The sequence below is a fragment of the Lycorma delicatula genome, chromosome 1 (genome assembly GCF_047948215.1).
Source record: "Lycorma delicatula isolate Av1 chromosome 1, ASM4794821v1, whole genome shotgun sequence".
In the NCBI taxonomy this organism is placed as follows: domain Eukaryota; kingdom Metazoa; phylum Arthropoda; class Insecta; order Hemiptera; family Fulgoridae; genus Lycorma; species Lycorma delicatula.
Window position 1 is genome coordinate 358,746,269 of NC_134455.1, and position 288,358 is coordinate 359,034,626.

Below are 288,358 nucleotides of genomic sequence, written 5' to 3' on the forward strand. Positions count from 1 at the left end.
TCATCAAAGACCGTATTCTGTAATAGTCAAATTTTAATAAAATTAACCATTTTTACAGAATTGCAGAATTTTTTTGAGATTTTCCGACATTGTTTTTGTGACAAGTGCATGGTCTGTGAATGAATGTTCATCCTGCCCGTATTATAAGACAATCTTTTATCTTTTTCTGAAATCCACTGTTCTTTAATGTAATCGCCTTTGCATCATTACTACATAGTGTAATAGATCTTGTTCAATCTATATTATAGATTTTAGTAGTATTACAGAGAACATCAAAAAGATATTGTCCTATTCCATGAACAGGTATTTATTTGCAAAACAACATATTTTCTTTGGATTTATCTATACCTATCGCATTCATATCTCAGTAAACATAAGAACGGAGAAATGTTTGCCACATCTGTTGATTCATGAAACTGAATACGAAAAAATTCATTTGAACTCATTTGCTGAATTATCTGATCGCGAACATCGGCAGCCATGTCATCGATCCGCCTTGATACTGTGTCGTTAAAAAGCGGAATTTTTTTCAATTGTTTTACTTCTTTCACGCCTATTAAAATACTGAGCATATCCATTCCAGCAGGCAAAATGAGGTTTATGTGTTTGCATGGGTTAGAAAATCACATTCTTAATGCTACGTGATAAGGTACTTCAAGTTTACTTTTATCAGTACGCCTTGATTTACAAATACAGAAGCTTGTTGATTTCTCAAAGTATGTAATTTTCTTTCAAAAAATTCCAAGACTTTGCTTTTTTGATTCGGATGTTTAGTTTCCAAGTGTTGAATTAATTTCGGCTTCAAAAATATTTCGACATGCGTTCATCGACTTCATGCCTTCATTTGTTCATCTCAGACGACTTGAAAGCAAACAACACACTGTGACTTTTCATCCTCTGAAGTAACACCATAATTCAAGTAAAAGTCATTGTAAAATCTTGTATTTTTACCAATAGATTCACGGGATGTAGATAGCTTAATTTGTTTTTTCAGCAACTTATCCATTTTGCATAAGAGTATAATTGAAAAATGAAACAGTTACACCGTTGGATCGCACAATGAAAAAACGAAACTTTGAATTTTATTATTCTTAATGAAACCACGCTTTAAAAAAAATAAATAAAGGCACCAGATGCACGATTTACATTTTAAATTAAACAACGTTCTACGATACATTACACCACTTTTACACTACTGAGAGCACAATCTGTTCAAACGAATCACATGAATATTACAGCAAATATTGTGCAAGCAGATGCAGCAAGAGCTGATGAAATTGAAAACTTAACAATAAATTGTACATGATTGTACTCTTAATATTAACGTCAGCATAAACGCAGATAAATAGATTTAATTAGGTTTCATTTGTTCATGGTTGGGGGATCAGGAAAAATTCATTATAGTTAATTTTTTTAACTTTCTGGGGTTCACGGAGCTAAAAAGGTTGTGTGTGAATCACTGCTCTAAATTGTCAAAATTAGACTTTTATTTATTATTGTAAAACATCAAATTGGTGTACAATTCAGTAAAATGAATGTCATTTTAACGAATATATTTGAATTTATTTCGATTAAATATTTTAATTTAATCAGTTTTTTTTTTTTTTTAAATTCAGTTAATCAGTTTTGTTTGAATAATTAAACATATTAAACGCTATCTACGTTAAGAGCCCTTTTTATTTATTTATTTTATCGATTTAGTTTTTATTACAGGTAATCATTAATATGAAGACTAAGATTAATATTAAGGCAAGTTTTAAATATCATGTTTTAATTTTTTGCCAATTATTTATACACTAAACTAAATTATATTATTTATAAACTGAGATAAACAAAAATAAGAAAATTTGTTTTATTAACTTTTTACCACTAGATTTTACGTCTTTTTACTAAGTAAAGGAAGTATTGTGATCGCCAAAAATTTTGGTTTCCACATTTCAACGGAAATATCCATTTTGACCATCCCTTAAATCATTTTGACTAGTTTCGGCGTGACGTCTGAATATATGTATGTATCTTGCATAACTGAAAAACGATTAGCCGTAGGAGATTGAAATTTTGGATTTAGGACTGTTGTAAGGTCTAGTTGTGTATCTCTCTTTTTGACTGCAATAGAATGAACCAAAATTATTCTAAAAAGTCAAAAATCCCCAAACATTTGAATTTAGGAGTTTATTTTAATTGCAGTTATAAGCCCTCATTGAGAGCTTTTCAGCGATTTATCACAAGTAGTACTTATTTTCCTTGGTTCCAGAGTTATAGCAAAATGAAATTTTAATTAATGAAATATTTGGATCTTAGAAGGGGAAGGCGCATCTGTTCGAATCAGACTTCATCTCCTTTTTTTAATTTTTTTTTTTTTTAAATTTAAATATATTGACTTCTGACTGAAAAAAAAAAAACTATTAGAATAAATAATAATAAAAACAAAATATGAAAAAAAATCAGAAGTTATTAATGAAATAAAATTTTATGTACTTTTCATTTAAAAAAATGTCTAAATGTAATTTAATAGGCTTACAAGGATACCATGTGATGCCCACATCAGACTTTTTAAGTTTTTATTAAATAATTCGTAATTCATTCAAATTTCAAACATTTTCAAAGAAACTAAAAAACTTTTACGTAATACTAATTTGTGTAATCATTACACTAAGTTATTCACTAAAACAATATTTCAGAATAAAACCTTTTTTTAAACACTAGGAATGTATTTTTTTTGTCTAGTGTTCGTGACATATTAAAAATTTACTTAAAAAAAAAAAATTGTTAAACGGTTCGCTCCTTTGTTGATAACGGTTAAGAAAATAATATTTTTTGCAGATTTATAGAATTGAAAGAAAGAACTCATATTTCGCATATACGGTCAATTGCTCAACTTCTCATTTTGGGTTATAATTTAATATAATTTCCAGATGTTATAATGATGACGTAAATACTGTTGAAGTGCACTGAGAACAAACAATTTGTTTATTTTTTTTAAATTTAAAAGAAAGTATCATCACACTTTCATCAAAACGATGGCGGTGCATAATATAATGAGACTACAGCTATAGTTTGAAAAAAGTTTTATTCTGGATCTCCATTTATATATTTCTTTTCAAAAAGTCTCACTAACTGCAACAAACTGTTTCCAGCACTTGATCCACTTTTCAAACACAAAGTGCCGGCCATCTTTCGAAAGCACTCATCTACATGATTTTTGTGATCTTTATATTAGTCTCAAATTTACGCTTTTCAGGCCCTTCTTCATTTCTGGGAACAGCCAAAGGTTGCCCGGAGCTAGATTTAGGGTATATGGTTCTTTTTAATTTTCTTTTTAACTTTTTCCATTAAAAAATTCCCTAAGTACCTGAATGACATGGGGCACGCATTATCGGGATGCCACTCAAATTTTACATTTCTTTTCTAGCGGTTTTTTTTCTGAAATCAGCAATATCTTCATAACATTGATGTACTCTAGAGCATGTAATACATAGTACATTAATGAACACTGATCTACTACTACGTACTAAAGACTCAAACTAAATGTGTTATGTTTTAAAGAGTTCATTTCCTAGTAGTACACCATGGGAATATCACATTTGTTATTTCCATCTGTGGCATCCTGACTGAGGCAAGAACAAGGCTGAGAGTTACTTTTGCCGAGGTTCTGAAGATGAGCTCCGATAAAGCCCATAAAGGTTACGTCCGGAGGGGATGACTTAGCGACCGAAACTACGACATAGACGTGTCTTCCCCCTAAGAGGTCACTACTATAGAGCACTTAAGGTTTTTGTAGGTATATGATACTAGTAAATGAAACTTTCATGATAAAAAAAAATCAACGTGAGCTTTACTTACGCTTCGTTCAGCTTACACTTTTTTCGAAGGTGGTGATGAAGAGATCTTCCATCGGGAGCTTTGTTGTTTTATCTCAGGATAATAATGGAATATCCAAGACTTGTCAACGGATATTACATTATAAGCAAAAGGTGTGTCCCTTTTTTATTGTAACCCAACAATTCTTCAATGACAAATACGTGGTACTCCATTTTATTAAGCGTTTAAAGCACAAAACCAACGAAATACAACGTGTTTCTTACGCAACCGCTAGCTCAGAATATTATTTTAACTGCTTCTGGAGATGTATAGCAATTTTCCGGCACACACCAATATGACTAGCTTCTTGAATGATGATGCTTGCTGTGTTTACCATAACATCATTAATCGACGTGCTGCCCACGGCTCTAAGTCAAAGAGCTCTCGTCCTATCTTCTATGCTCTCTCGTCTGGTAAAAAAAGCGGCATACCAACAAAAGTATGTTGCACGTAACCGTATCTCGTCATTGAATGCTTTATTCAACATTTCATAAATTTATAAATTTGATTTTTTTTTTAAACTCCAAACTGATTCGCGTAACATTGATGGTTTCCTTTTTCCGCGGTAGGCAATAACGCAACATATTTACACGAAAGATCATTGACACTCAATAACTATAAAAATTAACTTTAAATTAACACAGAAAATAGACAACACACTTGGTACTTGTATGCAAGGAGTGCTGACACTTTTTGTGGTTTAATTTTCCCTGCGAAAATTAGTGTCTTTACTTTCTGGACTGACCTCATAAATACATGTTTTTGCCCTTTATTTATCATCAACTCACTCATATTTTCTCTCAAAAGAGTTTCATTTCCCAATTACGTGAAAGTTACCTAAAATTTTAAAATTGAAATGATTTTGAAAGAATGATAAAAAAAAGAAATGCTTCAAATATTCTTAATAAAAATAAATTAATAAACTATATATGATAGAATGAGGTTTACATATATAATATTCCAATGTGGTTAGCAGATATTTTCACCTATTTTATTCATATATATATTAGTTAAAAATTAGTTTAAGTTTTTACTCTAAGCTGTTAAAATTTTTGAATTATTTATGGTAGTTGTAACAAGTAAACCTTCACTAGACAAATTTCTGTTCATGTCACATATTTAAACCAGAATTTCTACAAATAATTACTTTACCAAGTTGTATTTTCTTTTTATGTAAACTTAAGTAATAAGAATTCTATAAAAATATGTTTTTAGCTTTATAATAGAAATTGTAATAATCTCATTGCAAGTTTAATTTATTTACAGCCTATTAACTTTCAGCGATAAATTTACTTTGTGTGGAAATAATATAAAGTAACTTTTTAATTTTTTTGAATCTGTCATATTATCTCTTATTTTTAATGAAAAATTTTTACTGAAATTCTAACAAAAGAAATGTTGGAAAAATTTCAAATTGAAGTAGGGAATGGGTGATGTTATTCCAGTGGGATGGTCCAGACTCTTGGCAATTTTCTCCCCCAACGAACTTATTTCTCTTTAAGTAAAAGAAAATCCTATAGCCTAGTTGAAATCCGTACAGTCGTTCAAAACTTATCGTCAATAATACACAAACACACTCGTATACACTGAAACTCTCAACAAGAGAAATACCTAGACACAAGAAGTTAATATTTCTAAAAGAAATGTCGATTCAGTTATGTTGGTCAGTTGTTACTTTAAACCTATAAATTAAAATAATTTTATTGCACGATTTTTGGCTATCGGTAAAAAAAAATATAATATGATTCCTTACCTTAATTTCTAAAGAATAAAATTAATTCTGTCACATTATTGTTTATTCATTTTTTTTCCTGAAAAGTGTTTAAGTTTTAAAAAAAAAATCTTTGACAAATTTGTAATGTATTTTGTTTATATCAAAATACATTACATTATTTATATTTGTAGATATTACATTACATATTACATATTACATATTACATATTATATTATGTATATTACATTATTTATATTATTACATACATTATTTATATTTGGCTATATTTAATTTAAAATGAATTTCTCTTCATTTATGTACATAAAGAAACAATTTTGATTTTTTTGCATTATAAACTACAATAAAAGTGATAATAACTAATGACTTTATTTTTTTCACATCGCATACAGGTAAAATATAATGAGTGTGGTAGATTTGTTTTATAAATCCTCACAGATTTAATATAATTGTATTATTGGAAAGGAACAAAACTACAGCTTTATCAGTATTCTAAAATACTGAACATCTTATTTGGCATTTTCTTTCCCAAATAAAATTATTAAATCTGAAAATAAGATCATAATTTTAAGCCGTAAACAAAAATTTGATATAACACTATGATGAAAAGCACATATACTATTGCTAATAAAGTACAGTTACCCTTAAGTACCTACTCAACAGTTTAACTTACAAAAAAATAATTTAACAAATCTTCCTACATTGAAAATTTCTAAATCTCTATGTGAGATCACCAAATCCTTAATTCCCCAGAGAGCTTCATAGATGGGAACTAAAATATACTCAGTTTTATGGAATATGGTTTGACAAATCATTTTAAAAATATTGAAAAACAAACATTTTAGAAAACTGCAGGGCTACAACAGCCCAAAAATGGCCAAAGTGGCACCCATTTAATGTGTTTTTTAGCTAGTTTCAAAAGTTACTTACCATATCTCTTATAATAGTAGTTTATTTACTCCGTCATCGTCATCATCATCATCAGCTATATTACGACTTGCGGCAGATCACTTACATCGCCACTTACTGTCCCATTACTGTCCCAAACCGTCTCTTTCGTCCAGTTGTAATTTCCAATCTTCAGCTCATCTATAAACTTCTTCCTCGCTTCCTTTCCCCTTCTACCGTCACTTCCATTGCGGGTTTCAACATTCTACTTACTCCAAATATTTTCTCTTCATTTTTATATTTACCGCATATTTGGTCGTCTTCATTATACCTGAAACCTGGTTTGAATGACCATCAACCAAACTAATGATCATTCATACTTTCACTCTCCTCGACCTCCGCTTATAATATCCTGAGCAGGATTCTCTCAAACAGCATGACTACACTACTCAAAAGTCACACTGGCCTGTACGTCTATAGATCGTCTGGCGGCTTTCCCGCTTTCCTCAGTAACACAATCGTTGCCTTCTACCACACACGAGGGATAACTCCCCAAAGGAAGATGGTGTTGAAGGCTTCTAAAACCGCCCCAGGCATCACTTCTCCTATCCCTCAAACAAGTTCCGGGGGTATCGTATTCGGTCCAGGACTCTTGACAGCCACACATCTCTTAGTCGCAACTATTAATTCTTAGGCCATAAACAGAAGGACCTCCAAAGCCGCAATCTTTTCCCCGTCACCCTGCGGCCCTTCCTGGAAGAGCATCCTGAAATCCCTCCGTAAAAAGGTAGAGCTCACCAGCAGCAGTTACTTCCCGAACTTCCTGGACACTATCTTTAAGGCATTCCCCACACGCTCTCCTCTAGCTCACTGCACAGTTCTCTTCTTTTGCGGCGCTTAAACTCTAATGGCTTGCCTTAACGCTGCTTTTGTTCCCAGGTATGGCTCACGCAGGACGTCCATCCTCAAATCAATTCTAATGCACCTCGTGAATGCTCGTCTGGGCTTCCAGCACACCCTCCTCAACGAGGCGATCTCGGGCGTCAACCTCTATACCACTCTCCTGGGCACGCACTCAGCGCCGAACTCCGCCATAAAGTCCTCATGGATGATCACCGACAGGAGTTCTGGGGTCATATGCTGTTCCTCCGCAAGCCAGGTCACTATTATCTGTTCGAACTGTCTAACTCTGGCCGCCGTCAGCTACTGCCATCCAATGCCTACGCTGAACTGGATGTGGGCCCACCTAAAAAGCTATAACTTGATGGTCACTGAATGATACCTCTTTTATGACGTACCACCCAGTGAAACGGTTCCTTCACTGTCCATCACAAAGGTGACATCAATGTATGAATGGCTATCACCCCTGTGGAAGGTGCGCCACCATTGCTCAAGACCACAAAGCCTAAACCGGTCATCACTTCCATGAGAGCATGTCCCCGTCGGTCAGTGGTTCCTCCTCCAAACGCAACGTGCTTAACAATAAAATCCCCTGCTATCGTAATGGTAGAAATTTCTGGCGAACTCCTACCCACTCCCCATGACCACCTACAAATCGTCCAGAAACACAACATAGATTGCGTTTAGGGGGAAGCAGCAGCTGACAAGTGGTGCCTGAATGATCTCCACCTAGGTAAAAAACCTGCCTTAGCCCATACGTTTAGCTGGAAACGTATTACTGGTAGTCCCCATCGCCGCAGGTTGACCCCCCCCCCCATAGGCCAGCTTTTCTCTACACATCGCCAGATCGAGGATTACGCTAGTATAATGAACTCCACGTTCCGTTCCTTGACGAGAACCACGATTTCGTCATGTACGGATCTCCTTGCGGCCATTATCTGAACGACATGCATGAGTAGGAGGACGCTCTGCAGCTCTTCCCTTCCAAAGCACGACCCTCCTAATCACATGCGGCACACTTTGTGCCGCAGACGCAGTCTTTCTTCTGATGGCCATGATCACCACAATTGAAAGATTGCCCCTGTATTAAATGCTGGTATCGCCACCGACGCTAATTTTATTGCTCCAAAATCCGGCCTCATAGACACTAATGAATGAATCCATCTCCCTGACAACCTGCCGGAGAGCTTCCACTAACTCTTGTTCGGTGGTCAAATCATCTATATCGTTGACCACAACGCGGACCCGCCGACCCGCTCTGCCTTCACTGACACCGTCACTCTTTGCAGTTTTCTGCAGTTTCCCTCTTGATTCTCTCCACTGCTCCTCTCTCAGCACTAACTCTAAGCTGAAGATCTTCAGCGCCGTCTTTTCTGGACGTGAGTATTCCGGCAACGTCAGATGACACCTCTGTTACCTTGAGAAGTTCGGCATAGGTACTCCCCTCCGCCTCTAAAACCACGGCAGCTGTGGAAGCTCCTGCAGGTATTTCACTTTCGCGCTTTCCTTTACTGCCTCCCTTCCAAAGCCGGCTTCTCCAGGTGGACCAGCAATTTCTCCTTACATCTCAATCCATGTACTCTATTATCCGTCAGGAACTGTCCGACCTTGCTGGCGTGCCCACTGAAACAGGTCCTTCGATCACTTTCCATTATCTTGGAGATGGCCTGTACTAGATCCCTCACGATACCTTCCTAACCCTCCGACGAGTTAATTGGTATAATGTAGATCGCTGAGCTTCCACAGGACAAGTTATCTCCCGCTAGGGTACTGACATTCAACCTTTCCACTACAACCTGGCCGGCCTGTAGTTTCTTCTCAAAGGCTAATTTTTTTTTTATCTAGGGCATTTTTATCACCACTTTCCTCTGTAATCCATCCCAACAACTTGCTCAACATCAGCCGCGAGGTCAAAGACTCACGCCACCGACGTATGCCCCAGCCGGTGTCCTCCGCCAGTTCACTGTACCTGAACGATTCTTTCGGCCATTTCTTCCCGACCAACATCCGACTCCTACACGTCCTCCTCTAAAGCCTTCTGGATTTCCTGGCCACCATACGTAACGGGCGTCTGTAGTCTGTATGGCTACCTCCGTCACCTGGATTTCTCGTGTTTGGGTAGACGGCCAGAAGAATTTGCGGTGGCCGTAAAACTGCTTCATAGAATCAATCAGATTCTTTGTGCATTGTTTGATTTCCCTTTCTGTAGTAATGTTTGCTACGACTATGTGCCTCAGTAATGTAATTTGTCGCCCAACTCCTGCATTACTAAGGTAAACTCGCTACTACGATCCAGAAGATGTTCCACGCCCTCCATATTTGTGCTAGAATACCCTTCAGAAGACGTCCTCCGAGACGGAATATGTCCCATCTTCCGTCTTCTCCACGGAGACGAAGGAGTCTTCACTACGAGCCTTAGATTTTCCGCTTCCTTTTAACTGCGGGAGATAAACGTAGCCGCTCCTTGGCCGTCGTCCTAACCTATGGTAAATCATTTTTCGTATTTGTAGCAGTCTCGTGAGGTACCAACGGCGCCAAAAAAATTTCTGTAGTTGAAGATTGAGACCGACCCGCTGAGGTAGATATGACTTGGATACTTAAACAGTGTCATCACTACCCGAGTTGTCGATAGCCACCGGCGAGGAGACATTTTATAATAATTTTCGTAAAATTTTGTGGCCCTTATTTCTTGGCTTCCGTCTCGCCGTGAGTTCATATGCTTCGTTCAAGTGTTAGGACTCAGAGTTAAATTCCGCCGAATCACCCGAACCTCAATGCACTCGCCTAGGCACCCAAGTGCCCGACTCTGATGGCCCAACTTCCCTGTCACCGGACAATCCCCCATGGGCCTTGCTACACTGCGTAGGCTTTCGTTTACTCATAGATGTAGCAAACTTCCCACGTACAGGTAAGGGTACGCCATGATTTATCATCACTGAAAAACACGAGTAACGAAACGTAAACAAAGAATCATCTGTAGCGGTATAAACAAATCGCCACAGGTCAATTAACGTGTCCAAAAAATCACAATAATCAACCAATGGCGAGAGAAATAGTTCACCATCCAATCAGCAACTGTACAAGTCCACAGAAATAGTAAATCCAAACTATCGGAAATTTAATAATAAAAACACTTAACCTATCATTGCTAACCGGTACAATAACCCTTAGCAACGGAAACTTCGACGATAAAATAAATGAAAAAAACGTATCAAAATTCACAAAATTATAACTCGAAACGAAAAAACAAACAATGAACGATAACAGTAACAAAAAAAAAAAAACAACAGTAACGAAAAAAAAACGTATGCAGGTCTCACGTACGGAGTACTACGAAAGAATTCCACGATCAATCCGTAGCTCGAAACCATATCATCTGTGATACCAAACCAAACCAGAGTCGAGTTTGCGTTTTATCGAAGGATTTTGTATCATATTTTATTTCATAAAATATTGTATTATATAATACGTCATGTCATTATATTATATTTTAAACTGTCATATGAATTCTATGATATTTTTTCTATTCTCAGTATTTTATTTACAATCGGTTTCAATTTACCGAAACTATAAGTAAATTTGAATACAAAAAATGGGATATGTAGAGTAAAATCTCTATTGAAACCCCTCAAAGAACTGTACATATAAACATATCACATTTAGTACACATAATACGAGTATGCAATAAACATAAATAAGTACACACAACGATGAGTAAAAAGAACATTGATCAAATCCAGAACATAAAAAGTAAAGAAAACACCAAAAGTAATCTTATCAATCCCAGAAATAACTAATCAAACAAAGAAACAGTGAAATAAATTAAATAGAACCAAGAAAAGTAGGTGAGGAAAATAAAGAAAGTAGGTTGTCTATGCTTAACCTCCTAGGGTAGCAGATTCACCTCAAATCTCGGAGAACTTGTAGATCTATGATTTAAAAAAAAAATCCTGTTTTGAACTCTGTATTGTCGCAATTATAAATATATAATATCATAAATTCAAATTCGAATAGTAGATTAAACTACTAATATATTTGTTTTAAAATAAAAAAATCTTGTATTAAAATAAACATTTTGTAATGATAAATATTGCGGTATCATCATATTTGCATTGCAATTTATATTGTTTTAGAATTGGAAATAAACGACAAAATATTATATTTAAATAAAATGATAAATATTTTTAATTAATTTGTGCGTGTATGTGTGTGTAAGCTATGCATTAGAAACAACCCACAATTGTAGGAATTTCCCGGAACGAGGCTTTAGCTTCGTGACGGCTTTAGCTGCGTGATGCAACAATTGTCTGTTGCATGTGACAATATAAAGAGAAATCGTTTAATTTTATAATATTGAGAAAAAATTAAATTATGATATAAATAATCTTTATACTGAGAAACATTATCTTACCAAATAACAGAGTAACAGCTCAGTGACATGATGGCAACATTACTCTCCAGAGATGGCAAAGCATCTGTGCGCAGTCTGGCGTTTAAGTGTAAAGTCTAGTCTTGAACAGACTTAGACTGACCACTCCTGGGAGATGTGATTAATTAAAACCCAACCACCAAAAAATGCTGGTATCCACGTCTAGCATTCAAATCCATATAATAGCAACTGCCCTTAGAAGGACTGGAGCCTCAGAACTCATGCTTTCGAAAATCAGCCAATTTTGCGATAACGTATTTAAACACTAATCTAACCCGGCGGGTTATATAAAAGAGAAATTTATATTATTATCGTTATGTACAAAAAAAATTATTTTGATATTAAAATTAAATGTGATCTGATTAGCTTGAGCAGCTAATCAGATCTGTTGTCTGATCAGCTGATTTGATTAGCCGCGATAGTATACAAACAAAAGACACATTGTTTTGGAAGCGTTTAATATTTTTATATATCATAAACAATCTATAAAATTTTTATCTAGAAATAATTTTAGCACAAGTTTATTTCTGTATGAGAATTTATTTTTAATTATGAAGCGTGATAGATATTTATAGTAAAAAATATAAAATAATAATGTTTCAAATGAAAACGATGAATTTTAATATGAACGAGGTAGATTTTTCTTCCAGTTAGAAGTAGACATACTCATGAATTATTCACTTCACGTGATACATTTCATTTCACTAGATTCATATTCTTTCTAAATCTAAAAATATCTCTGCTTCTTTATGGTATATTCCTAAACATAAAATAGGCTTTCATTCGCTACTACTGTTTTTTAGTCTTCCCGTTAAAAGAAAAACACGTATAGAGAATTCGGTAATAATTTTCAAAAAGTAAGTCAATGTGTTTACAAAGAAAAATTAATACCTGTAAGAAAATCGTTTTAGACAATTTATGTTTTGGTAATATGATTATTAGTATTTTATCAAAGTTAACATTTTTTAACAATTTACGTAGTAAATGATTTGTTTAAGCTTTGTGATTATGGTACTCACGTTAGATCGGCGTACGTTAACCTTGGAGATGTAGATATCTATATACAAATTACTAACAAAATTGTAATTTAATATTAAATTTTGAAAAATTATACGTTTATTTAATGGTAGTTAAAACATTTATTTATTTTTACAAAATGTTTATAAATATAGAGAAAAGAGTAAATAAGATAATTGTATATTGTATAGATATGGACAAAATTTTGACAAGCAGAAAAAGTTACTGGATAGATTTAGAAAGAAAATCGTAAATAAAAATATAAAAGATTAATTAAAGAATTGTTAAATTGGATGAATCCAAAATTGGCTTTGAAAATCAAAGTTGCACAGACGGTGTGACATATTAGGAATAGAGGTAAGGAAGGATACTACTTGTCCCCAGTTTTATTATACATGTTTTGTATTTGTACTGAAGATATGATACTAAATGATTCAAAAGATTATGAAGAAATAAATACAGTGGAAAAAGGATAGATTTAATAAAATTCACTTACGATCTGTTTTTTTTTTTTTGAGATGAAGTAAGGATTCAACATATGAGTTCAAAATTAGAATACACTACAACAAAGTGTGAAATTGAAATAAATAAAATGAGGATAAGAGACATCTGTCAAGAATAAGGAATAATTGAAAACGTAAAATAGTATGGATATTTAAGTACAATGTAAAACAGAAAATTACAAAAGTGAAAACGAAATTAAAAATTGAAGAACCTTCTTGTGCTGTTATATTTAGAAAGTAATTTTTATGAATGTGAAATACGAATACTAAGAAGTTGAAAAAAAGAAAAATTGGAGGAGTTTCAAATGTGGGAATGGAAGAGAGAAAGTTTTCTCCCCTTTTAATGGGAAAGATCTCATTTAACTGGAACAATATTTATAATAGAAAAAAATTCCTTTCGGCACGCCGGAAGGCAGAGGTAGATTTCATTGGTGCTAAGTAGGGAATAAAAAAGATTTCCACCTTAAAGTTAAGAAAAACTTCAAATGTACTCAATACGACAATGGTTGGATGTGAAAAAAAGTTTCTCAAGTTTAGCATACTACAAGCCCCATCTTTTTAAAATTCCAGAAATATTTTGGCCATCTCTTGCCCTAAGTGTTGGTCATATCAAAAATTATTTCAGAGAAAATTTTTAGGTAATGTTTATAGGACTAACGACCACTTTAAACCGATTCGATACTGAGACTATTAAGGGAGATATGATATTTTTGTCTTCGAAACCCCATTTTTTCCACCCCTTGGGCCAATGGTTGGTGATATCAAAAAAATTACTCCTATAAATTTTAGGCCCTAATCCGAAGGCTAGTATTAACTTTAAATGAATTCCATGTATTACTCGGTAAGAAAGTTATAGCGATATTTTTTTTTCGAAAAAGCCCTTCCATTTTCCCATCCCCGTGGTCTGATTTTGGCTGTTAAAGAACTCAACTGAGATTTTGGAACGCGTTATTTTTAAGGAAAAATTTGAAAGGGATTGGTGCAAAATTACGGCACTTATCGTATCCACAAGAAAGTGAAATATATATTTATTTATAAAAGTATATTTAATCTTTTGAGCTGACGGTGGTTTTGGGGTCTGGGGGATGTGAAACGCAAAGATATATCGAAATTTTCCGGATGCCGAATCATGGTACTAATTATAATAGGTAGCTTTCTTATGAAAGCTACCTATTACAATATCCAAAAACCTGATTGTTTTTTGGATATTACATTAGAGAAGAAACAATTAAACAATTAACATAGTGTCAAGAGAATGTTTAAAAGTCCAAAAAATAAATATTGGAGAAAAGTAAAAATTATTGACGATTTGAAAAGAAACGGGAGGTACCATAATGTTAGAAATTCAGCTGGTAATTGATGAAAGTGGAAAAAAAACATGGTGTAAGGTATCTGCTTTAAAACAGAAAACAATGTAGTTAATAAAAATGTGATTTATTCCTTTAAGTTATATTTTCAGTTCTAATTAATGTGGTAATCTGTGTTATTAGCTCATTTTGTGTATGAAATTACCAAATTCAATCAATATTTACAAAAATTAAGATGTGAATCAATAAATGCATGGATCACTACCGTTAGAATTTATATATATAAATAAATATATGTCATTTTCTATATGAATATACTCTTTCCTTACTATTTTTTTATGAACAAAAAAAAACTAACTTGATTTGATTTACTCGATTCTGACATTTCTAAAATTTTAAATAATTTTGTTAAAACAAAAGTAATAAATTAAAAATATTTTTTACTATGATCAATAAAAACAGTATTATCATTAAAAAAAAAGTTGTATTATCAAAGAATTAATACATTTTTTGGCCAAAATTTATGACATAAGTTACTATGATTTCAAGGCTTTCTGCCATCTACTCTTCATAAGTTTTATGGCAATTTCAATTATATGTTGAAGTGAAGTTTCCATATTATATGTCATTTCAAATTTTTTTTGTTGTAGTTTTAACAATTAAATAAGTCATATTGTTCTAACATTAATCAATTGTGTGTGGTCCAGTACATTCCGGTTTAGTTTAATATTTTTTTTTTTTTTTTTAATACTTTAACAAAATAAAAATCTCACAAACGTTGCCAAAAAAGGACAAATGCCCGTTATGAAATATTATTTTTACTATTACTAATATATACACATATATACGTAAAGTAGTAAATTAATGTAGGAAATATGAAAAGTAAAATATAAAAAAAAATCCTTTCGCTATATTCTGCAAAAGAGAACGATATTTCGTTTCGTCCTTACCATTTCGTAGTCAGAAACGCACTGATTTTCTGAATATAATAAAATACATACGTTGGATTAACAAGTGAACCCTACACGCAAGGATCATGTTTCAACACCTTTACAACTGTGACTCGCTGTATAAGCGCGTGTGAAAAATACAACAGTATAAAGTGAACATAACCTCAAATTGAGGTTGCGTTGTCTGTTGCCAACATTAAATAGAGCGTAACTCGTAATTTTTTTCAAAAAGCCGGTAAAAAAGATTTAATATTAACAACACCATACGTGTAGAGGAAAGAAAAGCGCTCGCTTACGTAGGTAAGCGAGGTTGACTTGAAATAATAAAGCAGTTTTATATAATTATGAATATATATATATGATTACAAGCAAATTGAGCGAAGAGGTTTGAATTACCCCAAGAAACGTGATATAATAATTTGTTTTTATTTTGTTTAACCTCCGGGAGCACGTTAGGTATTGATTGTGTTGTTCGTAATGGGCTATAGTCAAAAATTTTAAGAAGAATAATTTGTAGCAAAATTTAAATTTCAAATTCAATATGTTATTAGTTAATATATAAAAAAAACTTTTTTTTATTTATATTATTCCTCCATCTGTATATAATGAATTCACTTATAAATAATAAAGTATATAAAGTCATTCTTAACTGATCTTCCCATGTTTAGAAGGATAATATATATATATATATATATATATATATATATATTACCTCTTTTATTATGGTGGAATTAATGCTTAATAATTTTATTGCGTATTAAAAAGAGAAAGATATTGGTATTAAGTTAACACAACTTATAAAATATATTGTGTTTATAAATACTATAAATTACTATAAAACTTCTAAAAGTAGACAGTAGTAGATAATAATATTATTATCAACATTGATTCTGGAGATAAAGTATTGGTCTGTTTCGAAGAGATATTGAAGTACGGTATTTGAATTCTTGTCGTTACTACAGTATATTTTTTTTTCAAAAATAATACACTATAGTAGAAATAATATGGTTTATGTATTTTAAGAAATACGTACATGATACAGGCATTCTTCATAATTGAGCCTCTCACTTAATATCAATTGAAACACGAATGTAAAATAATGTTTCATTGACATCTACACGGAGCATTGTTTCTAAAACATGGACAGTGATAAAAAACCTTCAATTTCCGCCATTCATAAGGCGGAAATTGAAGGCTTTTAAAAATCTTTTTTTTAAATCAATTTTTAAAATAAATAACGAGGGAGAAGTTATGAATAAGCTTCATTTTTTTTTTTTTTTTTTTTTTTTTTGTTATTTCAACCTCGAACGTGCTTTTTGCATGCATATTTATTAGAAAGGTAAAGTGAATTATAAAATAAAAAATCCTTTGTTGATATAGAATTTTTGATCAGCTAATCTACAAGGCAGTATATTTAGAAATAATTAGAGAATGCGCAGTAGCAACATGTAACTACTTTTAATAATAAAAATAATAATTGTAATAAGAAGAAGAGGAAAAAATACAGTTTACTGATCAGTAAACTCTAAACCTTTTCATTAGACTAATTTAACGATCTAAGAAACAAAAAAACAAACAATAAAAATTCTAAAAAGAATAGAATTCATTAGCTAAATAATTGATATCTGAAATTAGAACATATAAAAAGATTGACTTAGAAGTATGTACGATGCTTGAGTCAAACAAAACAAGTTTTTTAATAAAGTAAATATAAATTTTAAGTAATGTTATTTTATTGATCAAAAACAGTAACATATTTGTTAAAAATTTTCCTCTGTGTGAAAAGTGTTATTTAACATGTCATCTTGAACAACTACGTGAGAGTAAACACGAAAAACATTTCAACAATATATTTCTTTGAATAATTTACTGGAACTCTCACTTATGAAGTTTTTCTCCTGAATTACAAAATTAAAGTTCAATATATATTTACCTTAATCTTTATTTATTTTATTAGGGTGGTAAATAACAAGGGAACTAATCTATTAATCTTTTTTCCCCTTATTTTGAAGTCGCAATGACAACTATGGTAATTCACCATTAATTTGTTTTATCCGATCTAAGTAGAGACTTTAATTATTATAACTTTTATTCTATAGATCTACTTTTTCCATCCGGTAATACTCCTTAATAATTTTTTATGCTTTTTATTTTAACCACTAGATATGAAAGAGAGTAATCAGATAAGTTTCCTGGTTTAGATAAATCTTAAAACGACACAGATATCAATGTCGTAACAGCTTCGTGGAATTTTACGATTTGTTCGATTTCTCATACATCCTCTACACCTGTGAATCCAGCTGACTTCTAATTCTTATTTATAGAAACCCCCAAAAAAATCGAAAGATACAAATATGGAAAAAAGAAATAGAAGCCAGAATATTCTATTATAAAATGATCAGGAAATATTCAACCAAATTCCAACCGATTCAAGGATCCATCTTCATGAATTAGGATCCTTATATTTCTTTAGAAAGTAGGACATATTTTAAAATCGAAATTCAATTACAAGCCTGATTTAAAAATGATCCATTTTTAAATCTAAGAAGACACTCAGGCCTTTTGAAGCGCAGACTTCCGTAACTCCAAAGTTATTGCCACACATATATGTAATTAAACTTGCGTAGTCATTCAACCTGACTGCTACGAGAATAGCATTATGATGAATACAGTAAGGTTTTCCCAGAAAAAGTTATAGTAACGTAGAAAACTGGATTAACATTAATTTATTTGTAATGAAGTTACGATCGAACAGGTGTTAAACAAATAAATAAATTGGTTAAAAGGGTAAGACCCCTTTCTCATTTCCAAATAAAGAAGTAAGCTAAAATAAACAAAACATTTAATTCAATAAGAATAGAACAGTGGGCCATGTTATTAATTGTTTTAGTTTAGGTGTAAATGTATATACTTCCGTTGTATTTAACAGTCAAGGTGAAATCCATCCTAATAAATTTACATTAAGGTTTTATTTAAAGAGAAGTTGACCAGTGTTTACATGACTTAGTAAATTTATTAACTCGATAAATTTATTAACAGTTGTAGTTTAATTAACTTAACATTGTTTAACTTCTGCTGACTATGAGAGGCGAGGTGTATTAACAGTTTTGCTGCTATAATATTCATCCTGAAATAATATACTGGTATTTAACATGGAAATTTCACAAATTAGTGATTAAACTATGTTGACATTTTATCATTGTGTGCAAAATATGTATTTCTTTTTTTTTTTTATTAATTTGTGTTATTCATGGGTGTTTTTGTAAAGAAAAACTTTTTTAACATTGTAAACTTTCGATTTCTTTTTAACGATAAATTGACGTTTATTTAACGCTCTGATTAAAAAGGAAAATCTAGCTTTCAAAATATTCTGAAGTTTTTCTATTTTAATTCTGCTTTATACTATGCGAAATTGTTTAAATTAGAACACAGGAATAGCGTTTTATTGGATAGGATGATCTGGCGAAAACAAATTCAAAATTTTTAAGCCTGCAAGCTTTATTTAAACTTTGAATTTTTGTTTGTTTTATTTTATTTTAATTTTTTTTTTCGAAAGCCCTATGTACACTTTCTTCTAAGATTCAATCTTTATAAATTATTTATAGAAATTATATCGAATCTATAAATTATATAATTTTTTTATTTTATTAATTTATTATTTTTCAGATTTCATAAGTTTTTTTTTTTTTCAAAGTAACTCTTGTTCTTCAGACTATGCAATTGTTTCCATTCGAAATGAATTTTTATTTTGGTTTACTTATCCAAAGGTTAGATGCCATATTCCTTTACAACACTTATTTATTTAAAGTTTAGTTCGTACGTTACACTGTTCCAAGGTATTTGAATGGGTCTCTGTTATATTTTTAAAATAAGCTTCTCAAAATTTGTTAATTATATGATTTCGTCAAAGCCCATTGAATATTCTGTATAGTTATAACAGTTTGGTAGTCTGTTTCTTATATTTCTCAAGTAATAAAAATTCTCTGTTTGTTCATTTTTAAAAAGAAGTGGAAAATTCACTGGAAATTACTTACGGCGAGATAGCGAAGACCCACAGATATCAACGGTGAGCGAAATCAATATATTTTGAAATATTACATGGGGCATTATCTTTAGACACAGAATTTATATCAAACAGTTTCATAAATAATTAACAACCATGTTTGATCCAAACATGGTTTAAAATACTTATATCAAACAGTTTTTACGTCTTGTTTTGTTTTTGACTTCTAGTTTTTCTGTTTAATTGCGCTTTTGGTGTAACGGGTCCTTGTTGAAAAATTGTTATTTATTTAATTTTTTTACTTTTTTGCTGCATATTTTCTGTAATACAATACCCATATGAAGACCATAAATAAACACTATATGTTATTTGACAAAATTTATAAATATCACAATAGAACTTAATAAGTTCTGTGTCTTTCACAGAATTTTTTTCCCGGAATGAAGACACTTGAAATGTATGATAAAAGGTGTGAATGGCTTTGGAAAATTTAATAAAAGGTTACAGGTATATGAAAATATAATATTGGTTATTTTTGAAGAGCCAATGAATATAATAAGGTATTTAAAATTTTTTAAAAATATTTTTAGACGACTCAGCAACAACTCTTTATTTGGAAAACTAAACAAAATTTTATTAAAGATGAAATATTTGTTTAAAATTAAGGTATTATGAGCCTACCTTTCAAAGGTAACACAAATAAACAAAAACTATATTTATAATATTTTCATGTAATATTTACAACTACATGAAATTAACAAGTGTATTGGTAATTTAAAATTATAAAATTGATTTTATTTTTCTTGGGGTATTATTTTGTATATTAGTTTCTTGGTGTATCTTTTAAAAACAATTGTTCAGAGTAGCATTCGTTGATAAATAACTGTTGTGACCACCATCATTTAAGTCGTTATCAATCACTGCAAGGGTGAAGACATTTACAGCACGTTTCCAATTAACACACTCTTGTGCGATCTTCTACCAGTTCAGTCCAATATACTTAACATTATCACCAAAACAAGCCTTTGGTTTTTATAGCCTTTGATCTTAACAAGCCTTTGGTTTAACATCTAGTGGTTTCCATTCAAGTGCTTATTTAATCCTTAATTCTTAAGCCTTAAGTTCTTACTACATGGCCTACCAACCGAATTCTTAAAATTTCATTACGAATTGTACTTTCGTCTGTTCTGTGATCCATTTACAGGTTTACCTATCCCGTTTGATAATTAAATGTATACATCATTCCATATGTCTTTGCGCTATTCGCAGCTTCTATAATGATTGAACCGTTAATATCAAAGTTTCTCTCCCGTAGGTAATGACTGGCGGATGCATTGAAGGAAAATTTTCGTTTTAAGAAAAAACTTGAAAAGATTTTTTTGTACTTGAAAACGATGTTACGTCTCCACAATGCTTGCCACACAATTTTAACTCATCATTCAGCTTGATTACTTGTATCACCCTTAGTTTATATCCGTTGGCCAAGATATTCGAGGGATATTTCTATAGTAAAGACGGCTAGAAAATTTCTCTCCATAAGGCTAGCAACCCTATGTCATTTATGACCACGCTAGTAATGTACACAATGCATTTTAAGTTGTCGCGTCGTAGTATCTTTGATTACGTATGAGTTACTACGTTAAATGTTGAGTAGCAAAATGGATGTTGCCGCCGAGGGTAAAGAAGGTGGATTCATACGTTTGTTGAAACATCATAACATTAAGCCGGCTGAAATTCATAGGCAGTTGGTAATTGTGTATGGTGATAATGTAATGAATGAAAGAAACTTCCAAAAACGGTGTGAAAGGTTTGAAAATAACAGAATTAATGTGAACGATGAAGAACGTTTGAGGATGCCCTCGATAATTACCGAAGACTTGTTTACACGCGTCGATGATAAAATCAGAAAAAATCATCGCTCAACGATTTTCCATTTGGCCTTTCTTCTTCCTGATGTTTCAAAAACTGTTGTCAGTCGCATTTTTAATGACCATTTCTGTTTCAGAAATGTTTGTGCACGTCGTAACGGAACGTCACAAATAAATCCGCAAGAGATCTGCTTTGAAATCTTTGATGCGCTACACAGAAAAAGGTGATGAGTTCATCCTCAGTAATCAACCACACTAACAAAGGTCAAGCCACAGCCATTAGGACGCAAACTGATGGCTACAGTCTTTTGGGATCGAATTGGCATACTGTTAACTAATTTCACGCCACGTGGAAGGACTATAAAATCAGAAGCCTACTGCGAAACTTATCGAAAGTTACGGCGCGCCATTCAAAATCGGTCACATGAGCGCTTTTCCGACGGCGATGTCCTGCTGCATGATAATGCACGTCCACATGTTGCGGATCCGACATGTGATTTACTGAGAACATTTGTATGGGAAATTTACGATTATCCACCATACAGTCCTGACTTAGCTCCTTCTTATTACCATTTGTTTGGGAAATCGAAAGAATTTTTTAACGGTAAGCAATTTGCGGGGAATGATGACCTTAAAATTGCTATTAATCAGTGGCTTAATTGGCTGGTGGCAGAAGAATACGACGAGGGTATATTGAAGCTGGTGTATCGCTACGATAAATGTCTTAATTCATGTGACGATTATATAGAGAAGAAGTATAAGGTATGTAGTTTAATAGAAATAAAAAATATTTATAAATTTTCAGAATAACCTTTTTTACAATAAACGGTCTTTACTTTAGAGATACCTCTTGCATATATAATGATCTACCTGTTCGTGATCTTCTCCAGAGAAAAAAATCGTACTCTCTTCGGCAAATTTTTTATACATGACCTGCTTCTTTTTAAAGTTCATCCTTAGACCGTAGGTTTCGCCAGCCCCTGCAGTTCCTGTATGAGTTTTGTAGTTCTTTTGTTTCTTGTTAGAAGATAACTATGTCATCTGCAAATCTCAGGGGGTTTAGATAAGCGCCATATATTCGTATGTCCTCTTCTATACATTCCAGATTTTTAAGTACCTCCAAGAGAAGAGCATGCTGAAAAGGGTTAGAAGAGCATCGGTGATATAATGTCACCTTTTCGTACACGTTATAGTACATTTATCTCTATTTTATTTTGTTGGCACAGATGGTAGCATTTTATTTTTCGTATATCGATCGTAGCATGTTTATTAAACCTTTTTTACACCCTGGTTGTATAATTCAGTTATTATGGCTTGTGTTGATACGAACCAAATGCCTTTTCGTAGTTAATAAAAACCACACATAGAGGAATGGTGGATTCGTTATATTTTTCTATGACTTGCTGAAAAATTTGGATGTGATCCATTTGCTAAAAACGCTTCTGAAGCCTGCCTGCTACTTTGGTTGTGATTCATTCACTGTTATTATTTTTTTTCTATTATCTTAGTGAAAACCTTGAAGATAACTGAGAGGAGGCTTATTGGGAGAAAATTCTGCAGATTTCCCTCAGTTTCTTTCTTATGTAGAAGAATCACTTCTGCAATTTTCCTTGGATTCTGGATCTTTTAGTTTTTGAATAGTTTAACGTTAAATTGACGCATTTCTTCTTGAATGTCTTTCCTTATAGTCTTACAGAGTGCAAATATTCCAATATATTAATAAAATCTCCTATATTCTTCATTTTCCGTAGTTTTTTCATTAGATTAACAGTTTCAATTGAGATTATTGAATCTCGACGATATGTATATGATAATGTTATAGAATTAACCAAAAAGAATGTATTGTTGACAATCCTTCAACCTGTTTTTATGTTTTTATATCTTCCAAAACTTGCAAGAGCGAACAGATTAGATAGATTCAGCTCAAAACTGCTCTTATTTTCTAATATTTTTTCAGTGTTTATTTTTAATTTTCTTGAATCTTTTATTAATTTTTAACGTACTGTGTAAATATATATATATATAATATTTTGTAAATAGTATTTTTTTCAAATATATATACTAGTTGAAAACCAACATTGTTGATATTTTAAAGTCTTCTAAAGGCTTCTTGATATTTTAAAGTCATATTTTGATCCAATGGTTATTTTGCAAGATGACGTTGTATCAAATACATCTGACGGACAAAATAATAGTTGAACAGGTAAATTCATAAACTTTTCCGAAATATAAACTTTATTAAAAGAAAATCATTGAGTATATAATTATTTATTTTTAGTTATAACAATTACTATTGCAAAAAATATATACGTATGTTGTATTTAATAATATATAATTCATCGTATTTGAGATATTTCTGCTGAATTTCAGCCAAATACTTCTCTTAGCTCTAGTTCTATCATGAAAAGGGAAAGACAATTGACTTAAACGAATGGTTTGGTTGTATCGGTTTCTCAATTATTTGTAATTGAGTTTTGCCGTTTTAACAAAAAACCTCTATCAACTAGAGTGTTTCTTAACTATAGTTACTGCAAAAATAAAAACCCGTTTAATCAGTTGATGAGAAACCAATGTGAACGTGATAAAATAAATAACAACTTAACCTTACCTCATATTTTCATTTAATATAAAGCTTTAACATGACATAAAAATACTTTTTCAGACTTTTCCTTTTATCTTTACTTTATTTAATAGAAAAATACTTTTTTTATTGTTTTTATAGATTAATATGAGTTAATATAATGAAAATAAACTAAAACAAGAAAACGCTGAGAAACTGTTAACAGAAGTATTTATTAAAATCTTAACCACACAATAATTTTGATTGTTACACAGTGGACCAGTTACTGAATAAATTAAGTAAAAATATAACAGATATAAAAAGAAGCCCTCGTTTTCATTTACGTCCATTGTTCTATTTTTTTTTAATAATATTTTGGCAGTTCTAAGATAATTTTTATGAACAATTTTGTTTTTTTTTTAATTTTCAGAGTTTCTCAGTTTATTTCAATAAGTGTCATACTTAATTTTGATAGAATTAACATTTATCTTACGCTTAAGAAATAAATCTTCTATAATAAAATATTAATATATTATTAATATGAAGAATTAAACAAAATAAATATAGTATATTGTATAATAAAAAACTAGATTTAAAATTAATTTATTATAGTTTATCATATTAGGAATGGAATATCAATTAACTTTTAATTTTTAGATACTTGAAATTAATATTAAATAAAAAATAAACTAGATAAATCAATCTTCAAAAATATATTTTTAATTCAGTGGAGAAAATTAAAAAAAAAAAAATACTTAAACTTTTGAATGAAAAAAATTAATGTAACAAATAAAAAAATCCCTTTCGGCACGTCGGAAGGCGGAGGTATATTTCACCGGTGCTAAGTAGGGGATAAAAAAGATTTCCACCTTAAGGTTAAGAAAAACTTCAAATTTACTCAATACGACAATGGTTACAAGTGAAAAAAGTTTCACATATTTAGCATACGACAAGCCCTATCTTCTTACATTTCCAGCAATATTTTAGTCATCCCTTGCCGTAAGGGTTGGTCATATCAAAAATTGGTTCAAACAAAAGTTTTAGGTAATGTTTGGAGAACTAACGACCACTTTAAACCGATTCGATACTGTGCCTATAAAGGAAGGTATGAATTTTTTTGTCTTCGAACACCATTTTTTCACTCCCTGGGTCAAGGGTTGGTGATATCAAAAAACTTTATTTAGGTCAATTTTAGGCCCTTATCCAATAAATAGTAGGGACTATAAACGATTTCTATATTTTACTTAATAAGAAAGTTTTAGCGATATTTTGTTTTTTTTCGAAAAATCCCCCCGTTGCCTGATTTTGCCAATTAACGAACTCGACTGAGATATTGGGTCGTTATATTTCATGTTTCAATTTGAAAGTGATTGGCGAAAAATTATGGAGTTATCGTGTCCACAATAAAGTGAAATATATATATATATGTATATATATACAATATATATATTTGTAGATATATATATATATAGTTACATATATAAACTTTTGAACTGACGGTGTTTTTGGGGTCTGGGGGCTGTGAAACGTGAAGATATGTCGAAATTTTCCGGAAGACGAATTATGGTACCCATTACAATAGGCAGCTTTCTTATGAAATCTACCTAAACAGGAATTAAATTATTTAAAAAGCAATTTCGGTGTCATATTTTTCTTAAAAATAATATTACTATATTATTTAAAAACAACTGGTACAAGATTATAAGGTAGAACATCAACCTCATCTTCTCAATTCACCTCCTAATTGGATGCAGCCTACTTGTTCTCTTCATTAATTATGGGATAAAATCAATAGTTATATAACCACCTTCCTCTACCGCGTTCCTTTTCGTTCTAAATCCTATAACGTAAAGGAAATAAATTTAGAGTTTGTTAGAGCCAGACTATACAGTTGTGACATAGTATAGAACTAACATTATTTGTGTACGAATGAGTTTAATTGTAAGAGATTAAAAACAAATGTATATGTAAGGTAAATTAAGATTTTAGAAAATATTTTTATTATTTTCCGTAGAGGACATTTTCCATTTTAGTGACATGTATAATAACTATTTTGACTACATTTTTAATTGTTTATATCATGGAACTGGAGAGTTATAATTTAATTCATAAATATGTACATGTTACTTTTTATATAAATATCTATGAAATTAATCCATTTTTTAATTTTTATATTATTCTTTTCACTGAATATTCTTTTTATAAACGGAATATGTATAAAAATTTTCAATGTTGCTAAGAATTTATTTTTAACAGTGTTTATCTTTAAAATTTAAATAACTATAACCGAGTTGGATTTAGTTGAAGAGAAATCTAAATAGCAAATAAACAGTTTCAAGTGATACAGTAGTAGACCGCTAGTACGTCGTTGCCTTCTCCTTTTTCATTTAAAGAGTAATATTCTCGGTAGCACTCCTCTCATCTACTACTAACATTCTCTCAAACTCCCTTTGAATTACGACTTCTTTCACTAATCTCTTTTGTCCATTCGTTACTTTTTCCCCTTTCATCAACTTAATCATTAACTTATGTGGCAATTTGATGGAGATATAGAAAAAAGTAAAAGTAAAATCTTAAGTTAAAGTAAATCATGTGTATTTTTTTAATGAAAGCAATTAATTACTTGAGTGAACATAAAACTAATTAAATATAATAAAAAAAAAAATTATAACCAAAATTTTTAGTATGAAATTCGCCATATTAAATTTATTGACATTGGAGGAAATTTATGTTTATAATTTCGTATTATTTTTTTTATTGGTTTGTAAGTATTACTTATGATAAAAATATGATTTTAAAATTATTTTAGAATATTTTCACATTGATTTTACTCAAATAAATCAGTACTTATTTATTTATATATAAACTACAGATATTTTCTTATGTTATAAGCTAAGAAAAATCTTGTACTGAGGATGAAACAAATTGACCAAAAATTCAAGCGTATGTATTGGTTAGCGAGTAGGGCTTCTAAGTTAAATCTCTCTAACAAAGTCCTTCTATAGATCTTCTAATGACCTTATTGAAACGAATATAAACGTATAGGATTCTCTCTGCGGGACAACTAGTGACAGCAATATTAAAGTGATCCAACGGTAACAGATCAAGATATTAAGAAAAGTGACTCAACCTCTCTTGGATCGTTAGGAATTCTGAAATCCATGAATACCTAGGGGATTCCGTATGTTCGTGATAACATTGATCATTTCAGTTTTAAATATTCGTACATGTGTAGACTAAATAAATGTGTAAATTCCCTTACTTTGAAACTACTAGACAACTGTAATGATATTAGACGATTGACAGCAGTGATGGTCGTTGAAGATGCTGTGGTTTTTTTTAAATCGTTGTACGACGCTTAAATAGGCTATTCTTTTAAATTTAAATAAAAAAAACCCTTGCACTTTTCTACGCAAGAAGACGGTCTGTTCTTTTTCAATGCCCTAACTATTTCGCTGTCAGAACGCACTGATTATTTTTACTTCCTTGTACGAAGTAAAAGTATTGTAATCGCGAAAAATTTCGGTTTTCAGATTTCAACGGAAATATCCATTTTGACCATTCCTGAATCCATTTTGACTAGTTTTGATGTGACGTCTGTACGTACCTACGTAAGCATATATTCCACATAACTCAAAAACGATTAGCCATAGGATGTTGAAATTTTAGATTTAGAAATGTTTTAACAACTAATTGTGCACCTACATCTTTGATTGCAATCGACTGAACCAAAAGTGCCCAAAAAAGCCAGAAATCCAAAAACAATTGATTTTTTTACTTTTTCTTAACTGCAGTAATAAGCTCTCATTGAGAGATTTTCAATAATTTATATTAAGTGGTATTTATTTTCATTGGTTCCAGATTTATAGCAAAATGAAATTTTAATTAATGAAATATTTGAAATATTCTTAGAAAGGGAAGGTACATCGGTTTGAATCAGACTTCATCTTATGTTTTTTTTTAACTTTTTTTTAATTTAATTATATTGATTAATTCTATTAATTATATATTAATTAACCTTTGATTGTAGGAAAAGTTTTACGAATAATTAATAATAATTCAATAATAATAATAAAAATATGAAAAAATATCAGAAGTTATTAATGAAATAACATTTTATATACTTTTCATTTTAAAATAATGTATATATGTAATTTAATAGGCTTAGTCATCTGATGCCCACATAATAAATTTCTTCTAGCAATATTTCTTGTTACTAACTTTTTATTACTGTTTTACTATCGTTTAAACGCTATTACTGTTTAACGATATTTTTATTCGATCGTTATGTAAATCTGTTTATTTTCTATTTGTTAAAAAACACCACGTACGAACTGAAGGTGTTGGATAAATGTGGTCCATAGATTGAACAAGGTAGAGAACCTAGTGATGCTTTTGACTAGTAGTGCTTTGAACTACTTAGATGCGTTTGAACTAGTAGTGCTTTTGACATAATAAGTGTTTACTGGACCTTTGTTGTTACTATAATTATGTTTATTAAAATGGACGTTAACTGTTATAATTTTGTGCGTTATAAATATTCAATTTTAATTATTTTTGTTACTTTAATTATTTTTTAAAATACGTAACCTTTAATTAAAATGTACGTAAAAAATCAGTACAAAAGAATAGGTAGATAAATTATTAATAAATTTAGCTGATTTTTCAAAGTGTTTTGGAATAATAAACAGTTTTTTAAATAAACACAAGAAAAATTCTCAACTAAAAATGTGTATTTTCATCTTCAACCAAGTACTATTGTTTGAAAATAAAGCTTGAAGTGGCGATAAAGACTGTAGGATTGAAATTTTTAAGAGCCATCAAAGGAAATCCAAGAATAAAACAAAATTATGTACAATAGAAATAAAAGCCCATTTTAAAATTATTATTACTATCCAGGATAGAATTAACATATTTAGTAAAAGATTGAAAGAACGTCAATCACAGTAGAAGTACCTTTGAACACATAAACCATACCAATGAATAACGTTTTAATGATGGAAAAAAAAACTATTGATACCAGAACAGGTCTTGTATTTTAAGAAATGAAAAAGAAAAAAATGATTTTTAAAATCAGTTTATTAATCATTTAATGACAGTAGATGTTAATAATTTAGTTAAATTAAAAGACAGGAAAATAATTATTATTAAAATAGTCTGTCTATAAGAACAATGACTGTTATGTTAGAACAATGAATATTGATTATAATGTTGAGTTTGAAAATTTCTAAGACGATTTGGAAAAAATCATATGCCTGTGTCAAATTTTCATTGGAAGAAAATCTAGTTTTGTATGTCATAGATTCCAGAGTTTGTAAATAAATCAGAAAGCAATTAAACAAATATTGTAAACGACAATTGTAGAAGGTTAGGATATACCAAATTGTTTAACATATTTAAAAATATTTAGATTTAAAAATTAGTTTAGAGTAGTACAAAATGAAGATTAAATCTAACCAAGTAACCTGAAAAACAATATTTTGATAACTAATGAGAATTTTTCATTTTTATTATCTGATTAATATTTATAACTAATATAGTTAAATAAACAAATTAAATAAATAATATTGCTTGAAAATATAACAAATAGTAATAGTAGAAGTTTAATGGTTGCTGAACCAAGATATTGTAAATTTTCAAAGAGTGGATGTCTTTTTGTAAGGTTATGAAGATTGAACGGCTAATAGCTTTATCGTGTCGTAATTGAATGGAGGCTGTGAGTTGCTCTTTCATTTTTGATAAAATAAATTGCTGGAAAATCGCTCTTATTACATACTAAAAGAGACATTAATCGATATTTTATTTGATTCTTTACAAATATGTATGTGTCTCGTTGTATACCTCAAATATTATTAAATTAACGAATACAATGTCATCATTATTTTGTACGCAACTGATATTCAATTTTTTTTTGTATCAGTAATTATTAAAGTATACTTTCTTTCTTCAATAGACTTAGAATAACTATGAACTTAACCAACCTTTCTTTCTTTACGTTGCATTTAATTATTACTATTTTATCTTCTCAGAAGTATGCTATATAAGTAATGCATAGAGAAAATTTTGTAATCAACAAAAAATTGGTTTTCAAACTGATGACATTCTGTCTACTTGTCTGTGTATATGTTCACGGATATACTGATTGAACGTTTTGACCTATACGTTTTGTCCATAAATGAGAATGAACATGAATAAAGATGATAAATTAATATGAATATTTAAATCAAAATATAATTTAATTATAATTAAGTATTTGTAACGATTGAGAATTGAAATGATGTATTTAGTTTCACTACAAAGATATATAAACATTACTTACTTATTAATACGTCATATATCTACATAATTATACGTATTTTTATGATTTATATGAATTAAAAATACATATCACTATGTACAATTGGGATACTTCTCAGTAACATCTGAGTTACAAAAAACCAATAATAGTTGTTCTAGAGAGAGAGAGAGAGAGAGCGAGAGAGAGAGAGAAAGGATAATTTTTCTATTCTAAATATTAAATAATATTACATTTAATTTTTTCCTGTCTAATTCCTTATGTAATATTTTTGTGCGCTTAATTTTTTTAAAGAAAAGAAAACCGGATAAGTAAGCAACTAATCGTATTATTATTTTCGGGTTACGATTCCTTTATATTTATCGAAACATTTTTCGTGATATCTTGATGTTTTGCGATGATAAGAAAGTAGTTTAAGTATAACCCTTAGTTATTTCTTATATTATTTCACAAAAGCAGGAGAAACGTTTCATTATAAAAAGGCGACGAAAAGTTGCATAATTTTCCCGGAAAAGCAAGAGGTTCTGGATACCTGGCATTCACCCTGGTAGGAATCCTACTCAGAGGAAAATTAAAAGGAACATAAACATTTTTATGTATGCACTTAAAAAATTTAATAAAAAGTTATTCTACTCATAAACTTTTGAGGTAAAACCGTGAAGATCGTATCTTGCCACTCGCTTAAGCAGTTTTAACCTAAATTAAATTAAAACAATAACCCGTATTCAGAAATCTTCGTACATTGTTTTTTTTTTTGTTTTTTTTTTATAAATATCTGATCACCATTAACCCGTTATCGTTTCTATATTCCAAACCTTTTCCCAATGACATTCTCCTTCACCTTATCAGCTATAACCTATTTATTCTTCTACTATCCGGCTTACCATTGAATATCTGTAATAGGCCGATGTTGATCATCGTCACTATCTATTTGTATATGTATGTTACTGAAATTAGAGAATGTTAATATTCTTTGTTGAATGATATCAGGCAAAATTATAAATGACGATAAAATAAAGTCGGCTTATTTCTCCGCTACTCTTGTATGAGATTGCACAAATATATAGCCAAACTGACATGATATGTAACCATTTTGTTAGTCTTCATCTACCCCCTTAGACAGATTTGAATGAGAGATGAGACATCTTCAAAAACTCTCTTAGTTTTCAAGGAAGGATTTAAATATGTGAAGTGATGTACACTCTAAGTAAAATTTTGGGATTTAGAGATCTCAAATAATTTTTGGTTTTCCTCTTGACGGAGTAAAACGAAAATTAAATCACATTAGTAACTTATAAACAGAAATAATCATGTCAAATTTCATCGAAATCGTTCCATCTAGTCTGTAGATATTTAGTAACTAACATACAGGCCAACTTACATTCATATATAAGTAATGCTGTTTTCTGGTTGAAGGGGGTGAGGCAATGAAATGCCAAGATCTAAAAATCTAACAACTAAACGAACAGCTCACTTTTCATTATATAATTTAATGTATATACAAGATAATTATGTAGCTGGAATTATAAATACAAAAAACCGATAACGATGTTCGAAATTTCAATGATCAATCATTACCGGAAAATTTAAATGCGACAATTTAAGAGTCGTAGTTCATGATTTTCTTCTGTTTAGTATTTACAGGGTAGATTTTGACAATAAAATTGCAACCAGTTCTGAAAAAAAAACATTTCTTTACAATAAGGTATATTTTTTTATTACGTATAAATATTAAAGAGTAAAATATTAATGTTTAAACTGGAATTTTTTGATGTTTTTATTTAGTAGTCTTTTTAATGTTAAAAATATTATTATTTTATTATTGTCCAATCTCTGTGGTTGAGAGGTAGCGTCTCGATCTTTCATCCGGAGGTTCCGAGTTCGAATCCAGGTCAGGAACGGTATTTTTCATATGCAAAATAATTCATTTATTAACTATTAATTGTAAGAGGACGTATCTTGTTATTACTATGAAAATAAATATATTATTATTATTCCTTATTTCAGTCGAAATTTTGTAATACACTACAATGAAAAAACGCTAAAAATCAGCCAAAAAAGTGCGGTTATAAAACTTGAACATAATTTTAAAGTAAACATAAGAAATATTGTATTGCTAAAAGATTTATTTTTTTAATTATAACGGTATTATTATGATATTTTTTGATGTAACTAAAAATGTTATTATTTTACCTTCTAACTGTATAATAAATTTTATGGTAGAAATTAAATTAAATATCATAATTCATACCGATAAAGGATTTAAATTAAAAAAAGATAACAAATTTTGTGCCTGATTTTCAGCAATGCTAGGGTACTGAAGATTATTTTTGTTTCTTTATGTATAAGGAAAAATATTCCTTTATTCTAGCTTCAATATTTTGAGTTTTGTTTGCTCTGCGTTTCATAAATTTTAACGCATATCTTTTCTAATACTCTTACAGAATACTCGTTCTTTTGACGGGTTTCGTTTTATCTTTAGCGGTTCCTGCAAAGACAAATACAAATTCGTTTATAGAAACTTAACGGTTGTTCAGAAAGAAATTTCCGAGAAGTAGTAATAGTAACGTTAAAAGTGAGGTTTGAAAATATATTTTTTATAAATTAATTTACTTAAAATGATTTTTTCAAAAATATGTGTAAAAAAGCAGTTAAAGAATACATAGTTGGAAAACTTACATTACTCAATACTGATGCTAAAACTTCGTGGATGAATAACGATTATGCCATACAACCTTTGGGAATTTTAAATTTAGTAAATCTCTTTGTGAAAGGTCTCTATAATAAGAACATTAAATGATTAATCCTTAAATTTTGTTTTTTTGTATTTTTTTTTATCTGTTTAATTGGTATAAGGTTCAAGCTATCGTATATGTTCGTTATCTTTATGAAGATAAATTTTATTTATTCACCCTATAGAAAAGTTGAGGATTAAGTCATGGTGTAATCTAATATGGATATTTAACTTTTTTAGGAAGCGAAATTTATTATGGATTATCTAAAACGGCACCAGCCCTTTTATAATGTTTCACAAGAAGTATTTATCTACTAGGTGGTCAGTGCTCGCTTTGCTCACCGACTAGGCAGACTCTCTAGACTTTCTCACACTCTTGACGTGTTTTATCCTCATGTTTGTGAGTATATTACAGATATTTATTAAAGAAAAATAAAATATTAGTAATTTTACTTACAATTCTGTTGCCACGATGAGAGAATTATAATGAAGTAAGAGGATTATTATATTTACATATTATGTATATACATCGTGCGTACAAAGAAGCATGGTGCTTCTATACTTATTTATTTTTACAAAACATTTCAATAATTCTGTAAAAAAAAGTTTTTTTTTTAACAAAGTGTAAAAAAATAATAAGAATGATAAATGGTAAGGTAAATTACGTACTAGTTATAGTATACAATTCAATTTATTGTACAGTTGTTAGTTCAATTATTTCCGCTAGATGGTAACGCTGAATAAGATGGTAACGCTGAATAAGATGGTAACGCTAGATGGTAATGCTGTGCTACGCGCAGTGCACACGTGGTCCGTTCTGCGCCAGTCTTCTTTCTTTTTGTGTTTAGCCTCCGGAACCACCGTAAGTTATTACTTCAGAGGATGATATGTTTGAAAGTAAATGAAGTGTAGGTGGTGTAGAGTCTCAGGTCAACCGGTTCATTGAAACCCAACCACCAAAGAACACCGGTATCTACGATCTAGTAATCAAATCCGTATAAAAGCCTTTGTTAAGATTTGCACCTTAGAAATCTCGATTTCAAAATCAGCTGATTTGCAGCGAAGAGTTCACCAGTAGATAAAACCGGTGGGTTCCACTCTGCGCCAGCCGTCAAGACAGAAAACATAAATAGTCACGCCACTTACCAATAGCCACCGTCAGACGTACGAACAGGGTGTCTCCAGTCTCATTGCAGCCAGGCAACCCCCACACGAACGAGGGGCCCCCTAGGCACTAAGCCGAGGACCTGTCCGCCTCCGCGCTATCCGGCGCCATTCTCCTCTGCGAGACTCTTTATATAATCGGAGCTTCCTCATAACCGCCCTCACGAATCTTTCCACAGGTCTCCACTGTGCCTAACTTTGTAATAGGACTCGTAGGGTATCTTTAGGGAGAAACATGTGCTCAAGTCTCAGGTTGCCGAGCATCTCTCTACGCTCTATCGTGAATCGCGGACACAAAAAGTAAACATGTTGGAGGGTCTCTTCCACCTCGCATTCCGGGCAATTTTCAGATTGATCGAGCCCGAATCTATGCAAATAGACTTGAATCCCCCATCACCCGCCAGTAATTGCATTAACTCAAAACTCAGCGTGCCATGGGTTCTCCGGCACCACGCCCTGATTTCCCCAATAAGACGATGGGTCCACCTACCCTTCGTGGCCGATCTCACCGCTCCCGCCATGTTTGTTCGATGTCTTCTTCTTGTTTTTCAGCAGAACGCTTCCTTTCCTCTAATGGGAGTGTTCTCAGTTCCCTAGTTCTGCTACGCCGTATTACCATCAGGTCTACATCCGGTAATCCAGCAATCACCTCATCCGCCTCCCTGAACACCGTCCTATAAGCGGCCGCTACTCTGATGCAACACCTCCTATGGATAGATTCCAATTTACCCCTGTACTTGGCAAATCTAACAACCCCCGCCAACAACTCGGTGCCATATAGGAGGGCCAAATAGACAACACAAGTAAGTAATTGCCTTGTATGTTGGGAGGGCCCTCTTGTATTCGGAAGTAGGCTAGAAATAAGCCTCCTCGTCTTATCCGCCTTCTTACAAGCCCGGAGTATTAAATCTTAGTCTGGAGTCAACCCAGATTCCTAGGTATTTTATAGCCACCTGAGACACAATTTCTCTGCTATCAAGGATCAGACGTAAAGTTGGACTCCTCCTGGCGACAGAAATCACCTCCATTTCCGTCTTTTCAGGACCCAACTCCAGTCCTACCCCAGTCATCCACACACTAATCCTTGTATACGACTCAGTTATTTTGTCTACAGCCTCATACCTTGTTTCCGCCTCCACTAGCAACGCTATATCATCTGCGTAGCCAAATAATGTAACCGTTTATGGGAGAACAACCCGAAACACTCTATTATAAGCCATGTTCCAGAGAGTCAGTCCTTGGACCGACCCCTGTTGCACCCCTCTATCGAGGTTCTTCTCAACAAACCCATCATATTTTCTGCAGGTCCTTTGACGCCCAGTGAAATAATTTCGCACCATCCGTTGCAGGTAAGAAGGGACACGAAGGTCCTCCATTGCTCACATTATTGCTGAGTGGCGAATGCAATTAATCGCGTTTCGAACGTCCAGTGTAACTAGGACGCAGATCCTACTATCACCTCTCCTCAAGGGTCTTCCCGCCAAGTGGTAGACAGCAGCCACAGCGTCGAGGGCGGACATACCCCGGTGAAATCCATACTGATTCGCAGAGAGCCCGCGCTGCTCTTCCAGTACACCAACTATCCTTTACTGAAGCATACGTTCCAGTACCTTTGCCAGCGCATCAATCACCGCCAGCGGCCGGTACGAAGAGGGAAGTGCCAAATCCCTCCCCGGTTTAGGAACCAGCACCAGCCGCTGACGATTCCATCTGCCAGAAAATCTCTCTCGTTAAGACGGCGTTGAATGTTTCTAAAAACTCATCTGGCTCAGCCCGAGCCGCCTCCTTGATAACCATATTAGGCAGGAGATCCGGGCCAGGGGACCTGGCCGACGATATTTGTGTGATCGCGCCCTCCAGTTCTGCACTGGTAAAACGGTGCAGTCCCAGCCGCGCCTCTTACCTCTAGGTGTAATTCGTCCATCGAGGGGAAGAGCCCATCAACTATGTTCAGCAATTCTTGGGAACATCTCATAACTGTAGCTAAGTCTTACTGCTTTCTTCACTAGAACCGCACAGGGCCTCTCCCACGGGTCTGTCTCCACCTTCTTAATTAATTGAGCCCAACATTTTCTCTTTGACTGTACGATGTGCTTAGCAAGCTCTCTCCTTTTTTTCTTATACAGCTCAGCGTACACGACTTTTACCGAATTCAAGTACGCCCTAGCCGTACGCCTTCTAGCCCGGTGGCATTCTTTTCTCCTCCTTGCTACACTGGCAGTAAACCAATATACAGGCGGACAACCCCTACAGACGTACTTACGTGAGAGAACTTTGCAGGCTTCTTCAAGACAATCGGCAAGACATGTGGCCTTCTCCACCACCGTGAAGACTCGACGTACTGCACGTAGGTCAAGACGTTTGGTAAAAACATCAGGGTCGAAGTCCCTAGTGCTCCAGTCCGTGAATATAGGTGGTCCATCACCACCAGCTCTTGTGCCAGCGATCGTCATCAAGATCGCTTGATGATCGCTAGCCGTAAAGCCTTCCCACACTCTCCAGTCTGCAATGCGGGCAGCATGCTCTGGGAAGGCAAAAGTCACATCGATTATACAGCCCAAGGGCCCTCTCTGAAATGTATATGCATCACCAACATTTAGCACTACTAAATCCAGTGCCGCAGTCATGTCCATAAGCACCGAGCCTCTTCAGAGAGGCACACGGTTCGGAGATGAGCGCGACGTCTGCGCCCATCTCCGCCGCATAACTGACCAGAAGGTCCTGTACCAGCACTGCATGGTTCAGGTTCACCTGCAGCAACCTCATCGACAGGTTGGAGCGTGACCAGTCCGTCCACTCCTTTCCTGGCTTCTACTACGTCTCTCCGTATTACCCTCTTCATGGCATGCTGCCGCTTCGGTACGGTGTCCCTCTAAGCCACATCTAACGAATTTTGCAGTATTCCTGCTCTCCGCAGCGCGGTGGCCTTCACCACCACAGTTGGAGCACGCAGCCGACCTTTCAGCACCTTTGCTGTTTCTGGATGTATGGCCAAACTCAAAGCATCGATAAAAATTCATAGGTAGGTCTAAACCATTTACTCTGCGTGACATGAGGCCTATCTTGACCCTTCTTCTCTGCACCAGTGATGAGACGATCGGCGCAGGAAGTCGACACTTCACCACTAATTTCTCCGTATACAGGTCCGAGGGTCATTTTGAGATCTTCCGGCATTTCCTGACCACAGGCCTCAGACAGCCCTTGTTGGACTTCAGCAGGCTGTATGCCGCTCTCAATGTCTTACAACAGGAGAACAGCCATCCTGGTCTTAGTGTGTACCTTTCCCTCCTTAATAGTATTTGTTAATAACTGCTCTAATTCTCCTGGGTTTTCCTTTTTCTCTTTTACCCTTATTTCCATGTTCTCTCCAGTCTTACGTATGGAGAGAATCTCCGACTTCGGCGGTACAACAATCTGTGTCTTAAGATATTTGAGTAAATCGGCATAAGTCCCCGTAGTTTAAATCATCATAGTCTCCGTCTTGTAGGAGGCATCAGGAGGGGAATCGGTACTCCAAGTAGATGGAAATCTGGCATCCGGCGCGAGTATGTGTAGACAGCGCCCAGACGCTCTGCCCTCACATTCTGGTATCTTTCGTACGTAGGTTGCGACCTACAACGGAGATCTACGGGCGGAATACTGCGGTATTCAGCCCGTAGATCTCCGTTTGTATTTGCCCCAGGCAACCGCCACTGTTTATCCTGATTCTATTAAAGACGTCCACAAGAGCCCCAGCAAGTTCCTTTCCATCATCAGAATCAACGTAGACAACATGAAACATGTTTGAAACTGGGGTCACATCTCCTCCAATTTGTCCAATAAGGCGTGCCTCTAACGTAGCCGAAACAACACTTCCAGCCCTGATTTGCCCAGAAGTCAGGCCACCTGCGGGTGCCTGGCTGCAAGTGTGCGGCCTTTCTTCACAGCGTGCATATCCAATATGGCAACAGTGCCCAGTGCGCCCATTCTTCTATCCAGAGCACCAATTTTAGTGTTACGAAATGCACTACGAGGCCAATTTTTCTTAATAAAATCAGTCATTTGTGCCGTGGGTACCCCGTTATCCAGAGCATCCATGATTTGGCAGTCGGTAGCGAGCGACCCACGTGTGAGTGGTTGCCTCCACAATCTGTCTCTTGAACACACGATCAGGAGCGCTGTTAACCACACTTCGCAGCTCCTTAACCGCAGCATTAATGTCCAACTCCAGTTCTTATATCTTTTTTTTTGGCATTTTTATCTATATTTTTGCGGAGTGCCTTGGCCAGGTGCTGTAGTTTACTGACCAAGTCTTCAATCTCTGTAGGCGCCTCCTCCTCCTCCTCCTCCTCTGTGGAGAATTGTCTCGCCTTCAATCTTTTGTCTCCACTCCTGATGTCCATAGTTGGTCTAGGGGGAAGCCCCTCATGCAGTACTTCTGCCAAATGCGCTCTAGCAGTATTCTGCACATAGAGTACCTCCATGTCTGCCGCACGCGAAGTCATCGGTTCCGAAGTGGTCTCAATCATGCGTTTCGATGACTCTTCCATACCAGTAATCCGGGAAAAAGAAACAAAAAATAATATATATATATATATATATAGTAGGGAAAAGATACCTCAGGTACCGGTGTTATCTATTATCGTTAATAATATTTATATTAATTATATTACCGTTCACCGATATGATATCTGTTATCAGCTGGAGATATCAGATATAATCACGTACAGCGAAGAGACGCTCCACTATAATCCTTATTGCTTGTGACAATAAAATCAAAACGACAACAAATCACAATAAAAAATTCGTCCGTTAACCAAAAATCGTAAAAATTTCAAAACATATACAGTAAACACTCGCCGAACAATACCTATTGACCGTCTCCAAGAAAAAAGCCGAAAAACCAGTCGATAATATTATAATCACGGAGTAGCACAACAACACGTCCACGTCCACGTATGGTACGAGTACACTTATTCAACTACTGGAGATATTAACTTAATTTTTATATTATTAGTTTATTTATCTACATCTTTACTTATACTTTTACCTAATTTCCTACATATGATGATTATTTAATACTCAAAAGAAACATAGGTTTCGATGTAAAGTAAACGTTTTGTAAACGGATTTTGATCGTAATCTTGATTTAAAATTTATTTCAATAACTGTTTAATAAAATTCACTATATTTATTTTAAAGTAAGTTTAAATAGAATGGGCCAAATTCTCTTCCAAACGTTATCTAAATAAAACCACGATATAACCAAAAAACAAATTTGATTAATGTTAAATTAAATTTATGCATAATTAGCATAAAATTAAGCATAAAAATTTTTAAAAAATATTTATTTCAAATGTTGACTGCCAATTCTTTCTACATGCTCTTTTTAGTAAGTTTCCATTTCGTTCTGTAATTTTTCTGCTAGTAGTATTGCTATTTTGGCTAAAATGTTGTATTTTAATCATAGTTGCTGTTTATTAACGTAAGCTTTTTTTATATACTCGTAGACCTAAAAAAAAGTTAAGGAATTTTTCAGAAAATTCGACTACGGCACTGTTAGTGCAAGCTGTGGCTTAAACGTGATTGATCAAAATCTCCCAAATTTACCTGTAAGTTTCAGGATGAAAAAACTTCAATTACTTGCTGATATCGATTACCCTTTAAACCTAATGTAGCAACCATTTTCTTAAAAAAACGAAAAAAGAAGAAGATGATTTTTTTTGAAGAAACAGCATTATTTGGTATCACTTTTTCGATGAAAATATTTTTTATGTGTAATCTGCAAATCGTTACCTCTGAAACGCAAATTGTGTGTGTGTTGATTAAACAAATGAGGTGAAAATAGGCACCATTCCGAGAAACCATAAATTGTACAAAAAGCAAGCATCACATTCATTTCTGTGCAGTAACGCTCGGCTATATTGTAGGTAGAATTGGTAGTTGCTTAGGTTCAAACCAATCGAATCTTGTAAGAATACATTTTTAAAATTTTGGTCAAAATTTTACATGAAGACTAACAGATGTTAGACTGAGTAGAGAGCTACTTAGTTGATGTTTTTTAATCCTTAGCTACACCCTCTATTAGGGATTCACCCCTTTTTTACTATTTGTTGATCTTGTTCTATCCAAATCTGTATCACTGAATCACTATCTTCCAATTTTTTCACTATTGTGCGAATGATAGCACCAGAGGGCGAATTTCTAGAACTGTAAATTCAATTAAACTTCATTTCTGTTTGGAAACTGCACTTTTTCGAATAAGAATCACTATTCGAATTCTTCCCTGTGGCAGATATTCATTTAAAATTAAGGCTATTTTCTGTGTACTATGAAAAACATACTTTTTAAAAAAATAAATTAAAAATTACAAAATTATAGGATAAATTAAATTTTTCCTATTTTCTTTGGTAAAGAGTGATTTTTGGACTTTGGTACTCTAAAGAGAGTTTATTCCATTATTTTCTGTGTTAGGTCAAATTTACCTATTTTCATACATAATAAGTTAACATTCAATAAAATAAATCCTTAAAATTTTTTTACAGTTTGATTAGGTAACTTTCACGTAACTTTAGACTTAAAATTTTTGTACCTTGATGTTTTATAAGTTTAGATCTTTTATCACGTCACAGCTCAAAATATGATCTAATATTGGGTTTATTGACCTATAATTCAAAACTCGATAATTATTGTCTTCTTCTGTAATGTTCTACTGTTTAATAATATTAATTTAATTCTTATGTAATTTTGAGACAAATGTCATACTGCAATGATAATGTGACATACTTCAATATTTGTTTAGATTTCTTAAAAATTTTATATATAAGTTTAAAACCAGTAGTATCAATTATGTTAGCAAGTATTTTCGTTTACACCAAACCGTAGGGATAATAAATGGCAGGTTTTTCGTGACACCGCTTTTTTAACGAGGAGCTCCACGTTAGGATACAGGGTGCAGAGAAAGCGGAACAATTTACATCTATCCTGAGGGACAAGGCTGCCGACCTTCACGTTGATATAAAAAGCAGAGCTGGAAGGAGAACTGTTGTGCACATCCGAGATGTCGAGCATGACACAACAGAGCAAGAGGTTATGGCTGCCATTATAAAACGCGTGGGTTCTAGCGAGGAAGTCAAGATAACATCCATGAGGAAAGGTTTTGGCGAGACACAAAATATTACGGTCATGACCTCTTATAGAGCGGCATGCAAACTGGTCGAGGAAAGAATAAGAATCGGATGGATTAGTTGCCGGGCGTACATCCGGGAAGATGAAGACAGGTGCTACCGTTGTTGGGGCACGGGCCATAGAAGGCACGAATGTAAGGGCCCAGATAGGCTCGATTTGTGCTTCAACTGCGGTAGCAGAGGTCACAAGATAGCGGATTGTCTTGAACCTAAGCAATGCCTCGATTGTAAGAGCGGTGAACACAGGACTGGAGCATGGCAATGTAAGAAAAAATTGCATGATTAGGACTATGTTAGCGAATGCCAATAGGAGTATTCTCGCTCACGACTTAATTAGTCGTGTTGTTGCAGACAAGAACGTAGACCTCCTTGTGGTCACCGAACCCAATAAATATGAAGCTGCCAAACTTGGATGGACTGTTGATATGTCAGGAGATGTTGCCATTATGGATGTAAGTCATAGTATACAATGGAATTTCAAGTTTAGAGGTAGTGGCGTGGTGTCTGTTGAAACCGAAACAACTCTATTCGTGGGTGTGTACATTTCGCCCAACATTGCGATCGCGGACTTTACTAACTTCATCGACACTTTACAAGGTGTGATTACCAATTCAACCAAGAGGATCGTAATGTTGGGTGATTTTAACAGCAAAATGGTGGCGGCTGGCAGTCGACACACCAACAGGAGGGGACAGATCCTTGCCGATCTCCTGGAAACTGCCGGCTGCATCTGCATTAATGACGATACGCCCACGTACGTAGCGAGAGGTCATCGGTCGGTGCTTGACCTCACCATCCTGGACTGTAGGTGGAGGAGGAATCAGTACCAGTGGATGGTTCTCTCAGAAGATATAGCGAGCGATCACCGCGCCACTATCTTGGATCTGAAAGACGTAGATTTCAGGCGTGAAGTGCACTCCCCCCCACCGAGATTCTCATCAGTACAAATAGAGAAAATCGTCAACAGGACTGCAAGTAGACTGTCTGATAGACATCAACAATCACCAGAGGCTTTATCTAATATAATAAAGCAGGAAATGGACAGAATGGCAGCTAACAATACAAGGAGGCGCTCCGTATATTGGTGGACTGCTGAAATTGAAGCAATGAGACAAGAGCTCCAGTCCCTTAGGAGAAGGAAACAACGTATTCTTAGAAATAACAGAGAAGGGTACCAGGAAATAGCCAATAGATACCTCGAGGCAAGAAGAACGCTCAATAAGGCTATTAAGAGACGTAAAAAGGATTGCTGGATCAGGCTCTGCGAAGAGCTTGACAGCAATCCCTGGAGCCAGGCATATCGTATTGTGACCAAAAAGTTCGGGAGACGTATGCCTATCCTCAATAAGACCAGTGTTGCAAGGGAGGTAGCCAGGTTGTTCCCGCATACAGTGCCTGATATCGTGAGATCCACACCTTGCGACAATAGAAGATTCACCATGGAAGAGCTGCAACTTGCGGCGAGGAGTTTGGCAACCAAAAAGAGCCCTGGCCCGGACAAGATTCCCGCGGCAGTGATCAAGGGGCTGGTTCAGAAGACTCCCTGGGAGATGCTCGAGATTGCCAGCCATGGCATGGAGAACGGAGACTTCCCCGACTGCTGGAAGGAGGCCAGAGTGGTATTCCTACCTAAAGGCACCTCTTCGGAGGAAGATATAACCTATAGACCCCTGAGCCTCCTTAACATGATGGGGAAGCTAGTAGAAAAGATGCTGGCTCACCGCATCATCAAAGAACTAGAAGAGGGAGCCGGAATCAGTCCTAACCAGTACGGGTTTATGCGGGGGCGATCCACCGTGCAGGCTATCTGCCGAATTTCGGGATGGGCTGACGAGGTGAAGAGAGGCACTTGGCGAACCAGGAGAATTCCACTGATGCTATCACTAGACATAAAAAACGCGTTCGGGGCTATTGGTTGGGGTCATATTAATGACGCAATTGCGGCTAGGGGCCTCAGCCCGTACCTGCGTAGGCAAATTGAATGTTACTTGTCCAACAGAGGATGTCTGGTGGAAGCACGGGAAGAAACAGTACATTTTCAAATGCACGGTGGAGTTCCGCAGGGCTCTGTTTTGGGGCCGTTGTTGTGGCTGGTGATTATAGATGAACTCCTTCAGAAGGAGTTTCCTGTCGGCGTTCAGGTGCTGGCTTATGCAGATGACCTTGCAGTCCTCGTAGAGGGAAGGACGGTCTTGGAGGTGCGGGAGAGGGTGTATGCAGCCATCGACACTATACAGGAGTGGTTGAGGTCCAGGGGTCTGCAACTGACTACGGAAAAATGCCGGTGTATTGCCTTTACGGGTAGAAGAGTGCTAGAACCGTTCAATATTTCCATCAACGGTCATGCTATAGAAGAAGCGAATAACATCAAGTACTTAGGAGTTATCCTCCAGAAAAACGGTAGATACACCGAGCACATAGTCAATGTATGCAACAAGGCAGAAAGGATGATAAAAAGTCTAAACATCATTATGTCATCGCAGAATGCCCCTCGGGCCTCAAAGCGCCGTTTACTGGCGACCACCGTCGTGTCTTCGCTTATGTATGCCGTTCCGGCCTGGTGGCGCTCTATCGCCATCAGGCGCAACAAAGAGAGACTGGCGAGGACGCACAGGTGTGTGCTCCTAGGTGTTGTGTCCGCATACAGGACAGTGTCCTATGCCGCCCTGTGCGTGTTATCGGGTACACCTCCTATTGACCTAATCGCAAAAAAGAGGGTGGAGAGGGCACAAGGCAAGCCAGAACAAGAGGTCAGGGATGCCGTTTATAATATCTGGCAGGAAAGATGGTCGCAGGAAGCTGTGGGTCGATGGACGAGAACCCTCATCCCCAACATCAAGCCATGGTTGTCGAGAAGATTTGGTGAGGTTGATCATCACCTATCGCAGTTTTTTACAGGACATGGTTCCTTCAATAACTACCTGCACAAAATAGGCAAGAGAGAAGAACCAATTTGCAACTACTGCAACGAGATAGATGATGCTGAGCACACCTTTTTTGAGTGCAATAGGTGGGACACACTTAGACATAGTAAGGCACTCACAGGTATAACTCCAGAGACAACAATAGACTACATGCTAAGAAGCGAGTCAAACTGGAATAATTTTGCTAGTTTTGTTAGACAAGTTGTTCTACAGAAATACTCCGATGAGAGAAGACAAGGTGTTGGCTAGAATAGGACTGGGTGGACAGCCTTGCTGGTGAGGTCCAGCATGCTGCGGTGTGTTGGCACTGATGAGCCACCAAGGACTCCACGGGTAACAGTCAGGCAAGCGCACTGAATACTGAAGGGACCCGGTACCGCGTCGCGGCGAACTGGGTCTGGCGTGGTGTATTAGTATTGCCCTTTTGGGTCCCCAAGGGGCCAATATTGATAAAGAACTCTCAAAAAGAGCTAACCGGTAGGCCGACCTGCCTTGCCGGTATATAGCCGGTAGGTGGGGAGGCCTATTTGAGTTTAAGGACACTCCCCTGGGCGGCGTAATACCAACAAGTCGGTCCGGCCCAGGGGAGCTGAGAAAAAAAAAAAAAAAAAAAAAGAAAAAAAAAAAAAGGTTTTTCGTGACACTGACCCATGGGGCCAGGCATATCGCATAGTGACGAAGAGATTCGGAAGACGACTACCGGTGTTAGACAGGGCAACCGCAGAGATACAGGTAGCGAATCTGTTCCCCAGAACGATGGCAGAAGATAGCGGACCCACCCCCTGCGAGAGTAGGAGATTCACCATTGAGGAATTACAATTGGCAGCCGAGAGTCTGGCATTAAAGAACAGTCCCGAACCTGACAGGATCCCCGCAGCGGTAATAAAGGGTTTGATTAGGAAGACTCCCTGGGAGTTACTAGAGATTGCTAGCTATGGATTAGAGAGGAACTTTTTCCCTGCATGTTGGAAGGAGGCCAGAGTGGTCTTCCTTCCAAAGGGTACACCTTTGGATGAGGAGGTTACCTATAGGCCGTTGAGTCTGCTAAATACCATGGCTAAACTCGTAGAGAAGATGCTAGCGAGCAGAATTATACAGGAATTAGAACACGGTGCGGGGATCAGTGCAAATCAGAATTGGGCAACTAAAATAAGGACCTCTCAAAAAGAGCTGAACCGGTGGGCCGAAAGGCCATGCCGGACGTACAGCCGGTAGGCAGGGAGGCCCATTAGAGTCTAAAGACACTCCCCTGAGCGGCGTTATACCAGCAAGTCGGTCCGGCCCAGCGGCGATGAGAGGGGAAAAAAAAAGTTTTTCGTGCTTTTTACAATCATCTTACCAGGTACATCATATAATATGTGCATATTTTATAAGTCAATGAATTATCAACATCATTCTTTTTACGATAAAAATACAGGTGAGTCTTCATAATGAAAATTTGAGTGATTTTCCTTCGTAATTTTTCGTAAAGCTGGTGTCACACCTAATAAAATCTCTCATTACTTTTAAACATACTAGACACTGAGACATCATTTTTTACTTATACCTTTATTACACCTATGACTTTTGTTTACAGTATTTTCTTGTAATATTTGACATTTGATTTAACCTTGTTAAACGGTTCCGTTGGATTCTTCCATACTCCAATAAATTTTTTAGATGGGTGACAGTTTTTCTTAATGAAGCCTAAACTCAATGCCTTTTTTGCATGATAAGTTTGTTTAATATATTTTATCGTTTATTTTTAGTTTAAATTAACGTTTCATCTCAGGTTGCTCTTCATTTTTTGCAGAAAATCAGTTAGTAATAGAATATAGTTAAGCTGTCCAAAAAGTTGGTCATTATAAATGTTTTATTTTCAACCAGAACTCTTCAGGGATTTCAGATAGAATGGATGACCATTTCTCAGGAAATTGAGGTTCTTATTTGGTGAAAAATGTTTTCCCGTTTCACAGTCCCTTTGTGGTTAGATCGTCTTTTTTTCAAAACTTATCCCTTTTCTTTATATTATACCCTGTTTTCCTTAGTGATTTTCTGTGTCTTTTTTTATTTCTTTTTTTTATCGTATAAATGGTTAATTTACATAACTAAAAAAAAACATTTCCTAAATAAATTCAATATATCCTGTATAAAATTCATTATTAAAAGAAGATATACTTATGTATATAAAAAAATGTTATTAAACTTTTTTCTGATACCGCAACTTTATATTAAAAAGTTTTTAATTTGGCAAAAAATATAATCTGACATAGAAATTATGTACGAGTATACTGCGATGGCCTCATCATTAGTTACTTCGCGAAAAGGAAGATTACTGTGATAAAAATGGCGTAGCATCAAATTTTAGAATACCTAACCAGATAATCCCTTTTTTAGTGTGGAAGAAAAAGCTGCTACAGGAGGAGAAATGAAGTATCTTATAACAATGGGCTTTCCTAGCTTTTCTATTCAGTGTATTTTGCATTTGTAAAGAATAAGTCTTGAACATACATTACATCGAATAAAAACTACAGAATTTAGAATCTACTCTTTTTGTAATTCTATAAAAAATTATTATATATTTTTTTCTTTTGTTCTATACATTTAAGTTGAAAGGTGATAATTTGGTTTATCTATTCTGAGTAGTTTTTCTGATCTATATATCTTCAGTACAATCAACCCTCACTTTAATAAAGCTAGTAATTTTTCATTAATAATTTTATTAAATTTTATTTTAAGCAGCTAAAGAAAACCACCGCTATAGGATGTGTACACATCGTTGCTACAAGATACGTTTCGCATCTTGTAGCAGATTGTCCTTTCGCTCTAAAAAAGAGATTATCAGGTCAGGCATATACAATTTGATTCTGCATAATACTGATCACAGTAACCTTTGTTATAGCTGAATAACTAATTATATATATATATATATATATATAACGCCCGGCCAAAATCTACTGAAGATTTATTCATGAAAATTTCTTTTACGGCGTAAGTACACATGAACAAATAATATTTTTTTTTGAAATTCCGAGTTTAAAAGGTTAAAATGATCTTTTGAGTTTTGTTTAAACCCGGTTATTTTTTTAATTTCTTGGTGACAAATGAAGATATCAGCCTTATTTTTGTGAATTTAGTTGTCGTATGAATATCTAAAAAAGTATATATTTCTAGACTTTTTTAAACTAACAGTGAAAGGACTGAAGAAAGGTAAGAAACATTTTAACAGTGATTGCTCATTTTCCTCATTTCCGACTATATTGAAGAAGATGTTAAAAAAAACTGGGTTTATAAATACTATTCAGATAAATGTTTAAAAACAATTTTATGTTGATTTTTTTAAATTTCGACTTTTTAAGGAGGTACAACGGTGTACATCGCCGCAGCTGAACCAACACAGCAATTGCCACTGTTACTCTACATTCGATGTGACTGGCGGCATCTGCCTCCAGTTTCTTGACTAAAAACATAAAATGAAAACGATAGACCGCGGTGTGAATGCTCTTGTGTGTGTATATGTACGCACGTGATTGTACGTGTGTTATAATGAGAAGTCAAATTTAAATATGTAATTTAAAAAATGAATTTAGTTTATTTTTTTAAGTTATATTTGGATCAATTTATCAACCTGAGGGTAATTTCAGAGTTTCTTTCAAAAACGTATTGATGTACAAAAGTTTAAAGTTGATTCTTCTTTGCGAAGGAAAGGGTAGTTTTATTATGCCTTGAGGGAGTTGAAAAGATTGACTAAAAAACTTACCACTTTGAGATTTTTCTCATCTGGAGATAGCCGTACATAAATGTTTCCGAAAATTTCAACCGTCTAGCTGATAGAAAAGTACTATGAAAACCTCTTAAAAGTATAATCATGCATAACTCATAAATTTTATGAACTTACATATGTTTAATATACATATCATTCTCTACATAGATAAGTTAAAATATTTATTGTTTTTTGTTACGTCCTCGAAAAAAATTGAATAAGTGGTTTTTATTTCCAAAACCTATTCTTTGTACTTATTAAACCTAGTTTTGAATTTACTTCAAAACTTATAAAATTTACGTTTTATTCTTATAATATTCAGAGAGATTGCATATTTTAGCTTTTTTTGATATTTTTTTTAAATTTTATTTATTATTTATTAGTCATTAAAGTTATTTAATTGTACCACTTTAATAAAACATATATTATTTATCCTTAAGATTCGTACGTTTCTAAAAAGACATTACGAAAATTTATGTAATAATAAGCTAACTGAACATTAAGGATTCCCTTCTATACATTTGTTATACTAGCAAGGAAATGAATTTTCATTTTCTTGAAGAGAACTCGTTAGGCAGTGACTATTGATTTTTTGAAACGGCACTTTTCTCTACAACAAAACAATAATGGAAACTACAGTCCAATAAAATATTTATGCTGAAATAAAAATAAACGGAGATGCAACTTTGAAGATTTAAGAATTAAAGTATAAAACGTTGATAAATATTTGTCAGAATATATTATATTTTAATGAATAATAAATTTTCTACATCATTAAGCTTTCTTCTATCACGTTCTTTTGGTTTTTGTGATAATATTTTCTTTTTCTTTTAAACTTTGCTTATTTCATTATAATTATTTAAAATTATCTGAATAATAAAACCATTAAAATAACTTATATATTTAAAACTGTTAGCAAAATTATGACAGGTCCATGAGTGACGGTTTAGTAAAACTTTTAATTAATTCTGGCAGGGAGTTTACAGAACATCAAATTTCTGAAACTAATTAATTACAACCACTGTTAAAATATATTAAATGATCAATTTTCTGCGGTATTTATTATTAAAATTAAATATTTTTTTTTTTTAATTTTCTGACGCTAAATAAATAGTTCTAAACCAGTAATATTTGATAGTTATTTAACAACAAAAAGATCAATTTTCCTGTTTTTATTTTAATACAATAATCGTCCTAATATCCTTATCGCTATATATAATTTCTTGAGTAGATGAAACCTTGATAGTTTCGTCGATTTCTTTTTTTAATTTTAATTCCTCCCTAAGGCTGTAAATTCAACTGAATTTTCTATATCATCTTTTACAAATTCTGATAAGTTTAAGTCAATTTACAAATTTATATGTAATTACAAATATCATTACATGACATTTACTTTAATATGATAGCTGCAGAACGGTTCTTTCTCATTTATTGACTGAAACCCAAGGCGAAAAATTATATATAATAACAGCAATTCCATTAGATCGCATCCAAGTGTTATATCACAATAACTGGACAAAAGTTCAATTATTTATTATTATCTAAAGAGAATTTATTTCATAAAACAATATTTTGTAAAAATATACATCTCTTACCGTTTTGAATGACGTTAATTTTGAAATTATTACTCCATTTAAGGACATCTACATTTACGTAAATAATTTCATGCCTTTACTTCTTCACTCATAGAATGAGTGAAGAAGTAAAGGCGTCATCGTTAAATCTCTTATATCCAGATGGACAGAAAACTAAAATTTGGCTTAGTTATTCTTAGGGAAATCTAGAAAATTACAAAGTAATTTCTTTCGTATATTGCAGCTTCCGTGAAGTAAATATACTGGTTGAAAAGGAACATTAACTTAAAATTCAAGTCTTTGGATTCTTGAAACATTACAGGCATTTTTATATTAAGAATTAAGATATGTACTAATTGATTTTTCTTTCATTCAGGTTTATGGGGAGAAAAGGAATAGAAGTCATCTACGAATAGACATTACATTACTTGTTAACCGCATCTTGACTTATCTCCCTCTTTCTGGATAACAAAATTTGATGTAATAATTCCCATTATATCAAAGAAAGGGAAAAAACGATATTTTGATGAAACCAGTATTAGGAATTGTAGAAAATAGGAATTGAAAAGAGGTACAAATATCAAAAGAGCTAGCAACATAAAGCTTATATTAGGTGGCAAGTGGTTTCAAAGTGATGTTTTTTTCTGATCCCGGGTTAGGTGAAAAAGAGTATGAACTTTTATGGTAAAAATTTCATTGGCTCACTGGTAACAAGTTCTCTTACATATTGGCTTCTTAAAAAGCCAAAATCTATTACAATTATTTTCCAAACATATATGTATTGAAACTGTATGTTAGATCCTATAGCATTATACATTTAGATGTAACAAAGAAAATATACGCAGTTATTATTCCTTAAAGCATTAAATAAAATAAAGTTGAAAAAGACTGCTAACTATCATAGAAAATGTGTTAACTGATTATTAAACGACTCTGTTACAGGATAACGAAAAAGTTGGCACACTTATTCCCAAGAGATTATTGAGGAAACTATGAAAAGTTTTTTTGATGATGCTGATGAAGATATCAGCTTGATTTTTTGTGTATTTAATTGTCGTGTGAATATTTAAAAAATATATATCTCTAGATTTTTTTAAACTAACCGTGAAAGGAGTGAAGAAAAGTAAGAAACGTTTTAACAGTGATTGCTCATTTTCGACTATATTGAACAAGATGTTCAGAAAAACTGGGCTTATAAATACAATTCAGATAAATATTTAAAAACAATTTTATATTGCGTTTTTAAATTTCGACTTTTTAAGGAGGTACAACGGTGTACAGCGCGGCAGAACTTTTATTACAGCACGGCGGTACTTTAATTCCTTAAATTACCTTTAAGGAATTAAATAAAATAGTGTTTATAAGCGGTTGCGAAATCGTAAACGCTGGGTAACTTGAAATCTGGTATATAGATATGTTTATCTTACGCTAATTTCTAATTGTGAAATAATAAACTGTGGAAATCCGTTTATCATCACTCAATTGCTTACAAATAAAATTATCTTTTTCCTGAATATAATGAAAAATGATATTTATCAATGATATATGTATAATATTCTGTAAAATACGTTATACATGCATAATAATATATTATACATGAACTGTATAATACACTCGTATATCTGTATATAAGGTCTGATATATATATATATATATATATATATATATATATATATATATATATCAGATGTAATAGTAGATATATATCTACTATTACATAAAGAGAAAAACGTTTTTGTTTGTTCTAGAAAAACAAAAAAAAACTACATGATCAATCGCAACCAAAATTTTACCCATGTTTCTTGGCATAACTGAGAAGATTTTTAGATATCTTTCATCTGGAAAAATTTTTAAAAATCTATATGTAGTAGTGGAGATTTACTGCCGGTTGAAACACAAAGTATAATGAATTGAATTTTTGATTTTGAACTGTATTGTCTATCACTGTGTGAGCTGGGTTTGAACTGAATTATTACGAACATATAAAAACCAACTTATAAATTTTTGGAAATCCCGAGTTTCAAGGGTTAAAATGGATTTTTGAAACCCTGTTATTTCTTTTAATCTCTCGGTAACAAATGAAAAAATCAATTTGATTTTTTGTTACTCTAATCTTCATGTCAGTAAACTAATTTCTAGATTTTTGAAATTCGACCTTTATAAGGGATAAAAAAAGGTAAAAAAAACTATTAAACAATGATTGCAAATTTTCCAATCCCGACAATAGTAAATGAGATATTCAATAGATTTGGGCTTTCAAATATTCTTTAGATAAATATTTTAAAAAAATTTCGGGGTTTTTTTATTCAATTTTTTTTAAGGGTGCGAAGGTATGCGGCCCTGTGACACAACCAGCACAGCCATCGCCATCGTCACTATACGTGTCACTCGCTGCACCTGCCTCCGGTTACTTGACTAAAAAACATAATATAAAAAGATTGACCGCTAAAAGAAACGCACTTAACTATATAGCGCGGGCAAAGCTGCGATTGGGAGCTAGTATATTATATATAAATATCTGTTTGTATATTATATCCTTTAAAAAATTATAGGATATATTTATTCTGTACGAGTTCTAGTGTAAATTAAGAAATACATACTTTTGTTACCTACAACTTAGGGTTAAATAAATAATGTGTTACCCTTAGCTTAAAACTTTGTTTCTGTGACTGGATAAACTAAAAGCTTGAAATTTGTAATTGATGACCCCCTTAGATAATATAATATACTACTACTAAAAGGGAATTATTTTATTACATATTCCTGGGGATGTAAATGAAATTAGAAAATGATAGAATCTTGATATTCATTTATTCTTCTTTTTAAACCACTCCTAAAAATATTTTTTATTAATCCATGTTGAAGATTAATGAATCTTTGTAATTTTATTTATGAGTTTATTAATTTTTTGCACAGGACTTCTCAATTTTTTAAGGGTTTTGAATTTTTAATACAACAGAGGTTCAGTAGTTTTACAAAGTTGCCATATTGACGATAAATATAAACGTACATGCTTTCTTTACAAAAAAAAAAGTTTACATGCTTAAAAAGCATGTAAACATGCTTTACATGCTTAGAAAGCATGAAAGTTTACATGCTTTCTTTCAGATCTATAGAACGTTGTTTCTTACACTTTTTTTAGTATAGCAAAAATACTTCAAGTTTTCCTCACAATTTAAAATTTAATTCTTAGGTAAACGAAAGTCTAAAAATATTAAACAATCTAAGACAATTTCAACGTTGGAATTTTAAAGCAAATTATTCAGCATACAACGAAACAAAACAACTACAAAACTAAAATAATCGCATGCAGTAAGCGTAGGGAATAATAGAAAAACGATAGATAAAAAAAAAAGTGGTTAACTTATGTTAAATTACATTTGATGGAATTTTAACTAAACACTCACAAAGAAAAATTGGTTAATAGATGGATACGATATAGGAAAGATCGGAAATGAAATGGGAACCGGCAAAAGAAATACAGAATTATTACCAATTACAACCAAATTATTACCAATGCTAAATTACTCACTTAAAAAAATCTTATTTTTCTCCCTTTTCTGGAGAAAAATAAGCTCGCTTTAAATAATTTTGAGTACATTTTTTAAATATTCAAAAGAAAATAAGAGCAATCTACGAAATTATTTTTAACTTATCGGATTTCCCTTTGAGCCATACTTAAAAGAATTGAACTGGAAAAATGGTTTTGTGTTTCTATTTTATATTACCAAAGAGCCGAAAATAATAATTAAAAACATCATGTGAAGGAAAGAACTATTAGAATCAGACTAATTGATAGATTACATTTAAAGTGTTGAATTTCAGATAATGTTTTAATTAACTTTTAAAGATAGAAATATAGAGATGATGAAGTATAAAAATGCTACCATTTGCTCGTTTTAAGAAAAATTACTTCAGTTGTATACACTGATATTTCGTTAATCGGGATTTCTGTATACAAATATATATATATATATATATATATATATATGTATATTGTAACGATTTCGCGGCTCAACAAGGATATTAAGATACTAACAACGTAAACATGTTTTAAAATACAATTTATTGCTCTAAAAACATATAAAATAAATAATAATAATAATAATAAATATATACAACAGAAGAAATACAAATTTCTTTAAAAAGACACAATTGATTTACTGATAATTATATTCTAAATAACAAAATACAGTCCAGTTTGCTAAAAATTATATTACTGATAGAAATTAATATTTCGTTAACGAGGTAACATTAGAAAAATCTAAAGTTTACACAATTCACTTATTGCAAGTATTTATGACTTTTACTGTTTACAGTAGAACTGCCTTATATTTTTGAATGTATAGAATACTTTCATTAATGTTTCATTACTGCCGAACACGGCCTCACAGAACTTCTCACACTTTGTTTGCTGGTACCCTGAAGTAATTATACCTCCTGCCTTGCAGAACCAATACCTGGACTATCCTTTTGATTGGCAAAAAGTAATAAAATTTATTGTCCGCACCCTTACGTTTTTCTATAAGCTTTTATTCAAATCCGGTAATCCTACTGGTTGAACAAGAGCTTCTGGTGGCGACATTGACTGTATTACAAAGAAAACAATTGTTAAACGACCCGTTATTTAAAGAAAATTATTCCTTTTAGTTTCTTCTAGATAAATCTTTTCAATATTTTCTCTGTCTTTCTTCTTAATTGGAAGTAACCCGTTAACTTGGTGGCCCGTTTCATAGGTTCTGTTTCACTATATATATATATATATATATATATATATAACGCAGAAGATAAATAATATAGAAAAACTTTTGAAAATAAACATGTGTTCAGTTTTTGGTCAAGGTCGCAGACACAACGTTGTTCGAGAAACCACAGTTTTGCCAGTTTCGCATTAACGGGCTAGAATTTGTCAACAAAATCACTGAATAGTGTTATAAACTACATAACCCAAGGTTGTTTATTATTACAATTCTGCACCAGTATGCGAATGCCGATGTCAGCTGTTGTCAGGCTATTCTCTTCGTGCCTTGGATGTGTTAGCTTTGGAGCTGTGTACATTGTGTTTTTTTGTTATTAAATCGTCGGGTCAAGCTCTTTACAAGATTTAAGTTATCTAAAGACTTTATTTAATTTTTACTTACTGCTCGTGGCTGTTTCTGTATTGTCGGATATAATATAAAATATTAAAAATAGATTATTTTTTAAGTAAAATATTGTGCTCGGTAAGACTGGTCGTGCTATGTTTTTTCGTGTTGCAAGTTAATTATTTGTTTGAATTCCGTTCTTTTTTTTATTTTGTGAATGTAATGTTTATTCCGTTATTCTCAATTAAGTCTTCTGTTCTTGTAGCATAAATGTTATTTTACGTATTGTTTTCCTTAATATAGTTGATGCATAAACTCTTCTTGCGTTTCCGGTATAATTATAAATTCAACAAACTTTAATGTTGATGTGCTGTTTTATTTTTTTTCTCTCTTTCGTAATCAAGACCATCAGATCCTCTCAGAACAACATGAAACCGCGTAAAAACACCAATATTCAGTAATATGTATTATAGATTAAATATTAGATATTTAAAGATGAAAGAAACTTCAAATAATTCACGTTCAAGCAAACAATCACTCTTAGAATAAAAATGACTGTTTCCTTGACATCTAAAGAGTTGAGGAGTTTTGAGAACAGATATTCTTGAACAAAATATTTGGTATAAATTTCTGTAGCATGTACTTTGGAAGTAACTTTTAGATCAGAATATAGTGATGACAGATAATCACTTCAATCATATAGATTTTTGTATCATAATTAAATATATAGTATGAAAAATTGGTGGTAGAAGAAATTTAAACTGTTTTAGTGAATTTTAAATTACGTTTTGTAACAAAAGAATTCCGAACACTGAGCGTCCAAACTAGGTTGAGAAAAGACTCGCGTGTATTAATAATTATATACATATATATATATATATATATATATATATATATTAATTAATTATTATTATATTGTTAATTACACAAACACACACACACACTCAGATAGATAGATAGAGAGAGAGATTGTTTTTATGGGTGGGTGATTTTTGACGTGCAAATCTGTAATAATTCTTCTTGTTGAGTGAGTAGAAGATGAGACCTTTCGTTTTTTATAAGTATGATATTTCAAGGTAAGTCGTTGACTCAGGTGAAGCTCGTGTGTTGTGAACACTGGAGTGTTTTAAGATAGCAATATTGTTTGAGAATAATGATCGTATCATCTCGCTGGCAGGGTGAACGTGACGTGTACTGATTTTGTCACATTAATCTTCATCCTCCAATCTTCAAACTGTCTTTCTATGATGTATATATGATGTTACAGGTATCTGTGCTTAATGATGTGTTGCGGTATAATATTATGTCGTCAGTGTAGATTACTGTGGTGGTATTCCGAGTAACCGAGAGGTCAGAAGTGTAAATTGAATAGTAGTATGTGGGTGAGAGTGTGTGTTGGTGTGGTATCCCGCAAAGGTGGGATACCTACTTCAATAAAGCGGTACTGTAAGGCAAACAAAAGAACCTTAATTTCAGTAGTGACTTTAAAATTAGAAAATAGAAATTTGTGTAATTTTTATTAGTAAACTGTTATCTATAAACTATTACTAATAACTAGATTTCTTAATGAAAAAATAAATAATATTGACAGAGAATTTTAATTATCTCATTATATAGTTTCCCAGTTTTTTTGTCGTTAATTAATAGCTATCACATAATAAAAATGAATTTGTTTTGTTTTGTAATTTTTTAATACTTCTTTTGATTTATTTAAAATTTTAAATTATAAATGTTTAAATATTAACTTAAGATTATTATATTACAATTAAATTACACACTCTACTCCCAAAAAAATAAATCTTACGTAAGCTTATATTGGTAGCATATTTTTCAGTAGATATTCTTTAGTTTCCTCCATTTAACACAGTAAACGTAGACAAATCAAAATAGGTATTTGGATGAAGATTTTCGACGTAACATAAAAATAACGACTTTTTGATTTATTAAATTAATTTTTTTATTTAAATATACCATGTTAATTTTACAATAAAACTTCATCATAAATTACCCCCACCCTAAAACGAAATCATAGATAGATTTTTTCCATATCATTAGTTCTACACTTTATAAGAATAAATAACCAGTGCCAGGAAGGTATTAAATTTTGTTGTCAGCAGTTTTTGTGTTAAGATTTACTTTTATTTAGCTAATGATTTTCATAGATAATACGAAATTTAAATGAACGAGTATTGTTTAGAAGTGACGGTTTTATAAGTGTTTAAAATACATTTATTTATTTTAAATTCATTATGAAAGGCATATAAAGAGAAAATTTAGAAATATAATGTTTATTCTATTTTCATTTAAATTTGGAATGAACAATAAAAAAAAAGATCTTTTAAGGTGGCGCTGATGGGGATGAATGAATGTTAGCTGGTTTAAGTGTTAATTCTTATAAACGTTGAATTTTTTCTAAAGTTTTTTAAACGTTCACGATGGCGAATCAGAATGTCTAATTTACTTACCCTTTAAAGCTGAGAATGAGAACATAATAAAATGAAAATATAAATAAAATTTCACTTATTTTATCTTAAACTGCATTTACTTTGCAGTCATTTTGTGACTGCATTGCCACTAAAATTAATTTTATTAGTTAAACTATATAAAATAGTCATATAATTTGAATTGTTTTGTATTTAAACTATTCTATTAATTTCAAATAGAGCATTCTACAATCTATTGAATGTATTTGCTTAAATTTGAAATTCTATTTTTCTTTACTTTTCATGTACTTTTCTATTTCTTTCCGTTCTCCGTAATTTCCCATCCTTTCTATTTATCTAAATCCTTTAAATTTATAATGTTTATCTTGCATCCTATACTACGCGCTTTACGTATTCTAATCGTTTTTGCTTTCAGTTCTCTACAATATTTTATATTACCATTTGAATCTACATAATTATTATATGCCAAGTTGGTCCACTAACATATTTTTTACGAAAGTATGCTACAACAATTGCTTTTTATCAATAGACCTAGAGACCTCTTCATTTAACTAATTAATAAACACGATACGTTTTTAAAAGTCATTTTTAACATTCATTCCAAATCCTCTTTTTTATATTAGACTTTTCTATTGTTTTTAAGTAGATTTAATAAGAAATCTATCTATTGTAATGAGTACCATGATTCGACTTCTAGAAAATGTTGACGTATCTTCGCGTTTCACATCTTTCAGACCCCAAAACCACGTCAGTTCAAAAGTTTATATATACATATTTCACTTTCTTGAGGACACGATAAATTCCGTAATTTTGCGCCAATAACATTCAAATTGATACATAAAATATATATATATACAAATAGATATATATATAAACATATATACATACATATAAACATATACATATATATATATATATATATTCTTAACCTTTCTTATTCGTATTCAATACATTGATTTCTTATTCAACTGAAATTTCATCGGATTTAGAGTATTAGTGAAGATCTCAGTTTAATGCTTTATTTTATTTACCATAAGAATACTACTGACATTTACACATTTCACTGAATAAACAGGTATGTAATTAACTAAATGGGGTTTCAAATATGTACCAAAATTATTAAGTAAAAAGCAATTTCTAGTGTTTATTTAGATTGGAGGTACAGAATTCAAATAGTTTCTATAGAAAATCATAAGTTTGTTCTGTTATCTTTTTTGAATCTGAGGATAAAACAATTAGTAAGTCTGTTTGAGTTGGCCAATGCAAAATCATTGATCAAAGATGAGCTGTTCCCATTTTGAGAAATAATATTCCGATTATTTGGAAAATGTTTTATGGATATATACCCATTTTGGAAAAAGGGCTTAAACTGATTTTTAATAAAGTTTAACAGATATCTGAACTTTGGATTGTGTAGTTTATATATAGACCGTTATTTATTATATTAACTTTTTTCTTTTCTTCATCATCTAAATTCCATAACGTTTAACTAGATATGTAGGAGACATGAGCAAATAAATTGATAATAAATAGGACTAAACATAAATCAGAATTATAGGTCAAAAGGACAAATTTCTCACCACGGATAGAAGGTGGCAACGAGGCATTTAAAAAACATGTTTTCTTTATTTCTTGAAGTGGTTTTACGACTGACAGATGTAATGCTATCGTAGATGGGAATTTTACTTCAGTTTCGCCAGCTTACATTTTATTTTGCACCTAGTGATTTCATTCCACTATTATTTTATGTTTTTCAACAGTATTTTTTTACTTTTTTCAAACTGTTCAATAAGTATATAAAATGATTTTCATCTTAATCACTCCAGGCGATTTTCACCTGAACTTTTATGTAAATAAAAGTTACTCACACTGGAAGAGAATATCTCGTGGTGACCTTAAATTTGATCTTGACCGTTATTTCAAGGCTAACACGATTATTTCCAACGGAATGACCTATTTTTGACCCCATCTATGAAAAGAGCAGAAACTTTTAAATTGGAATATGTAGTCACACATATGACCTCGGTCGTTTTTTGGAGGTCATACGACTAACCGTCAGTGATAGTGTTATACGGAGGATAACGTTATACGGAGTTACTGTTGTACAAGTTACACGTTATTAAAGGTTGTACAATATTACAAGAATATTTTTTATATTGAATATATAAAAATTATCATACCACATAAACGTTCCTGATAATGGATAATATCTGAAAGCGCTCGGACATAGTTGGTAAGTGGAAATTACAATACATTCAATTTTTACCAATACCAACGGGCTATGATTAATAATAAAATTATGTTTTTTTAATATTGCAGGCCATTTATCACGCAAACTATGAAAAAGGGCTTAAAAATGACTTTACACTATCGTATAACACTATCTCTGTTGGTTAGCCGTATGACTTACAAGAAAGTCCAAGATCCTATCTGTGAATAGATATTCCAATGTAATACTTTTTTCACTCTTCATTGGTTGGGTAAAAAGTGTAGGTCATTCCACTTGAAAAAATTGTATTAACCTGGAAATAAGTTCAAGGTGAAATTCAAGGTCACTACGAGATGTTCCCTTCTAATCTGAGTAACATATTTTAGGTAATTTCTTTTGTATTGTGCGTAGTTTACGAGAAAATTGACTGGGGCGTTTAAAATGAAATACTCTGTATATATGTCTTTCAAATGTTCAATAAGTATACAAATAGATAGTTTTTTTGAGTGGAATAATGATTTGAGATGCCGATGAAAAGTTTCAGCCCAATTTGTTGTTCTCGGTAACGCCTCTTCAGTAGACTCAGTGGACCATACTTGGAGAGGAAGATTGGAGATGTCATATATGTGTTTGCAATGTAATACGAGAAATCACTAATGCATTTCTCATTTGAGTGGGCTATAGTAATTAGTTCCGTAAAAGCATCCGGTATTTCTGTAGGTGTTAGAAAGGGTAATCCGAAGAACCTTTCAACCAGTCACTTAAATCGTTATTTTGGTAGTGTTAGATATCGCGCAAACTTTGATTTATAATTTTTCTGCAAACTTGTTCCAAATGAAATTTACACCCGCGAACTTGGGATGTGATGGTTTAACTGCAAAAAGGGCACTACACTCAAAATCTAAGTTAACTGTGTTACATTTTAATTGATTTTCACAATACGTATTAATAACTGACCACATATCTTCGTAACTCTCACGTGCTTTAGTCGGCAAAAGAGTAAGTATAACTTGAAAGTATCTTCCAGTTCTGTAAAAGTGTACTGTATATAATTGATTAAATTATTATTTGATGAAATAACACAAAGATAAAAGGTACCATCAGCTAAAATCACTTGTTGATTGTAACGCAGTAATATTATGTTACATGATTTTAATCATGTTCTACTTAAAGATAATATGAAATATTTACAGAATTGCCAAATGTCTGTTACTCTCTATCTTCCTTATTCATCCCGATTAGAACGTGCCCAAAAGGACAAATCATTTGTGCATTTACCCTTTTACATTCCTGAAAAGATTTATGCTTATATCTGTACTAAACTACATGACTGTTGAATTAGTATGTAGGAGATTAAATCGTTGAATTGCAGTTCTCGATTGGGACTGTTTGTAAACTACAACCAAATTAAGTACAACTTGCAGCTGAGTACGTACTAGATAAAGCCGAGCTTTCTACAGGTTCTTTATATGTAAAAATATACTATTAGTTTATTTGTAATCGATGTAAAATATTAATTTGTACGATTAGTCAGTTTGTTTTCCCCAAACCGGTTATCCATTTAAGTATACTCGGTCTGGGAGAGTGTCCTTATACTCTAAGGGGGCCTTCCCGCCCACCGGCTATAATTCCGGCACGGCAGGTCGGATCTTTTATTACTTTTATTGCTTGTCTGCCTCCAATCCTCAGGTAGGTAGCCATGTCCAGCAAAGCTGTCCCCATCCCCGCCCCAGGGACCGGGTCTCGGTCTTTTAGGATGCCTGCCTCAAACCCCGCAGCCGGGGAGCCCGCCCCGGCTATGCCGTTACGGACCCCGACCACGAGGCCGAGTCTCGGTCTTGATATTTACCCCACACACTAAATCAGAAACAAGAAGACGCTTCACTCATTTGAATTCAACCAACAATAAAAGTCATCTAATACCTCTCCAGAAGAAAAAACAGAAGGCTCCTAATAGCCTCTTCGCCTGGCTTTCTCATCTTTTTCTCTTAAGACCAGACGTGCGAAGTCCTTAAATTTCCTCCAGTTGCCAGACGAAGTCAGCAAAAAATCTCAGAAATACATCGGCATTGAGGCCCCGAATATCAGCAGCTCTTCTGCGTTCAGTCCAATATGGGCAATAAAATAAAGTGTGCTCGGCCGTATCAACCGCCGGACAATACATAAATATGGAGGATCTTCTCCGGCCAAAACAGAAGAGATATTCCTCAAAACAGCCGTGCCCAGTAAGCATTTGAGTTGTATAATATCCAACGTTCCCATATGCACGATCAAGCCACATATCTAAATTCGTAATCAGTTTTTTAGTCTATACATAGTCTATACTATAGTATAGATATCATACTATACTATAGTCTATACTTGTAGCTGTGTGCATCTTTCACGCCACTTCAGTCTTGTGGTATTAATAGCCTCTTGCTTGTCAATCCCTTGAAACCTATACAACCGTTCCAAAACTTGTAACTTGCACACAGTTTCATAGGCAACCGTACGATATCCACAAGCTACCCTCAGAAGGGCCCGCCTATGGAGGCTTTGAAGTTGTCTAACATTTCTCATTGTACCTAGTGCTCTACTCCATACCGGGGCAGCATACAATAAAGCAGATGTCACAGCTGAAATAATAACCCGGCGTTTAGATGATCTTGGGGCATCTCGGCCAGCTAATAGCCTTATGAGGGCTTGCAGTAATCCTTCGACTCTCTCGCATCTATATAATATATGAGCACTAAAGCTCAAGGCTTTATCAATTATCACTTCCAGATATTTAGCCTGATTGACACGTTCAAGCCTATGTTCCCCTATCTTAAGTTCAAGATCTCGCAGCCGTCTCCTTCCCGCCAACATAATATATTGACTTTTATCTACTAAAAGTGTTAATCCTTTGTCGGTTAGCCAGTTATTTATGATATCTAGAATATCATTTCCCCTTTGTTCGAGGACATCTTCTGATCTCGCAGAGGTAAGTATCGCTAAATCATCTGCATAGGCCACTATTTCCGTCTCTTCAGGTAGCTGTAGTCGTAATACATCATCATTGACCAGTAACCAAAGTAATGGTCCCAGTACTGACCCCTGGAGGACACCACCATGAACTTTGTATCGTATGTCACCATCAAGCGTGCTAACCGTAGTCCATCTTTCAGACAGGTTTTCGGAGATCTGTCTCCTAATGTAAGGGCTTATTCGCCTTCTGACTAAAGCCGCCATGATGGAGTCTCACTGGACGGTCCCAAAAGCATTTCTAATGTCGAGCATAACCAGTAAAGGAATCTTCCTGGTGCGCCATGTTCCAGCCTTGACTGTTATAGCCCAGCTAGTTATCTTTTCAATCGCCTGAAGCGTTGATCTGCCACGCCTGAACCCATACTGGTTGTTATGCATACCCCCGCCTGTCTTTAACTCAAGCAGTAACCTTTCTGCGATCAATCTCTCAGCCACTTTCCCCATATTGTTTATGAGGCTCAACGGGTGGTAACCAACCACTTCTGCATCAGCAGTCTTCTTGGGCAAGAACACAGTGCGCGACTCCCTCCAACAATCAGGGAAGGTCCTGTTCTGCATGCAATAACTTGCCATACTCTGGTCTCTTTTCATTCCGCATAAATCTTTCGTCTTTTACGATTAGTCAGTTGCAAATGATAATCTTTACGCTTAATTAAACATTTAATCAATGAATTATTGGACAGCATTTAATTACTGATTTTTTTTTCCCAGGAAAAATAGTTCTGAGATTAACATAAACTGATAAATATTTTGGTTACAGACTATTATGAAGTACTATATTAAAAACCTAGTAGTAAAAAAAAAAATTATATTTCCTCTATGAGAACTGATGAAAATTTTTCATATTAGTCCTTTAGAGATCAAATGAAATAATTAAAATAAATTTATAATGATAACATATCAAGTATTCCGAGCTGTGCAATGAGCACACGTTAATCATTACCAATAATAGAAGTTTACAGTATGCCACCTGAATGATAAGTCAAACCTTTTTAATCTAGTGTACAAATGCTTGCTTCTCTTAGCTACATTTATCTTACTTTTATAATAAAATTCATTGTATCAGTCACTGACTAAGATTTTGAATAATATTGATAAAAATTATAAATATGTATATGACAGACAGCAAAGGTATAAAATCAGTATTTTAGTTTCCATTTATTTAAGAAAGATTATCGTTTCTATATTACGAGAAAATTCAGTCTTTTTTCTCCTGCCCAGGGTTTTTAATAACTGGATTCCACATCTACTGTTTTATGTCATTATTGCGTATTAGCATCGTACACAATTATTACCAGTCAGTAAACTATTGATTAGTCTTTTGCATTTACAATACTATTTCAAGTAATTATTTGTAAACATACATGTAGATTTTAACGTAAGAAAATTTTAATTTCATATAAATATTTCTCAATAACAAGCTACGTTTTAATGTTTTAACTATCCCATCAAGATAGTGCTACAGCAGAGCTGTAGTTCTAGAAAGGAAAGTATATTAATCGATCCAATTTGGGTATATGCGGTTTACGTCGGATCTTGACGTTTTGACATCTAAGGAACCCAAAATACCTGATGGAAATTTTCCGGATGTGCGTATATACGTGTGTATATTCGTTGTTGCACTTGTCGCACTCTAAATCACGTTATATTTCCATAACTGCTGGGCCGATTTTGATCAAACTTGGTCAGATTACTTCTATAAATGGGAGATTGATGCCATTAAATTTTCTACTTAAAAGGTAAACGGGTAAGGCTCTAGAGCAAGGACAACCTCAGTGTCTTGAGATTTAGCCTGATTAAGGTCATATTTTTTTTAGGAAAATTTTTTAACAATTAAAATCTAACAATATTTGAAAAAAAAATATTTCGCAAAATCCCCAAAAAATTATTTAAACTAGTGGCTAAATGGGAACACTGCGTCAGTACCCGCTGTCACAGAAGAAGCACTAGTGTACCACTGACGTACAGTTGTTGTAATCGCCTGTTATGTTGTGACGTCACAGGTGAGCAGTAGGATTAAATAAATGAATAATATATAAAGTTTAAAAGTTACTTTCCTATATGACAGGAAAGTTCTTTAACTATGTTGCCAGCTTTTCTTTTTTTTTATATGATCCATCAGTGTTCGATCTACGCACACTCGTTTTAGGTAATAAGTTGTTATTTTATTTATGTATTTTTATTTTTTGCTTGTCTAATAGAGTTTAATTCATGAAAATCATTTGGATTTACCAGTAAGATAGAGGACAGAATTTATTTTATTTAAAATCAGGAGATTATTTTAAAATACAATATTTGTAGAATACCATGAATACTTTTAAAATGCTTTGAAAAAATACATTAAAGTATTTCTTTTGTTTTCTTTTATCGTAAATAAATATTAATAATTTTATACAAATTTTATGAGAGTTTTAATAAAATAATTTAAAAAAAAGTACTTATTCGTTTACGCTAAATTTTCTTTATTTACATCCTTTTGAAGCTACCAACATTTACGTAAGGGAATTTATTTCATTATGAATTTCAGGAATTTCTACTTTGAAACGGTAATTAATTCAACAGTAATGAATTAATTAAAATGTTAAAATAAATAGTCTTAATGTTCTTTTTTTTAAATAGTATATTTGTTTAATACATAATTATAGCAATTTAATATAAATTCGTTTAACTGTTAAATATTTTTCCAGTGTTATATTTTTCATTGCAGATTACATTTAACAGATTATAAATATAATTAAAAAAATAATTAATTCATTGTTTTTGTGTATTTTTTAATCGTAAATATTTTTTATAACTTAAAATTTGACGAATCCAGATATTTTTTTATTTATTCCTTTACTGCAGTTTGTTGAAACCAGTTTTCTTATTTTGGTGTTCTGATGTTTACCTTCTCTCCAAATGATCTTAGCATCACTTCGGTTACCTGTAAAATATTATATTCCAATTATTATTTTTAAAAATTATAAATTAAATTAAAACGTGTAATTAAAATTTCATCATTCTATAAACACTTTGCGGATATTTTTCCATTAATTTAAGCTAAATTCCATTATTTCCAACCTAACTAGTAAAATAGTAACGTTTTAGCCTTTATGCTGAAGGACCTGGGTTAGAAACAAGGCCACGTTCAACATTTATCATACGCTAAAATGTTCCTATTCTGTAAGGTACAAGCATATCTGAAGAATTATTCATAAATCAAAGAAGTTAAACAAAAATTAAGAATGTTTTTCTAATTTGTAGAAATCGATGTAAACATTTTCTGATAATCGAAAAATAATTCTTATATTAACCTTAAAACTGCTATAAATTATTTAAATTGATTCCAACATTTTCAATTAGTATCAATATTATTAATATACTAACAGACCCGGCAATGCTTCACTATTGCTAGATTTGAGTACATATATAGATTAAATGAACACAATTGATAGTTTGATAAAACATTAAAAATATGAACATTACTTCAGAAAATTTAACTTTTCTCTTTTTATCTTTTACCCTTTCTCACTTTTTCTCTTCTTTCCTTCCATTTCTCCCATTTTCATTCCCCCTTTACCCATTTCCTTTTCCCATGATCATTTTTTCCATTCTCCCTTTCCCACATTTCTCCCTTTATCTGCTCCTGTCCCTTTCCTTCCCCATTTCTCTTTCTCTTATTTCCCTTTCACCCTTTTTACTCTTTTTTACTCCTTTCCACTTTCTATTTCCCCTTTTTCTTTTTTCATTTTCTCCTTCTTCCTTTTTACGATTTTTCCCTTTTTCCATATTTCCCTGTGCGTAAACCGGTCCAGTATTTTTTAATCTATAGCGGACACGTATAGCGTAAACATTGAAATGAAATGGTAAAATATTTAGTACAGAGTGTGTTGCTTTTACGTCCAACAGGTAGCACTGCTTTTCAAAAAAAAAAAACATGTTCTTACCTGTCAGAGATGTGACATCTTTGGTATACAAATAGTATGTATATAAAAACACGCGCGCGTATTCGAGTGCAATGTTGTGTCAAAATTTCAAAGCAATCGGTGAAGAACTTTCGGAGATTTAAGGTTTTGAACAAACGAACGTTTACATTTTTATTTGTATTGGTAGTTGTAATTTAATTTTTAAAATATTCCATTTTGTGTACAAAATTTGTTTAAAAAAAAATGTTGAACCTTATTCCTTTCTCAGAATTAAAAACCTATTCTTGTAACGGGAAATAAAAATTATTTGAATAATAATAAACACATAGAATACGATTTTCTGAGTTAGAAAGACATCCTAAAACCATTACATGATTTTTTGTATTGTTGGCTAATCGAATTACTTGTAAATTTTGTAATGGAATCATAAAATTAAAAAGCGAGTACATCAAAAATAAATAATTAACATAAACGAAACATCAATATTTAATGGCCTATACTTATACCGTACAATATTATTGACATGAAATATGGTTATTATAAATTAGCTATTCATAACTAATGATAATGAAGGAAATACTTGAAAGCGAAGGACAAATTCATAAAGAAAACAAAATTATTAAAATACTGCAGATTCTAAACAATGTTAAATCACAGATCTGGCACTGATGAGGTTATTTTGACAAAAAAATTAAAAATTTCTTTCCAGAAATATAATACAGCATAGATATATTATTTGGATAAAAATGCGATTTCTGGAAATGTCATTGGAAGAAAAGAATATAGGGAGGAGTAAAATATTGAGATGAAAAATCCTAGTATACATAAACTGCTGAAGATTGTTATGTAGTTAGTAAAGGTTTTTTTTTTTAAATTGCGATTGCTTACAGTCGGAAAGAAAGAAAAAAGAATTTAGAATATATTACAGGAGAACTTTAAACTAAATTAAATCATAAGAAAAAAATATATATAAAAAAATTCTTAAAGAAAAACCTAGATTTTTAAGTGCATATTAGTTATAAGCTTTAGTGAAAAAACTACTGAAAATACAACTAGTTACATACAGAAGAGGAAATAATTAACAAATAATAAAATTCAGTAGAACTTAATAGAAAAAATATAACTATTTCATCCACTTCTACACGTACTTCATTTATATATATATTCAAAAGTTAGCTAACTTTACCATCTTTCGTATAATACGAACATTCAGTGAAATATTCCTAATTAGAGACAGTATGTATATTTTTTTTTGGTGAAGTAGGAAAATATTAATCTATTACTCTAAGTATTTGCGATAAATACAAATCCTCCAAAGTTTAGTAAGCACCACTATCAAACAGACTACACACAGTCTAAATGCATACAGCACAGTGCTTGTAAAGTAATATAATTTTCAGGATTATTACTGAAATAATATTTTTTTAAATGATTTTAAACATTTTTATGCATTATTTTTGTTATATTATAATGAATATTTTGTAATTTTAAATAATAATAATAACACCCCTACCGGAAAAGACCGAGTCTCAGCGGAACTGCCCCCTCCGGGGTGTCCCAGTAGAGGCATTGGCATAAAGAATGAGTCCCAGCTTCTGGGGTGAGGCCCAGAAAAGACATAGTCGGGCCTCGTTACCCTACTCTGGGAGTTAGAGGCAGGCACGGAGGAAATATCCAACAGGCGGGCCAACCTGTCATGCCGGTTAAAACCGGTAGGCAGGGAGGCCTGTTTGAATACATGGACACTCCCCTGGGCTGTGTTTTACTTAACTGAAAAGATCCGGCCCAGCAGTGAGGGGGAAAAATAATAATAATTAAACAAATAAAAATCTAGAACACGGAACTACACCAGCGACATTAATCAAATATTAAATGTAAAACACAATCACTCACAGAAAAAAAATTAAATCATATTCGTATAAACGCGTGGGTGTGCACGCGCACACAAACTCACCCCCCCACACACATATACGTGCACGAAAAAAGTATTATAACAAAAAAAACACACCCTATCCTCAACGAGATCTTTGACGTCACAAATTAAAATTTTTAAATAAACTAAATATACAACTTAAAAAAACCAAATCACATATAATGAAAAAATTCTGATGTGAACACCACAAAATCCTTGTAGATCTGTTAAATTAAATATACATATTTTTTTTTTTTTTAAATGGAAAGCACATAAAATTTTAATTCATTTATATATATATATATATATATATATATATATATATGTATATATATAAATGAATTAAAATTTTATATATATATATATTGTTTTTTTTTGGTTATTGAATCATTATTTATCTTAAAATTTTTTTTACAGTGAGAGTTAATAATTATTAATAAATCAATATATTTAAATTAAAAAAAAGCATAAGAAATCTGATTATGTAATTCTGGAACCAATGAACATAAGTACTACATATGATAATGTTTAAAAACTCTCAATGAGGACTTATTACTGCAGTTAAGAAAAAGTTCAAAATTCAATTTTTTTTTTTGATTTTGGGGTTTTTTTGGACACTTTTGGTTCAGTCGATTGCAATAAAAAGTGGTGGTGCACCATTAGGTATTATTACAGTCCTAAATCTAAAATGTCAACATTTTACAGCTAATCGTTTTTGAGTTTAAGTATGTTTTCTCTGTCAATTCGATCATCCTGCTAACTACAAAGGATGAAAGGTGTATAAAGAATTTTTGGAGAAAATGCAGAGGCAAAGAACCTAGCATGTTACGAAGATAATCAATTTCATAATAGGGAGAAACAAGCCACGTTAGATTTAGGCAACGCTAATTTTCCTACGTTAGGTTAGGAAAGAAACCACATTCTTTAATATATCAATAAAATTTTAACTTCAGCAAATCATTTTAGAAGCTGCTTGAAACAACTTTTTGTTTATTTTATTTCATTTTTATAATAAATATATCTGTATTTTAATTTGGCTATAATATTAAAATTATTTACTGTATGCGTTAATGTTATAAAATGTAAGTTTGAAAATAATTATGCAATATTTGTGTAAATCATTTGTCAGTATTAATAATAAATAAATTGTATGTTTGATACGTAGAATTACTTCATGAAAGAAATAATCATATCATTCAACAACTCGTGTGATTTTGTTTCGTGAATTATGGGATATTTATTTATTTAAAATTAAATTTATTTAATATTTTACGTACAGTATAATATGTCAGTGAAAGAAAGGAAATTTCTGTTTTAATACTTATGTTATATTTAAATTATGTTTGAAATAATTAATTTTAATAATTAAATAGTTAAGCGAATCGGCATTATATTCTTTTAATTAACTAATATATATATTTTAATTAGGTAAGACGATTTTATGAAAAAGAATCTTTAATGTAGATTTTCAAAGCAATTCTTTCTTTGAGACTAATTTCGTTATAAAACCCTTCTATTTAATAAAAACTGTTTATTTTTTAACTCAATAAAACTTTTTCTTAAAACACACTCATAAACAGCGTTATAAGCTGTATATGGTGAACGTTCCTTTAAGAAGACATCAAAACATTCATTAATATGTGATGCACTTCTTTGGTGGTTTTTTACCCTTTGGTAACTCTTTTAAGAGCATCACCCTACGTTCTACTTACCACGAATGAATAAAATGAACAGCTTTCTATCTCATCCCCCGCACGACAACACTGCAACCTCAAACCCGTACACATACACACAATTTCACGGATAGAAACACACACACACACTCATCGAGAGGCTTATAAAGAATAAAAGTAAAAAAGAAAAGATACCACGGATGTCATATAGTGGGATTTTCTGTACCAGCTACTAAGCTTCTCACTGCTTTATTGGTAATACTGAACGCGAATATAAAAGCAACTTAAGTAATTTCAGATGTCTGGATAAATATTTCCCGCTTTATCGTTTCTATTTGCTTCTAATGTGTGAAAAATATAAGTTATAATTTAGTACTGTTATTACTCATAGACTTCATAGTCATATATCATCATCACAGAGCATTAAGTATTGTGTCGTAAACACCACAGATCTATATTTTTAAGATTATTTATTATAATTTTTTTTCTAATTTTCTATTAAGTTACACTTTTTAATTAATGAACTATTCAATGATGATTTGATCTAGGATTAAAAACGCATTCGAAAAAAAATTAAATAAATATTATAAACTAAAATTATTTGTTAAAAATATTAAAAACACTGATTCCATTTTATTGAACAAAAGCAAGGAAAAATGAACAATAATTGGAGTGATCCAAATAATTAACGTTAATATACAAAAAATCGCTTACCAACATTGAATTCAAGCGTTCAAGCGCTTTCACAATTAAATTCCATCTTCATGAACTCTCATATTCGTCCTATTTGTAATAATAATTAAAACTTCAAATGTAAATGATAAAAAACCGTGGTATTTGTTTAAAACATAACACATGGTCGTCATATAAAATTATGTCAACGTAAACCTCCTGTCAATTTGGTGATCCCAACTGTTATGTTTTAAGCAAATACCACGATTTTTTATAATTTACATGTAAAGTTCTTGTTACTAATACAAATAGGATGAATATGAGAGTTCCTGGTGATAGAATTTAATTTCTAAAGCGCTTAAATTCTTTGAATTCAATTATTGGTAAGCGGTATTTTGTATATTAACTTTAATTATATACCTATACCAACGGGCCAAGCTTAACAAAATTAATCCAAAAAAAATATAGTCTCTTCATAACAGAAAAGTGTTTTGTAGCTTAAGACAGAGAATTTATAATAATATCTTGCACAGTTAACGGAGATTCACGTTGACCCGATAATTAATGAAATTGTGGACGATGCTTAGACAGAATCCTAGTTGATAAAAATACAGAGAAAATGAAGAAAATAATTATTCTTTATTTTATGTATATAATTACACTTTGTATATATGTTGGGAACAAATAAAGATAATGTAGTAAAATTAAAATGAATTTAACCTTTAAAAGAAAAGTAAACAATATTCACCTTGATTAAATTTTTAATTTTAACTGTATTATAACTGTATAAAATGTATTTAATACATAATTTCAATAGATTTATTATTCATAAATTACTTTTTTATCTATTTTCATTCATTTTAAGTGTTTTAATTATTTTTTTTTGTGGTTCGTAACTATTCTTTAAACTATATTTATTCTCAATTTCAATATATTCTTTCATTTTATTAGATAAAAATTTACCTATGTACTAACATAATTTATAACGGGTCTTATAGGCATGTCTTCTTTATGTATTTTGGGTAGTTCTTTTAGTATTGGAGCATTAATATTAATTATTTTAAAATATTTTTTGGTATATTCATCCTTGATTAAGTATTTACTTTTTTTAGATGTTATTTCTTTTTTGATTTTAGTAGTGGGGTCGTTTATTACTGGAAATTTATTGTATTAAATTTGGTTGTTTTTATATATATATATACATTATTATTAATGATAACCGGAATGTTATACTTGTCTGATTTGACTATAATTATTTTTTAATTTGTTTTTTATACTTGAAATATTTTAGTTTTTATTAGAATCCTTATTATTGATTTTTTTTTTGTGTATTTTTACGGGCATCGACGACTAAGGTCATTAGCCTTCGTCACATTCTTAAAGGAAATTGGTATCACCATGAGGATCGTCATATGTAAGGGTGTAAAGGGCTCTTACATTTTATTTAAAAACACAAACTACACAGAAACATTAAAAACACCACAAAAAAAAACAAAATAACACTTATGGGGTATAAAGGGCCCCAAAATTAAAATTTGAGATAAAATTCTCAAAGAAGATAAAAATAAAACTATAAAAACAATACCATACCATTCCATTTATTTTCTTATACGCGTCTCGTTTAGTTGTTAATTTTAGCACCCTCGGGGCGGCAAGAACCGCCGTGAAGCAGTATATTAGTCGCTCCAGGATGCCGTGGCAGTTGACTCCTTAAAAAACAGGCTACAGGCAGCCATTGCGCTTACCCATAGCCTCGCGCCATCAGTCCACCCTCGAAGGTCCCCCATGCCATCATCGGACACACCCCGACTCACTGCTCTTGAATGCAGAAGAGCCAGGGTGGCCTAGACAAGAGGGCTACCTCCCGTCACTATACCTGCCACGCTTCGAGACTCCCATATATAAATAAATGAAACTGCCTCTCAGAGACTCTTTATCACAGCTTTAAATTTTTCACTTTTACAGACTTCTAAGAAGTCCACTGGCGTGTAAAAATGCAACTATCTTTTCTTCATTTCCATTATCCATATCAGCAGTAATATCATTTCTAAGACGGAACGTCTTTCTGAGGTCCTCATATATGGTACACTCTTCTATTAGATGCTTGACTGTCAGTATTTTATTACAAACACCGCACATTGGTCTCTCTTCCCCAGTTAACAAATATGAATTTGTTAATCGCGTGTGACCGATTCTAAGTCTGGTCACAGCTACTTGTTTACGGCGAGTCAACTTAAAATCGCTTTTCCATTTATAAGGAGAAGTTTTTACTGAGTTTACTTTTGTATTTAAACTCCTCCATTCAGCGTTCCACTTGTTTCTTACTATGTTTGTTAGACGGTTTTTAACATCTGCCACTCTTACAGGAAATGCATCCAAATCATCGCAGACTGTTGCCTTTCTGGCAGCTTCGTCTGCGATTACATTACCTGTAATACCAACATATCCTGGAGTCCATACAAATACGCATCGCTGTCCTCGTTGATTTAAAACGTATAAAATAGACAGGATGTTTGAAATTAGGACATCCTTAATGTTTTTGTTCCGAATTGCAAAAAGTGCACTTAGAGAATCGGAACAAATTAGCACTCTCTCTTCGCAATAATGTTCTGTGAAGCGAAGAGCTTGCAGAATGGCAGTAAGTTCTGCCGTATAAACACTGAACATATCTGGCAGTTTCCAACAATGGGCTTCTCCATTTACATATATGGAGCATCCAACACCATGTTCGGTTTTAGAACCGTCAGTATAAATTCTAATATGTTCTTCGTAACTACTGACGGTTGCCAAAAATTCCTGTTGGATGATCACTGCTGGCTTCTTTTTTATTTCTCCCTGAGAGAGATCCAACGTTGTATTTATCGCTGGCAAAAGCCATGGCGGCATTTCTCTTGTGGAAATTGCTATTGTATCTGGAATAGCGATTTCGTATTTTCTTCTTAATTCGTGGTACCTAATTCCAGCTGGTCTGTAATAGGTAGCACGACGTTCATATACTGCAGCCATTGGATGATTCATGAAAAGTTTATTATTTATATGGGCAGGAAAAGCTCATACGTTTGCTGCATATTTTAACAAAAGGATCTCTCTTCTACAATGTAGTGGCATTATTCCAGCCTCGGACATTAGACTTGTCGCCGGACTTGTGCGGAAAGCGCCTGTCGCATATCTAATTCCGCTATTATGAATTAAGTCTAACTTTCTTAAATGCGACTTCCTAGCGGATGAATATACAATACATCCGTAGTCTAGTTTCGATTGAACCAGTGCCTTATACAGGCTCAATAATATATCTTTATCTGAGCTCCAATTGATATTCGATAAACATTTAATAATGTTTAGGGCTATTTTGCATCTAACACTCACGTCCTGTATGTGTAATCCCCATGTAAAATGAACTAATAGTTATGGAACAATCACTTTCCAAAAACATTCTGATGTTTTTATAACAGTCATTAGTAATTAAAAATACACCGAGAAATTTATAATCCTGATTTTCTAATTTTTCTGACCGAACGTAAACAGAACTTCCACATCGATCAATAAACTTGGTAAACTCAAATTAATATTACCTCTTGCAGTTATTATCTACTTATAGAAGAACTCAATTAAAATGATAGTAAGTTTACCTAAACTTTTTTCTCATTAAAAATGATAAATTTAGATATGTTTCTCGTAGTACTGCTCAATCCAACCGAATCCTATATATTGTCGCGTGTTCAATTATTTTAATAAGTTACGTTTTTACAGATAAAATTTTAACGGTTACTTGAATCGTTCACCTATACCAGTGGTATACAAATTTTAGTCCCAGAGCAAGTAGAAATGGCTTCTGTATGTACCTTTTCCCTTGAATTCAAAAATGTTAACATTATTTTTTTTATCACCCTTAGTTTTCAAGTTACACCCTGTTCAGTGTTAGGTACGTTATGGATATTATGCAATTATATTATGGTATTACGCATTTATAATACATAAATGAATAAAAGAATCCTTTTGTGATAGACTAATTTTGAAACTATATTTGAATTCAAAAGTGGTGTTATATTAACCCATTTTCACTTCTGGAAAAAAAAAAATTATATATCAGTTTAATTAAATAAACGTACGTTCATAAAGATTAAAAGAAATCTTCAGAATAAGGAATTTGGCCTTCAAAATTCTTCATATTTAATTTTCTTTTTAAATACCTATAAATATATGTTTTATGATTTTTGAGTCCGATGAAGTTTTGTAGCCTTCTTGTTCAATATTACTAATCTACGTTATTCTACAGAAAGGTCACGAAATTTCAGAATTAAAACTGACAGAATATCAATAAGGGGGTTAATTTTTAAATAAATTTATTCCATTTATTTAAAACAGATCATATATCCCATTACAGATATTCCCATAACAGATCAGATATTCCATTTAAAACAGACATAATTTGTAACCAATCTGTAAATTTCTCAAACGTTTTTGACGTAATTAGAAATTTTATTATTATTATTATTATTATTTTTTTATATTATTATTGAAATTAGAAATTTTTATTAACAATTTTGACGTATATTAGAAATAATCTATTTTAAATAATAATAATAAATTTTATCCTAAAAAAAAAAATATTTATGTAGATAATCTTTTTTTTCTTTCTTTTGTATTTTTTTTTTTTAACAAATTCTAATAGGTTAGTAGACAAATTTTAATTAAATCTGCGAGTTTTTAGATGGAAAACTAAACCCACCGGGTTAGTTAAGTGGTGAACTCTTCATCGCAAATCAGCTGATTTCAAAATCGAGAGTTCTAAAATTCAAATCGTAGTTAAGGCAGTTAGTTACTTCTATACGGATTTTAATACTAAATCCTGGGTACCACTGTTCTTTGGAGGTTGGGTTTCAATTAACCATACATCTAAGGAATGGTCGACCTGATACTGTATAAGACTACATTTCATTTACGTTCATATATATATCATCCTCATTCATCCTATAAAGTAATATTTTACGGTGGTTCCGGAGGATAAACAGAAAAAGAAAAAGATAGTTGGAATAATAAATTGGTTTAATCGGTTTTAAATTGGTTTTTAATACATTTTTCTCTCCTTTTTACGTAGTAAAACTGAATTTTCATAATTATCATTTTACATAATAGAGATAATATTCTAAATTTAATATATAAAAATAACAGAATACAATACTGATTTTGATTTTAATAATAACATAAAAGAGATTTTAATAATCTCTTTTATGTTTTAAACCTAAATTTAGAACAGAGCTGCATTTCAAACTCATAAATTCAATTTTTTTAAATGAGAATAAAGTGAAATATTCTATTTCTCTGTGAATCCTTGACTTATAAATATGTATTTCCATGTTACTAATAATGGTTCTAGTAGAAATCTTGATGTTGTCTTATATTTTAGAAAGCTCAGAAAATGTTGTAAATTAGTATAAGCTCAGGATTGTCATGTTATCCAGTTTATTTTCTCTCATAAACATAATTAGTAGTTAATAAATTACATTAATCAAATAATAATTGATTAATAATGAAATTAGGTATCATACTTGCTAAAACTATTCATCACTAAGAATAATAATTTGTTTAATGTTAAACAATTTAAAAATTTAAATGTAGTTTTACATAAAAATATTAATAGAATTATTTAACTTACAATATAATGAATAGTAACAATTACAGAATCTTAATTACTACAAAAAAAAAATATGTATATATATGTATAAATACATATAATTATAATTTTAAATCTATTTTTAAATTATTATTTTTTATGTAAACGATAAATTCGTTATTAATGTAAATCATGTTACATATCTTTTTAAATTTCCTCTCAGTTAAAAAAAAAAGACAGACACAAATATTATTCGTAATAACTTACATGAAAAGCTGGTGGTGCAGCCAGTATAAATGTTACTAATTCTGCTGCTTGACGTTCCTCAACCTGAGCAAATTGATGTGCTCCTGGACCTGATACATCGCTCGCGAATACGTTCTGAAATAAAAATATACGTACGTACACTTAACAGTTTGTTAAATAAAGGTACAGATTAAATAAACTAGATTAATATAAGGGGCCGCTCTACGAGGCGCGAGTGGTAGGTTTCGGCCTTTCGTCATGAGGTCCCTGGTTCGAATCCCGGTCAGGCATGACATTTTCATACAGGCTACAAATCACTCATCTTATCTTCTGAAGCAATACTTAACGGTGGTTCTGGAGGTTAAAAAAAATAAGAAAACAAAAAAGGGGTATTTATTTTGAATTTTATTATGTGGTTGTATACAAGTTGTAAAATTTTAGTGAAATTCCAGGTCAAAAATTTTTTTTAATATTATTTTTTTTTACTTTAATTTTATTCTACGATATAATAAAATTCAATAATTTATTTAATGACACGTAAACAAAAATTGATAATAATCTTATCTGAAGTATTTAGGATGTATGAAGGTGCTTTTCTTTATAAATTTTGTTTCATTAGCCGTTGAGCTAAAAATTCTAGAATTGTTCATTGGATATATAATAACTACGGGTGGCAGGGAAGTCACCGTACCCCCAATACATAGTATTAATTTTAATGGTCCATTGGGTCTATGTGTTCGCCCTCATGTTGCCCGCACATTTCTACGCGTTGCCACGTCCTCTGTAATATGTGATGGGGCATTTCTGGTGTTACGTTACGGAAGGCATCCCTCACAGTGTCACGCAATTCTTAATTAGTTAAGAACCGACGTGTAGATTACATGTGCCTTGATAATTTCCCATAATGAATTTTCTGGTGTGGTGAGATCAGGAATCCGTGATGGCCATGATAATGGAGCTGGTAACACTGGAATACACGGTCGGCCCAACATCCAGAAAATTTTTCATTCAGAAACACGCGGACTGTTAGAGCGAAATGTGCAGGTTCTCCATCCTGCTGCAACCGTAGTCGGTCCATGAGATTCTTCTCTTGAAACTGTAGTATTAACCGTACCTCCAACATTTCTAAATAAGTTTGCGCATTCACTAGTCCATCAAAAATATAAGTACCAAATAAATGATAAGCTGTCATTCCCAGCTCATATCATGACGTGCGGTGGATTTCTTTCCGACTGTGTCCCGTAATAAGGATTTTCTTTCTCCCACAACAACACATTTTTGGTACGCAAACTGCGATTGATTGCACACTCGTCAGTAAAAAGCACCTTTCCACGGTGCACTGCAGCTGGGAATTTTTCTAATACAGCACAGTAGGATGAAGCGCGATGTTCCATGTCTGTAACCGACAGTTCACTGATGAACATCGGACGAAATGGCTCAACTTTCAAGTTCTCTTTCATTTGGTATTGCATTTCTTCCGCGGTAAACGAAATTCAGCTGATCGTTTACGAGTTGACTTCATCGGGAATTGTTCAATGGAAACTGCAACAGCAGCACGTGTTTCTAATCGCGTAAACTTTCGTCCACTCCGCGGCCTATCTATAATACACCAGATTCAAACGCACGTTTTTTTTTTTTTTAGCCAACATTTTTGTTTTCGTGATGGCGGCCTTATTATAGCGTTTCCAAAGCGTATCACTAATTACCTTCGTTGTTTGATTCGTATGATGTTCATGAACCCATACAGTTGTCACCAACCGCTCCTCGACGCTGTAACTACTCGTATCAGCCATTTTAGCACAACTGTCTCGTCAGTGAGTGGCAAGTAAAACACAGTTACCAACCAACTCCAACGAAAGTACTGTATGTTCTAAACACATATCCTAACTCATATTTATCGTTAACTTTAGGAATACGCTGACTTTCCGGCCACACTGTACTTAAATACAAAATATAGATAAAGCCGTTGCATTGAACTTTCCCAAATAGACAAAATACTGCTGATTGATAGTATTATCATTTATTATAAAATACGAGTAGTATTTCTGTTATTCATAGTGTAAAATTTTTGAACGACTATTTAGAACATAACATTTTATTGTAATAACAACATTTATTTTGTTTGTTAGAAAATTAAACCATATTCTTTTTTTTTTCAATTATTTTAATCAATCTATAATTTTTTCATCGTTAGTAATAATTATAACTCCTAAGTATATCCTAGTTTAAAATAAAATATTACGCATTTCTTTAACTTGAAAAGTAAGAATGAATTTAGTTTATTGATTAAAAAAAAATAGTCAAATTGCGTTACGTAATACTTCAATCTTTATATATGTTTCGTTTCTATTTTTAAAAATTATTCAAACAAAATGATTTGATAAATTTATTTAAACTTAAATCAAAAGTCTCCTTTCATAGGAAGAATATTGCTATATTGATAAGTTTATAAATAATAGCAAAAAACTAATAAACCTGAAATATTTAACACTAAGTTATCAACTTTTCTAAGAAAAATGTTTTGCTAAAGAGCATTTCTAAAGATTTTAAAAACCCTGACTCCTTTTTAGCCAAAAAATTACGTTTTTCCCCTGAAAGTTAGTACAAGTACTTTTCGACCAGATTTGAAGAAAATCGATTAACGACTTCGAGAGATACAAAAGCAAATACAGGCAACACATTCATATGTACATGGACATACGTGCATAAGCACAAACATCCGTTTGATAAAAAAGATTTTCTTGACTTGACAGCACTGGAATAAATATCTTTTTTTGAAGATATTTTACGATTTATTTGAATCAATTTTTTTCTTAATTTTTGTTTAATATCTCCTTGAACACAAAACACAAAAATATCAAGTTTTTAGATTTTTTTTACTGATCTATATATTTTTCCGTTATAGCTATGGGTGTTAAAGCAGCGTATATCGCTATCACCAGGAGAATAAAAATTAAAAAAAATTTAATAAAACATTTCATTTAAAAAAAATAATCTGTGTTATTTACTTAAAACGTTTTTACGTTGATTTCTCAAAATTAAAAAATAATTTAATAATTCAGTTTCCGTAATTGGGATAAACGTATATATAATTTCTTTTAAGTGATTTTAAAATATAAAATCATTATTACTGATTATTAAATATTCATTAAAAATAAATCCAAGCCAGATCCTATACTTCAAAGAATCAAAGGAAACGGACAAATTACTAGGATACTATTTCTTAAACGTCTTTCAGTTTACGGCTGGTTTATAAAAATAGAACAGTTTTGGGTAATTATTTAAAAACGTAGTTTAAAAAGATTTTTAATTACATATAATTTATATCCCCCTCTATGAATCAAGAGACCTTGCTGATGATGAGGGTGCTTGAGTGCTCAGTTATATCAGGTAACTGGATCGAATGTGCAACCAAATCGGAGTGGTATCTATTGACAGCCTGACTAAGAAATGATTCCTGAAAGAGAGCAGCAGCTCTTTCAGTAGCAGTTAAGGGCGTAGGTCAGTAATGATTTAAACGGCCGTATAAAAATCATTTCGCAATACTCAATCTTTTGAGTATTGCGCAGTGAAATCAATGGAAAACTACAGCTATTTTTTTTTTTTTTTTCAGTAAAATGTAACTTTCTGTACTTTCATGTAATAATGTTACAGGCGCCTTTGTTGGCAAACTATTACGGAGATAAACTAGTGCCGTGTTCAGATTTTGGGATGGGACTGCTTAGCAAAGGGTCACCAGAAAATTAAAAAAACAACATGCTACGAGTCGGAGCATGGAATGTTCGATGCCTAAATAGGTTGGTAGGTTAAAAAATGTAAAAAGGGATTAAAAAGGTTAAAAGGGTTCGGTGGGAAGAAGAAAATAGCTTTGGGTCAGGTGATATTAGAATAATTAACTCAGAGTCAAATAAAGGGCAGGCAGGAGTAGGTTTCGTAACGAAAAAGATGATAGGGAAGAGAGTAAAGTATTTCAAAAAGTATAGCGATAGAATCATTGTAATCAGGATAAAATAAAAATCTAAGCCGACAAGGAGTGTTAAATTCTATATGCTTACAAGTGCCCATGATGATGATGAGGGTGTATATGATGAAATTGACAAAGCAATTAAACAAATAAAAGACGACAAAAATTTAATAATAGTTGGAGATTGGAATGTAAGCATCGGAAAAAGCAAGGAAGGAAATATTGTGGATGAATATGGGCTGGACTAAAGGAATGAAAGAGGAACCCGACTCATTGAGTTTTGTACTTAATATAATTTAGTACTTGCCAACACCCAGCTTAAAAATCATAAAAGAAGAATATACACATGGAAAAAGCTGGGCAATACTACAAGGTATCAGATTGGTTATCATGGTTAAGCAAAGATTTCGAAATCAACTCGTCGACTGCAAAGATTATTTACCGTGAAGCAGCCTTTGATAGCGACCATAATTTAGTGATAATGAGATGTAAATTGGATTTTAAAAATCTGAAGAAAAGGTGTCAGATGAATCAATGGAATTTAGAGAAGCTTGAGGAAGAGGAAATAAAGACGATTTTAGAGGAGGACATTGCAAGAGGTCTAAGTAAAAAAGATAAGGTAGAAAATATAGAAGAAGATTGGGAGTATATTAGAAAATAAATTATTGAATCAGCAGAAGCGAAATTAGGCGGAACAAAGAGAACTGGTAGAAAACGTTGGATATCAGAGGATATATTGCAGTTGATGGATGAGCGTAGAAAGTATAAGAATGCTAGTGATGAAGAAGATAAAAGAACCTATCGAGAATTAAAAAATACTATAAACAGAAGTGCAAATTGGGGAAAGAAGAGTGGATTAAACAAATGTGGAAAAGTAATGATTATTGGTAAAATAAATGGAGTATGATTTTGTGAAGTAAAGTAGAATTTTGTGGTACATAATTTAATATCTAAAATATGTTAAATAAAGATGGTACACAGATTAATAATAAGAAAAAGAAGGTTGATAGGTGGGAGGAATATATTGAAGAGTTATATGGAGGAAATGAAGTAAAAACTCGTGTTATAGAGGAAGAAGAAAAAGTCGAAGAAAGATACAATACTGAGATCTAAATTTAATAGAACATGCAAGGATTTGAATGGGAGAAATGCTCGTAGGATAAACGGAATATCTGCAGAATTACTGCGCAGTGCAGCTAAGTAAGCGATAGATAGATTATACAAACTAGTGTGTAATATTTACGAAAAAGGGGAAGTTCCATCAGACTTCAAAAGATTGTTATTGCTGGGATACCAAAATGTGCAGAAGCAAATAAACATGAAAAATGGATAAACTTAACTACTCCTGAATCAAACATTTTAATTAGGCTTCTCTACAGAAAAATTGAGAGGAGAGTGTAAGAAATCTTGGGAAAAGGCCAATTTGGTTTCAGCAAACGTGTAGGGACAAGGAAAACAATTTTTGCGCTCAGATTAACAGCAGAAGGAAGTTTAAAGAAAAAGACAGCATACATGGCATTTAAAAATAGAAAAATCAATCGATAACTTAGACTGGAATAAACTGTTAATCATTTATAAAATTCAAGGTTCAAGTATAGAGATATAAGAATAATTTCTAACATTAACAGGAACTAAACTGCACCAATAATAATCGAAGAGCAAAAGCATACAGCAGTAATAAAAAAGGGAGTAAGATAAGGATATTCGCTATCCCATTACTTGTAGGTAGATTTCATAAGAAAGCTACCTATTGTAATGGGTACCGTGATTTGACTTACAGAAAATTTCGACTTTTCTTCGCATTTCACATCCCCCAGACTCAAAAAACCACCGTCAGTTCAAAAGTTTACATGTAAACTTATATATATATATATTTCACTTTCTTGTGGAGACGATAGCTGCCGTAATTTTGCGCCAATCACTTTCAAATTGCTATAAAAAACATAACGACCCAAAATCTCAGTGGATGTCGTTAATGATCAAAATCGGCCAATGAGGGTGGAAATGGCGGAGGGCTTTTTCGCTATAACTTTCTTATTATATAAAATATTGAATTCGTTTAAAGTTGCTACTATTCTTTAAAGGCATAAAATTATCTAAGTAAAGTTTTTTAATATCACCAATCATTGGCCCAGCGAGTGAGAAAATGGAATTTTGAAGACAAAAAATATATCATACCTCCCGTAATAGACACAATATCGAATCGGTTTAAACTGGTGTTTAGTCCTCTAAAAATTACCTAAAGCTTTTACCTGTAACAATATTTGACATGACAAACCCTTATGGCAAGAAATGATGATCAAATTTTGCTGGAATTGTAAGATGGGGCTTGTCGTATCCAAAATATGTGAAACTTTTTCACATACAACCACTGTCGTATTGAGTAAATTTGAAGTTTTCGTAACTTTAAGGTGGAAACCGTTTTTATTTCCTACTTAGCACTGGTGAAATCTACCTCCTCCTTCCGGCTAGCGAAAGGGATTTTTTAATTGTTACACAAAACTAGCAGATAATGATGTTAAAGAAAATTTTTATCCGAAGTAACAGTGCAACTTGAAAATATAAAGATTCTACGATTTGCTGCTGATATAGTAATTATAGCTGAGAGTAAAATAGATTTAGAAGAAACAATGAATGGCATGGATGAAGTCCTACGCAAGAACTGCCGCATGAAAATAACGAAAGTAATAAAATATAGCAGAAATAAACTTGATGAACCAGTAAATATAAAACTAGGAAGAGAAAAGATTATTGAGGTAGGATAATTCTGTTATTTGGGAAGTATAATTACTAAAGATGGACGAAATAGGAGCTACATAAAACACCGCATAGCACAACCTAAACGAGCTTACAGTCAGAAATTTAATTTGTCTACATCAGAAATTAATCTAAACATCAGGAAATCATTTTTGAATTTATACGTTTGGGGCGTAGCTTTACATGGAAGTAAAACTTGAACGATCGAATTACCTGAGAAGAAAAGATTAAAAGTTTTTGAAATGTGGTGCTATAGAAGAATGTTAAATATTAAATTGATCGATGAAGTGACAAATGAAAAGATTTTCCGACAATTGATGAAGAAAGAAGCATTTGAATATATACAGCTACAAGAAGAGATAGATTTATGGCTGTATTTTCAGGCATCCAGGAATAGTCACGTTAATATTGGAAGGACAGGTAGATGTCAAAGACTTTGCTGGCAGGCAACGTTTATAATACGTAAAACAAATGGATATGGATGTAGGATTTTGGGGGAGTACACCGAAATAAAACGACTGGTACTACATAGAGAATCTTGGAAAACTGCATCAAACCAGTCAAATGACTAAAGGCAAAAAAAAAATTATTTTAGATTTCTGTACTCCTTTCATCAGAAATGAAATAAACATGATATTCCATCCTCTAAAATATGTAAACAAAATTGTACTTACTATTTTACGGGTTTTTGTCTATACTTATTCGATATTTGCAATTATTTTCATCACTGCCTAATTTAAACAGAAATAAAATTTTTAGGAAAATAGAGAAAACCTAACATTGTTTTTATTTTTTTAATTTAATATTCATGACAACCATTTAATTAGATCTTTCTTTGTGAACCATCACAAAATTTACAGCGTGTGATATTTACCGCACTTAATTAACTAAAATGACTACCAAACATTCTAGCCATCATACAACAAAGGAATACATTTATTTCACCACACACAAATATTTGTTAATTATCTATGCTTTAATTGTTAGCAAAACAAAATACCTGTATCATTTAGAAACAACATTTTGATGTTCTTTGTCATATTTCGTTTTATATATACACACACACACACGAGTATATACACTTTGCAGATTTCAGTTTAAAAAAAAATCAATAGAATATTTCTCAGTGTGTTTTGAATTTAATTGGTTATTGCTAGAATTTTACCGAATTTTCCCGTCTTTTTAAGATAAAATATTTTGAAATTGATCTTTTAATTAAGGTTACTCACTAATTACGTTAATATTAATGTGACATTACAATGAATTTCGTTATTACCGTTCCACCCAAGCAGATTTTTATCACAAAATATACATATTTTATCTAAAACATTACTTTGTTTTAATATAAAATAGCTTGAGGCATGTAAACACGTTAAGTTTAAGTCTCAGCTAAAATATATTTATTTTCAATAACTTTTTTAAATAACTATAGTTTAATGGAGTAATAAACAATTTTATTTTTTCTTTGATAAAATTGAAATTTTCAAACACCCAAAATTGTATTTTTGATATAATTATCAATGTATATTAATAATATTATTTTTTAGAAATCGTTTTTGGGTATCGTCAATAAAATATATCAGTAACATTCCAACTGTAGAAGTATGACTCGTTAGGAAAGAGGAGGGTAGAATTCGTACCGATTTAATTCTAAAAATGATATTAAAACAGAATAATTAATCTTCAATATAAATTATAATAAAATAATTTAAAAAAAAGTAAAAGTGGAAAAAAGTATCATGAAAATTTCCTTCACGAATCTTTTTTTACGTTTCGGCTGGAAGGAGAAATATAGAATGCCCCAGGAAGAGATAGAGATGTTCAATATTGTAAACACGGAACAGGTATCCTGCTGGATAAAAGGACTTTTTTTTAATTATTATAAATTTATAATTTACTTGCATTTACATAAGTACATCTCGACGTTTTGACCTAAAAAATATAGTTATTTAAGTTATAACATAATTTTTTTTTTTACTTGAAAGAGTTCTCCAAAATGATTTATAATTTAAAAAACCCGTTTAGTCGTGTAAATTATAAAAACCTATTTTTTTTTAATTTATTTTTTTTATTACGTGTATGTTGCAGTCTGTTCAACTGATGAACAGTAAGCAACCCCTCACGGCTTAATGTGATGAGCATGGTATGTATGACATGTAAATGAGATGTAGTTTTGGTTAAACTCAAGCCGACCATTCTTGAGGTGTGTGATTAATTGAACCCCAACCTTAAAAATGCAAACCAACCGGGTTGGTCTAGTGGTAAACGCGTCTAACCCAAATCAACTGGAAGTTGACAGTTCCAGCGTTCAAGTCCTAGTAAAGTCAGTTATTTTTACAGATTTGAATACGATCGTGGATAACAGTGTTCTTTGGTGATTGGGTTTCAATTAACCACACATCTCAGGAGTGGTCAAACTGCGAACTGTACAAGACTACACTTCATCTACACTCATACATATCATCCTCATTCATCCTCTGAAGTATTATCTCAACGGTAATTACCGGAGGCTAAACAGGAAAAAAAGAAGAACCTTAAAAATGCAGGCCTCCTTGGCCCGAGTGGTAGCGTCTTGGGCTTTCATCCGGAGGTCCCGGGTTCGAATCCCGGTCTGGCATGGCATTTTCACACACGCTACAAAACATTCATCTCAGCTTCTGAAACTATATCTAACGGTGGTCCCGGAGGTTAAACAAAATAAAACCTCCAACGTACACCGGTATCCACTGTCTAGTATTCAAAGACCGTACAAAAGTAACTATCCGTTAGTAGGATTTGAACCTCAGAACTTTTGACTTCGAAAGTCAGCTGTTAAACAAGTGATTTGCGACGACTAGTTTACCACTAGACCAAACCTATTTTTTGCATCTGAAAAAATATTTCACCATTATTGAAATAATAATTTTCTGTTTTTGTTAAATTATAGTGTCTACTTTTTACTAAATATAAATGTACTTTTTGATTCAATCCCGCTTGACGATTTTTGTTCAAATATAAAATTAAAAAATAGCTTCTTTATTTTGTGGAGTCCTATGATCCTTTAATTTCTTATTATTCTTTATCTGATTATTAATGAATATATTGTTCTTTATTTCTTTACTCTTGAACACGTCACGTTTTTATTAGGATCCTAAATTTTAATTTAACTAAAGTTTAAACGATTTATACAATTTTTACAAGTGAGGATTTACATGATTCATTGATTAAAATAATAAAAAAATATAAAATAGCATTTTATGCCTCAAGGGAAGCAATTTTAGGCCTCAGATTAATAGTAGAAGGAAGATTGAAGAAAAACAAACCAACTTGGTGTTTATAGACCTAGAAAAGGCACTCGATAACGTAGACTGGAATAAAATGTTCAGCATTTTAAAAATATTAGGGTTCAAATACAGAGATAGAAGAACAATTTCTAAAATGTACAGGGACCAAAAAGCAACAGTAATAATTGAAGAACATAAGAAAGATGCCGTAATAAGAAAGGGAGTCCGACAAGGATGTTCCCTACCTCCATTACTTTTTAATCTTTACACGGAACTAGCAGTTAATGATGTTAAAGAACAATTTAGATTCGGAGTAACAGTACAAGGTGAAAAGATAAAGATGCTACGATTTGCTGATGATATAGTAATTCTAGCCGAGAGTAAAAAGGATTTAGAAGAAACAATGAACGGCATAGATGAAGTCCTACGCAAGAACTATCGCATGAAAATAAACAAGACCAAAACAAACGTAATGAAATGTAGTAGAAATAACAAAGATGGACCACTGAATGTGAAAATAGGAAGAGAAAAGATTATGGAGGTAGAAGAATTATGTTATTTGGGAAGTAGAATTACTAATGATGGACGAAGCAGGAGCGATATAAAATGCCAAATTGCACAATCAAACGAGGCTTCAGTAAGAAATATAAATTGTTTACATCAAAAATTAATTTAAATGTCAGGAAAAGATTTTCGAAAGTGTATGTTTGGAGTGTCGCTTTATATGGAAGTGAAACTTGAACAATCGCAGTATCTGAGAAGAAAATATTAGAAGCTTTTGAAATGTGGTGCTGTAGGAGAATGTTAAAAATCAGATGGATGGATAAAGTGACAAATGAAGAGGTATTGCGGCAAACAGATGAAGAAAGAAGCATTTGGAAAAATATAGTTAAAAGAAGAGACAGACTTATAGGCCATATACTAAGGCATCCTAGAATAGTCGCTTTAATATTGGAAGGACAGGTAGAAGGGAAAAATTGTGTAGGCAGGCCACGTTTGGAATATGTAAAACAAATTGTTAGGGATGTAGGATGTAGAGGGTATACTGAAATGAAACGACTAGCACTAGATAGGGAATCTTGGAGAGGTGCATCAAACCAGTCAAATGACTGCAGACAAAAAAAAAAAAAAAAAAAAAAAAATAGCATGTTCTTAATTTAAATTAATTGCAGTCCAACCTATAGAATACTTTTTTCACATTATTATTAACCCAACCCGCAATTCTGTATGAATCATTAGTTAAGCAGTTAAAATATAAGGCAAAAATTGTACAAAGTTACTAATTCATATGTAGGAAAATGTGAGTCAGGACCCGCATATTTCAATTTTTCCATATCACAAAATTTGAATTTTTTTATAGGTATTTTTAACAGGGTGCCTCACAAATTACAATTTCGAGTCAAATATTCTAAAAGAAACTAAATAGGGTTTTGATGGAGTAAGTTACCGATAAGCATAAAATAATTTAAAAAATTCATTAATTTCGGAAAAACGTGCATCCGTTAAAAACACCTTACTTACATGCTCATGACAAACTTCCCCATTTCTTCACTAACTAGGAACCTGAAGTTTAGCTTAATTTCCAATATAATTATTAGTAAAGGTTAAAAACATTACTTTAATTAATGGCCCAAATGTCTAAAGTAAACAAGGATTAAAATTAAATGTTGAGATCTTACGTCCTAAAAATACGAAAAATAAAAATTCTATGTTTTTCTCTGGTTGTAAGATTTTCATAATTTGGTTAATATTGGCTGTTAATTTTTTTTTTTGGTTGAACTTACTTTACCAAAATTTACATGAAATACTGATATTTTGTTCAAAAATATTATAACTGGTAATTATAATTATTGCAAGTTTAGTAATTTCCGTTAATAAAACTTTGAGCGTTTTAAAGGTTATAAAAACTGTATGTCATAGTACTTTCATAATTATTGTGATTCATCACGATAACTCTTTTGTGAAATCGTAAATTTCCCAATAAAACCATCCCGAAAGAGATACTTGTTAACCCATATCCGAGTGGACCACGTGCTTATTATACATATACGTAAGTTTATTCTTTTTTAAACACGTTCAGAATATTAAGATATTGAAAATATGAAAATCACAGTTATAGAAGATTTCAAATTGCGGTAGAACGTGAAAATTTTGTAAGTTTCTTGAAGGTCTGTAGGCAGTAGGAGGATACAACTCTTCTTAAGAATCAAACAAAAGGTGTTTGAGTCCTTCTTAATGCTTTAAAAAGGTCAAAAGATGGATAAATTTAAGAACTAATGGGTGAAATTGTTATTATTTTCAAACAAATATAATAGTTTGTAGACAGGTGTAAAACTGTAAATATAATTAAAGTATATCTGTACGATTTGAGTTGAAATGATGAAAATAATACCATGCTAGAACAAGAACACGTTTTATAATATTCGTAAAGTTAACGTATATGAAAATTAATATACAAAATATTAACTTGAGTCATCACAGAATTCATTCAAAGAACATACATATACGCATCCATACACACTTAGTGCGTATGTGTGGATAAAGAGTATAGAAATTATAATAATAACGAAATAATTTGGTCGTCTGTGCATGATATGAACAAAAATGAAATATGCTAACTATAGCTTTTCCAATTCCCATTGATATTTTCAAAACGTTAACGTAAATAAATGTTCACTACAGTTGCTGACTGCGATATTCTATGAAAACGTACTTTGATATTTCCCTTTAAAGAATACTTTAAAAAATGAAACTGGCTAAATGGTTTCGTATTTCCAATTTATATTCAAAATGTAGAAATATTAAACCAAAAGCATTATGTGAAACACAAAATCTAAACAAAATAGATGCATACATTTTGTTCAGGTTTGATATCGAATATTCATTTTACTAGGTGCATAATAGCTTTTAAAATAAATTGTTTTTTTAAGCTCAAAAGAACATAAGTGAACGAAAAATTCCTTATTCGGTAGTGCAAAGATCTGGTAGCTGAAATAATAGAAGTAAACGCACTTACATTAATTTTATAAAATATCGCGATATCAGGATTAAAATGAATTAAATTTGTTAAATTAAAATAAAAATATTAATTTATACGAATTATCGTTCCTTCGGATTAGTTTAGGAAGTTGTTTTGCAAGTATTAATAATTATTAACGAAGCAATTTTTTTTTTATAAAATTAAAAATGAAGGATATAAGTAGTGAAAATAGTAATTTAATGGAAGACAAACAAAATATATCAACTTCATAGAATAAGTAAGATAAAAAAGAAGACTGGTGTCGGAAAACGTATACTTTATTTAAATTTTATAAAGTATAAATTGGTTTTATACTCTGAAAATTAATTAAAAATTGCTTTAATCACGGAATTCGTTAGAACTTCGTCGGTAAGAGTCGACGTAGTCAACGGACTATGTTTACATTTCTAAACATGAACTAACCTAACAGTGAAATGAAAATACGAAAAAATTAAATACGAAAAAACGAAAATACGAGTAAAAACATTATATTTCTGTTTAATTAGATTACTAATAAAGAATACTTTCAAAAAATACATCGAATTTTGTTACACAACATTTTTTTCCATTTCATGAACCGCGGGACTCTATTATGTCATTTTATTCCTTATTTTAGTGTACCTTTACGAATGGCACCGCTAGATAGAAGTGATAAAATATACTAGTTCTAGGTAGTATACAAAAACTTGGCACTAGAAATAATAAAATTTACAAAAATATACTATAGCTTGTTTTAAATCGTAGTAGTAAATGCTCTTATGTAAATGAAAGTACTAAAGATGAAAATTTTGTTTAATTCCTATCTATAAGTATTAATTTACAATAGATAGATAAAATTATACTATTGTTTTATTAAAAAAGGAAACATATGGTATGAAGTTAATTATATGATTATCAACAAAAACAAAATTGGCCGTAAAATTCATTTTAGTTTTTCTAAGGCAATAAATTTTAATAATAAATCCATCAGATAACAACAATCAGTAATTTATAAAAAAAAACACAATAAAAATTAAAAAAATAATCATCAGACCATAGTTTTATCCAAAAAATAATTACATTGAAATTGTAAACCGTACAGTAAGAGTTTCCCAGATATCATTTCTTCCGCTCAAAAAACAAAAGTTTCTTTAATATAAATAAAATGTTTAACAAAACTATACTGATATAAAAAAAGGTAAGAGTCTACACTTCTGTTAATAATATCTGTTATTAATTTAGAATTTTTTTTTTTTAAAAATGCATGTTAAATATGTGAAATAGACAATTGATATGCAGTAATAGATAATAAAAATGTTTAAGCGTTCCATAGAATAAACAAAAAAAAATACAAATTTGTAACAAAATTCTTACCGGCTCGATTTCATTTATATGTAATACATATCACGTTTACAGAAATAACACAATTCCTATGATTATTTGCTGTTTAATAAATGAAATCGGCCCAGTAAGAATTTTGTAACAAAATTTTCTTTTTTTCTTATTGTATAGAACGCTTAGACATTGTTTATTATCTATTATTGTGTATAGATTCTCAATTACATACATTTAACATGTATTTCTTTTTAAAGAAAATTCTAAATTAATAAGAGATTTTGATAGTAGAAATGTAGTGTTTTACCTTTTTTGATATCGGTGTCGTTTTGTTAAAAGCAGTTTTTTTTTATATGCCAGAAATTTTTGTTTTTTGAACAAAGGAATGATATTTGCGACTCTTACTGTACTGTTTATAATTTCATTGTAATTTTTTGGATAAATTATTACAATTATAATTACGTTTATAAAAGTTTTTACAGGAAAAAATGTATTTTCCTGCAAATAAATTTATTATTATTATTATCATAATTGTCATTGCATTATTATATATAGAGTTACTATTTAATCAATAGGAAATCGTAGGATTTTTATTTTACAGTTATTTATAATGAATACTAACTCTTAACTTTATCTTATTTATTCTGTTAATATGGTTTTTTTCTTGCTGCAAAGCTTTATTTAAAACCTGTTCCACATACATAAATAAATTGGATCACAAAACAATAACATGAAAGAAAAATATCCATTGGAAACCTCTCAAAATGCATACTTATAAATAATGTATGCGTTACAAGTATGAAAACAATGTACAATGAATAAATAAAACACTAGAACAATGAGTAACAAAAAAAAAAAATAGTAAAAGAATTAAAACGACAAAACAAATTAAATAATCAAAAAATCAATAATCTTCAATAATACAATGCATTGAAATACTGTAACATATGAGGGAGAGAAATCCCAACTTTGTTGTCATGCAGCATTTCCCAGAGCCAAAAAATGAAGTCACTTTAGCCGGATACTATCCTCGCTATTATTCATCAAGTACACAGTCAGGTGATTTACATAGGCAATTAGCTTCAATACGTATTTCGAACGTTGAAACTCCTCGCAAACGTATTGCATTCCCAAATACTCATGGATCTCGTTTTTCTCACAAACGACCGCACCTCCGTTACGCTCGTGAGTAATTTTTTTCTGGAATCGCTGGATAACTTCAATTTTGTTGCTGCATGTTGTACTTTAAAATTGTATACTGTAGGTTCATACTGGCTCTAAAAATCCTTTATAAAAAAAAACACAGTTTGTTTAACAATGACAATTGAGATCTCCTGACTAGCAACCAATATATCTGCTTAAATTTAGTTAAAAAAAGAAACTTAAGTTAGTTTTTCCCTCATATTTTTTTTCCATTTTAGACGACGGTCCAAATGTAGACCAAGGTACGCAGAGGGTCTCAGCATGTGGGATGTATACACCAACCATGTTTACCCGTGAGTTAATAAATAATGTTAATAGTATTAACAGTTAATAAATATCCATGTTATTTATTAAATAATAAATTGTTTATTATTTATTAAATAATAAATTGCTAAACCTGCGATTACTAAGCCACCAACTGAAGTAAGAATAAAAAATCTTGACTTATCTAGCAAAGAGAAACGGATCACTCCGTCGTCTAGTCACAAGCTTAAAGAAATTGTGACAAGAAAATCTGAATCTACGGAAATGGAGGTGCAAGTTATTACTGAGAAACCACCAGACGTAGAGAATATAAAACCTGCACCAATAGAGCCTCCAAAAGCGCAAAGATCAGCTTCGGTGAGAGCATCTATTTCAGCTGGACCCAGTACTGCAGTAGAAATAGAGTCCAGCTCATCCGCCGCGGAGAGTGCATCGCTTGTTAGTTTAGATTCCCTAGCAAAGATGCTAACAGCACCGACGAAACTTTCGTCAACTGACGTCAGCCGCAGATCGTCACTCCCATCCGAAAGAGAGGAAGACGATGCCATGTCTGAGGCCTCAGATACGCTGTCATCAGAGGTTGAGGCCGTCAGAAGAATGGAGAAACGGTGCAAGAAAGGATGTCCGAAAGGAAAGCCTAGAAATTAATATTCTGGATTCGAAGTTAGAAGAACGTACATTTTTGATTCATGAAAATGAATACTAAACCTTTTTTTTTTTTTTTGAAGTGGGATGGGGCTAATGACCAAAGTAGTCGATGCCCCTAAAAACCTCAAAAAAAAAAAAAAATAAAAAAAAAATAAATTGTATAAATATTTGATTTTAATAAAAACTAACATTTCAGCAGTCGTGTAATTGTCTTATTTATTAAATAATTGGAGTATCGTATCTCACTTTCAAATGAGATAGGTTTTTAACGAAGTGCGGCAAAAATTGTGTATATGCAATTTATTAGGTGTAAAAGGAAGTGATGTGGTGTCCACATCAACTTTTTTTATTGTTATTATTGAATTATTATTTATCGTAATTTTTTTTTACAATCAGAGGTTAATAATTATTAGTAAATGAATATAATTAAATTATAAAAAGGTTAACAAAAGGAAATAAAGTCTATTTAGTACCGATGTGCATTCCACTTGTAACATCCAAATATTTCTTTAATTAAAATTTAATTTGGCTGTAACTGTGGAACCAATGAAAATAACTAAATAACTACCACTAAAGATATATAGTTAAAAAGCAGTCAATGAAGGCTTATTACTGCAGTTAAGAAAACGCTCAAAATTCAAATGTTTAGAATTTTGGGCTTTTTTGTACACCTTTGGTCAAGTCAATTACAGTCAAAAAGGGAGGTTCACAACTAGATGTTACAGCAATTCTAAATCCAAAATTTCAACATCCTACGGCTAATAATTTTTGAGTTATGCGAGATACATTCGTACGAACGTACATATATACGTACGCCGAATCAAAATGGATTCAGGGATGATCAAAATGGATATTTCTGTTGAAATCTAAAAACCGAACTATTCGCGATCACAATACTCTTACTTCGTACAAGAAAGTAAAAATAATCAGTGCGTTCTGACAGCGAAATAGTTAGGGTATTGGAAAACAACAGACTGTCTTCTTTCGTACAAAAGTGCAAGGGTTTTTTCATTTAAATTTATTTTTTGATTTAAATTAAAAAGACAAGCCTATTTAATCTACCTGCCGAACACACTTGTAATTTTTATTTTACGGTTTACAGAAAAATTCATATTTTTTTCTTTTACTTTTTTAAAAACTAATTTGAAACTACTTCTACGTATTAAAATACTAATAAATAATTGTATAAGTAAAAAAAAATCCTGTTGAGCATTTTCATATATTAATTCTGCTTATATTTTAAATAACTTTTGTTTGTCTTTAGATTTCATTTGATCATAATAATTGTTTTTTGTATTACAATTATTTACAAACGGTATCAAGAAGTAACCATAAGTAAATACATTTATAATAAACACATACATTGGAGGGGTTTCCAATGTATCCTCTCAATAAAATATTCCATACGTACGACAACAGTTCAAACATGATATAAATAGATAAAACAGTAGTTCATTTGTGTAAATGTACTTGAAAATGAATCTTTCACTTCATAAAACGTTAAAAAATTCATAAAACCCTAATATAAACAAAAATCAAAATATATTAATGGCCAAAGGAAAAGAAAACCAAATCAGTTACATAATTAGTTTATGAAGGGAATCTGAGCTCTTCATTGAGGAATAAACAAGATTCACACCACTGAAGGATGTCGACCTAGCCCAAAAGTCACTGAGACTCCCCTAGTCCTTAAAATGAAGGCCTTTGAGTCTCCAGATATTCTCACTTCTATCTAGAAGATTCAGAGTTAATTAGTTCACATAATTGTCTAGCCGTTGTTTATAATGTGAACCGAATCGTTTCATTTCCTGGCATACAATTACAAATAGTTATGAATTTCTTCATTCCGTGAAAACCACTGTACCTCTGTAATGATTCACCAAACTTGTATATAATATTTCTATAGTAGGGGAATTGATGCTATTAAATTTTCAATTCAAAAGGTAAGGGAGTGGTAGATACAGAGTAAAAATGAAATCGTCACCAGATTTTACATAATTAAGGTGTTTTATGTATTTATATATTTTTTATATAATTTTGTGAATATTAATAAACACTTTTGTAAAAAAAAAAACTTTTGCTAAATTTCACCCCAACCCCTAACAATGATTTTAATTTTGAAGATTTATAAAGGCAGTACAAGTGATAATTTTCGTTTTTTTTTTAATATATTTTTGAAAAATTATGAAAAAGAAATCTTTTTTGCAAAAAAATATTGCTAACTTGCACCCCGACTCCAAAAAATAGTAATAATTTTGAAACGTTGTAGAAGGAAGTACAGTGAATAGAATAGAATGAAGTTGCAGTTTATTCTATTAGCATCTCGTTGGTCCACAAATTTGTTCCCCATCAAAGTGGGGTTTTAACCCAGCCACCTCCCTTACACACCTCACATCACACTTAGTGGAATTCGTGGCGTGTAGTCGTCTGCTATGTTGTGCTGTCACAGATTTGCGGTAGAATTTAATAAATGAATAATATTTAAAGTGCAAAAATTTGTTTATGGTAGTCGCTAGTATCGCCACACCTATGGGAATGAAATACGATATGCGCGCGCGCTTTAGTTAGTCATTGAATTAAATAAACAAAAATTATTGTATTTAAATAAATTGATACATATTTTAAATTAAGTTGTGGGTGTAAGTCGTGCTTCAGAAAATAGCCGGGTGGCAGTAAAGTCCTACAACTGCGTTAGCAGATTTTTATTTTTTATTGAAACTATTATATTATTATTTAAAATAATAATTGAATATACATTAGGATATAACGTGTGCTTCGAAATGAATGTCGTGGTTTTAAAGCTATCTAATATTTCTCAACTTTCACATATATTGGATACCCTATAGACGAAATGAAAGAGCAACTAAAACAATTTTAGACGGGCTAAAAGTCATCAACTGTTTCTTCTACCATCCTCTTGAAAGCGCTAGTAACAAAGATGGCGACCTCCCAACAGTAAGCGTTCTATGTTTTGCAGTTCTATAATTATTGTTCACTATGATTTCCGTTTGAAGTTCCGTTGTTATCCCCCGAGTAACAATAACAATGGCCAATCGTATGATTTTATATTTTTTCAGTCAATGAGTAACAAGATTAATTATTATTTAAAAACTTTGTGAAAGTAAACAAAATTAAATAACACGCCACAAATAATTATGATGGCTAGCTAAATTTTTAAACAAATCTCAATGATTTTTGTGCCGTATCCCGACGGCAAGTTGACCGGCCGTTCTTTTTCACGTAATCAAGTGTGTCTGGAATGAACTATGTTGATATGCTATAAATATGGCTCTTTCCTCAACAACTACAATACGAAACGGAGAACTTTATTTGACAACAAGGAGCCAAATAAAATCAATCATCAAAATAAAATAGTCATCAATACAATAAAATAAATATAAGAAAATGTATAATATAAAATAAAATTCATTATAAAAATCATTTATTTATTGGCACCTCCTCACTGGCATAACGCTGTGTATGATTGTTTGAATGAAATTCTCACCAACCGCTGGATTGGCGCCGGGGACCAGATTAAAGAGCTAATTTTCTGTGGTCTATACGGTAGCCCGTTCTGACACCGTGCAATTTTTTTGGGGGGTTTATAAAGAATCAAGTATATGGACCACCGTTACAAGCTGACCTACTCGAATTGAGAATCAGAATGGAGCAGCTGTTGCATCAATTACTCCAGACTTGCTGAATAAAGTACAGGATTAACTGTCCTATTGGCTGGATCTGTATCGTGTAACGATATTAGACATGGTAAAACTGTTTAAGTTGATGCTTTATTTCCCATATAACTTATCAATTTAAGTAAAACTTAATAAATATTACATAACTTTAAAACCCTGATTTTGTTTTTGAACAATACAGTAATGGCAAATAGTTACATTTAAAATATTAACGCCTGAAATATAACAGCGGTATACTTATAATATTTTAAGTCCATCCGTTATGTTGCTTCATGATAGATATCCATGTTACTTTGTTATATTTCAGTTAAAAATCAAGACCCGTACTTATCGATCCAGTTATTTTAATACTACGTCAGAAATAGTTATAACAACGGTTAAATAATGGCCAATCGTAGGATTTTATTTTTTTTCAGTCAATGAGTAACAAGATTATTTATTATTTAAACACTTTGTGAAAGTAAACGAAATTAATTAACACACTGTAAATAATTATTATAACACCTGGGTACTTATTTCATAACGATCCACTTGCGTTTACGTAACTTTCAGCCACTACTAATAAAAGCAAATATTTGTCCATTCACTTCCACTTTTTGTCAACTCTTAAGTAACAATTCATATTCATTTTAAAAGTGTCTTCTCTTGACGTCCACTTGACATCAACTTGTCATTCACATATACTATTAAATAAAGATTTTTTTTTTTACGGTCCGTAAATGTAAACTGTTCCCTAATAATAAAATCATGCCTTTCAACACAGTAAAATGTAATTAAATTGTTATATAAAATTCTATGTAGTGAAACGACCAACATAATGACTACCCATATAAAATATTAAAAACGAAGCTTTGTATCAACTAATATTTTTGTTTTTTGTTTGAAAGAAATATTAACTGAATACTATTCATTTACCTTTCATATAAGAAATAAAATTAATTATTTTAGGGTTACTTAAATTTTATATTTAAATTGCTAAATGTGTCCCCTCTTCAGGTTGTGTAAAGAAGTTATCAATTATTTTTTTTTTTTTTTTTTTTGTCTTCAGTCATTTGACTGGTTTGATGCAGCTCTCCAAGATTCCCTATCTAGTGCTAGTCGTTTCATTTCAGTATACCCTCTACATCCTACATCCCCAACAATTTGTTTTACATACTTCAAACGTGGCCTGCCTACACAATTTTTCCCTTCTACCTGTCCTTCCAATATTAAAGCGACTATTCCAGGATGCCTTAGTATGTGGCCTATAAGTCTGTCTCTTCTTTTAACTATATTTTTCCAAATGCTTCTTTCTTTATCTATTTGCCGTAATACCTCTTCAATCAATTATTATAACTTAAAAAGAAGAAAAATCATTAAATATTAATCACTGTTTAATCAGTCAGACTTTTAATAATTTGTTACTGTTTGCGGTTTTTTCTGGATTCATCATTCTATTTATAAACTAATAATATACATTAAGTATTATGTAAATAACAAGGGCAAAGCGGAATAAATGCAAATGGTAAAATACATAAAATATAATAAGCGTTTGATATAACACTTTGCATTACAATTTTGATGAACAGTATATCAAAGAGCGTAGTATCATCTTCCCTTGAACATAAATTAGGCTTAAAGAGTATTGTTCGTATCACCGAGTAATAAAGTTATGAATAGGTTGCAACGTTAATTACCAACGTATTCCGCACGCCAACGGAAACTGTAAACCCTATTAATTTACCTTCATTACAAAGAAAGCAGTCATTATGTAAGTGTCGTTCTTCATCCCAGTTTTTTCTTTTTAATCTCCACAAAATATTTGCCTTTTCTATGTAAAATAAGTAATACAAAAGGGTTGATTCTTTTTATATTTTTATGTGGTCAAAACTGGATTTTAAAAATTTAGTTATGAAATAATTCTGAAAAAAAAGTGAGCTTTGTGGAAGGTTTTCAGTATGAATAGAAAATATTAAATCCAAAAAAACCGGGTAATATTTTCTCTTATATGTATTCCTTAAAAATATTTTATTGCTTTTATTATCACTATTTTTATTAATATTTTGAGGTTTCTCACCGTAGTAGTAATTCAGATTGCACCACGTCACAGGTTTTTGTACTGTAGGAAATTCCTCCGCAGTTGTTTTTTGAATTATGGCTTCTGCATGTTGGCGTGAATATGTATTGGCAGATCTAATTTCTTCAGATGTGCAGAAATCACCGTCGCCCATCCGAAAAAATCGGATGGGCGACGGTGATGAAGCACGGGGACTCTAGACCTCTGGACCCTGAAAGCACCTCGTGGGCCCGCGCAATGCTTAAACTGCTGGACCGACCTCGAAGGAGGAGAAACGGTGAGATAGGAGTTTTAGTCGGTAGGGTGCAGGTACAAATCGGCTCTTAATAACATCTAACTAAACCCGTAGGAGTCCCCCACACCACCATTAATGGGGGGATGCGTAAATGGCATTTCTCAGACGCATTTATAACAAAAAAAAAAGTTTTCTTCATATATACTGCCATTGGTTTTGCTGTTATGCCTATGTAATACTCAGTATTACTGTTATTAAATTTGTTTCCAGATTTCTTTCAGATCTACTGCAAGGGGAGAATATAATTCTCTATTTTTCCTCTTTCCTTTAGTAATAAATTATTGTCGTTCATTATAATATTTATTATGTTCTTTTGTTTATCTTGATTTATTTTTATTACTAATAGCTGTAACACACAATCCTTTAATATTACTATTAATGAATATTTGTTTCATTTTATAAAATCAATTAGTAGTCTATTCCTTAGATAAAATTACCTGATTGAAATATTTGGGAAACATTTATTTATTTATTTTTATTTTTTTACTTGATATCACCACATAAGTTTAAAACTTGTGCGTGGGACATGGAAGTGGAATTTTTTAGCGTATGAAAAATGCCATGCCTGACCGGGATTCGAAGCCGGGATCTCCGGATTAAAAGCCAAGATGGTACCACTCCGCCCCGTAGATCGGCAGCTAATTATTTGTAATTAATGTTTTATTAATTATATGTATGTATATACTCGTATGTAAAAGAGCATAGTTATAAAAGGCCTGCCCTGACTGACTGATTCATCAATGCCCAGCAAAAACAAGTGCAGATAAATTGTTGAAAATTTGTCTACGTATTTTTCTTACGGTGTAAGTGCACATTGAGAAAGGAAGTTTTAAAATTCCGAGTTTAAAGGGTTAAAATAGAGTAACAATGAAATTTACAAATTTTGGAGCTCGCAGCAACAAATGAAAATATCAACTTGATTTTTTGTTTTTCTAATCTTTATGTTAATATCTAAAAAGTTACTTATAGATTTTTTTTTAATTTCGAGTTAAAAAGGTTAAATAGATTTAGAATTCTTTTTTTTTGAAACCAGGATTTTTTTTTTAATATCTCGGTAACAAAATAAAGAAAACCTGACTTTTATATTAGTAATTTTTATCTAAAAAACATTTTTTTAGATTATTAGAATTCTACCTTAAAAAAGTTGAAGAAAGGAAAAGAAATGAATAAAAATGGATAACCGTCTTTCATCGAAACATTTGAACTTCTTTTGATCTAGAGAAGATATTCCAAATTGTATTCATTTTTTATTGATTTATTCTTTAGCTATTGTTCTTGCCATTTATTCTTTTCGTATATACCTTGATACTTTTTCTTTTATATATTTTTTTAGAGCTCTAGATTTACATTTTGTAACAGCAAAAATATGCGTGTTATAATAGAAAAAAAATAGCTCTAAAAATGATGAGAAAGCGGATATTACGTTTCTGACAATAAATAATCTTTCACCAGTTCTTCTGATCATTGGTTTTGATCAATGTTACGCCTAATAGAGGAATTCTGTTGAGGATAGAGGGATTAAATTCAACAACAATCCTGTCCATAACATAACATAAATGACGTACATTAAAATTTTATATTGTTGGACCATAATATTCTCGTTTTTCTAAATACAAACTTCGTAATCAATATTAGTGTTAAAAAATTTGTACATTTGAAATAACATTCCAACATAAATCTTTTGGAGATTTACATAACTTTACATAATTATGTAATTTTCTGTGCATAACTCAAAAAGTGCTTGTATTTGGTTAAAGGAAAAATTTCTAATATTTTTTATAAGATTATTTATTTCAAAAATAAAAGATTGAAAGTAATTTATCATCTAACGAATGTAATTTTCTCCTTTACTTACATACGTATATAATGAAAAAGTACTAAACTGATTTTTTTTCGTAACTTCATTAATAATTATTTTTAATTTTAAAAATCCATAGTTGATCTTTAGGGTTTCATTCAGTGATATTATATCTTCTCAGATATTTTTAACAGTTAGATTTTTTTACCAAAAAATTACTTTTACAATTTTTTTAAAGTTTAATTTTTTAACACATTGATGAATTTTAAAGATTATTTCGACAGGCATTAAAAATTCCTCCATAATAGCCATTACCTCCATTACCACCTTAATAGAAATAATATAAAAAGTTAATAGACAGTTGTTAATATAATAAAATAATGTGACAGAAATGTCGCTTGAATATAGAATTTAAGTAAGGTTAAAATTTAATTTTATCTCTACAGATAAATCTGGAAATATTTATTAGTATTATTATTATGTCCTTACTTTTTTACTTCCTTGTATGAAGTAAAAGAAGTATGGTAATCGCGAAGAATTTCGGTTTTCAGGTGTCAATGGAAATATCCATTTTGAATATCCCTGAATCCAGTTTGACTCATCGTACGTATAACATTTATACGTACGTACGTATGTATGTATCTCGCATAACTCAAAAACGATTAGCTGTAGAATGTTGAAATTTTTGATTTAGGACTTGTCTAACAACTAGTTTTGCACTACCCCTTTTGATTGCAATCAACTTCACCAATAATGTCCAAAAAAGCCCAAAATCTTTAAAAAATAAATTTGTTTAAATGGATTTTGGACTTTCTCTTAAGTTCAGTAATTGGGCCTCATGAAAGCATTTCAAGGATATATGATAAGTGGTACTTACTTTCATTGGTTCCAGAGGTATATTTAAATAAAATTTTAAATAATGAAAAATTAGATCTTGCAAGGGGAGTTTCCTTTTTTTTAATTTAAATATATTGATTTATTAATGAATTATTAACCTCTGATTGTAAACAAAAATTGAAATAAATAATAATTCAATAATAACAAATAATCAAAAAAATCAGAAGTTATTAATCAAATAAAATTTTGTGTACCTTTCTTTTTAAAAAAATGTGTATATGTAATTTAATAGGCGTGCAAGGAAGTCATGTGGTGTCCACAAAAGTTTTTATTTATATTTACGTCTTTGTACAAGCTAGTAGTATATCTTTTATTATGTATGTTTTAAATATGGCTACCATAATAAAATCTTAATCATAACATTGAAATATTTAAGTGAATATTTGCTATTAAATATATTATAGCCCACCGGGCTATAAAATTTGTTTGTGGTATGGTGGTAAACTGGTCGTTGCAAATCACTTGTTTAACAGCTGATTTTCGAAGTCGAGTGTTCTGAGATTAAAATCCTAGTAAACGTTAGTTACTTATACACGGTTTTGAATACTAAACAGTGAACAGTGGATACCAGTGTACTTTGGTGGTTAGGGTTCAATTAACCGCACATCTCAGGGATGGCGGCCTGAGTCTGGACAAGAGAAAACCTCATTTACATGTCATACGTAATATCATCCTCATCTCATTGGATCATTGGCGGGAGATTGCTTATTGTCGACTAGTTGAACAGATTCTACTGTAAATATTAGAAACTCTATAAAAAGGGTTGAAAACTGTTTTTTACATTGATATCGATTCGTTTAAAAAAAAAAAAGAAGAAAATAATCGAGTTTGAAACGGTAGAATGAAAAAGTTTGTCTAGTGAGTAGCGTTTATTTTATTATACTTTTATTTATGAATATAAATTTTATAAAGTCAGACAAGCATATTAAATAAAAATGGATACAATTTTTCTAAAAATTTACTATTTTAACCTATTTAAAAACTTTTTCAAAATAGAGCATTATTGGAAAAGAGGGGAAAGATAAATTTCAGTACTTACCGCATTCTTAGGATGTAATACTTTATTTAAATACAAAATATCAATAAATAAATTAATTAATCTTTCCAATTTTAAACTACTGACTTAAAGCCATTTTTCCCCTAACTAACATGCGCGCGCATACCGTATTTAGTTCGCGTGAGTGTGACGTTATTAGCGGCAACGGTCGGCACTATTTAAACTAATGTAATTTCACAAGTTACACAAAATAAATTTTACTTGTAAGGTTGGCAGACTGGTATAGTCGCGAGGGTTATCACACCAGGTGCCGAATCATCCCCGGCGTTCAAGTTCCGCGTTACTTTTTTAGATTTTAATTATAAAAGAGATTTTTATTATTTAATTCTACCACTTACCTGTAACGTCACAACATAGCGGTCAACTACAACAACATTTTTTACCGTAGGGCTGTGATTTTGCAAAATTTATTAATTAAAAACGTAAATATTAAAAAAATTTACAACACATTTTTTCCAGCTTTATTCACATATGCTTGAAAATGTTAATGAGCAGTTGGCTTTAGCTACATAAACATTTTTTTTTGTTTTTCCATGAAATAATAACTTTTCACGTTTTCTTTTCATTCAGGTCAAAAATGGACCATATACAACAATCTTGTTTAGATTTTACTCTTCTCACTCTTCTTCCTGATCTTAGTTCTTCCCAGTACTTCTTTATTCTAACTCTTATTGCTCTTCTGTACTAACCAAAAAAACCTTCAAACGTTTAAATGTTTCTTGATGTACTTTTTTCTATCCAGAATCGTTTTTTCTATGTATATCTCTTCAATATCCTTAGTCATTCTTCCTATCCATTGGCTATTTATTTATTTATTTTTTCTGGGTAAGTAAATACACAGAAATTTACCTACAGCTTTAATTAACCTTCATCCATCCATTCAATATAACTTCTACTACTATTTATACAACTACTAGTTGAAGTGTATACAACTACTTCAATTAGTAGTTGCATACACAACTACTAGTTTAAAGTAGTTGTGTATAACTACTTCAACCAGTTTGAAGTAATTGCGCCTTCTTTTTCTCATTGCTTTTTCTCAGATTATTTTGTCCATCCTTCTAATTAATAGTGTTATTCTGTGATTCCCATTCACTTCTGTCCTCTTTCATTCACTTTGGATCACAGAAATGTTCTTATCCATATCCTTTGAATACATCCATTGCCGATCAATGGATGTAATATTATACGCATTCTACAGCGTATAATATTTCTGGCTTCATTATATAGAGTTTTTGTTATATTTCTTGTTTATATAATAGTTTCATTATCTCTTTCTTGTTATAGAGTAACTCTTTTTCTTAGTCATTTGGTTGCATCCATCTTCCCAAAGACTTGAATTTGTCTTTTCATTGTTTGTTTTATTTTTATATTATTGCTGTTCTTCTTCTTTTTTTGCGATGAGCTCCGTTTATTCAAACGATACATTTAGGCCAACATTTTCATAAACTTTTTTTTATCTCTATTTGGATTTTAGTAACTTCCGTGTTCTCTAAAATTAAATATCAATATCGACTCCAAATTCAAACAGTCCACTTCTATCTTCTTATTTTTTGTACCGTGTAGATGTTTTGTACCTTTCCTTTCAATTCTTTTCTCCATTCTCGTTTAATTTTCTCCAGGATGCATTTGAATGTAAGTGGTGAAAATCCAAAGCCTTGTCTAATCGTTTTCCAAATTTCAAAAAATTCTGACAATTTCCAAATGAATTTAATTTACAATTAAAAACTTTTTTTGTGTTAGAGGGTCTTTAATTATGTTTAGGGTTTCCATAAATATACCTAATTCAAATATTTTAAAGAGCGATTCTCAATCGAAATAGATATACGATTTTTTGAAGTCCACAATTTTTATTATTATACATTTGTTATTTTGTTCATTACTTTGTGCCGCAGAAAAAAATTTCAAAGAAAATTTAGAGTTCGCATAACGGATCCTTCCTTAATCTCGTTTGGTATTTTCCTAGAATATTACTTGTGTTTACTTATTAGGTAATAATTTATTTGAATTTTTTTATAATTTTTCATTTGTTTATACATATTATTATTTTATAGAGTACTAGCTCTACCCGCCACGCTTCGCTATGGCACATTGTGGTTGCATGGATGAGAAGTGAGAAACAAAACAAAGCATACGTTTCATAAAAATTTAATTTTGTGGATATATACAATATTTTTTTTGTTTTTCCACTGTCTGCGTAGATATAAAGGCTAACTGGTTTGCCGACTCGGGAACACGCAACATACAGTTGCCCATGTGAGAAGCAATCCGCATCTAAATCTAAACCACACAATTCTAAACATTGACTTGAGCTTTATTGATTGTGATTGCAAATGCCAATCGAATTGGGAATTGCAATCTTTTAAATTAAAATGGGTGTATCGGTCAGGATTATGGGTATTCGAGGAATGAGGACATCTTCACCTTTGAAAGGCCGCGTTAAAATCGCTGCTTCCACTACGTTATTCATCAATTTCTTAACTGCAAGTCGCGTGCCGTTGCATTTTGAATTTTGGCTGATTAATATTCCGCAACAGGATAATTGTCATTTTTTGATCGAACCGTTGCTAGAATAAATCTAATGAAGAATGTTTAACCAGTTCCTCGTGGCGCATCCAAGAAGAAGGTCCCCCCAACTCCGTCATTTATCATTTGCATTATGCGATCATAAATGCCTTTCTGTTCAAGCGTTAATTTGGGAATGTTTGATTGGACATATGACTGAAGATCACCAATTTTGTAACTCTGTTCACGGCGTAAATCTACATCAAAAGAAGCAATCGCAGCTCGGGTGGGTGCTGGTATTCCCAATTGACTAAGAACTTTATTTGCAATAGCTAAGCACTTGTCTTCAATATTTATCAATTCTTCGTTGTAAATGCCTTCTGTAAATTCCATGGTCATATCGGTATTTTGTAGGCGTACTCTATGCAAAATATCCTCAGCCATATGCGATCGATAACTTTCCAATAATCTGTGGGTGGAAGGGAAGCAAGCGGTCAATATAATTGCGAATAATGCGCGAATTTGGTTTGGAAGTGCAGTGTTGCACGCGTCACTAATACATATATCCCACTGTTGGTCGTTTACTAATAAATTCAGAGCTTGGTGAAAGGCGTAGCCCAATCACGACACGATTACACAAAAGTACCTCGATTAAAATGAATATTTAATTCAGATTGTATAATAATCTGAATCATATGCAAGTGGATACGTTTTTTTTTTTTTGTTAATAAACAATGTAATTGGGAACAAGTATTGTTTCACATGTGACTGCGGTTGTCGTTAGCTAGTATGGCGAGTGCTCCCCTCGCTTCCGGCAGATGGCGTGGTCACTGGTACACAGCTGACTCTTAAAAAACCTGTTTTCTCGCGGTTGCGGGTATATGACTGATGCGAAAAATAGATAAAAACAATCTTTGATGCGGGTTATATATCTTGCTAAAATTTGAGCTCAATCGGTGCAGAATATTTTGAGTGTTTGAAGTGTACACAAACTAACTTAACATTTTTGTATATAAAGATTTGTGGGCTGCGAAAAAAGTCCTTAAGTCGTGCGAAAAAACTTATCATTTTAAATAATTACAAAAGCAGAGTAATGCTTACAAATTAGAGAATAATCAAATGGCGTTGATTTCAGATGTTTAATAAACTGCTAACGTACGTAGAAGTTGTGCTGCTTCAGTATACAACGTGATTCTCGAGTATGTATCTACTAATGAATTACGGTCTCCAAAGAAAACAAAACCCCGCAGGTCAATTGAGAAAAAGGTGAGATTTTGATAAAACGCGATTCGTAAAAATATTACGCGAATTTGAATTATTTAGAAATAGTTTAGCGGTGTATTATGTCCTTTGGAAGAGAATTCGGTTATTGTCTTCGACAACGCTTCTTATCATTAAACGAAAAAAATTCCTGACGTGTTATAGAAAAACAATGATATCAAAATGTGGCTTAGTTCAAAAGGAATAATTTTTTAAGAGGTTTTAAGTTAATGTTCTATCATTGCAAAGGGTTTCGCGTATTAAAAGTAATTATAGTCCGTATAAAATTGGTTTGACACACAACGCCATATTGGTAAGTCGTGTTTTTATTCGGCTCCTAACGAATATGTTTGCCGGCCTCCGTGGCTCGAGTGGTAACGTCTCGGACTTTAATCCGGTGGTTCCGAGTTGGAAACCCGGTCATGCATGACATTTCATACGCTATAAATCATTCATTTCATCATCTGAAGCAATGCATAACGGTGGTTTCGGAGGTTAGAAAAAACAAAAAAAACGAATACTTAGTTGTGTGGTTTCAGTGTTACTATTTGTGAATTTTGTTCTTTGCTTTTACATAGCAATGAACGCTAAGTGACCAAAAAACGATTGTTTGGTCAATTATATGTAAAAAAATAACCTAACAATGGATTTTTTGGTCATTATGTAGGGATATTATTTTCTGTGTATTTGGTTATTTCGACTTTTTTTTTTCATAGTATTAAGTCTATCTAGGCTATAAGAAAGTTGGGTGTTTTAATTTATTTACTGTAAGTCATCCTTCTTGGTGGCTTTTCTTTTTGTTTTGGTGTTTTTTTTTGTTTTTTTTTTTAATAAAATACAGATGTTTTAGCTGTTAAATATAATTCAAAGAAATTTGTTACTTAATCAGTTGTGATTTTCTTTACATTGGCAACGGCCATACGGGCTCTTTGTGATTGGTCGTTGTGTTTGACAGCGGCCATCTTACATTGATCTGATTGGTTTTCCTTTGTTTACATTTCCATCTGATTTATTAGCCTCTTATTTATTAAAAAAACTGTACAAATTAAAAATAGATAGATAGATTTATTAAAAATAGATGAAAACAATCTTTGATACGGATTATATATCGTGCTAAAATTTTATCGTGTTTTTTTTTTTTTTTTTAGCTGTTAAATATAATTCAAATAAATTTGGTCGTTGTGTTTGACAGCGGCCATCTTGGATTGATCTGATTGGTTTTCCTTTGTTTACATTTCCAAATTAAAAATGTACAAATTAAAAATAGATAGATAGATTTATTAAAAATAGATGAAAACAATCTTCGATGCGGGTTATATATCGTGCTAAAATTTGAGCTCAATCGGTGCAGAACATTTTTAGGTTTTGAAGCCGTACACAAACGAACTTAACATTTTTATATATATATATATATATATATAGATTTTGGAATACTCTTTCCAGTTTTCCAGTTTTATATATACATATATCTTTTAAATTATTTATATATTGGACACACCAATACAAGATTAGATCATGACTGATCTTAGACATCACGAAGGCATCGTAAGAAAAAAAGAAGCAAACAATCTCTTACATTAAATAACGTAAGTTCCTTTTAATGTTTTTTATCACGTATTGAATATTTCCGTATGGACGTTTTCGTATTGGACGAAAATTTACTTCATAATCAATTTGGATATCCAGATATTTTATTATGTTCAACCAAATTAAATCCCCTTTATTGCCGGATTAAAATAATGATCACCAAGTCAATATATTCTGTAACTCTATTTCGGTAAGTCATAAGTAATTTTGCCTCTCAGGAATATTACTGTTTAAGATTAACTTAAATTTAAAAATACGAAATTATTACAGACGTATTTTAAAATTAGAATCATGTCATCTTGAAATCTGTTAATTCTCATTTTCAAAACGTTGGTTCAGCTAATACTGTTTCATCTTTTGACATTGAAACACGTTAAATTTCAAATTATCTATTACTTTAACATATTTACTAACTATATAAAAACGGGAGAATATTGACTCTAGGGAAAAACAAAAGTGACTAGGTTACAAAGTGTATACTTTCATCATATTGCATTCGTTTTTTTATATTTTCACCTTTTATATCTACGTTCATTTATCATGACAATATCTTTGAAAAATGTAAGAATTCTCTCCGCCACTTTTTCTAATTTTAATATTTGATTGTAAAATGACGTAATAAATTGTAATAGACGCTTTCAATAAAACAGAACTCGTAAAACTTGTTTATTCATACTTTCTTATTAATTCAATATAAGAAAATCTCCATAAACAACGTCACACATTTAACCATAATAAACCAATTTAAGGTTGGGTTAATTATTTTAAAATAATAACTATAATTCTTAAAAACAGATTATGCTACTCGTAAAATTAAAAACAAATTATTTAAGGCTACTTGAAAAAACATTTTGTGCTTTGTTTAGATCATTTAATTCTGAGAACAATTATCCTTCTTAACCCAGAACATTTTTTCCAATGAATTAGACCTTTAACAACTTATATATACTTCGAAAAAAAAAAATTTATTTATTTTTTATTTTTATTGTCATTGCAATCTGTTCAAGAAATGAACAACAAGCAACCCCCCCCCCCCCCGTGACCAAATCCGGTGAGGATGATATGTACGACATAGTAATGAGGTACATTCTTGTACAAACTCAGATCATCCATTGCTGACCAGTGTCAGAATTTCTGGCTGGACACTTTACTAGGAGGCTTATCTCTCAAATAAAGCCATGGCTGACAAGCAGATATCCCAACTCCGTTGGGGAAGACATCCACCTTGTGATACTTTCGGTAGCCATAACCCCGTTCCTAGAAAAGATGGGCTTTAACGGGAGTGACAAGAAGACAAGGAAAATTGTCTTTCGAATTAACCCAGTATCTGCCAGACCTTAGCAGTTTCAACAAGTATTTGTTTAAGAGAAAGGAAAGGAGAGCTGACTCATGTCTCTATGTGATGAGATTGATTCTGTTGAGCAAAACATTTTTCAATGTATAAAGTGGCAGAACGCGAGGAGAGAGGTTTTCAACAAGATAGGACAAGTGACACCTGATAACAATGGTTGAAGCTATGATTCTCAACATAAATAAAGCACTATATGATCGACACTATAATGAAAAGGAAAGCTGTTCAGGAGGTAAAAAACGAGTAGGATCTGCTTGAGTCGGTCGGTTGATATTGTGATAACCCAAAGATTCAGAAGATATGAAGAGAAAGTAAGTTTGGACTAGAACAGTACACCATGGGATCTGAGTTATACTGAAAGGTGGTCCGAATCTCATGGTATTATACCGTTAAAAAAATAAAAAACTCAACCGTTGCTGAGATGGTTGGTTAAATGAACCCCATCCACCAAAGTACACTGTTATCCATTCTTTCGTTTTCATATAATTCATATAAAAATAATCATCTTTTACTAGGAATTGAACGTCAGATCCTTTTAGTTCGAAAATTAGCTTTAGTAATTTTGTGACAAGTTTACCTAAAGTAAAGTAGTTTACCTAAGTTTTGTGACAAGGTTGGCTAAAAAAAAGGTGGAAAAAATTTATTTATAACCAAATTTTTTTTCCGTCGTTTAAAAGTACTCTTATTTTTAAACAAGTAAGACAAGAAAAATATGAAATTGAAAAGAAAACTTTCTGTACAGGAAAAAGCTTTTTTTAATTATAATAATCAGAACTTTTCTTTTTTTTTAATTTGACTATATTACTTATGGTAACAATTATATTGCAACTTTTTTTCTTACGTTTTTCGTTTTTAATTAACAATATAACTATGCCTTACATACTAGTAACATTTGTGGAGGTTTACGTGAAGATTACATAATTTCCAATGGTAATTTTCATGCCTGTAAATATCTTTGCGGTGTAGCGGTGTGGATACGATTGTGGTTTTCATACGTAATAGGGCAACGGCTGTGTTTTATGTGCGAATTTCCCCGGAGAAGTAAGGGTGATGGCAGTTCAGAATAGAAAAGAGAAAGAGATAGTGAATGGACCTGGAGAACGAGTGCAAAGAGGGAGAATTCATAAGCGTAAATAAATGTTTTGTTAGATGGCGCAACCTGCAGCAAGTATGAGGTTTAGAAGGGTCATTAAACGACTCGAGACTAGTGGTGTAATTTAGAAAAGGCTTCTTATTCAATATTTATATATGGCGGACTAATTAGATTGTTTTATTCGTTAAATCTGTAATTCGGCTCTAAAAAAAAAAAACATTTTTGGAAATAGTTTAATTAATTCAAAAGTGGCATAAGCAAATTATAAATTGATATTCTTACAGTAATAAAATAATCAAAATCTTTTGAGAAAGAGATTTTTATTATAAAATATTTATTAATATTATAATCCTGAACGTGTGTTTTGTTAAGTACAAAATGTTAAAAGCTGAAAGAAGCAGGATGAGTAAATCAAGAAGAATTAATATCATAACCATAAATGTATGTACCTAAATAGGTTGAACGGGCCTCCATCTGAAAAATATTAGTTTACAATTATAATTTTACAAATGAATAATATTATGTTTCTACATTTTTGGGTTTGAGATGTCCCGATAATGGTGTTTTGTGTTTTAGACAATGATTTATGTTATATTGGATAAGTCAAAAGACCCTTTCAAGAGTTTCACATATAGGTAACCTTACTGGTTGCCTAGTTTTCTGAGATAGAGTAAATTATTTTGTAATAAGTTTATTTTGGATAGTTTTTATTAATCAGGTTACTAATTGAATTCCGTTGGGATTTTGGGGGATACTTACTGCATTAATTATGAAATATTGCTTAAAAGTTAATTATTTTGTGGTAAGAAATCGGTTGCTATTGTTTGTTCTGGTATTAATATTTATTAAGGCAGTTATTTAATGATTAATTTTTTCCTAGACTTTGATTTTACTTTATGTTTAAAGGATATTTTTATGCCATATTTGAGCGCCTAACGTATTTCTCTATTTATTTAATCGATGTTTTGGAAACATTTTGTGTTTGCTAGGGTCTATTTACCCGAATTTTGTTAACATTTGGTATGATTTGTTTATGATTATTTTTTATTTAATTTTAATTGTTATAGACTGATTTACATTGGAAGGATTATTTTTTTATACTTCAGCACTAACAGTGATTTTTATTTCTTTGATTAATATTTGGTATGTCCTAAGCCCGGGATCCTAGTGAAAACTAGAAAGGGAGAAAGGTTTGTCTGCTGCCGACAAGCTGTAAAATGTAGGCATTGCACGAGAATTAATACGTTACAAAGCATACATCTCAGCGTTTTCAGGACTTATAAGCTCATGAACAATGACAATATGGGTGCTAGATATTGATGAAGTGATCACATTATTCTATTCTGGTGATGAAGTACACACCAACGGCGTTGATTTTGTGCTTGATCAGTAAACGACCAAGAGCGTATTGGCCTTTCAACTCTTTTCTAGCCGCTTAGCTGTTTTAACGCTAGCTGGAATAATCCGTAGACATATCATCTCTGTGTATGTGCACCTGAATCAGGTAAAGATGATGCCAAAGACGTCTTATACATTCAACTTCAGAATGCCATTGACACAATTCCTAAAATCATACTTATCATTGTTGCTGGTGACCTAAATCCTCATGTAGGAGCCTATAGGACTGGCAGGGAAACCACCCTTGAAAACTTTGCGCTCGGCAATACCAATGGATTACATCTACTGTTGTTCACCACAGACAACCAGTTACTAATTGGCAACAGCTTCTTTTGTCACCCAAAGAAGCACCAACTCTCATGGCGTGCCCCAATTGCAAAGTCATCGAGCCATCGAGCCACAATCAAAGATGTACAAGTAATGCGTGGGGCGGATTTCGACTTCGATCATTACCTTGTACGTGAAACGATACAATTGAGGCTACAACTGCGAAAAGATCGGCACCCTCACCAGTAAAGCGAAACTGGTCAGAGATACTTGAGTCAGCTAGTAAGAACAAATTCTAACTAGCATTATCCAACTAGTTTGCCATTTTAGCATAACTTGACGGGGATGCTGACTCAACCCGAATTGCTGAAGTCATACAAGGATGCGCCAAGAATATCTGTCCTACAATACGCTACCGGACACATGCACAATCAGATGAATGTCTCGACTTTTTCGATCAGGGTAAACTAAAAAATTAGTTGACTATGGACAGTACCAAAAATTGAACTGGGAGATAAGAAGGAAACTGAAGGCCGAGCGTGCAGCATATTGAATGATATGGCCACCAAACTGGAAGAAGCTACAAAAAAACGTGAATACCAAATCTTCTACACAATACTTAGACGGCTAAGTGGAAAATTTAAGACGTTTAATTAGAATATTTGGAAAGCCGATGGAAACTTTGTTTAATTTCCTGCGGAGGACTACACAGATGGAAAGAATTTTTCCAAGACCTATACCACCATGAGCCGCCACCTGTTCCACTGGCAAACCCTCCAACCTTGGAACTCCTGGAATATGTAGCCACTGATGCTATACATCAACAGAAGTGAAAACAGGGATAAAACGACTCAAAAACAACAAAGCGCTTGGAATTGATTTTTTTAACTTTTTATATTTTTGAATCAATGTTTCAAATTCTGTAGTAGAAATTTTCACCTAATTAAATCATATTTGCGATTTTAACCAAAGCGTTTTTCTTCGTTATTTATTTTTTACATTTGCCTATATTAGCTGTATAGGTTTAGTATCCGGCTAGTGCAGGTTTAACAAACACCATACCCTTGAATTTAAACATTTTATCAACGACGTATTAGTAACTAAATCTTAGTTTGAACATTTATAAACATTTTTATGAGTTTATACAAATTACGTTTTAAAGTACTTTATTTACTTGAGATTTTATTTTCTTTTAAACACAATTGTGGTATTACGGTTGACCGTGTGTTCATATTGTATATTATATATTATACTATAGAGCATTAAAAATCTGAACCCACCATGAATTTATTCTGTAGATTAAGTATAGCTAAAAATCTAAACCCACCATGAATTTATTCTGTAGATTAAGTATAGCATCTGTTGTATCAAATTACTTAGTTGATGTAATTAATTTGATTATAATTTCTTTCATTTTGTTTGACAAAATATTAGGTACAAGTTTGTTTTCAGCAGCAGTATGAATAATTATTAGTGGATATCCTTTTAAAACGGATTTGTGTAATACTATGTTACCATAATTAAGCCAAATATTTCAGATCATATTTAAGAAATGAACATAGGATTTATCTGTATAAACTATTAAAATTCGTTTAGATAAGTTAACCATATTATATATTTTCCATATTCTCATAGATAAAAAAAAATATATAATTAGAACGTTTTTTATGACATATTTAATTCTTTATTGTTTCTGATGCTTTTGACTTTATATTCATATACAAAGCTTTTATTATTATCTTCATTTTATTTTCAGCTAAGCATAAAAAAATTCCTGATTGAAATGTAGAGAGAAAAACACGAGAAAAATACACATTCTGACAAAACGTTTCTAGGATTTATTCTATCGGAAGGAAACTTTAGTGTCACGTACTGACGTTGTTTTTTTATGTTTTACATTGTGATTCTGTTTAATTTTTATGTTTATGTAAAAACCTGATAAAGATTGTTTAACTAAGCGGCTTTATACACATCACGTTTAAAAGTTAACCAAATCGCATATATATAATGGAATGTGAAATTTATATTTATGTTTAAAATTATTTTTAATTAAATCACGATTTTTACGTGACTTCCAAAAAAGAAATGTAATGTAATTTAGGGTGTATGTATGTTTGTTCCATCGTAGCTGCTCAATGACTGAACCGATTTTGATGTATGACCTCGTGTTGGAATCGTTCGTTACCAGGAGTATCATAGCCTATTCATATATATGTAATTATGTAGTAGTGGAGATTTGCCGGTTTCAGCAGAAACCCTAATTAATTGAATTAATGAACTTTTGAGTTAATGAACTGGTTTGAACAGAATCATTCAAATCAATCTCATGAATATTATTACAAAATAATAGAATTAAATTTTCGCTAACTAAACCAAAATAATATTAAATTCTGTTTAATAATAATGGGCTTCACGTGGGGACTGCGAATGAGGCTAGAGCGGTAAGGTGATGCGAGGCTAGACCGGTTACAAACGAGGTGTTTCTGGGTCGCTGTTTTGGGAGGTGCAATTGGGTACTCTTATATTATTTCTGCAAAAAATCGTCCGATTTCCAAAATTTCAACAAAATATTAACTAGTAAAATACAAAATCACGATGGCACTAAGCTGAAAGAACAAAAATTAACTGATATTCTCATAAATGAGCCTTATTTAAAGCTGCATAGCATACGAATGTACTGTTTACAAATGTACATCTGTTACTAGAAAATAATGTAAAACCATATTATGAAACAAAAATATATATCCATATAATTAGTGACGACAAAAAAGTCTAATTCAGCAAATTATAATAATAATTATATTAAATAATAATTATAATAATGATTGATCCTGTCCTTAACAGAAATTCTTACAAATACAAAACTCGTAATCACAAAAGATAAATCTGAATGATTATTCATAATAATTAGTTTCCTTCATTTAAATTAAAAAACGGAATAATAGTTTATTACATATAAAATTCTATACAAAATTCCACGTTTTGAATTAACATTTCCCTGCAGTTCTGATGTTAATTCAATAACATTAAAGTGACCAAAAGACGTCTGTAAGCGAAAGACAATTGTCGTTTTTACGATAATTGCTAAAGTTAATGTTTAAACAGTCCAGCAAGAATTTGACCAGAACTATTCATTTAAATAAGACCGGCAGTTATCCTTTCCAGCCTATCCAGTTTACTTAGTAATTATCCTATATCACAGAACAATGTCAGCAATTTTTTTTTGGTAGTAGTGTTTTTTTAATTTTTGATAAATTTAAAAAATGTAATTTTTTGGTTTATTTATCTCTTGTTTTTTCTTTTAATTTATGATATTTTATTAACAAAATCATTTTCTAACTCACCGGGTGTGTCTAATGGTAAACTCTACGTATTATATCAGCTAATTTCAAAGTCGAAGTTCTAAGGTTCAAATCCTAGTAAAAGTAGTTACGTACGGATTGCTAATTCGTGGTTACCAGTGTACTTTCTTGGTTGGTTTTCAATTAACCACACGTCTCAAGTATAGTCGACCTGAGTTTGTTCAAGGCTACAAATTTACCGGTGCAGTTACGTTGATAAGTCACTAATGATTTTAATTGTTGATGCGATGATAAATAGAAATATTAAAAAAAATCATTTTCTGTAGAATATATTTTCTATAATACTGAATTGTAAAAAAAAAATCTAAAATGAATATTTTTAGTTAAAAAAAAAAAAATTACATCAGCCTACATACCTTGAAGTACATACGTAAAAATCCTTCATCAGAGTATACGAAGTCTGTAAATAAAGTAATGAGACTAGTTCTTTTTTGGTAGCCAAATTGGTAACACTGTAAAGTTATTAGTAAAGATATGGTTATATAAACAGCTGATTTATATTAACTATTAATATTTTTAGACTATTGTTACCACATGGGACGTAAACAAACTTTTTATGATACGAGTTTTTGTGGGCGTTACAAAAATGAGTGATACTAATTATGAGCTTCGTTATGCAATCAAGTTTTATATTAAATTCGGTGAGACCGCTTCCGAAACTTTTCATAATTTAAAAGAACTATGGAGATGACGCTCTATTACGAGCCCAAGTTTTTAGATGGTTTAAAGCATTTTCAGATGGCCGGAAATCAGTTGCGGACGATCCACGCTCTGGAAGAACGTTAGCGTCAAAAGGTGACGACAATGTTGAGCAAATGTTGACTTGATACGGTATGACCGGCGATTAACTATCAGAATTATTGCAGAACAATTGAACTTAAACCGTACCACAATCCATCAAATTTTGACAGACGAATTGGACATAAAAGTTTGTGCAAAATCGGTCCCAAAAAACCTCACTGTTAAACAGAAAATCAACAGGGTGGATGTGTGCCGCGATCTTCTAGAAAAAATTGAAACTATCCTGATTTTCTAAAAAAATGTTATTACTTAGTGCTCTGACATTGCACCCTGTCACAGCACTCTCAATTAGTAGTTTTTGGCAAAGAAAAAAATTCCTGCTATTCCTCACTTATCTTACTCACCTGACTGACTAGAGTCCCTGCGACTTTTTCCTGTTCCCTACTTTATAAAAAAACACCTCAAAGAACACCATTTTGGATCATTAGAAAACATTAAAAAAAAAAAAAAATGTGACCGACCAACTGAAGGATATTCCGGTTTCTGAGTTACAACAACATTATTATGATGAGTGGGAAAACCGTTTGAAGCGTTGCGTTGCTTCCCAAGGGAACTATTTCGAAAGTGATAGAGTCCATTTATAATTGGATTGTAATAAAAAATTTTTCTGAATCAGTCTCATTACTTTATTTAAAAACCTCGTATAAACGTATTTCCGAATTTTTTTATATCTACTAGAACGATTTTTATGATAACTACAGTAAATAAATTTGGCATTTAGTAGCTTGTAAGCAAATTTGTCTTAATATTATTAAAAAAAAATTATGATAATAATAATAGAGTATAAAGAAAAAAAATTTATGAGAAAAGAAAAAAATTATTACAAATTAAAAATAATTTCTTAGTTATCCTTTTTCAAATTTCCTTATAATTTTATTAAAATAAATTTTTTACTCAGAAATAAATAATCATCATTAACTTGTTTGTAAAAAACATTTTAGTTGTTACAAATAAGTCACCATACCTTTCAGGACATGTTCTACTTGCAAAACCAATGAATAAAAATAACATAAACATAAGTTCAGTAACGCTTCGTTGACGAGTGTCGGCTGGCAAATAATTTGCCCTGATTTCTGCACGTTAAAATTATGCCAAACTGTATTCCTCGAATCTTGGTAATTTAATTACAACATAATATTTTATATAACAGTTTTATATAAAATTTTATCTGAAAAATGATAAACAATAGGTCTCAGAACTGTACTTTTAGTAGTCATTGAGGTATACAGTGTAAAATACAAAAGATTGAAATTGGAAAACACACTATTTTATGTTTGGCGTAAAATAATTTGGCTAAACGTATAAACATATAAGTTTTACTAAAAGTTATGGAATTTTTTTTCTTTAATTTAAATACAAAAAAAAATTTGATATGTTATGTTTTTAATATACTATGAATATCATACGTTTCTTTTGGTTTCTGTGGACTTTGTTCATATAATTTTACTCAGTATCAAATTCTGTAGTTTTGACAATTTTTTTTGCAGAAATAAATTCTATGGTCCGAAAAATTCATTAAATGCATAAATGAATTCATTCAATCGCACTGAAACGTTGCAGACAGTGAAAGGCGTGGGATTTAAGTGTTTGAATGTTAAAAGTAGCTGTAGTTATTGGTAAAAAACGGGGATTTAGTGGTATCATAAATTTGTTCCTTCTTTGATTAAACACTTACTTGAGATCGAACCAGCATTAATAGATTGTATACTAATTATAATGTTAATTATACTAATGTTGATAATGTTCATATAATTATTATATGAACATTATCAAATATTAGCAATTATTACCTTCTCTTATTTTAATTACTATCAATAATTCAAATGATATTATTTTATTGGTAGGATGATCTACTCATAAAAAAAAAATTAATTTAACCGCTTAAGTTAAATATTCATTTATTTGAAAAGCCTAGATATTTAATGTAATTTTGTTGAATCGGGGCAAGATGGCGGGACCCATGCGCAATATTGTATTTATACATCTCTCTCTTTAAATCACCAGGTAGGATGTATTATCAGTAAAAATTCAACAAAATATAGTCCGAAAAAAAAAAACAGATACCAATAAAATATATCTGATCCGGCTGGGCCATAAGCTATAAATTCCCCATATTTGAATGAAACCTTCCTCACTCTTCCTTGAAACATATAAAAAAAAAAAAACATTCTTGCTGTAGTCAAATCTATTTATAGTAAATTATCAATCAGCGACGATACTGGCTCAATTACTTCAGTTCATAATGTAAAGTAGGATTTTAAAACAAAATTCCGTAAATTCATTCACATCCGATGATATTAATATTTCAAATAAAATATTAACAATAGACAATAAAAGATCGATCTTGTTTGTTTCACGGTTATTATTATAATATCAGAAGAGTTTTGAATCGTTTCACTGAAGTAGAGCCAAATAATCGAAGCTAAAATGAATATTTCACAAATATTTAAACGAATAATATAGCTTGACATGTTTTAATAATCTTTTGAAAAAAATATTTCATGTACAGTAATTGTTTTATAATTTCTTATAAAAAAAACAAAATTATTTTTAACTATATTTAATTCTTCGTAAATTATTTTCTCTTTTTTTAAATATTAAAAAATTAACGTTTACAAATTAAAAGCTATAACATTTTTAACAGTTTTTATTCTTTGTACGTAGATAGAGATATGCATTACATCGGTTCATCAACGTTTCATTGGCTTAAACGCATAGGTTTTTGTAAACTCATCACAAGTTAGTAAATCCCCTCAATTTAGACGCGCGTATGTGTAGTTTCACATTTAATATAGCGTACGAACATTTTTCCATCAACGTTTTTATAAATCAGTATCTTGTTTCATGAAAAAAGAATATGATTTCCGTTTTAAATAAATTTTATTTGATAAAACTGTTCTGTTTTTTTTTTTTTTTAGTAGAATTTTTTTATAATAACACATTTAAATAGGTAAACATCTCTCCATCTAATTTTATTTAGAATGTAATCTTAAAATAATTTTAATTGTAGTTAAACATTTTTTGTTTCATATAATCAAATTATGATGACATTTTAACATTAATTTACTTTTAAACTACGGCTCAAAGTTATATTTTAAATTTTTTTTATGCATTTACTTACAGTCACAAAAACAATGAAAGGCATTAGCGACTTATCAGTGTAATGCCACTGTACAGGTAAATGTATATATAATCTTGAACAAGCTCAGGCTGACAATTCCTAAGACGTGTGGTTAATTGAAACACAACAACCAAAGAACACTGGTACCCACGATCTAGTACTCAAATCCAAATAAAAGCAACTACATTTATTAGTGTTTGTAAATGAGATCTTCAACCTCAAAATCAGCTGATTGTCAAAGACGAGTTTACCAGTAGACCAACCCGTTGGGATAATTTACTACAGGTTAAGTTTTATTTTCACCCGGAGTTCCCGGGTTTTTTCAGGCATGGCATTTTTCACACACGCTACAAATCATTCATCTCATCCTCTGCAGCAATACATAACAGTGGTCCCAGAGGTTAAACAAAAAAAAATAAATAAAAAATAAATTTAAATTACTTGTTTTTTTTTTTTTATTAATCTAATTTGAAGATGAAGCAAGATGAAATTGTTCAACATACAGGACTATTCATGTAAATAAAAAAGTAAATCATGTAAGAATAAATAAATAATAATAAATAAAAATCATGTAAAACATGTAAATAAAAACGTTTTTCATCGCATAAAAGTGTAAGTCAGTCATTATTGTTTTTATTATTACATGCAATGATTAAATTATTATCTCATTATATATATATATATATATATATATATATATATATATATAAATATAATGAGATAATATCTTAGATATTGCACTGGACCATTTCATCTATCTAATATATTTGGTATATATATATATATATATCTCCTATTATACAAAGAGGAACAATGTTTTTTGTTTGTTTGTGATAAAGAAAAGAACTACACGATCAATCGCAATCAAAGTTTTACCCATGTTTCTTGGCATAACTAAAACGGTTTTTAGATATATTTCATCTCGACAAAAAATATATGTATGTAGTAGTGGAGATTTATCGGTTGAAGCACAAACTTTAATGCATTGATTTAATAAACTTACAACTGTGAGTCTCTATCGCTGTATGAGCTGGGTTTGAACTGAATGATTCTAATCAATCGAATGAATAACATTACAAAAATAATAGAATTAAATTTATGTTAAATAAAATAATATTAATACATTTAACATTTTTTTGTCTAAACATAATGATCTTCCCGCTGGGACTATGTGTAAGGCTAAAGTTATGAGGTATGTGAGCAACTGGTTGGAAGTTAGACCAGTTATCAATATCGGCTGTTAGAAAACAAACGGAGCGGTGTTTGGGGATGTGCAATGGGGTGCTCTTATAATGATATTTCTTCAAACAATCGTTTGATTTAAAAAATTAAAACGAGGTATTTATTACAGGTTAAAGGCTAACTTTGCATGCATCGAGTACACTTTCGATCTAACAGTTCATGGTTATTCGGAAATGTACGTACACATAATTTTTCTTTGTTCGTTTATTATCGCATTACGCGAGAACCAACTGACCGATTACTTTTAAATATGCAGAATACATTCATATTATCCCAGGAAAGGATTAAAGCCATCGACTGAGGCTTCCTTGAAGGTTAAGATATTTAAAAAAATTAACTATTTCTTCGTCCCCGAGGAGGGTAAAGTTGTGAATTAAATGAAAAATTAGATTAATCCTTTTATTTCATTATTATATTTCTGCCATCATGGCAAAGAAATAAGTTATGAATTTTCCGTCGTCAAAGTTGTGTACTTAGATACAATAGTTGCTTTTATTCTATCTTTTGTGATTTTCTTTTTTAGGTTTCTATATAGCCCAAATACTTTAATTACTATTTATCAGTATTATTTTCATTATCATTAGGATAACGTACAATGAGGGGATCCAGGGGTTGTATCCCTTTGGATAGATGCGAATGGTGACTGAAGCTAGTAGCTCTGCATGTGTCCAGGGCGCCGGTACCCCTGGAAAATTAGGAATGGCGAGCGAAGCGAGTTCTTTTATAAAATTTAACTGTAATGTATAATCTACTGTTGTTATTATTATTTATATTATTACTATTATTATAAATCATTAATAAATAATTTATCAAATGAAATATAGAAAACTCGTTGACTAATTTTCCGAGTTAAAGTATCAAACAAAAACCTAAATAATTAAGATATTTGTAAAATATTATATACCGAACTTCAAAGTATATTGGAGGTGATATTTTACAAATTGTAATTACCAAATAATATCGTTTTTTAATTTTTGTAGATATACCAACTGGATGCAGTTTTCATTCGGATCTAAGTATAAATAATAAATATTTTGATTTTAAAAGTATAAGATATTTTTAATCATTATTAAATTCGGTATTTTTATTTTTTGGCAAATATTATTGAATCAAACTTAAATAAAACGACTCACTTTCTATAAAACAAAAAAAAAATATTATTCCATATTGTTTTGGTGTTATGATTCTGTTCTAACGACGTTATGATTGCGCTATTTTAACGACGCTTGTCCTGATATTGTTACGGAATTCTGTAGCTTCTTATGTAAATAGTATATTTAGCCTTTTTATGTTTTTCTTTTAAATATGATGTTTAGTTAAATAGTTTATTTTGTGTGTAAGTTTCATATCATATTATTTTATTGAGTTGTAGGGTTTTACGCTTTACGTGTAACATTTGCATCTTGCAGTTAATATATTTTTCCTGCTGTAGCTTCCAAGGAAGAAGAATATAGATACGTTTCCTCTTTTTATATTTAGAGTACTTACATATGTGTTCCTTGCGCTGTGATTGTATTTTTATGTAAGATCCTGCGCTTTGTATTCGCTCCGTAACAGATGCGATATCCTTAAATCTTTAGTGCAAAGTTCATTCGGTAGTCTTTTCATATAAAATTACCTTCTATCTTACTGGATTTACTCTACAAAGCCTTGAGTTTTATCTCATTCATAAAAAATATGTTTAAACAGTTCTTTGTATCGTTTATATGCCTACGGAATAACAAAACTACGTTGAAATATTATGCACTCTGGAATTCTTTCTAACACTTCAGCCGGTTTTATGATAAAGCCTACATAACATTTTTTTTTACACTCTGCTAGAAGCACTTAATTATCAAATAGTTCAGCTGTTTATTCCTCGGATTTCTCAAACAAAATCCCAGTAGTTGTTCGCCTTCAAATAAAAAAAAAGACAAATTAAAGGAAAAAATTCTTGAGTAGTTATTTCTTTCTTACAGAAAGGAAATTTACGTTTTACTTAGAATACGGATTAATAGTATATGTTATTATTTATTTTTTTAACTTACAGTCACTCTTATTCGCGATCTAGCTTCAATGAGTTCTGCTCTGAGTCCCTGGCCAAGTAATGCAGCTGCTTGTCTAGAAGCCCGAACTAAACTTTGTCCAGTAGATAGATCATTCGTGGTATTGCTGTAACATTAAAATTTAAACATTGTTATTTAATAATACTATAACATACAATATAATATATAATATTTAATAGAAGATATATTTATAATAATAACTTTAATAAAAACTAATTAAAACTAATAAAAACTAATTAAAATAAAACACTGACAATCAAGCATCTAATAGAAGAGTGTTCCATATATGAGGACCTCAGAAAGAGGTTCCGTCTTACAAATAATATTAGTGCTGATCTGGATAATGGAAATGAAGAAAAGATAGTTGCATTTTTACACGCCAGTGGACTTCTTAAAATTCTATAAAATGGAAGTTTAAAGCTGTGGTAAGAAATACTCTAAGCGGTAGTTCTATATATACATATAAGGGAGTCTCGAAGCGTGGCACGTATAGTGACGGGAGGTAGCCCTCTTGCCTAGGCTCACCTGCATTCAAGAGCAGTGAGTCGGGGTGTGTCCGATGATGGCATGGGAAACCCTCAAGGGTGGATTGAGGGCGCGAGGCTATGGGTGTACGCCGTGCATGCCTATGGCCTGATAGAAGAAGGATTCAACTGCCACGGCACTCTGGCACGACTGATATACTGCTCAACGGCGGTTCTGGTCGCCCCGAGGGTGCTTAAGCAAACTATAAATGAGACTTCGTAGAAGAAAGAAAGATATGGTATTGATTAGTTTAATTTTAATTTTAAGTTCATGGTCTTTTGAGAACCTATCTCAAATTTTAATATTGGGGCCCTTTACACCCCGTAAGTGTTTGTGATTGTCCTTGTCTTTCATGTTTTAATGTTTATTGTGAAGTTTGTGTTTTTAAATAAAATGTAAGGGCCCTTTACACCCTTACATATGACGATCCTGATGGAGATAATAATTTCTTTTAAAGAATGTGACGAGGGCTAATGACCTTAGCAGTCGATGCCCGTAAAAATTCAGTTAAAAAAAAAAAAAAAAAAAAAAAAAAAAACGAATTAACTCTTTTATCTCTGTTTAATTCTTCTGTTTTTTTTTTCCAAACGAAATTTTTTGAAAGTATAACTTTTTCAAAAGTAACAACAAAGAAATTTTTATGAAGTTCTAAAAGGTATTAAATATTTCCATACTTCTTATCCCTTAAAAAAAATGTACTTCTTAAAATTTTATGTTGGTATAAAACTAATCATTTAATTGTGTAATTAATACTCAAATTTTTCTGTTTCAGGTAAGCCGAAAGTGATTTTATCGTTCAATTTGATTGGTCAGTATAGTAATTATTTCATGATTTTTTTTCGTTTAATGTAAATGCTCTATTACATTTTTATTTTCTTTGTATTGTACACTGATGTTTTTATATTTAAAGCAAAAGTGGAATATTATTTTTTTTCATTTTTTAATAAATTGAGTTTATTGGCTAATCCTCTAATTGCATAATAATGTAATTATATATATATATATATATATATATATATATAAAGAATTTTAATATGTGACAATTCTCTGAATAAATTTTTTACTATTTAATATTTTCTTAAACAACATCGTAAAAAATAAAAATAAATCAAATTAACTTCGACTCTAATTAATTTTCGTTAATGATGTTCGTCCACATGAGAAGAGTACTCCACGTACCCTATCATGTAACGCTCTCTACCGAGTAATGTAGAAGTTCATTGAATAATAACCATAACTGTACCGTATTGACGAAAATAAAATACCCTCGCCTTTTCTTCTGTATCTACGGCCACATAGGTAGGGAAAAAATGACGATAAAAATATCTTCTAAGTTTTTCACATCTTCGTGCATCGAGTGCGTTATGATCAGGTATAAAATGTTAGCCAGAAGAAAGGCCAGCATTTTGTCAGTGTAACTGGTCCTTAATTGCAAGTAAAAAATCTCATAATGTATAATTTATCATCCAGAATTATATGAAATTTGATTTAGCATAAGAAAGATAAATTATGTATAATAATTTGCAAAAATTGATCGTTTATATATGTCCTAATTACGATATTTATTCTTGTTTATGTAAATTTGTCATTATAATTTTTATTTTTCGGAGAATATAGCTAAAATAGCTATATTAAAAGTCAAATTATGGTGATAATTTTAAAATGGAGTATTGGTTTTTTGAAAGCTTTTACCTTTTAGGGTCCGACTAGTTCAGATGTACAAAAAAAAAAAAAAATGTACCTACGTACATCGGTATTTATGTTGCACTGCCATTGACCGTATGTCTCAAGACTGACCGAAAATATTTTCTTAAAATTTTCCTAAATATTTCTATACATGGGGCATTAATATGATAATGGTTTTATCAAAGTTCGTCAAGGGAAAGATCGCGAAAAAACCGATTTCGATTTTTTCAGAAAAAAATTATTATAAGAGATTTTTTTTTATTCCCAAGTAAATAATCCAAAAAGTTTTTTTAATTTAAAAAAAAATTAACCTATTTATAAAATGTAAACATGTATCCTTTTGTTATTTTTCTTTATATCCCTTCAGTTTAAATATTATTCCTAACATTTTTGAAAGTTTATCTTTGTATATAGGGTAATAATGAAACTTTTTTTAATTATACACCCCGGATCTGAAAGGTAGAAAAGGTTTTTAAATATTTTAATTTTACTATTTTATACTGTATTTAAACGTTATGCATACTCTGCCAACTTTCTTAAATATATTTTAGTTTTAAAATAGGTACTTGTGTTTTTATTTTGTGTCGCAACAATTATGGCAAGTTTTTCTTCAGTTGATATTTAGTCTATATCTATTGATATTTAATTTGATATTTATTTAAGTAGTTGATAAACAGATATTTATACATTCATAAAACATTTATACTGAATATATACAAGACCTGTTTACTAATCTATACATACATAAACATACAAAATGAGGATCGCATTACTGATTTTTAGTTCATACAGCTTACTAAGTTCATTTTTGTCTTTAGATAAAAATATTCGGAGAATAGCTGTCCTACATGAGAGGGATTGTGAATATATTAATTATTGGCTTATTTCATATACGCTATACGTTAATTTAACTGCTTACGTACTTTTCCTTTTACGTATTTGACGCAATACGTAAAAGGAAATACGTAAAATCCACGCCCATGGTTGGCTCCGGTAGTCTTTCCATCGATTCCGCTATTTGTTGTACCTTTTTCTTGAAGTCCGCCGACGTCCAGGTCTTCCAGTTCTTGTCTGAACTGGATGTGTCTTGGTTGAGTTCTTCGTATGCGCTGTTTTCTCCACTTTTCCAGAAATTTTCAATATAGTCTCTTTTGTAGTCTTCTTCTGATACCTTTGTTAACCACCCTATACACTGTTGGTCTTTGTTGCCACAATATATACAATTGCAATTACGTTCTCCGTGTTCACAGTCACCGTGTATTAAGCAGTCTAATACGTCTTCGTTGATCATCTCTTCACTACTGATCGTCTGTGGATTTGTGTTTGGTATTTATACTGGTTGGAGGGGTGGAGTAGGAAAATAAGAGGATAAAAAGCTCGGATGTGGGATGTCATACTGTGTTTACGAGGGTACCTCCGAGGGGAATAGCATCTTATTTTCCGGATTCTTGTAATCCTTTATATTTTTGTTTATTGTCAGTAATCTATTAAAAGAAAATATATATATATTCCTATTCCTGTTTATTCCTCTTTCCTCCTTTTTTTGGTTTGATTGTAACTGTATTACAGTTGTGTCTAATAGGCACACAATCAAACCAAAAATTTGGTTTGATTTTATACTGTAAAAATTTGCAGTAGTATTTAACCCATTTTTTTTTTTTTAATTTTAGACTAAAATTCAAAAAATAAAAAAGTAATATTTTATGTCATATGCTACAATGATTCTTTTAGGTAGATTTCTTAAGAAAGTTACGTACGTATTGTAATGGGTACCATAATTCGATTTCCGGAAAATTTCGACATATTTTCGCATTTCACCCCCCCCAGACCCCAAAACCACCGTTAGTTCAAAATTTAATATATACTTTTACATATTTCATTTTCTTGTAGATAAGATAACTGTCAATCACTTTCAAATTGATACATAAAAAATAACGACCCAAAATCTCAGTCGAGTTCGTTAATGGCCAAATCGGACCACGGGAGTGGAAATGGTGGGGGGGGGGCTATTTCGAAAAAAAAACAAAATATCGCTATAACTTTGTTAAGTAAAATATGGAATTCGTTTAAAATTCCTACAATTATTTGGATAAGGGCCTAAAACTTATCTAAGTAAAGTTTGTTGATATCACCAACCATTGGGGTTGGAAAAAATGGGGTTTTGAAGAAAAAAAATCATACCTTCCTTAATAGGCACAATATCGAATCGATTTAAAGTGGTCGTTAGTCCTCTAAACATTACCTAAAACGTTTACCTGAAACAATTTTTGATATGCCAACCATTTGGGCAAGAGATGACGAAAATGTTGCTGAAATTGTAAGATGGGGCTTGTCGAATGCTAAATATGTGAAACTTTTTTCACATGCAACCATTGTCGTATTAAGTAAATTTTAAGTTTTTTTTTAACTTTAAGGTGGAAATATTTTTTATTCCCTACTTAGCATTGGTGAAATCTACCACCGCCTTCCGGCATGCCGAAAGGGATTTTCTTAAAGTCAATCTTGTTTTGTGTGTGCCCTAATAAATAAAAATCTACTGAACTGATTATGCGGAATATATCACAATTGATTAATATTTGTCCCGGGAATGTTTAAATGTTATTAGATCCATATATTTTTTAGCCTGGCATGAAATGTTTATTATGTATAGGAATGACTGTTCACTCAAATTTAGCAATAGCGAAGTATTGAGGGTTCCACTAGTGTTATATAATTTTTAGAAGCATTTGAATACAATACACATTAAGGTAGAAACCATAAATCTAATGTTTCATAATTAAAACTTTTACTAAGTTCAATTATGTCCAAAAAATATTTTTCTAAATGTTCAAAAGCATTTTAAAAATAAGAAAAGATATTGTTCCCACGTAACTGGATTTATAAGAATTTTAATAGTGAAAATTGGGATTTATGATCGGTAAATATATTTACCGCTGCGACGTATCTCATACGACAGTATCTCCTAAAATCAAATAGCCATTTTATTCCCTAAAAATCTCTTCTTATAAAAATTATCTATATTTAATTTTTACCAAAATACTATCAAACTGGAAACTAAAAAGTTGCTAATTTTATTTTGTTTTAATTAGCAATAAATTTTTATTATATTAGTTTAGTATAAGTTAGAATGACCTCTTTTGCTATCAAAACCCTGACAATAGGGTTACTACACAGTCCGTCCCACAGGAAAGGTGATTGATTTTGTTCTATAACAGCCTCCGCGGCGCGATTGTTAGCGTCTCGGCCCTTCATCCGGAGGTCCCGGGTTCGAATCCCGATCAGGCATGGCATTTTCACACACGCTACAAATCATTTCATCTTAGCCTCTGGAAGCAATGCCTAACGGTGGACCCGGATGTTAAATAAAAAAAAATAAAATGTAACTACTAATGCGATCTGTGAACGGATGCATGAATTATCTAGCGTGGTATTCCGACTGCCTTCCGTTTTAAATCTAACAGCGCTGGCATCACGGACTTTTCGTAATAACCAAAACTTTAACAGTATGTTTGACTTCGATAGTAAAAGGAGCAGTAAAGCAACGTGCAAACATTAAGATATGTTTTAAATTGGGTAAAAGTGTCACAGACACTTTTAAAATAATACAAACTGTTTATGGCAGTGAAACAATGAGTCGTAAAATCGTTTTTAAGTGATATGCAAAATTTCGTGATGATAGAGAGAGTACTGAATATGATCCACTTCTACAAGCATCATCGACGATTCGAGTAAAAGAAAATGTTCAAAAAGTGGCTGAAATTCTTCTAAATGATCGTTGTGCTTCTACTAGGTTAATTAAGATCACTGGAATTCCTAAAACAATTGTGCATCGCATTCTAACTGAAAATTTGAGCAAAAAGAAGATATGTTGTAGCTTTCTCTCCCAGTCACTCACTGACGATCAAAAAGATTGCAGAGTGGAACCCTGCAGAGACATGAAAAGATCGGCCGCTAGGGACCCGGACTTCATGTCTTGTATTGTAACAGGTGATGAAACATGGTGTTTACAGTATTTCGAGTGTTTTCATGGTTTCGACACGACTTCAGATATCCAGAGGGCTACGACCATGGTACTGCCGGAAATTTCAAAGGTGGTGTATCAGAATTGTTTCGAACAGTTTTTCCAAGCATTCTAGTTGTGTATTGATTCACAAGGAGCCTATTTTGAATAAAAAGGCATCTAAACTAAAAATAAACAACGCCTTGTATTTTATGTCACATGAGCCACCTTTCCTCTGAGATGGCCTGTGTATGCAGTTACAAAATAGGAAAACGTTTTCCCATCCTGGTCCACCAGCATCCCTCCACTACATCACATTAAAAATGCACTGGTTGTAAAATCCTGGAGCTTTCAATTTTTTTTAAATCTTAGATATTGCAATTATTCTTAATCTAATGAAATTTTGTGCCCTAGAGAATATTATGATTTCTGTTCTTATTTAACATAAAGTTCCTTAATTTTTTTTTCAGATAGTTCTGAATAAAATTGTAATTTTTCTAGTTTTGTCATTATGGAAGGTTAAAACTTTATTTAAAATATCTAAAGTGAATATATTACTGGATTTAAAAATGCTCATTTCCTAATAATTTAAATTTAAATTTATTAACTTCCTATAATTAAATAATTATTTGTATAATATGCAAATACTGAAACTAGATATCTACTCAATCGTATTATTTCATTGATATAGATATAAAGACATTGGCTTAAATACACCTTTTTGTAGGCCTACGCTGTAAAACAGAATACAATAGAATGAGGAAATAAATATTTATCGTTTTCCGTTTGCCTACATTCAAAAAGATTTTATGAGCCTCCGGTGTTTTCTTTTATTTAACTATTGAATCATTGGGCATGGCTTAAACGTTAACCGTGGGTGGAGGTCACGTAGTAACGGTTGTTTACATTCATGGCAGACATTATTAAATACTCCCATCTTCTCGTCTTGTGATTACTCCTCCCCTTTTATATTTATAAAGGTTTTAGAGAAGGGATGTAACGAGTGAGTTTATTTGTGATATGTGATTGGGGATACTAAATACCCTATCAACCGCTATGTTTTCATTACCTCATACCAAATGTTATTATCACTAATGACCTAACAGACCAGGTATTATCCCATTAACCGTGTAATACCATTATAATGTGTTTGATGTAATAAAGATATACTATAATTGTTAAATGGAAAATTTTATATTAAACGCAAATTAGAATATCTACTACCGAGTAGAAAAAGATATAAAGAATTTAGTTGTATTGACCAAAACGTTTATTTCTAATTATCGGTCATATCCTGATATTAAGAGAAAAAAAATTTATGTTAACATCACATGACTTCATTGTACGCCTATTAAATTACATATACACTTTGTTTTAAACTGAAAAGTATATAAAAATTTATTTCACTAATAACTTCTGATACGTTTAAATATATATATACATATATATATATATATATATATATATATATATATATATATATATATATATATTTTGTTTTTTTTATTGAATTATTATTTAACGTAAAAATATTTTACAATCACAGGTTAATTATTATTAATAAACCAATATGTTTAAATTAAAAAAGAAAAAAGCTAAAAAAAAACGAGCCTTCTTATAAAATCCAAATATTTCATTAATTAAAAGTTTATTTGGCTAAAACTCTGTAACCAATGAAAATAATTACCACTTATGATACAGCGCGGAAAAGCTACTAATGAGGGCTTATTACTGACGTTAAGAAAAAGTCCAAAATCTAAATGTTTTGGATTTTATGCTCTTTTTGGACACTTTTGTTTCAGTCGATGTAATCAAAAGGAGAGGTGCACAACTAGATTTTACAACAGTCCTAAATCCAAAATTTCAACATCAACAACAGCCGATATGAGAAATCTAAGTAGAATAGTTGGGATAAATGATATGATCTATCCGAAATGTTATTCTACGATCTTTACACAATCTAAAAATTGTGTAAAAGTATTAAACCGGTTGACCAACTTCCGGGTCTTTACAGCCGATTGGAAAGATGTTTACCATCCTAGACAGGCATCGGCCTCGAGACATCTTCTTATTAATCCTTAGAGAAGATGTAAGTTATATGTAATATAGTTAAGTGTTTTGTTTTGTAATTAATTTTTATATTGTATTAATATTAGAAAATAATTAGAACTTAAATTATGAATTTCAGTAAATGGATTAATATAGTTTTTTTTCATTTTATTTCATTTCTACATAAAAAATGAATGGACAATAATTAACATAGTTTCATACTAAACAAAGAAATTAAACCCTAATTAAAAAGAAGCCGATATGAGAAATCTGAGTAGAATAGTTGGGATAAATGATATGATCTGTCCGAAATGTTATTCTACGAAATGTACCAAAGAAAAAAATTAAATACAGTGAAAGACAAGATTAGATTAGTATATTTTTTTAATTAAATTAACGAAGAAATTTTTATTAGAATATAAATCAGGAGAGGGAAGAATAGATTTAAAAAAATTATAAGTTAATTAAGCGGAGTGTAAAAAAATGAGCTAAATGATGTGAAAAGTATGCTAAAATGGATGGAGGAAATTTTGAATATTTTGGTTCCTCAAAATTATAAAAGAATATATAACGAGTTAGGATAAAAGAACAAATTATTTACTCTGTAAAATGTTTTATTTTGTCATAATTATACGCCTATCGAATAAATATTCAGATAATTTAATGGTGTTTTATATTATTACATCAGTTCCCTCTTGAGATAGTATATAATCTTTTGAGCTTGACAGTTGGAATAAATCACACAAGTGCACAATAATTTTTTAGATGGTGTTATCTGCTCGATAGTTTGTATTACAAACTAATACAATAGAAGTATATATATTATATCATTTGTTTTTCATGAAATGAAACATGTAAATAATTTCTTGTCCAACTGGTAGCATCTTGGTCTAACATCCAGAGTTCCCAGTTCGAATCCCGGTCAGGTATTTTATTTTTCATAAGCTACAAAATTTCATATACATATTCGCACATACAAGATTTTCTGTAATCTTCTGTAGTGAATTAATTCATCAAGCCAAAAAAAAGATCGATTAGCTTGACTTTCTTCATGGTTAAAACATAGAAAAATCTTTATTTAATTTAAAATGTGTAGATTTACTATTCACTGTTAAGAAATAATATACTGGAGACAAAAATTCAAGATAGTGTACTATGTATTATAATTTTTCTTCATAAATATTAATTTAGTTTAACAGTAATAATAATAAAAATAACAATAATAATAATAATACTAATAATGTATTTGAAAAACATGTGCCTACACACACACACACACACACACATGAAAAATTATCAAAATTGATCTGTTATTTTTAACACTATTTTTATTGTGACCTACATATCCTTTTAAGTTGCTAACAATTAAAATTTCATTCATACAATTAGTTTAACTGAAATTAAATAATATAACCTTTTCAAAAACAATATAGATTACTGTGTTAAATGTCTTTGCAGTTGAACTAAGCGTTAAAAGATCTATAGCAGATTCTTAGAAAATAAATCAACGAATCTGAACTGTTCCGATTGGCTTTAGGACATGTTAGTTGGAAATAGTATCATCTGAAGCGAAAGTTTACAACTTTCTCTTTTACAAGTTAGTCTCAACTGGATTACTACTTTTGTTACTACAGAAATTCTGTACAATGAAGTTGAACTTTCTTGATGTAAGGAATGTTTGCATACTATTTAAATAATTATGCCAGAAAATGAAATTTTATTTTTATAGTCGAATTAATTCATTCGTTATATTATTTAATTATTAATTAGTTTAATTCTTTAAATAGAAATGATCGATTTAACAACAGATTAGATATATTAAGACATGTGCATTGTATTTTAGTTATAGGGTAAAATTACTTTATTCCTCATTAGTACAGACCATTGAACTGGCTTGGCTGAAACACTATGTTCTGGCTCACTCACCCGTAAGTCCTTCCCTATATTAAACATGCATAATATAATTCCAGAAAAAAATTGTATACATATATATATATATATATATATATATACTTTTCTGTAACTTACTATATACAAATATAAAAATAATTGTTGCCACAGTCGTGTTCGACCCTTGGCAATTCCAATTCGTTGGAATTTTCTTGGCAAGTTTTACGGGCGGTTTGACAATGCCGTCCCAATGTGGTTAATTTAAAAAAAACGTATTATAAATACTAAATACCAAAATTAACCCTAAGTACTCATTGTAGAAAATATTTCCATAGAATTTTAATTTCTGTATTCCGATGATTGTATTCAGTAAAACCATTTCACATAATTAAGCCTTGAATTATTATCTGTTTATCCTAATCACATAATATAGTTGCTGAAATGTTTGGAATTAAGATAGTTTTCTTTCGTAATTATTTACGAAATTTAATTCCGTTATAAAAATGTACTTTTAAGACTCCAATTTTATAAATTAAAAAATTAAAAACCTTTTTTTAAAAGACCTTTTTTGTTTTTTTTTAGACAGATTGCAGTAATGGATTACTAAAAATATGTATATTAAAAAAAGAAGCAATTTGGAAATATAATATTTAAAATTTTTTTGTCATTGTAAACAAATTAATTCTATGTATGCTTTGATGCATTGATGCAATTAAATTTTCAAGTTAAAAGGTCAAGGGGATGAATTTGCGCAGCAAGGTCACCATCAGTATCTCAAGATTTCGCCTAATTAAGGTCTTATTTTGTTAAACACATTTGTTAACAAATATAAGATAATAGTTCCAAGAAAAAATTTCAAAATAAACACCAAAATATTCTCTAAATAAACTAGTGGCTAATTGGGTTCAATGTCATTAGTACCCATTCTCACCACAAGGAGCGCTAGTATAGCACTGACGTACTAGACCAGCTGGTCTAGTCATCTTTCATTCTTTCTTCTTCTGTTTAGCCTCCGACAACAGCTGTGTTGTAAAGTCAGAGCGGAGCAGTAGAATTAAATAAATGAATAGTATTTAAAGTGTGAAAAAATCCCTTTCGGCACGTCGGAAGGTGGAGGAAGATTTCACCCGTGCTAAATAGGGGATAAAAAAATGTCCACCTTAAAGTTAAGAGAAACTTAAAATTTACTCAATACGACAATGGTTGCATGTGAAAAATGTATCACATGTTTAGCATATGACAGGACCCTTCTTACAATTCCAGCAATATTTAGGTTGGTCATCCCTGAACCTTACCTCCCTCACTCTCCCACACTTTCTCTAGAAAGGGTTGGTCATATCAGAAACTGTTTCAGAGAAAGATTTTAGGTAATATTTACAGGACTAACGATCATTTTTAACCGATTCGATACTGCGCCTATTAAGATAGGTATGATTTTTTTTTGTTCGAAACCCCACTTTTCCCACCCACTAGGCCATGCCTAGGGTGTGGGAAAAGTGGGTACCAACCAATGGGTTGGTGATATCAAAAAATTTTACTCAAATAGGTTTTAGGGCCTTATCCAAAGAATAGTAAGAACTTCGATATTTATATAATAAAAAAAATCTTACAATTCCAGCAAACTTTTGAACATCCCTTGTCATAAGGGTCATATCAAAACTGTTTATATAATACCAACCCATACATCATATCAAAAATAACCTAGACATATCAACCCATATCAAAAATTGTTTCAGACAATGATTTTAGCTAATGTTTACAGGACTAATGAACATTTTTAACCGATTCGATACTTTGCCTATTAATGGTAGGTATGATATATTTTGTCTTTGAAACCTCAATATTTTCTACCCCCTGGACCAATGTTTGGTGATATCAAAAATAATTACGTGCATTAGTTTTAGGCCCTCATATAAAGAATATTAGGAACTTTAAACGATTTCGATACTTTCCTTCAAAGGAAAGTTAACTGCTATTTTGTTTTTTAACAAAGCCCTCCTATTTCCACACCCATGGTCCGATTTTATACATTAACGAACTCGACCGAGATTTTAGGTCATTATATTTTATGTATAAATATGAAAGTGATTGACGGAAAATTATGGCAGTTATCGTGTCAACAAGAAAGTAAAATAAATATATATATGTAAACGTTTGAACTGACGGTTGTTTTTGGAGTCTGAGAAACATGTGACGCCGAAATATGTTGAAATTTTCCAGAAGTTGAATCATAGAACCCATTACAATAGATACGCTTTCTTTTGAAATCTACTAAAAAATATTTTAAGTAGCCTCTAGCACTGATACGCACGCGTGAATGAAATACAGTATGGGTGCACGCTTTAGTTAGAATCATTGGATTAAATAAACAAAAAAAATATTATATTTAAATAAAATGATAAATATTTTAAATTAAGTTGGGCGTGATTTGTGTGTAAGCCGAGCATCAGAAAAATACCGTTTGGCGGAAAAACATCGATACACCTGTTTTGTCAGCTCTTTTTTATTAAATTTAATATCCGACGTCGAGAGTTCTAAGCATTCAAATCATAGTAAAGGCAGTTATTTTTAAACAGGTTTGAATATTAGATCGTGGTTATCGGTGTTCTTTGGTGGTTTTATTTTTTATTTTTTTCCCCTGGGCCGGACCGACTTGTTGGTATTACGCCACCCAGGGGAGTGTCTTTTGACTCTAATGGGCCTCCCCACCTACTGGCTGTACGTCCAGCATGACAGGTCGGCCCACCGGTTCAGCTCTTTTGAGAGTTCTATATTTAGATTTGCCCATTTCTGACATCACGCCATACCTGGTTTGTCGTGGCGTGGTGTCGGGTCTTTTCACTGATCTTCCTTTTCCAATATTCCTAACTTGTAGCCCCTGGAGTCCCCAGCGGCTCATTGGAACCTACACACCTCGGCACGTCAGTCCTCCCCGCTGAGGCTGTCCTCCCTACCCAAGTATATACTAATATCCTTGGCTTCTTTCATCAACATATTTCTGGGTTAGAATCTGCCTAACATAACCTGCTACTGTGTTCCAGTTATATTCACTGCTAGTCATAAATTTCACTATATTGTCAGGTGTTAATCCATTGACATTCTGATTAAATCTCAAGGCGGCCCACCTGTCACACATGAAAAAGGTGTGCTCTGCATCGTCAAGTTGGTCAAAATACATACAGGTTGTTTCTTCCCTTCTGCCTATTTTATTTAAATAATAATTAAACACACCGTGTCCACAGAAAAATTGTGTCAAGTAATGGTCCATTTCACCGTATCCTCTTCTTACCCATGGTGTAATCTCAGGGATGAGCGGCTTCATCCATCGACCCACACCATCATTGGTCCATTTTTCTTGCTACAAAGTATTGATTTCCTCTTTGGCCTCTTGTTCTATTTTTCCCTTAGACCTCTCAACCCTGTATTTCGCGATGAGATCGATCGGTGGCACCCCCGTAAGTACACAGAGCGCTTGGAAGGACACCGTCCTATAAGCGGCCACCACGCCAAGTAGTATCCTCCTGTGTATTCTGACAAGTTTCTCCTTGTTACGACCAATGTCTAAAGCCTGTTGCCATACGGGTACATACATGATCCATCCACTCATGTATAATGCGGGTGGCCGCGTTCGCTCTTTCTTGTACCTGATCAACCGTTCTGCCCTCCACAAGGACTGCGAGATCGTCCGCATAAGCCAGCAATTTCACTCCATCAGGGAAACTTTTAAGCAGGAAGTCGTCTATGACAAGCAACCATAGCAGCGGCCCCAGGACTGATCCTTGCGGCACCCCACAGTGCATCTCGAAATGTATCCTTCCCTCCTGGGCCTCGATGCTACATTTTCTATCGGAGAGATAATCCTCAATTTGTCTACGTAAATAAGGGCGCAGCCCCTTTGAGATCATCGCACTATTTATATGTCTCCAGCTAACTGATCCGAAGGCATTCCTTATATCAAGTGGGATTATCTACGGTATGCGTCTAGTACGCCAAGTTTCTCTTTTGACCTCGTTGGCCCAGTTCAAAATTCTACCGATGACCTGCACCGTGGAAAACCAACCTCCTCGCCAAAAACCATATTGGTTTGCACTGATCCCGACTCCCTGTTCTAATTCCTGTATAATTCTGCTCTTTTTTTTTTTTTTCTCTAGCTCCACTGGGCCGGACCGACTTGTTGGTATTACGCCGCCCAGGGGAGTGTCTTTAAACTCAAATAGGCCTCCCCACCTACCGGCCATACACCGGCAAGGCAGGCCGGCCCACCGGTCAGCTCCCCTTGAGAGTCCTTCATCAATATTGGCCCCTTGGGGACCCAAAAGGGCAATACTAATACACCACGCCAGACCCAGTTCGCCGCGACGCGGTACCGGGTCCCTTCAGTATTCAGTGTGCTCTTGCCTGACTGTTACCTGTGGAGTCCTTGGTGGCTCATCAGTGCCAACACACCGCAGCATGCTGGACCTCACCAGCAAGGCTGTCCACCCAGTCCTATTCTAGCCAACACCTTGTCTTCTCTCATCGGAGTATTTCTGTAGAACAACTTGTCTAACAAAACTAGCAAAATTATTCCAGTTTGACTCGCTTCTTAGCGAGTCAACTCTCTGGAGTTATACCTGTGAGTGCCTTACTATGTCTAAGTGTGTCCCACCTATTGCACTCAAAAAAGGTGAGCTCAGCATCATCTATCTCGTTGCAGTAGTTGCAAATTGGTTCTTCTCTCTTGCCTATTTTGTGCAGGTAGTTATTGAAGGAACCATGTCCTGTAAAAAACTGCGATAGGTGATGATCAACCTCACCAAATCTTCTCGACAACCATGGCTTGATGTTGGGGATGAGGGTTCTCGTCCATCGACCCACAGCTTCCTGCGACCATCTTTCCTGCCAGATATTATAAACGGCATCCCTGACCTCTTGTTCTGGCTTGCCTTGTGCCCTCTCCACCCTCTTTTTTGCGATTAGGTCAATAGGAGGTGTACCCGATAACACGCACAGGGCGGCATAGGACACCTAGGATAGCACACCTGTGCGTCCTCGCCAGTCTCTCTTTGTTGCGCCTGATGGCGATAGAGCGCCACCAGGCCGGAACGGCATACATAAGCGAAGACACGACGGTGGTCGCCAGTAAACGGCGCTTTGAGGCCCGAGGGGCATTCTGCTATGACATAATGATGTTTAGACTTTTTATCATCCTTTCTGCCTTGTTGCATACATTGACTATGTGCTCGGTGTATCTACCGTTTTTCTGGAGGATAACTCCTAAGTACTTGATGTTATTCGCTTCTTCTATAGCATGACCGTTGATGGAAATATTGAACGGTTCTAGCACTCTTCTACCCGTAAAGGCAATACACCGGCATTTTTCCGTAGACAGTTGCAGACCCCTGGACCTCAACCACTCCTGTATAGTGTCGATGGCCGCATACACCCTCTCCCGCACCTCCAAGACCGTCCTTCCCTCTACGAGGACTGCAAGGTCATCTGCATAAGCCAGCACCTGAACGCCGACAGGAAACTCCTTCTGAAGGAGTTCATCTATAATCACCAGCCACAACAACGGCCCCAAAACAGAGCCCTGCGGAACTCCACCGTGCATTTGAAAATGTACTGTTTCTTCCTGTGCTTCCACCAGACATCCTCTGTTGGACAAGTAACATTCAATTTGCCTACGCAGGTACGGGCTGAGGCCCCTGGCCGCAATTGCGTCATTAATATGACCCCAACCAATAGCCCCGAACGCGTTTTTTATGTCTAGTGATAGCATCAGTGGAATTCTCCTAGTTCGCCAAGTGCCTCTCTTCACCTCGTCGTCCCATCCCGAAATTCGGCAGATAGCCTGCACGGTGGATCGCCCCCGCATAAACCCGTACTGGTTAGGACTGATTCCGGCTCCCTCTTCTAGTTCTTTGATGATGCGGCGAGCCAGCATCTTTTCTACTAGCTTCCCCATCATGTTAAGGAGGCTCAGGGGTCTATAGGTTATATCTTCCTCCGAAGAGGTGCCTTTAGGTAGGAATACCACTCTGGCCTCCTTCCAGCAGTCGGGGAAGTCTCCGTTCTCCATGCCATGGCTGGCAATCTCGAGCATCTCCCAGAGAGCCTTCTGAACCAGCCCCTTGATCACTGCCGCGGGAATCTTGTCCGGGCCAGGGCTCTTTTTGGTTGCCAAACTCCTCGCCGCAAGTTGCAGCTCTTCCATGGTGAATCTTCTATTGTCGCAAGGTGTGTATCTCACGACATCAGGCACTGTATGCGGGAACAACCTGGCTACCTCCCTTGCAACACTGGTCTTATTGAGGATAGGCATACGTCTCCCGAACTTTTTGGTCACAATACGATATGCCTGGCTCCAGGGATTGCTGTCAAGCTCTTCGCAGAGCCTGATCCAGCAATCCTTTTTACGTCTCTTAATAGCCTTATTGAGCGTTCTTCTTGCCTCGAGGTATCTATTGGCTATTTCCTGGTACCCTTCTCTGTTATTTCTAAGAATACGTTGTTTCCTTCTCCTAAGGGACTGGAGCTCTTGTCTCATTGCTTCAATTTCAGCAGTCCACCAATATACGGAGCGCCTCCTTGTATTGTTAGCTGCCATTCTGTCCATTTCCTGCTTTATTATATTAGATAAAGCCTCTGGTGATTGTTGATGTCTATCAGACAGTCTACTTGCAGTCCTGTTGACGATTTGCTCTATTTGTACTGATGAGAATCTCGGAGGGGGGGAGTGCACTTCACGCCTGAAATCTACGTCTTTCAGCTCCAAGATAGTGGCGCGGTGATCGCTCGCTATATCTTCTGAGAGAACCATCCACTGGTACTGATTCCTCCTCCACCTACAGTCCAGGATGGTGAGGTCAAGCACCGACCGATGACCTCTCGCTACGTACGTGGGCGTATCGTCATTAATGCAGATGCAGCCGGCAGTTTCCAGGAGATCGGCAAGGATCTGTCCCCTCCTGTTGGTGTGTCGACTGCCAGCCGCCACCATTTTGCTGTTAAAATCACCCAACATTACGATCCTCTTGGTTGAATTGGTAATCACACCTTGTAAAGTGTCGATGAAGTTAGTAAAGTCCGCGATCGCAATGTTGGGCGAAATGTACACACCCACGAATAGAGTTGTTTCGGTTTCAACAGACACCACGCCACTACCTCTAAACTTGAAATTCCATTGTATACTATGACTTACATCCATAATGGCAACATCTCCCGACATATCAACAGTCCATCCAAGTTTGGCAGCTTCATATTTATTGGGTTCGGTCCACAAGGAGGTCTACGTTCTTGTCTGCAACAACACGACTAATTAAGTCGTGAGCGAGAATACTCCTATTGGCATTCGCTAACATAGTCCTAATCATGCAATATTTTCTTACATTGCCATGCTCCAGTCCTGTGTTCACCGCTCTTACAATCGAGGCATTGCTTAGGTTCAAGACAATCCGCTATCTTGTGACCTCTGCTACCGCAGTTGAAGCACAAATCGAGCCTATCAGGGCCCTTACATTCGTGCCTTCTATGGCCCGTGCCCCAACAACGGTAGCACCTGTCTTCATCTTCCCGGATGTACGCCCGGCAACTAATCCATCCGATTCTTATTCTTTCCTCGACCAGTTTGCATGCCGCTCTATAAGAGGTCATGACCGTAATATTTTGTGCTCGCTAGCAATTAACCACACGTTTCAGAAATGGTCGATTTGAGACTATACACGTCTATACTTCATTTATATTTATACATATCATCCTCATACATCCTCTGAAGCAATACCTTACGGTGGTTCCAGACGCTTAACAGAAACGAAAGAAAAATTAAATCTTGTAGGGTAAAATTTTCTGTCACTCAGTTTCTTCAAAAAATGTTTCAGAACCCTTCATATGCCAGAGTACGATTATATTAGTGAGTTCAGACGTTCATTAATTAAACTTGGACAGAATAAGATTAGACAAAACATTTCGAATTATAACATTCATTAAGAAAAAAGTAGATGTATAAAATAGAACATTCTGAGTAAGCCGCAAAGGCAGGAACTCTTGGAAATCAAATTAATTACTACTGTTTCTTTTTAATAACCATTAATCATTTTCTTTGTTAGATTCATCTTGACCTATTATATGTTCTTATGTATTTTAATCAATTCTCTTACTTTTTTTGTATTACTTATCAATATTATGTTGTCTTGATACTAAAAGAAGTAGATTCAGAGCTTTATTATAATTACTTTTTATTTAGGAACAACTACTTTTTCTTTCGCGTAAGGCAACATTTATCACTGATTTTAAATTGCTAGGAACTAATGAATTCAGAGTATTTTTCTGTAATATAAAATAAAAAAGATTTTTTGTAATTTTCTTTTAGGGTATGATTATTATTTTGTATACTACATAAAACCTGTACGGTATGACAGAGGTAAATTATAACAATAAATTCTTAATGTTAAAATATTATTATGATTTTACAAAGTAAGTTTTTCGTTTAAGGAAGAAATTAATGAACTGTATATTTTTAAGTAAATTAATAATAATGACATCCAGCAGTTATTGCATAGTGCAATAAAATTAATTATATATTATTTCCTATTTAATTAAAAAATTAATAAAATTTATGCATTACGATGTATTATCCTAATTCGAAGTACGATTGAATAAAACTCACATAAATTTGACTGTTTGCTTAAATTTTTATATTTTTATTAAAATCAAGTCAACAATATTACAGATATTTTACTCTTTAAAATATAAAACTACATGGTCATTTTGACGTCTAAACAATCATCATCAGTAGACATCATGGAATAAGTATATGTAAGAAAATAAGTGAAAAAAAGTATGCATATTAATTAACAAATAAACTATTTAAATGAAAGAATTACAAATCATTGGACTGGTCGTAGACGAGCCGTAGAATGACATTTTCAAGTTTGCTTCCTCTAGGTTATTATTTTTGTGAGAACATAAAACACAATATATAAAAAATAAAACCTGTCATCATTAAGGACTTGCAAAGGCGTATAAATAACGAATATGGATATATACCATCAAATAAGATGCAAGTTACAAACGGTTGTGCGCTTTAGGTTAACGCACTGCCAGGCTGTAGACGCAAAGCAGCTTGAACATTTTTTTGTAGATGGCATGCTATAAAAATTTATTCTATTAAGTAAATTAAGACGACAAATTTAACAAAAATTAAATATTGTCAATGTACATAATATCAATTGACCTAGCCATTTAATTTTTAGTAGTGTTGCAAATTATTAGTTATTGTATATTATCATTATCATTAATTTTTGCCCATAATGACAATCTTTGATCTTGAATGTTTCATGATAATGCGATCCTAAGTTGTTTTTCTCCTTCCTTTTCTCTTCACAGAATCTTTTAATTCTGTGGGAGTGATCATGAAATAAAAATTCAAGAGTCGTGTAGGGACGCCTTCACGGAGCTGAGATTTCTGACTTTGCCCTGTCTTTATATCTTGGATATTGTAGTGTATTACCGTTCGAAATGCAATTTAATGCAATACGGAGGTGTATATCTTTATAATACCAGAGGATGAACAACTTGTCTACCCAACCGCACAGAATAGTGGCTTTCGAACGTTGCTGTCGCAAGTTCGTATCAGATTAATTTATAGGCTCCCAGAGGATTTCAAGCAAATTCCCATTCTGAGTCGGTTTAGATCTTGACTACGCATAAAACGCCTTTTGGTGTCTAGGGCGTTCTACTCTGTTAATGAGTTCATGGATGGTGCTGGGATAATTAATGAAAGTTTTATAAGAACAGAGCCTGATGTCATAAAGATGTGAATTGTGCATGAGTGTTTATGTTTTGTTTGTTTGAACGGGGCAACTGAATGGATAGAAAGAACATTACAATTTTTATCATTTCTGTAAGCCTTTAACCACGTTTACCTAGTTATTGATTGTTGACGATTGTGATGCAATTTTTTATTGTTCTTTTTCGCAATAAAAGATTATTTATTTATTCTTTGACTGTGTTCCTGTTTCTTCTCTTCGGTCCTTTTTCTCCTGTTTTCTTCTTTTCTTTCACTTCAAATGTCGTGTTGATAATTATGTTTCTACCTTTTCCTTTTCTCCCATCATTTTCCGTTAATCTCTGCTTGTCTTAGGTCGTCATCTATTTCATTATGGCGAGTGGTTTTCCTGATTAAGCTTTGGTGGTTGAAACCCAACCACCAAAGAACACCGGTATTCATGATTTAGTATTCAAATCCGTATAAAAGTAACCTCCTTTACTAGGACGTTTGGTTATCTGACTTGAGTAAAATCAACATCCCTATAATCACGATTATTATCACGCAAGCGTACAATAGTTTTATTTAGTTCCCTGCATCTCATTTTGCGACGCTAAAGTATCCATCAATATTGACACTTAACTGTATTTTACGCCATAAGGATCCTTTATCCAGTTATATAGAGATCAGTGGTTTTTTCTCGGTTGACGTTCCATCCCGAAACCTGAATTAAGAATCTTCGCTTCATAAAAAAAAAAAAAAACAGGCTAATTTTTTATTAACAGTGGCTAGAAATTAAAATATATTTAACAATTTTACGTTTAGACACCAAGTACCTTTCTTAAAAACCAAATAATTAAGATTATTACTCAACATTTGAAATAAATAATTTCAGAAAATCTTCTGCAGCAATTCTTTGAATAAAAGATCGCGTGTCAAGGTGAACAGAACAAAATTAGGTATAAAATTACTTCCTGTTACATGTTTTATTTATGCTGTTTCTCTGCAGCATGATAAGCCCATTGAAATCAGATAGTATTGAGCCATAAAAATGAAACATTTTCACCAAAGGCACTGTATGTGCAACAAATATTATCCTCAGAGAAAAATAAGAGAAATAAAAAAATAAATAAAATATTTTACGATTATTAAATTACATGTACACTTTAAAAAAAAATGAAAAATACATAAAATTAAATCTTATAAGCTGATGTAAGAGAATATGAAAAATATAAAGAGGAAGAAAATGTTGAAACCAAAGAAAGAATAAAAACATTAAGAGAAGATGTTAAATAAAAAGATGAAGAAAATGGTAAACGCCAAAGAAAGAATAAAAAGATTCAGAGAAGATGATAAAAATAAAAAGGAAGCAAACTTTATGACCAAGGAAAGAATAAAAATGCTAATAGATGATGAATGTCATCATCTATTAGCATTCAGAGAGAAAATCTGAAAAGTAGAGAACGTGTACACAAATTAAGATCAGAAGAATTATATCAAACCAAAGAGCGATTAAATGATTAGCCACAAAAAACAAATAAACGAAATGACGATCAACTCCGACTTAGGGAGAATATTATACGAAAATATCAGAGGAGTAATGAACTAAAAAATATGATTTTTTGTAATTTATTAAAAAGCGAGCATGAATGCTTCAGTGTATATGCAGTTCTTGTAAGGGTCTATTTGTCAGTTATTCTGTAGTTAACTTTAATGTAGATAAAATTAAACAGAAATTGCAGAATAATTAAAGAAAATTAAACTAGAAAATCCAAAAATAATACGAATCAAAATTACAATTTTCAATTAATGTTAAATAATTGGTGTATCACCAAATCTATTATATACATACGTAAAAATGCCTATTAAATTGCATATACTATATTAATAATGATTTGCTATATTTTTTTTTTTTTTTTTACATTCACGGGTTATTAATTATTAATAAATCAATGTATTTATTTTAAAAAAAGTTAAATAGTTAAAAAATATAAAAGGATATGACGTCTGATTCGAAGGTAATGCGACTTCCCCTTATAGATCAAAATATTTCATTAATTAAATTTTCATTTGACTATAACTCTACTATGTGTCAGACTATAACTATTGGTAAAACCAATGAAAATAAATACCACTTATGATATATCGTTGAAACCTGTTAATAACGGCTTATTACTGCAGTTAAGATAAAGGCCAAAATCCAATTTTTTTGAATTATGGGCTTTTTGGACACTTTTGATTCAGTCTATTTCAGTCAAAATTGCACAACTAGATGTTACAGCAGTTCTAAATCCAAAATCCTAAATTTCAACATACTACGGCTATTCGTTTTTGAGGTATGCAGATACTCACATACATACATATATACATACGTACGTACAGACATCACGTTAAAACTAGTCAAAATGGATTCAAGGATGGTCAAAATGAATATTTTCGTTGAAATCTGATAACCTTAATTTTTATCGATCACAATACTTCCTTTAATTCATTCAAGGAAGTAATATTATGTAAGCTTACTAAGAGTTTTTATTTTTGAAATCATTCGTTTGGATTTAAGCTCTTATATATATCAACAAAAGATAATCTATTATATCGTATTTTACAAAAGAGAATAATTTTTAATATTTCATTTTTATTGCATTAGTAATTTAAAATCTAATTTTCGAGGTCAAAAGTTCTGAGATTCAAATCTCAGTAAAAGTTAGTTACTTTTACACGAATTTGAATATCAGACAGTGGATACCGTTGTACTTTGGTGGTTGGGGTTGAATTAAGTACATCTCTCAGAAATGGCCGGCCTGAGTCTGTACAAAACTACACCTCATTTATAGATCATATTATTGAGCCGAGGATGATTGCTTATTGTTCACTAACTGAACAGATTGCATCGTACACATTAGAAAAATAAAATAAAAATATTTGATTATTCAGCTATGAAGTTAACGTCACAGTTGAATGAATAGAATTCAGTGTTGTATGCTAAACATATCGTTATTTATGGATATATTAGAATGCATAATTTTTTAAATAAGATAAAGATACTGAATGTGTTCAGATGTATTTTGAAACATCTACAACAAATTTTGATGAAACTTTATGAAATATTTATGTGCCTAATCCCCCATCTGTCTATTAAATAAAATTCATTTCTAAAATATTAATTTTTTTTGCAAGTATAATTATTTGGTATGTTTACTGCTAAAATATTTTGTTCAAGAAAGTTCATTTTCAAAAGCAGTTTAAAATATTTAACACAGAAAACAGCTGTTTTTTATTTTTACAAATTCATAACATATTTACACGACTATCTAAAAAAGAGTGTAATTATTTAGGATGTGCATATGCATGTATGTTTGTTGTACTGTAGCATCTCAACGGCTGAACGGATTTAGAAATATGACCACGCGTTGGAATTCTTATGTTACCGGGAATGTCATAATATATATAAATATGTATGTATTTACTATCTTTGAATAAATTTAAAAAAATTGAAAAAATTTATACCCTATACAAACACTATAAACAAAATTGCCACCCGAACGCTCTTTAATTATCCTATATTATTAATCATCCTGTAGAGCATTGTTTGTCATCAGTGTTAGGTAGATTTCATAAGAAAGCTACCCATTGTAATGGGTACCATGATTCGACTTCCGGAAAATTTCGACAGATCTTCACGTTTCAGATCCCCAGACCCCAAAATGACCGTCAGGTCAAACATATATATATTTTTAACTTTCTTGTAGACACGATAACTGTCGTAATTTTGCGCCAATCACTTTCAAATTGTTCCTTAAAAATAGCTCGTTCCAAAATCTCGAAAAAATATTGCTATAACTTTCTTATCAAGTAAAATATCGAATTCGTTTAAAGTTCCTACTTTTCTTTGGATAAAGGCCTAAAACTTATATATGAAAATTTTTTCGATATCACCAACCATTAATTCAGGGGATAGAAAAAGTGGGGTTTTAACAACAACAAAAACCACACCTCCTTCTATAGGCACAGAATCTAATTCGTTAGTCCTTTAAACATTACCTAAAACTTTTGTTTGTAACAATTTTGGTATGACCAATCCTTACGGCAAGAGATGACCAGAATATTGGTGGATGTTAAATATGTAAAACGTTTTTTCACATGTAAGCATTGCCTTAGCGAGTAAATTTGAAATTTTTCTTAACTTTAAGGTGGAAATCTTTTTATCACCTATTTAACACCGGTGAAATCTACCTCCGCCTTCCGGTCTGCCGAAAGGGATTTTTTAATTTCTAATATTTATTTCTTGTTAATAATAAAATTTGATTTTTGTTTGGTTTTTCATAGACTTTATTACATAAATTTTTCATAATTAAATTCGTTACCAGTTTTGATAGTATTTGTTAGTCATTTAATAAATATATTTTCAAACCTAAAGAAACGTGTTTTTAGTCATCAAATTTTTCTATTTTATTTTGCATATTCTAATAGCTATGGGAGTTCAGTTTTGGGACCTGTTTTATTCAATCTTTCAACTCAAAATACATAACATACTATCATGTTTATTCCTTATAAATATAATTCCTTTAAAATTTCTCTTTGACTTCATTTCACCCGGAGAAATCCGAGCTAAATTTTTTGCTAGCTTTAGCTCGATTAAAGCGTTTTCGGACATATATTTCTATGAAGTTTTTTCCTAATTTCAAGCTCTAGAATTAGTTCCCAAAAAATTTCTCTTACCTGCTGAATCACCTTGAATATAAATACATATGTGTGCGTGCGCGTGTGTATGTGTCAGGTATCAGTAGTATAAAATTCATTACAAAATTCTAATAGAATAAAAAAAGTTATATTATCTGATAAATCAAATTTTCTAAAGATAATTAATTATTCATTCCTCCAATTTACACATCTGTCAAAAAAACATGGTTTCAAAAAAAAAAAACCTTATCATGAAACATTTAGGAAAAATAAAAATTGCATTTTATTTAAAAATTAAAGAATATAATTTTTTTAATCTAGCAGTTAATGATGTTAAAGAACAATTTAGATTCGGAGTAACAGTACAAGGTGAAAAGATAAAGATACTACGATTTGCTGATATAGTAATTCTAGCCGAGAATAAAAAGGATTTAGAAGAAACAATGAACGGCATAGATGAAGTCCTACGCAAGAACTATCTCATGAAAATAAACAAGAACAAAACAAAAGTAATGAAATGTAGTAGAAATAACAAAGATGGCCCACTGAATGTGAAAATAGGAGTTGAAAAGATTATGGAGGTAGAAGAATTTTGTTATTTGGAAAGTAGAATTACTAAAGTTGGACGAAGCAGAAGCGATATAAAATGCCGAATAGCACAAGCGAAACGAGCCTTCAGTCAGAAATATAATTTGTTTACATCAAAAATTAATTTAAATGTCAGGAAAAAATCTTTGAAAGTATATGTTTGGAGCATAGCTTTATATGGAAGTGAAACTTGGACGATTGGAATACCCGAGAATAAAAGATTAGAAGCTTTTGAAATGTGATGCTGTAGGAGAATGTTAAAAATCAGATGGGTAGATAAAGTGACAAATGAAGAGGTATTGCGGCAAATAGATGAAGAAAGAAGCATTTGGAAAAATATAGTTAAAAGAAGAGACAGACTTTAGGCCACATACTAAGGCATCCTGGAATAGTCGCTTTAATATTGGAAGGACAGGTAGAAGGAAAACATTGTGTAGGCAGGCCACGTTTGGAATATGTAAAACAAATTGTTAGGGATGTAGGATGTGGAGGGTATACTGAAATGAAACGACTGGCACTAGATAGGGAATCTTGGAGAGCTGCATCAAACCAGTCAAATGACTGAAGGCAAAAAAAAAGTCAATCTAATGATTGTATTTCAAACAAAAACAGTGAATTAAAATTAAAAATTTTGAAATTTAAAAAAAAAAATTTAACTTGGTCTGAACTACTCGAATTGGCACGTGAGTGCGTAGGTATATCAAATGGAAAATTCTTGAATATTTACTACGAATTTTATTTTTTTTTTGCCTTACAATTTAGAAAAGGATATAAATATCTTATTTTGTGAAATTATTGTCTCAACTTGCAAGTAAACACTTGGTTCAGCGATCATTCAGTTCTACAAATAAGTTTTCTCTATATATACGTTTTAAAATTTTATGACTGTAATTTTTTTCTTAACTGTTATTTATTTTCCTTTATTCTAGTTTGAAAGCAAATAGAAATGCTCTGTAATTAATGTTCATTACTGAATAGGACAATTTAATATTATTTAATGATCATAAAACATCCACTCGCATTAAAGACAATTAAAACTGAAATATTTGTAATTTAGTAAATTACGTTTCTAAGTATTATCGAGTTGAGTTTGAGTGTTAGTTCAGTTAGTAATCAAATAAGGTTAATGTTTGGTTTAACAAGGTCAGCATGAACACTCGTGTCAGTAGTATCATTGTTCGTATTGACCTGTTGATGTTAATAATGTGGGCGTCCTCCGCTTGGCGCGCTTTCATCAATTTTACCGCCTCCCTGGCACAAATACAGGGCCCTAGCAGATTCACTTCTAGAACACGTCGCCATTCTTCCGTCCGACCTTCTGTAAAAGAAAAAAAAGAATAGACTTCAGAATTATAAGATTTTATGTGAAAACTTTATATGATCTATACTTAAATAGTTTTAAATTTAAAAGTGAAATTTTCATGACATATGTTATTTAAATTTTCTGATAATGTGAAATGATAAAAAACGATAAATAAATAATTGGTTTTTTTATTAATTTTTTTTCTTTTTAAAGTATATTTTATTATCAACCGTTACCTAAAGAAACATAAAAATATTAAATAATAAATTTCATATTAGAATGTTAATTAATATTTATTTAGGTGATATTAATTTAATTTTTACATTTCTTTTCTTTTTTAGTTTGGAACCTTTGCGTGGAAGCCTAGTTTTCTCTCTAAAAAAATATTTTGTGAACACCACGACTTACTTGTAGGCTTATTAAATTACATAAACAATTTGTTTTTAAATGAAAATTACATAATTTTTTTTTTCATTAATAACTTCTGATATTTTTTAACTTTTTTTTTGTTTTTATTGCTATTAGTGAATTATTATTTATCGTAACTTTTTTTTTACAATCAGAGAGATTAATAAATTAATTATTTAAAAAAAAAAAGTTAAAAACAAACGGAGATGAAATATGATTCGAACCGATGTGCCTCCCCCTTCATAGATCTAAATATTTCATTGATTAAAATTTCATTTGGTTATAACGCTGGAACGAATGAAAACAAATAAAACATATGATATATCGTTGAAAATTTCTCAATGAATGCTTATTACTGCAGTTAAGAAAAAGTCCAAAATCAAAAAAAAATGGATTTTGAACTTTTTTGGACACTTTTGGTTCAGTCGTTTGCAAACAAAAGGGGAGGTACACAATTAGACGTTACAACAGTCCTAAATACAAAATTTTAACATCCTACGGCTAATCATTTTTGAGTTATGCGAGATACATACGTACGTACAGACGTCACGCCGAAACTAGTCAAAGAGGATTAAGGGATGGTCAAAATGGATACTTCCTTTTCTTAATACAAGGAAGTAAAAAAAAAAAAAAAACAAATGTGCACAGAATATCAATTTCATTTCCAAATGTTTTCGTGGTATTCCTGTTACTTTATTTTAGATAATTTTTGTAATTCTGAAAAAATGCATGTCACATGTTTCAGTAGGCCTAAGTAAAATTTTTGATTAATAATATAAGTTTACTTTTGATTTGATTAGAGACGAAAGCAAAAAAAATTGGTGTATCAATTTTAAAATTTTATGGAATTATGAATCCTGAAAAATACCTTCTTAGCAATTTGTTTGTTTTTTTTAAGTTAAATAAACCATATTGCTTTTCCTTAGAGTAAGTTCTAATGTAAATCTTAACCATTAAACTATTTTCGTGCAATAAAAACGAAAACCACTCCAAATTACATCCGCTTCCTTCAAAGCTATTTTAAGACATACAAAATATTCATCAAACCTTCACTGGCTCAACTATTAAGGTGGATTTTCATCACTTTATTTTTGTGCATCATTCCGATATTTTTTTTTGTGGAGCTAGTTGATTATCGGGGTTTAAATGTTCCTTTCATTTGTTTCTATTTTCCTGTTATAATTGTAGTACTGTTTTTTTTTTTGAGATTGTAATTTACATTTTATTGTATTACTAGCTAAAGAGGCGTGCCGTAGGGATACCCTCTTCAGTTAGGCCCTCCAGGCAAGTTTCCCTGGCGGGCGGCGTCTCGGAATGGGATTATTAGGTGTTAAAAATTGATTACTTTTTTAACAAAGTTTTTTATTAAGTTACAACCCCTTAAATTTATTTGCTCCATCATTCGTGAAACAAAAAATACAAATAAGTTAGTACGTTTCCATATTTGCTTATTCACATCTGATTTATATTGTGTGATGCATGCTGTAGACCTATATTTGATGCTTAACAGTCGAAAAAGGTCATTTCATGTCAAGCATGTATAGATATGTCAGTGAGTCAAGTAATGAATAATTCAACGCGATAAATTTTTCCCAGTATGAGTTGGGCTCTTGGTATGACTTGCGGTGTTCTTAAGCTGTGGTAGTGGTTTTATCATACACATATAAAGATTGTTTCATAACTGATGCCTTAAATTTAGTTAAAGACGGAACTACTTTGATATTATTTTATTGAAGATCAATTTTTTTAGGTTTTGTGTGTGTGTGTGTGTGTGTGCGCGTGTGTGTGTTTTATTTCATTCCATATTAAACAATTTCATGAATTGTTTTAAGTAATTAATTCTTTATGAACTGGAACTTAATTATTTTTATAATTAAGTAAATATATCTGTACTATTTCACTTTACTTTCATTTATTAAAACATTTTGAATTATACTATGAATAAAAATCGGGCTTGTAAAATTCTCCAAATATTTTTTATTACGTTTGCGGAGAATTCACCACGAAAAGTCAGTAAAAACCAGTATCGAATACTGCTTACAAACATTTTGTTGGCTGTCTCTTGGGAGACCAACATAAATAATGGGCTCCGTATGTAGCATTCATTTAGTACTACATTAAACTAGCTCGGTGGTTAAAAGGAAAAAAATTGCATTTGCCTTTTGGTGAACCTATGATTTGAAGAGAGCCACTATGATGACTGCAATTTTTTCTTAAGAAATGGTACTGTTTTCAATTCAAACAATAAAAGAAGTATTGCACACCCAAATGTTTGTTTAGCTATGACAGGAGTACTTCATGGTGTTGATTTATCGATTCCGATCACTCCAACTTCTTGAGAAGAAATTTCTGATTCCCCAGAAGGCTCAACCGATGAGTACTCAACTTCAGTAGATATAAATTTTATTTCAGAAGAATCAAACACTGAACCTCACTTCATCACACAAGCAGAACAGAGCAACCTAATTTTTCACTTGTAATGGTCGAAAAAACTTACAGAACTCCTAGATTTAGGTCTTAAAAAATGGAATTTATTAAACAAGGATACTAAAATCTCAGTACATAGAAATCGAAACGAGAATGTACTGAAAGTTTTTTTTTGAAGAGGTTGTTTAATTTGTTCCTGCCATGTTGTTAGGGGGCTAATGTCTGAACCGGACATTGAATATGTTATTCATGATTTGCATTTATACATAGACTAATCAAAAAGGAGCTTAAAGGCAGTCTTGTTGCATAACTCGAATAAGTTTTCTTTTAACCCAGTAGCACATGCTGTAGGAATGAAAGAAACATATGAAAGTCAACAATTTTAAAAGCTATTAAATATGATGTAATCTTATGGTGAATTGCTGACCTGAAAGCAGTAGGGCTTCTTCTCTTGTTTTTGTGGATATTCGGGCTACAGATAATCACTACGCAGTTAAATATTAACCAAAAAGAAATCAGTTTACTCCAGAAAAGGAAAATGTTGTCAATATTCCCCTTGTCGAAGCAAATCGTGTTATTTTACGACCACTACACATAAAACTAGGCCTGATGAAGAATTCTGTAAAAGCATTAGATAAAATGGAGATGGCTTTAAATATTTAGCTGAGGTTTTGTCACAGTTAAGTGAAGCCAAATTAAAAGAGTAAATATTTTTCGGGCCGCAAATAAGAAAATTAATTAATGAAAATATATTTGACAGCAAACTTAATTCTAAAGAACTAGCAGATTGGAAGTCAATCAAAGATGTCGTTACTGGTTTTCTTGGAAATAAAAAATCAGAAAACCATGATCAGCATATAAATAAACTCTTAGTGAACTACAAAAATTTAGGGTGCAGAATGTCATTGAAAATTCATTTCTTACATTCTCATTTGGATTTTATCCTTTTAAACTCGGGTGGCATCAGCGATGAACAAGGAGAAAGTTTTCACCAAGATATATTGCAGATGGAAGAACGTTATCAAGGCAGATGGGATAAATCTATGATGTGTGGTCTACTGCCGGATGTTAGAAAGAGAAGACCACTGAACACAAAAGGAAATCAAGATAAAAGATTAAGATAAACGTAAATGTCTGAAAATAAAGATAGGAATTTCAATTGTAATTATTATTTTTATATTCTATTAAGAAGTTTCTCGATATTTTAAAGGGTTATAACTAAAAATCTGAGGGTGATATAAACTGATTTCATTTTAAACTCAATATAAAAAATACTTTATATTCATCTACTTTTATCTCAGTTTATTTTTTTTTTTTTATTGTTGATCAGTGTTATCAATGATATTTGTTAATATTACTACAATCATTGAATGAAACGATTTATATATTAATTGAATTATATTAAATATTCCATACACATACGTTGTCTCTCTCTACAAATCTTAACCACTTAGTAATAAAAACTGGTTGAATAGGCTGTAGGTTTTTTAGATCGAAAAAAATTTCAGTAGAAATCTTAATTCAGTAATTGAATGACATTTGAAAGAAAAATTATTTTTCCTTAATTTTCAACTACTCTAGGCGGGAATAAAATCGTAAAATGATGACCAAGAAGAATAGTACGATAATAGAATTTTCTTACGTATTTTAAGGGTGCTAGAGAAAGAGTGTTAAAGTCTGAGTGAGAAAAAAGTGAAGAGGTATATATTAGGGTGAGGAACTGTAAAACGGAGCGGTAAAAAGAAAGGGAAAGTGAAAAGAAGGTGTGAGTGTGCGCACGCGCGGAAACAGTGGAGGAACTATGAGGCTGACAGAGTGGTAAAGAGAAAAATGAAAGAAAAAGCGCTCACTTGTCTAGTAGTACAGATTAGTAATTACAATAAACGAAGTAAATTCCAGTAAAAACCAAATCTCAACCAATACCATTTATAAAATATAAATAAAATATAAAATATAAAAGAACACTACTAATTACATTTTAAAATACATATATAATTTAAATAGTTACATATATCATATTACACTATTAATATGTAATTAGATGTAAAAGAATTGAAATAAATATTGTTTTTTTTTTTTTTTTTTGTCTTCAGTCATTTGACTGGTTTGATGCAGCTCTCCAAGATTCCCTATCTAGTGCTAGTCGTTTCATTTCAGTATACCCTCTACATCCTACATCCCTAACAATTTGTTTTACATATTCCAAACGTGGCCTGCCTACACAATTTTTCCCTTCTACCTGTCCTTCCAAAATTAAAGCGACTATTCCATGATGCCTTAGTATGTGGCCTATAAGTCTGTCTCTTCTTTTAACTATATTTTTCCAAATGCTTCTTTCTTCATCTATTTGCCGCAATACCTCCTCATTTGTCACTTTATCCACCCATCTGGTTTTTAACATTCTCCTATAGCACCACATTTCAAAAGCTTCTAACCTTTTCTTCTCAGATACTCCGATTGTCCAAGTTTCACTTCCATATAAAGCGACACTCCAAACATACACTTTCAAAAATCTTTTCCTGACATTTAAATTAATTTTTGATGTAAACAACTTATATTTCTTACTGAAGGCTCGTTTAGCTTGTGCTATTCGGCATTTTATATCGCTCCTGCTTCGTCCATCTTTAGTAATTCTACTTCCCAAATAACAAAATTCTTCTACCTCCATAATCTTTTCTCCTCCTATTTTCACATTCAGTGGTCCATCTTTGTTATTTCTACTACATTTCATTACTTTTGTTTTGTTCTTGTTTATTTTCATGCGATAGTTCTTGCGTAGGACTTCATCTATGCCGTTCATTGTTTCTTCTAAATCCTTTTTATTCTCGGCTAGAATTACTATATCATCAGCAAATCGTAGCATCTTTATCTTTTCACCTTGTACTGTTACTCCGAATCTAAATTGTTCTTTAACATCATTAACTGCTAGTTCCATGTAAAGATTAAAAAGTAACGGAGATAGAGAACATCCTTGTCGGACTCCCTTTCTTATTATGGCTTCTTTCTTATGTTCTTCAATTGCTACTGTTGCTGTTTGGTTCCTGTACATGTTAGCAATTGTTCTTCTATCTCTGTATTTGAACCCTAATTTTTTTAAAATGCTGAACATTTTATTCCAGTCTACGTTATCGAATGCCTTTTCTAGGTCTATAAACGCCAAGTATGTTGGTTTGTTTTTCTTTAATCTTCCTTCTACTATTAATCTGAGGCCTAAAATTGCTTCCCTTGTCCCTATACTTTTCCTGAAACCAAATTGGTCTTCTCCTAACACTTCCTCCACTCTCCTCTCAATTCTTCTGTATAGAATTCTAGTTAAGATTTTTGATGCATGACTAGTTAAACTAATTGTTCTGTATTCTTCACACTTATCTGCCCCTGACTTCTTTGGTATCATTACTATAACACTTTTTTTGAAGTCTGACGGAAATTCCCCTTTTTCATAAATATTACACACCAGTTTGTATAATCGATCAATCGCCTCCTCCCCTGCACTGCGCAGTAATTCTACAGGTATTCCGTCTATTCCAGGAGCCTTTCTGCCATTTAAATCTTTTAATGCTCTCTTAAATTCAGATCTCAGTATTGTTTCTCCCATTTCATCCTCCTCAACTTCCTCTTCTTCCTCTATAAAACCATTTTCTAATTCATTTCCTCCGTATAACTCTTCAATATATTCCACCCATCTATCGACTTTACCTTTCGTATTATATATAGGTGTACCATCTTTGTTTAACACATTATTAGATTTTAATTTATGTACCCCAAAATTTTCCTTAACTTTCCTGTATGCTCCGTCTATTTTACCAATGTTCATTTCTCTTTCCACTTCTGAACACTTTTCTTTAATCCACTTTTCTTTCGCCAGTTTGCACTTCCTGTTTATAGCATTTCTTAATTGCCGATAGTTCCTTTTACTTTCTTCATCACTAGCATTCATATATTTTCTACGTTCATCCATCAGCTGCAATATATCGTCTGAAACCCAAGGTTTTCTACCAGTTCTCTTTATTCCGCCTAAGTTCGCTTCTGCTGATTTAAGAATTTCGTTTTTAACATTCTCCCATTCTTCTTCTACATTTTCTATCTTATCTTTTTTACTCAGACCTCTAGCGATGTCCTCCTCAAAAATCTTCTTTACCTCCTCTTCCTCAAGCTTCTCTAAATTCCACCGATTCATCTGACACCTTTTCTTCAGGTTTTTAAACCCCAATCTACATTTCATTATCACCAAATTATGGTCGCTATCAATGTCTGCTCCAGGGTAAGTTTTGCAGTCCACGAGTTGATTTCTAAATCTTTGCTTAACCATGATATAATCTATCTGATACCTTGCAGTATCGCCTGGCTTTTTCCAAGTGTATATTCTTCTATTATGATTTTTAAATTGGGTGTTGGCAATTACTAAATTATACTTCGTGCAAAACTCTATAAGTCGGTCCCCTCTTTCATTCCTTTTGCCCAGCCCGTATTCACCCACTATATTTCCTTCCTTGCCTTTTCCAATGCTTGCATTCCAATCTCCAACTATTATTAAATTTTCATCTCCTTTTACGTGTTTAATTGCTTCATCAATCTCTTCGTATACACATTCTACCTCATCATCATCATGGGCGCTTGTAGGCATATAGACGTTAACAATCGTTGTCGGTTTAGGTTTTGAATTTATCCTTATTACAATGACTCTATCGCTATGCGTCTTGAAATACTCCACTCTCCTCCCTATTTTCTTGTTCATCACGAAACCTACTCCTGCCTGCCCATTATTTGACGCTGAGTTAATTACTCTAAAGTCACCCGACCAAAAGTCGCCTTCCTCTTCCCACCGAACCTCACTAATTCCTACTATATCCACGTTTACCCTATCCATTTCCCTTTTTAAATTCTCTAGCCTACCAACCTTTTTTAAGCTTCTAACATTCCACGCTCCGACTCGTAGAATGTTATTTTTTACTTTTCTGGTGACCCCTTCCTTAGTAGTCCCCACCCGGAGATCCGAACGGGGGACTATTTTACCTCCGGAATATTTTACCAAGGAAGGCGCCTCCATTATTGCTTTTGAAAATGCAGAGCCACATTTTCTTGGAAAAAAAAAACAGCTGTAGTTTTCCATTGCTTTCAGCTGCGCAGTACTCAGAGGACTGAGTGATGTTGATATGGCCGTTTAAGTCGTCCTGACTCACGCCCCTAACAACTACTGAAAGAGCTGCTGCCCTCTTTCAGGAATCATTCCTTAGTCTGGCTCTCAACAGATACCTCTCCGATATGGTTGCACCTTCGGTCCAGCTACTCTGTATCCCTGAGCACTCAAGCCCCCTCACCAACGGCAAGTAATATTGTTTATAGCTTGTTTAGAAATATTTTATGTTGCATTCGTAATGTTATATTACTAAACGAAGTACAGGTGTTAATCGTTTCTTAAATACACGCAATATAATTATCAAACTTTTATCAGTAACGTAGGGTAAAATTATGTTACTTTTTTAATACAAAGTAGAACATTTTTAACTTCGTAATGATCAAAATATAAATTAAAAAGTATTACAAAAGTTCTCAAAATGGACTTGTTTGAAATGTTAATAGCCATATATATCAAATGAAAACAGGTATTACATTGTTTATATTTAAAGAGGGCTGACCAAAAATTCGCATCAAATCAAATTTTAAATTAATAGGGGGTCGTCTTAATCAAAATTGTCACCACCTCGGTGCACGGGCGCTCGAAATCACTCTGCGTTAAACACATCTCTCTCCTGCCAGCCCGTAAGGCAAGCAGACCCCTAACCCTTCATATAGTTGTATCGCGCCTAGATAAATCGAAATAAAACAATACTAACATCCGCGCCAATAAACCGCTGGTGCCATGAACTCAAGACACCTCCTAGACACCCTTCTATGCTCAGAAGAAAGATACGACAAAAAGAAGAAGAAGAAGAAAAAGAAGGAAGAACACAAGACAACAGTCTGTCTCTCACCCGTCTAGTTCTCGCCAGAACTAACGGCTTTTTATAAGGTTAGCTAGAAGAAATGAGAGGCAAACACCACAAATCCTTACTAACCGTCCCAACTCCACTTTTCTACTGACCGGGACAGCTCTGAGATATAAGGTCCCAGAACAATCCAACCAAACTCATTTCACCCCACTCTAGGCCGAAAGAGAGCGCGTAACGGAAGATAGACTTATTAGCACATTGCTCCGCCGGGTCCTTACCGTAAAAACCCTCCACTGGATCGGAACACAATCCAAATTTTACAAAACGAATCAACGCCATCTGCTATTAATAACCCTCCAGTGTAATAGAATCACCCAGCAGCTAAGGACGCAAGTCCGTATACTGCGAAAAGTAGGAGGGTATTGTACCCTCCGACATCCTTGCGTTCCATTGCTACATTGTGTTTTAAGAAAGGAAAGAATGTTAAAACTCCCTTAGACAAGGATGAAAAACATTTATATTAGTTACGGCACAACTGTGTTCTACGCAGTTCTTAACCCCCAATTTTTTTTTTGTAATTTCACCTAATTATTGTTGGCGTTTGGTGGTAATTCTAACCATTAATAACGAAAAAAAAATTATTTTGTTATTATACTGCAAGTTACGAAACATTTTTAGTTCAGCTGCTGTGTTCTAATTACAAAAAGAAAAAAAACAAATAGCAGCTGTACACCTAAGTGATATTAAATTATCTTAGTTAAAGGTGATGATGAGCCCACCAAGCTGGTCAAGTGGTTTAAAAATTCTGATTGGACACCACATGACTTCCTTGAACGCTTATTAAATAATTACATATACATATTTTTTTTTAAATGAAAGTACATAAAATTTTATTTCATTAAAACTTCTGATATTTTTTAATATATTTTCTTTATTTTTTTTTATGAATTATTATTTATCGTAAAGTTTTCTTAGAATCAGAGGATAATAAAAATTAATAAATCAAAATATCTGAATAAAAAAAAAAGTTAAAAAGGAAAAAGATGAAGTCTGATTTTACCGATGTGCCTTTTCCTTGTAAGATCCAAATATTTCATTAAATAAAATTTTATTTGGCTATAACTCTGGAACCAATGAAAATGAGTACCACTTATGATAAAGCTCTCAATGAGGGCTTATTCTGTGGTTAAAAAAATTCCAACATCCTATATTTTTGGGGGATTTTGGGCTTTTATGGAAACTTCTGGTTCATTTGATTGTAATAAAAAGGGGAGATGCACAATTAGATTTCAAAACAGTCCTAAATCCAAAATTTCAACATCCTACGGTTTTTGAGTTATGCGAGATACGTACGTATATAAAGAAGTAACGCCGAAACTAGATAAAATGGATCCAGGGATGGTCAAAATTAATAATTCCGTTGAAATCTGAAAACCAACATTTTTCCCGATCATAATACTTCATTTAATTCGTACAAGGAAGTAAAAATGTACGTGACATGTAAAAGTTGAATCGTTTATAATATAACCAAAAAGTATTTTCTCTTACAATGTAGCCCACCATAAATGCACATTTGTGGTTGCTTACATATTTCAATCTGACTTAAGTTCACTGTTTTTTCTCTCATTGTTAATCCATGTTACGATGAATGTTATTATTTCAATGGCAGGCATTAGCGTGTTCAAGTATTCTCTCTATATATATATATATATATATATATATAGATAAATAAATTGTTACTAACACACATTTAAAAATCCTTTCTTTTAACCCACAATACCAGAACTAATGCATAAAAAATACAGTTATAATGAAACTAATTTTCTTCCCCGATAGAGTGAAAGAAAATATCCTTGCTAAGAATTCTACTACGCAGCTACCTGTTTTTTTTTTTCGCCTGTTAACTAATGAGATTACAGTAAAACTGTAAAATAACGAGAAGTCATCTTCCTTTTCTTTCTTTGATTATTTTAATGAGAGATCATAACTATTCTTCTCTTTAGTAACCTTAAAAACATTACCGTGCGTACCTTTGTAAAGAAAAAAAACCTGTCGCGAAATACCGTGAACAACATTTTTCATCAGAGGTATTTTTAAAAATATATAATTAGAAGTTTATTAAAAGTACTTTAAATATTAAAGAATAAAATAAAAACAAGAATAATTAATAATTACAAAGTCATGACGAATTATATATTACTGTACCATGTTAAATTAAATTAAATAGATCATTTTAAATACTAACAAGAGATAAATATTTAAAATTATAAAACACGGCTGCTAAAAAAGAAACACAGTGAAAGGATTTTTCCGTCACACGGATTTTTCTGATTCACGGCTTACACACACAACTTAATTTAAAATATTTATCATATTATTTATTTTTATTTAATTCAATGATTCTAATTAAAACGCGCGCGCATACCGTGTTTAATTCACGCGGTTGTGGCAGTACTTGCTGCCACTTAAAATACTTTTTAAACTTTAAATATTATTAATTTAACTACAGCTTAACTGCGATGGTACAACATAGCAGACAACTACAACAACAGCTTTAATATAAAATAATTCAATAGTATGCGAGTGACAATTTTTCATATAGTATTTCTTTCTTTTTCCTGTTTAGCCTCCGGTAATTACCTTTCATTTAATACTTTATTTATTTTATTTAATAGAGGATGAATGAGGATGATATGTATGAATGTAAATGAAGTGTAGTCTTGTACAGTCTCAGTTCGACCATTCCTGGGATGTGTAGTTAATTGAAACCCAACTACCAAAAAACACCGGTATCGACCATCTAGTATTCAAATCCGTGTAAAAATAACTGACTTTACTAGGATTTGAACGCTGGAACTCTCGACTTCCAAATCAGCTGATTTGGGAAGACGCGTTCACTGCTATACCAGGCCGGTGGTCTAGTGGTCATGATATATATAGTATTTGTACAAGTATAATTCTTTTTTTCTAATTTTTTAAGTTTATTTAAAGAAAAAATATATATAAAAGTATATATTTATAGAGCCTATTAACACTCATGGTAACGTAAGAATTCCAACGCAGTGTCATGCATCTAAATCCTTTCCGCTGTTGAGCTGCTTCGGTGAAACAAACATTCAAACAAACTCCCTAAAAATACAATACAAGTCCCTTTTGAGCAGTTGTGTAATTACACTTGTAACACAAAAGCTTCATTCCTATGAGATACGAGGTTTCCGAATCATCAGAATGGTGTGCTGAGATGCGAATTATTCAAAAACCACTCTTTCATGCGATATATATTTTTAATTTTTTTTAATCAATTTAAACATATACAGCATATTTATAAAATGGTGAGCTGGCTATTTTTTTGGATTCTACTTGTAAAACTAAACAAAAATATCCTTAGGAAAAATGACAATTTCTCCTTTGTTCTTCTACTGTCTGCTATTATGTTATTTTTATATAAACATGTATACCTCAAGTTTAGATAGGGTAATCACATTAATATTTGGTAAGCGTCCTGGTTTTAATATTAAAAAAAATCAGGACTTATATATGTGATCAAATTACAAAATGGTGGCCATGTTATTTTTCAAACCGTTATATCTCCATAAATATTAGTTTTATCAAAATTTATGTCATTTATTAAAATATTACGTCTTTTATTTTGAACAAAATGACATTTTATTTTTTTAAATCTGATAACAAATGGTCGAGTTATGGTAGAAAATGTATGTTGTAATTTTGGTGTTTGTTTTCATGTCCTCCGCTTTACACTCAATTCGATGAAATATTAATTGTTTTTATTTATTGTTAATTCTAGTATTGTAAATTAGTATCAAATTAGCATTAATTTTCTCACAATAATAGACCTAATAATTATGACACAAAATTACAACATTAATTTTCTCCCATAACTCGACAAATTGTTAATCGATTTAAAAAAAATTTAATGTCATTTTGTTCAAAATAAAAGTATTAATATTTTTAGCAAATAACATAGATTTTGTTAAAACTGATATTTATGGAGATATAACGGATTGAAAACTAAAAATGGCCGCCATTGTGCAATTTTCTCATGTATTAATGTCGTGATTTTTTGCTAATTTTAAAACTTTATTACAAAGATGCTTACCAAATATTAATGTGATTCCTCTATCCGAACTTTTTATATAAACATAACAAAATTGCGGACAGTCAGAGAGTACAAACTAGAAATCGCCATTTTTCCTAAGGAAATTTTTCTTTAGTTTTACAAGTACAATACGAAAAAGTACAATCAGCCCACTATTTTAAAAACACTACATATACAGCCTACGACATTCATGGTAACGTAAGGATTTCAACTTGGAGTCATGCATCGAAATCGGTTTAGCCGTTGAGTTTCTTCGGTGGAACAAATATGCGTACACCCTAAATAAAATACACTCCTTTTTTTGGCTAAAAAACACAACGGGTAATCATTTTTAAATATTAAAATGTAAATTTTTATTCTTATTTTTCCTGTTTCTTCCATTAATTTTGTTCTGAATTTATTTCTTAAAATTTAATTAAAAAAGAAAGAAAACGTTTGTTAAGAGCTTCATCATTTTATAGGTTTCGTAAAATTTTTTTTGTGAACTCTCTTTCTTTATTATGATTACCGTATACTGTACCTTTTATGGCCGCTTCCAAAAAAATCTACCTTGTAAAATACCAAAGAAAGTGATTTTCTCTTTAAAAGAAAGAATCCAACTAATGAAATAAAAATTACAAACTGAAAGAAGTTTTTGTTTTTAAAACATTTTCATTATTGTCACTGTGAATATACACCACAAAATACATGTATAAGTTTAGGTCACTTCGAAATATCAATTTTTTATTACAGATATAGCAGGAGTAGGAAGAGTAGTAGAATAAAATACTAGTAGTAGTAAAATACTAGTATTAAAAACTAGTAAATAAAATTATTAGTAAATAAAATTTAGTAACTAAAATACTAGTAAAAAACTAGTAGTAGTAAAATACTAGTAATAAAATAGTAGTAGAATTAATACTGCTTAGCTGAAGGTGAGTTGAAGAATGTGATAAAAAATAAACACTATTCTAGAGTAAAAAAATACCATTTTAAAAAGATTAGTAGTACCACCACACTATTGTTAGTGGCTGACAACCATAATAATAGTTTTTCCAGAACAAATTAAAATAACACAACGTTATCCAGTTAGTTGTTGCAAATTTGAAAATTCACTAATTTGATATCTGCCCATTGGCTTTTTTACAGTAGTCTAAATTAATGTCACAAACCGAAATCTTAAAGGTAAATTGATAATTTTTTTTTCCGTAGCTTTATATATATATATATATATATATATATATATTAAATGAACACAATTGAAAGTATGATAAAAACATTAACAAAATGAACATCACGGAACTTCACAAAAGTTACCCTTTCCCTATTACCCTTTCTCCCTTTTTTCTTCCTCTTTTTTCTTTCTCCTTCGCTATTTTCTTATTCCCAGTTTACTTTTTACCATATTCCCTTTCCCTATCATCTATTTTCTCCTTTCCCTTTTCTCGTTTTACCCTTTTCATATCCCTTTCCCTTTAATTCCAACATCTCTCTCTTATTTTCTTTCCTCCTTCCTCTTTCTTCCTTTTCTTTTATCTCTTTTCCCCTTTTCATTTCCCCGTTTTCCCCTTTCTTTCTTTTCTCCATTTTCCCTTCTTCCCTATTACCTTTTTCTATTTTTCCCTTTTCCGATTTTTTTCATCTTTCCCTTTACGATTTTTTTCTTTCTCCCTTTTTTCCTCACGCGTAAATCGGTTCAGTGGTTTTTTTAGTCTACAGCAGAGACATATAAAAAACATGAAAATGTAATCGTAAAATATTTATTATAGCGTGTGTTGTTTTACGTCCATCAGATATCTCTGTCTTTCAAAAAAGCACGTTTTTACCTGTTACAGGTGTGACATCTTAGGAATATAAATAGTAGGTATATAAAACCACGCGCGTACTCGAATGCAACATTGTGTCATAATTTCAAAGTAGTCGGTGAAGTACTTTTGGAAATTTAAGATTTTGAACAAACGAAAATTTACATTTTTTTATATATATATATATATATATATATATTTATTTATATATATATTCTTCTTATCTACTATTAAAATTTAGTCATCTTTATTGAATCTTTCCCTCAAAATTATTACACTAAAACCAGTCTAACAGGTTTTATATTGAACGTTTATATGTTTTAGTATTTTTCGATAAATAATTATCTTGATTGTTTTTTTTTTAAATAGAGTTTTATTAATTTTCATAAAAGTTATGTAAATGTTTGTTCTTTACTTTTTTTTATTCCTTGTATATGTTAAAATATAACCATCCATATTTACAATGCAATCTAAAAAAAAAAATAACTGTTGTTAATGAAGCTTATGTAATAGTTAAGTATAAGGCTAATTTTTTCGTTTCAGTAAAAAATTCAACTAGCTGGTGAAAGCTTTTGAGATCCTTCAATGAAATGCAAAATGCTAAAGCGTTTACCGGATAATAATCTTTCTAGAGAACGGGAGTGAATCCTCTGTCGTATGTCTAGCAGTTGCATTATAATCTAACTTTTGGTTTTTAATGGTTTTCAATACCATTTTGTTATTATTTTTAAATTTTATTTTTGGTGTTTTATTGTTCTATTTAAGTTATTCTTGTACATTTGTTTAGAAATCATTAATAGATATTGAATATTATTTTTTTATAAACAATAGTTTTTTTTCAAATTACTGTATTAGCTGTATGGTAAAGATTAAAATATATTCAAATAAATTTACCCTTATCTTAACTCATTTTGTTCTTCCATAATACAATCATAAACTAAAAACTCTTTATTGTGGATAATCTTTTCACATACGAATACAAAAACTACTTTTATTTTAACTTCAAAATTTCTTTCTCTTGTTAAAATATAAAAAGAAAGCCGTTTCTATCTCCTGTACTTTTTATTTAACAGTTATTTTACAAAATATTGGTTTATCGTAATAAAACACTTAAATCCTCAACCACTGTCCTCTAAATTTTAGTGCGTCTCGGACAAAATTACCCAACTTAGTCCAGTCCTTCCCATTTAATATACAAATGATATTCTACATCCCTAATTCATTTCTTCCGTACCAGAAGAACCTAATATTCCCGAGAATTCGACAGGTAGAAAATATACAATAGTTTTCTTCTTTTGAGCATTAAATTGGGACAATATGCGTCCCTCCCTACGTGGCATTCTGTTTAAGGGTAGCAACCCACCTCTTCCTGTGAATACAGTATTAATACATTTTTTTATATAGATTATTTATGTAGTCCCTTTTACCTAAATTTAAATTTATGGTAATAACGTCATTCCACGCCAACCTGCCTGTCCTCTCAAAATATACTTTTCTGCATTTCTCATTCATTTTCTCTGCAGTAATGCTAAACTGAATTTTCCATCTACTTCTTACCATAACTAACCCTAATTCCTAACAATAGTCATCCACTCTTTGTACCATCCCACGTCTCTGTCCGCTATAAATATACGTAAACCTATTGGATTCCCTGCTGTCGGGAAGGTTCGTTTTTCAGTATACTTAAAATGCAATTTTAATGCTTGTATACAGATAAGTTGACAGATGGTTACAAAAATTAAAATATGATTAAGATTATTACTCGTTAACCCAAATACCTTCTTAAGAAAAAGATTTGCACGTATTCCAATTCTTTTTCTCCTTTTTAATTCCAAAACTTTCCTCCATATAAAACTATTGTCCTACAAGCAAAATCACTCTCCGATTTTCTGATATCGGAACATAATCAATTTGAAAATGGTTTAACGCTTGTCGAGGTTTTTATTGCCTATTCAAAAAAAAAACTTGTAAATAATAGGTTATAATAAAACCATAGGTAAGAAACATATAAAACACAAAATACCTTTTTTTAATTGCTACAGCCTAAATGATATTACCTATCTCATTTCTTAATTGTAAAATAAATAAATAAAATAATTATTAAACGATCAAAACCTATTTTTTTATTAAATGAATCTATTTATTTTTTAAAAATCCTTACGTCACTTTGATAGTTTAATTTGATTAATTGTGGTAATAAAGTGAAACTTACAATTAATTAATTGTTTTGTTAAACATCTCCGCATAAGCTAGTACACATACGACACCAAAGTTTGTTATGCGGATGACATTAAATAATATTTTGCCTAATTGGGATTCAAACTCCAAATTTCCAGATGAAAGATCTATTTTATTCGAATTTACTAACAAATTTTTTTTGTCTATTACGATCTGACATTTACTGTATACTCTTTCATATACTTACATTTTTAATTACAAACATTGAATTTTTAGCAATTTAAAAATAAAACAAAAAAAAAAAAACAGATTTAATTTTCAAATAAAAACTTTACAGAAATTTATTTTCATTCTTTTAACTGTCACTATCCGAGAAAAAACGGAACTTTAAAAAAAATATTTATTTGAAAAATTCAATCTAATATCTTAAATAGGTAATGAGAAAATGGTGTTCAAATCTTTTAAAGAAAACAAACAAGGGAACTGCATTAAACAAACTGTTTTCAAATGAGTTACAAAAAAAAAACACAAAAAAACAATCAATCTTATACGAGTCAGTTTTTATATGTGACGAGTAAACTATAAACAAGTTAATCCACTTTCAAATAAAATTCAGGAATAAAGTGAGTTTTTTTGTTTAAAGTTGTATATAAATTCCTAAAATGAAAATAATTTTATTGCATGGTTTAAATATTTTTATTTACCGGCTTTCGTAATTTTTTTTTTCAAATGAATGAAGACAAATTTTATTAATTTTATCAATAAAAAATCTTTAATTGCTCCCAAAAGGATAATTTTTTTTTTGTCTTCAGTCATTTGACTGGTTTGATGCAGCTCCATAAGATTCCCTATCTAGTGCTAGTGGTTTCATTTCAGTATACCCTCTACATCCTACATCCCTAACAATTTGTTTTACATATTCCAAACGTGGCCTGCCTACACAATTTTTCCCTTCTACCTGTCCTTCCAATATTAAAGCGACTATTCCAGGATGCCTTATTATGTGGCCTATAAGTCTGTCTCTTCTTTTAACTATATTTTTCCAAATGCTTCTTTCTTCATCTGTTTGCCGCAATACCTCTTCATTTGTCACTTTATCCATCCATCTGATTTTTAACATTCTCCTACAGCACCACATTTCAAAAGCTTCTAATCTTTTCTTCTCAGATACTGCGATTGTTCAAGTTTCACTTCCATATAAAGCGACACTCCAAACATACACTTTCGAAAATATTTTCCTGACATTTAAATTAATTTTTGATGTAAACAATTTATATTTCTTACTGAAGGCTCGTTTTGATTGTGCTATTCGGCATTTTATATCGCTCCTGCTTCGTCCATCTTTAGTAATTCTACTTCCCAAATAACAAAATTCTTCTACCTCCATAATCTTTTCTCCTCCCATTTTCACATTCAGTGGTCCATCTTTGTTATTTCTACTACATTTCATTACTTTTGTTTTGTTCTTGTTTATTTTCATGCGATAGTTCTTGCGTAGGACTTCATCTATGCCGTTCATTGTTTCTTCTAAATCCTTTTTACTCTCGGATAGAATTACTATATCATCAGCAAATCGTAGCATCTTTATCTTTTCACCTTGTACTGTTACTCCGAATCTAAATTGTTCTTTAACATCATTAACTGCTAGTTCCATGTAAAGATTAAAAAGTAACGGAGATAGGGAACATCCTTGTCGGACTCCCTTTCTTATTACGGCTTCTTTCTTATGTTCTTCAATTATTACTGTTGCTGTTTGGTTCCTGTACATGTTAGCAATTGTTCTTTTATCTCTATATTTGAACCCTAACTTTTTTTAAAAAGGATAAAATAAAATAAAAGTATTATTATTAATTAACCTAATTTCGTAAGAAATGTAATATTTCTGAAATATTATAAATCAAAAACGACTGGTTTAATTTTTATTTAATAAAATAATAAATTTTTTGCCTTCATTTAAAAATATTTTCCTGATGTGTACATTGCGATCTGTTCAAGCAGTGAACAATAAGAACCTCACCCCAAACAACCCAATAATATGATGTGTAAAGGAGGTATAGTCTTTTACAGACTTGGACCGACCATTCTGTGTGTGGTTAATTAAACTTTATAGTATTAGGTTCAACCGAGACGGTTTTTATACCGTAATATTTTTAAAATTTTGTGTGAAAAATAATTTATATTCATTGATATTTTTAGCCCACCTTTAGGTGGGCTAAATAATCCTAAAGGGCTGGTCTATAGGTTATCTTGTCGTTACAAATCGGTTATTTAACAGTTGATTTTTGAGGTCGAAGATTCTGGGATTCAAATGCTAGTAAAATATAGTTTCATTTGAAACAGATTTCAATATTAGAAACTGGATACCATTGTACTTTGGTGGTAGAAGTTCAATTAACTGAACGTTTCAAGATTGGTCGGTGTGTGTCTGTACAAGACTACACGTTATTTACATATCATCCTCATCTTATTGACGAGGGGGTTGCTTATTGTTCACTAGATGAACAGATTGCCACGGAAACATTAGGGAAAAAAATTTGAAAACGGTTATGTAACGATTAAAAAAAAAAAACCAAAATTATTTAATTAAAATTTAATATTTACTATGCCCATGTAATTTATTCGGTTTAAAACATCACATTTCAGAAATTATATACGCTCATTTTTATATTAATCATTTTTCTTTTTTATTTCAATTATTTTTTTTACACCTATTTTTTTTTTCTTTCTGAGTTTGAATTTTTACTAGTATGATTATTGATAACATCTACATTTTTTTATACAATTTTTTATGTATTTTAACTTTGTTTCTTTTTTTTATAATAATGCTAGCCGGTCCGAGCAGACAGAACCTTGACTCTCAGGGCACAAGTCGCCTAACACGGACCCCCGAAGCCAACTCAGGAGCTCTTAAGAACCTCCCGGGGCCAATAGGCCTACCCCAAGAACGCAGAGCTCACTTCGCACACAATTCCTTAGTTCCAAGGCGATGGCGCCTTGGAAACCACAGAGCTCGCTTCGGTCTTCATTTGCGTCTAGTCAGAGGTCTCCGCCTCCTGCACCATCACACTGTTGTTATTTTCATGATTGTCCGAATAATACGAATAAATAACAATTAAATTATTCAGGATTTATAGAAACCTGAAAATGAAAATAGATTAAAAATGAAAGAATAATAGTAGCTTTCTCCTTTCTTTTTCTGTTAAGCCTCCAGAACCACCGTAAGGTATTACTTCAGATGATGAATGAAGATGATATGAATGAACGTAATTGAAGTATAGCCTTGAACAGTATCAGGTTGACCACTCCTATGATGTGTGGTTAACTAAAACTCAACCTCCAAAGAGCACCGGTATCCACGATCTACTATTAAAATTCGTATAAAAGTTTAACACAATGTAAATCTCAGAACTCTCAACTTCGAAATCAACTGATTTGCGATGTCGAGTTCACCAGTAGAATAATAATAGCTATGGTAACTAAAGTACACACACTTTTGACAACGAAAAATTCATAACTTATTTCTTTGCTATGAAAGCAGAAACATATTAATGAAGTAAAAGTATTAATCTTTTTTTTTCCTTAGTGAATATTTTTATTTTACAGCTTTATCCTCCTTGAGGGTGATGAAATAATGAATATTTTTAATATTTTAATCTTCAAGGGAGCTAGGGCCTCGGTCGATGGCTTAAAACCTTCCATGCTATAACACAAATATGTCCTGAAGATTTGAAAACACCGATCGATTACTTCTTGGAGATATTTTTGAGAAAAAAATATTTGAAAACGTTCTCAGTAATGCCAAGAAACGTGTGGAAAATTTTGGTTATGAGTGATCGTGTAGTATTTTTGTTTATCCTGTACAAACAAAAACCCTCTTCACTTTTATATAATAGTATAGATATAACATTTTAATAAATGTAACCTTATTATTTTTACAACTTTTTTTATTCTTTTATGTTTTTATACAGTTTTTTTTTAATGAAAAATAGGTGAATGAAAAAACGAGAACAAAGATGCTTTGTTCCCACAAAAATTACTGTAATTTACTCGATCCAGAAAGAAATTATAGAATTCACAAAGCAGTTCACAGGTCATAAAAGTTTTTTATACTAAAAAAAAAAAAAATATTAACTCTGACAATTGAATTTTTGATGTCCAAAATTTCAAACTCTTTCTCCTGTGAAGTCTTATTTTAAAATAAACGTTTAGTTTTAGTAAAGTAAATATTTTACAAGTTTTGTAGTTACTTGTTGATAAAAATCTTTTCATAAATCATAAATATTGTGAAAACTGGTTTAACAGAGTATTAAGTTAGGAGTAATGGTTGCAAAAACAAAATTTACATGTATTTTCTGCAAAAAGACGATCATAAAATTTAATAATAGATTCTATTTCGGTATATTTGTTGAATAAACGTTATAAAAAGAGAAGTTTATAACTTATGGAAAAACTTTTTCTATGTTCTCACTACTGTAAACGTGGGGTGCTTAACAATAACCAAAATTATAAATTCTTACGAACATTAGCAGATTTTACGTATTCGTAACTGTATTTAATATCTTCTCTACTCTTTCTTTACTAAAAATAATTGTTGAAAGAATTAAAATCCCATTAAACTAAACTGTAATTTTATAAATTAAAATTTGTTATAAAAGTAATTTTCTTTATTTACTGTTGTTATACAGTTTTAAGTTTGTATTACATTTTTTTCAGATATAAAAAAAAAATTATTTTAAATTTCTCACGATCTGAAAATATCATACCATACAACCGACAGAGCCTGTTAATCGCATAGAGAACAGTTTATCATTTATAAGTGATAAAATAGATTTTAAATATATCTATGAATCTGAGATATGACCAGAAGAGTTTTAAACCAATCCTCATTAAAATTTTCATGAAACAAGATGCAGTATAGAATCTAAATTACAAGACAAATTAGTAAAATTTCGTATTACCAAATTCTTCTTCAGTTCTGAATAGAAGTGAATAAAAAAATACAGGTTACAAATTAACAACGTGGCTCGCATATAACATTGTTTTTTATTTATTATTTTTTATTTTTAATGAAATAAGGAAGATGCAACCTACGATTTCAAAATGAAATTAGACTATAACAAAATAAGAAATGAAAATAATGTTTGTAAAACTAAATTAATGAGGATAGCAGGCAATAAATTAATGAATTTCTTCAAATATAATTATGCAAATTAAACGAAACAGATAGGGTTTTTCGAGTTTTATTTTTTTTGACGCGTTAGGAGAAACTGACCATAGTGTATTTTCAGCAAGTTACGGAAGTTGCGCGCGCCGATGTAACACACCATGAAGATTTGTGCAGACCCAAGTGGATCAGTTTGTACGCGCATGTACAAACATGTGTATTATCTAATTCACTCAGTCGTTCAATGCAATTAAATGATTAGCACCTGCTGTAAACATAACAGATATTGAGTCGTAATAAATATATATTTATACACACGGATTTCTGAAGACGGATATTTTAAACTGTGAATATTGTTGTTCATATTCACAAAACTTTATTTATATGGCAGCGTATATTTATTTTTATTTTTTTGTGAAAATTGTGTGTCAAGATTTGAGGTTATATTTATGTAAGTATTATTTTTATGAGTAAAATTATATTTTTAATGACACAAAAAATTGCACACATAGATAAATTCTTGGTTTTGGATAAATAATTTTAAATTTATCAAAAATAAAATTTTTTATAAAATACAGTATTATAAATTAAAACTATTTATATCACATTCTTCATATCATAAGCCGCGGATAACCCTCGTGATTATTCAGTCATCATCCGTAGAATTAATGGAACTAAACTAATCGAAATATATTTGATGGACTTAGTTTTTTTGTTTGGTAACGAATACTTCAATACTTTTTAAACTGTATAAAATAAATATTATTTAATTTAATTTAAGTGTTATTTATTCAAACTTTTATTCATCGTATTTAGTGCTGTCTATCGATCGTTCGACTCAGTTCAAATTTGTTTGAATGCGTAAAAAAATTAATTTTTTTTTCGTGCCGAGAAGTATAACTTCTTACGTGCAATATAAATACACGCGAGTTTTTTTTTTGTTCCATGGGACAGAAGATTGTACATGTGAAAAAAAAATTAAATCATGAAAGAGCTAAAAATTATTTAACAAAATGAAACGGTTATTATACGGTAAGATGGGTTTAAAATTTAAAGTATTAAATTGAGACTGAACTACTATATGGCATGAATATGAAATTAGACTTATATTTAAAGAAAAAAACCTATATAAATATTTATATCTGGCCATGGAGGAAGGTGGGAAAGATTAAATAAAAAGACAGATTGAAAAGTGAAAACTAATAAGGAAATTTAACGAAAATAGAAGCATAATCAAATTAATTTAGAATAAGAAAAATTAAATTAGCTCGGCTATATAAAGAGAGGAGAAGTATTAATTAAAACATAGCTAGAAGGATTAGCGGAATGTACAAAAACAAGAAGTTGGAAAGGTCCAGAATTATAGACGATCTAAAAGAAAGATTTAGCTAGAAATAGAAAAGAAAGGAAAAATAGACCTTGTTGTAGGGGATTGGCTTCCGGGCAGATAAGTGTCACATTAAACTAAGTATATGTTCTATTTACTTGTTCAATTCTTTTTTCTTTTTGTAGACGTTCTTTCTTAGACAGCCTTCTCGTTTCCTATCCTCATTACATTTGTTTCTTAATAGTCATTTGGATTTTTACTCATATATACTGTCTTTTAATTTTTAAATCAGCTGTTGAATATTCTATGATTCATTTTCTTAAAGAAAAGCATATCATCTGCGAACCTTGTACAGTTTATTCTCTTTATTCCTGCATTGATTCCTTCATCTTTTGCTAGAATATATGACATATGTTCATATGAACATATGACATCAACACTAATATTAAATGTAGCAAGTTATAACAACTAACCGTGTTGATTTGATTGTTAATTTCTTCCCTTCCTAACATTAACACACTAACAATCGTAGTTGACGCGTTTCGGAGTACCTACATTTTCAAAACAACTTTAAAATAACAATCAATGTTTTTTTTAAAAAAATGATTCTTTATTTTAACAATTCTACATTTTTAGACAATGCATCAGATTGGGGGGTTTATTTGTTCATTAATTATTTACTGTCCTTTTAATTTTATCTTGAATATTTTCATGTTTTTCTAGAATATTTAAACATTTCTATTCTTTTTTTTCTACTTAATGTAATATTTTTATGAATTTTTATATTTTCATTGGGAATATGCTTTTTTATATCAAATGTGTTACATAATTTGAACTTATTTTCGTATCTACACGACCTTTTATTTTCTTTAAATCTTGGTTTAAATTTTGACCATCTTTGTTCTACATAAGTCACGTTACAGTAATTTTACTTAGTGTGACCCATATTTGTTGTAATTGTCTTTTTCTTTACTAATTCTAAAACTATTCCTCATGGTATTAGTTGTGGTAAATCCTATATTTATGTTAAGCAAGGTTAGAAAAAAAACAATCAAAACAATTATGATAATTCTATCGGAAATATAAAATTGTGAAAATTTTATCTATTTGGGGCTTATTCTTCTTCCTACCTCAAACATCTAAATTTAGTAATCATTTATTTTTACTTCCTATTACAAAGTAAAGAAAGTACTGTAATCGGGAAAAATTTCAGTCTCCACATTTCAACGGAAATATCCACTTTGACCATCCTTGAATCCATTTTGACTAGTTTCGGTGAGACGTCTGTACGTATGTATCTCGCATAACCTAAAAACGCTTAGTGGTAGGATGTTGAAATTTTGGATTTGGGACTATTATAACATCTAGTTGTGCACCTCCCAATTTTGATTGCAATGAACTGAACCAAAAGTATAAAAAAAGCCTAAAATTCAAATAAATTTATTTTGGACTTTTTCTTAACTGTACAAATAAGCCCTCATTGAAAGCTTTTCAACAATATACATAAGTGGTACTTATTTTCATTGGTTACTGAGTTATGGCCATATGAAATATTTTGATCTTAGAAGGGGCGGGTACATAGTTTCGAATCCGACTTCATTTCCGACTGTTTTTTTAACATATATATTGATTTATTAATAATTATTAACCCCTGATTGTAAAAACAAAGTTTACAATAAATAATAATTCAATAATAATAATAAAAAAAAAATATGAAAAAAATCAGAGGTTATTAGTGAAATAAGATTTTCAAAATAAGATTTAAAAATAAGATGTGAAATAAGATTTTTCATTTTAATTCAAAAATGTTTACACAGGTTTATAATTATTAATAAAACAATATATTTAAGTTTTAAAAAAAAAATAAAATAAAATTTATATGAAGTCGGATTCGAGCCCATGTGTGCATGGTTACGGATCCTACATGTTCTCACTTACTCGTACACCACATAATTACTTGAGCGATGCGAAACAAAATGAATATATATATACTAATATAAAATGCTGATACCGACACCACAAAAAAATCTGATGGAATGTGCTGTCCACCACAATGCTATTGTGTAACTGCCAACTTTATTAAAGAATTAGAGGATCGTATATCACTTTCAAATGAAATAATTTTAAATGAAGTACAGCATAAAATATTACATGTAATTTAATATGTATACAAGGAAGTCATATGGTGTCTACATCAGATTTTTTCCCCTTTATTTTCGCCCAACTGATTATTGAATACAAATGTTAGAGTGACAATGCTAGGAAGGATAGAAAATAACACTCAAATCAATTATGATAATTCTAACGGAAATACAACAAATTGTGAAAAATTGATCTATTTGTGCGTTTATCTATTTAAAGTAGGAAGAAGTATAAGTACTTCTTCCTACCTCAAACATCTTAATTTGATAATCATTTATTTGCATTAAATTTTTTTTATTCAGGTAAAATTCATTAATTAATATCTACATATATCATTATAATAATTATTATATCGTTTTTCCAATCTATAAAATATTATATTCTTTATTTTGTTATCTCTTTCGTATAACTCACTTAGTTATCTTATCAGCCCAATTACATCCCTTATCCTCCTTTTCCTTTCTGCATCTATACATTTCTTTTGTAACCACTTATTCCATTTTTACCTTATACGTAAAAAAAAATAATATCTTTCATATTTGGGATTCTTCATACAGAGTATCGATTTTTATATAATGAGTTCACACCGCATGTCAAAACTTCGGTATGCAATTTTTATAAAAATTTCCACTGCATTGCTTTAAGATAGTCTAATAAGTAATGTGTTGTCTTTATGTCTTCAAAAGAATTTATTTACTCTTCTTTAGTTCCCCTAATACCATTAGGAATTAATACTATTAAGATTTCTAACCAATTCTTTCGTATCTTTATGTATTTTAACATTATTTGATAAGACGATTTTCCATTTTAGATAAGGATGGTATGAATATCTTCTTTAAATAATTAGTAATTAATCGTATTCAATTTTTTTCCTACATATCCTAGAATTTATTCTTTGCCTTATCTTTTTCTCATCTAGTCTTTGAAGTGTTTTTTATTTCTTTGCTAAATATATATTTAAATAAAATAATTCTTAAAATTTTTATGTTCCTTAAATAAATATATATATAATTTTTTTTTAATTCTGTGAAGTACGATAGAAATTCTCTGAAATTTTGCTAAACCTACATAAAAACGTAATATCTAACTAAAACTAGTTACTTTAATAGTATTTATACAATTATTTTCTAGTTTATTTTTGTTGCTAGCGTTTTTCTACAGTAGCTTCTGATTTTTGACTGAACGAGTCCTAATGTAACTGAAATTATTTACTCTGAAGTGATTTGATAATAAAACAGAAATAACTCCTTTTTTTTACATAAAGCATGATTTATTTCGATAAGTCCAAACGGAATTCAAGGAACATCTCTTTCTTGTTTTACTATTCATTATTTGGTTTCAGTTTTAGAAAAGAAGTTGATTCTAATTTTTAAAATTAAACTAAAAATAAAATAGGATAATATTTACCTTTTGTGTATAATCAGAGTTATAATACTAATTTAATGAAGTTACATATATTCGTTAACTCTTACTACTCTTTCCCCTTTGTAGTTAATAAGCTCACTTTACACTGTCATCTACAAACATGTTTAAAGCAAGTATTAACTGTATTCAATTATAATCACTTTGACAAAAGATTAATTATTTGCCAAATTTTCTTGTAAATAAGTTGTTTAACAGAATAATTCAAATAGTAATTAACGAATATGGATATGTTTTGTTTAAAGTATAAAGATTTAAAAATAATTTAATTAGTTATAACTAAAGGAAAATTAATTTTTCGTGATTAAGTTATTTTTTATCGTTGTTTTGTGTTTATTGTTTCGTTCAACTTATCCACAACTTATAAATTTTATTTATTATGAACATTTAATTTTCTCGCTTACTCTAGAAACTGTAATTTAAAGTGCTACAAACATTTTCTTTCTCCTCTTTTGGTAACATTAATGTTTAACATATATAAAGGAGTTCACTTAATCATATCTTTCCACATATACTTAACCTTACATTTCAGATTTAATCTCTTTTTACAATGCACTGACATTTATGTTGTGACGTTAAATATACATTTTGCCATTAGACCTACTGGTCTTGATTTTAATTGTTTTCTCGACTTATAATTTATTAATTTATTTATTATTATTTTAACGTAATCATTACGTTTGGGTAGTTTTTTCTGAAGTATTATCAGTACTTCTTTTGAAAACCAAGGTAAATGTATTTGCTTTCATCCAGAATTAATTCTTACGTTTATAATTAATCCCGTTTTAATTAAAACAAAACTGTGTTTGTTGTTTTTCTTTCATACGGAGAGTGTATTTTAAACATTCTAACGTCTATTTCGCGTCTTGTTTCAAATGTAACGAGAGATTATAGAGTATATAATACATAATATAATAATTATAATACTTCAATGTTACAGCACCACAAATAGCGAAATATCTTATTATTATAAACGGGAAATATACTTTTTTCCATTATAATTTTTTTTTTTTTGAGGGTATAGGGGGATCGACTACTTTAGTCATTAGCCCCTTTCCACGTCAAAAAAGAAGAAAACTAAACAGATTATTTCTCTCCCCCTTGAAAAGACACTAGCGTTGTAGTCAGAATAGTCTCGTTAATTCAGATCATGTAATAAATAGACTTGTCATGTGATTAAAACCTCATATGCCAAAGGTGTAAACGGTCCTTCCCATTTACTTATATCACTTAAATCCTACACATTAAACACTTAACACACTTGAACCATTTTCGGAAAAATTTTATCAGAATTTTATAATTATCACACTAATATTAAAATATCATAATTTCGTTATAAAATTTCTACAAGCTCATAGAAACTCTTATTCTTTAATGCTGTTGCTTAGGCATACACTTAGGCCATCCTTTTTGCTTCTCAATTCCAGCTTTATAAAGTCCTCTATGCCGAACTTCAAGCTATCAGAAGTAGAATCATCTGATCTCTCGCAGTAAACTACGGAGGATTCCTTGCTACTGGCATCAGCTGATACTATCTGTGATAGTGCGGTAAGTAACGTTTCGGAGTCGAGACTCGATACATTCCCCGCTGAAGCATGTGAAGTGGCTGAAATCCTGGCCCTCTCGCCAATAGGCCTTCGTACTTTCGGGGACTCCATTTTTGTTCGATCTAAATCTTCTTTTACTAACAGTCTTATCTCCGGTTTCGCAGTTTCCTGAATGGGAATTTTATCGATTTGGACTTTCCAGGTAGTTTGGTCATGCTTTCTCTCGGTTTTGGCTTCATTTTGCTTCACTTGTGGATCGCAGGCACATTCTTGGATTTAACGGAGTTCTTCTCCTGAGAAATTATTATCTTTTTTCGCGTTGGATTTGGGTTATTTCCTCTCGACGGTCAAAATATCAATTTGTGATCGATTATACTTTCAACCATGCTTGCCGAAGTTGGTGTTAGTTCAGAAATTAAGTATTTCGGTTTAAAAGAAGCTGCAGCTACCTGAGCATAGGACCTAAGCTTTGGTGATCATTTGAGCACAATTTTTCTGGCTTTGATGTAGCTGACCTTTTGAAAGGTCTTTTACCTTCTGTTTTGTTATTTCGTCGGTCTTTATCTATATTGCTACTACCTTATTAAAGATCGGACAGTTTCGTGATCTAGTACAATGATGTCGATGACAGTTAGCAAAAACCGGTGAATCCTTGCAGGGGTTATCCGGATGTAGTGTATATCATAGCGACAAATCTGTTTCTTCAGTGCATCTTGGCCGCGGTATGTCCAAATTTCTGACATCCAAAACTCCTCAGTGGAGTCTAGATGAAAGGACGGATTCAGTCTATGAAATCCAGCCAAATATTCTCAGAATATTTAGGTTTGTTAAATTTTAAAACATTATTATTATTGTTGTTATTATTATTATTATTTTATTATTATTTCAAATGACAGTAGGATATAAATATATAAAATAATACAAATATTCATCTTTACTCAGTTGCAATCACAAAACACAATTAATCTTTTTAAAACATCTTTCTAATTATTAATTACAGCCTACATTCTGTAACATTTATAACAATTCTGCTCTCACAAATTCATTACTGATCCTTAAAACACAAATAGTATGGAAAAATTTAACAAACTTTTAGGTCATGTTCTACTGCTGAAAATAAAGAAGGAAGTTTGTATAAACATAGGTTAGGAAATGCTTTTTTAGTAAGTGTCGGCTGGCCCTCGCTAACGAAGCGTAAAATTTGTTTAAAAAAACTTTCACGTGTTTATTGCCCATTTACCAAATTATTTTAAACCAAACATTAAATTCGTGAATAAGTCTGTATATTTTAGATTTACAAAATACTCACTTTAAGCCCTTTATATTATCTCACTTAAGTTCCAGACAGTTTTCTAGTTTGGAAAAAAGTATCTACTTACTGACAGTTCTTTATCCATCTTCCACAATATTTTAATCTTTCAAATAGTTCTTTAGTAATTGTGATTATCCGTATAACTGAGACAAATACTCTAAATACTAGATTTAATCAGGGTAGCTATTCTAGAGTTAAAAGAACACCAATGCATTCCACCTGGCATAATATTGAGATAATGTTTAAAAATAGATGAGTTGATTAATCTTTTAAAAAAGCATTCGTTTATCCTTTTTTTTATCTTTCATCTATCTAGTTATATTTTAGGTAGATTTCTGAAGAAAGCCTCCTTTTGTAATTGGTACCATGATTCGACTTTAGAAAAATTTCGACATATCTTCACGTTTCACTTCTCCCAGACCCCAAAACCATCGTTAGTCCAAACGTTTATATGTATATATATCAACATAATTCACTATCTTGTGGACACGATAACTGCCGTCATTTTGCGCCAATCATTTTCAAATTGATACATAAAATACAATAACCAAAAATCTCGGTCGTGTACGTTAATGGGCAAAATTGGACCTTGGGGATGGAAATGGAGGAGGCTGTTCGAAAAACAAAATATTGCTATACCTTTTTATTAAGTAAAATATCGAACTCGTTTAAAGTTCCTACTATTTTTTTGATAACGGCCTAAAACTTATATAAGTAACGTATTTTTATATCCCCAACCATTGGCCCAGGATGTGAAAAAAATGGGGTTTTGAAAACAAAAAATCATACCTCCCATAATAGGCACAGGATCGAACCTGTTTAAAGTGATCTTTAGTCCTCTAAACTTTGTCTAAATATTTTTCTGAAACGATTTTTGATATGACCTATCCTTACGGCAAGGGATGACTAAAATATTGTTGGAATTTTAAGAAGAAGAATATTCCCATACACTAAAGATGTGAAACTTGTTTACATATGAAACCATTGTCGTATTGAGTGATTTTGAAGTGAACGCATTTAAGCTGCTGTGACTTAGTACTGTGTGTTTTAATTTTTGCAAGTGACAATATTTTATGTAGGTAATGTAGGACTATTATACTTTCAAATCATCTTCTCAATATTACTGTTGTTACAATTATACATGTTTATAAATAAAACTTTCTGGAAACATTGTCTTTTTTTATTAATACAAAGAGACAAACCTAGAATATCCCATTAATCCTAAAATAGGTGTGTTATCAAGCAGTTCAGGAAAAATCATTAGTAAGCCTTCATAAATTTAGCAATAGATTTTAGTCTGAGAAAACTTTAGTGTCTGTAAAGTATGGAAAGTAATGTTTGATACGAGCTCGTACTATCCGAGTTCACCTAAACCTATTTTTTCCCGGTGAAATCTCTCTCCACCTTCCGGCGTGCCGAAAGGATTTTCTTTTAGTTCTATTTATTTTCTTATTTATTTTATAATTCTTCCTTTTAAAATTTATTTTTTCTAAATATAATGAAAGATCATATTTTTATTAATTTATTTATTTGTAATTATTTAACATACTTAGAAAAAATATCATGATATTATTTTGGATTACAAAACCGAAAAACAAAAGGAATTTGCAGTAAATGATATTCTTTATTTCTTACGTTTCTTGTATTTTTATTTGATTTATGGTAAATATTTTAATGATTTCATTAAATACTATTGTAAAATGAATTTTAAAAAGTAAGAGAGAGTGCTGTTACAAAAAAAAAAAAAAAAACAGAATGAGAGCTGAGATAAAATACTAACTTGTACTAAAAATTTGGGTATTTTATTTATTATACCTAATAATAAAACAAAATCATACATGAAAGCATAATTTCCAAACTCATGGTAATAAATCCCAATATCTCCTTGTGATATACATACATCTACATAATATTGCATATATACACACACACACACACTATCCGGCCCTCTAGCCGGAACCAGGATCCTCAGGGGACAGATGAACCCCGCATTGTCAAGGGACTCCTCAAGGCTTTCTGAAGCCACGGGGACTACCACAGGGTCACAAAGCTCGCTTTGTTTGCCATTTCCGTCTACCAAGAGAGGTTCGCCCCCTGGATCCACGCACGGTTCGCTATCTTCATGATCATGAGAATAATATTGATAAATTACACATTATTCAGACTTTAAAAAAATCTGCAAAATAAACTAAACTACGAAAGACAGAATAATAGTAATTAAAGTACATACACTTTTGACGACAAAAAATTCATTACTTATTTTCTTTACTATGGATGCAGAAATATAATAATGAAGTACCATTAACCATTTAATGGATTAACCATTTTTCCTTAATGAATACTTTTAAATTACAGATTCACTATCGTTGAGGGTGAACGAATAAGGAATATTTTTTAATATTTTAACCTTCAAGGGTACTAGGGCCTCGGTCTGTGACTTAAAACCTTCCATGATATAATACAAACGTATTCTGATAATTTTTAAAGGAATCGATCGGTTGGTTCTTCGAGATGAAATATATCTAAAACCTTCTTATTTATGCGAAAAATTAAGGTTAAAGTATGGTTGCTATTGATCGAGTAGTATTTTATTTATCCGAAACAAATAAAAACCCTCTTCTTTTTTATATAAGAGTATATATATGTACATAAAAATAATAACACATGTTAGTACTCATGTTAGTATTGTTGTTATTATATTTATGTAAATAATCGAAAGTAAACCATAAAATGGTAGGCTGCAGTTAAACGACATGTATAAACATATGTGTGCATGCGGATATGTGTAAACATAAATCAATAAACAAAATTCGTTCAGGGAATAAATATGAATACATATTTGGCTATCGTTTTTATTTTAACGATTTTTATTTTTTCTAAATTCGAGAATATTTATCAAAGCTATTTGTTAAATATTTGCTTTTTTTATCTCTTTTGTAAAAAAAAAGTCATCAGTGAAGTTATTGGAGCGGATTTAATGTTCCATCATATGAAGCTCGGATATTATTTTGTAAATAAACGTTTGAAATGTACTATACATTAAGTTTTATGTTCATGCATTACATTTTTGTTTCGGTATTATTTTTATTTTCCGGCTGTACAACCCAAAACAAAGGAAAGACAAAAAAGTGGGTAAAGAATTAATCACATTCTTCAAATTTTATGTATCTCGATGTCTAACAACCTGAGTAAAAAAATTTTAAAACTTGTTGAAAGACTATATATTGAACGTACGCTGTATATTGAATTCTGTTTTTTAGTGTATTTATTGACTTGCTGAATTTATTTCTCAAGAACGGTTTAATTTAATGCCTATAATTTTGATATAATAATAATTTAGTAATTATCATAATTTTACGGATAATTATAATAACTTTTTTAACGTATAAATAAATATTGTAACTCATGAAATAAGTCATTACCAGTTATAACTAGTTTAAAACTAGGTATAAGATTGATATTAATTTCTTTAATATTAATGAGCTTTTTAATAAAAAATAATTCATAATGTAATAAATAATGATTATATTATTATTATTATTATTATTATTATTAATAAATTAACCCGTTATTCTTGGATTTCGGATTAAGGAACACTTTGGTTTATAGTAACTTAAAAAAAAGAAACGATTGAAAGGTGATTTTATCAAAGGTAAACAACATACTTAGAATTTTTTTTTAGAATCTAAATATTGAATTTTAGCTGATTGATTTCTTGTTAAGAACAGAATACTTTGGTATTAAAATCTGAAATATATATTTTTTTTTCACTTGCTTTCTGCAAAAGTAATGAAATTTGAGTGATTATTGATCTGATAACCATTAAGTTTGTTATTCATATTTTTTATTTAATATTTTTCTACTTTGTAATGAGCTTTTTTAACTGAGAATTATCGTTTATTTCATAAAAAAGTTAAAATGTTTCATAAAAAAGTTAATTGTTAAAATGAATTAATATACATACGGTTTTCGTTAATTACCGTATATTTTTTAATCCATTTACTTGTTATAAATACATATCTATGATAAATACGTGTATGTTGTAAACCGGTTATTGATATTAAGTTATTTCAATATTGGTACTTCCATATTCCATTAATGGGTTTGATGAGAAAGAGAAATGAGTGTATGTGTGAGAAAGATTGTTTTAGTTGTGTGTGTGTGTTTGTTTGTGCGTATGTGTGTGTGTTAGAACGAGTTAAAATTAATTTATGGCAGGGCAAATTAACTGTGAATGACAAACGGCTTCCAAGAATTAAATTAGTCGTCAATGAATTCATCAGTACAATCTAATTTGTTCCCGTAAAACGAGAAATTGACACACTCAATTCTAAAATTCTTGCTTCGTGTCACATAAAGTAGAGAGAATGGTTAATGTAATTTTTTTTTTAAATTATTTAATTTAGTTTTTTCAACAATGGTAAATTAAAAATTGCCTAATAAAATTCCTTTACCTTAAAAAACCCTACATTATTTCGTTAATCCATTATCTTCCGTAAGTAACCGTTCTTGTTTTCACAGGTCTTTCTTCACATTTAAATTACTTTTAATTTAAAATTAAGGAATAATTATTTCCTATTTAAGATTGATTTAATATTACTCATTAATGTTGTTAATTATTCTAAATTTTACATGATTAAGAATATATTGTTAGTTAAAGAAAACTCTATTTCTTATCATAAACTTATATCAACATCATTAGTTCTACACAGGTGATACAAACTGGAATAAAAATATCTCAGTGTTTAAAAGGTAGGAATATTTTTTTTTAGATTATTAATTCACCGCACAAACTTAAAGGTTCTATCAGTAAGATTATGAAATTGCAATTTTTACTTAGAATATGGTAAGATCTCTTTAAGGTTTATACTTGGAACATTCCGGGAAGAAGCAACAAAACAACTCACCATGGGTGTCGATTTTTGAAAATAACTATTAGACTGTAAAACAGCTTTTTTTAATTTAATGTAAATAACTCAGGTCAACAATGAAAACGTTGTTTGAGAACTAATAACTAATTGTTATAGATTTTTGTGTGCTGGTTTCAGGAAACATAGTCAAAAAATTCCATAACGTATCATTTTTTCACTAAATCAATTTTTTTTAATATTCTCAAAATTGCTAACCAATATATTTTATTTATAAAACGTTGAATGAACCCAAAAGTCTCCAAAAATACCCAAAATCCAAAAAGATTTTGATTTTGGGCTTTTTTTAACTGCCCTAATAAGCTCTCATTGAGACCTTTGCAACAATATATCATGTGGTATTTATTTTCATTGGTTCCAGAGTTATAGCCAAATGAAATTTAAATTAATGACATATTTGGTCTTAGGAGAAGGCACATCGGTTTGTACCGACTTCATCCCCTTTCCTTTTTTTTAACTTTTTTTTTTTAATTTAGATATATTGATTTTTTTTTTACTTTTAAGGCCGCAAAGGACCACTTTAGTCAGAATAATTCAAGTCATTTTGACAATCTTTTGGCCTTTAAGTTCTTAGGTTTTACTTTCTCCCAATATTTAGTCATTCTTAATGACCTTGCTTTACGATCCTCTTCTGAATAAACCCTTTTTGTATAATTCAAAATTCTTACTTTAAAGTTGGTATTCGGATGTTTAATAACAAATTTTAACTTTTCGGATTTATTAAGTAAATCTTCGTAAGTCAAATTTAATTCTTGCATGTCTTCTTTAATTTCTTTGATCCGTAATGGCTGATTTTTTAAAGACCAAAATTGATCGATAATTCTCTTAGTAATCCTGTCTTGCGGTAATCTTAACAAGTGTGCACATAAAGAAATTCGCTTCTTTTTCTTAATATCAATTAAGGATTCCAAGTTTTCGTACAGAAATTTATTAGGTAATATAATCTGGACTGATTTTCGTGTTTATATTTTTTGTTTATGCAGGTTCTAGGAATCCTGCGTTCAACTTTAAGCAAAGGTTCAGTCCTATTTTTTTGATTTAATCTAAATAAAGTCTCGCTCGCGTAAGTAATTACTGGTTTAATCACAGTTTTGTAATGTCTAATTTTAGTGTTAATGGAGAGCAATTTTTTGTTGTAAGTGTTTTTGGTTACTTGTAGCACTTTAAATAATTTATTAAGTCTTTCAGTCCAATTTTGTTTTTCGTTACAATTACAAGTAATGATCTCTCCAAGATATTTAAATTTTTCTACAAGTTCTACTTTGTTTTCATTAAAATTCACAGAATTAATAACTAAAGGATCTATAGCCATCATTTTAGTCTTTTCGTAAAAAGTTTTAAGTCCAATGTTATTCGCAAGGTCTTCTATATTTGTTATTTGTATTCTGTCTTCTGCGATACTATTAGATAATAAACCCCTTTTATTTGAAACAAAATTACATTTTTTTTTTTAGAATCGGTTAACAAATAGCCGAGTTATGAAAGAAAATTGATGTAATTATGTCTGTTTTCATGTCATCCATTTTAGATTCAACTCGATGAAAAATTAATTGTTGTTATTTATTGTTAATTCTAGTATTGTAAATTAGAATCAAATTAAGTAATAATTTTCTCACAATAATAGACCTAATAATTATGACACAAAATTACATCAATTTCCTCCCATAACTCAACTATTTGTAAACCGATTTAAAAAAGTAAAATGTCATTTTGTTCAAAATAAAAGGCTTTATATTTTAGAAGAAATATAAATTTTAATAAAATTAATATTTATGGAAATATACGGATTGAAAAATAAACATGGCTGCCATTTTGTAATTTGCTTAGGTATTTAAGTCCTGCCTTTTGCTAATTTTAAAAATTTATTACTAAGAGGCAATCAAATATTATGTTATTCGTCTATTCGAACTTGAGATATAAATTATTAAATAAAAATAACAAAATGGCGTACAGAGAACGAAGGAGTAATTGCCATTTTTCGTAAGGATATTTTTTGTTTACTTTTACAAGTAGAATTCGAAAAAGTTTAGCCAAGCCACCATCTTAGAAACACGCGCACGCGTGTGTGTATTACTAGATTTATTAATTATTACTAGATTTATCTAGGATGGATTATTTTTGGTTAATTAATTACAATTTAATTATTAAAATTAATTAAAATTTGTAAAAACTTTGAGTTAATTTTCTACTAACTTTAATTTAGTTTTAATTAATTTTCTTGTTTGTATTTTTTAATGATGTAATATTGCTATCAAATGTTGGTCTTTTAATATAAAAGAATATGTAACCTCTTTATAAAATTAACATTGAAAGCGAACAAATTTAGAAAAGGAAAGTAAGAGTAAATAAAGAGAAGCAAAGTATATAATCTAATGTAATTTGATTTCAAGAATTAAAAAGTATTTGTTTTGTCGCTAAGAACTACGTAAGCATCCAAACTTAAAAATTTAGTTAGAAAAAAAGGAAAAACGTATTCTACTATGTTCAGATCCATTAATCCCGTCTCCTTTAATGAAAATAAAGAAGTCTTAAAGGGAATTCAAACATGCAATTTTTAAATGTATTTCTTTTCTGCATATAACAATGTAGACGTAGACTGACAACAACAAAAAAACAAACCACGCCTACTTTTATTACCTTCTATCATGGAAATTGTCAATAGTTTTTTTTTTACATAAAACCTTTGATTTTTATTTTAACAAAAATACAATTCTTCTGTAAATAATTATTGTTAAATATGTAATATAAAAAGCAAAAATATACATTTCTATGCGTAATACAATAATAAAAGTATGCATTATTAATAATTAATAACACAAAGCTCAGTTTTATATTCTGTGTATTTTAAATCGTAAATCCTCTGATTTGTAAAGATCAATAAGTAATTGCAATTTAATAATTTTATGTCTTATTTTTAATTTCATAATTAGATTTTAAATATAACAAAAAAAGAATTTCTGATTTTTTTTTTTAGATTTTGCGGCCACGTATTTATGAGGCGTTTTTATTGATTACAGTGATTACAAAAATAAGAATTAACCATCAGAATTTTAAACTAAAATTTCTTGTTTTAAGAGTTCCTTTACTCTGTCGGGACAATTTAATAAAAGCTGTTTTTATTAAGTAAGAAGTGATCCTTAACAAAAAAAAAAAAAAATCAAAAAAAGAATTGTTTTAAAAATAAAGATATTGAAAAGTATAGTATAACTTTTATTACAGTAATGAAAAAAATTATTGCTTCTTATTTTGGGTCTTGGTATATTACAAGAGCCAAAACTACTTAAATATTATTTGCCGTTTAAGTGATAAAGAAATATTAAAAAAAATTAAAAAAGTTAGAACCAAAAAACCCCCCAAAAAAATATGTTTTTTAAAGGTAAATATATTTAAAGAATTTGTATATGGACACCACATGACTTCCTTGTACACGCCTATTAAATTACATAAAATGATTTTTAAAAGTACATAAAATTTTATTTTACTAATAACTTCATATTTTTTTCTATTTTTCTATTATTATTTATGGTACGTCTTTTTCGACATTCAGAAGTTAATTATTAAGAAATAAATATATTTTATTTATTATTAATAATTAATAAATGATATTAAAAAAAAGGAAATGAACTCGTATTCGAACCGATGTGCCTTTCACTTATAAGATCTAAATGTTTCAATCGGTTTTGAATTATACGAGATAAATAGTACGTACAGACGTCACGTTAAAACTAGTCAAAATGGATTCAGGGATGGCCAAAGTGAATATTTTCGTTGAAATCTGAAACAGAAATTTTTCTTGATCATAATACTTCCTTTAATTCGTACAAGGAAGTAACAACATTTCAAATATAGTTTCAACTATTAAAAAGCTTTTCAAGTATACTGTCTAAAATTATTGAAATATAAATATGAATGTGCTTAAATAAAGTTTTTTCTAAATTTAACACCTTTTCCGATGAAGTCTAAAACAGAGGGTAGACAATTTCAAAAAACCTTTATATGTTTAATAAAACCGAAGGGAAATAGAGAAAAATAAAACGTATAATTCAATTTTAACTGGTAGGGGTTGATTTAAAAAAATTGGATAATTTATATATGCAATGTAATGTTTTACTAATGTACCTCTGAAGAAACTCAGAACTCCTTTACTCGCGAGATTCCCCGCTAAATGAATTTTGAAAAATGAATTTGATCAATGCCCTATATATAGCAAAATTTGAGTCATACGTATATGAAGAAAATGGGTTAAGTTAATCCTTTACATATAAAGCTAAAATCAGTGTGACGCACATAATTGTGTACATTCATAAATATGTTTTTTTGGTTTTTATTATAACAATTGTAGCTATATTCCACGTGAAAATAAAACGTCTCGGCTTTCGAAAAATAATATGATGTTATATGATTGCCTATTACACGTGATGTATCATTTAAATAGCAAACAACATAGTGGTAGGAATTTCCCGTCACGTGGTTTACCCACGCATTTACACATGAGTTAATTTAGAAAATCAATGCAAATCTAGCGCTCCTTGTGGTGACAGGGCGTACTATTGACGCAGTATACCCACTTAGCCATTAGTTTAGAATAATTTTTGGTGTGTAGATGCGTTTTTACAATTTTTTTTTTTGCAAATATTACTATTTTTTATTTCTTAGCAAAAGGTGCCTAAGAAAAATTTTTTCGACCTTAATTATGGGAAATATCGAAATACTGAGGGTGACCTTGCTTACAGCCTCATCCCCTTGACCTTTAAAGTTGAAAATTTTAAAGCACTAATGCGCCATATATTAAAGTAATCTAACCAAGATTGGTGAAAATCTGTTTCTGGATATAAGCTGATTTACAACTTACAACCCAGCACCAAACCTACATACATATAAATACGAACATTTATCATCTGGAAAATTTCCATCCGGTTTTGTGGGTTGCTCAGGTGTCAAAACGTCTTTGGAACATCGCCGTCAACGGGATACTGTGGATGGTATTTCCGGAGGATGTATTCTTGCTCATACCCAGGTTGGATTCGTGGCTGAGGAGGGTCATGGAGAGGTTGGATATGATGTCACACAGTTCCTCTCCGGTCACGACGTATTTGAAGAATATCTGTACCGGTTTGGTAGAGGATGTTCCAAAACTGCAGATATTGCGGGCTGCAGGGCACTCCCTACCATACCTTCTTTGAATGTCTTTGATGGGATAGGACCAAGTTAAATTGTAATCTCGGATTGATGACGCCTGAAAAGCGCTGTCCCATACATATTAAAGAGTTTACTGGAATGGTTAAACATGAAGAACCTGATTTCAGACATCCTAAAGAGGAAAGAAAATGATTAAGACATCCTAAAGAGGAAAGAAAATAATTACAGAGAATGGGGCGCAAATATCATCAACAAGTTTAGTTCAAAGTAATAGATAAAAATAAGCGGATGATATTTCCAACCTCTGTGGCGAGTGGTAGATTCTCGTTCTTTCATTCGGAGGTCCCGGGTTTGAATCCCCGTTAGACATGACGTTTTTCATACTCTATAGAATTCTATTTCCATATCCCAAGTATAAGCTTCAAACTTATGTGGCTACATCATCAAGCAGTAAAGAAAATAAAAAAATATATATTGGCCTCAAAAATGATAAACATAACGATGAAAACCACAAAAAGGCAGGAATTTAGAAATCTTTTTTCTAAAGAAAATAATTCATGTTAAGAAATCTTCTGTATAAATTGGAGATTGATCACAAAATTAGGATATTAGAAACCCAATTTATATATATATATCCATAACATACGTTATTAGTTAAAAATCACTTCATCAATAGTGATGTAGAAATTTGAATAATGATAGGGGAATATTATCTTTTAGAATTTTAAATTTATTAATTATTTTTACTGAACGTTTCCCACTGTCAGAACATTAAACAGTAAATCCCTTTCCATTATTTTTTTGATGGGAGGGAATATTTATTTGATTGTTTTAAGATACACATTATCAATAGGTTGCATGATAAATATTTATCTTGTACAATCTTTAAAAAACGCATTTATCTTATTCTGTATCTTAAATTGGTCTGAGTTGGAGGCTTTTGTGGTTTAGACAGTTTTTAAGCTAAAATTTCATTATCAATTGAGATTAATTTAAACGGTACTTTTTATTTTTTTTTAGTAAAGAACTGATTTTTATTTTTATGGTATTTTTTTTATAAACGGTGAGAAAAACACCTGTTTTTCCAGTGTCGTATGTATTTTTTATTTTTATTTATTTAACCGTTTTACTCTATTATTGTAAATCTTTCTTCACGATTATACTTTTTTTTATCATTTACTTTATTTTTTTTTATATCTAATTCATCATCTTATTTAACAATTAAAACGTACAGTACGAGATTTACGTGACATTTGTTAATTAGAATTTGAGAAATATCTTGTTTTTCAATCTATTTTAATAAACGTTTAGCATAGGACTTTATTTGTACACTAACAAGGTAGTAAACAAACAAGCATAACAGCGATCAAACATGTTGTTATTTAACCATTTATCAGATCAGTAATCAAGATCATTAACAACAAAGCAATAAGCTGTAAATTCCTTAATTTGAAAGCAATTTACTAAGAGATGAGCTTGAATACACACTACAAAAAATCTTCTGGAGTATATTTTCTTGCTGTTTGAAATTGCATATTTATAATTTAAAATAATATTACACCTCATTTTTTCACGCTAATTTATAAATAATTTATTTGCAGCATAAAATAAGATTTTACATTCATATAGAAAGCAGAAAATTATTACGTTAAACCTAGTGTAAATTTAATCCAAGTTCAAACAACGAAATTCATATGGATAGTACCTGGAAATTTATGTGTTGTAGGAAATTCGCATTAATACAACTGTTGTACGTACAATCAAATGTCCTATAAATCACAAAGCAATAGGTATTTTCTGTTTGAAGTATATCCCCACCGAATATTGCTCTGTAGATAAACTGCAGTTACGGTTTAATACAAATGTGACAAATCAGGCTGGAATAATAAATGTTTAATTGTGTGCATTTATACATATTAAACAGATTAAAAAAAAATTGTTTGTAAATATTTACTAATTGGTAATATTTTTACTTTGTAGAAAACATATTAATATTATTAATACTATAATTAACAATCAATATATCTATGGATTTATAAAATACTCGAAAAATCACAAATTACATTATTTTATTAAGTACATTCAATAAATTGATAAAATCATGCATATAAGTTTGAAAAGTTATATGAAAAAATGCATTACTAATTTTATCATTCTAACATTGAAAATTTTATGTTATTGTATTAAAAAAAAATTTTTTTTCTTTTACCAATCCCACGTAAACAGTTTTTGCAACAGTGAAAATATTATAATTTCTATTCTTGAAAAAAAGTGGGAATAAAAAATTGTTTTTCGTAATTGTTCGTCTAATTTTTCATTTTTATTAATTTAGAAAATTTTTCACTACTTTGATATAGAACTTTTAACTAAATTTTTACTTTTTAAGAAATATCTTACCTTTTTCTTTTCCTGTTTAGCTTCCGGTAAGTACCGTTTAGATAATTATTCAGAGGATATGTAGTGGAATGAAGTGTAGAGTCTTGTACATTCTCAGTTCGACCATTCCTGAGATGTGTGGTTAATTGAAACCCAACCACCAAAGAACACCGGTATCCACGATCTAGAATTCAAATCCGTGTAAAAATAACTGGCTTTACTAGGAATTGAACGCTGTAACTCTCAACTTCCAAATCAGCTGATTTGGGAAGACGCGTTAACCACTAAACCAACCCGGTGGGTTAAGAAATACCTTACCTACGCTATGAAAACCTTACGAAAAAAAAAACCTTAGTTTTCTCTTGTACAAGATTATATTATCCCTTGCAGTAAACTTCATTTTATGTTCAGAATGGTCTAAATTTTCAGTATTTATTTTTATAATTCATGCCATCAGCTTAAATCTTTTGCTTGGAAATATGAAATGAAATCTTTATTTCTAAGAGAAATTCTAACACCTACAAATAATCTCTGATTTATAAGGAAAACAAAATTAGAATTAAATAATAAAAAAGATTATCATCAATTAATTTTTGCAAATATTTATTAACATATAATGCTATTTTTTACTGAAAAGTCTACAGATAAGATTTATTTAGCAATGGAAATGACCATCAATGTTTAAATTTCAGGTAAAATTCTTTTTTAACGGTTTTTATAGCGAAATATATGTTTTACAATTTTGTGTGAAAAATTATTCATATTTATTATTTATTCAATTGGGCTGGTCTAGTGAGACCTTCGTCGAAAATCACTTGATTTAAGCTGATTATCAAAGTCCATGGTTTTTTTTTTGTCTTCAGTCATTTGACTGGTTTGATGCAGCTCTCCAAGATTCCCTATCTAGTGCTAGTCGTTTCATTTCAGTATACCCTCTACATCCTACATCCCTAACAATTTGTTTTACATATTCCAAACGTGGCCTGCCTACACAATTTTTTCCTTCTACCTGTCCTTCCAATATTAAAGCGACTATTCCAGGATGCCTTAGTATGTGGCCTATAAGTCTGTCTCTTCTTTTAACTATATTTTTCCAAATGCATCTTTCTTCATCTATTTGCCGCAATACCTCTTCATTTTTCACTTTATCCACCCATCTGCTTTTTAACATTCTCCTATAGCACCACATTTCAAAAGCTTCTAATCTTTTCTTCTCAGATACTCCGATCGTCCAAGTTTCACTTCCATATAAAGCGACACTCCAAACATACACTTTCAAAAATCTTTTCCTGACATTTAACTTAATTTTTGACGTAAAAAAAATTATATTTCTTACTGAAGGCTCGTTTAGCTTGTGCTATTCGGCATTTTATATCGCTCCTGCTTCGTTCATCTTTAGTAATTTTACTTCCCAAATAACAAAATTCTTCTACCTCCATAATCTTTTCTCCCCCTATTTTCGCATTCAGCGGTCCATCTTTGTTATTTCTACTACATTTCATTACTTTTGTTTTCTTCTTGTTTATTTTCATGCGATAGTTCTTGCGTAGGACTTCATCTATGCCGTTCATTGTTTCTTCTAAATCCTTTTTACTCTCGGCTAGAATTACTATATCATCAGCAAATCGTAGCATCTTTATCTTTTCACGTTGTACTGTTACTCCGAATCTAAATTGTTCTTTAACATCATTAACTGCTAGTTCCATGTAAAGATTAAAAAGTAACGGAGATAGGGAACATCCTTGTCGGACTCCCTTTCTTATTAGGGCTTCTTTCTTATGTTCTTCAATTGTTATTGTTGCTGTTTGGTTCCTGTACATGTTAGCAATTGTTCTTCTATCTCTGTATTTGAACCCTAATTTTTTTAAAATGCTGAACATTTTATTCCAATCTACGTTATCGAAAGCCTTTTCTAGGTCTATAAACGCCAAGTATGTTGGTTTGTTTTTCATTAATCTTCCTTCTACTATTAATCTGAGGCCTAAAATTGCTTCCCTTGTCCCTATACTTTTCCTGAAACCAAATTGGTCTTCTCCTAACACTTCTTCCACTCTCCTCTCAATTCTTCTGTATAAAATTCTAGTTAAGATTTTTGATGCATGACTAGTTAAACTAATTGTTCTATATTCTTCACATTTATCTGCCCCTGCTTTCTTTGGTATCATAACTATAACACTTTTTTTGAAGTCTGACGGAAATTCCCCTTTTTCATAAATATTACACACCAGTTTGTATAATCTATCAATCGCTTCCTCACCTGCACTGCGCAGTAATTCTACAGGTATTCCGTCTATTCCAGGAGCCTTTCTGCCATTTAAATCTTTTAATGCTCTCTTAAAAGAGCATCTTAAAAGTCAATCTTAAAGTCCTTGGTTATGAGATTCAAATCCTAATAATAGATAGTTTCTTTTACATGGATTTGAATTAGTATATGTAACATGTGAAGGCGAATCCGTAGTACGCTTTGACATCCCCACCACTCTTTTTAACATTACTCAGCGACTTCTCTTCACATGAGCAACCAAACTAATATAATTCAAAAGTCACATCAATTAATTTGCAGTGACTTGCACCATATTAATTATGACGTCACTATTATTGTAACAAAATATGTTCTGGTAATTTGTTATTGCATATAAAATTATTTATGCCTAATATTTTATGTAATTTATTTATTGAAAGTCCATGTTTCTTTTCAAGTATGTTAAACTAAGATATTGCTATAACCAGTAAAAATGACGTAATATAAAAGTAAATGAAATGAGTTGTTTATTTATTATAGGCTATATTATTATATTCATTTTTTTTTTAATTAATATTTTTATGAATTAATTTTTATTGCAGCTAAAATTACAGTTGTAATTTTTATTACATATGAACAAATTATCTTTTTTTTAAATTTGCTATTCGATAAAACTAATATTCTCTATAGCTTTGTAAGCCTACAATACTACAAATAAGAATATATATTTTTTTTTTTAAAAACACAAAATAAGAAAAGTGTTAAAGAAACCTGGGTAAAAGTAATATAATTATAATCATTATTAAATTCATTACAAAAAATTATGAACATTGCTTTGATATTAAGTTCGTACTATAATTAACATAAAATTAATTTCATTGCTTAATTAAAATGTTAATTCGTACTAGATTTTATAAACGTAAAATATAAAATGATATCATACAAAACAATTTAGTTTTCAAATAAGTAAATAAATTAATACAGTAGAATAAATAAATAAGAGATGAAATAATTAATAATTATACTACCAATTTAATTACATAAATAATAGCAAAAATAAATTAATATGGTAGAATAAACCTTAATAATAAAAAAATAAAAATAGTAATATATACAAGTCTGTATCATTTTGTGAACGTTTTACTTTTGTGGCAACCATTTGTACGTGCTCCACATGCCCGGTTACAGGAGTGAGGTAGAGGAGGCAAGAGAGGCAGCTTGTAGGAAAGACCCGCTTTTAGATTTTACGTATACTATAGACAGTGGATACCGGTATACTTTGGTGGTTGGGGTTCAATTAATCACACATCTCAGGAATGATCGGCCTGAATCTGTACAAGACTACATTTCATTTACATGTCTTACATATCAACTTCATTTTTTTGGGCCATTTGATGGGGGGGGGGGTTGCTTATTGTTCACTATTTGAACAGATTGCAACTTACAGTTTAGGAATAATAATAATTATTATTATTATTATTGTTAGTTTTATTTATCCAGTTTAAATAATAAATGTATATTATTTGAGGAAATTTTTAATTAATTATTTTTTTTACAATATTAGGTTTTTTTCAAACGAAACAAAGAAATTGAACGAATTTTAATTGTACTATGTTTAGTTAACAGCGCCTGCTAACTATACAAATTTTGAACACACCACGGTCAGGTGGCAAGAAACTTTTAATGATAAAAACATATGCGGTTACTACGTGGTTTTAGTACGAGCAGTTGTACGTGTTGCTTAAAAAAAGTTTTACGTATTTTTGTTTTTAAATACAGCAATTAAATTAAATACAACTAACAAAAAGGAAAACCTACTATTCCTTTTTCCTTTTTTTCGTAAGAATTTCTTGAGGTCGCTTTTATTTTGTTCTGTCGTTAAATATTAATTAATAAAAATGGGGAGAATTTCATTAATTTTAAGTTGGCTACGAACAACCATCTTTTGTAATAGTTGTAATGTTAATCATTAACGTCTATTAATTTATCCAATCTGCAGTTGCAATTAGAAATATATCATTCCATATTATTTTGTTTTTTATTCATTTTTGCTACTCTTCTCTTATAGCTTGTTTTGTTAATTGCTTAATTTAATTCATAATTTATGTAATACCATGACATAAATGATTGAAATTATTAGTATAACACTAATGATCCATTACTTTAACATTGTAGGTAACAATGATAACTACTTAATTTAGTTTTATCGTATTCCATTATTAAATTTTTGTAATAAATATTAAAATGTCTTTAGTTTATTAATTAAAACTGTAAGAATAGTTAATTATCCGACTATAGGAATACCTGTATCATTAATTACAAATTACAGACCCTAGTTTGATAAAAGCCGTCTTTAAAGATGGATTTTAGTGAAATATTTAAGAACCGTGTTAAACACAATAAAAGTTATAAATAAAGAAAATATTGTTTGATGATTATATTAAGGGCTTTTTAAAGTGATAAAATGTTTCAACAGTTTTATAACAAAAAATCTTTGAACTAAGAAAAAATGAATAAATTTGTACTTTTACATAATTTCTAGAAAAGTTAACTAAAAATTTAAATAATTATTCAACACCCTTACTTTACGTGTTTTTTTACATTCGATAAAAACAGTTATTAAGCTTTTTATGTTTTTATTAAGATTAAAATACTCATATTAATAATTTTATCATGTTTTACTACTAAGAACTGAAAACAGAAATTAATTTTTAATTTAAATTTCTAACAGTAATTTTTAAACGTTTAAAAATAGTATGTTTTTATTAAATACATATTATTTGATTTTTATTCGAATTTTAAAATGTTAATTATGGAAATTTGAATTAATTATTACTTTCTCAAATATTATTTCTCCATAATTTTTTGAAGTTTTCTATTTCTAGAAAACAGTTTTAAAACTATTACATTGTAATACTACTACTTACTACCAAAAACTACTTTTAGAAAAAATAACTGATTTTATCGTAATTTTTGTTTCAAATTTTATGAGAATCTTCAAAATGATCATTTTTAGGATGAAATACAAATTGATAAAAGATAAAGTATAATTTATAATGTTATAGGATTGATATCATGTAACTAGATTTACTAAATTATTCGACTTAGAAAAGGCATTTGTTACAATATTTCTTAATAATAATGTTTTTTTTTTTTGTTAATGGAAAAAAGTGTTGAATAAAAAATAACCCTATAGATTTAGTTTCATTTGGGTTAGCAATTTTATACAAACATTACAGTATAACTAACGTATTTAAAAAAAACAATTTGATAAATATATTCACAGGTAACCCACTTATCTTCATTTACTAATCCTCTTTTGTAATACCTTTACATAAGCATACACCTTGATATATTAATAACCCTTGAGATATCCCAAGAAACAATTGACATTATAAAGTAAGGATAAAGTTGTAATGACAGAAGTACTACTTATTCAATTCAATTAGTAGTTTCCGTAGATCGCCGAATTTTAACATTATTTTGAACATTTATATGAGTTTGGGTGAACTATACTGATAAACATAATTACTAAATTCATTAAATTTCACTAAAATTTTAGTTAAAATAATCAGACAAAAATTGTTTAAGTAATTTAAATTTGAGTCAGAATCGTTTTTACTAGCTAGTAATTAACACACTAATCAAATATCATGGAAATTAGTTTACATAAGTAATAATATTATATTATTCAGTACATTAGAGTAACCGAATATATATATATATATATATAAATATATATATTTTTTTTTTTCAAGCCAAATCCATTTAAGCTTTCATCAGAAGTAAATCAATCACTTTCAGCAACATTAGCTTTCTTCTACTCGTTTTTCATGTTCTTCCTTGATCTTTTAAACATGATGGCTATTTATCTTTGAAAATAATTTACAATTCATTGTAATCTAGTTTTAGTAGCATTTTTCAGGTGAGATCCAGAATTATACTAATCTTAATGAAATCACTATTTATGAATTAATAGTAACCAATTCATAAAATCAAAAAAGTACTTTAAAATCAAATATTTAATATTTTTATAAATAGATCTATATGAGACGTACGATAAATGAGATTTCCGATAATTAATTAAAAAAATATATGTAATACTCATTTTTTTCTCTAATAGAGGAAAATTGATTTACATGTATTTCGTTTTAAATTAAAAGTCTGATTTTGACACATGGTTTCCTTGTACGCCCATTAAATTATACATACACATTTTTTTTTTTTTAAATGAAATGTACAAAAAATATTATTTCGTTGATAACTTCTGATATTTTTTTATTTTTTATTTTTATTTTTAAAAATAATTAATAAGTCAGTATATTTAAATTAATAAAAAAGGAGATGAACAAGGATTCGAACCGATGTTCCTTTCACTTTTAACATCCAAATATTTCATTAACTAACATTTTCTTTGGCGATAACTCTGGAACCAATGAAAATAAGTACCACTTATGATATATCGTTGAAAAGCACTCAATAAGGGCTTATTACGGCACTAAAGAATAAATCAAAAATCCCCAAAAACTTGGATTTTGGTTATTTTTGAACGCTTTTGGTGCAGTCGCTTGCAATCAAACGAGAAGGTGCGTAACTTGATTTTACAACAGTCCTAAATTCATAATTTCAACATTCTACGGCTAATCGTTTTTGTGTTATGCGAGACACATTCGTACATACATACGTACGTAAGTCACGCCAAAACTAGTAAAAATGTATTCAGGAATGGTGAAAATGGATATTTCCGTTGAAATCGGAAAACCGAAATCTTCCGCAATCATAATACTTCTTTTACTTTGTACAAGGAATAAAAAAAACTAAACAAAAACATAATATATGTTTTTTAGAGGTGAGGAATAAACATTAAAAAATTTTCATATATCAGGTTAAGTTTAATATTTCCATAAGTAAAGTTTTTTTCTAAATCTAACAACCCCATCAATATGTCTGAAATAAGAAAAAGAGAATTTTCAAAAAAAATTTGTTTGTTTAAGTTCCGGGGTTTATAATTTTGAAAAATTAGACATTATTTGATAATCCTATATATGAAGCATAAACAAAAAAAACCTTTTCAAAACCTTTTAAAATTCAAACTGAAGGAAGATAGAGCAAAAGAACAAAAAAACATATATTTAAATTTTAACAGTGGAGAGGTTAATTAAAAAACATTTTTATTTTTTATATATCCATTACAGGTAAATTTGCTTTTATAAAGTTTCTTCTAAAAGGTCTGTGATGAAAATCTAAATTATTTTATTCTGGATATATTCCCACCCTCCTAACGATTTGTGAAAAGATCAATGTCCAATAAGTATATTTTGATCCAAATTTGGAGAAAATCGGATTGGTCAATCTTGGCATATTAAGACCAAAATTAGTATGACACACATACTTACTTTTGTACGCACAAGTATATGTTTTTCTGTTGTTCTAGATTAACTAGTTGGACCTTATATTGTAAAAATTTGTAAAAAACCCGATACCCCATTTTTGACATGATCAACATACTTTCTCGTGTAAAATAGCTATTCTATCTATATCAATTAAAAATGGTTAAATTTCTTTATGTAAATTAGTTAAAAAATTTTGCTTAGTTTTATCTGTCAACACAAAGCTTTTAATTTTTTTCCGCTAAAATTGTTAAACGTAAATAACTAATAATTATATTTGATAGATATTACTTTTAAAAGTACTCCGATCATTTTGACATTTGCGTCAAATTATGTTATTTTATAACCAAAAGAGCGTCAGATGTAAGTCACAAACTTAAAAATGATGATGATATTTCATCCTGGGTGAATCTGATTACTGTAAGTAGACTAATATATAGTTATTCCATGTGATTTTTTTCTAAAACAAATTTATTGTGGGTAAAACATCTTGTCCAAAATCATGTTGCAATCTTTTTATTTTTTTCATACAGAACCTGATTTCATTTTATTTTTTAATTTGTCAGTTTTAAGTTAGTGACTTTTCCTTAACGTTTTTATAATAAAATCCAATATACCTGATTTCCAACGTTTTACAAAATTTCGATTCGGTTTTTCAAATAGAGCCACTCAGTTATTTTACTCTAACAATACTCTCTTTGTTCAAAAAAATAAATTGCAAGGTATGGGTATTTTAGGGTTTTTTAAAAATTATTCTCTATGCCCCGTACTAACAACAAAACATTTTGTTCAGTCCTCATAAAAAAAAAAAACATATACTCTTTTCATACATAAAAAGAAGATTGTGCACTAAATTTCAAGAACGTAAAGAATGCATACTTCTACTCATCGTAGAGCCTGGGCGTTTCTTCCTCGCTGCTGGATCTTTCTAATTATTGTCGGGTATCTTATTTTAGTGACAGGGATAATTTAGTGTACTTATATTTGTTTAGCATTTATTTAGTGATTGCGGTTTAATTTAGTGTATTTATTATTTTATTTGATGTTATTGGTTATTAAAATTGCATACCGATTTCTAGATATTTAAAGTTATTCGTCAGGAGAGTTGTAATATTACGCGTCCTTTTTTAAGCTCTTTCTCCTTCAGTGTTCTGAGGGGTTTTGATGTGAGTGTCTTTCGGTATAGCATGCACGTGGTACGCATGGTACCACGTGCATGTTTCAGTGGATGCATGGTACGCCTGGTGAATAGGACGCACGTATACGCCCTAGGCACTAAAAAACTAGGACGCATATGTACTCTCAATTTTGTTAGAGAGTCTAATGATTTCCCTTCGAAAAGATAGTTACAGTTTAATCTGCTGAAGTATTTTTCAGGATTGAAGGTGCTTTATGGATAACAATCTTTTTGAAAAATACATAACAGCATTAAATTGCAAAAAGATGGACTTTTAAACAACAACCCACCGGGTTGATCTAGTGGTGAATGCGTTTTCGCAAATCAGCTGATTTCGAATTCCAGCGTTCAAGACATAGTAAAAGCAGTTACTCTTACACGGATTTTTATAATCTGTATAAAAATTAGTATACATCGCAATTAACCACACATCTCAGAAATGGTTAGCCTGAGCGATTATACAAGACTATACTTCACTTACACTCATACATATCATCCTCATTCATCCACTAAAATAATACGTGACGGTGTTACTCGGAGGCTAAACAGGAAAATACGGACTTTTAAACAAGAAAACGAATTCTTGCTTAGCAAAAGTTTAGAATATAAATTAAATTTTTTTTGGATTTGAATGCTGTGATACTTAGTAGTAATTATTTATCAAATACGTTAATATAAATCAGTAATTAAGCTCGTTTAAAATTATAATTGTTTATTTGTTATCGTATGATGATTTTATTAAAACTAAATAATTTTGTCATATAATTTTACGTGGGAAAGATGAAAAATTGCTCGTATAAATGTTCTCTTGTAAATGTAAATAAATAATAAGTAGAGATTACCTTAATATGAAGTGTTATATTAAAAAATTCCTTTCAATTTCATTCATGCAAACATTTATTCTATTCTGTAACGTAGTGATTCACTAGAGCAAATAATTTCTGCACGTGAACTTTCTAAAATTGTAATTATTATGTAGCTTAATATTACTTGCACTAATTTATTTCGCTTCATAATTGTGTGGTAGATATTTTTATCAAGACCTACTATTGTTTTATCTAAAACGTTAAATTCCAGTACTTCTGGCGAAGATGAAAATTGAATTTAATCAGGTAGTCAAGATAAAACAACGTTAACTACTTAGATACCACTTTTCTGTTATTTTATATATTGTCCATAAATTAAATATGTTAAGAAAGCAAAAATTAATTAATTTTCAATTAAATAAAATCGTACTTTTATTAAGAGAAAAGATTTTTTCTTTTACTTCTTGAAAAAATTAAATATTAAAATATCTAAATTCTTTACAAACAATCACTTATTTTCCATAAGATCCATTCAGAATAATTTTTATTAATGAAATCAACAAATTGGGAGTTAAAAAAAAATTAATGTAAGTATTCAGAAAAACACCAACGTTCTTTTCAGAAATCTATTAAGCACTCAAAACTTTTAAAAATATAACTAACTATGTTAATGTCTTCTTTTTTAGAGTCTCATTCAAAATTAATATTCATTAAAATGAGAATTTTGCCACAGAAAAATATTAATGATTTATTACTGGTGAATATTAATTTTTCTATAAAAAATTAATTTTGAGTACATAGATACTATGTTAATTGGAGACGAAGAATGCAAGTTTGAAGAAAAAAAATCTTGAAAATAATTTCATTTTTTTATAAGTTAAAAATAATTTTTAGAAATTAAACATTATCTAGCAGAAGACTTCAACATAAGTGGATGATCGTTTATTGAGAAATATTTTATATGAAAAATATACTCGTATTTTATTAAATATTGTGAAAAATTAATTATTTTATAATCATTCTCGTGGTAAACTTTGATAAAGATTATTTAATAAAAACCTTTATTTTGAATATTTTTTTTCATAAATGTATAAAAGAATGTATAACGTACATATATATTTATTTATTTTCTTTTAACAACAGCCTAACGCTCAACCACAGTTATTTTCTTTTATGATTAAAATGAAACATGCATTTTGTAACGTATGAAAATTGACAAGCTTATCCGGATTTCAAACGTAAATCCTTCCCGATAGAACCAGAAGACGCCACCCTTCAGTTACATAGTTCAATGGATTTTTATACAATGATTTTTAACCGTAAAACCTGTGGAATATTTCTAACTTTTTGATTCTATTTTTTAAGATTTTAATTGTTGATAATGTGAATGGTGGAAGTTAAATATGTCGGTTGAAAGATATTACAAATAAAATAAAGTATCATGGAATGAGCATATATAGAAAAGGGGTTGCTTTCATAGAAGGAAAGATAAAGGATTAGTATTTTGTCAGACATTATGAGAGGAAGGAGTTAAATGTTCAGCTAAAGAATGACAAGCAGGATAGAGACAGATAGAAGGTCAATTGATATCAGTCTTAAAACAGTTTTATTAAAGAAGCAGTTAGAAAGTATTATCAGTAAAAAAAACTGCACTTGGAAATTTATAAAAAATAATTCTTTTTTATCATTCCTTGATGAATTAAATTGGATATAAAATAATAAATACCTTAAACTCCTTTTCCTGGATGTTAACTTCACAAACTGTTCACAAAATATATCCTGGTTAATACATTTTTTATTAAATAATACGTTCTATTAATTTGACGTAGTGATTAATATTGTTGAGTTAATTTTAAAAAGATTTTTCCCATCAAATTTAATGATATATATATATTATGTTTGACACCGGTTCTATATATATAACTTATATGTCTTCTAAGAAAAGAATATGTATAAGACAAGTATAAAGTGAAATAATATAATGAATCTTTTTTTATGTTTTTTTTTTTTTTACTGTTAAATATACTCTTATTATATAAATAACAAGTACAATATTATTAAAAAGAAGTATAATGTAACTTAAAATCTAAATAAATTAGCATTTAAATACATATACGTATCACCATCATCTGGTGTTCTCCCCGGCACAGTTTCCTTACGTCACCGTTGTTTCCATCCACTTCTGTGTCAATCATTTGTAGTTCCCAATCTTTTGGTTGAAGATTGGGAACTTAACTTCTCCTTCTTCATCGCTTCCTTTCTCCTTCTGATGATCCTTTCAATTCAGTTGTCAAGATTCCCCTTCCTTTAAATACATACCAGTTTCCTTTATCTTTGTATACCTCCGGCATACGTGCTCTTTCTTTTCTAATCCTGTCCATTACTTTCTCCTCACTTTAACCCATCCATTGTACTTTGTCTACCCTTTTCCATATCGAGTCCTCAAAAGCCTCAATCCTATCCTTCTCCTTCTTCCTCATCACCCATGCGTCACTCCCACACAACAAGACACTATACATAGTTAATGGCTAAATTATTCCTCAACTCAAAGTTAAGGCGCTTACTACATATAGTCATTCCCATCATTTTACTGAAGGCTTCCTTTGCCATCGTTATTCTTTATTTTATTTTCATTGTGCTCTTCTAATCCTTTGTCACCATAGTCCCCAATTATCTGTATATATTTTTTTACATTTTCTGTTTTTCCTTCATTTGTCTTAACCACTCAATCCTTTTTGTTGTTTACTTTCATACCATTATTTTTTCTTATTTTTATTTTCATTACATATTCTTCCATTCCTTTCTCTTGGGCTGTTAATAATCTTTAAAGCGAGTGTATGTCATCAACCAGAAATATTATATCATCAGCAAACCTTTTTTGTCCTCTATACCTATTCTCTTTCTTCTAATACATCTAGTTAATTAATATATTTCTTCTAATAAATCGTTTAATATTCCTTAATGAATATGTCGAACAGTATCGGTGAGAGGCAGTTTCCTTGTCTTACATATCGATCTAGACTCATACAGTCTAGATCATTACTCATACACTCTAGATACATTCACTGATGCGTTTTGTCTTTCTTTTACTCCTCTTTTTTCTTCCATTTGGCTATATCAAATGCCTTCTGTAAACCTATGAAACACTGACACATTCTTATTCTTCTTTTAAATAGCTCTCTCAACGATCCTAAGTAACTCAGTGCAACTCTGTTCTTTTCCCTTTCCTGAAGCCAAACGGTTTCTTTCCTACATTATCTTACATCATTCTTACCAAGCTCCAGTTATAGACTCTTAATAATATGTAATAAAAATAGTGTTATTACTTTACATCCGTTAAAATTTTGTATTTTTATTATTATTTTTTTTAATGTATGTCTAACATGCCTTGGAAAATTAGTTTAGCCGTTTTTTCTCGATATTTCATATTTATAAAGCATATTTTATAGATTAAAAATAATATAATGGTGAAATATAATTAATATAAATAATATAATGGTAATAAAATTATAATATTACATGAATTCTTAGTTAGAAATATACTTCATTGAAATTACGCTGCTTTCACCAACTTCACACCACTGTTACTGTCGTTACAGTTTTAATTACTACCGTTATTCTTATCTAATAACCGAATAGGTTTTTGAGTAGATTTTCATTACGAAATTTATTTTCATTCCCTTAAATCAATCATTCAATAAAATCTTTGTCTCTGTAGATAGTCATCAACTGGTTTCTGCAGTCAAGTCCTTTGGTACTTTGGTATCTGTTTGTCCTATTGATCACAGTATGGAATGTGTTCTCACAAGAAGAAATTATGGGCGTTTTTATTTATTAAATCTTTAAACTCTACTTAAACAAAAACACTTTTTTTTAAAGTTAGGAAAAATAAACTGAAAGAATTTCTATTTTCTCAGTTATTGGGGACGTTCAATTTACCACAATGTAATTTATATAAGTTATTGTTCAACCAAGTATATCGATACACATTTTCCTTCTTCAGTTTAATTAATTTTAATATTTTATATAAGCTGATAAGGCAGTATTTATACGTTAAAAAACGAAATTATTACATTAATGAAACTTAGACAAAAACTTCCATTCCACCTGAGTATGAGAGAAAGTAATAATTTTTCAACCTTTCATCTAGGAGAGGATCGAATTTCATTCAACGTTGGTATCCTTTTATATTCTATGAAACAAAATTTCTACAAAATATTCCCGCTTACAAGCTTTGAGTTTATATACCGAAATATCAGTCTAAATAAATTTATCTAAACAAATTAAAAGTAAATTATTAAAACGAAACCACTTAGTTAAAATATAAATTATTTCTATCGAAAGATATTTGAAGTATGAAAATCTCTTAATAACATAATTTTTTTTTGTTGGAAATATTATTTTTTTTATTGTTAACACATCTGCCTAAGAAAAATAAGAAATTAATTAGGCGAAATTTCGAGATAGTGAGGGTGACCTTGCTCTACAGCCTCACTTCCTTGACCTTTTACGTTAAAAATTGAATGACATCAATGCCCCATACACAGAAGTAATCTGACCAAGTTTGGTAAAAATAGATTCAGTGGTTTGGGAGATATAAGCTGTGAGACATTGAACGCGCGCGCACGCGTTTATACGAACATCCGGAAAATTTCCGTCCGATGTTTTGGGTACCTTAGCTGTCTTAATGCCAAGATCCGGTGAAAATCGCATATGCCCAAATTAGACCGATTAGAATATTTTTCTTTCTACAGCTTTGCTATAGCGCTAGACGGAAAAAGTAAAAAGAACAGGTATGTTCAAATAAAATTAAAAGAAAAAAAAGCTTGGGGGATTAAAATACTCATAAAGATAAAACCATAAAAAGAACCATAAAAGATCAAATATATTTAAAAAAAACATTCAAATAAATTTTCCTAATATTTTATTAACAAAAGTTATTATAATAAATATACTACAGAATTACTGTAATCGTTAAAGTATGCCTAAAAATGTTATACATACTGCTTTGGTTAATGAAATAACAACTTTTTAAAATAGGGTTTACTCTAATTTTGTAAAGAAAATTGATGATTTATCAATGGAAATATATATAAAAATATTTGAACTGAAAGTGGATATTGTGAGCTAAAATTCCTTTTTTATGTATTATGTTGTGAATTCATAAAAGGAAAAAGGAATCGGAGATAAAAAAGAAGCTCAACGTAGTTTGAAAGTAGATGGTCTACTTGTAAAGGTGATGGAAATAAAAATAGAAGAAAAAAGATGAAACGAATAAAAAGAATTCATGTTGGGACAACTTGAAAAAGGAGGTAAAGTAAAAATAGAAAATAATAAATAAAGAAATGTGCCCATAACTGCGAAGAATTGAAGTGAAAACACAAAGAAAAAGGGATTCAGTTTCTCAATTTAGTGTCAGCTTGAAAAATTGGACCTGTTCTAAAAGAGAAAACCAACGATGATGGCGATGTCTATGACGATGATGATATATTTAGGTTCAAGCTGGTATGTACAGATCTACGTTAAACTTTTATTATCACTCTCCGTAAGAATTATTTTTCTTTTTTTGGTCAGTAGATGAACACAAGTTTTGTAGAATTGAAACATTTTTGTTGTCTATTATGAATGAATATAATTTTTAGTTATACAATTAAGATGTTAGTTACTTGTGATTATCGTCATTACTAATTAAATATTATTACCAGTAATTTAATTACTGATTGTTGTTAAGATAATAATTCCTATTATCTTTTCTGCTAACATCACACTATAGTTTCTATGTTTGGTACTACTTACCTTTCTTAGCTTCATTCTTTTATCTCTTGTTGACGCATTTCGGAACCACTCCATACCAAACTTATTGTACTATCGGTAAATTATCTTTGTGAATTTTAATGTGACTTCACATAATTGGTACACTTGGATTCATATTAATATATTTGTAATCATTTTTCTTAATTAAATTTTTAGATATTTTATAATTTTTTCTAATACATTTCCGTTTTATCTTTATTTTTTGTTGTACGTTTTGTTTATCAAATTTTCTCTTTTCTTTAATAATCTTCTTTTTTTTTAATCATAAATACTGCATTTCCTTTTTCGGTTTTTTTGATAAGTGCAGTATTTTCTTTTAGGTTGTACTATTTTTTTTATTTTCGGTATTTTTATTTTTTTACTTTCCCGCCTGTTATTATAGCAGAGCTATAGCTACAGAAGGGAAAGTATTGTAATCGGTCCAATATGATCAATGTGGTTTTCATCGGATCTTAATCTTTTGACATCTAAGGAACCCACAAAACCGGATTATTTTCCTATGTATGTATGTGTGTAAGTTCGGTGTGTTGACTATAAATCACTATATATCTTCAGAACTACTCGATCGATTTTGCCCAAACTTGGTCAGATTACTACTAAATATTGGGCATTGATGGCATTAAATTTTTAACTTAAAAGGTCAAAGGGGTGAGTCTGTAGAGCAAGGTTACCCTCAGTATCTCTAGATTTTTCCTAATTAAGGTGTTATTTTTGTTAGGCATATTTGTTAACAATTATAAAATAATTTTCCAAAAATACATTTATAAAAATTGCACCCCCTCCCAAAAATTTTTCTAAAATGCTCTAAATAAACTAGTGGTTAAGTAGAACAGTGCGTCATTAGTACCCCCTTCTAACCACAAAGAGCACTAGTTTAGCACTGACGTACAACTGTTGTAGTCGTCTCTCTTTCTTTTTCTGTTTAGCCTCCGGTACCAGCTACGTTGTAACGTCACAGGTGAGCTGTAGAATTAAATAAACGAGTAATATTTAAAGTGTAAAAAAAATATTTAAAGTCGCCAATAGTTTCCCCACACCCTCGCGAATGAAATACGATATGCTTGCGCGCTTTAGTTGGAATAACAGAATTAAACCAAAAATATTATATTTAAATAAAATGATGAATATTTTTAATTGTGTATGTATGTGTGTAAGCCGTGCATCAGATAAAAGCCACGTGGTGGGAAAGTGCTACAACTGTTTTGTCTGCTTTTTTTATATATATTTCATTTTTGTTGGTAACTTTTTTAATTTATTTTTCAATTAATTGTTATTCTAAATATCTTTCATGCGTCTGTTCTTCTATTGGTATCATTTCTATTACATTTTCTCTATCAATAATATTTTTTCGTCGTTTTTTCAACGTTAAAATTTTTTAAATTATGTTTTAGTGATTTATTTAGGAGTTTATGTTCATCTTCATTTAAATTTATGATAGCTATATTTATAATTCTATGGTGGAATTTAATTTTCGTATTTTTGTAGTTTCATTTCTTTCTTTGTGGGTGGTTAGCTTATCTATTTTTTTCTTCACTTGTATTTGGTTTTCTTTGGTTTCTTTCTTTATAATATTTTTTTTCTTTGTTCTATTATATTATTTATTGTGTCGATTAAAAAGTGCTGGTTGAGTTGAAAATGTAAATGCATTAATTATTTATTAGGTTTGTTTTATTTAAAAATTCTTAATTTCCATTTTTACTCGGTTTACTTCTGCATTTTTAATTGCTGCATAACCGCTATTATTACTTTTAATTTTAGCATTATTAAATATTACTTGATTGCGCCGGCCTCCGTGGCGTGAGTGGTAGCGATCTTGGCTTTTCATCCGAAAGTCCCGGGTTCGATTCTTTGCATTGCATTTTTACACACACTACAAATCGTTCATCTCATCCTCTGAAGCAATACCTAATGGTGGACCCGGAGGTAAAAAAAATTAGGTATTACTTGATTGAAAATGAATTTTTTATTAAACCATACGTTAGCTAATATTTTCTACTTTTTTAATGTATATTCAAATTTCTTTACAATTCTGGTCTGTTTAACCTCTTAAAATTGTTAAGATAATAATTCCTATTAACTTTCCTTCTAAAATAACAGCTTCTATTTTTAATATTACTTATCTTTCTTAGCTTCATTCTTTGGAAACAAAATACAAATACATTGTGAGTACAATAGGTTTTGATAATCGAGGGGTTCCAAAACGCATCAAGAGATAAAAGAATGGAGTTAAGAAAGGTAATTATAAATAACGAAGAGATAAATTACTGTGAGTGAAACTATAAATAATAAGCTTCCACCATCATTTAGGGATTTAATGAAGCAAGTCATTCCACCATGTTCTTCACTTTACAATATTGAAATTTTAAGAATCTGGTAATTCCATGTCCGTTTACCGTTTACATCGTCATCTATAATCTTTAATGTTTTCCGGCTTCCTTTATGTAACTTGTTCTGATCCATCTAGTACTGTTTTAATCAACCATTACTTGTCCCAGCAAATTAAATTTCTTATTCTGCATTCTTCTATTTAAACATATCATTCTCGTTAAACTTTTCTTATAACTTAATTTTTTCACTCTTTTCATTTAATCTTCAATAGATTCTTTCATATATTCCAAATGCTACCAGTTTTTCATTTCCTCTTCGTTTTAGTACTTATTTTTCTTATCCGGACATAATATATTCCAAAAATACCCCTTCATACCACTATTTTCTTTATCTACTCGTGTAATTTTATCAAATCCCTTTTTGGTCATTGATAATTCTACTTTTTCTTTTTTTTCTATTTTTTTCAATTTTTTCTTATCATGGTTCATAAGTATTTTCTTTGTTTTATTAATTCAATTGCTTTTTACTTCCTTGTACAAAGTAAAGGAAGTATTGTGATCGCAAAAAATTTCGATTTTTAGATTTCAACAGAAATATCCATTTTGACCAAGCCTAAATCCATTTTGATTAGTTTCGGCGTGACATCAGTACGCATGTATCTCGCATAACTCAAAAACGGTTAGTCGTAGAATGTTGAAATTTTGGGTTTAGAATTGTTGTAACATCTAGTAGTGTACCTCTCATTTTGATTGCAATCGACTGAACCAAAAGTGTCAAAAAAGGGCCGAAATCAAAAATATTTGGATTTTGGACTTTATCTTTAGTGCATTAATAAGCCCTCATTGAGAGATTTTCATCCATATATCAGAAGTGGTACTTATTTTCATTGATTCTAGAGTTATAGCCAAATAAAATTTTAATTAATGAAATATTTGGACCTTACAAGGGGAAGGCATGTCGGTTCGAATCCGACTTTATTTCTTTCTTATGTTTTTAACTTTTTTTTAACTTAAATATATTGATTTATTAATGTTTATTAACCAGTGATTGTGAAAAAAGTTTTACAATAAATAATAATTGAAAAATAATAAAAGAAAATTCTTTATTAAAGAATTGGAGGCTCGTATCTCACTTTTAAATGAAATAAGTTTAAATGAGTGCAACAAAAAATGTGCATATGTAATTTAATAGGCGTACACAAGACTGTTATGTGGGAGTTATGTGAGTTATGAGAGTTATGTGGCCATATCAGATTGTTTTGTGTAAACATTAACTTATTTATTATCTTATATCTTAAGTTTTCTAAACATTAATTTTTATTCGATATTCTTTTGTAGTGTCTTTTTCTTTTGAAATCATCTTTTGAATCTCCTATATGTCATCTACAAACATTTAAAATGTATTCTACTTTCTAAATTGATTTCTTCAGCTTTTTCAAAAAGAAGAATATTTTTGCTCATATATTTTACATAAACAAGGTTGGTGAATGGCATCACCCTTTCGTTACTTATCCTCTCAACTCAAAATCATTAACTTGAGCTTCTTTTATATTCATAGCCTTTTTCTAATTCAGGTAAATTTTTTTAACTGATCCTATCTGTTCAACCTACTGTTAAAATTCATAATATTTCCACTACTTTAACCAATTTTACACACTCAAAAGCTTTTATCAATCTCTATAAAACATACTGCTATTCATCAACCGCTTTATTATACTTCTCATCAATTCCATTGCCCCGGTTTTTCTTATTAGTTCATTAGTACCAATTTTTATTAATCTAATTGAATCTCTTAACCTCCTTCCATCCCTCAATCCACATTGTTCTTCTGTATTCGTTTTTTTCCATTTTTTTTTTTTTTTATAAGCACTAAAAACTTTGATTTTACACTTTCAAGATTTTTTATTTAAATATTAACATAATTTTATTTTAAGATATTTGTTATATTATGAAAACGTTAATGACGTTTCAAGTAAAGAAAAACAAATTTATCTGTAACTGAATTACCGACATATAGTTTTTTAAAGAATAAATTTAACGAAATAGATTTAAAATATAACACCATTGCTTAATGAACGGAGATTATATAAATTTTATTGTTTATTAGCCTTAAAAAGTTTAAAAAAATATTACCATTTCAATCTTATAACTATGACTAACATTTTTAATTAGAAATAAATTTTAAATTAATATAATTAACATTATTACTATTATTTTATTCTCATGGCAACGCCAGTAATTTTTCATTACTGTCTTTTATTGAGCAAGAAATATAAACAACATTATTAGGAGAATATTCAGTTGTAATCTTGAAAAATAATCGTATAACGATCACTTTCTCACACGGATTGAGGAATATACCCGGAAGTAAGGGACAGACCTACATATGAGCTGAGTTCAAAGTCATTTTTTGTGGAAAGAGTTATTGTAATGAAATGTGTACATTTTGTTGAAATACGACACCCGTCTACTACGTGTTTGAAGAACTTGCTTTTCAACAAAACAAATAAGAAATCAAAAAATCCCTTTTGGCACGCTGGAAGGCGGAGGTAGATGTCACCAGTGCAAAGTAGGGGACGAAAAAGATTTCCACCATAAAGTTAAGAAAAACTTTACATTTACTCAATACAGCAATGGTTGCATGTGAAAAAAAGTTTCACATGTTTAGCATACGATAAGCGCCATTTTCTTACAATTCCAGCAACATTTTGGTCATCCTTTGCCGTAAGGGTTAATCATATCAAAACTTTTTTTAGGTAATGCTTAGAGGATTAACGATCACTTTAAAACGATTCGATACTGTGCCCATTAAGGGAGGTATGATTCTTTTTATGTTCGAACCCCATATTTTCAACACCTTGAGCCAATGGTTAGTGACATAAAAAAAATTTATTTTATTAATTTTAGGCCCTTATCCAAAGAATAGTAGGAACTTTAAACTAATTGGATATTTTACTTAATAAGAAAGTTATAGCTATATTTTGTTTTTTTTTTGAAAAAGCCCTTCCCCATGGTCCGATTTTAACCGTTAACGAAATAGACCGAAATTTTAGGAAGAGTTATTTTTTAAGAAACAGTTTGAAAGGGATTGGCCTAAAATTACGGCAGTTATAGTGTTCACAAGAATATATATATATATATAGATATAACGATATATAAATTTAGCTATAAACTTTTGAGCTGACAGTAGTTTTGGGGTCTGGGGATGTGAAAGCAAAGATATATCGAAATTTTCGAAAGTCGAATCATGGCACCCATTAAAATAGGTAGCTTACTTATGACATCTACCTAAAAGAACAATAGGGTCTTTAAATTTGTGATTTTTGTATCTGAGTACGTTGACGGTAGATTCTGTAATGCAAAACCAAAACCCTAGGTCTCAGAAACGTTTAGCGTTCTTTCGTCGTGCGACAAAACACAGTCGACTCCCTAGTGTATTATGTAAAATAATGAAATACCATATATGTATTTCACCATGTTCTGTAGCCATCATAAATGCTAATCATCGATTTTTAAAATACAGTCATTTATCATTTACAGCTTTTCATGGTTTAAACCTTATATTTACCCTACTCAGTTCTCATGTATACTACTGAATTTTTCAATAAGCCTGACAAAACTGTCAGGTGTACTATCAGTGCTAAAGAACAGTTTAATGCGATCCATTTAAACGAGGTGGTGATTTATATTTATAAAACCAACATAAAATGTATTATTTATTTCAACTTAACAAATTTTTATTATTATTTCAGAGCGTGAAAATCAGCTCAAGTTGTAGGTTTTGATAGCACTGCTGCATTTACCATTAAATCTGTAGTTGAAATTGTAGTTACTGATTTAAACTCGCTTTCTTTTAATCAGTGTTTGATCATTGGTACTTTTCCTACAGGCTGGAATTAAGCGCCGGTTAATTCCGTAATTAAGAAGGCAAATTATCGCATACAAATAATTGTATATCTAATTTTGTATTAATTTCAATTTAGATGTTATGTTAAAAATATTTAAATATTTATTTATAAACATATTTACAATGTTTACAACTATATTTCAGATTTATTTCTTCTTTCTAGCGTTGTTCTACTAATGTTTTTATATTTTTCTTTCTACTGTCGGTCTTACGGTTTTGAGGAAAGATCAGGCCGATATTTTGTTCATCAACTTCCAGAAAGATTTTAATAAAATGCTTTACCATCTTTTGATACACAGAATTCTTTTTTGGGGGGAGGGTTTACTGAAGATTTGGTTGTATTCCGTCAAACTTATAGGAAAGATTTTTTAGCGTCAGTTTAGAAGTTGCACTTTTAATTGATTTGATGCTGGTGTCCCATACACTTCTATCTTTGGCCCTCTTCTTTTCTTAATTCTCATTAATGTTTTTTAAGAATTTATTCTCACGCAATTATCAGATGTTTTGATGGTATTTTAATATTTTATACTGCATCTGTATTAGATTTAATAACTCATGATAATATAATTATTATTTTGTTTTTTTAAATGTTAAGTAGAAAAAAAAATATAAGAAAATGATTCATTTGTAATATTAATAAAACAAAATATTTGTGTAAATTATTAAAAATTGATTTAATTTGTATTATTATAATTTTTTCAAATAAGTAAATAATAAATATTCAGATCGCATTAAAATAGTCAGTAAAGAGGATACTAGAAACATTCAGGATTACATTAATGCGTGGTCGTATGAGCTGAAAAGAAACGAATGCCATTAGATCTTGGTCAAAAATTTTTAGAATCAACTTCTATTTCATATGTTCTTCTGCCTTCATTATAGAGTTCAAATATTATTAAGGCCCATGTTTGAAAAGAAAAACAATTGTCATTTTCTTGGTGTTCATTTGATTCTTTAGTTGACCTAATTGTGGGAAAAGCAAGAGGAAATCTTGGTGTAATTAAGAACGAGTAGAAGATGCTAATTCAAGAATTTAAATATTTACTGCCTGTCGTATTAATCTGCTGTATTATAAATCATCTAGAATATAATTCCATTATTTAAAAAAAAATTGAGGCTATAGAACTAGAAGGATTGAGGGGAGTTTACCGCTGACTCATTTCTGGATGAGTAAGAAGTTTCCTTACCGTTTAAAGAGTGTAAATTTTTCAGTTGTGTGTGATGATTTAAAAGTATTGATGTTAGAAAAGTGTAAATTGTTTTTTTTTTCATTTTTTCTCAGCAACAATTATAATTACAATCGCCTCTCCTGAGGAGCCATAAGTAAGTTTCCTGACAAAATCATGTGATAAGAAGGTCCTTAAGGAACCCTCAAAAAAAATAAAACACAATAAACTGTTGCAAGGAAACTTATTAAACAATATGAAACAAAGGAAACAATATGAAATTTCAAGCTCAGTCGTAAATCAAAAACCAAGAATTTCAGCACCATATAGTTCACAAAACAAACATTAATAACAAATAAAAAGAAAAAGAAAGAGAAATAACAAGAAATTAGATATGACACCATTAAGCTTGATGGGGGATTCCAAACTGTTACGCAGAACCTAAGTCGAGTACATGAGTTCGTTTCAACCGTCGGACGTCTCTACTGTTATCTAGTAGATTAATTGCAAAGTGGTTTACATGATTCTTAAGCCTCTGCAGGTATTTGACATTGCGCTGTCGTGCAATCTCACGAACCGTTGGGAGCTCCAGATAATCGTGAATCTCATCATTTGGCGTGAACCACGGAGCTTCAGCAATTACCTTCGCTACTTTATTCTGAAATCGTTGTATAATTTCCACATTACTAGTACTAGCCGTTCCTCAAAATTCCATACGGTACGTCCAGATTGGGCGCAGGATAGTCTTGTAAATTAAGATCTTGTTTGATAACCTGATGCCTTTGTTCCTCCGTAGCAGCCAATGAAGTTGCCTGTACCTTGCGTTTAGCTGTTTCCTCTTCATCCTCACGTGACACTTCCAGGTCAAACGCCGATCTAGTTGAAGTCCCAGATACCGCACAGTCTCCGTTTGCGGGATCAAAACACCATAGAAGTACACACTGGGACAGTCACCTCTGCGCATGGCAAATGTGACGTGCCTCAACTTACCTTAATCCTCCACTTTTTCTGTCACACGCATATACGATCCATCGCCATTTGTAGGGTCTGCGAGGCTAGGCCAGGGTTTTCCTTAACGGCCAGGATAGCAGTGTCATCAGCGAACGTGGCGAGGATGCAATCATCCAGACCCGGAATGTCCGTAGTGAATATGGAATACAACACAGGGCCCAGCACAGAGCTCTGAGGGACACCCGATCCAATCTCAGAGAACCTTGAAAACTCGTCATTATATTTCACCTGAGCAAAACGCCTCTCAAGATAATTCCGCAAGACTAGGGAGTAGGGTTGAGGAAGTTGTAGTTTTAACTTGTAGAGTAAGCCAGGTATCCATAGTGTAAAATTTTATAGATGTTTTAATTTTTCTTTATTTTTGGGTTATTGATTTCATTCTACCCTTGAATACATGAATATAGAGTCTTAGAGCAAGAAAGTAGGCGTGGTGTTACCAATGTAATAAGCTTTTATTTAGTATTATAAAATGATTGTTCACCTATACCTAGGTAATAGCAAATATTGTGCTTGAAAATACTGATCATTTTTTTAAATGATTTTAGGACAACCCTTTAGAGAACCTTTATATTTTGATTATTTTTATGCATGTTTGTTTGAATGATAACTACTTGCCGGACATCCCCAAAAAATAACTTAATTTGTATATGTTAGTTGTTTGATGTAATACTGACTAAAATATTATTTCCTATTATTAATTTATAAATAAATTAAATTTATTCTATTATACCTGGACAACTTATCAAAGTTTTTAGTAGTGTTCAACTATCTGAAAAGTCTTCTTTCGATCCTCATTGAAAGATCGGACGGCTTAAAATGATTTGGGAGGCCGACAAATATAAATTAAAAATTTATATTTTATTGTTATTAAAATTAATTTTATTATTAGTACTACGAAAAAATAAATATTTTTTATCTTAAATTCCTATATTTTATTTATTTACTAGAATATTTGTTACAGGATTAATACATATAATTTTATAATGAAAAGAATTATGTGTTAAAATAAAATGTTCATGTATATTATTATTGTTATTATTAAAATTTTACATTAGCTAATATATTTACCAATTAATGTAACGCTTGAAGTTATAGCAGCACAATTAACGAACACATCAATACCTCCTAATGTCTTTTCAATCCATGAAAATGCGAGTAGAATGTCTTCTTCACGGGATATATCTGCTCTTACAGCAAATACCTTTCCAGAACAACCTTGATTTTGAAGCTCTTCTGCAAGTTCCTATAACATAATTTAATTAACTGAGGTTACATATTTTGATACATACCTGAATGCATTTAATTAATATTTACGTATTACTAAAATAATAATATTAACATGAATATTACAATATTACTTTGTTACAAAAATCAATGTTTTCTATATTCTTACAAACACCCACGCGCACGTGCGCATACATATATTTGTATAAATTTAAAACATTATATACAGAATCATCTCTTATATAGCTTCTTCATTTTCTCATTTCTCGAGTCTTACATTGTTATTTTTAACCTTACTTTCATTTAGAATATCACAATCGATTTTTTACCTCCGTGAACTCACTTCCCCCTTCTGTCTACATTCTCTAGTACTCTGCAATTCAAATTATTTGCTCGACGAAGATGCTGAGAAGATTTTTTTAAACGCATTTAACCTTATTCAGTAATTTTTTTTAACATTTTATTCTGTTTTTTTTTTTTTTAAATTTATTTCTTATAAAAAATTCTACAATTCAAAAAATGAGAAAGAATAGAATGTAATTAACTAAAATACAATTTTCTTGTTTATTTACTGATTAATATAATTTTTTTTTTGTAAAATATTTTAATTTAACTTACACAAATCTTTTATTTCAGCTATCATGTACTGACAACTTATTAGTATAATTTTATAATCTACTCCCTTTAAAAAAGATTAATATTATAAAAATTTATTTTATGTATCCTTTTATAATATAATTATAAATTTGTTTATGTCTTCTTAGAATGTTTTTCCGATATATCTTTATTAAATTCAACTCACTTTTAATTTATTATTCAGTACAGGAAAGAAAAAACAAGAAGTCCCAGTCAGATTCGTTTTCTCTGAGATTACTGAAATTTATTTCACAATTTAGTTGAACAGACCGATTTTATCATTTACAAAAATGAAAATATCCTGAATTTTAATCGATTTTGTAATTAGTTTCTCTCAGTAAAACAAATATAGTAAAGAATTTAATAAGAAAACTTGCATTTAAATTTTCTCAGAATTTCAGGCATTATAAAAATTATTTTGAAATGTACTGTTTTTCAAAAGTGAATTTTATTTCATGGTCGTTAGTGTTACCAAACAGGAATTTTCAAAGCAGGATTGAAAATAAATAACAAAAAACAATTTTTTTTTTACATTCAATTACACATTTTATTTTTATAATAATAATAAAAGAAATAAAAAGAAAATTCAATAAAAAGATTTCTGAAATATAACATAAAATAAAATGTATAAAAATGTGTAACGTGCATGAAAATTCAAGTACCCTTAGTAAATAAATCCGTGTTGAGGGTTACCATAACAATTGAATTTTATATAGCGAAACAGAAATTCCGAAATATACCGCCAGCAACTTAAAATAACAATAAAAATTTATAAATATTTTAATTCTAAAATAGTAATTTCTTTTAAAAATTTTTTCAGTAATTAAATTAGAATAATAAACTTTCAGTTTTATCAATTTCTGGTTACCATATATGTAACAGAGCACTGTATTATCTATAGTTTCTTGATTCCTTTATATGATTAGGTAAAAAATTGTACACCTTTGGAGCTACCAATTAATAAAAAAGTCTATACAGTTCCAATTTTGTTAAAGATTAAAAAAATTTATCATTCTTAATTAATTAGTCTTGACGTATGTCTGCATTACACACACACACTCTCTCTCTCTCTCTCTCTCTCTCGCTCTCTTTCTCTCTCTCTCCCCCTCTCTCTCGCTCTCTCTCTCTCTCTCTCTCTCTCTCTCATATATATATATATATATATATATATATATATTCATAAACATTTTTAGGACTCTAAAAATATACAGATATCTTAAGGGCAATATGTTAATTTTTATAAATATGGAAAAGTTTCTCTAAATTTATTTTTATAAGAAATCATCTTTTTACATTTTTTTGTACTACCAATAATTGCTTTATATTAGAATAACACATGCCTCCACAACGAGTTATAACATGCATTAATTTCAATTTTATCAAGAAGTGATAAAACATCTTTACTACCTATGTTTCACTACAATTCTTCGAAAAATAAAATATACTTTATCCTACTTCTTTTTTTATCTTATTTATATGTTCCTTCCATCACAAATTCACATCTAAAATTATTCCCAGATACTTCATCGTATTTACTTGCAGTATAGTTTAGAATGTACAATTTTTGTTTATTTTATAGTTTAAATTGGGGTTTTTTATGCTGTATAACATTTCTAGCAGACATTTTAATTGGAAAATTATGTAATCTGTATTTGCTACATTTCAACTTTTGCCGTTTTTTATTAACCACCCCCTAATTCTCAAATGTATTCTTCAATATTTTCCTTTATGTCATATACACTTTCACATTCATAATCTATGCTGTGTCATCTGTAAGTTTTGTCACGCTTCATTTAAATTTTTCACAACATAAATTATTTACGTATATAATAAATAAATGAATTTCAAGTACAGAATCCTGTTGGACACCGTTTTTAACAGTACCTTGAGAATTTATTTCTTCTCCTAATTTGACCTGTTAAGATCTTTAATAGGTCACGAAATATTTATTGATTTCACCACATTTTCCAACTTTTCATAGTTTGTCAATCAAAAAAGTATGATCAACAATATCAAAAGCTTTTTTCAAATCGAAGAATAAACCCACTACTTGTTGATCTTTGGTTTTATTTTGTATTATATTGGGCATAAAATTCAAAAGGACATCTTTGTTAAAGTCATATTGATTTTTACTAAATAATGATGCTTTTTCAAGGAAATCTATTAACCTCATTTTATAATTTTTGAAACTGCAGGTAATAATGATACAGGTAAGTAATTATTAATAATATGTCTATCACCGTTCTTAAATATAGATGCAAAAGATTTTTTTAAATATAGAAGGAAATTTAGCTTTGTTCACACTTAGATTAAACAAATGAGTCAAAAAATTAATAACAATATCACTAAATTATACTATTCCAATTCCATCTAATCCCGTTGACTTTTTATTTTTCATACTTTTAACAATACTAATTATTTCCTCATTACTAATATACTTCATAAAAAAATGATTCGTTTAGTTCTTCACAGAAAAATACTTTTTAAATTTATTTTCAGAATACAAGTCACTTGTTTCTATTTCTCTCTTAATCTCATCCGTTACAGTTAAAAAGTAATTATTAAATTTTTCCTCATCATCAGTAATTTTCAAAAATTCTACTTCACTGTTTTTAGATCCGGCTATTCCTAATAAATTATTTACGTATATCCATTATTCTACATTATCTTTTGGATCTCCAAGTATGATCACTGAAATATATATCTTTAGCGATTCTAAATCAATGTTTAATTTATCTTTATATTTTACAAAATACTTTTTGATATTTATATTATTTAAATGATGATATATCATTTAATACAATGTATTCCTGTTTTCCAATTTTACGTACTACATTAAAATTTATTCAAGGCTTTAAGAAATTATATTTAGATTTCATTTATATGTGTTTTTTACAGAGTTTAAAAACACAAAAAGACATTAAAGATAAATGAAATATATTTTCCACGTCTTCTGATTCAAAGATTTTACTTCAATTTATGGAATAAAGTTTTCTTTTAGCGTATTTAATTGTTCATTTTTTCCCCTGTAAATTTATCCCAAAATATCACACATTTTTTTTCCAGTTTGCCCTTAAAATGAAGATATAAATGATTTAAATAAAAAATTGTTTTAGATTTTTATGAGATGGATATCAAGAGATTGGCAACAGTTTTTGTCATTTGAAGATTTAATTTTTACGCAGATATTTACATAGATCTACTCCTACACAGATATTTAGAATATAACAGACAAGATATTCGTTTTTTCATAGATATTTTTTCTTAACAAGCGTAAAGATGAAATTTTAAACCGATAAAGAATGAAAAATAAGAGGAATTTTATAGAAAATGTTTTAATTTAATACATGACATATCAAAAATATTTTTTTAAATTCTTAATATAGACGTATTATACAGTTGCGCACAATGTCTTCCTTTATAGATTATTTCCTTATAGGCTACATTTTTACAAAATACAGATCTTTAAATTCCTCTTTTTATTAACTTAAAAGCATATTTAAAGAAGCAATGCAACATTCATTGAATCTGTAAAATAGTGGGCATAGTATTGCATGAGATTTCACCGATCAAATCTTTATTACAACAATAAGACATAAGCATCAGAATTTGTACATTTCGAATAATAAAATGTTTGATTTTAGGAGCTTTATTATTCTGTGAGAGAAATTTAGAAAAACTTTATTTATAAAGAAGTAACAAATAAAAACAAATTTAAAAAGAAAAATGTTTCAAAATAATGAAGAAATAAATTTTAACTTTTGTAAAAGTAATGAAATAAGCTTCTTCTCATTTTGGGGTCTGGGATATAATATAGGTTACAAGGTTATACCCTTTAAGTGATAAAGAAAAATACAAAAAAATAATTAATAATAAAAATTAAAAAAAAATACTAAAAACAAATATGTATATTTAAATCTGGGGAATAAATTTTAAGAAAACTTTTTTTAAAATTAATTTATATATAATTTAAACTTAACAAATTTTTCTAGATAAAATTTTCTCTAAACGTAACGCCCAATTTAATAGAGGCTAAAGTGAGAAAAAGAAATTTACCAAAAAAACCTTTCTGAATTGTTGGTCCGGGATTTGTAATTTAAAAAAAAAATGTAGACCTTTCTTAATAAGCTTGGTATTTGAAGTATAAACTTTCACAAAATCTTTAAAAAATTCCCTTTCGGTACGCTAGAAGGCGGAAGTAGATTTCACCTGTGCTAAGTAGTAGATAAAAATTATTTCCACCTTAAAGTTAAGAAAAAATTCAAATTTACTAAATACGATAATGATTGCATGTGAAAAAACGTATCATATGTTTAGCATACGACAACCCCCACCTTCTTACACTGAAGCAAAATTTTTGTCATCACTTGCCGTAACAGTTGGTCATATCGAAAAATGTTTCAGACAAAAGTTTTATGTAATGTTTTGAAGACTAACGACCACTTTAAACCGAGGTATGATTCTTTTTTGCCTTCAAAACTCTATTATTTCAGTTCCCTGAGCCAAGATTGGTGATAAAAAATAATTTACTTAGATTCGATTTAGGCCCTTAGCCAAAGAATAGTAGGAACTTTAAACGAATTCGATATTTTACTTAATAAGAAAGTTATAGCGCTATTTTTTTTCGTAAAAGCCCCCATTTCCACCCCCATGGTCCGAGTTTGGCCGTTAACAAACTCGATCGAGATTTTTGGACGAATTATTTTTAAGGAACAATTTGAAAGTGATTGGCAAAAAATTACGGCAGTTATCGGGTCCAAAAGAAAGTGAAATATATATATATATATATATATATATAAACTTTTGAACTGTCGGTGGTTTTGGGGTCTGGCGGATGTGATTCGCTAAGATATGTCAAAAAGTCGAATCATGGTACCCATTACAATAAAAACTACCTAATAAAACACACCTTATTCAGTAACTTCAGGAAATTACAAATAACACTGGCTGTTTTTTGTTATTATTTTTGTAGGAAGAAAGAACCAACAAATATTATTTAATGTTTAGTCATTTTAAAAAATATTTTTTGTAATGCATTTAGTTTAAAGCAATTTTAATGAAACTTAATTTTAGTAATCTTAATAAGGGTAGATAAAAAGAGAATATTCCCAGAGCGGCTAGTTACAGTGAGATTCTCATTAAGAATACAGAGCATTATTTTGTCAACTGAAAACTGGTGGTATATGATATAATAGGTATTCTTAACATTCATACTAGTTACACAAACAAGGGAAACCATTATATACGGGTCTCTAGACAGAATAATACTAAATTAGAGATACCTTGGTGAATTCCAAATAAATATACTTCTTATACTTTTAACACATTTCACATTTAATTTATATATAAATAAAACAACCGGGAGACATAGAATATATGTTGATTTTTTTTTTATAGGTAGTTTGTTTTATATAAATATAATTAAAATAACAGTTCTTTAAACGGAAACTTTGTTTCGTAAAAAATTAGAATAAATAATATTAAGCATAATTTGTAAATGGATTACAGTTTTATGATGTTTACAAAAGTATTTTGTCTGTGGTTAGTTTATTTCAGAAGAAAGGCCATCTAGTGTGAAAGTTCCGCCTAATTTTCTCACTTCATATTTATATATATATAAAAAACTAATAATCCTTTATTTACAGTATAAAGGAGAATATCCTTCAGTTACAAGTTTATATAGGTGAACAGTTAAAAAATGATTGCGTAATTCTACGCAAGAAAACTGACTTTTCGTTTCCTTCACTATTTCGCAGTCAAAAATTGATTTTCAGGATGCAAAGCACTATTTACGTTTAATAAACCAGAAGACTCTACACATAATAATCACGTATGATTATTATTGGTTTTACGTCACTCAACACTGTGACTCACTGCATAAGCGCATATGAAAAATGTACCACTACACAGTCAACATAACCTGAAATATTTTTTCAACCTTAAATTCAGTATAACTTAAGAACGACTCGATCCAATCTTTATCAAATTTTTACATGCACCAGTTCAAATACACTACCAGAGCAAATATAAATTTCAATGAAACTGATGCAATAGTTTTGGAAATTTACGAACCCCAAGCTTTTGTATATAAAGCTATAGGGAGTTCTGAACTGTACCTCTACAAATGACTTATGACTTATCTTAAACATGAATGTTTAAGATATCATAAAACAATTTTAGGTAGATTTCATAAGAAAGCTACCTATTCTAACGGGTACCATGATTAAACTTCCGGAAAATTTCGACTTATCTTCGCGTTTCACATTCCCCAGACCCAAAAACCACTTTTAAATTGTTACATAAATATAACGACCCAAAAATCTCGGTCGTGTTCGTTAATGGACAAAACCGGACTATGCGGGTGGAAATGGGCGGCTTTTTCGATAAAACAAACTATCGCTATAACTTTCTTATTAACTAAAACATCGAACTGTTTTAAAGTTCTACTACTCTTTGGATAAGGGCCTAAAATTTATATAAGTAAATTTTTTTTTGATATCACGAACCATTAGCTCAGTGGTGAAAAAATGGAGTTTAAAGACCAAAAATATAATACCATACTTATTAATAAGCACAGTATTGAATCGGTTTAAAGTGGTCGTTAGTCTTCAAAACTTTTGTCTGAAACAAGTATTGATATGACCAGTTCTTAGGGCAAGGGATGACCAAAATATTGCTGAAATTGTAAGATGGGGTTGTCGTGTGCTAAACATATGAAACTTTTTTCACATGCAATCATTGTCGTATTGAGTAAATTAGAAGTTTTTGTTAACTTTAAGGTGGAAATATTTTTTATCCCCTACTTAGCACCGGTGAAATCTACCACCGCCTTCCGGCGTGGCGAAAGGGAAATTTTTATTTCTTCCGTATAGCAATGTTTGTAATAATAGACAATGTTGTACGTTTAGGTGATCAATTAAGGTCTATTACCACAAATAGTAAATACATGAAGTATGGAAATGACGTAGCTAATTTGGTAGATTATTTTTAATGGCAGGTTTGTATAATAGTCCTCGAGCCGATGATCTCAAGAAGCCTATGTTTGTAATATTATATATAGGCATAAATTATAGGCATAAATTATAATTATTATATATATAGGCACCAAAAGCTTAGTAAAGTTTGAGAAGTGCTAAAAAAAAAACTAAAAATGAGATTGTTCTACAATAGAATTCTCTTTCAGAAGGGTACCTACGGCTAAGCGTTGTAAGTTAGGAGAGGAATGACAGAGTTTTGGGATTAGTAAGAGCTTGGAAGAGATTTATTTTGTGTAATTAAACTCTTTATGCATATAACAATATAGATTTATTTTATCAAAGAAAATGTCAATAAATGTTTCTAAGACTTTTGAAAGAGGTTTTGATAAATTGTATCCTATACCAAGAAAATTTTGGGTGTCATTTGCTATTCAATGAATTACGATGTAAACAGTTTAAGTAAAGTTGATAGGGTGAAATAGTTCACTTCCACTACTGAAAAAGTTCAGGAAAAAATTTTTAAAACATTTTAATGTGATATTCGCTGAAGATGCATTTCATCTAAACTTTTTATCTAATACGTAATTGAATTTTAAGCAACTTCCATAGGAAAGTGGTTTGAATGGTTTAAATGTTGATATCCTGCTCTTGAGACAATAGGATTTTTTACTATTTATAGCTAATGATAAATTTTACAAAAGGAATATTTTAGGGATCATTAAATAATTTTGAAGCAATTTTCAAACGAAATATATTTTCTAAATTTTTCAATCCTTTCGGGTAATAGAACAAAATACACAACCAGAGTAGCAGTGGAATTCAATTGTATCGTATATTTAATAAAGAAATAAATTACGCTGGATAACTCATGTTGTAACACTTTATACACAATTGTTCCGGGTGGTTTGGCCAAAATTAAAGGACTGATTGAGGAAATCAGAAAAACAAAAATTTTACGTGGACAAACGCCCTAGCAGCTATATTTACTCTCTATCCATTTTTTTTTTCAGTAAAAATGTGTGTAATAAGAACGGATTATGATATTTCAATGAAATTTGGTTATATTTACCCATTAAAATCTTAAATAATTTTCAACCTTAGAAGTTTGAAAATTCTATGTATAAAAATTACAGAATGACAGCCATTAATTATTTTAATCATTAACACCTCCTTAAATATTAGTTTTATCGATTTATATTTAAATATGAAATTTTAAACCTTTTATTGTAAACCAGCTGAATCCATTATTTGTTGAAATAAGTTAATAAACGATTTCATGTACGGCTGAAAATATTAAAGTAGATTGCAAAATGTATGCAGTTTTATAAATTTTCGCCTGTTTTTACTTCCTTCTTTAATTAAAGTAAAAATAATTAATCATAATTTCTATTATAAATAATAAAACAGGCAATAAAAGAAGTGTATTCTAAACAAAAGAATCTAAAGATAATCGTGTATGATGGAATCACACACGATTACTTCTCCTACCACCCTAATAGTCTTTAAGATTGTAACTAATATCCTACTATCAGTCTCTTCACGTTTAAGTTACACTCATTCAATACGGAAACATTTTTATGAAAAACAAAAGAACATCCTTCAACAAAAATTTCATATCATGTTTCGGGAGCAATATTAAGAGATCGTATTATTAGTGACTTTATTGAAAGTTTCAAGATTTAACACAAAACACATAGAAAGTAAAAATGAAGATATCGCTTTTTCCATTCAGATTATAGTAGCCTACCGTATTATCATTTCTGATTAGTTCATATTTATTTTTTTTTAGCTCCGTTAAAGTAATGTGTTTTAATTTCATTGTAAACTTACGAATTTTACCGAAAAAAATTTAAGTAAAAGCAGCCGTATGTTTTTCAAAACCATTATATTATCGGAAAAAAATTAAATGGCATCAGAGTAAAGATTCGGAAAGGGAGTAATAAAATTGTTAAATTTTTAATTAGTATATTTTATAATCTATAAATTTAAATTTACCTTTGCGTAACAAAAATTTAATATCAGCTATAATTTGCTGAATCATTTTAAATAACATTAATTTATTTAAAACAAATTTGTTAAAATTTTATTTAGAAATAATAATAATAAGAGTAACATCAGATAAAAATATTGCTTTTGATGTTATATTTAAAAAATAATTACAAGTAACTTTTAAAACATTTTGTTTTCAATTTTCGTAAAACTTTTATATATTATTTTAATTGTTTTTTTTTTTTTTTTTTTACAATCAAAAGAATAGTATATGTTAGTCATTACGTACTTTTTAGTCTCATTAAACAAAAACATTAATTAAAATTATAATAACAGTCGTTTAAATGAATTAATTATAAATAACATTTTTTAATTAAATAATCAGTGTAACGTTTTTTTATATTAATCTAAAACAAAAGTCTACTTATAATTTTGTTATATTCGTTTATTTATGTATATTTTACCAGATTAATTTAACCATCTATACTTATACATTTCATTTATTACACGTAATATATTTACTTTCCCTTCTAGCTTTATATCCCTGCTATAAGCGTTACAAGGGAAAGTATTGTAATCGGTTCAATTTATGCATATTCGGTTTTCACAGGATCTTGAAGTTTTGACACCTAAGGAACCCAAAAAAACCGGATGGAAATTTTCCAGACCTTCGTATGTACGTGTGTGTTCGGGGTGTTAGCCTTAAAATCATCTTCAGAAATACTCGACCGATTTTGACCAAACTTGGTCAGATTACTTCTATATATGAGGTATTGATGCCAATAAATTTTCAACTTAAACGTTCAAAAGGGGATGAGGCTGTACAGCAAGGCCACCCTTAGTATTTCCAGATTTCGCCTAATGAAGGTCTTATTTTTCTTAAACATGTGTTAACAATTAAAAAGTAGTAATATTTCCAAAAATAATTTTTTGCAAAATCGTACCCCAAATAAAAAAATTAATTAAATAATTTTTCGGCCAAGTGGGCGTTCTAACTCAATATTACCCCCTCTCAACAGAAGAAGCGCTAGTACAGAACTGACATACAGATGTTGTAGTCGTCTGATATATTGTGATGTCACAGATGGGCAAGAAGAGATGACGTCACAAATGAGAGTACAATTATATAAATGAATAACATTTAAAGTGTAAGATGCATTTAAAGTGGCATCTAGTACCGCCACACCCGCGCAAATGAACACGGTATGCGCACAAGATTTAGTCAAAATAATTTAATTAAATAAACAAAAAATATATATTTAAATAAAATGATAAAATCAAGTTTTAAATTAAGTTGTATGTGAATGTGGGTGTAAGTTATGCATCAGAAGAAAGCCTGGTGCCTGGTGTGGGAAATTCCTACAACTGTGCTGTTAGCTTTTTCAAAATAAAGTTCTACTAGTTTCATTACTGTTTTGCAACAATATACTTTCTTTGTACACCACAATTATAAGGTTTATAGTTGATTTTCTGTATTTTCGTAGTAATTTTCTGTATTGATATTTAAATATATTATTAGCACATCTTCCTTTTTTTAATAGGATAACAGTCAGCAGTATAGGTCCTCAATTCATGAAACAATTAAATAATGTAAATGATAAGAGGATTTTAATTTTTGCGTACAATTTTACTTACTTTTTTTTTAGATATTGAGCCCAATGAAACGAGAAACGATCAAAAATTTTTTTTTTTTTTTAATAATTAAGCAATTAGTCAGTTTTCTGATGAAGGAGTAATTATTACAAAATAGGTATAATATAATTTACACGATTTAAATTTTCTGTAATTAAATTTTTCTTTTTATTACTGATTTACAACACATTGTCATTTTTGCCACTTTATAACAGTTGGTTTGGTCGGTTTGAAGGATCCTCTGAAACTATTAAAGGAAAATTAACCATTTTGCCATTGAGGTCAGACAAAGAGTAAACGATAATTTTGTTATTTATTACCTAGGATATAATTAGATGAGTTTTATTCAATTTTATAAAATTAGCCAACGGGTTGGTGTAGTGGTTAATTCGTCGTCGCAAATAAATTTTTTAACAGCTGATTTTTAAATCGAAGGTTCTGAGGTTCGAATCCTAGTAAAAGTAAGTTGCTTTTGCACGGAATTAAATACTAGACAGTGGATACCGGTGTACGCTGGTGATGGTGGTTCATTTAGCCATCACAGGAATAGCCGACTTGAATCTGTACCAGAACACACCTTATTTATATGTCATAGATATCATTTTCATATCACTGTGTACGGGTGAGGGTTGCTTGTTCATCAGTTGAACAGATTGCATCGTACACAGAGATCAAAAGAAAAAAAAAAGTTAAATTCAAATGAAATAAAATAATCCAATTAAATAATCCCGTACTAAATAATCCAATTGTATAAATTCTGTACGTAATTTCTAAGCACCTTCATACACCATATTTTTCATATACACAACCAAAAAAAAAAAGAAATGAAAATTAATTTTACAATACATATTGTTTAATATTACACATATAACCCATAAAATTAATCTAATTTTGTTTTTATGAATTAATTTACTAATTCACCATAAAATCTTTGAACCTTGTACGTGGAAGTACGGAATTTTGTAGCGTAAGAAAAATTCCATGAATGACCGGGATTCAAGCCTAGTTTCTTCCGTATGAAAGACCTAGACGCTACGACTCCTCTACGGTGATCAGTTTTTCTCAATGGGATATAAAAATTGGGAGCTTTCTTATATTCAAATAAAAGTGAATATATTTGCAATTTTTAGCCCAGTTTCTAATTAATTCCTATATTTACAACAACGAATTTGGGTAAAAAATCGTTAGAAATTCATTCTATAGTCTGCGGCTAAGCAGAAAAAGGTCATGAAACTTGTCTTAAACTGAAAAAAATACCAAAAAAAGTAAAACTATTTTTAATTTGAAATGGTAATATTTTTCTTATCTCTTTTTTACCAGTAGTGTTTTTTCTTTTTTTTTTAATTCATAAACATAAAATGAGGTTGTGCAGATTTGAAGATGAAACTTATGAAAGAACAGTTGACAAAGTGAGAAAACAAAACTAAAGAGTGAGAAAAGAAAAACTGAGAAAACTACAAAATTAATTTTGTATGATATAAAATACATGCTGTAGGTAGAAATTGCACGACTCTTATTTTTAAAATTAACTTCTATAGGAATGTAAGTTTATTTGTGAGTTAAAAACTTACTAACATATTACTACTTATAATTTATTACGAAATAAATATTTAATTCATTTGAACGCATTTTATTCATAGATAAATCTTCATTCATAGATATAATTGTACCTGACCCTTTACTGTTTTTTTTTTTCAATTAAAATACGATATTTTAAAGTAATGAATTACAAGGTTGTGTGTAGAAAGAATTTTTTGTAATGTCTCCCGTATATATTATATTTTAGCACTATCAGATAATAACCGATGAATATGAATGAAATGTTTAATTAATTTTAAAAGAATATTTAACAATCTTCTTTAAAAGTTATATTCTGTTTTCTAGCTACGGTTTTAAATCAAATAACCGTAACTTACATTATCTTATTTAGTCATTAATTTTTTTCATCTCTGCAAATTTAACTCTTAACACAAAACTTATTTTTTTGATAATATTTAATATTATTTTAAGTACATTATATTAGAGTACCTTGACACGATGTTTTCGTCGTGCCAAGCCCACGACTGATAGACCATGACTGGCGAGTGCTTTGAGTACTGCAGCCCCGACACCAGCACTGGCCCCAGTTACGACTGCCACGCGACCCGACCACCGCTCCATCTGGTACTTACCCCACTACTCAGTTCAGCTATATACTAACCAACCGCCCGATCCCCTCTTATTATATAAAGCAATGTAACAGTGATAATAATAATAATAATGATAATAATAATAATATATTATCGAAAACCGTAATTATATAGCGAGTAAACATAATTTTATTTATAAACCTATCTATCGATATATATATATATATAACTTTATATATATAACTTTATCATAAAAGAGACATAATTTATAAGACCACTTAACCTGAAACGCATACACCATCTATATTCCTTCCTTAGGCAATAATTATATAGTTTTTGCGTGAAAAGACCTTTTTTCTTTCTTACAAATATTTCCATGATACATGCACAAACATATATATATATATTTTTATATATAAATAAAATTAAATCCAACTTTACCAACAATTCGTCCGCGTTCTCTTTTCCAGCTCTTTCGGTCATTCGACCATTCTCAAGAAAAATTATTCTTCAGTAATATATATAGATTGTAAATTTATAAAATGTTAAAATCACAACTGGTTGTCTTAGTATAAATTTAGTCATGTCTATTATGTAAGAAGGCCGCAATAGTTATAAATATTAGTAATTAGAAGAAGATAGTTTAAGTATCTTGGGAATTATTATTTATCTTATTAAATACTACCAACAACGAAAAGAACTTATTATGGGATCACCCCTCTCAACCATCATGGCAGATATTTACATGAATGTGTTTGAAAATACATTTTTACTTAACATTTTTAAAAATTACCAAATCCTTCTATATAAAAGACCCCTTGATATTTTAATTATTGTTAATCAAAATACAGATAATGAAATAAATATAATTTTTAGCAAAATTAATTTAATAAATCACAATATCAATTTCACATTAAATCATGATATAACTATTGAAAAAAAACTTTAACAATAATACTTTAGAAATTGGCATATATATAAAAAACCAACACAACGTAACACTATAATACAAGCTAATTCATCTCATCCATGGAATCAAAAAATTGGCTACTTTTAATTCTTTAATCTATCAGAAACAACAATTTAAAACTAAATTCCGAAATAATCAACGTAATGAATATAACAATATTAAATGGTTAACTGATAAATAAATTTTACTTTAAAATTAAAAATAATATATGTATAAAAGACAACATAAAATTGTCACATAATAACTTAGAAAAATATTACATAAAAATAGAATTTAACCCATTTTATAAATATTTTGATAAAATATATAAAGCCTATAATTTTTTTTCTGTTTTTTTTTTGAGTACGACATTGGTTTATTCCTCCCCCGGAGCTGGATTCACAATTAAGCATTTATTCAGCTCCAGAGTGTGCCATCGTCTCAAACTACCTTGTCAGAAACTAAAGTTCTCCCTAGGCAGCCGGGATCCGGACTTTTAATTACACGCCACACCGATAATGAGGGGACCCCCATGGGATCCCTCCACCACATAACTTCATTGTATGTCTATTAAATTACATGTACAAATTATTATTTAAATGAAAATAATAAAATTTTATTTCATTAACTTCTGGTATTTTTTCGTTTTTTTATTATTGTTATTATTAAATTATTATTTATTGTAAAACTATTTTTACAATCAAAAGTTAATTATTAATAAATCAATACAATTAAATTTAAAAAAAAGTTAAAAAAAAGGAGATGAAGTCTCCTTCTAAAGGAACGCACATCCTAAACCGATGTGCGTTCCTGTTGTGAGATCCAAATATTTTATTAATTAAAATTTTATTTAGCTATAACACTTGAACCAATAAATATAAGTACCATGTATGTTATATTTTTTGAAAAGCTCTCACTCAATAGAGCTTATAACTGCAGCAAAGAAAAAGCCAAATTTCAAATGTTTTAGATTTTGGGCTTTTTTGGACACTTTTGGTCAAGTGTCAATCCAATTACAATCAAAAAAGGAGGTGCGCAACTAGATGCTACAACTGTCCTAAATCCACAATTTTAACATCCTACGGGTAATCGTTTTTAATTTATGCAGGATACATACGCACATACGTACAGACGTCACGCCGAAACTAGTCAAAATGAATTCAGGGATGGTCAAAATGGATATTTCCGTTTAAATTTGAATATCGCAATTTTTCGCGATCACTATACTTCCCTTTAATTCCTATAGGGAAGTAAAAAAATCTTTTATGTAAATTTTATTTGCTAATTGCAAGCCCACTCCAAAAAATAGTAATAATTTTGAAACATTGTAGAAGGCAGTACAGTGGACCATTTTCGTTGCAATTTTTTCTATTAGGATGTTGTTTGTTTCACAAATGTATTCCCTATCAAATTGCGGTCTTAACCCAGCCTTACAAACTCCACATCCCAGTTAGCAGCCGGACTACTGCTGTAGTCGTCTGCTATGTTGTGACGTCACAGGTGGCGGTAGAATTAAATAAATGAATAATATTCGAAATTTAATAATCTATTTAAAATGGCCGCTAGTATCGCCACACCCGTGCGGATTAAATAAAGTATGAGCACGCGCTTTAGTTAGATTAATTGAATTAAATAAACAAAAAATATTGTATTTATATAAAAAAAAAAAATATTTAAAAATTAAATTGTGCGTGTAAGCCGTGCATCAGAAAATAGCCGCGTGACGGAAAAGTCCTACAACTGTATTGTCAGCTTTTTTTAAGGGAGGTAATTTTTTTTTTCTTGTTGATCTCACCACATAAGCTTGAAACTTGTCTATGGAAATTGGAAATGAAATTTTTGTAGCTTATAAAAAATATCATCCCTGGCCAGGATTCAAACCTGGGATCTCCAGATGAAAGGCCGAGACGCTATCTCACCACCATGAAAATCGACGTGAAAAAAATTTGTTATTTTACTTTATTTCTTTGTCGTTAGATTATAAAAACCTTTGCCTAATTTCAAAGATCATAATTTTTGTACTTCTTTTTTATTAATTTACTAATAAAAATGTATTTTGAAAACGATAGAAGCCTATTTATTTTATTTTATTAATTTATTTATGTAATTCAGTATTTTCATTATGATAATTATTATACAGATTTTTTCACACCAAAGAAATAAAATTTTAAATTAAAATAATTGAATTTTATCTAGTGGACTCATAAATCCAATAACCGGTCGGTGCCCAAGTCAACCCCGGAGCCACGGTCTTATCTCGGAGCTGCAAAGCTCAATTCGCTCGCCATTCCCGTCTAGCCAGATACTTCCCTCCTGGACCAGCGCAGTGATCGTTACCTTCAAGGTTGTGAAGGTAATAAATAACAATTGACGTATTCAGGCTTTATACAAACCTAAAAAAGAATCTAAATTACAAAATACAGAATAGTAGTAACCATGGTAACTAAAGTGCACGCCCGTTTGACTACGAAAAACTCAAAACTTATTTCTGTTGCCATAGTAACAGAAATATAATAATGAAGTAAAAGAATTAATCGCTTTCTTTCTTTCAATAGTATCTTTAATTTAGAACTTCACCGCTAAGGAAGCTAGAACCTCGGTCTTTTACGTCAAACTTTCCCTGAGATAACACAAAGAAATCGGTTGGTTGGTTCTGGTGTGATGCGGGATTAAGCAAACAAATTTTCGCCTTATGTATAAGATTAATTTTACCTGATTATAATAATAATAATAATATTTTTATCAACCTATAAAGTTTCTTTTCTGTTTAATCTAGTAATCAAACCTGAAATGGTAATATAATATTACAGATTGGCATTTAAAGAAAATACATACAGTTCATTGAACTGAAAACAAGCACATGTATGTACAGAGTAGGAATAAATTATTCAAATACTGATGGGTGGCAACCCGCCCCTGATGACACGAATTCTTTGATTGTTTGCGTTCTCAAGTTATTAAATTTATTATTTATGAAATTAAAGAAGAGGTAATATGTTTGAACTGGCAGAATTTTTATCTTCATAAAAATTTTAATTCTGTACTCTTGGTATTATAAATACTAATTTTATAAAGGTTGTTGTTATTTTCTAAATTTTTCAAATAATCATGTACAATTTATAAATTTACACACACACACACACACACATATATATATATATATATATATATAATGTATTACAAAGTTGTCCCAAGACTTTCATAACTTATTCTACTTGTGAAAGTAATGCAAAGATTTCATGTCCTATAATGCTTCATTTGCGAGTTACGGCAAATGAAAAATTTCGCTCGGATTTCACCTACCCAGGTAAAATGAGATCGTACTGAAAGTTTTAGGACTTTAATTAAGGAACAGAATTAGAGATTTCTTACATTTTTTGACTTGAAAGATTGAATAAAATATGTCCCAAAACCATGTCTGTAAAGTTTTTGAGAGATCTGTATGAAAATAAATAAAATGGGTAAAAAGCACTGATTTTTTTTATGTTTGACATAGAGTAACATTTTGTTAAATGGGTAATAAACACATAAAACTTTAAAAAAGCTTGTAGAAAATTTATCTCTGAATAAAATGGTGAAGATAAGTAGAATAAAATAAAGATCAGTTAGAAAAATTCGAATTTTTTTTAGAAATAATACATTACTACATTTGTTAGAATAACGCTTATTTAATGTAAACAAAAACCGAATTTTTTTCGCTCATGTGAAAAATTTTCTTTTCGAAGAACTAAACGGTGCAACAAAAGCAGTAAAAAAGCGTTTCAAGAAATGTGTAGAAAATAGCGAGTTCACTTTCGACAGCAAGGTAACAATACCGTATTACGACATAGAAAGTAAAATTATTTCAAAGGAAATCAATATTAAGAAAATAAGAAGCAGAATTTACGATGGAAAGTAGAATTTGGAAGGATTCAAGGATTTCTAATAGCAAAAACTGGTACTACATGAATTAAGGAAAAGATTGACATATTGTTTTGTTCGGAGTGTAGTGTTGTATGATGGTGAAATATGGGTGATTAAGAAGGGTAGAGAGAGATAACCTGAAAGTTTATAAATGTAATTAAAATTAAAAATAGAGTAAATAAAATAAAGAGGTGTTAATAAAAGTGGAAAACGGCAAAGATGTGCTTAAAAATAAAAATGTTACGAATTTAGCGTATATTAAGAAGGAGCTGCCCTCAAAGAAAAATCACTGAAGGTAAAAGATAGAAGGTAGAGAGGTATATAAGAAAGAGCAGACTAATATGGTGTCGAACATAACGTGAAAAAGGAGATATTTTCTGCAATAAGGAAGGAAGCGCTAGAGAAAGGAGCACAGGATGTCGATAGATGGAAAACTAGTTAATACCCGTCTTAGGACTATTTTATTGTAAAGAAAGTTACTCTTAAAATTAAAATTAGAATTCTTTACAATTTAAATTTTCACTATCTAAAACCGAAAATAATGTACTACTAAATATATATATATTTTTTTTTACCTCCGGAACCACCATTAGGTATTGCTTCAGAGGATGAGATGAATGACAATTTTTGAAGTGTGTAATACTATTTTAATAACTCTTAACATTACCTTGAAACCTTATATTATTTATTTTGATAGAACAGCTTAATTCATTATTTTACCTTTTATTTTAATTTGTAATACTTATTTTAACTATCATAATCAAATGTTTTCTATTATTTGAAAAAATTATATTGCATTTAACAGGAATGTTTTGAGTAAAATGGGCTTATAAATGTATTTATATTACTTTATTTTTAATATTTTTTTCTTTTCATTTTTCTGGATGAAAAACGCTTTCCCGTTATCATCTCTCGGCATGATATATTAATTGTAAATAAATAAATGTTAAAAATTGACATTAAAAAAATCCTTTTTGGTTAGCCGGAATGCGGAGGTTGATTTCACCTATATAAAGTAGGGAATAAAAAAGATTTTCATCTTAAATTTAAGAAAAACTTCAAATTGACTCAATATGACAATGGTTGCATGTAAAAAAACGTTTCACATGTTAATCATATAAACATGTGAAACGTCCCATCTCTTACAATTCCAGCAATATTTTGGTCATTCCTTATTCCAATATTTTGGTCATATCAAAATTTGTTTCAGATAAAAGTTTCAAGGACTAACGACTACTTTAAACCGATTCGGTACTGTGCCTATTAAGGGAGGTATGATTTTTCTTTGTCTTCGAAACCCCATTTTTTCCATCCCCTGGGCCAAGGTTTGTTGGTATCAAGAAACATTACTTAGATCAATTTTAGGCCCTTATCCAAAGAATAGCAGGAATTTTAAACGAATTTGATATTTACTTTATAACAAAGTTACAGCGATATTTTGTTTTTTTCGTCCCAAATTTCCACCCACAAAGGTCCGATTTTGCCCATTAACGAAATGGACCAGGATTTTTGAACCAGTTATTTTTAACGAACAATTTTAAAAAGTGATTGGCACAAAATTACGGCCGTTATTGTGTTCACAAGAAAATGAATACATATATATATGTATATATAAGCTTTTGAGCTGACGGTGGTTTTGGGGTCTGGAGGGATGTGAAACGCGAAGATATGTCGATATTTACCTGAAGTTGAATCATGGTATACATTACAATAGGTAATTTCCTTATGAAATCTACCTAAAACTAAAATCCAGCAACGTAAAAGTAAATTTTACAAGGAAAATCTTGTAACGTATGCTAAAAGAGAAATAAAAACACAACGATATATAACATTATTATCTCAATTAAAATAACAAAATTATCATCTGCTATGCGGTAAGGGTCATAAATACTAATACATGCTACAGTAAACTCAAATATTCAAATATAAAAAGACGGCCCTAAGAATTCGTTAAACATAAGACATCATTTTATTAACCCCTAACATAATTCGCATGTTAACCCCTAGTTTAAACTTACGACGCAGTGCCGCATAACAGATACAATCTGTAAACAGTGCACCACAAGGATGTGATGCACAGTTAGTTGACGGTTGCAGCGAGCAAAAATGGTTGCATCTGTTTTAGCCATCCATGAGGGATCCTAGTATGCTCTTTTCGCAAATGGCAAGTAATAATCTCCTCTCGACGGATATTTCTGCATGAGGAATTCCACGGTGACAAAGTGTTCTTAATTGGGCGAAGTTTATTGCTGATGATAGCATTCCATTCACTTTACCTCTCATCATGAACCAGCCTCCACAGAAAACAGATAAGTTCGTTCAAAACAACGCGATTGGTAAAAGGAGGAAGGCCACCTTTGCCGCAATATCGCGCGCTCATTGCCTGAAATTCCAATATGGTTGGGGATCCAGCAGAAGCTTGCAATTTTATTAAGTTTTTAATAATTTGTAATTGTGTAGAACGATCTTTTTCAAATTTATTGTTAAGAAACTTTTTCAGTTATTTTTTTTTAGATCAAATTAAATGAATCTATTTTAATTAATTTTTACAATATTTTTTATACCTTAGATTTATAATACTTATTCCTCTATATATTAGGATAAAGGATACAGCTTTATAGTAATAAAATTTATTTAATAAATTTTATCAAATACATATATATGCATGTTATATATTTTATTAGATCATTTATGTTTTCAGTATAGGTGTTTTTGAGACATTAATAATCGTAAGAAACAAATTATAACATCATTTTCAATTTCTACAAATTCTACCACTCATTGTAGTAGAAAATGTTGTAAATTTACTAATTTTACTTTGTATTATTAATTTATACGAAGATATTTCTCTTCAGAATTGTGGGAATACTTGAAAATTATTTCTCTTATACTAGAAAGTTAAGATTTGTAATTCATTACATCTAATTCAATTGGTAAGAAATTAATAACTTATTACCAATTATATATTGTAATGAAATTGTGATATATTTAGTGAGTTTCTATACGTACATATCACATGTTTTTTAATTAAAATATTTATAATAGATTGAAATTTGCTTTAGGAGAATCATACTTTGATTGAATTTGAATTTAAATATAATAATGTATATTAAAATTTTATTACAGTGAGTTTAATTACTGAAAATTTACTTATTTAAAGAACAATCATAAAAATATTTACATACATAAGAAGTTACCAGTAGCCAGTAAGATGTGGTTTTACTAGCTAAAATTTATGTAAGATAGGGGAAGATGATTCTGTTGTAAGTTGAATGAAAGTTGAAACTTCTAAGTGCAAAGCTAGTTTCAAGTTTTAGAACTGCTATCTGGGGAGTTTTGCCTTCTGTCTTTTGTTTGGGAAACAAATGTTAATTCAAAATTTATTTTAAAGTAAAATTTTTTGTAAAAATATGCAATACGATTTATGTTGGTAGATCAATTTTAAAATATTTTAGATGGTTAAACAGTTTATCATCGAAAAGAATTAATTTTATATCAATTTGCAAATTATTTATTTGTTTTTATTTTAATTTCCAGCTGAGAATTATTAAAACTATTGAGATGAAATTAGATGAATTAAATATTTCCATCGAATAAAACAATTACGAAAACTGTAACAAAAAATTTAAATAAAAAGTTTAATTTTACTAAGTAAATATTTAATACATTATAAAGCGTACTTTTCTTATTTAAATGTGGGGGGGAGCTTACGGGCATCGATAAGTTTGATCAGTCCTTTTCCCAAACAAAAGAAAGATACAAAAAACTTTTCCTCCCTGATGATAAAAATGAACAACATTTTAAATATTTTTGAAAATAAAATGTAATAGAAAATTTATAATATTTATGTTGAAAACATATCTTTGTTTATTACCGAGGTTTTCCCTTAAAGCATCCCTTCTTACTTCCTAAACTCCAACTTCTGAAGATAGGGTGTTTGAGATTGGGGTCTTGGAGATTGCTTCATTCTTCTTTGATGCCAGGGAGGTTCTGCAGCCGGCTTCATGTGATATCGACCTAGATGAAGCGGTTAGCATTATTGCCTCAAGTCCAAACTTGATGCATTCCTCAATGACATTTTGCGGAGGCTGAGGTACTTGTCCTCTCCGTAGGAGTCCTCTGGGCTTTTCGAGGTTATATAGCTGCATGTTGTACAATATCTGTATCCAAGGCCTTCTCTATCATAACTAAACCTTTATCGCACGATGCTGAGACTTCCACGCTCTTACCACAACTTCCTTCACTTTATGACGTCGAAAAAATGATGTTTTTGGCCTTTTCAGATGTCTCCTTAACATCACTGCGTACAACGTCCACGGTTTCTGCATCTTCGCGGATTTTACCGGTTCATTTTGCTCAGAAGATTTAATCCTAGTATCTATGATTCTCTCAATCGTAACAGCAAGGTTTGGCGGAAGAGCAGAAAGCAACTGTTTTATGTTAACTTATAATGAAGAAGAGGCGGCAACCAATTTTCTATATAAAAGGCTCGACCGAGGTGTTTGACTGCTGACAATTTTTTTGCTTCATGTAACGTAGTTTTTGCAGTGTGCTTTAGCCTCCTAAATCTCCGTTTTCATTTTTTAACCGGATATTTTCTTGAACGGCAGTTGTGGTGCCCTTTGTAGTTGACACAAACGGGTAAGATTTTTCTAAGGATCGCATTCATGAGTTTCCGCTCCACGTTGGCAATTAAAATATAATATAGGTTACGATATGAATGCATACACATCCAGACAGTGTATGGCACTACGTACTTTCTCGGTAAGGTTAGGTCTGTTGAACATAACTTTCAACAGAACATTAAGACATGTGAAACAGAATGAAGAATTTCACCACTTCTTGTCATGGCCACCCTTTGGTGTTGTTTCACAGCCTAACCTGACAATTCCTCTACTGTTTTTTCTTCCTTGCAATTAAAAATATCGTGAAAAACAACTCCTTTCGATAAGTTAAGAATGCTATGAAATTGGGCAAACACAGGGAACGAGATGTGATCGTCATTCACGGTTTTGATGTACAAAGCGTTGAAACCTTCTTTTTTTCTTTGACAGAATCATCACCACAGTTTGTTATATCTCTACCAATCAAGAATGGGCTGACTTTCTGGAAGTGCCCATTCTGTCTCGTAATCACAAGATGCCTTAGTCTGGGCGCACTATTTTTTTAAAAAGCTTGTCGACTTCTCAACTGTTTTCTAAATTTATCTGTATACTTATTTCGTTTCCTCTTCGCTTCTAGGTAATGGGCTATTTTTTTTAGAGGTTTCTCCAAACCATCTGCCAGGTATTATTATTTTTTTCTTTTCGTAACCTATCAAAATTTTATTTGAGTCTAGTTTTTGTTGAGACAATAAATAATAAAATTAAACAATATATTCTTTACCATCACAACAATTACAGTATAAATATGTAGAATAAAAGTGCAGATTTAAAAACTTCTAAATTAATAATAGATTTTGATAACAGAGTTTCTTACCTTTTTTTGATAAAAGTATCGTTTTTTAAAACAGTTTTATTTATATTACAGAAATTTTTGTTTTTTGAGCGGCAGAAATGATATCTGCGAGACTCTTACCGTACGGTTTACAATTTCATTGTAATTTTTTTTATATCACTGTGTTTTTTAGATTATGCATATTACAAGATATGAATGTATACATTTGCATACATATGTTTAAATTTACAGTTCTTTGTGAGATATCAATGGAAACCAATCTCTGCATGTAATTTTTGTTTTATTAGGATTCAAATTTAGTTATAATTTCGGCAATTTAGAACCGATTGTAAATTAAACAATCGGGTAAAAATAAAATTAAGTTTATTTATACGTGCCTTCAGTATATCCATGTTTGTCATATTTTTTTTTTATAACTTACTCTTTTCTTTGAAGAGGAATATAAGAAAAAAAAAGAAAAAGATAAATCAATTACACCCAAATAAACCAAAATTAATTTAAAAAACAAATTATTTTCGCTGAAATAAAAAAAAAAAGTTTGTTTTCCAATGATAGTAATGTTTTGTTTTTTGTTAATTGAATAAAAACAAAATTTTTGTATAAAAATTACAATTTAAATTAAAAAAATCTTACATTTTTGCCAAAACAAGTTAATATCAATTTATTTAGTTATGTGTACTGAAGCAAAACAAATATTAACATTTTAAAACGGAACTTAGAAAAAAGTGTACTATAAATAACTCCTAAATTTCCAGTTGGAAATTTTCTATCTTCAATTTAGTACGTATCTTCATAAATATCGGAAATCCGTTACATAGCTGTACTACATAGCTATGTAGTACATTAGAGACTTTGCTTTTTCATATTTATTCCTACTAAGCTTCTTTTTAACTTTTATCCATGATTTATTCCTTGGAAAACCAACGTACAGGTATTGTTTGAAAGTGTGTGTATCAACCTGTTGTCAAGGAGATTAATCAAGGTTCATTAATAGAACATGATTTATGTTCATGCTTACAGTATTTAGTGCTATTTATATATATATATTTTTTTTGTCATAGTCTATTTTTATTAAAAATAAATTACTTTTTTTGTTGTTTTATTTTTTTTATTTTCTCACACTTTGATAACTTTTCCTAGTTATATCTTGAAAATAAGTTCGAAAAAATAAATTTTTATTAACACTTTAATAATAAAATTACAATTTTTTTGTATGTGTTATGTTGTAAAATGTTAATTGATATTAAGACATTAAACTGATGAAAGTATTTATTTTAACTACTAGTATGTATTTCAATTCAAAGTGTGTATAATAAAAAATACTCTTTTCACTTTTGAAATTAATTCAAAAATCAATAACTGTATTTCAATAGAGATTTCTCTTAAGAAATTATTTTTTTTAAATTCTTGTTTAAATATAAATAATCTGAAATATTTTTACAATATACAAAAATTAAAAAAATATTAATAAAAATTTGTACTTCAAACATAAAAGGAAGGTTTATATAAAAGAAGGATATTAAAAATGTTCATCTTAATAACATGAATTTTGCAGAGATATTATCAGAACATATATTATAACATAACGTAAAGTAACCGAACTAGTTTTAGTTAGAATTAATACAACGAAAGATTTCAGAATCGGAAGGATAAGTAAGGTAACAAACCGTAACGTAATTTGTAATATGTGCTATAGCTTGGAATTCTCATTAACATACATCATTTCCTAAATAAAATGTATTTCATCAGATGTCTGTTTTGACTCATATTAATGATTTTATTAAAATAGAGAATCAATTTAAAATTTAATTCTATTAAAAGTATGATTAAAACTTTTTATTAACCTCGGTGGTGCATTCTTAGCGTTTATATCTTTCAAGCGAAAGGTTGTAGGTTATAATTCATTTTTATACTCCATTTTTATATATTTAATAAAAAATAACAGTTTATCTTTTATTAAAAAACAAAAAATAAGGCAATTTAATTGGGAGTCAGCCTGTAATTCTGAATTTAAATAAATAAAATTATAATAATTTCATTTTTAAATCCTACAAACTAATTTCTAACTAATCTCCAAACTGATTTTTTTTTTAAATCTATCTCTGTTTTCTAACAGAAGCTAGATGATTAAAGAGTCTTAAACATTAAATTTTTTACCTTTAGATATAGATTTCATTCTTTTTCAAACTGGGTGTCTGATAGTTTCAATTATTCCACTAGCTGTTGGAGAAGATTACAGAGATCTGAACATCTGACAAATTTAGTGATTTTTCTACTTCTGGAATCATAAAATCGGATAACCGAGTTTAATAAACATATGATTAATGATTTTGTAGCACGTAACATGGACATGAATGAACGAACTGGTGAACCAGTCCGATTAAATTGAGTTTGATTGATAAATTGCAAAAGCTTGATGGACGGTGACAGAGATAGGTATTGAAACAGAAATGTAGAAGTGGGTGTACGGATAAAATAATATATATTTATTTTGAAGCTAATGTATATCACCATCTAATAATAAATCTCTCGGAGTAAAATTTAAATGAGATTGCAGTACGCAGATTTTGTCTGGTTCAAAGATATAAAATTTAAAAAAAAATTATTCTCATAGATTAAATTTCTCTTAAAATTGTAAGCTCTAAAATTATAGAGTTAAAATAATTAGTATAATAAAAAATTCTAATGTGGACGGCACATGATTTCCTTGTTACGCCTATTAAAATCATGTACATATTTCTTGCTGCACATCATTTAAACTTACTTCATAAAAAGTGATATACGATCCTAGAATTCTTTAATAAAGTGGACAGTTACACAATTGAATTGTTATGGACACCACATTGTATCACAGTTTTTTATGGTGTCTATATCATTATTATATATTAGTTTATATTTTAATTTTGTTTCACGTCGATCAAGTGGTTAAGTACTATCAAGTATTTAAATGTACATGAAATTTTATTTCACAATTACTTCTGATTTTTTTCATATCTTTTTTCAATCAGAGGTTAATAATTATTAATAAATTAATTACTTAAATTAAAAAAAAGGTTAAAAAAAGAAAATGAAGTCGGATTCGAACCGATGTGCCTTCCCCTTATAAAATAAAAATATTTCATTAATTAAAATTTTATTTGGCTATAACTCTGGAACCAATGAAAATAAGTACAACTTACGATATATCGTTGAAAAGCTCTCAATGTGTGCTTATTACTACAGTTAAGAAAAAGTCCAAAATAGAATGTTTTTGGATTTTGGGGTTTTATGGCACTTTTGGTTCAGTCGATTGCAATCAAAAGGGGACGTGCACAACTAGATGTTACAACAGTCCTAAATCTAAATTTCAACATTCTACGGATAATCGTTTTTGAGTTATGCAAGATACATACGTACGAACGCACAGGTGTCACGCCGAAACTATTCAAAATGGATTCAGGAATGGTCAGAATGGATATTTCCGTTGAAATCTGAAAACCGAAATTTTTCGCTAAAGCAATACTTCATTTACTTAGTAAAAGGAAGTTAAAAAGTTTTTCGATGTAACCAATGAACAGGTGTGTATGTGTGTGTTTGTGTGTGTGTGTGTGTGTGTGTGTGTGTGTGTGTTTGTATATGTATGTATGTATGTATGTACGTATGTATATGTCCCTTATAATCCTTTTCCTCAAAATATATTTGCAATCGGTTTCATAGATCTTATACCATATGTAAATTTTACGAGAAAAATAAAAATAAGTTTTTTTATTACAAAATAAATTCTATATTTTGCAATTTGTTTTTCCAATATTCGTCAAACATTAACAAAAAGCATGAAAAAGCATTTCGGCTTTTTTAAAATTATTCTGTTTTTATTTATTTCAAAGGTGGTATTAAATAAAGAGAGTTAAACTGAGAGAAAAACGCATCTACGTTTACACGCTGACGTTCAAATATACTTGGAAAAAACACCGCACCAGAGAGCTCTTGTTTTCTCTACCTGTCTTTCTCAGGCTCGCATAAACATACCTACACATATTCACTCAATAATAATCAAAAGATGTACTTCTTGTAATTTTTAAGTCGTAGATTTATTTTATTTAAATCAGACCAATAATTAAACAGTATCAATAAATATCCAAAGTCTCATTTCACCATAATTTGAATATTTACTAGGTCACAGAGGTCGAATCTACAAATTACATTTATTTAATATCACGCGTAACTATTTTTTTATTAGTATAATGGCTCTCACAATTAGAGTTAAAGAAATAATATCAATGATACAGAATCAGGGACGATGATAACGATGAGGCGATCAAACAGCTACGGGCGTGCCCACCCACGTCACAATAACTATTGTTCTCATCGCGGGTGGAGTTGTAATTTTTTAATTTAATTTAAATTGACTCGGTGGATTCTATTTCCTCTTCTTAGACATATCCTCCATTAAACTACTTACTAAAGAAATTTTCGTTCATTCTTCTTGTTTAACCGATCTACCTGTACCTGCTCTTAGCAAGAATCAAGGCCACGTCAGTCTCCTCCCTCTTCAGACACTATTTTGCATTGAATATTTCATTTTTACTAAAAATTAACTGCTTTTCATACCCAAAGAAACATTTTTTAATTTTTCATATATACATATATTAATTTTATTTGGCTTTATAGCTATAATGTCAAAATATATAATAGTTATTTTAAATACGTAACGCAAGTTATTTTAGCTATTTGCATTTATAATCTATTTGTTGTTTAAACTAGTATTTCTGATTTTTTTAAAATAATATTTATTATACGACTTCACGTATAGATTATAACCTAATTGATTACTTCTAAGAGAGTACCTTTAAGTAAAACCCAAACTTCTAGTACACCTGATATAGCGTTAAGTGTATTGAAATTTATAAGTTATTACTAAACAATTATTAGGATTAATAATCTTTTCACAGAGTCATTTTTTTCCAATTTGAAAAAAAATGAAGTAAACACACAGGCAATTAAAATAACTAGAAAAAATCAAAAAAGTTTATAGTTCTAAATTAATAATAAAAAAAATGCATTTATATAATTTTATTTGAGTATAAGGCTCTGTACACCCTCACACCTAACGATCCTATTAGTGATTTTTTTTTAAACAGTGCGTCCAGGAAACAGATGCCCATACAACTCAAAAATAAATAAATAAAAATTAGTGTTTGTTTTTAAATAATAAACAAATAATTTTTACTTTTCCGTCTAGCGCTATAGCTTTGAAGGCATTGTAATCGGTCCAGTTTGGGCATATGTGGTTTTCCCATATGAAAACAGATATGCCCATCTGGTTTTCACAAGATTTTGACGTTTTGACACCTAAGGAATCCAAAAACCAAAACACCAGATGAAATTTTTCCGGAAGTTTGTATGAACCTGTGTGTTTTCGGTCTTGCACTCCTTATATCTTCAGAGTTACTGGACCGATTTTGACGGAACTTGGTCTAATCACTTCTTCGTAGGGGGCATTGATGTCATTAAATGTTTAAGTTAATAAGTCAAGGAGTAAGGCTGTACAGCAAGGTTACCTTCAGTATCTCCAAATTTTGTCTAGTTAAGGTCTAATTTTTCTTGAACGTATTTGTTAACAATTAACATATAATAATATTTTTATAAATTTTTTTACAAAATGGCACTCACACCAAAAAAAAAGATCTAAATAAACTAGCGGGTAATTGGGTATACTGCCTGAATAGTACCCTCTCTAACCACAAGGAGCGGTGTGTAGCACTAACGTACAACTTTTATAGTCGCCCGCTTTATTGTGACGTCACAGGTGAGCGGTAAAATTAAATAAATATATAATATATTAAATGTTAAAAGTATTTAAATTGGTTGCTAGTGTTGCCACAGCAGCGTGAATGAAATACGGCGTGCGCTTTAGTGAGAACCTTTGAATTAAATAAACAGAAAATATTATATTTAAATAAAATGATAAATATTTAAATTAAGTTGTGTGTATATGGGTAATTAAGCTGTACATCAGCAAAAAGCCGCGAGATGGGAAAGTCCTACAATTGTGTTGTCAGTTTTTTTTTTTTTTTATGTAAACTACTTATACGTCATCCACTTCTAATTACGGTTATTTTTCGCTACAGGACATTTTTAGGTACTATTTATTGTATTAGGTAGTAGTAATTAATTTTTTAATGTACAAATTCATTTACTAATATATTAAAAATAGTTAATAAAAAGTGCTAAAGTTTCAGTTAAAAGTATTAATATCATCTGTTTCGTAAAACACTTATTTTTTTCTATAGGGGAGGAAAATGCTCTGTCAGCCGCCGTTAGGTCTGCATTGGCGGCATTGCAGCGTTCCCATCCGCTAAAAAACTCTTATCATGCAGGGCCCGGATCTAAACCATATGGTATTTATATAGCCCCTGCATGATCACCCAGACACTCTACTATCCGAATCTACATGACCGGAAGGCGTCCTCAGGGGGCAATCGACGAGCTACGACTACGAGAAATTCCCGCCGCCCTCCCCCAGAAGTTGGCTCCCCTTGATTACCCGTCATCGAACTCCAAGTCTCTACCGATCCGCATCTCCTCAGCCTGCCGTCGCCTCTCCTCATTGGCCTTCTCTTCTATCATTGTTGCGATCGTAGTCAAAATTTCCAATTTATCGCTATTGCTGAGCATCACCACGATTATGTTGTTAGACCTCTCCACTTCCTGATTCTCGAGCACTACTCTTGTCGCATCATCTAGGGTAAAATAACACTACATGCTCTGCTGTATCCAGCCTACCGGAATCATGACAGCGACTTGTATTGAATCTGCCCATCCTTTACAGATAGTCCCGGAATCATCCATGTCCAAACAGGAACTGGGTGAATTCGTAGCTTGTGTTACCATGCTTTCGCTCCACCCAGTTCCTGACATTCCTTATGAGCCCATAGTCCCCATCCCTTTTTCCAAATTCCGTCATCTGTCACGCCAAGCTATGTAGAGATCGTCAGTTGCTTCCTTTCTGTCCCGTCCGTCTACTATTGAAGCTCTCATTTGCGCTACTCTGTCGGCAGCACCCCAGCTATAATCGATGCCGCTTCAGCGTTGATCGTACGATACGCAGCGATGATGACTTAACTTTAGCCTACGTTGTTGCATAACCAAACACCTCACGTTCCAGGCCCTACCAGACATACAGAAACTCCATATAACTCTACCGAAGAGTGCACACAGGCCAACACTTCTTAAAAGAATTTTATATACAATAATAAACATTTTTTATTGTATTTTAACAAGGATGGAAATATCATATCACTATTATTCAGTACTATACAGGTTGATGGAAGCTAAAAGTATTAAATCATTTAACACTAACCTACAAAATTTGGTTTTTCAGTCATTTATTTAAAAATGCTTAAAATACGTACAGTTATTTTCATAATTTAACTGGTATATATTATAAACTATATTATATTAATAATTTCATTATATTATAATATTCTACAAATTATAATTATTATTAATTATTATATTGTATTATTATTTTCCGTTCCAACATCCAAATTTCTTACTAAAAGTAGACATTTTAGGATGCTAAAGTGAGTAAAATCAGGATAACATAATACCCTTGACGGAAATAAGTGCTGAAAAAATTATATTTAATGAATGCCCAGAAGTGGAAGTTTTCCAAAGTCTTAATTATTTAAAATTAAGCTTATATTTTATTCCAGAAAGTTTAAAATTTACTTACGAAATTTTAATTGTGTTTTACTTATACCAAAAATTAATCGTGGTTACTGTGTTACTGTGTTTGATGTGGTTACTGACTTTCTGGGATTATATAAACTGGTATTGAAAAGAACACAATTGTTAAATTAAAAACAAAACTATTGTGTTTTCTGTGATTACAGGTAAATTCATATTATTAAATGGCAAATTTTAGAGTTTAGTTGCAAATTTTATAAGTTAGTTAAATATTTAATTACACAAAAACACATTTCTAGGTAATCTGAATTTAGAGAGTTACCATAAAATCATTGTATTTTGAAAAATGTATATACCTAAAAACACTTTAAAAAAATATTCTGGTTTCAGACATAAAGTATAGTCTTGAGATATACTTTATAGTTTTCAAAAAATTCAGTTTTTAAAAGAAAGTTACATAGTTTGTAAATGTAACATAATGATTAGGGTTCACCTCAATCCATCCAAAGGTAAGTAATTTTTTCATCACAGATAACTTATGGTTCCTGATCATTGGTTCTATGGGTCTAAATGATCCTTCTTGAGCTGTACAGAGAAAATCGGGATCTGTAAAACTGTTGCATTCTTTTGTAATCTAGAAGGAAGACTGCTTGTTAAGAGGCGGACACACTGTATCTTGTCCGGTGGGAATGCAAAAATCTGGTCTGAGTGTTTGAAATTTTTAATTTATTAATATTTTATATTTATTATTACTAAAATATTTGATTAATTTATTAACATATTGATATATATTTTAAGGCAGGTCCTTTGCAACATATCTGTTTTCATTTTCTTCTCCTTTCTGCTAAACTCTTTAGCTGTATATAGGTTTCCATTTCCTTTTAATCATTCCTAATTTTAACTAATTTTCCAGCATCTCCTGTTTGCATCTTGATTCTTCTAACACTGTATTAATTATTCAATGTCATTACAAATACTTTGCAAAACTGAATTGTTCTAATTATGGTTGAACACTCTTTCACTTACTTCATTTTTTCACTTTTCATTATGTTAATTTAATTTTCTCTTTCTTTCTTTTTCATGTTTAGCCTCCGGTAATTACCGTGCAGATAATACTTCAGAGGATGATATGTATGAGTGTAAATGAAGTGTAATCTTGTACAGTCTCAGTTCGACCATTCCTGAGATGTGTGGTTAACTGAAAACCCAACCACCAAAGAACACCGGTACCCACGTTCTAGTAATCAAATCCGTGTAGAAATAACTGATTTTACTAGGACTTGAACGCTAGAACTAATTTGACTTTCACTAATCTCATTTAATCTCACCTTTAAAATGCTTTACCTTCCTTTCTTTTTTTTCCATAGTATCCGTGCTTCACATTCATAAAGACTTACTTGAGTGTACATATGAAGCATACGTGTTTACGCTTGGAAGACTGTACACGTAATATGTTTTGAACAACATATTCTTTTAGAAGAAACTTCCACCAATGTAATGATCGGTTAATAAACAATAATATCCGTTATTTCGTATTAAACGTTTCATTAGTTATTGTGTTATTTTTTATATTATTTTGCTTTTGAAAATTTCTGTTAACATGATCTTCTGTAAATAATTAATTATACAAAAAACACAATTCTACGCAAGCTGAATTTAGGAAGTTATCATAAAATCAACGTACTCAAAATTATATACCCAAAAATACTTCAAAAAAAGACCCATTCTTTGTTTTCAGACATAAAGCATAGCTTTTGAATATTCTTTAATGTTATATTTTTCAAATAATTCAAATTTTTTAAAGATAGTGTACTTTCATAAAAAAAATTCTTATGTGTCAAAAACAAAAAGGGTAGAGAGTAAAATGTAAAACGTAAAAGGTCCTTAACTTTCATAAAAAGGGTCGTTAATTACATCGTTTAATTCTTTTTTTGTTTCATTTAGATAGATATTCATTGGAGTCTTTATTTCCTCATACTATGGTTTACTTAATATTCATTTTTCTAATTGTCTTCAATATCATCTAATTTTGATAAATCCAGTTTAATTTTCTGTGCTTCACTCTTAAAAAAAAATCCTGTTATCTGCGGAACTTATGCATTTATTTCTTTCCCCGTTTAGAGATCATTTCATCTTCTAGAGCTATTTAATCATACCTTCATACACATATTAAGGAAAGTTAAAGGATGAGCAATGTCCTATACTTACACATTTTTCAGGGTAAACCATTCTGTTTGAGCATCGATTATTTTCATAGTCGTTTTCTATTTCAGATAAAATTTTCTTAATTAATCTTTTATCTTACCAGTCCGAATTTTTACTTTTAATATATCCATTATTTTAAGTTATGCAATATGATCTTTTTTCCATTATTTTTAATCAATATGAAAGCTTTTTTCGTATCAATGAAACAACATTATTTTTCAATATATCTCGCATTTTTTTGTTCTTATTATGACAAGGGCATCCCATGAGCATTTTCCCTACTAGATCCTTTCTAAACCTATTTTACCAATTTGTTATAGTGTTTTGCAAAGAATACTCAGAAGAGTCTTGCCTGATTGCGAAATTAAAATAATTATCCCAAAATCCATTACGATTGATAATTTACTGAAGCATATCTTTTTTGGAGATTCGAGTCAGAATTGTGTTAATAATCCCAACTAGCCGATGCTTTTATTACAAATCATACTACACAATTTCACCAGTACCTGTAATCATATAATCTTACTTTATTAACCTTATAACATTGTCAATATCATATTTATGATATTGGTATGATCGTAATCATACCTCAAACTGACGTTTGATTATGTAAAATGAACGTTTTTTTAGAATAATTTTTATGTACTAATTTAAATTAATCTTATCAAGTCTGTTTATTGAATACTTATTAAAACTTATGACTTTACTTATTCCTTACAAAACTTATTATATTCTATTTGAATCCAATCATTTTACCTTCCCGTCTAGATAGCGCTATAGCTCTAGAAGAGAAAGTACTGTAATCAGTTTAGTTTAGGCATATGCGGTTTTCACCGGATTTTGACGTTTTGACAGCTAAACAACCCAAAAAACTGAATGGAAATTATTCGGATGTTAATGTTCGTATGTACATATGTGTGTGTGTGTGTGTGTGTGTGTTCAATATTTTGGCCTCTAAATCTCCTTATATTGCCAGAACTATTGCATTCATTTTGACCAAACTTTGTCAGATTACTTCTATATATGGGGCATTGATGCCATTAACTTTTCAACTTAAAAACTCAGGGCGTGAGTCTGTAGACTAAGGTCACCCTCAATATCTCAAGCTTTTGCCTAATTAAGATCATATTTTTTTTAGGCACCCCCAAAAAATGGTTATATAGTGGTTTGCTGTATTGTGAAGTCACAGGTGAGCGGTAGAATTAAAAAAATGAAAAATATTTGAAATTTAAAAATGTAACTCGGTTTGGCTAGGTCTCGAACTCGATCGCTCGGTAATCTCGGTATCTGGTACGTTACGCCTCGCAGTTACACCATTTTGCCGACCGTATAAGCAAAATTTATTTTGTTAAAGTTGTGAAATTACATTAATTTAGTTAGTGCCGACCGTCGCCCCGCTAGTACCATCACACCCGCGCAAATTAAATACGATATACGCACGTGTTTTAGTTAGAATCATTGAATTAAATAGAATATTTAATTCAATATAGAATATAGAATAAAGGAAAAAATATTATATATAAATAAAATGTTAAATTTTTTAAATTAAGTTGTGTGTAAGTCATGCATCAGAAACGACCCACAGTTTTATATATAAGTTTAATTATGTTTTTTTGTTTTTTTTTGCCTTCAGTCATTTGACTGGTTTGATGCAGCCCTCCAAGATTCCCTATATAGTGCTAGTCGTTTCATTTCAGTATACCCTCTACATCCTACATCCGTAACAATTTGTTTTACATGTTCCAAACGTGGCCTGCCTACACAATTTTTTCTTTCTACCTGTCCTTCCAATATTAAAGCGACTATTCCAGGATGCCTTAGTATGTGGCCTATAACTCTGTCTCTTCTTTTAACTATATTTTTCCAAATGCTTCTTTCTTCATCTATTTGCCGCAATACCTTTTCATTTGTCACTTTATCCACCCATTTAATTTTTAACATTTTCCTATAGCATCACATTTCAAAAGCTTCTAATCTATTCTTCTCAGATATTCCAAGCATCCAAGTTTCACTTCCATATAAAGCGACACTCCATAACATACACTTTCATAAATCTTTTCCTGACATTTAAATTCATTTTTGATGTAAACAAATTATATTTCTTACTGAAGGCTCGTTTCGCTTGTGCTATTCGGCATTTTATATCGCTCATGCTTCGTCCATCTTTAGTAATTCTACTTCCCAAATAACAAAATTCTTCTACCTCCATAATCTTTTCTCCTCCTATTTTCAAATTCAGTGGTCCATCTTTGTTACTTCTACTACATTTGATTACTTTGGTTTTGTTCTTGTTTATTTTCATGCGATTGTTCTTGCATAGGACTTCATCTATCCCGTTCATTGTTTCTTGTAAATCCTTTTTATTCTCGGCTAGAATTACTATATCATCAGCAAATCGTAGCATCTTTATCTTTTCACCTTGTACTGTTACTCCGAATCTAAATTGTTCTTTAACATCATTAACTGCTAGTTCCATGTAAAGATTAAAAAGTAACGGATATAGGGAACATCCTTGTCGGACTCCATTTCTTATTACGGCTTCTTTCTTATGTTCTTCAATTGTTACTGTTGCTGTTTGGTTCCTGTACATGTTAACAATTGTTCTTCTATTTCTGTATTTGAACCCTAATTTTGTTTAAATGCTGAACATTTTATTCCAGTCTACGTTATCGAATGCCTTTTCTAGGTCTATAAACACCAAGTATGTTAGTTTCTTTTTCTTTAATCTTCCTTCTACTATTAATCTGAGGCCTAAAATTGCTTCCCTTGTCCCTATACTTTTCCTGAAACCAAATTGGTCTTCTCCTAACACTTCTTCCACTCTCCTCTCAATTTTTCTGTATAGAATTCTAGTTAAGATTTTGATGCATGACTAGTTAAACTAATTGTTCTATATTCTTCACATTTATCTGCCCCTGCTTTCTTTGGTATCATAACTATAACACTTTTTTTGAAGTCTGACGGAAATTCCCCTTTTTCATAAATATTACACACCAGCTTGTATAATCTATCAATCGCTTCCTCACCACCACTGTGCAGTAATTCTACAGGTATTCCGTCTATTCCAGGAGCCTTTCTGCCATTCAAATCTTTTAATGCTCTCTTAAATTCAGATCTCAGTATTGTTTCTCCCTTTCATCCTCTTCAATTTACTGTTCTTCCTACTGAAATTATAATTCTGTTTAATTATATGTGAGTGTAAAATATTGTTTTTTTATGTTTCTTTTTTTTTAAATAAAATATTTTCATTGAATATTTACTACTGATTATCATGTCATTTTATTTTTTAATTTCTAGTAAGTTTCAAACATTCAAAACAAACAAATATTAAACTATTTCACACAATTCGATATTTGATTATTTTACGCTTGAAACTACACAGAACTATCCACTAAACATTATAAAACTAATAAGTTACTTATTTTTGATGTTGTCAGCCCTGAGTCTACCTTCAGAATGGCCTTTGTCAATATTGGCTTATGGCCTTTTGCATGTGGGTTTGAATATGTATTGAAAGATCTAATTCCTTCATCAAACGTGTCATTTTTTTTTTTTTTTTTTTACTTTTATGCTTTTGCCTTATATTATGTTCAGTATTATTGTTATTGTTCTGTTTCCAGATTTATTGAAAGGGAAATATATTTATCTATTTTCTCTCCTTATTAGATTAATATACATTATTTTAATAATACATTAATTAATATTACATTATTTTAATTCCGTATAACAATATATATTTTGTACGTTATTCCTTTGATTTGTAGATGAATATTATTTCTGGTCTATTCCATGTAACTGTTTTGTCTGTGAGTATCGATCTTTCGCAATACAGTTTCTAGTTTGTGTTTTCTAGTATTCTTTCAGGTGTTGTACTTGTATATTTTTACTGCTTTGTTGTATCTTTCAGTGTAGTCTGTTCCAGTGAGTATTTTACCACTTCCTGTTATATTTCCAGTAGTTTCTTTGGATTGTTAGCATTTTCTCCATGTGTCTCCTTCTATGTTTACTTCCATGATGTATTTTCTGTAGTTTTTCATGGTCATTACTTTATCGTATATGGCTAATGCAAATCTTTCAATTTCTGGGAATAGTTGTCCTATTGTGAGCCATTTATACGATAAAGTTTGGTCTATGTTTGGGTTTTAAATTATGTTGCAGTGGTTACCAACGAGTGCTTCTCTTGCCCATACTTCTTTCTTATGTTTTGCTGTAGTTTTATGAGTGTTATGTATGTCCTCTTTTTGTAAATTGAGTGGTGTAAGGTATTTGTCTGGTTTATTAACTCCTTTGTGTAGTGATGTGTTTTTTTTTCTTGAAACAAGATCTTAGATTTTCTATTTCCTTGTTGTGAAATATTTTCATGGCTTCGAGTTCTCTTCCTAGGTATATGTGTAGTGAAGTGAATTGCTTGTACCAGAAATTATCTACATGATCTATTCCAGTTGCTTTTCATTTATGTATTTTTCGAATAGTTTCAGTTAGTTCTTTTTTGTGATTATGTGGTCTGTATATTTTATCATTTACCTGTAAAGAAAGAAGTTGTTTCTTCTTTCAAGAAAATATTTTCAGAGGTTCATCAGTTGGTTTACATGGGCTTCCAAAATGTCTCCAACTTTTCGCTCACCTTTCTTTCTGGACAAATGGAAGCGTTTACTCTTTCGGTGATATGTGCGAATAATCATAATAATTATTATTATTATTATATACTTTTTTATATTTATATAAAAGTCAGGCATAATTTTAAGGGAAAAGATTGCTATCATATTAGAAAAAATCTCGTACTTTTATTTTCGATTAAAAATTAATGTTTTAAATAATATAAATATAATTGTAATATTTATACAATATTCATAATTTTATTTGTGTTCAAAAATATTTTTTAAAAAGTTACAGTTACGTAAGCATTCTAACCAATTGAAATACATAAATATAAAGATTAAACTGAATGCAAACGAAAATAATTTTTTTTTTTGGAAAATTGAATTTATGTAAATTAAAACAATAGGATTATACAGACATCTCCATTTGCTTTAAGGTTTATTTATTTTATTATACTTTGATGCGTTGTTTGTTAATTCAGGATAAAATTACTTCTGTTTTTTTTTTCAATTAAATTTATGTACAACTAATTAAAGAACCCTTTTCAAATCACACACTTTCAAAAAAAATCATTCAATTCAATTATCCCATGATTTCTTTCTCATATTTTTATAACTGACAATCTGTTTTGTTACAATACTTCATGAAAATTAGCCGTTGTTAAACGTCGTTATAATAATCATTTTTTTATACTGAAAAAATATTTTTGGTTTTTCTTTTTTTCATTTAAAAATTAGATCCACCAAAATCTATTCTTTTTAAAAATATAATTAAATTTTGTAGTTTTATTTATTTTTACATCCCCATTTTCTTCCTGTTTCATTTTTTAAATGAAACTGAAATTGATTAATCAAATTCCCTATTTAGTTTAATTTTTTTCTTTTCTTAACTAGAAGATCAAATACTATGAATTCAATTTTCAAAGATGTATAATATTAGAGATAAAAAATTGATATTAAAATGTTTGTCAATTATTTGATTTATGTTTCTGAATACGTATTAATTAGTACATCACAAAGTAACATATTTAAATAATTTATTTCATTTTGTTTTTATTTAATTTCATGATATTCGATCAGTAAAAAGGTTTGATAAAAAAGTACAGATTACATTAATTAGTGAAAAACATTTCTTTCTTTTATAAATTAAAAAAAAATTAGAAGCAAAATCTAAACCAAATTGAATGCAGATATATTCTCAAAGTGATTATGGAATATCAGTTTGTAAGGAGGAAAATTACGATCAGATTAGACAAGTAAAACATAAAATTAACCTTCTTTTTTAATTCGAGTATGATCTTGAAGTTATTTAATTAAATTATTTTTTTAGTAGAATTAAATAATTAACTAAACTTACTTACTGTTAACCTAAGGATTGATACAATTGACTTACAATTGTATCTTACATTAATTTCTTTTTATTAAACAATAATTTTATTTGCATTCCACTAAATATTTTTGAAATTTCTCTTAGAAATTATTCATACACACGATAGATAGGTAAGCATATTTATATGCGTGTACTTACATTTACAGCAAGGTTAAACCTATGATTTTTACTATAAACACAATGATGCATTCATTGAGTGGTACATAAGTATTACATACTGCTGGATTTAAAAACCCTTTATGTTGCAGTCCTTTAAAAAAATAATAATACAAAATAAAACTGGCATGACTCTGAATTCTTTTTATCAACACAGTATCACAGAGAATGGTACATAGAATAAAAAAAGAGATTGGAAATCTAAATCTACTGATTTAACCTACGCAAAATATTAAATATTGCTAAGTATTATGAGCTCAAAGCGTCGTTACATTGAATTAACTTTATTTAAAACGAATTTCAAAAATTCGTTTTTTTAACCGTATATAATTTTATTGGATTTATTTTCAGATTCCATGATTAAATTCCGTGGCAAGTTTTATCATATAAAAACAAAAATAAAAAATTGGTTACGGGACTTAAGTAATGAATTCATTTGTATTAAAATCCGCAAAAAATATATAAAAATAATATATATAAAAAATATATAAAAATATATAAATATAGTCATGTTTAGTTAACATTAATATTTTTATTCATACATATCCACGCCGGCGCTTGATAAAGAAAACACATCATGCACATAGGCATGGGTGTATGTGAATACATTGAGGTGCTCACCTCTAGAAGGGAAAGTAATCTAATAGGTCTAACTTGGGCATATGCGGTTTTTACCGGATCTTGACATTTTGATACCTAAGGAAACCCAATAAACCGGACGGAAATTTTCCGGATGTTAATGTTCGTATTTACGTGTTTTTATTTGGTGTTGGCCTCTAAATCACTTTAAATCTCCAGAAATACGGACCGATTTTGACCAAATTTGGTTCGATTACTTTTACATATCGGGTTTTGATGCTATTAAATTTTCAACTTAAAAGATCAAGGGAGTGAGGCTGTAGAGCAAGGTCACCATCACTATCTCAAAGATTCGTCTAATTAAGGACATATTCTTCTTAGGCACATTTATTAATAATTTTAAAAAAACAACATTTGTAAAAAAAAATTTTTGCAAAAACGCACCCATCAGCTCCAAAATAAAGGTGCTTTAATTGGCTGTTATTGCGACGTAATAAGTGAGAATTAAATAAATGAATAATATTTAAAGTGTAAATAAGTAACTCGTTCCCGTTGAGTCTCGAACTCGATCGCTCGGTTGATTAGGTACTTGGTACGTTAAGCCTCGTGGCTACACCAGTCTACCGACCGTGTAACCGAATTTTTTTCTAAGTTGTGAGATTACATTAGTTTACGTAGTGCCGACCGTAGCTGCTAGTACCACCACACCCGAGGGGATTAAATACGTTATGCGCGCGCATTTTTGTAAGAATTATTGAATAAAATTAACGAAAAAATATTATACATAAACAAATTGATAGATATTATAAATTGAGTGTGTAAGCCGTGCATCAGACACAACCCACAGTTGTTGGACTTTCCCGTAACACGGCTTTAGCAGCGTTAGGGGAAAGTCCTAAAACTGTGTTGATGTCAGCCTTTTTTTATTACTTGTTGGCCGAGTTCATAATTTAGATTTTTATTTGAAATTGCCGATCTACAGAAGATAATGTTCCCACTTTTCATCCAAGTTTCTAGTTTTGAATCATGTTCAAACATGAAATTTTTCACTCACTTAGTAATATATATATATATATATATATATATATATGTAGTGTTATTACAAAAGAAAATGTAGTTTTATATAATTATATTTTAAAGATACGAAAATTATATCATAAATAATCAATAGACCTCAATATTTCAACCAGTAGATATTAAGAACGCAATAAGAGTTGGTTTTTTCATCAGTTGTACATATTTATTGTTTAGGAAGATGCACTCAACATAATTTATTATATATATATATATATATATATATATATATATATATATATATATATATATATATATATTGTCACATTTTGATGTTCTTGAAAGATTATCTACGTATCCACAAAAATATTTTTTGATTTATTATTTTTTTTCTAAAAATCCCAATGATGTTGTGGTCAAGATGTATTTTATGTTTTTAATTTATTTACACGGAATTACAGATGAAGTTAAGAGACATGAGAGAAAATATATCTTCTTCACATTAAATGAATATTTAGTTTCTCTCAAAAGTATTTAAAAAAATAATATATAAAAAATTATTTTAAATATTAATAATGATTAAGAAAACAATAAATTCATAAAATTACCAATATTGTCCATTTAAAGAAAAAAAGAATCTAACTCAATGCTCATGAACATATATGTTTGTATTTACACAATCATTAAACAGATCAATATTTTTGTCATTTAATCTATTGAACAATTTAACAACAGAATTACTGGTGAATGGCACGTAGCAAGATACAGACTATTTAAGAAAAAAGAACAGAAAACATCTGCTTCTAGTTAACTTAGGCTAATAAAGTACTAATTTTTATTAAGAATAAAGAACAGAAAACATTTGCTTCTAGTTAACTTAGGCTAATAAAGTACTAATTTTTATCAAATTGATTGGCATGTAGCATTAATATATGCAATAATTCGCGCCTAAATTTAATAATTTTAAATGGCCTGATGTTAAACATTTATTAAACTAAGACAAAATAAATTGGACAGATATCAAATAATATTCCTCTAAGAATTTTTCACAACAGTGTTCCGCATATACAGTTGCATTGTTCTGGTGGAAATAAAAATGTTAAAAAATTCCATCTTTTTAAGTTCCCTGGTAAAGGATTCCAAGTTTTGTGAAACGCTACAAAAAATTAGAGAAAAATTTGTATTAAAAAATAAAAATGTACAAGTTAATTTCTTTTGTTTTGACTACCAATGATGTTAGTTAAACTGTCAATTGTTAAGTTAATTCACGAAATACAATATTCATCTCTTTTTATTCTCTATTTGCGACAAGTAATTTACTCCCCAACCACACATGTATACTACTTCTCACAAATCTTCCAAAAAGTTAATAAAACAGGCGTTTTATAACTAGGCCAGTTATTACAAAGAAAAAGCCATCAATGAAACTCTAACGACTTATGTTCACTGTTAAGATGGGAATTCAAATCAAATTAAAATTATAGCTTTAAATTTATTTGAACCTTAGTTTTACTTAAGTGTAAAAGAAAGTATGATTTTCTATCGGTTAACGAAACGTATGAAATTTTATATAAAACTAAAAAAAGGAAGAAAAATTTAACTGAATTTAAATATATATTTAACCCGCCGGTTTAGTCTAATGTTTAAACTCGTCATCGAAAATCAGCTGATTTTCGAACTCGAGACTTTTAAGTGTCTTAAAGTCTTAAAGAGTTCAAAATCCTTGTAATCGAGTTTGAATCCTACAAACCCTTGTATCGAGTTTGAATCCTTGTAAAGGCAGTAGCTTTTATACGGTTTTAGACTGTGGCGACCGGTGTTAATTGTTGGTTGGGTTTCAATTAACCAACCATATGTCTCAGGATTGGTCAGCCTGGGTTTGTTCTAGACTGCACATTTACCGGTTCATTACACTTGCAAGGAAGACTGCGAACAGATGCCTTAGTATCTCTGCAGTGACTGTTGACATCATGTATCTGTACTGTTACGCAATAGCCTGGTATTACGTAAAATATATAAATTAATATTAAATACTTTTGTCGATAAACTAGAATATTTCCTAAAATCTAAAATAATTACTGTGAAATTGAAACCTAGGAAGCTATTTGTATAACAAAAGAGCTACAAAGACTGATTAAATACAATGTCAATCACACCGAGCAGCGACCGATTACAGGTATATTAGTTTTTCAGTGTCACAAATACAGGCTGCTATTTACCGTTGGGATAAAATTAACATTGATCTCTTTGGAGTTATCGGATGGATTTACCAACTGTCACTATACAGTAACTGTTGTGCATCCTGTCGATGTCCGTAGCACTAAATCTAGACTTGTATGTCAAAATTGACAAAGAGTTGGGAGGAAAATTACACCGGTGATCAATTACATTGAATATTGGGAACAGCACAGCGAAACTATATTGCTAATGCTGATTTCAAATTAGTTACTAAAGTATCTTATTATTTACAATATTGTTATTGCATAAAATGAACATAACTTTAAAAATATAACAGCTAAAAATAAAATAGCCGTGAAATAAAAATTCATTAAATGATCAGTGGAAATAGAAATAATACTAGAAAATTCAAAACTAATCGGTACTATAAAAATAACATCGCCCTTGACACATCAGTAGCATTATTTTGTGTTGCGTATCATTATTATCTCAATTCTTTTTATACTCACAAAAACAATCCATATCTTATGATATTAACTATAGGAAATATTTAAACATAATGATAGTTTTGTTAAATTTGTGACTGAATTCGAGAAATAAATATAATTAAGATCGTTTCAAATTAAAGATAAATGTCTTTGGAAAAATATAATTTTTTTCCCCGTAAGGGGAGGAAAAAGCTCTGCCAGCTGCCGTCAGTGCGGGCCTGACGGCAGTGCGGGGCTCTCACCCTCTAAAAAACCTCCCCTCTTAACATGCAGTGGCATATCTAAGCCATAAGGTATATACAGACCCCTGCATGAGCACCCAGGCACTCTACTATCCGAATTCGTCTGACGGGAAGGCATCCCCAGGGGACGATTGACCAACAACGACTCCGAGGACCCCCCGCCGTCCACCCAGAGAAGCTGGCCTCCCCGCCGATCACCCGTCATCGAACTCTACGTCTCTATAGATCCGCATCTGCACAGCCTGTTGTCGCCTTTCTTCATTGGCCTTTTCTCCTATCATTGATGTGATCGTAGTCAAGATTCATTCCCATTTGTCGCTATTGCTGAGCATCACCTCCATTATATTGTTGGCCCCCTCCACACCCTGATCCCCGAGCACTACTCTTAAGTTGCGCCATCTAGACCAAAAGAAACACCACATGCTCTTGCTGTATCCAGTCCTCCGAAATCGTGACAGCGACATGTATGGCATCTGCCCATCCTGTACAGATAGTCCCGAAAACATCCTTGTCCAGACAGGAAATGGGTAAATTTGTAGCCTATGTTACCATGCTTTCGCTTCACCCAGTTACCAGTTAAGCGACTATGGGTCGCTTATGACCCATAGGTCCACCTTCTTTTGTCAGAATCTCGCCATCTGTCACGCCAAGCCATTTAGAGACCGTCAATTGCTTCCTTTATATCCCGTCCAGCCACTATTGAAGCTCTGATTTGCTCTTGTAAGTCTATGGACGGTATTCCAGCTATAACCGATGCCGCCTCGGCGCTGATCGTACGATACCCTGCGATAATACATATATTTAGCTTCGTTCTTCTATTTACTAAACGTTTTCTATGGAAAAAAGAACAAAACGAAAACATTACAATAGATTACTAATAAAAATGATAAATTTTATTTTACCTTCAAAAATTACATTTATTTACATGAACTCATACTAACAATATCAATTTGTTGTATAGCTAGGTTTTTGGCTTCTAAATTTTTTTTTTTAAAATAAATAGAAGAAAAAAGTAAAAAAAATATATCAAAAAATAAAATATAAATCTGAAAAAGCAGATTATCTTCAACATATAAACATATATATATATATATATATATATATATATATATATATATATTAATTTAGGTTTATTTTAAATTAAAATTTAGGTGGCATTACCGTAATTTAAATTATTTTTTTTAGTTTGATAAAGATTTTTGTATTCATCTCTTTATATAAATCTCTTCGTGTTACAGATTGTAACACGAAGTTCTTCCAGGACTTTCATAACCTATTTACTCATGAAAATAATGGAAAAAGTTCATATAAACATTTGTTCTAAAATGCTTTGATTGCGAGTTACGGCTTATAAAAATATTTCACTCGGATTTCAGCCTGGTGAAATGAAGTTGAGCTGAAATTTTTAGGACATTATGTAGGTAGAAAAATTATGATTTCTTATTGGTTTGATCTGAAAAATCAAATAAAATAAAACCCAGAACTGTATTTACAGTATTTTTGGAAAAATATACGGTAAAACCAAAAAATTAAAGTAATAATCAGTGTTTTTTTTTGTTTTTTTTACTTTTTATTTTTATAATTAACATACAATAACTTTAATAAACACATAGAACTTAAAAAAAAACTTTCAGAGAATCTATTTCCAAACAAAATGGTTAAGATAAGTTGAATAAAACAAAAAAGTAAGAAAAACTGGAATTTTATATAGAAACATTACGCTAGACCATACTGGATTGATTATACTTACCAGTTTATAATAAACGTTAAAAAATGAGCCCACCATTTTCAACATATTTCTTGCCACACTTCTGTACTGGTTTTATTGCTCTTTTTAATTCTTCTGGGTTGTCCTTAAATTGCTCAGCCACATCCATAATGAGGATAATTAATTCTTCACGAGATTGTATTTTTGTTTTGTATAAACTATTTTTAATTTATCACTAAACGCAAAAATCTATAGATTTTAGATCAGATTATGTTGGTGGCCAGAAAGATGAACCATCACAATCGATGATCCATTTCTCTGGAAAATAATTTAAGAGAGTGAATATGGCATAAGAAAGGTGGGGAAGCGTACTATCGTGTGGGAAGTATACTTTGCGTCTCAGCGCTAGAGGAACACTTTCAAGCAGCTACGACAATTCTTCTTAAAGTGCAAGTAGACCTCAGCATTTAAGTGGGCAGGTGATACGAACGGTGCAGATATCTCGACGCTTTCTCGAGTGAAATTTCCACCGTTGATAAAGAAAATATATTTGTACAGTTGTCGATTTTATTCCACTATTTGCAGAATTCCAAGCAAGCGGACCGTTTCCTGTATGTAGATCTTGAACTGGCTGTTTATGATAGGAATAAAACTTGTTTTTTTTTAAATGCCCTTTAAGCCATCGAATGTTAACTCCGAACCGCTTAGAAAGACGTCGTGTACCGACGCCTGGACTGCGGTGAACTGCATCGATAATAATTTTATTATTAATAGCGTCATATTGGACAGATCATTCGTAGCTGGTACGAATAATAGGTAGTGAACGTGTTTTCCAAAGATTGCGAAAAATCGTGCTAATTGTTTTGGGATCTGGAATCCGATCGAAAACAATTACGATTCGGAAAACGTATTTCATATTCTACTGCAGCAGCTGTATCATTACCATTACACAAACCCAAAATGAATACCGTATCAGCGTATTCCCCTGTTGTAAATAAGCACGGTATTAGTACAATGGCATACCGATCACGTTCAAACTAAAATTCACGGAAAACCTTCGCTAACGACAGCACAGTTCACAGTACCCGATATTCTTGATGTACCTTACAGAATAATTTAAATCTAATACGGTATTACGCATTGTTTATTAGCTATTATTTTACTGCCAACTTTGGAATAATTTTTCAATTAATTTTATTTCTATAATTAATAAAAAAAAATTATTATATAAGTAATTTTTATAATGTATAGTTGTACGATGTATGTTTTGTAAAATAAAATAATATAGTGTTTCTAAATTAAATTCGAATCTTTCTAACATTTTTTTTTAGTTTTATTCAACTTACCTTACTTATTCTGTTCAAAATTAAGTTCTCTACAAGTTTTATTTATAAGTTTTATGTTTTTTATATCCATTTAACAAAGTTAATGTACGTCAAACATAAAAAACGGGAGTTTTAACTTCAGCTTATTGGTTTTACCCCAGATTTCTCAAAACCTCCAGCAGATACGGTTCTGAGACCTGTTCTTCTCGAATTTTCAATTCAAAAACCATAAGAGATCACTAATTCTATTCTTTAATTAACATTTTGCAAATTTCATTACGACCTCATTTCGCCGGAATAGCTGAAATCCGAGCGATTAATAAATCACATTAATATTTGGTAACCATCTTGGTAATAAGGTTTTTACAATTAGCAAAAATTCAGGGCTCAGATACCTTTGTAAATTAAAAAATGGCGGCCATGTTTATTTTTCAATCCGTTATATCTCCATAAATATTAATTTTATCAAAATTATGTTTAGCTAAAATATTAAGTCTTTTATTTTAAACAAAATGCCATTTTATTTCTGCAACATGTTCTTCTCGAATTTTCAATTCAAAAACCATAAGATATCACTAATTCTATTCTTTAATTAACATTTTGCAAATTTCATTACGACCTCATTTCGCCAGAATAGCTAAAATCCGAGCGAAATCTTTCACTAGCCATAACTCGCAAACTAAGCATTTTAGGACAAATGCACTTTTTCCATTATTTTTCAAATAAAATAGGATATGAAAATCCCGGGAGAACATCATAATACATTCTATATAAATATAGAATGTTTCTAAAATGGTGGGCTGGCTATATTTTTTCGGATTCTACTTGTAAAACTAAACAAAAAATATCCTTACGAAAAATGGGAGTTTCTCCTTCGTTCTCCCCCAACCGTCATTTTTTATTTTTATATAAAAATTTATATCTCAATTTCGGATAAAAGAATCACATTAATATTTGGTAACCATCTTGATAATAAGGTTTTTAAAATTATCAAAAATTCTGGGCTCAGATACCTTTGTAAATTAAAAAATGGCGGCCATGTTTATTTTTCAATCCGTTATATCTCCATAAATATTAATTTATAAAAATTATGTTTAGCTAAAATATTAAGTCTTTTATTTTGAACAAAATGCCATTTTATTTATTAAAATCGGTTCAAAAATAGCCGAGTTATGGCAGAAAATTGATGTAATTATGTGTCTGTTTTCATGTCTTTCAATTTACGTTCAATTTGATTAAATATTAATTTTTTTTATTATTTATTGTTAATTGTAGTATTTTTTTCGAGGGGGGGGGCGAAAAACGTATGTGCGTTATCATCGCTTGGAATTTTTTTTTTTTTTTTTTTTTTAATTTAAAATAACATTAAAATAATAAAAATAAATAAGGCTTAAAACTAATATTAATTATACAATAATAAATTTAAAACTAAGTTAAAAAGGTGAAATAAAACTCAAAACTAATATCCCAGATGGAGTCTTTAAAATATAAAAGCTAAAATAATATAAAAAGGAAACTATATAAAACTTACCTAATTCCGATGGGTTGTGCAAAAGGCTCCCTACTCGGATAATAAAATTAAAGACATAGAAGCAAAAAAATCAAAATTGAAAATAAGGAAAAAAATTACTAAAAACCCTTCTAGCATAAAAAATATGCATGACAATATTAAATTTTTCGCAGTAATCTGGTACTATGCAAAAACAGAAACATCTGGTCCGAAATTTGGTTATTATTGTACAAGATATCACGGATGGTTCTATGTAATAATATGTACAATATAGTTTACCCTTATGAATTTTCAGAGAAAAAAAGGAACTTTGGTTTATGTGGTCCCAGATCGAACGAAAGACACATTATTAAGTTTTATAAAGGAGTGCGTTAGACTTGGAACGTACATAAATTCTGATTGTTGGCGGAGTTGCAGTCATATCCCGAATCTACTGTTAATCGGTTAACTTTCAAAATCCTACTACTACACGCATACAAATACAGAGGAAAGATTATTGACAGTAGCGAAAAGAAGGAATCGGAAAGAGTATTATACATTGAGATGTATGCTAGACTCCTATTTATGCTAATTCATGCAGTGCCATCGTAACATCAATAGGGATCCATTTGATCAATTTTTGCAGGATAATACCTTGTTTTGGCCTCCAAACAGTAAAATTTATTTTTTACTAATATAAAAACAATTTAGGAAATGTATCTCCTTTCGAAATAAGACCCCTTAAATTTTAGCCCATAAATTTATTTAGTTTTTTGTAAATAAATATGAAAACATTAGTAAAAACGATATTGAAAAATGAGAATTCAGTTATCAATTTGGCATAATTGCTTCGTTTTTTAATCAGTGAGTTAAGTAAATTCCCCCATAGAAGAAAAACAGTGTTATTTGTATTTATAAAGATAATTTTTTCAATTTATATTAATTAACCACAAGTCTTAGGAACGGTCAGTCTGAGTCTGTACAAGACTACTCCTCATTTACATGTCTTACATATCAGCCTCATTTCACTGTACCGGGGGGGAGGATAATCAGCGATACATATCCTCCTCATTTATTGTTTACTAGTTGACAGATTGCAATGTACACGTTCGAAAAGTAAAAGATAACTTATAAACTGCATCCACCGGGTTGATCTAGTGGTGAACGCGTCTTCGCAGATAGCTGATTTCAAAGTCGAGAATAATTCCACGTTCAAATCCTAATAAAGGCCGTTACTTTTATACGGATTTGAATACTAGATCGTGGATACCGGTGTTCTTTGATGATTGGGTTTCAATTAATCACACATATCAGGAACGGTCGACTTTTTTTTCCTACTCACCTGGGCCGGTGAGCCGGACATACAATCAAGTAAAACTCAGCTCAGGAGAGTGTCCTTAAACTCAAAGGGAGCGTCCCCACTCACCGCCTGTAAATCCGGCATGGCAGTTCAGCCTCCCCGGTTGGATCTTTTGTGCCTGCCTTTCAAATCTTCAGAAGGGGATAAACCGGCCCCGACTACGTCGTTCCTGAGCCCTACTCCAGGAACCGGGTTTCGGTGTTTTGCATTACCAACCCTGACCGCCGGGGAAGGAGTCCAGGCACGATTATGTCGAGGAACGGTTGACCTGAGACTGTACAAGCCTACACTTCATTTTCACTCATACATATTATCCTCATTCATCTTCTGAAGTAAAATCTTACGGATTCCTGGAGACTAAACAGAAAAAAAAACCTATAAACTGCATAATATATTTTTCTTCTTCTTTTATGTTGTCCTTTTTTGTAGAGATTTATGTTTCTTCAAAAAAAAACTATAAACATTCGATTAAAAATATAGTTACAAAATTAATGCATAGCAAGATATGTTTTGTGATATAAAATTAACTATTCTGCTGCTACTGTAATCTGTGGTAATAGATAATATAAATATTATTTATTGTTATCATACTCGAAGTATTTAAATTAAATTTATCATGTTCAAACTTAATTAGTCCATTAATTATATTTTCGTTGCTGGGTTTTATTTTATATAATGTTCTCGAGAGTAAAAATTTAGATTTATTGTTATTTACTATAAATACTTGCATCTTTTCTACGTTTTAAAGTGTTTTGTTTTATTATCGCTAATATGGTTAGAGCAGTTAGATTTTTATGTATTATATTTAGGTGTTTGTAAATTCCTGAAAGTTTTATTAATATATTTTTTAAATTTCTATTAATTTAACTTAGTTTATGGTAAGGTAAATAATACGTATTATCATTATGATTGTAAGACGGTAATTAGAAACACAGTTTGATAAGATTTGTGACAAGCACGCCTCTAGAGAATGTTATAATAGAACGGATGTTGACGAATTCGCTTTACAATATTATGAACATATTAAGTACTTCATAATTTAAATTTAGGAATTTTTATCGGATTATTAGCAGTTAATTCAGACATTTTTGATGTATTTTTTAGTTACAAATAATTAAAGGATAAGCGAAACGTCCAGTCCTTTTTATTTTCACTGGTGACTTTTGTAGTCACGAATAAAAACTGACAAATCACGCCACATATCGAACATTATTATGGTTTCAGGGACTAAACGATCATAAATAATAATCGATATTATAGTACTATGGATACAGTTTTTTTTTTGAGGCGAAAAACGCTTTCGCGTTATCATCGCCCGGACACGATATATATGTTTTAAAATACTAAATGTTAAAATTTCACAATTAAAAATTAATTTAAAACATCTTTATAAACAATTAAATTATATATTAGAATAAAAGAATAAGATAATAAAATTACCATCTGCTTTATGGCAGATGTGCAAACTGCAAACATGAAACATTTTCTTCATTTACTTTCTTATTCCACCAAAAACCCATTGTTGAATTGGTAACCACCCAACATATTTTATTTTTATTTTTAAATAATTACTAATCTACTTTGATAATTTTTCTGGACCTCTAATAATCAGAGTACCAAAATTTTAGAAGCATAGACCTGCTTAAATAATTATTAGTTCTATGATGGTGTTATGACTGAGACGAAGTATTTTTTTTTTTACAGAATTTAGCGGATATAATCTCGAAGGAATACGCATATTTAAACTTTAAAATTATTAAGTATGCGAGTTGCACATCAACTTGATGTACAGACTTTACTAATTGACTTTGAGACTCTACTAACGTTTTTTTTTATGTAATTAACGGCGTATTCACTGATGAAATAACCTATTTTTTTTCTTCACATTTATTTATACGTAATAAGCTAACACATTAATTAAAAAATCTTACAAAATTAATTTTGTTTCGACGTAAATCGTGCAGTTAAAAAAATTTTGATTGCATATCAATTGTTATACTCTTAACAGTAACTAAAAAGTTTAAAATGTTACATAGTTTACACTCGCAATTTAGTCAGATTTCTGAATAAATTATTATTTGTAATCTATTTAACCGTTAAATAGATAACAATCTTGTGCATTCATTAACTAAAATGGTTTATCTGATAACGATCCCTTAAATAAGTTATATTTCAATGTTACGCTTCTAAGTACTTCAGAATTTTTTTTAATCAAACTAATATAAAAAAATAAATAAAACAGCTTATTTTAAAAGAGTGTTAGTTATGTTGATTTATTTCGTATCGTGGAAATAAAAATTTTGATACGGTTACCACATGAGTTCCTTGTACGCCTATTAAATTACATACACACATTAAAAAAAAATGAAAAGTACATAAAATTTTATTTCATTTATAACTTCTGATATTTTTTTCTTTTTTGTATGTTATTATTAGATTATTATTTATTGTAAAACTCTTTTTACAATCAGAGGTTAATAATTATCAATAAATCAATATATTTAAATTATAAAAAAAAGGAGATGAGGTCGGATCTGAACTGATGTGCCTTCCCCTAAGACCCAGTATTTCATTAATTAAAATTTTATTTGGTTGTAACTCTGGAACCAATGAAAATAAGTATCACTTATGATATTCCGTTGAAAATCTCTGAATGAGGGCTTATTACTGCACTTAAGAAAAAGTCCAAAATCTATTTTTTTTTGTTGGATTTTGGGCTTTTTTGGACACTTTTGGTCTAGTCAATTTCAATTAAAAGGGAAGGTGAAAACTCCCCTTTTAAGAGATGTTTCAGATCCTCTTTTAGGAGATGTTTTAACAGTCCTAAATCCAAAATTTCAGCCATCTTAACGACTAATTGTTTTTGAGTTATGCGAGTTACATACGCTTATACGTACGTCGTACGTACAGATGACACACTGAAACCATTAAAAGTGTATTTAGGAATGGTCAAAATGGATATTTCCGTTAAAACCTGAAAACCGACATTTTTCGCAATTTCAATACTTCTTTTACTTCGTACAAGGAAGTAAAAAGTAATGTATCTTTTTAGTTCTTCAGAATTAAAGTTGAAGATGTAGCAAGGGTTTTAAGATATTAATATATTACCTATCTAATAATTTACACAGAGAGTTCTAATATTAATCATTTTGATGAAGTATAAATTATGTCATTAAGAAAAAACCAATTATAGTTCGTTAGCTGAAAATCTTCCTTCTGAAAAATTCTTATATTTTTTTTTTTTTGTAAAAGTGAATGTGATCAGAATTATAACAATATATTTGGTATTACACAATACCTTAAACCTCTGAAATCCAACCATTTATAATATTTAGTAGTCTGGAAAATTCTATTTAATGTTTAAATACCTCTGGTCGTTCAATAGAGTATAATTAAGATTGTAGATTTGATTGGAATTCAGGCAACATGGGTAGATTTGATTGGAATTCAGGCAACATGGGAGGAATGATCCAGACTTAGAAATGCTCTAAGACACAATATTTAAAGCAGCATATTGTGGAGTGAAATTCACAACCTAATACCAAGGGCATGAAATAACCCACCTGACATGCATTCGTGAGTCAAACTCAACCCTTAGATAAACTTATAAAAAATTTATAAAAAGTTTGATTATGAGCTTTATAAATAGAAGTCATAAGTTCAGAAATCTTCTGAAATTTCTTAAGATTTCTTGGTAGATAGTACCTACAGTCAGTCAAGTCGAATTTTAAGTTATTATTACTTCTTTGTACGGAGTAAAGGAAGAAGTATTATGATCGCAAAATTTCAACGGAAATATCCATTTTTACCTAACCTGAATCCATTTTGACTAGTTTCAGCGTGACTTCTGTACGTCACGCCGAAACGTGATCTTGCAGAACTCAAAAATGATTAGCCGTAGAATTTGAAATTTTGGATTCAGGACTGTTATAACATCTAGTTGTGCACCTCCCCTTTTAATTGCAATAGACTGAACCAGAAGTGTCAAAAAAGCTAAGATAAAAAAGTTTTGGATTTTAGACTGTTTGTTAACTGTATTAATAAGCCCTGATGGAGAGCTTTTCAACAATATATTATAAATAGTACTTATTTTCATAAGTTCCAGAGGAATAGCCAAATAAAATTTTAATTAATGAAATATTTGGTTTTTTAAAGGGAAGGCACATCAGTTCGAATCCGAATTCTCCTTTTTTTAACTTAAATATATTGATTTATTAATAATTATTAAACTCTGATTCTAAAAAAAAGATTTACAAAAAGTAATAAGTCAATAATAGCAATAAAAAATATGGAAAAAATCAGAATTTATTAATGATATAAAATGTTATACATTTTCCATTTTAAAAATATGTGTATATACACATCTTTTAAATTACATATTAATTTAATATGTTGTTGTACACCAACTAAATTACATATGTAATTTAATAGGCGTACAAGGGCCATGTGGACACCACATCAGATTTTATTTTTGTTGGATTACTAGCTGATTTAGAAATCAAACAATTACAATGTTTTAAGCATCCTTTTTTCAGGACATAAGTTGTGAATTGATAAGCAAGATTCTGAGTCTTTTCAAGATATAGAAATTGAATGAAAATCAGAAAAACGTCTTTTAGGCTGAAGTACTTAACAATCTACTAAATTTTTACTTCAACACCCAAGAATACAGTCGCATCAATTTGATAACAGCCGAATGTAAGGATATTAAAGTAAAGAAGCAAATTATTTTTATTGTTATTATTCACCACATAAGTTTAAAGCTTGGATGTGAGAAGATAGAGACAAAATTTTTAGTAATGTATGAAAAATACCATACCTGACCGGGATTCGAACCCTGGACCGTCCGAAAGTTAGATTGATATTATTTTACCGTAGAGGTTCTTAACTATTAAGGAAGTAATAAGATTTGAATTATTTGAAAAGATTAATTATAAAGATTTCATAATCATCATAATTGTCATTAGTTCGATGTTATTTTTGTTATTTTTTCATCGCATCTATTTTCATACTCAAACTTGTTTTTTTAAGCGCAAATGTGAACAATTTTAAAGTACTGATATACATTTTTTTTGTTGTGTATTTGTTGAAATTTTTTATATTCCAGTTTTATAACTTTATCAAATATTTATCCTATTATTCATTTGAAACAAAAAAAATTGTTTTATTCACTTTTTTAGTTACATTATTGAATTATCATTTTACTGTTGTGTAGGTAGGGATGCACGCTTTCTCCAATAAAAAGTTTCCGGCATTTTTCATTTGGTAGAACCACAATGCAAAATAATTGTGAGATATTGAACAATTCATCATAAATTATTTGCATCGATATTAGGTTTTCACGTAGGTGATCCATTTACAGATTGTTTTTAAATGAAATTTTTTTCGTTTTTTCTGTAATAAAAAAAAATTAAGCTTTTCCCAGTTATATAAAATTTGCATTTACTATATTTTTTATCATAGTTTTATTACGGGTCATTTAAAAATTCATATTGAGAAAGCCGTTCGTGTGGTATCAAAACACTCTATAACGGTTGGTTATTTATTACAGTACGGCACATTTTTAACCAACTTAACCTTTTTGCTTTAGAATGAAAGTGGTTTTAGTAAAAAGTATTATTTCCAACTGCTATCAAAAAAAAACTTATTATTTTTATTTAATGCAACATAGAAAAATGTGAAGTGTAAATTTACAGTCTATATAAAATATTATATAATTTTCCAATTATTTTAACTGATTTTTAATATAGAAATTATTTTTAGAGAAAAAAATAACCTCAGAGATTTGTATGAAGTATCATAAAGCATTGATGATAGATTAATATGGTAACTACATATGGTAAATGATTTCATTGCACGTAGGTATAGTATTGCAACTGGTTTTTTTGTTTAATCATTCTTTTTATTTTTTGAATGAAATCGACAACACGTTATGAATCCTGCTTTTCCGATGATTATTTTCATACTCTCGTTAATTTGAACAGAGAGTAATAACTCGTATGTATTTGTATGTTTGTTTGTAGGAGTGGGTGGATATATATTTCAAATTAAAAATCTTTAAACCGTGACAGCCTTTGAAATTGAACAGTAATATCTGTTTCAAACATTAAAATAACTATAAAAATATTCAAGAATTAATATCCAGTCAAAAAATATTCCATTATACACACGCGTAAATATATTTTTATTTCTACAATGGTCCTTCAATTACATACGAAAGAGTTTTCAAAAATATATTTCTATTGAGTTATTTCAGTAAAACACACTTATAAACAACCATAAAATTAAAATAAGAATGTAAATTAGAACTTGACATTTCTAATTAAAAATACTGAAATTATTCGCTTATCAATTCGTGCATTGATAAATATACCAATAAATTATACAATTTTTTAAATATTCCTCTGTTCATCAGTTGTCATATTTTTGAAAATACTTATTTTTATGATGTACCATTATTACGTTTTTGTTTCTTGTGAACGGTTTATATTTCCGAGCTCTTTAAGTTATATTAATGATCCATTAAAATTTTAATTCAAAATACAATTACACAATACAAAATAAAAAAAAAACTTACGATTAAAACACATAAAAATGTTTAATTTAAAATTAATGTTTTATTAGTTGCATTTTATTTGGGCCTATTTCTAATTTTAAAATAAATAAAAAAAACAGAAAAAATATTTTGTTTGAATTGCGGCTTACTTAAATAATTTTTATTATATCTTTTTATTTTAATGATAATTATTTACACGATGATTAAATTACGATGAGAAATAATTGAATATATTATATTATAAATGGATAAAACACAGCAGAATGAAACAAAATATGCAACACAAGAGTAATTAATGGTAATGGAATCAAATTGTACATCCCTTATCAATAACAAAGTCAATAGAGAGGTTCTGTATCAAACAATAAAATCAACAGTCCGTCATCTATGAACACAAATCGAAATCTTATACACACATCAGAAATATTGTACTATTCGTAATACATTCGGAGTTCTTGTATATTATACGAACTAGATAAAGTAATTTCTCATTACGTCGTAAAATAAAATTGAAACCGTTCTAATAATGCAAAGCAGATATTAATTTCCTTTAATTTGTTTATACATCAAAATATTTATTTTACATAATTATTTTATAACCTTAATGTAATTTTACTGTTTAATCTGGTATATATTATATCTGGAAGATTCATATGGAAGGGAGAAGAAAATGAGCTGAGGAACAAGAATAATATTAAGCTAAAAGAATAACAATTGATGACTGGAAGATAGAAAAACATGAAAGAAACTGACAACACAGTTTGAGGACTTTCCCGTTACGCGGCTAAAGCCGCTTTCCGGGAAAGTCATGTAACTGTGCATTGTTTCTGATGCATGGCGTTAAATATTTATAATTTTATATAAATTTTTTTTTCGTTTATTTAATTCAATGAATCTTGCTAAAGCGCACGCGGATACCGTATTTAATTCGCGCAGGTGTGGCGGTACTAGCGGTGACGATTGGCGCTAATTAAACTAATGTAATTTCACAACTTCCACAGAAAAACTTTCGCTTGCGCGGTCGGCAGACAGGTGTAGTCGTAAGGCTTAATGCAACAGGTACTATATCAACCGGGCGATCGAGTTTGAGTCCTAGCCAGACGAGTTATTGTTTTACACTTTAAATATTATTCATTTATTTAGTTCTACCGCTCACCTGTATGTTGTGACGTCACAACGTTGCAGAGGACTAAAACAGCTGTACGTCAGTGCCACACTAGTGTTCCTTGTGGTGGTGACAAGAGGTACTATTGATGCAGTATACCATTAGCCACTAGTTTAGAGCAATTTTTTGGTGGTATGCGATTTTGCAAAAAGGCTTTTTTGCAAATATTGTTTTTTTTTTTTTAATTGTTAACTAATGTGCCTAAGAAAAATATGTCATTAATTTTTGGCGAAATCTCGAAATAGTGAGGGTGACCTTGCTCTATAGTCTCACTACCTTTAAGTTGAAAATTTAATGGTATCAATCCTCTGTGTATAGAAGTAATCTAATCCAGTTTTATCAAATCGGTCCAGTAGTTTTAAAGATAAAAGGTGATTTAGATGCTAAAACCGAACATATGTTCGTTGTGACATACGAATATTAACCGCGTATGCTCGAATTGGACCGATTACTATACTTTCCCTTCTAGAGCTACAGCTCTCCTATAGCGCTAGACGGGAAAATAATTTTTTTTGGTTTGTAGTTATGGAAAAAGCTTTCGTCTGTGCCATATGAGCTAACCTAATGGAATTATTATTAACAATACAAAGAGAGACTAGAAAGATAGAAGATAAATTATATATATCTGTATCACAAAATGACAAAGGAAATAAAGGATGACGTAGGAAAAGAAAGAGGGAAAGATTGCTATATACCACCAACCTTGTTAAATATTTAGGAAGATATTTTCAAAAATGATTTAGAAGAATATGAAGAAATCAGTACATTAGAAAGAAGAATAAATTGTATATTCTCTCAATATGTCTATGTTGTATAATTTTTATAAGTACTTTAATATTTAATTTAAACATATGTAAACTTATTACGTACAATTAATTTTAGATTTTTTCTTCCTTTTTTCGTTTAGTTTATACCTTTGAAAAATTTATTTTTAAAAATATAGGTAATGAATTAAATGCTACTACTATTGGTCTTATGGAACGCTTCTGATTTGCTATTAGTAATGAGGGCAGCATAGTAGCGCCTGCAAATTTCTTTATTCAATATGGTAAAACAGTAACACAGTAAACACTTAGAATATGTTTTTTTTTTTATTAATTTAAAAATATATATACTTATAAATACTAATAGAATGTGATCTTTACAGTTAAAATAACCACAGCCAATGTAAACAGAATGGCATACGAAACGATCCAACATTTGGTTTTGTTAAAAAATATGTATTTGAATAGCAATACTGAAAAGTAAAATACATGTTTATTATATACTTGGAAATTATGTTCTGCCTTTCACGTGTTCAATATGACCAATATCATGTCTAGTAACTTCTTCAACACAAACTACTATGTTGTTAATAACACGACGACATATATCCTCGGTTATGTCGTTGCACGACTCAATGACCAGCTCTCGCAGATCCATCACCGTACAAGGATGTTTACGGAAAATCTTTTCCATTAGAAATCCCCAAAGAAAATAATCATATGGATTCAAATCACGACTTTTGGGGGCCAGTTCTGTCAACATGCAAAACGATTAGGAAATCGGCTTGAAATAACATTTGCGTTAAAAGTTTCATGCAGAAAGTTTAAAATGTTGTTTTAAACTTGGATGGTCTGGCTCCATCCTTATGAACCTCTTGTTTTCTAGTATAACTCTTTTGCAAGAAGCCGAAAAACAAAATAATTACGCAGCATGTTTATATAACGTTCACTGTGCACTGTCTAAAAAAGAATTACTCCATTACTAGGGAAAGCAGCCCGTACCGTAATTCTTGGAGTGTAATGCACCTTTTCATGAAGCGCGTGTGGATTTTTGGAAACCCATAGACGCGGATTTTATTTATTGTAAAGTTCATCTAGGTAAAAATGTGCCTTATCTGAAAACCAAACATCGTTCAGCAATATGTCTTTGTACACAGCCGGTTCAGCGTATACCATTCTTTGGTGTTTGTTCTCAACCGTTAATTTAGGTAAAACTGTTATGTTTTACGGATACAAGTACAAGTCAGTTTTTTAAATTCCCTGCATAGATCGCCTAGAAATCCTAATCGTGCTGCTCCTTTTCTTGTTGATTTGCCCGGGCTCCTCAGCAACGCTGCTCTGACAGCTTCGACATTCTGTGGAGAACGAACATCGGCAGGCTGTTTGCGCTTACTCTCAAATACTGAAGAACCATTATTAAATTTTTCGTAAAGTCTACGTATTGTTTTAAATGAGGGCGACCACCGAGTTGGAAAAGGGGAACGAAACCGTCTTTGTGTAAGCACCACACTTTTTGTTCATTTACAGTCTTTACTCTCTGTTCAACAGTCAATCTTCATTTGTCAGCCATGATAAAACGATACACAAACAGTGCACTAAAAAAGAGAAGAAACTAATATTCATAAGCTGCTGTCACTTCTGCCAACATAAAACACATAATATTTATTAACCTAAACAATTATTGCCAAAATAATTATTGGATAATTTCGTGCCCCACTCTGTATATGAATTACAAAATGTTTAACGCTGGTATCAAAAAAATTTAAAAAATGTCATTATGACTTTCAATCTTATATATATATATATATATATGCATACAACCGAAATTAATTCATTTGCAGTAAAATAACCTTACCTAAATAATAAAATGTAAGTAAGATCCTATATTAAGTATAATTAATAAAATTATATTATAAATAATTATATTTTTAAGTTATACTCCTATTATAATTTTAAATAAATATAACTGAAGAAATCTCTCCTGAAAAATTAATATAGTTTAAAATTAATACAAGACTTTTGAAGTGTTTCTCTTTAAAAGAGGGAATAATTAATAAAAAATAAAAAATAAACTATTAAAAGTAATGAAATTTTTCGATGTTTATAAAATAAAATGAATTAACAAGATAAAAATGAAATTTAGTGAACACATATTTATTTATAAACGTTAATTTCTAAAAAAAATGAAAAGAAATACGTAATTGGTCGGATAAAATGCAATCAGATTTGGACGCACTGCGGTTATGCTTTTCAAATCATTATATGATCTTGAGCGTTGAAAAAACTTTGTATCTCAACTTCTGCTTAAGGGAGAAAATAAAATTGCCACTTACAATAAAATATAAATATAAAAAATGTGTAATAAATAAATCCGACTGTTTAGAATGTAGTGAGATCGAACAACGTGATATTTGTAAATACTGGGGCATTGTGTTAGATAGTGGTCTAACCTGGAAAAATCATATTGCTCTATTAAAGCAAAAACTATTAAGCTATCTTAGGATATTTTATTTTTTAAACAAACTATCCCTAAAAAACTATGAGAAAACTTTATTTTGCTATTGTGCATAGTCGACTAGACTACGGCGTCAGCTGTTGGGGAGGAACTTATGTTACAAATTTAGATTCCATAATCAAAATTCAAAAAAGATTCGTTAGAATGATTAGTAAAAAAAGAACTACGGATCATTCTTTGCCAATATTTAGGGAATTGTCTATATTACCGCTACATTATTTATACGTTTATAAAGTAATGAAAATTTTCTTTATCAGAAGTGGTCATAGAGATAGCTTGATAACCGAGTACGAACTTAGAAGTAAAAGGAATGTATATGTTCCCAGAGCAAATAAAACGAGTTATATGAAGTTCTTTTCAAGTAGTGCTCCTAAATTGTATAACATACTTCCTAATCATATAAAGACGAGTAGGAACCTAAACACTTTCTTAAAGCTATTAAGACGATGGCCAATTAATATTGATGACGCTGAAAGTATGTTCCATGTAATTACATGATTTATGATTACATATATAATTAATTATAATGCTTTATACTATTGGTCTTAACATAGTAATAGGTTTTTTATATATATAACTTAACGGGTAGCACTGGATGAAAGGTTTATTCGTATACATAAATATTTGACGACGATTGATCTTCTCTATACTTTACTGCAGAAAAGATGAGTTTCCACCAGAGTAAATCATGAATTGAACCAAAAATAATTCTCCTATATAAGATAAAACTGTTTACTTTTTGTCCCTTTACTCTAACTTAACAGATTAATATAAAAGGGATGGTGCCACAAAACGGGCAAGACTCTTGTGAACATCTAATCTTTCATCTTTTACAAAACTCACTTTTGATTATAAATCATATAAATTAAGTATAATTAAGTAATAAATATTAAATTTTATTACAAAACAATGTTAATATTGGTTCTAAACTATGAATAGATAACCTTAGAATACAATTATAATTATTATTAGGACTACTCCATTAATTATTAATTTTGTAAAAGTGAAAGAAATAAAAGAATTTTAATTTGAAAAAAAATGAAGAAATTATTTTTAATAATGAACTACCAATAAACTAATATTATCTTAACTAAAATACTAATTGAAATTAAAATTTTTCTGATTTTTTTTTTTTTAAATAGTGTCTGATTTAAAAAAAAGAAAAATATCCAAAATGCAGTTCTTTTCAGGATATTGGTAATAATTATATGGTTATTGGTTTAATGGTTGTTGGTAATAATTATATTTTAATATGAATAAAATTAGTATTGACAACATTGTAAAACGTCTAAATTACTGTCTTTTGATTTATATTTTCTGATGAACGAATGTAATTTCCTTTCTACAGTTTATAATTCAGAGACATTACGGTGGTTGAACGATTGATATCTCCGAATAACTACAATTCATTATATACTAAAACAGATAAGATAACCAAATTACGATCAAAATAATGCGAAATTCTTATATTTTTATCTTTCAGATTAACAAATAAGATATGTTGTAAATAATGGTTCTACAAAAAGGGGGGAGAGCCTCATTAACTGACTCAAGAAATTCTTAACGATCTCATACGAGATTTACTTGTCCAAAAAACAGTCTGAAACGCTTGCTTCCCGGCTAAAAGGATGGAATCTTCTACAAAAGATATGTACTTATCGCAATCGTCATTCTGAATTAAAAGACTATTTTTCAGAACTGAATGGCTTAGTGTTTTGTAATGACAGTTCTTCTCTTACGGAGACAATTTGTAATGAACATAACCCAACAGAATGGCAGTTGTTCATTGATTCCTCGAAAGTTAGTTTAAAAACTGTGCTTCTGCATCATGGCGATAAATTCCCATCAATACCTATGACTTACTCTACTAGAATGAAAGAAGCATATGAAAACTTTAAATTTATATTGGAAAAGCTTTAATATGCAGTGTATGAATAGAATATTTGTAATGATTTGCAGGTAATTGTACTTATTCTTGGTTTCAGAAGGTAATTTTATTTTGTGTGAATGGATTAGTAGGAACAAAAAAAATATTTCACTTTTTGGACACTTGTGGTCTAGTCTATTGCAATCAAAAGAGGAGGTGTACAACTAGATGTTACAACAGTCCTAAATCCAAAATTTCAATATCCTAGGGCTAAACGATTTTGAGTTATGCGAGATACATACGTACGTTCGTACAGACGTCACGCCAAAATTAGTCAAAATAGATTCAGAGATGATGAAAATGGATATTTTCGTTGAAAACTGAAAACCGACATTTTTTGCAATCACAGCACTTCCTTTACTTCAAAGAAGGAAGTAAAACTGTAGATCAATCGTCTTTTGTTTGCAGCCCAGGGAAGTCAACTCGGAGTGCAGCGCCCGAATTAAATCTGCTACAATTTACCATTCACGATTTTTTGAAGAAACGATTCAAATTGTGTCCTTATGGATTAAAAATATTGCATCAGATTACATCACAAGATCACAATGCTAGAAAGGAATTTGTTGTGGAAATGATTGAAAGATTGAGAATGAATGTTGTTACCTTAAAAAATTTATGTTCTCAGACAAGGCTATAATTCACGTGTCTGGAAAAGTGAACACTCAGAACGGAAAAATATGGGGATGAGAAAATCAACTTGTTACACTTGACCGTGTTAGAGGTAATCCAAAAAATAATTTTTGTTGCTGACTGCATCACGATCGAGTGATTGGACCTTTTTTCCTTGCGGAAACGGCAGTTAATGCGAATATTTATCTGTACTGAAATTATATTCCAACTAGATGGAGCACCACTACATGGGGGCAACACATCACATTTCCAAATCGCTGGATTGGACGTGATGGACGATCGCTTGGCTCCCTCAATCACCGGTTATAACTTCATGTGATTTTTTGTCATGGGGTTCATCAAGGATAATGTATACAAAATTCTTGTAGTGAATATTGATGACCTTAAGGAAAGTATGTACATATGTTGCAACGAACGTAGCAAGAATATTATTACCGATTGTATATTTTGATAATTACTAATGATGCACACATCGATTGTCTTTCGTTACAGGTAAAAAAAAAACTTTCACTGTTTCTTAATTCATCCAAACTGTTTTTGTATTTTAACTTTTTTTTTGCAGGACGAAAAAAAACCTACGCGTTATCATCGCCCGAAATAAATTATATACTCAATATCAAATTTGTTCAGATAATTCTTGGACATCCGGTGTTTTATGTTCTAATTATTTGTTCCCTTCCATGTTGAGCTGGTTGGTGCTGCACTCTAGCATCTACTAGCGCTAGCTGGCGAGGTAGTCTCGTATTATTCGAGTACCGAATCCCGCTTAGTGCGGTCATGATTGTTTAGTCTACGGTGACTAACGGGTCTAATGTGACCATTCAAGAGCCGGATCCCTCTTGGGTAGTCATGATTTGTTTAATGTAACATTTCATTCGTAGCCTAATGTGACAAGTTTTATTTAGTAGTTTAAACTCAAATGTGACTAGTTTTTATTGATAATTTTGAATGGTATTATTATGACTAATGTGTTATTTATTCATCAGTCTAATGTGACTTGCACTTCTCGATATTCTAAAAGTGTCTAATGTGGCAGATTAAATTTAATTATTCAAAAAGAATATACTTTAGCTTATTTCATCATCAAAAACCATCATTTCTAAATACAGTCCTAATACTCATACAGTTTATAATATTTATTAATATTTTATTTATTAATATTTCTAAAACCAAAAAATATTTTACGTATGAATATAAATTATATGATTTAATTATTTTTTGATGGTATAACTATTTCCCTTTTTTCCGTATCATTAAAATAAAATAATAAAAAAAATTAAAATTTAAAAGATTTGTAAAAGTAATTAGTGAACGCAGTAAATTTACTATGGTATGTTCATATTTATTTATTAAACCATTAAATTTCGGAGAATATTAAATTATAAATTACCAAATTATTTTACAATTTTATCAGAATATGTATTTATTATTCATGTCACTCTCTTTTATACAGTAGTATAATTACACTTTAATTGACTCGTAAAATTCATTAAAGAGTAACTGTTAGCTCTATATTTAAGAGAATTATTCAATTTAAACTTGTTATTAATTATTTTAATTGCCTTTTAATGATTTCCTCCTTAATTTATATGTGTTATGAGTTATATGAAAAAAATTCCGTTATCTGGTTTTATAAAGATGGATATTGTAATTTTGTTAAGAAAAACTAACCATTCTTTTAATAAAGTTTGCGTATTCATAAATATAAGCGCAAAAATATCATAACGTATTTAACTTTCACAATATTGATCTACACTTTTCGTACTTGTGGGTGGCAGATAATGATCTGACAACCCTTTTTGGTATCATAAAAGCGCATTCTGACATTTTGATGGTACCCCAAGAGATTAAATTAAACTTATAAGAGAATATATAAATATTAAAAGCAAAACAGTACGGCTTGATCTTGTTATCAACGAAATCAGTTTGATCATCCCACGAAAACTAGTCATCTAATACTTGCCGATCTCCTTGGCGGAGTGGTAGCATATCGGTCTTTCATCTGGAGGTCGCGGATTCGAATCCCCGGTCAGGCATTGCAGTTTTCATTCGCTGCAAAATTCCATTTCTATATCCCACTCACAAGCGTCATGCTTATTTGGCTATATCATTAAGCCCAAAAAAATAAAAAAAGACACCCAGAAATTTTGCTTTTTGGATAACAGAAAAACCGGTGTTTTCATTAGTGGGGAACTACGAGTATTGTCTGTTAGGATTTGCAATAAGTTGCTATTTCTCTTTAGTTTACAATAACAAATAAGCTTGGAAATTTAAGTATTGAAATTAATTTTATCCGTAAGTATAAAATAAATAAATAATAATAAGACACTTTTTCGGAGTCTTTCTCTAATACGAGAAAAACTCCCCAAAATCCTGGAGACAGAACTCAACGCAAAAAATAAAATCAAAGCCATTAACGCTTGGTGTGTGCCAGTTCTCACATACTCATTTGGAGTTGTTCATTGGTCCAAGACAGATCTTAAAAACCTGAATATCTTGGTATGCACAACATTAATAAAATACAGGATGCATCACCTTAAATCCGCAGTAGAACGTTTGTATATCTCTCGTAAAGAAGGTGGTAGAGATCTCCTCGACCTGAAGTCGCTTTGTAACAGACAGATTGCATCAATGAAGAGATGTTTTCTCACCAGGTCTGAAACATCTCATTGCACAAAACAATAGTTACATCTGACAAGGGCTACTCCCCTCTAAAACTGAATGATAACAATTTCTATCCCAATATTATTACAATCAGTGATATGATCCAAGCATGGAAATCAAATGCATTCCACGGTAGATTTCTCCGTTCTCTCGAAAATTTCGAAAAGGACGCACCTACGCGTTGGCTAAAGGATGGTTCTCTATTTGGAGAAACTGAAGGTTTTATCCATGATGTCACTCACCCATCAGATCACAATATTAATAAGACTGAAACAGATAAAATTACCAAATACAACCCTCTGGTAATAGAATATAAAGAAATTTACGGACTGAACTCAATAGAAGTTATTCCCATTGTGATAACAGCAAACGGATTCTTTAACAAAAATAGAAAATGTTAGCCTGGATCCTAAAGTCATAATTCCAAAAGCCCAAAAATCGGAGATGCGCAGGATTGTACGTACTGTGTTAAATGCATCACAGTACTGAATGATGTATGCCCCAATGGCCCCTCATACTGAAATTCCGGATGTGAATCTCCGAGACAAAAAAAAATAATGGTAATGGTGGACAGAGTGTCGCTTAAACGCATGAAACGACTTTTGGACTGGATTTTTTTAATAAAGCTAAATGAAATAGTCCTACTCATATACCTCCAGAAAAGCTTTGTCTTACTATTTTTAATCTTTTTTTATCGATCTATATATTGAAATGAATAAATTAAAAAATTACTGAATCTTGATAAGATTTCAAAATGGTGACTATATTATTAAATTATTAATAATACGGTTCTATTATCTTTTTATTTATTTTTCTTGATAATTTAAAATCTTATGAATTTTTACTGCAAACAGAAGCAGATCAAATTTGTCTGTTAAATAAATGGAATGAGTTATGAGGGATATTGTTACAGTGAGTTCATATTAAAATTTTAAGCCGAAAAAATAATTCCCTCTAAAGGATAAGTTTTTTAAACATAATATAATTAGTGTGGCATTTTTTGTTTTCACTGCTAAGAATTAAAAAAATATTAATGTTTAAAAACAAAGATTAAAAAAGGAGTTGAAGTTTAAGTAGTTTTCCTGAAGCTACAAAATACAGAGATGTAATAAAAGATAACGTTACGATATTATTAGATTGTATGAGTTTAAATATGTACACAGAGTTTTATTAAATTAACTCAGTTCGTTGTAAAGAATTATTATTATTTAATTAACAATATTAATTAAAAAATTAATTTAATATAATTAATAATATTAAAACTTATAATGGCAAACTTATTGTCGGTCCTTTCACAAAATACCGTACACAAATATCAGAATACTTTTTTTTTACCTTGGAACGTTAAGTGCATCTTTACAGTTAATATTGTAGTACATTTTTTTATTTAAAACGTCATAAGGTAATAACTTCAAATACAGCTTGTCATACGTGTATTCAGCTAGATCGCTGATACCGGTGTTCTTTAATGGTTGGGTTTCAATTAACCACACATCTCAGGAATGGTAGACCTGAGATTGTACAAGACTACACTTCATTTATATTCATACATATCATTCAATCAATCTCTGAAGTAATACCTTATAGTAATTCCGGAGGCTAAACAGAAAAAAGAAAGAATGTGGATAAATATTTAATCACATTTTTACATTCACTTACCATGTTGATTAATTTTTTAGAAGATAGAATGTAAAATTTTTAAAAGATCTTATAAATAAATTTTATACACTGATCTTTATAAAATAATACATTACATAGATTTTGTTGTAAATGTGAAAAATTAATTATAGGATAAAATATAAATGTGTTTAAAATCCATATTAATTATTTAAAATATAACCTTCTAATACTGATTCACGATAAAATAAAAGCTTAAAATTAAATAGTTATTATATGTTGCTTTGTATAATATATATATATTTCTTTACTTTTATTAATAAGAAAGTTAACAATTTAGTTTGGTTATTCAGACGTATGCTCAGAATTCACAGAATAATCTCTATTCATTGTGATTGTTGAAGGAGCAAAGTGGATTAAATTATAGATTAAACTTGCTATATTGTTATGGAACTCACCTGTCCAGTTTGAGAAGTTTGTGTAAGGAATTAAATTGTTATTTTAGGAATGGATATTTACAATAAAATAAATGATATGATTTTACCAATGAATTGTTTTTCATTTACAATGAAATTAATTGTTTAAAAGATTGTATTTTATATTCATAACGTATCACTTTAAACATGTAGTGATCTATATTAAAATTATTGACTTGATAATGATATAAAAAATTGTGTTATAAATTATTATCTTGTTATCAATAATTAATGAACTCCAATCTTCGTTGATTAAACATAAAATAATAGTTTTTTTTAGTTGAATAATTAATATTTATACATCTGCCTATATATTGATCGCTACTTATTACTTATAAATGTGAAGACTAAAACCTTATAACTTTTGAGTTATTACCCCTTTAACTTTGCTGGGTAAACAAAATTTAATCAGAATATGTTATAGTTAAGGCTACATGTACCATTTATTTTATTTTTAATATACAGATTGTTTCTAAAATGATAGGCTTGCTATACTTTTTCAAATTCTACTTATAAAACTAAATAAAAATTTTCCTTAAGAAAAATGACAATTTCTCCTTCGTTCTCCCAGTGTCATTTTGTTATTTTTATTTAAAATATTATCTTAAGTTGGGATAGATGAATCACAATATAATTTGATAAGCGTCTACGTAATAAAGTTTTATAAATTATATTTATAAATATATTTATATTTATAAATTACAAATTTATAAATGTAATTTACCTTCCCAAATTAAAAAATGGTGGCCATGTATATTTTTTAATCCGTTTTATCTGTATAAATATTAGTTTTATAAAATTTTATGTTTTAAAATTATGTTATTTGCTAAAATATTAAGCCTTTTATTATTAACAAACTGACTTTTTATTTCTTTAAATCGGTTATTAACAAATAGTCGAGTTATCGGAAAAAACTGATGTAATTTTTTGTCATAATTATTAGGTCTATTATTGTGAGAAATTTATTACTTAATTTGATACTAATTTACAATACTAGAATTAACAATAAATAAAAACGATTAATATTGAATCAAACTCAACGTAAAGTAGATGACATGAAAACAGACACGTTACATCAATTTTCTGCCATAACTCGGTTATTTGTTAACCAATTTTCAAAAATAAAATGTTATTTTGTTCAAAATAAAAGGCTTAATATTTTATCCATACATACATTTTGATTAAACTAATATCTATGAAGGTATAACGGATTGAAAAATAATCATGGCCGCCATTTTGTAATTTTCAAAAGTATCTAAGTCCTGATTTTTTGCTAATTTAAAAATTTTATTACCAAAGACGCTTACCAAATATTAATGTGATTCGTTTATCCGAACTTGAGATATTCATTTTTATATAAATATAACAAAATGGTAGGCAGGGTGAGAACGATTGAGAAATTGCCATTTTTCCTAAGGATATTTTTTGTTTAGTTTTACAAGTAGAATTCCATAAAGTATAGTCAGCCCACCAGTTTAGTAACATTCTGAATATTTTAAATTTAAAAAAAAATTTATTGTATTTAAAAGCATTAGACTTTTCAGTGATCGGTACGTTTGTTTAAAAATCTACCTGAAAGTAACGATCAATTTTTATTGGCCAATGTGTGATTTTTTTTTATTTATTTTACTTTTTCAGTATTATTTGATTTATAAATTACGAATATTTTTATAATTTTTTAACGTTTTAAATTTTATTTATTAAATTATAATCCATTTTTATAGTCGATTTATATTATTGCCGATGAGTTTGAAGCTGAATACTTTACTTCATAATAATGGTATTTTTATTATCTGTTTTTCTTTAAATTGTTATTTCAGTCAGGGTTGACAATTAATCTTTTTTTTTTGTATTGACAAGAAAATAATAAAATGTACGTATTAATGAAAAGCAATATTTTACGTCGTAAATGAAGGGTTAATAGTAAGTAAAAATAATATTAAATATTCCGCGACACTGAAAATGTTAAATATTAGCTTTAGGAAGAAACGTAACAGGTGATGCCTTGACAATCATTAGAAATGGACTGAAGTAGCTATTTTAAGATGTTTATATCAGCAGTAATTATTGTTTTTATCCTCGAAGGAATGGCGACGGTATATGCGTTTGGGTGTGTGTTTGTGTCTATGTCTGTTACCATTTTACTCAAATACTACTGAACTGATTTCGATGCACTTCTTTGCATTACATAGGTATCATTTCAGAACAGGTTCTTAAACATGTTTTACGGTTATAGGGAGCGCTGCAGTAGATGAGTTTCTCTAAAGCGGCTGAGCAGATTTTGATGCGGTTTTTTGCATTACATAGATATCACCTACATAATCATTTTAATAATTTTTTATCAGCTGCCAATGTATCCATCGTAAATATGTTGAATATTAATGAACATTTTTTTCCACAAGCAGAGAGTGTGTGGTACATAATACTGTAACCAGATCGGCGTTTGACCTAGAAGTGTCGCGAAAGGATGAAAATACAACAGCTTAACGCGAAGTATAGGGAACGGCATTGGCTGTTTCGGAGAAGCTCACACTTTATCACACGTTATCTTATAAAGTTCTGATTTACAAAGTTATCCTACGACCAATCTGGACTTATGGCGTGGAGTTACCAGTAACAGTAATGTAAATATCATACAACGCTTCCAAAACAAGATAAGAAGAAAAAGTGTAGAGGTGCCATGAATCACACGGTATGATGTGATTCACGTATATCTGGAGTTTCCCTCTAATAAATAATTTGTTCATGAACAATTGCATTTATAGGTAAATTACTTTTTTTTAAATTAATTTCACAGTGGCGCGTATCAAATAAATTTAATAAGTAATAAAAATAGGAGTGTATTATTTTATTCTTTCTGTTTTGTAATTAAAATTTTAAATATGTTTAAAAAAAATAATCAATAAAAATATTTTTGATGAGTTTTTATAATTTGAATGGTGTTATAATGTTATAATTTCAAAACCACAGAATTATAATACAGTATAGAATACACAGCAGTGTTTATCGATTTGAAGGAACTTTAGTTACCAACAATAGTTCAGCAAGTTTGTCTGTACTAGATATCTTTAATAGATGTTTTGTTTCCCTGCTAATGTTGTCTTCCAATACATAATTATCTCAGTTAATCCTGTATTGTATTATATTCCTCCTTATTAACTACTAATATGATTTTCCTTATTGATCACAATGTTCATTCTATGGTTAATAATTTTTTTTTAAAAATTTTTATTGGTTTATCAGAAGAAAAATAAGGTAAACTCATGAAATGAAGCGCACTGAAATATAATTTAATAAGAAAGTATTTTAGAAGATATAGGTTTAAGTGTTTTCATAAGTAAATAATTATTTAAAAATATTGTAATAAACTAAACCAAGCGCGGTTATTAGTATACAGCAGAATAAATTCAATATAATCAATATTTAAAACATTCATTAATTCTCTATTTTAAACATAAAATTTTTCAGTAAATTTTATATGCTTTTTTTTTCTTATGGGCAAAAAACGCCGAAGCGTTATCATCGCCCGGAATTTTTATTAATAAAAGGTTAAAATAACTCCAAATAATAAAACTTATATGGTGTAAAATT

At 30.5% G+C, this 288,358-nt stretch overlaps 1 protein-coding gene and 1 non-coding gene across 2 annotated transcripts; one reads left to right on the forward strand and one right to left on the reverse strand.

Moving 5' to 3' along the window:
- Positions 1–64,991: 64,991 nt before the first annotated feature.
- LOC142318424 (dehydrogenase/reductase SDR family member 11-like) lies at positions 64,992–229,779 on the reverse strand. Its single transcript, XM_075355010.1, has 6 exons — positions 229,641–229,779; positions 216,223–216,397; positions 148,999–149,128; positions 122,627–122,750; positions 76,404–76,517; positions 64,992–65,283 (listed from the first exon to the last, which is right to left on the reverse strand). Exons 1-6 carry the CDS (start codon positions 229,770–229,772, stop codon positions 65,224–65,226), a joined length of 735 nt encoding a protein of 244 aa, XP_075211125.1. The 5' UTR covers positions 229,773–229,779; the 3' UTR covers positions 64,992–65,223.
- LOC142318618 (U6atac minor spliceosomal RNA) lies at positions 158,339–158,447 on the forward strand. Its single transcript, XR_012754991.1, has one exon. It is a non-coding gene; the product is annotated as a U6atac minor spliceosomal RNA (small nuclear RNA).
- Positions 229,780–288,358: the final 58,579 nt, after the last annotated feature.

Excerpts from the sequence above, each read along its gene's own strand:
- LOC142318424 (XM_075355010.1), bottom strand. The coding sequence starts at position 229,772 with ATGGAGCGGTGGTCGGGTCGCGTGGCAGTCGTAACTGGGGCCAGTGCT. Across the intron at positions 149,129-216,222 it reads TTCAAGCGTTACATTAATTG|AAGGTCGGACGGAAGAATGG; the intron begins GTAAATATATTA and ends TTTCTTTTACAG. Across the intron at positions 76,518-122,626 it reads GATCGCGAATAAGAGTGACT|AACGTATTCGCGAGCGATGT; the intron begins GTAAGTTAAAAA and ends TTTTTATTTCAG.